Genomic DNA, 263,201 nt, shown 5'->3' with positions numbered 1-263,201 from the left:
GTTTGACGTCTGGTAATTTACTTACAGTAGCTACAAGAATAGTTAAAAAAAATTGAAGGGACCCACACACACGTGAATCATGCAAGAGGATGGCATAATCGGGAGAATAAAGATAATAAAGAATCGTTATACTTTAAGATTTAGAACTAGAAAAATATTAATTTGAGTCATCGATCAATAAAGAATTTCTTCTCATATCTTATTGGACATCATGCTTGATCCGTAAAATCTTTTAGACATTATTGTGTGTGTGTGTGTGTGCGCGCGCGCGGGGATGATATTTTCATCTCAGTCTCTCCGCATCTTTCGGTGCTCTATTTATGCGCATGTCGTGTATTTGTTTATGTACATACTTATTTAAAGAAGTAAAAATTATCAGAACACCAAAGACATTTTCATATTTGAAATATGTGATACAAAGGCGTGAATGAGCCAAACACGTATAATTTAAATTATAGTAAAATTATTTAATGCAAAGTCAGAAAAAACTACAATAAAATTAAAATGTCGAATCGCAATATAAACGTGAATATAATCGTAGCGGAAGTAACAAAGATGTATAAACAAATTGCGATTCGACATTTTAATTTTATTGTAGTTTTTTCTGACTTTGCATTAAATAATTTTATTATAATTTAAATTATACGTGTTTGGCTTATTCACGCCTTTGTACCACATTTTCCGATCTTTAATTTTTTACGAGCCTTTTTTATTAATTTATTTTCATATTTGTATTCATAATCTATATTCGGCGTTAAATGTGGCCATTCGATTTTTAGTCCAAGTAATATCATACGCGACCTTCACAAGATATAAAAAAATTTTGAATTAAAAGGTTCCTTTAACGATAAGTATAATAATATAAGGTTTTAAAAACACGGATTTTATCGTCTTAAACGCGTTATTGATCGGCATATTTCAGCGAAGAAATTCAGCATTAGTTTATCAATGAATTCGACAAAAACTTATATAATAAATATATAATTTTTTAGAACATAATAAATAGAATATTCTCGTGTTTAACAAAGAATAATTAATTCTTATGTTCGAGTAAAATTTGCTTAAGCAAAATAATTTGAATTAATTATATATATATATATTTTAAAAAATCATGCGATAAATTATACAACATACAAATTAATATAATTCGCGAAAGACGAGAAACTAAAATATAATTCGTTTATCTTAAATTGTTTATAAAGTGAAAAGGAAACTTTTTTTCACGTTCATCGTTGCAACAATTTTTTCTTTGAACTATTTCAGCTTTTGTACATTGCCATTATAACTGCAAATTACTTAGGGTCTTTACTAAATTAAACTGCTTTTCAACGAAATGTTGCATTGTTGTACATTTACGCTCGACATTTTTCCCATCCGGGATATAAAATGTAAATGCGTGGGAGTGAAGGCCGGCCGTTTCCGACGCGTCGCGGAGTGTTGCTCGGCACGATTAACGTATTAAATTATCGTAATATCTGTATAACGACACGACTTCATTAAGCATCACACTGTTTCATTTTTGCGCATACATACGCGAATGTATAATTTAAAAAATAATTACGAAATATTTTAAAATATATCTACCGGTAACTTTGATTGTAATTTCAAAATTGCACTTTTTCAAGAGATTTTGTTTGTACAAATATTTTTCATGTATATATATATATATATATATATATATATATGTATAACATTGCTTGTATAAGTTTCTCTATCCCAAAAGCTTTTTGCGTAAATTACAATAGAAATAATAGACTAAAATATTATAGACTTAGACATTGACTGATCGAGATTATAGAAAAAGAAAAAAGAATTCTTTTATTCGTTTTGTACTCTACATAAATGTTTCTGTAAACGTTTGTCTGTATAAATAAATAAATACATAAATATCTTCTTATTTTGATTAAAAAATTATTTCACGTATGCGAATGTTAATATCCTTTGGTATCGAGAGATCTTATTCAAGCGGCTGTTGTTTTAAATAAAAAGAAAAAAATACTAGATGCTCTCCATTTGCTCGGTAAGAAGGGAGAAAGGAGAAAGATGAAGAAAAAGAACGAAGGAGAAAGAAAGGCGGATCTTTGCGTATTGTGTCCTCTTTGACGAATGCACCCCGCGGTCGCCCCGTCGATCGACGATAAGACGAACGCGCGCGCCGAGGAACCGTTAATAATTTTTACGACACTCTTAACTCGCCACCCGGTATTAAGCGGTCCTCCGTAGGAGACAGGCTTTGATCTTCGCCGACGCCGGTGTATCGACTTAATGAGTGCGGGAGCGAGATAGCGGCTGAATCAGCGCGCGCGCGCGCGCGCACACACACGCACTTCGCCTGTGGAACCGCCTGTGGTTTCTCGTCGATTCACGAACGCATGTCGCGTCGCATAATTTCAGGCGCATCGTCGAAGAGGAACGACGCGCGAGAATAATCTCACGTAGCCGATAGTCGACGATTGTTCGGAGAGGATTCGAGGAAGAGTCGAAACCCCGCTGTTACGATTCCAATTTCCAGAAGAATGCTACGGACGATATACAGGGTTTTCGAAAAGTCCGCAAACGGTCGAATATCTCGAAAACAAAGCATTTTAGAGAAAAATGTTTCACGTAAAAGTTGATTGGTTCGAAAAGCGCCATAAAATGGTCCCATTGGTTTGACCTTGGATAGTCGTTTGAAGGTTACATGAAGGTCACCTGCAATTTCTTAAATGGGACACCCTATATATTTTTGCATATTCTTGTAGCTTACCTCGAGAGCTTTCCAAAACACTATGAATATAATGAAATATTTTTTCATTAAGTATTTTTCGAGTTATGAGGCTTGAAAGGACCAATATTTTGACATCAAATACGAACGTACAATATTAATTTTTTGATTTTTTTTAAAGAAACAACCATGTATTTTATGATTGTTATTTTGTGCTAAAAAGTATTAAAATAAGATAATCGAAAAATTAATATTTTACGAGATATTTCGTATTTGATGTCAAAATACTGCAACTTTGAAGCCGAAAAGTACTTAATCAAAAAATATTTTATTGTAGTGTTTTGAAAAGCTCTCTAGGTAAACTACAAGGAAAAACAATAAAAAATAGGGTGTCCCATTTAAGAAATTGCAGGTGACCTTCATGTAACCTTCAAATGACTATCCAAGGTCAAACTAATGGGACCATTTTATGGCGCTTTTCGGACCAATCAACTTTTACGTGAAACATTTTTCTCTAAAATGCTTTATTTTCAAGATATTTGACCGTTTCCGGACTTTTCGAAAACCCTATATATTTTAAATTTTGTATCGCACGAATAATCTGTACACATTGACGGCTTAACTTAACACTCTCACAATCTCTGTGCATTTCAAGAGTCAAAATGGAATATATATTTACGCGATCACACCAATGCAGTTAATATAAGATTAAACTATACTGTTTAATTTGACCGTATTTTAAATTTCTTATAAACAAAATTACTTTCAATAATTAAAATTACATCGATTACTTTATTTTAATATCAATTTGTATATAATAAACTTTTATTATTCAGAAAACCTCACGAATAATTCAAATGTATAATTTATTAACTGAAATTATTTAACATTAACATATTAACTATACTAACATTTTTAAAACCGTTATCACACACACACAGTAAGTTTTTTTTTTTATTTAGCTTAATATGTATTTTATTGATATTATTGAGATTTAATAAATTTGAAAAAATATTTATGCTTTTTTAGACGTCAATTAAAACTCTATCCAATTTAATCTTTAGAGACTTATTCACATATTATCTCTCTATTGGATAAAAATAAAGAAGCAAGAGGAAGAAAAGATAGAGCGAGAGAGAAAGAGGCATAGAACGAGGTAGAAAGAGAGGGAGAAGGAAAGAGTTGGAGAGGAAGATATCCGACTTACTAATTGCAGCGACGTCGGTGGTCCGAAGGCACACCGCGGGCCATAATGAAAAGCAATATGGTCAGGATACATGGTACGGATCCGCTTGGACTCATCTCGGTGACTATCCCGAATTAAAATCGTAAATTCAGCTCGAAGGATTTGTAGCGGCGCCGCGCTCGCCTTTAAACTGCGACGCGCGTCGTGTGGTCAAAATTCTGGAAAATAATTATAATTGTTTAGAGAGCAAGAAAAGGAAAACAAAACGTATATAAGAAAAATAGAGCAGCTCATTTCTCGATAAGATTGTGCGTATGTATATGTAAATCCAATTTTAAATATAATATAAACTTTAATTTCGATGTATGACAAAGTTAAAAGAGAGAGATACTTTTTGCTGTAGTAAATGCAATCTTTGAGAGATAAAACGCGATAAATATTGTGATAATCCACAAAACCCAATCAGGGTTTTCTACTCAAGTCTTGTAAACAAAATTCTCTACAAATTCCTGGATTCAGATATCTTTGTTCAAAATTCCCGGTAAAGCTAATATTTTACAAATTTTTCAAAATGAAACAAAGACGGATATATATTTATAATTTGCAGCATAAGAGCAAAATTATCAAAGAGAGAATTTAAAAAAAAAATTCTCCGCGTCTCAATTAAATTCCATGAGAATTTCTTGATTTCTCTAGGTACAAAAAATTTCTGAGAATTTCAGGTTTTTCATGTTTTTTTTCAGAGTATATATCTTAATAATAAGATAAATAATAAATAAGAACATTAAGATAACACTGTTATTAATCTTAGAAAAGCGAAGATAGAAGACAAATAAAATCCATAACCACGTTTCACGGATAAAGATGTTCTACGGAAAGATAGATTGAGACTTCAAGAAAGTTCTGCAGGCTACCTAGTTACAATTGGTTCGATTTCGGAGGGTAGTTAAACAGTCGTAAAGACCCATAAGCCACAAACTGGTAGGTTAAAATGGTGGAATTTAGTAAGACGAATTGCCACAGCGGTAGGACTTCGCTATTGTGTCGAGCACACTCCTGTGAGAAATCCAAAAAGTCAGTAAATTTCCCGGACGCGCTGCGAGAGCCCAGGGGGAAGAGAAGGGAATAATACCTGGTCGTCCGTAGGACGTACGACTCGGTCTCTACGTACGCTCTGTTTGCGTAGGACGGGGACCACCCAGGTCGGGCCGACGCCTCTGTCCGCCTGGTGGATCCGACTTGGCGGAATCCTTCGCTTCGCTGAGCGGAGCGGAGGCGACGTATACGTAAGGCAGGGGCGGATCGACCATGAAATTCGGACGGCTTTTGAGAATCATATCGGATTATGACGTCAGAAGCGAAAAATCCTGTCAATTCTTTTCCTGTCCTATGTGTAGAAATAATGTATGTGTGTGGGTGTGTGTTGTCGAGACAAATTAATTCTTACAGCATACCATTGATATACATATCTCGTATTAAATATTGTGGCAAAATATGCCAAGATATTTCTTACATATACTATATTTAATAAAAATGAGATTGCGCATTATTATTTGAGAATACAATCGCGAATTGTTTCCCATTCAAGATGAATTTGTTTCAAGTTAAATAATTTTTTTACGAAAGAAAATTTCAGAGTTTATACAATTAAGCAGAGATGTGCATTATTTGAAATAAATGCATTTAAAATGAAAATGTAAAATGTCTATTTTGTATTTTGCATTTAAAATACATCTTATCAAAAGGCATTTTACATTTTTTTATCTGTTTTCTATTTCAAGGAATTTTTTTTTGCAAATTCAAAAATTAATCGAGATATCGATAATATTAGTCGTAAATATCAATAAATGGATATTTATGTAACATTGCATTGCACTTGTTTATTGTAAAATAAATCCTAGATTAAATATTTAGTAATTTAGTCATTGTGTGTATATAATTCATGCAATCATATATCATGCAATGATACTAGAATACAGATCTAATTTCACGTAAAAAATAAGAACGGACAAAACAAGATCTAATCTAATCTAATAGATAGATAATAAGAATAAGAATTTAATTATAAATAAATATAAGAATATAAATATTTTTAAAAAGTCATTTTTATTTTAAAAAACCATTTTAAAAATGTCTATTTTTCATTTCCTACTTTAAATGGATGTTTAAAAATTATTTTGTATTTTGTATTTTTAAATAAAAATGTTGCAACTATTTTGCATCTTCTATTTCAAATAAAATTGGACACCCATTTTGCACATCTCTGGTATTAAGTACTGTAATATTAGTAGTAAAATATAATATAATGTACTAATTTAACAAAAAAAACTACCTAAAAATAAAATGGGAAATAGAAATAAAATATATTTAATTTTGACAAATATACAATTATTTTCCAAAGATTTTGAAATACATTGTATTACGTACATTTTATGATCTAAATATTTTTCAACTTTTGAGACCCTTGTATTATTGAACGTCCTTTTTTAAATTCACATTGAGTGGTTCCTAGTATTACGATCAGTTCATCCTTCATGGTAACAAAATTTTTACTATGCGTTATTTCAATGCGTTATTTTTCATCCCATTATATATCCTAGTGACAAGGTCGTGATTCCCTATGACGATTCTTAAACGATTCCTGTGATGGATATACGGATACATCTCCATTGTGCAACGAGAAAAGCTTTAGGGAATTAGCGTGTAAAACGTCTAGTCCAGTCGGACACTTATTGTCTATTCAGTTCGACCACCTATCGTGAATATGCGGTCTTCATGTCTCTATTCAGTTCCATATTATAAAGAGAAAATAGAGATTTGCGATCAGTTCATCAATTTTTTCTCTCTATTGCACCTGCATATTTAAATTTAAATATTGTTTCTGTTCTAATTTCATAACTTTTTTTTTATTTCTTGGAATATGAAAATTCCATGTGTCATAATATCATTATTAATATTTTTATATTATTAGGCGATATATTTCAATTGCTATTGTTTATTCAACTATGTTGACATAATTAAATTTAAATATTTTAACGCAATCATATAGACATATCTTTATCAACAAGTAGTAAAAATAATTTTTTACAAACAAAATTTTAATAAAATTTGAAACACGTGCAATATATGGTACTAATTAAAGTTAAGGCATCACTTTTCCCATCAAGAAGCGTATATATTACATCACGAACGAAAAGTATTCAACGAACAAGGGTCGGCATTCTCATGGGACATTTGAGATAATTCCAAGACTAGAAGCGCATTTCTTAAAATCTTTTTCATAATTGTAAATACCGATTTTGGGAGAATTAAAAAAAAAAAATATCTGTTTGATATAAGATATATTTAATAAATTACACACACTCTTGTTATTTCCAATGATATTTTAATCATTGTAACGTATACAATTTTTTAATGCAACCCTTTTTTAATTTTTAATTCACATGGGTACATATTTGGATATTCTCTAGATAAAGAACTTTCGACAATGCACCTAAACACCATAATCGCTAAATAACGCCATATATGGTGGTTAAGCGGGATTCTTGTGCGTGTGCGTGCGTGTATGACGGCGGCGCACGCGTAACTCACGTGGTCCTATGCTTAATATCAAAACAGTGTTAGTGACTGACCACCCACGGCGAAACCGAGGGACCACCTAATGAGACGCGCTATTATAAGGGGCCCGTCTCCACTTCGCACTTTGCTTCAACTGCCGTCCTCCTTTAACCTTTTAACACGGCAGACACCCCTGCCTGCTTCTAACGGAGCTCGTTCGAGGACACTAGAACGTGTCTTTTTTCTCTTTATTGCAAGGAATTCTAATATAGAGAGAAATCGTGGAATATATATCATATTTTGAAATATATTATCGAATTAATATCAAAAATAAATCCCGATCTATTCGTTTAACTAACAATAAGCCGCCTATATATAAAATTTATCAAATTATTTGGAAAATCCTTAAATTAAATGCAAAGAAAAATATGTTCAATTAATTAGAATCATTTTTGTCGAAAGTTGTATTTGTAAAATAGAATCAAAGAAGTTTTTATTAAATTTTTTAAAGATCAAAAAAATTTATAATGTTATGATATAAAATAGATGTCATTTTGTTGAAAACTATAATTGACTTTGAAATAACTTTGAATGAATAAATGACTTTATATCTGTGCAAAGTCAAATATAGGTCACTAAGTTTCTTTTAATTTAAAATAACTTTTGTCTGACAAAAATTTGCAATCCTTTATTATAATAAAAGAGATCATTAATGCTTGAATGCGAGACACTCTATATAATCATATATTCAATCAATTTTTTGAAATAATTAAAATATTGCCAAGTTCTGTTTGTAAAACTTCTTTCTGGCATCATTGTAGGAAAAGAAAGAACTCAACGCTTTGTATTCCCTCGCGAGAGGATGAGATCGAGATAAAGATTTGTAAAATTCTGTCTCTCTCTCTCGAGAGAGAGAGAGAGCGAGATGCTATCGCGAGCTCGCTCGACGGCCAACTCGCGCGCGCAAATCAACGTTTACACGTGCGTCATTAGAAATCAATAAGCACACTCACGACACGCAAGGTTACCGTATGTGTGCGTACAAGCGCACGCACATGCGTGCAAGCGCGTATACACGCGGGACGAGTCTCTCTCTATCTCTCCTCTAAGCCTCGTATTTCGTGATCGTGTGGACCACCCAGCTAGTCCATCGCGGAAGTACGCACGCACGATTTGCACGCGCACGTATATATACGCGTGCGGCACTAACAGGATATACAGGGTGTCTCACAAACGTTGACGTAAGCCTCATTCAATTTTCCACAAAATTCTTTTTTTTTTCTTATAAAAAATTTCTTTTATGAAATTCAATTATGCACTCTCTCACGCGTTTATGGAAATGTGTATGAAAATGTGAGTGCCCCACGAGAATTTTGTAGCATAAGGTAAACTAGGATATGATGGCCATAGGCTGTAATTTTTTCAATAATCGCTTTTTTAGTCATTATCAAAGATAATCGATATTTACGGTAGTTTATGTGCATACATTGTTTGAAATAACGATATTGTGAGTCTTATATCATTTTTTTACTATTGACTACCTGCAAAGTTTTTCATTTATCCACTAAAAACTGTTATAACGTCGAATAAATTACAGTTAAGCTATCGTAATTGACGTTAGACATATTATAAAGATATGTAAATTGTTATATGACCTATAATTTTTATTTTCATTTTCACTATTTTTTATAAACATTATGACCATCTTTCCGTCACTATGGTCATCTTTTCCTTAAAAGTTGGCTAAGGTGGCCAATGCTTATGTCGTACTATTTTGATAATATAAAATTTCTATGAAATATTTTCCTTTTAATTTCGATGATATTACGTAATTGAAGCTTCAGTGAAGATAATCTGCCAAACACTATTAAAAAAATAACAAAAATAAAAGTGTGTTTCTTGCACTTAAAAAAACTATGGCCATCTTATCCGAGTTTACCCTATAATGTGCTATTGTTTACACGCGTTTGTTTTATTGTCTCGAGTAGGATATAACGATGCTTTGTATGTCGTATTATCTTTTGAAATACGATCGTACGAGACTAAAGGCGGTAATTGTTTCTTTGTTGCCTACTTTCTCTCTTTTTTTTTCTCCGTTTTATTATTTTACAAAAAATTAACTTTACTATAATTTTCGACTTTAATAATATCCGCTAAATTTGAGACACCCTATACAAAGTTTAAATACGTCGTTTCCCGAGGAGATTATGACGATTGCGTCTTTCACCTCTTAATTCGCCGATTTTCGTCCTTTACGACCGTCATTAAAAATGTCGTTCTTTTAGCTTCAACTTTTCAGCCCCTGATTACAAGCCTCCCGTTCTCGACCCTTTGCTCTTGACTGTTCGGCGCCCATTATTACATACATTTATCGATAATACCGGATCCAATTACGACGACGATTTTCACATTTGGAGGGTCGCGTCAAGGAGGGACACTCGTTATTTTCCCAGAGATCGAGATGATCAATTCTATCACATGATAATCAAGATTGGTTTTTCCCACTGCTTTCTCGCGCAAGGGGGGCGGGGGGCGAAGTAGACGATCCATATTTTTTGTATTTCCTGCTTTTCTTTTTTTTGTTTCCTCAAGGGACGAAGAAGAGTCCTCTCGATACGGATATCGCCTCCGGTTGAAGGAAAGGGAGGGGGTTGATGGCGGGCCCCGCTTAATGTCGTCTCCGGGGTGGTTACGCGCGTTTGCGTGCACAGCAGCGTCATTATACGTGAAATAACATGTTGCACTCGTTCGTTGCATACACGCTTGTGAGCGAAGTAAATTAATAATTGGAACGTTTTGGATGGACTGTCGGCACGCTCGCGGATGATATTATACAATCTTCGCGTGGAAAACCAATTCGATTGCCGGTTCGTCCGACTTTTCGTACAAAGGGTGCAGCTGCGACGATAACAGGATAAATAAATTAGGCTAAAACTGATATAATTAATTTTGTAATACTTTAGGTCAACTTATTTCTTAAAGGAAAGACAAGAAATGAAAGTTATCTTTTTCCGTGACAACAGAGATGTGCAAAATGGGTATCCAAATTTATTTGAAATAGAAAATGCAACATAGTTGCAACATTTCCATTTAAAAATGCAAAATACAAAATAATTTTTAAACATCAACATTTTTAAAATAGGAAATGAAAAAGACATTTTTAAAATGGTTTTTTAAAATAAAAATGACTTTTTTAAAATATTTATATTCTTATATTTATTTATATTTAAATTTGTATTCTTATTATCTATCTATTAGATTAGATTAGACCTTGTACTATGCGTTCTTATTTTTTATGTAAAATTAGATCTGTATTCTAATATCATTGCATGATATACGATTGCATGAATTATACACATAAATATTGATTTATGTAACATTGCATTGCACTTGTTCTATTATAAAATAAATCCTAGATTAAATATTTAGTAATTTAGTCATTTACATTTGTTATGTCAAAATTATGTAAAATAAAATGTTATGTAAAATTTAATCATTTACATATTATTATATACATTTGTTGATATTTAGAACTAATATTATCGATATCTTGATTAATTTTTAAATTTACAAAAAAATTTATTTAAAATAGAAAATGAACAATGAAAACTATTGAAATGTAAAATGGCTTTTGAAAACATGTATTTTAAATGCAAGATACAAAATAGGCATTTTACATTTCCATTTTAAATGCATTTATTTCAAATAATGCACATCTCTGCGTGACAATTATTTCAATAATCAAGAGGGAATCGAAGTTTCACTGCTTTATCAGAGAGATTTTATTTTTTTTTCTAAATTTTATTATTCTTAGGGGAATAACAATGTCAATTTTAGCCTGTGTAAAAATTGTAAATTGTTCTATAAATAATATCGTTGACACGTGCGGAAAAAAATCTCGACCACGCTGTCGGGAGATGTCGATTTAGAAAAATAGTTCTCGATAAAAAATACCAATACAAAATATTTAAAAAGCAAATTTATCACTCGTGTTTATCGCGATCGTTGCGCGGGCGAAGTGTCAGGTAGAATTGGGCGACTTTGCAACTTTTTTTACGATTTTCGCCGATTATGTGGGCGCAAGGGAATCGCGTAGAAATGAGCGAATTAGGCAAATCTGCAAAAGTACAAGACAGCGGTTTCTTACGCGAGATAAAGACGAGACTTTTCGGCATTTTACCGTGTAATTATAACTTAGTTAATTATTTATCGATAATAAAACTCCCTAATATAAAGTCGTATACATTTTTTGATTAAAGATTAAGTTACAATAAACACGTATAAATTTCTGACATCTATTGGTATGAGATTTAGCAAGAAATAAAGATCTTAAAATTCTCTCGAAAAGTTACATAAAGTTATATTCGAACACTCGATACAATCGATTAAATCAATAGTATTTGCTACTATAAGACTAACCATACGCTATCTGCATCTACATTGGCTACCGGAACTCTTAGCCGATCATCTACGAACGTTTATCAGTCAGTCGAAAGATCGAGAGGTCGTGACTTCCGGTGCTGAACAGCATCGTACATTCCTTATCCCTTCGGGTAATCGCCATTATATTTGTTGACTCAGCGAGTTTCAGAGTATCTGGTGATCGATCTTGTCAGAATAGCTGATCCGACCGACTCATCGATCTATCCTTTTGGGCCCTGCGCGAATATTAATGGAAACAACGTTTGTCATCTTATGACAAATCAGAAATAGAAGATTAAAAAACGCAGATTGGCAAATACCGTCAATCATTCTACATTCGAATTATATCCCTTCCTAAATCTTCGTTAAAAAAAAAAAAAAAAAAAACAAGCAACCTATATTCTTTTAAAACATAAAATAGGTATACGTGTAATTGTCAAATTTATCACGTTGCAAATTTCTTTGCTACGTAAAAAGGGGATTAAAAATATATGTGTGTTAGACACGATGCGCTTAATACCGAAGATCTAAGAATCGCATAAGGAATTTTAAACTGGGTCGAAGTCAAACGAAATATACGAGCAAAATCACGACAAATATCAGTAAATATCAGTTAAAAATTATTATATTTGAGATTATAGTAGTTTTATAAGTTATTTTATAAAAATTTGTATATATGAAAAATTGTTTTATAAAAAAGAATTAATAATTACAACTTTATGCTTGTTTGCATATATTCGTTTGTGATTGTTTGTATTGTACAATATATTCGTTGGCTTTAGATCTCCAGACCTAAGCTTTACGCACTTATGTACGTCATAAACGAGCACGAACGAGCATTGCGCGTATTGTATCATCGACTTTATATCATCTTGTGTAAATTCTCCTCGCTTTCCGCACACGTTGCTGCCAACTCGTTTGCACACTGACTTACCGTGACAGTTTGAAGTCGCGTGTCTAAATGAGTATGATTTATCAGCGCGACACATGGTCGCCTAAGAGGGATTTTACGGATGAAAACTTTCCAGTTATTCGAGAAAATTGATCGAGCATCACCGCGTACATCCGTTGACGTTATACTCACTTTTCACTAATTCTCCGGTTTAAATGTATTCTGTCAATTATATTATATATTATATTACGCCGTTAAATATAAACAAATTAATATTAAAATTACAGTATTCTCTCAAGAATATTGTAATTTTAATATTAATTTGTTTATATTTAACGACGTAATATAATATATAATATACATACTACGAAAACTTCTTTTAACACATTGAATTATTGCTCACTTTTAAAGATTTCTAAAATCATATTTTATGTAATAGAATTACATCTGTTTAATTGATAATTACGAGAAGCAAATTTGTATCATCAAAATATTGTAAAAAATGAAAACTTTTATTGAATTTAATTCCAACGATATATATATGTTATGATATTATTTTAATTCGTTGATTAATATTAAGTTGATATAAAAGATTCATTATTTTTACTGTATGTGTGTATGTGTTACAAGCTTGAAATAAGAATGTATTTTTATATGATAAGATACCATGATATTTATACATCAGGTATAGTTTAACAAATATATAAAAATATTTTCAGATAGCATAAAATACTAAAAAAAAAAGATAAATTGATATTTTAATATTCATATCAAAAACTAATTTCTAATAACTTTGTATATAAATCCTTTTTTAATTCCATTTAACATACAACAAAGTTGGTACATTGATCTAATAAATAACTGTTTGATAAAAGTTTTCGTAAATAATAACCCCTTCTTACTCTTCCTCTTTAAATAAAATACCTCGTAATACTTTAACAGTTTCAAACGTTGCTTCGTCGTTTTATCAAATTAATCAATAAATAATGAATAATAACAGAAATCAATCTTCGTTGAGTTTTATCCGAAGAATCCTCTCTACTCTGATTGTAATAATTGAAAGGCATAAAGAGACTCGGGATTCTGTGCGAGAGAATCACTATAGTAGATTTCAATTCGGATGATATCTGCGAAATAGAAAGCAAGCGGACAAACCGGTGAACGAGCCAGGGCGATGGACGGACGGACAGACAAACAGACGGACGGACGGACGCGTATGTCGCATTCCGTGTTTATTATTTTGTCGGTGGGTGGTCCAGAGAAGTCCGGAGTGCCGTCTTGGTGGCCGATAGCATCTCTCGTGTGCACGCACTGTTGAACGCAGTCATCTTGCGTAAGGAAGTAGTCGACTTCTCTTTCCCTCTCGCCCTTCTATTCCCTCCTTTTCTTATGCTCTCTCTCTTTCTCTCTCTTTTTCTCTCTCCCCCCCTCTCTCTTTCTTTCTCTTTCTAGCAATATACGACTCTCGTCTCTCCTACCCTTCTCTGTTTTTCTCTTTCTTTTTCTCACGTCTGGACTACACAGTCCTCGCCTTTCTTTCTTTCTTTCTTTCGTGAAAAAAGCGAGAAAAAAAAGAAGAAAGAGAAGGAAAATCGAATATTGCTATGTACAGGACATGGGCAGGATATTCGAGTCTGTTGTATGTTGCTCTGTACTGATAGCTAAAAGAGATCTCTCTGTCTTCTTACAGTACCGGCCAAAAATATATCACCTTTAGGATTTTTGAGCATAAATTTAATTTAATCTACTTACTTATAAAATTAATTTTTTATATTATTTTATGAAAAATATTTTATTTGGTAAGTTGTATTTACTATCAAAACATATATTATGATATTATAAATATCCATGCACTTTGAATAAAATTATACTCAAAAATACTAAAAGTGATATATTTTTGGCCGGTATTGTATATAGAACAATCGATTTTGCGATAAAAATCTGCAATTAAAATTGATGACACAGATCAGATGATACAAAGAAACAATAATTTAAAAAAATAGAATAAATGTAATCTCTTTCGTTTTACAATTATTCCAAATTATTTTTAAAAAATGCTCTTTACAATGATGTTTTTATTAATAAACTTGATAAGAAATGGAATTCTAATAAATTTTGTTCATTTATTATAAAAATATCGAGTTATGTTAAGTATTATATATAGTAAATTATACGTATATGGAGCAATATAATTTTTTTAACAAAATATATAAAAAAACTTATAATCATTATTTTGTTTTAGTCACATATATTAACAATAAAATATCTAAAGATATATATATGACACACTCTCTCTCTCTCTCTTTACATATATGCCTAATTTAATCAATAAACTAGTTTACTAGTTTATTAATAAAAATTATTAGTTTATATAAATGTTAATATCAGTATCTATTACAAATTATAACTAGTAGTTTATTTAAAAAGATATTTTATATATTTTTGTATAAACTATATCTGATAGAAGGTAATACTATCGTGTCCCATTGTAGAAAAACATATTTTAAAAATTTACGTTAAAAAAGTTATTCTTTATCAAGATTAATTTGTGTAGATAGAGCAATACATGGATTTGGGAAATAAAAAAAGAAAAAAATATTTTTATCAAATATTACCCGAAAAATGTATCCCCCAAAAAACATGATATTTATAAACTAGAGAACGCAGTTATATCATTAATATTTTTTATCTAATTCTATCAGATATTTTAAACTTCTCGGACAAGTTTTATACTCGCACATCGAATGTTAGCTATCGAAATAAGACGTAGTAGTTTAAGCCAGAGTGGTTTTGTAAAATTCCTCATCTTTATGAGGCGTTTATACAGTCGTCTCTCCTTTTTTTTCTTTTTAGGATACGACGCTCGAGCCTACCAAATTCGCATCGCACAGAAATGTGTTACGTCATAAATCTATAATGCCGAAACCTTGCAAAACGTCACGGATGAATGTTTTCCTCGATATCATATGTATACGTATTCTTTCGTGTACGTGTATGACTTATTCTTTTTTTTTTTTTTAATTGTAGATATATTATTCATCATATATATTTCAAATATGAATCATTTTTTATCACGATAAATTATAACAAGCTCTGTCCTTATATTAAAATAGTTTAAAATTCAATAATAAAACATTTTTAATTATTATCAATAATTCTGTTAAAAACAAAAGCATAAATATTTTAACGTAAATAAATTAAATTGCTTAATAACAGCTAATTTCGAATTATAAATTATATAATTGGTAACTCGATTAGATTCGACAAAAAATAGCTGAAATTGAACAAGCGTTCTCGACTATTGCCAATTATTTCGTTAAACCTACTTTACTGTTTGACAGGGAAAGGAAGAGTACATAAGTGTCGAGAGTTTGCCGAGCGTGACGCGAGGAATTAACGTATCGTTAACTCTAAATGCCGGGATCCCGAGAACGTCGGGGTCCCGGCGGGCGGGAAACGAGAAAATCGTAGCGAGCTGATCGCGGAAATCTGTTCTGCGAACCGCGTGCTGATATTATATATATATATATATATATATAATACGAGAGAAAAGAGAGAATGGGAGAAAAGAGAGAAGATCGTTGTATTATATATTATATACAGAAAGAGAGAGGCCCACACGCGCGCGCGCGTTCTCGGTTTCGTGCTGCGGGACCCGCACACAACGACACCCGGCGCGCACCCTGAAATAAGGTAGCCCAGGCTCCGGCGACGAAGAGCCGACGTGGGTGGTCCAGGAGAGATTTGCCTTCCGCTAAATATCGCCTTTGCGCCCTCGACGTGGGTGGCCTTCTCGCTGCTGGCAGAGGGGTTATCCCCCCTCCTCCCCCGCCTGCGCTCCTCCCTTTCCTTCTCCCCCCCTCCTCCTCACCCCCTTTCCACTCCGCCGAGAGAAGTCACAAGTTGTCTCCTGTCCTCGTTCCTCGAAGGAGAGCGATGCTCGCTCTCGTGCGGTGGCGACCGAAATTTTCATCTTAACGCGACGCAAACGCGATCTTTTTATTCCGAGAATCGATTCTGTATAGAGGCGACACGACGAGAAACAAAGCGCACTTTGACGACTCACACACGACAAATCTATGCAAAGTATAATATAAAATTGAGAAGTATCACTGACACAGTTAGATCTGGATTGATAAATAAATAGATTTTATTGTTATTTATTTATTTATTTTTTGTTATATCTGTTGCTTGAATAGACGAGTGAGTGGATTAAATTGATCTTTATATACTTTTCGCAAAAGGAAAAAGAGAGCAGAGACACGACGACGTTACACTTATTTATTAATCACGTGGTAGGGAGTAAAGTAGTATATAGCAAGCAGAGAGATAGAATACACGGATCGAGGGAATCTATTGCGAAAGGAACGAGGGAAAGGCGACAAGACGGCGTGTGGTCCGCCGGACGTCGATGAGTAGGACAGGACCAGAACGACGACAGTATCTTATCCGAGAGGCCCCGGCCGACCGATCGATCAATGGCGAGATCGATGCCTTCTCCGACCGATCCGAGTATCGCGGCATGCTTGGCCGCGCAAATATTTTTCACCCCGCAGGCGGTGGCGGCAGCGGTGACGCCGGGTCCATGACGTCGTCCGGCCGGATGCAGCGATAGGCTTTTCAATTATCCACGGTTTAGCGAAAACTTGAGCTTCTCCGATAATTATTATTTCTATTGTCATATTACCTGTTATTACTATCATCATTGTTTCCTAATTTTTCATCGTCTGAAAGTCTAAATTATATCCGGTGAACAAAATTTCATTCAGTTTGAATAAAAGCTAACATTTTTCTAAATGTTTTATAAATATTTTAAATATTTTTATTTTTTTTTTTTTCTTTTTTTTTTTGAGAGATTGTCTCACATAGATATATATAAATAAATACAGGGAAAAATAAATGACTTTAAACCCTTTTTAGATTCTTTTTTTTCTTCGCGTATTTGTATTAATTATGTCTCTTGCGTGAAGTAGAATTTGTTTACTTGTACATACTCGTGTGTAGCTGAATAGAAGAATAAAGAAGATATAGTAAGAGATAAATTATAAAAAATATCTGATGATATGTAGATAAAAAATATCCATATATTAAGATAAAGTTATGCCAATGTTCTGTCCGTTTTAGACCGGCATTCTTTAGAGACTTTAGCAGAGCGTACATTATGAATCCCGATTCGTCCGACTGTTCATTTAACGAGGGTGCTCGATTCTCGAAATCATTATCGCTCGTCAAAACCCGATCTGGCGTTACGACCCTAAAGACAGGTAGCCTGCTTGTGAAACGGCGCATATGGCGCACCCACACCCGTAACCAATCGCTAACACGCTCATATCGGGGACCTCGTTCACCGCGCTCTGCACGCATCCACACAACACGGCTTTACACAAGCATACACACACACACACACACACACACATATGATGCGAAACCCAGCTTAAAACGCTCGTTTGCATTCTCCGAATGAATGAAGATATTGGGCCAGAGAGATTCTTGTCCATATGATTTTGTACTAAAGAGCTATATAATTACCATTAATTAAGGTGGTTTTTCAAATATTTGCACGATTCGGACCATGATTATCAACAATGTTGCTGTTTTCTGATGTTTTCTTTTTTATTAAAGAAAATTGAAAATCTTTTATCTCGCTAGAAGGAAAATATATATATCGAGAAACCAAGTTCCAATAATTATTTAAATAAAAAAAGAAGAAATTATTTTGAGATTGCATAATCTCGCTCTCGATCTTATTTGACAAACATTTCTCGCGCCCGCTCGCTCCTGCGAAATTCGCCGAATCCACGGCACGTGGTAAGCGCCAAAGCATCGCACGAGGACGCACGCTCGGCGGATATCCCAAAGACTACCGGCGCGGCGTGGCAATCCGACCTCGATCTCGATCTCGATCTCGATCTCGATCTCGATTTCGATCTCGATCGCGCAAGCGGAGCGGACGGACGACGGACGGCCTCGTCGTGCGTACTCGTCGCTGGCGACGAAAAATTGCACAACAGCAGGTTTCGTTTCGTCGCGGCATATCATGCGGAGAGAAAGAGAGAGAGACAGGCGGGCAACCTAATGCTAATGCAGCTACCATTAGCAAGTAGTGAATCGAATGTAAAGTCGGACGTAAGGTGGGACCACACAGGTCGTGCTCGCTCGCGGAGGGTTATACGGGGCCAGCAGATGCAGTGCCCCATAAACAGCGGGGCGAGACCACCCAACGCGCTTGTTCCTTCGTTTCGTTCCTTCGTCTGTTTCCTTAATAACCACGATAGCCTGCCTGTTACCGTGCGAGAAGGTGTGTAGGCTCTCTCTCTCTCTCTCTCTCTTTCTCGAGCACGCATATATATGTACAATATAGGTATATGTGTGCGTGAATGATAAATGTGTACGCGCGCGACACGTGTATAGTGGATCAAATCGCGAGAGCGGCTGCTTGCTCTCCTTCTCTCGATCCAGATCGTTTTCGAGCTTTCATAGGATGACGTCTTCTCCGGACGAGAGACTGTGAGAGAGAGAGAGAGAGAGAGAGAGAGAGAGAGAGAGAGATTGGTGTGTAATTTCCGAGTAATTGTCGAGTCGCGCGCTTGCTCCATTGATTCGATCTCCCTCGAACGACGTTTCGTTGGAACGTCATCGTTCGCAGGAAAGCTTGAAATAAATTGCGTGGCGATTGTACGTCTCGAAGATCTTTTATTATAATCACGCATCGCTCTTCGGCTGACAATCGGCTCTATCCTCGTTTTTCTTTGCTTCGCGCGATCGCTCGAAACTTCGATATATTTTTCTTCCCTTTCTCCTTCTCCTCTATACCCCATCCTCAGGGAACAATTTAAATCCTACACGTGTTCCTTTCGTAGTTTGATAGCCATGGGTTTATTACTACGCGACCCTTCTTTTTTTTTACCGAGGCCTCGAGCTTCTGAGAATCTCGCGAAGGGTTGTCCTAGTATGATGACCACCCGCGTTAAACGCCGAATATTTGAGCTATGAGATATTTTTGGTAATCCGAGACTATACAGAAAGGATCTCCCGAGAGATCTCGGTCGTCCTTCATGGCGTTTTTGTTGGTAGCACGAGGAAGTCTTTCCGAACGATTAAGCATAAACCCTACTTGCCGCGTCCGCGTCGTCATCCTACGAATGTACCTCGAACAGACGCGATTGGTTTGACCTAAATCTTTCTTAGATATATATATAATTACAATGATAGCTATAACAATCTATTGCGGAGAAAATTATTGCAATACTAATTCTCTCAAGTAGCATAAATAACGTGTACGATGTTATAATTATGACAAGATCTGAGAAATAAGAAAGAAGAGGAAATTACAGAGTGTCTACTCAAATCTTGTAAAAAAATTCCTTGAAAATTTCCTGATTTTCCAGGTATTTTTCCAGGTAAGTAAAGAGAATATTTTCAAGATTTTTTTTAATGCAACTTTCTCTAGAAAAAATTTTTTTATTGCGTTTTCTAATGTTTTTCATTCATACGAAAGAAAGGTTCTTAAATTTCAAATGCTAGATTTATAAATGTAATAAAAAACTGAATAATTTAAATGAGATAAGCAATTTTTACTTGCATAAAATTTTCATTTCTTTATCATTAAAAATTACAAAGAATATGTACTTCATATTCAATATTATGTTAAAACATTGAATATATAAACAAAACAAATACATATATTTATTTATTTATAATACATTTTAAACGCATAATCCCACAAATTAAACAAATAATTCTGATCATTAAATAAAAAAAATTGTTCCGGACAGACTGAGACGCCAAGTTCACGCTGCGTCTCACTTTGATTACATTAATACAAAAAATTCTATGAGTAAAAATTATTAGAATATTTATTAAATTAGATTCAGACGTCGGTAATACAAAATCTCATTTGCGTCCAGTGTTTCAGGCGATCTGATTTGTTTTAATAATTTATTCTAATAATTTTTAGAATATATTTTTTAGAACGATTGCAACACTCTGAAACACGTGATTATTTGATATCACAAAGTCCGATGCTATCTCAGGTCTGCTTATTTTTTCCTAATCCTTCGTTGATGCATCTTCAAAAGCACTCACAAAATACTCGCGTGACATTTTGCATATTACGTTTATTGATACACGAAATTTATGTCAGACCGCTCTTTCTGCTTTCTGCTTTCGTTGCACGAAATAACAAAATCACTGCGTATAGCGCGTTATACAGCCATTGACAAAATTATTAGGCACCCTTAAATTTTCCGTTTTTCTTATTTTATTAATAGTATATAAATACTAAAAGGATTAAAAAACTAAGTATCGATAGCACTTTAAAGTTGAAATTTCAAGCTTTAAAATGTTTTTTTTTTTAATTTTTTGCCCAATATCGACAACATGTCTGCAAAATACAGATTTAGCTTCAAAATTATGTATCTCGGCCAAAAAAAAATTGTAGGAAAGTTTAAAAAAAAGAATTTTGTAGGCAAAATGTTGTAGTTTATGAAACTTGACTTAAATTTTTTTACCAAGTTGCAGAGAACAAAACAATGTTCTGTTTTAAAGCATAGAACAAGGAAAATACAAAAATTTTTTAATGTACTGATAACGCATTAAAGTTGCTATCGATAATTTAAAAAATTTTTGTATTTTCCTTGCTCTGTGCTTCAAAAAAGAACATTATTTTGTTTCTTAAAATTTTATTGTATTTTTGACACTCTGCAACTCGGTAAAAAAATTTTCTCTCGATAAATTTAAGTCAAGTTTCATAAACTACAACATTGCCTACAAAATACTTTTTTTTAAACTTTCCTACAATTTTTGTTGGCCGAGATACATAATTTTGAAACTAAATCTGTATTTTTCGGACATATTGTTAATACTGGGCGAAAAATGATCGCAAACGAAAAATTAAAAAAACATTTTATAGCTTGAAATTTCAGCTTTAAAGTGCTATCGATAGTTTTAAAAAATTTTTTTAGTATTTACAAAATAAGAAATACGGAAAATTTGAGGCTGTCTAATAATTTTGTCAAAGGCTGTACATACAAAAAATTCAGAATGTTAATAAACTTTTTCGCAGATTAGTAGTTATGTATAATGAAACGAGTATCCATCGAGAAAAATAAATATTTATAAATTTTTTAAATTTTATTTCACGACTGTTACACGGGTTACAACCGTCGAATAAAACCAGAACTCTCAATAATTAATGAGTTTTCACAAAGTGAGATGTCAGTTTCACACACATCACTGATTATTTATTATAATAATATAAAATCAAAATTATCAAAGAGAATTTTCGAAAAAATTCCCCGAATCTCAATAAAATTTTATGACACTTCTCTGATTTTTCCAGATACAAAATAAATTTCGCAGAATTTCTCGGAGGTTTTTCATGATTTTCCAAGGAGTAGACATCCTGAATTCTAAGTAAGAGGCTCCAAATGTAAAAAAAAAAAAAAAAGATAAATACCTTTTACAGCTTCTCACAGTAAATAACAGTGAATGAGATGAGATGGATGGTTCCTATCAATCTGCATCTCAAGTGGAAAGTATCCGTTCGAGTGACAAGGACAGAAGTACTTGACGCAGCTCGCCATCCTTTCCAGAGGACGAACGTCGGACAGCGTTGGATTACATCGTCGTTGCTTCGAACGCTCACTTGCACACTCGTTCATTTTGACAAATCACTCATTGTCAGTCGCAGTAACACATCGGCTAATTACGATCGCGCGAAAAAAAAAAAAAAAACAGACAATCTGAATCGCCGCGGTCAATGCCGCATCTCCTTTCTTTCTTCACACTTATTGACTCGCGAATCGAATTAACGCGATACGATAATCGCCCGACATTTCACACGACATTTCTGACACTCGCGATGCAGAGTCGAGCGGGGATAAATCACGCGAAACACGTCCGATGTCCGTTATGCGATACTTGACATATCCTGTGAAAAATTTGAATCATGTGACAATTTCAAGCCGATGCCAAACCTAACCTGATACATGTGGATTGTAGCACTGCCTAATTTCGCTCGGTTCCTGACACAAGGGATGCCAAGTGCGAAGCAATCTTGCGTACCCCCATGAATTTTGTTGCCCCAAAGTACCGTCATATAATTGCAATTGTTCGTCAGGATTGTAAGTCACATTTATAAATATATAAAAAAGGTAAATTAAAACATCTTATGTTTTGTATCTTTAGCTTTAAAAGAGAACGGAATGCATAAAAAAGGATGGAAAGCTTATTCAAAAAGATTCAAGTATAATTTTTTTATCAACTAAAATGCAACTACGAAGCGTTATCTATTGGTGGATGTCGGTATTAATCGTACAACAGTCGATAAAGAAGGGTTATACATTACTTCGTCGGTAAGTGAGCTATTTTGTACATATTTTGTGTAAATATATATAGTCAATATATAAAAAAATGCTTTTAATCTAAAATATATAGGTAAATATATATATATATATATATATATATAATATGAAAATTTGTTCTTTAACAAAATAAAATTATTAGACTACATAAACGATGAGTAGATGGCAAAGAGAGGAATCGTGTATAAAATAACAAATATATTAATAATTTATATATATGTGTATTATATTTAATAAGCATTATTTTTTTCTTTCTTATTTTTTTATTTATCACTGTTTGTATGTATCCCAACATTGGAAGAATCTTTTGTCGTGATGCAAGAACAATTATGCCTAAATTGATGTTTATCTATCTTTATACATGCAGATAATTATAGCAAATCAATTATAACAAATTAAACAATTATTTAATATTGTGCGTCACTAATAAGCGTTACTTTTTCTATTGTGATATTCTAACAACTACGATACTTTTTTATAAATTAAATAATTTTTGCATGAAATATTGCCGAATCCTTGCCCATATATTGCCAATATTGAAATATGCATAATAATCCAGCCTAATAAATTATTTATGTACGCATTAATGATTTTAACGTAGATGATGTAGACAAAAAGAGACTTATAAAAAGACGGTATTGTTATATTTAATTAAAGTATATATCACGATTATAGAATATTACTTTGTTATTAAATTAAACATTTATAGCAGTGACGCACAGTAAAGTAAAAACATAATTTATCCGTGTGCAAACTTGTTTGCGTTTTAATTAGAAAATTAAAAAAAATATTAATGTAAAAATTGTTATCAATGTAAAAATCTTATCTTTGTAATTATTCTGTTTTGTTACATGGAAATTTCCGTGCTGAAGAATGATAGAACACGAAAGACTGGATCTTTTGCAATCATTATGTAAAAAAAAACCACAATGTGACAAGGATTACGACAAGCAATCAAGTTCAAAGGATAGCCGTGGTCGGCATTAAAGATCACGGTCCGACGCGAAGAAATGATTTCAATCCAATCGACTTCCTTGCGCTGAAGACTTATTCTCCAAGTAACGTCTTCGATATGCCCCGGTAGGGTCATACTTGTCTTCCAAAAGTTTCCAATCGTCCGGTTTGTTATCGATCAGATGATGAGAAATTTTGTCCGCCGCGTTCTTTTGCATCTCGCTGCATCCGGCGCAGTCGTGCTCTAATGCGTCCGGCAAATTTTCTTTAAGGAATTGAATATATTATATAAAATGCAATTTACATTTTATCATTTTATTTCTTTTTTTTTCTTTTAACATTTTCAATAAATGCTTTTTATTTTAATATAAAAAATATTTTTCTAAATGTAAGTACTGTAAGTCTCTATATTAAATAATATTAATATAAAAATTCGCAATGCAAAAAATAAAAAATAATTATATTCTCTTTCTAACACATACAAAGTGTCATATATATACGTTATACAAAAATTATCTACAATAATAAAATTTAGAATAATCTGATTAGAAATATTAAAATAATTTAATCTATATTTTTAATAATTTACAATAAAAAAATTAATATAAAAATATTGAAAACATCTCGGTTATATAACAATTATAGTGTCAAGTTTATAAAAGATTATAGGAAAATGCTCTTCGCGCAAAATACTTACTTTTGAGTTCCGCTGCATCTGGGGTGCAGGGAGTCCGATCGAGCAGACAACCCACGTATCCATTCAACAACCTCTCGCTGTTTATCACCGCGTCCACATCTACATTGTCGTATTTCGTAGTATACTGCGCTTCTTCTGCGAGAATGGTGGAGAACGAAAGGGCACATACGGTGATAAGAGCGACGACTAGATGACCCATCGTGACAAGATTGATGCGTTGCTCTCGATTCACTTCTCATGGAATCTCATTAGTTCCAATGTCTTATAAGGAAGGCTTGGACACGGTTCGTTAGTTGCACGAAATCATCCTTGCCTTAATTTATCGAGAAAAATACGCGCGACGTAGTTGTTTCCTGTGTCGAGTAGCAGACCTTCGTCTTCTCAACGAGAATTTCCACGCTAAATTTTTTTTTATTACCAATTATTAATATGACTAAAGTAGTTTTAATATTATTATAGATTATTGTATGTGGGTAGTAATAAAAAAATTTTATATATTATATATTACAGACTTTATATATGTTATCAAATTATCAATCAGAGAATTATTTTTCAGCTTTTGCATTGCGAATTTGTTATATTTGTTAATTATTATTAATTATCATTAAATTTAATGTAAAGAGACGTAACATATTTCGAGAAAAATATTTCTAATAGAATTAAAATAAATTATGGCAAATGTTAAGAGATGTGTAAACTGTAATAATTATATTAAATATTATTGTATGTATTGATAATATACATGATGCATGTGTGAAAGATTAAGTCGAATGATCGTTGCATTCGTGTCAAGTACAAAAACATACATATGTATAAGTTGAGAAGTCGCATAGCAAGCAAGGAATTGATGTGCCTTTATATACGTGAAAAGAATTCTCGTACTTCAACTCTTTTCAAGTATTCCATAGGCGATGTATTACGTGACCTTGATTTTTAGACAAGCAACTTGCGCAAAAGGATATGACTGTTTCAGTCTCTCGTTATCCATTTCCATCAAAAAGGAATCTCTTTAATTTGTAAATTGAAATTCTTCGCCGATACATTTTGTCCTTGCTATAAACTGCAGTAATCGTAATGCCGCATCGTGCTTCGTCATTATCTAAATGTCGATAGAAATCTTCTTATATAATCGCTATTATATGATCTCGACAATAATAATCATTACATATTTTTGAACTACGCAATCACGGTCTCGTGAACAAAATTTATTTTAATACTTTTTATTTAACTTGTAAAACATTTTAAACCTTTTCTTTTATCCATATTTTGATGAAAATTCTAAATTAACGAGCACGTAATTAATCGGAAATTAAAATTGATGATGAATATTCTCAATGCATGTTACCTATCTCACAATCAGTTAAATTAGTTTAGAAAATTCGCAACTAAAATCGACTTTATTCGATATTTATCTCATTTCAGAGACCAACTTGAAGGTTTTGCATTTCATAATCCGCTGGAAAGTAGTTTATCAGCGAGGATTTTCAATTTCGCAAAAAGAGAGGGAAATGCCCGGCTTGGAGCGGATTAATCGCTGCGGTCGTTTGATCGAGGGAGCACGGAAGAATTTCCTGAAATACTATCTGAAAAAATGCCCGACCCTGTTTCACATTTGCTACGATCCTATCGGCACTCATCGAAAAGCGAGGGTCTTTATCGGATTTCTCTTCGGATTTCTCGCAGCTGTCGTGCTATACGAGGGCATAATCGTCGATCTACAATTTGACGCGTATATCAGCATCTCTCTGGGAGCCATCCTCGTCCTGATATTATCGATAGGATGCGCATCATCGATACAGGTAATCTCTTCATCTTATTTCACCCGATTCTATATCCTTCGTTGGAGATATTTTCTCGTATCGTTTTACTTTGATTTTATCAAGATGCGCTACTCGATCAGGTAATAACAATGAGTCCTTTTTATCATGTGAGAGAGATTTTTCTTTCCAAAAATTTACCCTTACATTACTGTATCCATCATATTTTTATCATTTAGTAGCTTCAATAAAAAACCTATTTTATAAAATCTATTCACTTAATGTGCCTTTTTATTAATAATTATACGATATGATCAGAGATGTGTATTATTTGAAATAAATGCATTTAAAATGGAAATGTAAAATGTCTATTTTGTATTTTGCATTTAAAATACATGTTTTTAAAAGCCATTTTACATTTTTTTATCCATTTTCTATTTCAAAGAAATTTTTTTTGCAAATGCAAAAATTAATTGAGATATCGATATTATTAGTCGTAAATATCAATAAATGGATATTTATGTAACATTGCATTGCACTTATTTATTGTAAAATAAATTCTAGATTAAATATTTAGTAATTTAATCATCGTGTGTATAATTCATGCAATCGTATATCATGCTAGAATACAGATCTAATTTCATGTAAAAAATAAAAACGGATAGTATAAGATCTAATCTAATCTAGATAGATAAAAAGAATAAGAATTTAATTATAAATAAATATAAGAATATAAATATTTTTAAAAAATCATTTTTCTTTAAAAAACCATTTTAAAAATGTCTATTTTTCATTTTCTACTTTAAATGGATGTTTGAAAATTAAAAATAATTTTCAAAATACAAAAGTATTTTGCATTTTTAAATGGAAATGTTGAAACTATTTTGCATTTTCTAGTTCAAATAAATTTGAACACCCATTTTGCACATCTCTGGATATGATAAATAATAAGCAATTTATATATGATTTCCACAAAATGTCTTTCGATATTTCTGCCAAAGATAAATGATAACTTGATAAAAAAAATCTATCAATTGGATTCGCTACGTGAAAACGTTATATGACGTTAATATTTTCGATTAAGCATACGAGGACATACATAAAATGTTTAACAATATAAATTTTGTCGTCCATTATTTTGATGTAATTTGAATGATTTATATCAAAGTCGTTTCTTCAAATAGGTGAGATGTATTTGTCTTTTGACAATCCCGACCTTCCTCGGCCGATCTGGGCGTAATGTTTTGAGAGCGTTCGTCCTAGGATACATAATCGCAGGACCAATATTTAATTTAACGTACAATGCCAAAGAGGTGGTGAGAACTTTTGCTTGTACGACGCAATTGACGTACAATCTTACTCAAACGCGCTTTGATCTCATGTTTAAGCCTTTCCAGCAGGTAAATATATATACACATCCGCCTATTAAAATAGTATAATATAATATAAACGCAATTTAATAAAAAAAAAAAGCGATTGTTTATATGCAAATAATTTTGCGCGAGAAAAACATTACATCTAATGATACGTAGGCGGTGCTCGCCATGCAAGCGGATGCGAGCGAATTGAAAGATACTTTATCTTCGGTAAGAGATTTGATGAGTCCGATAGTCGAGGAAATCGAAGGCGAAGAGGAGATGAAGAGGTTGAAAGAGGAGAACGACTATCTGGATGAACTTCAGGATGATACGAAACGAAGTGACGAGATCGAGGAGAAACATGAGAAAGAGATCGCGAAGGCAAAGTCTGAGGCGGATGTTTACGAGGCGAATTACAAGAAGAAAATCGAAACGCGTTGCGAAGAGCAGCTTAGCCGCGGTGCCGAGCGATGCAGGCAAGGGATCCTTTCTCTTCTTTCATCCAGGATTAATCTAAATAATAATGAAATATTTTTCAATTAAAATATTCAAGAAACCTATGTTTCTTTTAAATGTTAAAGAATTGACAGTTCTACACAGATTCAATAAATGGTATTAATAATACCAATTATGGTACAATATCAATGACGTGTGATTCGTCAAAACCGATTAAAGAAAGAATACGTAGAATAATTTGTTTTATCTCTCGACTGCGTAATTTTTAGACAAATAATTTGAAATTACAAGGAAAGGGAGAGCGTGTATCTATTCGATTCTTCGTAATAATTGTTCGCAGCGAAAATATTATCGTTATTAAGTTCCTTAAATTATGAGCATATAAAATATTGTTTTATTGATTTGAATTAAATATTCTTTTTCAACTTTATATTTCTTTATATTTTTACTTTGTATTAATTTCAATTATGAAAGTTAACATGTAATAAAATTTTAGAGATATGTTCAGTGACGCTTACGACAAGTGTTATGACACGGTGACGGTCTTCGCGGCATGGCTGCTGTGTTGGCCGATGAAACTTACCTTCGTATGCAACCTGGTGCAGGCACTCGGTGGTTCCAACATCTGCGATCCCGAGGGAAAAGTGGACTCCGGCATTGGCGAGGGCTATGTTGCTTTAAAAAGTGAGTACGTGCATTCAGTTAATTTATGATATATTTATTCGCGTGTCGAGAAGAATTTAGCGTTATTAAATAACGCGTTGTAACATTTTTCCCTGTAATATTTTCGTCTTTTTGCGAAGGAGCCAGGGATACATTCAGCAAGAGCCTTAAGGAGGCAAAACTACAGTACAGAGTGAAGAAGATGCCGGTAATTCTTGATCTTCATGACGCCACGGATGCTGCCAAGGCTGTGATGCACGAATTCAATTCACGCCGAAAGGTTTTGGAATCGGTGATGATGATTATCAAGAGGTGAATACGACGAGATGAATCTTCGAGATAAACTTGAACTCTAATTATAATTCTTTTTTAATGTAAAAAGAAAAAAATAGGAAAAAAAAATTTTCCCTAGTTTAATAAAAAAAAAATCTTTTTCATAATTTTTTACAAAAACTTGTACAATACGGATCATCTTGACTTTGATATACTTTGTACATTATAGAGTTCATTCTTGAGTAACATTTAAAATTAACAGGCATTCTCTTATAGTTTTGGAGATAGATACGTTAAAGGTTGGTAATTTTTTAATTACAATAAGAGTATATAAAAATCTTTGAGTATATAAAATATCTTGAAAAAAGAACTATAAAAGAGAGAGAGAGAGAGAGAGAGAAAGCGCCGTTTAATTCCAAGCATATTACTTATGAATAGATTCTTTACAATATTATATCAAGAATAAGATGATTCATCTTGTGTAAAATTTTTTGTAAATATGTCAAGAACAAGGCGATTTATGTTGTGTAAAGTTTTTTGCAAACATTTCTCTCTTGTAAAGACCCTCTTTTTTAACGAAATCGTACAATTGTTTCTTTAGATACAAAATTGTTTCCGGCAATATTCGTTTAATGCAGGGACAAATATATTTCACGTAATCATCCAGATGCCTGTCCTTCATTTTCTTGAGAATCATTATGAACGCTCAAACGTACCACGATAAATATCTCAATGAGATCGAGCACGACAACATATACGTGACTTCGTACTTTCGGAAAATCGACGCGAGACGGAAGGCTCGCGGCAGCTTGACCCTATTACCTTTGAAGAAGATTGAGAGATCCAAATTCGTGGATCCGTACAGTTTGCGGCCGAGCAAGATTGAACGAGTACATCTGACTGGTCAAACGGTGAAGTTGATACTCGAGATGATTAGTGTGACAACGATTATACTGATTGACAGGCTATTCTTCGAAGTGCTCGATTTGGTCAGAAGACACGCTTTTATGGAATATACTCAGGTTCTTAGTTTACAATGTTTGATTTAACCATTCTCGTCGATAGATTTTTCAAATTCAATCTAGAGATTTTTTGAAGCGTATCTATTACAAATCCTATAAGTTTATCGTTTTTCATCAGCAGATTTTTTTGTGAAAAAATTTTAATTAATTTATTTCGATATGTAATATAAAAAAAATCGTATAATTTTTCTTTTTCGATATTATAAATTAATACCTCAACAGTGACAGAAACAGGGGTCTTTAAGCAATTGGATAGCATATGTAAAATGCAGAGATGTGCATTATTTGAAATATTTGAAATAAATGCATTTAAAATGGAAATGTAAAATGTCTATTTTGTATTTTGCATTTAAAATACATGTTTTCAAAAGCCATTTTACATTTTTTTATCCATTTTCTATTTCAAAGAAATTTTTTTTGCAAATTCAAAAATTAATCGAGATATCGATAATATTAGTCGTAAATATCAATAAATGGATATTAATATAACATTGCATTGCACTTGTTTATTGTAAAATAAATCCTAGATTAAATATTTAGTAATTTAGTCATTCTGTGTATATAATTCATGCAATCGTATATCATGTAATGATGCTAGAATACAGATCTATAATTTCACGTAAAAAATAAGAACGGATAGTATAAGATCTAATCTAATCTAATAGATAGATGATAAGAATACAAATTTAAATATAAATAAATATAAGAATTTAAATATTTTAAAAATGTCTATTTTTCATTTCCTATTTTAAATGGATGTTTAACAATTATTTTGTATTTTGCATTTTCTATTTCAAATAAATTTGGATATATCCATTTTGCACATCTCTGGTAAAATGAATAGAAATTAACACTAGGTTTTTCCTAATGCGTTATATAACGTAATTTATCCTTCTTGTTCCGATTGAAATTTCAATTTTAATTTCTTCTAGGCGGGTCATCATGACATGGTTTTGGAGGTCCGCGGAATTGGAGTGATAGCATCTCTGATACGCAGGCTCATTCGTGGATTCAACGTGAAGAGACGAGTGAAGACCGTGGTATCCAATAGCGCATGTTTACCGAGGCCCAACAAAGTACCGGATCGCATGATTCTCAAGATTTATTCGACTTATCTCGGTATTTGGCTGTTGTTATTTACCGCCGCTTACACTCAGCGACTGCGGCGCGTGATCTGCTCGTTCTTCTACAGGAAACGTGAGAAGAGGCGCGTGCTGTACCTCTATAACGAGAGTCTGAGACGCAGACTTGGACACGCTAGGTAAAAATACGGCATCAAGTGTCACGCGAGTTGAGATTCAAAGCAGACTCGACTAGGATAGTCACCGAATTCTCTTCGACTATTTCGAGCAACGAAAAATCGTGCTCCCGGAATAAAAATTCGATGCCGATCAAATAATCCAAAATCTTTTACAACAGACAAATAATTAAAAGTACATCTTTCAATATATATACATAATCAAATCTGTCTTTGATCCCAGGTTTATGCGAGCCAAAATCAGAGCTCTGGTGAGGACTCGTCGGTTGGAGTACGACATGGATCCATGGATCGCTCTGAGGCTGCGTTGGCCAAAGCTCTGCGGTTGGCTGGTGTTATTCGCCCGGGCGCGTCAGAAATGTCTCGTCTGCGGCGAAGCAGAACCGAGGAAAGGTCCGCAATTTCGCAGATGCACGACACCGGGATGTACCTTCGTCCATTGCTCCGAGTGCTGGAAAGATGTTGGCGAGTTGTGCTATGCCTGTGCCGACATTGGAGAAACGACAGACGACGATACGGACGTTCCGATAATGGAATATTAATATAGATAGAATATTAATATAGATAAATTAATATGATCTCACCTATCAAACGCGCTTGATACAGGTTCCAGTTTTTTTTTTTTTTTTATAAATAAACTGTGTGGTCTTGGATAAATATTTCTCTTATTATTAATAAATCTCGAGATATTAAATAGATATTACTTATTTATATACATGGAAGAGATTTCAATTCAAAAAACAAATAATTATCATACGGATAATTAGCTCACCTGAATAAAAAGCTTTTTCCAATAAACGTTCATTCCGTCATGCAGTTTTTTAACGTACTACTTAGAAGTCTAATCTGTTCAACAGTATATATCTAAAACAACCGTATAATGGTTCTTGCTCAAGAATGAAGAGATTTATCGATAATAATAAGTTGATTTATAATTGTTTTTCTCGTGATGAAATCAGCGTTTGTCGGAAAAAGTTTTTTGCTTCAAGCAGAAATCTTCCACTCGATGATAACTGCTTGTTTTTTTACATTAAAGTCTCTTCAAAGTATGTAAAGACACACGATTAAGATTCAAATGTAAAGAACGCGAAGAGGATTTTACGTACAATTGAGTGACATGCGGAATATATATTATGTATGACGCATATGTATTATAGTTGATAATTTATTTGCATGCAGCTAATACGCATGTTACATGCTAATTAGGTCAAGTTGTGGCTAGAAGGACGATCAAGCAATTAACAATAATTACATTGTATAGTAGTGTTGTAATAATTGCGCATATATTACATATATATATATATATATATATATATATATATATATATATATATATATATTTCTCTATTTCTTTCCTCGTTGATTTCGAATTAGAGATGGATTCCGTTTTTCAAGGCTTCCTCTTCATATTTCTTCGTATATTTACCCTCCGGATCGTACTTATTCTTCAGATCGTTCCACATATCTTTTCTATTTTTTACTAGAAAGTCTATCGCCTTTACTGCACGGTCCTTCTGTTGTTGCGAGCACTTGGCACATTCAGTTTCTAGTGCTTCAGTCATGATCTCTACAACGAGAATTAAATGATTCTTATTAATTTAACAATATAATTGATATTAATGTAGTTGATTTGAGCGTCAAAATTAATCTTCGTCGTATCGCATGTTTAAAGAAACAAGAAATAGCTAAAGATATATTAGTTTAAACTATTAAGATTATATTTTTTATTGAATTGAATCTCAATTAAGACTTACGTTATTTAGCAATCAATTAAATTCAATGTTGAGAAAACAGGTATTCCAGATCGATAGATAGATAGAATTTCAAATTTTGTGCAAATAGAATTTTATTGACATATCCCACATATTTTACGTTATTTTACAATGTGAGATGTGTGAGATATGTCAATAAAATGCTTCGTTTCTCTAAGAAATACAAGGCCTTTTATTGCAAAATAAATGGAGCAAAGTAAATGGATTATAACTTGTATTAACTTAATGTTATCAAATTTATTATTTCTATATTTTTCTAAATAAGATAAATTTATAAAGAGTTGTTATTACAATTTACAATGCAATTTAAAGGCATTCTTTTTATGTGTATTCTAATTTTCTCCATGTTATTTGATGAAAGGTATTATATATATATATATATATATATATATATATATATATATATATATATATATATATAATCGTTTACTTTTATAAGTATTTAATTTAAAAATTCAGACTATTTGACTAAATTAATATAATTTGACAGTTTAATTTAATGAAACGGATACTCTTATCTAGGCATGCTGCGTTAATTGCAATTCTTAATAAATCTAAATCTTCTGCGTTATAATTGCAATTATCTGTCACATATAATATTCACGATAATATATATGCATAATACTCACTCTTTAATTCAAGAGCTTCAGCAGGGCATCGGACATTCGGTTTTTCCATCAAGCAGTCTATGTATCGTTTCAATAATCGTTCATTGTGTAAAATCTCATCTACATCTAAATTGTCAAATTTGTTGGTATAACTATCTTCCGGTCGTCCGTAAACACATACGATAGCGCTAATAGCGAACAGATATACCAGTGTAAATTTCATGGCTGCAAAAAATTTAATTAAATGTGTAATAGGACGTTTATTCGACAGAAATTTGCATCGGAATATTTGAAAAAATGTACACATACGTACGCACATTTCAGAAGAAATATACAAAAAAATAATCTTATAAAATATTAATAACTATGGTTGATGTATAGAAAACAAACATGTATTATCAGCTACATATATTTTAGTTTATTACAATGTTTCTGAGCAAATTAAAAGTGAAAACAACTTTTAATTAAAATTAGAGAAAAATTAATTAGCACTTATTGCACATTCTTTAATGTCAAAATGAGATGTGTTCACTTTCCAATAAAAAAAATCGAATTTTATTTGACACGTCTTTAAAAATCAAACGTGACAATTTAATCATAAAACACATGATGCACAATAAATTGAAAGAAATTGCTTAAAAACATATTAAATAAAATTAGATAGATCGTGTAATACTTTTATCCGAATTGGACGTAATTATATAGTAAAAAATCAATTCCAAAATGTAATTCTTCAAATACGAGATCATTTTAGAAGTAGAAATTATAGAGATAAACTTTGCCACAGAATATCGTTGAACTAAAAGTAAAATAATTCTTTTTCTTTTGAGATGTGCATGTGACACTTCACTGTTTTTATAACAAAATTCTATTCTAATACATTTATTATACATATTCAACTATATTTTGCAATAAATGTTCGAAAGTTGAAAAATTAACAGTTGATCCGTTCGTGCACGACTACGTCCAATGTTTAAGATGTTAAGAGAACGCAAATTGTTGTATAATATGCTCACCTAAGACGTATTATTCGCAATCAGATGTAATTGTGTACGGATATATTCCCATCACTCGACTTTATATACGTTGCACAGAAACGAGTGGAAGGATAGAAACGGTACCGATTTATTCCACGAAATCCATCTCCTCATCGGCTCGCGCCTTCACCTTCGCACCTACTGTGGAAAACTATACGTCGTCGGCTTTAATGAGACACGTTGTGGTCTTCTGGTTTTGTTTTTTCTTTTCTCATGCTAAAGGTAGAGGGTTCAACGGCAAAGAATGATTCACTATAAATCCCATTGTGGTTGTTAAATGAAAAAAACGATCCAGTTGACATGTATCTTTCCGTTATTTCCAAAAAATATATTATGTAATTCAAAACTCGACTCAAATGTTAGAAAAGACGGCTTTTCTCGAAATTTATTGTGCGTGTAATCTCTAGTCGCATTCGTGTGAGTAGGAGAAAAGACGATTTTAAAAAGTTATTCTTTATTTTTTTAGTTTCTATACACTTTTCTTTACGGACAATTTTTATTAAAGAATTATATATAATTTATATTTGCATACTGAAACCAATTTTACACGAAGAGTGTAAGTGTATATACATATATCTAAAATAATTTTCTTCTTATTATAAAACTTGATATTATTTTAATAATTTTACGTATAAATTACTATTGCACGATATTATTATAAAGTGAATAGTTTTTTAGCTATATTAAATGAATGATATTCCGACCAGAATTTTATTAATTGCTTATGAAAATTCTCAAATATTTAAAAAATATATTAAAAAAAAATCGTGTCTCAAAATATTTCTTTATTGATTTTTTAGAATAACGACTTTTAAATAAATTTGATTTACTTTGTATATATGTGAACACTGTGATACGAGAAAATATTTGTTTTATTTTTTCTATACTTACAAATTATGATTCTTATCTATTTTTTTTTTCGAATTATTCGCAGACTGAAAAATTATTTATTTTAATTATATTTACACGTAGAAGCGTTAATTTAAAGAAACGTAGGAAAATATGGAAAAATATCAGACAATTTAAAAAAAAGTTGCAAAAAACGTTATACATCAATTTGCAATCTAATAACCATTGATTAATCATGACTCAATAAATTCCCACTATTTTAGAAGTAAACAAAATAATTGTCAAGTAATTATAGCATATAATTATCATTTCACATGAAACTTTGCTCATTCTTATCACGATCAATATTACATTTCTGTTTCTAAGAAATCAATGGAAAATATGAAGGTACAATATGTTATATACAAATTATGTTTTTTAAATGAAAATATCGCACAATTTATTTCGCACATTCGACGAATATCTGTGTTGAAGTACATTATAATCTGTAATGTTGTAGAATTGTTTTGTTGCTTTATATTGAGAAAATAATGCGTATAGTATATAACACGCGTGTTAAGTGTCATATAGGTAAATTATTGTGACTGGAGCTGTACTTTATATCCTTGTCATTCTTTATCCGACTACAATTATTTCTGTAAGAATTAGTTTGGAATTTCGATGTATTGACGCATGCTGTAGAGCTAAAATATATCGGATATTTTTATACACGTATCGCAAAGACAAGATTTTTAATCATTAATCTCAATTATATGAATGTTGTAAAAGGAAGTCATTAATATAATTAACTACACATCACGTACAAATATAATCGGATAAACGGAAGGAGGTATTTGTTTATTATCTATAGAAAATATGAACGTTGTTTGCATCGCCCTTATCATACGTGTGAATGCTTCTCTCGACAAAAGAACTGGATATAAACTTTGTCTATCTACTTAAACCTGAGTAGATCTCTTTACGCATATTATTATGTACAGATATATAGGCTCTTTTTTATATCTACAGTATTAGAACCTATACATTTTATCATGAATATTTAGACTTATATACATATTATAATATTCAATGAAACAAGAAAATACAAATATATATGTGTGTGCGTAGAAGTAGAGGGTAATTATTAATTAATAATTTAGGATAAAAAAGAAATAAAATGCAAATATGATGGGATGATACAGAATAATGGAAAATAGAATAAATATATCAAAGAGGAGTAATAAACTTATACGGAGGTTCCAAAAGTTTACAGTGTTGCATGGCTACCCAGGTAACAAGCACATGTCAATTTGACGTCGAAAACGACTGGTCATTTCTGGTTCAATGACGTCACGTGACCAAATAATGTCTAATTTAAAACGTCTTAATTCTTAAGTCATTATTATAAATCGCTCAAGTATTACTATCTTGTCTTTTCTACTATCTCTGTCTTTTTAACGTCTTGAAATGTCATCAGTCTGTGACATTAGTCCGTCATTTTTACGTCATTACATCACGTCATATTTGGTTCGAACTTGATCATATTTTCATGTCAAAATGTCGTGTGCTTGCTACCTAGGTAGCATCTGCTGCTAAAAAAAGATAGTATTCACCAATGACGCATTAATGCACATCAGTATGGTGACTGGCAAGATACGTATTTCTTTATTATATATATTTTTGTAAGTGCATCACACGTGTCGTCTGTGATTTTGAAATGGCAGGTTTTCATAAACAAAGAATCGAGTTTTACCCGTAAGCTTGTTTAAGCATTTTTATGGGTCTCTCATAAACCCATAGCTTTCTTATTGGTTTTGAAACAAAAGTTGATGCGCTCTTTCTTCGTGAAAACTTGCCATCTTAAAATTGCAGGTGACACATGTGAGATGCATTTACAAAAATGCATGCAAAAAAGAAATCTGTATTCACACCTTGTCATTCAATGTAATGATACATCATAGATATATACTATCTTTACATTAGCAGATTAATTATAAGTGATTTGAATAGTGTTATGCCAGAAACTTTTATGTACATACATATTCGACGAATTTCTCCAAGTATGCAAATTAGTATGTTTATTTGCTTCGTATGATAATATTGATCGATAAATTATTAAATAAATATGCATAAATTATATACATTTTATACTTAAATTATAATTATCGATAATTTACTACCTGCAATAAAATGTATATGCTGATGTTTAAATTTTATTAAGAAGACTACTATTAAATACCATTAATCCATATTATTATACGAAGCGGAAAAATATGACGGATATCTCATTGAATATTTATACAATTTCAATGTCATAAAAGAGTTTGTTTCATGGACGTTATTGACATATATATTTTGTTTGAGTATGCTAACTTTCTGATTCTTAAACTTTAATCATTTTCTATTCAAAATCTATCACTGTTTTGACGTATTAGGATTTTCAACACTTTAGAAATTTTTCAAATAATACTTTAAATTTATAAAAATAAAACTTAATGCGATTTATGTGTGAAGATATTTTCAACTATATATACCCATGGTATATATAGTTTAGAAGAAATGTTTGGATGAGTGACTTTTTATAGACATTTTTTGTGCATATTGTAAAATTTAACATACATCTACATATAATTAAGTAATAACCATTCTTGAAGGAATATTTTCGTACTTTAGTTTCTATACCAAAAGTAGTGGAAAATAATTATGCTTTGAAAGCTTTCTTTTAAATATACTTTTTTTCTTTGCTGTTACAAATTTAGATTTTAGAATTTTAATTTTATTGATAATGATAATGATGACATTTTATATAAATGAAATTGTATAATTCTTTGCTTTACAATATATTATCACTAAGTATCACTCTTTCATATGTACAAATGCCACACAAAGCGACAGATAAGTTATCTAATATCATGCATTCCATATTATCGATGTTGCATATGTTATAGTATTTGTACCACTTTCGTCAATAAGGAATTTTTTTTAGTACAAATAAAAGAATTTTTCTAATCGTCGAATAGATTATATAAAGTTGCAGGTAATTATACAACTAAGCCTTGCATGTAATTTACAAGATACGCATAAAATATGTAATATTTTAATTATATGAATGATGCAAATTAATGGATTATCACTTATGCTTTTTGTGAAATGAAAATGTTTTCTCTTTTTTTATATATCACATCATTAATCGTGATTAATCCAATGCGTATACCAATATTTTAAGTGTGATGTACACTATTTAAATAATAGTATAATAATAGTAATCAAATATGTGACAAATATAAACTATACTGGCTTAAAAAGTTTCGACACATTTTGGTATATTGCTTTATGTATGATTACTTTGTGATTCCAAAACATGGATGTTTCAGTAATCTCGATATTTTTTTTATTGTCAAATATAACAATTTCTTTTTAACATAAATAAAAGAATTTCTTAAATATTTCTGTATGTATTGGATTAGTGAACACAATGCAATTAGTAAGAATACTTTATTTTGCAAGAAATTTGTAAATCTATAAATTGATTAATTTGCATAAATAAAATATATAAATATATAAAATATATAAATATAGACATTATATATAGACATATTGTGTATATTTCTTGCAATACACGAAGTATTGTATATTTTGTATGTAATTATACATATAATATGCAAAGATTTAAAAATTATATAGATTAAAAATTCTTTTATTTGCAATTAAAAAATAATTGTTCATATTTGACATTTACAGCAAATAGAAGAGTGCTCACGAGCATTATCTGTATACGAAAATAATACAATGGAAGAATTAATTGAGCAACATGTTCAATGTATCTACATAGGCAGTGTTAAGAGATTCTCTCAAATAGAATTCATAAAACATTCTGAAAACGATAAGTAAAATATAATACCTTAGAGACCGATTCATTAAAACATTTACTAACGTTTATCGCAATTAACTAAATTGTCTATTAGTCTCTGTATTATAACCAATATTATACTGGTCTGAATAAAAAAGAATTAAAAAAATTAAACAAAGATAAGAATTTATCACCGTACAATCGGCTTTGAACGCATTTTCAAAATTAATCATAGATGCTAAATACATCATAGATTGCGCCTGATTATCTATCTATTCAATCCTATGTCATAAATCGCACATTGCATAGAAGTATCTAAATTGCTGTGTGAAACAAGTACCAACAGCATATATATATTTTCTTTTTCTCTTTGTCCATCTGTCCTACATATTAGTTATCAGACTCAAATACTAGTTATACCTAGGACTTAGCTTGCAAGATTAAAGATGACTTAGAATGATATAATGTCGCAAATTTTTATACGCGTTATCTTTATATTTTATTTAATCAATTAGCTGCAATCAAGCCGTTAGTTACCAAATAATGAAGAATTTTGCTCTGCCATTCTGATTGAGTTAGAACGTTTAATCTTCTATTCCCTTCCAAATATGCCTGCAATAATAGAGAAGTGATATTAGGAGATAACGAATTACGATTACAATATTAAGAAAGAGTATAAGCATTCATCACATACTTACATCTATTACCATTGTTTTTTGCGTCAAATATACAGTCGGCTCTAGGTCAAGTTGAATGCATAAGGATTTTTCTTGCTGTGTTAAAAGATGAGATGCAGCCTCCAATTCTATATTTCGTTCTGGAGTGCAAGCGGTATCGACGTTGTAATTTTTTCTTTCTTGCGTAGAACTGGGGCTGCAAGTCGACTGACTGGAAGTAGGATTGCTATCCGATTCCGCCCACTGACTGGCTGGAATCGTCGTCCGATTGTGACAGGTTTGATTGATTGTGGAATTGTTGGGCAAGTCTTGCTTTATAGTGTATTTTCGGTCGGTGAAAGAGTAACTTTTTTCTTCTTCTCTATAAAAGCACAAAGATATAAGCATAAATAAATAATTAATTCAATAATTTTAGTAATTTAATATAATCTCTAGCGAATTCAATACACATGCATTGATTATTCTGGTATTGTTCTAACATGATGCAGAATTGTTTCCACGTAGCATCAAACTGCACTGTTAGAAAAGTCAATGTAACATTTTTTGTTCTTGTTCAGTTGTTTTTTCGTTTGTACGAATATAAATTCATCACTAGGATAGTTTTCATTTGCTGAATGCAAAAATCTGTACACACTGGGATAATGAGCACAATCCGAATATATGGAATATATGAAAAAATTTGCACTTGGTAAATTCGAATTCGCTATAAGATATTGAGACAAAATATTATTGTTTTTAAGTATATAATTTGAACCAAAGAACAAACAATGAAATAAACAAAAATTTTCAATAAATGTAAGCACAAAATATGAAAATAGTGTATATGTGTAACATGATATAAAAATAATATTTCTAAATTCTACACAAAATGGAACATCTAATTCTATAAATATAAACTTACCTTCTTTTTGAGGTGCTGCGGTGTATTGGAGTGAACGGCCCACTGCTGCCCTAAGTGAAATGCAAACTGATACAATCTGTTCACAAATGCCTGGCAACACGCATCACAAACAATAGAATTAGTTAAAAAGAAGCAAAAGCTAGTATATACAATATATCAAGTTCTAAGCTTTTTTTTTCTTTTTCATTTGTACTGTACATATAAATGTACAAAGAGAACAAGGATAGAATAATTGCAATTATTTTAAATAATTTTCTTTGTAGAAAATTTTTTCATTATATCACAACTTAGAATGCAATAATTTATGTATATAATTGTATATATAATATAAATTTATTATAACATTATGCTTTGCATGCACCATTACACAAATTCTAACTTTAAATTATTCATTTTTAAACAAAAATATGATATTAAGTATTGATTCATATTATATGATAACATGACAAAATATTCATTTTGAAATATTCGTCTTTACATATCGTTGCAGATTTAATAAATACGTATATTTTACATATTATAGAAGAATATTTTGTCGTGTCACATATAATATCATATCAACCTTAGTGCAAAATGTATATAAAATATTTATTAATAACAGAAAAGATAATAAAAATATGATTATATAATTTGTTTTATACATAAATACACACAAATGTATTCAAATTCACATTTATATATAAGAAATGCATAAATAAAAGAGTTAAATATTTACATGTAAAAATTCACACAATACAATTATATTTTATACACAATAGCAAAAATCTATAAATGATATAATATTTAACAATAAGCACGAAAATATGATTGTTTTTCATCTTTTTTGTGAAAATTGTATTTCATAGTAACATATCATACATTAATATGTACTTAATTTTAGCATGCCTTTAGTAAAAAAAAAAATATAACAAGATATTACATAATATTACATAATATTTTTGTGATATTTTGGAGTTTTACTAGCTTTTACCAATATATATATATATATATATATTGCAAGATAAAATTATTCCATTCTGTGTATAAAACAAAAAGTTTGTATAAGTAAAAATTCATACTTACAGATTTCTTTTCTGTCCAATAATCCGTTGTATCATTTTGTCTCTGAGTTTGCGCAAGAACTTGTTCCAGATGAGCGCATTCCTCGTGCCTCGTAATACCGTTCTCACGATATCGATAAAGCTCCGAGAGCCGTAAGCGCAATTCTCTTTCCCTCTCGAGATTTGTTAGGAACTGTTCGTGCTCTTGTGCTGTGTAAAACTGTGCGAATACACGCATTCTGTCCCTAAATTCTCTGCATCGAATAAACGAATTACTTAATACGAATACTTAATATGTTTTGAGCGAGCAAAAAAGAGAGAGAGATTAAATATTTTTTTCAAAGTATTTCTCGAGAGAAATGTAATGGAAAAAGTACATTTATATAAACCGTACTTTTCTTCTTTCGTATGTTTCTTTTTTATTCCTTTGTCTTTTCTGGATGATGAAAAGAAAGCCGACACAAGTTGGTAATCTCTTACGACGCGTTTTCGCCTTGCTCGCTCTCTCAAATTATTGGTGTACATATCAACTTGCGCTAATTTAAGTGCGATGTCAAGATCATCGTCTTCGGCAGGATTCAGGAATAATGAAGAAACGAGAGATTCGGCTTCGTGGTTATAATCCTAGAAGAAGCATCATAATAACGATGATTATCAAATCATGTTTTCAAGCAAAAATTGATCAAATCCTAAGACTGATTATTACCCTCTCAAAATCATCTCGCTGGGGCATGTAACCCAATTGCGTGGCTTCTTCTGGAGTGATATCCAATGGTGGTAATTTGGATGTGAGATCGGGCGATAATGGACCATGATCGGACTTGGTTTGATCCGTAAGATTTGGTACATAGCTCTCTGTAGGTGGCCATGTATGCTTTCCAATATTACCATTGAGGTATCTAGCAATATATTCTTCCTTTGCCTCTGTAACAAAATGTCTATTTTAAAAAATGATTAATTAATGACATTTACAAAAATGTGTATCAAATTCTTCATGTAATATTCAGAAAACATGTCAATTAATTAACCTTCTGGTGTACGTGTTTCGATATGTTTACTAATATCTTCCCAATTTCCAAATCCAAATTGTTCAATAGCATCCAGAAGCCTAAGTTCTTCTCTAGCTGTCCAATTACCACGTCCATTAAATATACTTATAGTACCAGAGTCCTATATCAATACACAAGTAAATTAACGCTGATGTTCCTATAACGCGATGTATAGAAATAAATTTTTTTCATAACTTACCATAAACTGATAGGCATGATTGTTTTTGTGTTGACCAATTTCAGCACCAGCAGAAAAACACTATAAACAATTTATTAAACACAGCTAATATATTTTTTTTTTGTACTCATATATTTCTATTATTTATAAAAATAATTTTTAAATTTTAAAATAGCTTTAAACAAATGTAAAATACAAAATACAAGTAATTTACAGAATTGTAAGTAATTTTAATAAAAATAATTGCCAATTAAGATATCACAGTAAAAACATTCGCAAAATCTATTATTTCCTGCATATTATTAAAAAATTACAATAATCAAATTTCATTGGCGTCACAATTCAAAATATTCGCCAGCATGCGTCCACGTGTATCTCATCGATCAGCTTCATTCGCAGATTCGCGATAGAATAGACTGTATAGGAAACGTGATGACATACACACGTACAAAGATGTACAAAATATGATAAAATAAAAAGTATTATTCATAAAAAAAAAAAAAAAAAAATTCGAAAAGCTATAAATGTGGAAAAAAACCTCCAAAAAAAGAGAAAAAAATGAGAGGAGGCAACGAGCAACGATAATAATAACAGAGGGAGAAAGAGGATATCACGTGACTCAGAAATGAGGGTTCGAATATTCGACCCACCTGCAAGCAAAGGTCAAATTCAGGACATTCGATGCACTTGACACGTAGGCCCGCAATGTCTTCCTGACAGTAGGTGCAGTTGTACTTCGCGTACAAATCTGAAATATAAAGAGAACGAAATGTACGTGATGATAATCGAGAGGAGTGACGTGGCGGCATCGTGCTACGCTGACGTATAAATGGATTACGCACCCGCCATTTTTGTTTCGCGGAAAATTCTTCTAGAACGATCCGAATGACGTCACCGCATGCCAGCGCGTGTCCTGAATTTTACGTATCACGACGTGCCATGTCGCGGGATCAGGAACATCCCGCTCCGTGTGAACAAATACGCGGCGAAATCGCGGAATCGCGTCCCCCACCAGACACCCCCGTCAACCCTGTAGGCGTAATAATTAGACGCGAGAAACGTCAGCCAAACCAGTTGTCTTGTTTACGACTGTTGCGTCGCGCGTCGAGTACGCATGCGCATCGAGCGGCCATTCTTGAAACCTCCCTTCGCCCTTCGCCTTTCCATCCTGCCGTTGTCGAGTGGCGCATATCATACCACGTAGTCGGCGTGTAGTACATCAGTGTTAAGCCCGTATCAGACGCATTAAAAATTGACATTAAAGATTGAAGATTGAAATTTGACCAATCAAGGCAAAGCTATTTAGTTCCTTTTGTTTTGATTAGTTAAATTTTAATCTTCAATCTTTAATCTCAATTTTTAATGCGTAGTCTGATACGGGATTTAACCAACTACTCATTATTAAAAAGCGCTAGAATCACTTTTTAAAATATGTATTGCCTAATAAAACTGCAAAATTACCCAAAAAATATGGTCACTTAAATTGTGATTAATAGCCCAAGTTGGTAACACTAGTGTACATACATTTGTCATTCGATAAGTTCGTCGGACGTATTGATTGGCTGCCGTCGCAAGTAATTTTTAAAATCCTAGAAATTCTCTAGCCAATACCCAATCGATGTATTGGACAAAACTTTTTGTCGCGTCGTGTCGTGTTGGTCAGAAATTCGCGCTATATTCGCCACTTCGATTTGAATTTTTTCACGAAGAACGGTTGCACGATGCATCTTTTGGCAAAATCTTGGAAAGGTATATGGATAATAGATTAAAAAATATTGCAACTTCGATTTTTTTTTAAACATTTTCTATTATAATAATTAGTTTATAATACATGTGAATAATATATATGGTTTCTTAGCAACCGAAAACAATAAAATTGTTAATTTTATTTTCTAGCAACGAGATCGTGATGAACGGCGAACGGAGTCGATTATATCAAGAGTTTCAAAGATGTTGCACTTAAGAAATGTACAAAAGGTAAAAAATAAATTTAGAAATTAAATTATTTGATACGATATCGCATTGAATATTAATTGATTATCACTAAAAGTATGACTGCATCAAAAGTTATAAATGTTTTAAAGCATTTTTAACTATCGCATTGAAACAAATGTAAATCTTAAATTTCATGCGATTATATAAAATATTATACTTATATTTATATAAGTTAATGCAAAATATGTGGATTGCATGTTTATTAAATATATAAATTTCTTTATGTAGCTTTTTTTCAATAAAAGTAACTTTTCTTTAATCAAAATAGGAATAAATTTTTTTAATTATATTTAAAAACAGAAATTTCTTTTTTTTATAAATTTTTTTGTAAACTCACGTTTGAATAAAATATTACTTATAAAAAAAATTGAACAGAATAAAAAATATAACTCATCTTTTGCACCAACTTAGTTGTACAATACCAAAAATATTAAATTTTAAGAAATTGAGGGATTTATATTTAATTTAGATGCGTTTGTGCAAGACTCCATTATTACAAAGATTATTCAGCACAAGTCAACCATTCCTCTTTTACAAAGAAAGCAGCAAAGCATTTCAGAAATTTAAATTGAAGCAAGCAAAAATGCAGGTATATGTAATCTGAAGCACACATTTTAAAAACTTTATTTGTATAATAAAACTACGTCACAAGAAAAATTTTATATTAACACATATTATTTATTTTGACAGTGTGACGACGGCCTTCCTGTCTATTTAAAGTGCGGCATACGCGATAAAATATTGTTTAACATTACGTTAGCCATACTTTTATGTAACACGATCGGATCGATCTATTCAATCAGGGAGCTTTTTAGGAAATTTTAATCTTACATATATTGTAATAATATTTGTTCCCTTTTCTAATCGCATGTCGCGTGAAATAAATATCAAGATTTTAATAGAAGTGGTTTGGAGATTAACTTGTTAAATTATAATATTTCAACCATTTCAATTTATAAAATATTAATGCATAATATAATTATTGAGCATACATATAGTTCTTATATTCATGCATATATGTAAAATTGTTTTTAACGCTAACATTGGAAGAGATTTAATAAGGCACTTGATTGCTTTGTAGGTACCGATATAAAAATTAATTATTAATCTATAAATATTGCACAATAAATTATGTGGTAGATAAATTCTATAATGTTTTAATGTAAATTTATAATTTAACATCCAATGCATATATACATACACACATGCACACTCACACAAAAGCAAGGCATAATATCAAACAGAAAAATGTGACAAATTTTGTATAAGCAATATTCAAATGCAGAAATCAGATAATACAACTCACATACTAATTTGACACTTACAAATTACAAACATTAAATGTGTATAATTGCACTTCAAAATGTAATGAAAATATGTTAAAAGAAAAGAAAGTAATGAAGTTATAAAATAGTTATAAAATATATCTTGATTATTATATGTAGATACGTTTTTTTATAAATTTATATAGTTTTTATGCAAAGTAAAAATTATGCATCTATAATATGAATTTGTATTATGAAATATATAGTACTTTTCCACCAAACTATTTTCGCAATTAATTATATAAATATCTCACACAGGAAAGTAAATTTTATGCTTTCCATATTGGTAATACATACGCATACATTAAAAAATACAACATTTTTTTATATCACAGGGAAACATATTTACACAATATCATAATTGCACAATTTCATTCTACACTTGATGAAGCTACTTACAAAATAATATTTAATTGTTCTATTTAATTGCTTTTCAATATTTTTCTGCAAATTTTCTTTATCTTTCGTAGTATCAGTCTTATTTTTTATATTATTTGAAATTTACATATTTTAGATAATGTAAATAAGATTGATATTATAAGAGGCACAGAAAAACATTTTTAGTATGATTTTTAGTACTTTTAATATATTAAAGTAATTATTTTGTATTAGAAACCATAATATTTTATCTTTGGCCTATTTACAATTATCTGCCCTTCTATTTTATACAGCTCTTAGCTGATTTCTTAGCAGTCTTGTAATTTTTTGTCTCCTTTGTTGCTGTTTGTGTGGTTTTTTTTATCGTCAGTTTTCTTTGATGTTCTGACATATAATCATCTTCTGTTATAATCATCTTCTGGTAAGTCCATATCTTGATTATCATACAAGCCAGTTGCATGTTTATGCAAAGTCTTCTTTCTTTGCTGCATTAAAGCTTTTAGAGCCTCACTAAACTGTGATAACGTTTCTTCAATTGGTTGTTCCATATATTTTGCTGCGATTTCATCAAATTGATCATCCTCCTTTGAAGTTAATTCATTCTTGATATGCTTAAATTGATTTAATATTTCTTTGAAACTTTCTCTAACATCTTTTATCACAACTTGATTCTCATTATTTGTAGAATAATCTGTAATACTATTGTCCATTTTTGTTATGGGTAGATCACTCTCAATATAACTTGCATCAATATGGCTTACATCATTCATTGATGTTATCGAATCAATATTATCATACATAAAATTTTTTTCAAATTCTTTAAATTGATTTATTATATTTTTTATACTTTCTCTTACATTTATTGATTTTGATAGTTTAATATTTTCTTTGCCCTCTTTCTCAGTTTGTTTCACAGTTAGAGGAGGAGAGAGATTTAATTCTGTGTCAGAATCCTGTGTTTCTGTAATCTTCTTTATTGTTACATCTACAATTTTTTCTTTATTTAAATCTTCATTTTTTGCTTCATTTTGTTTCAGATTAACTGATTTTCTTATCTTGATTTTATCTGTCTTCTGTGAAGTGTTTTTTGATTTAATAAATCTCTGTTTATCATCATCTTTTGTATATTCTTTCACCTCAATTTGATCTTGAGCTGTTAATGTCGATTCATCATCTGTTACAATTGAGAAATCTTTTACTTCTTGTTTAAATATTTTCTTCCTTGGCCATTCTGGTACTATAGCTTCTTTTTTCACTAATTTTATTGGAATTGTATCTTTTTGTTCGTCATTAGTTTCTTTTTGTTGTTTGTCTTCTCTTATCTTTTTTTGAATAATTTGTCTAATCGTCTCTTTAGTACCTTGAGTTTCTTGACGCATATTTAAATTGTTTTTATGTTTTCCCTTAGTAATCTTTTCCTCTTCAACTTTCATTTTTATTTTTTCATCATGCGTATTGGGAACACTTTCGAAATCTTCCTCAGAATCCAAATTTTTTTCTTCTATATCTTTTGAATCTTGCGATAACTTATTTGTGTTTTCAATTTCCCACGTAGTAGTATTTTCCATAGATATTGCATTATCAGTTATTAAATTGTTTTTTACCTTTTCTTCAATATTATTAATCGTTTCTTTAATTTCTTTATTATTTGACAAATTTTGTTCACTAGTTTTATCTGGCCTTTTAAATTCTTCCGACTCCACATTATGATCTATTGGTTCCATTGTCTTTACTTGATGTGACATGTTAAATTCTATATTTTCTATATTATCCATTTGTTTTGGAGAATTATCTACAGAAAGCGAAGCTTTTGCTTTATAAGGCTCATATTTGATACTCGATTTTCTTTTCATAATAAATATGCTAGTTTTTGTTTTAATTTTAATAGGTGGTAATAAATCATAATTAAATGCTATATGCGAAAATGCATCGATAGAATCGATAATATTGTGAGTTTTGAGATAAGGACTTATTTTTGAGGAATATTTGCCTTTTCCTTCTATCAAAAGATGAGTATATTGTAGCATTTCAGGATCGTCGATAGTCAAGTTCTCTTGTTTCGAATATCTGTAAAATAGAGTTTTTTTTAATGAAAGATGTCGTAATGAAAATAGAATTAATGTACAAGATAACTTACATCCAAGAAGCATTGGTCTGTGTAAATCTTGATACTCCAGTTTGCGCAGTGTATACATCGATATGCACATGTACTGGCTCGATCGAGTTTCTCTCGAGTCTATGTAATCTAGCAATTGCCATACCTCCAGGATAATTAAAACTAGCTAGATATAGCATAAATGTGGTGAATACAAAATTTAATATAATATGACCCGGAATTGTCAGTGCTAAAAAGCCATTCCATTTTGTTTTTGCTCTGTTTTTCCATCTAATTATCAACAGAGAAACAGTTTTTATATTATATGCAGCTACAAGAATTTATAGTTTAAAGTTTAATCAACAACTATATAGAGTATTAGGATTTTATGAATAGTGATATTTTAGTTTTGATAAACCGAAAAATTAGAAAAAAATAGAAACACAACTAATAAAAATTAACTAAATATAATTAAAATAAAACGGAATATATACTTACATTCTATGACAAGCAACAGCTGCACTAACATTCAGTAGCGGAAATACATATATGATAAATCTCAGCTCCTTATGTGGTAGAAATGACATTAATATGACATATACAATAGCTGGGATGGCAAACGCACGAACTCTAATATCCAAAAATATCCCCATAGGAACAAAAATGAATGAAAGTGCCAGACCTCTTGGTATCGCTGAATAAAAATACCAGAAAAATGGTGATGTCTATTTATCATAAGTTAAGTTTATATACTGAAAATACCTGTTCAATAATTTCTAATACTTTAGCCAACTAAAAATATCTTTTTATGAAAATCTACCACATCTTGAATATTCTTATAATTCATGTTTTGATTTAATAGATTAAAAATAATATTTCTTCTAACATTCAATCATTCAAAATAAGCATTTAAGACACTAAAGATCTTTAAAAAAAAACTTATATCTGAAAAGGATACGCCCCACTCGCTGCTCTTATTAAGAATAGTGTTGAAATAAAATACTTCGGCTTCTGGCCATACTAAGCGTCTCCAGAATATTGAATCTATAGCAACAGTAAGTACGAAGAAAAATATACCAGCTGGAACCGCGATTTTAAACGATCTAAAAATGATTATAAAACATTGTGTAATAAACAAAATAATATTCGAAAGAGTATTATGCATTACATACAAATAAAATAACAAAATAATATTCGAAAGAGTATTATGCATTACATAAAAATAAAATATTTCTTTAATCATGTAAAGTCATAATCAATTATAATCAAAGCTGTAAAATTTAAACTTGTCTCAATAAAATTTAGGGTTGATTATTTTATATATATATATATATATATATATCAAAGTTTACATCAATACTGATTCACAGAAAGTGCTTGGCAATTCCAATTGCTATTGTTTGTAATTTTACAGCTATATTAAGCATCTGTGATATAATATGTAAATACCTTTGTACAGAAAGTTGCTTGCTAAATAAAGGAAATAACAGGAATATTCCCAAGAGTATGGCGAGTTCTGTTCTGAATATTATTATCACTGCAGCTGACGACCAAATAAATATCACATAATTTTGCTTTAGCCATCCAAACAAAGCTAGTAACACTATAATGTTAAATCGTTTACAATTAAAAAAAAAATATATATATATATGTGTATACATTTATATATATACACACACATGCACTCATGTTTGTGTGTGTGTGTATATATATATAATATATGCAACAGAATAAATTGTAGTTTAAAGTAATATATAAACTCTAGTTAACAAAGTTTTATTTCATTACCTAAAGGTAAAGCCATTATGTTAGGCAGTGGACGACTGAGATAGTACATAAAATGATACTGTGATACAGTTATGGCAACAAACCATTTTGTAAAGTCTGGCCCAAAGATTTTCTGTAGAGCATCCCTATATAACTTGAATGTAATTATCACCAACAATCCCAACGTTGCTCTTGCTGGAAGATAATCCCATCATTTTTAAATTATATACAAAAAGATGTAAAAAATTATTATACATTCTAAAATTACATACACATTACTTACCTATATACTGAGCAAAAACTTTATTGAGCTCTAGATAATTAAGACTAGCCACTAGCGGCGAGGCAATAGTAGATACTACAATAGGCCCCAGAAAAGAACGTGGTACCACTCCAGGAAATTCGTGATGATCATACTATCGGAGATAAAAACACAATGTAATAATTAATTTTTGAACACATTCCTGTGTTAAATAAGTAATTAAATAGGTAATTATATAGAACGGTCTGAAAATTATTTATACATTTGATTGTCATCAAGTATTAATAATAATAACATATAAAAAAAAAGTGACTGTTGGAAATAGCCAATTTACATTGTATCATCAAAAAGATTTGGAGCATTAGCTAATCGCGCGTTTAAAAATACACGTGTCCGGTGTCCGATGCTATAAATATAATGGCACGTTTTACGCTGTTCGCGATCAATCAAGCGAGACGGACATAACTCGAGGTCTCGATTTGATAAAGAGAACGTTGTTTAATATTTTATATATAATTACCTCTGACAAATTAAAGCCATGGTAGAGAATATCATGCACAGCCTGTAGGTTGAAACTTTCCTCAACTTTTGTAAATGGACAATATAACAGATGCACCGCTGATATTAGGATAACTAGCTGATCCATAATTGTAGAATTGCGCTTATACTAACTGTGTGTTCTTCTCAACGAATTCCTTGACCTTGTCATGATAATTTATAACGATCTTTCAGAGCCAAGGATCTTTTTTTCAACGTGTTGCTGTATGTACGATCGGGCACTGCGTATAAGCTGTAAGAAACACGCGCTATAGCATGCTCTGTCTTTGTTCAGCTTTCAGCAAGTAAGAAAGATAGAATGATGCTTTTACACGTAACCGTCAAGAACAAACTTAGCCGTATTGTTGCAAAACAGCGCATGTGTCTACAACACGAATCTCTTCTCATTTTCGATCCTTTTCAGGGTCAAAGTACACAAATCTTAATTTCGATATTCATATAATTATAATATATAATTAATATTATTGTTTAATTTTTAAATTAATTTTTTTCTTTACAAACTTTACCGAGATATTTATTTACATAAATACATATAAATAAAAAAAAAGAATAAAACACGTATTTTAATGTGAGACTTTTAAAGAATATTTTATATATAAATTCAATATTTTAAATATAAATTTTATATATTATTCTCAAACTTATTCAAATCCTAAAATAAACTTACAAAATTAGAGATGTCAATATATAAAACTTTAATATATATATATATATATAATCATATACATAACTTTTCAAAATTATATATTTACGTATATAAATTTTTTTATATTTTTTCTCACGCAATTTTATACTCGTATATTTCAAAAAAGCCGTTTTAAAAATAAATACACAATACATATCTGTTATTTTTTTTCTCTTTTTATTTAAACTTTGTAAATTATACTTTTATAGGAAATGATAAATATGAAATGTTGTATAATGATATTTTTTAATTAAATTATACACTTTTATAGGAAATGATAAATATAAAACATTATATATTTTTTAATTAAATGTAAGCAAACATATGCACACATATCCAGAGATAAAATCTAATATACGTCATACAGATATATACACTTATATATACACTTATATATATTAAAAGCTCAAGATTGAGATTCGGCCTGCATTTTCCAAGCCTTTGCGAAAGCTAAGAATTTTAGATTCGGTCTCTGCGATTCGTCTTCCGGGAATACAAAGTCAAAAACTTCCTCCCAGCCGTCATCGCTGCCATCTTCGCCGACGACGCGCCTCCTCTTCTTCACCCTTCGCGGCATCTTCTCCATAATTTTCACGAGACTTTCCGAGGTGCCTTTCTTACTCTCAAAGTCCTTCCATGCTTCCAGAAGTAATACTCGACTCTCAGTATCCGCGCTGGATCTCAGAGCGTCGTTTCCGCGCTCAAAGATACGTCTCGCCAGAACGATGTTGTCGGGATTATCTTCCAGCTGCGGATTCAATAGTTCAAACTTTGCGTACGCTATCCAGACCTTGACGTGCAACGTGCGTTCCAGCAGTCGCTCGAACAGCTGACGGGCGTTCTCCGTCTCGCCCTGGGCGATTTCGAAGTCGATGTACGATTTCCACAGCAACTCCGGCATGTCCAACCGTGGCCGTGCGACAGCGCACTCGTATATCGCTCGAGCTCGCTCGATCTCGCCCAATCGCGTCTCCAGCTCGGCAAATCGCATCCAGGTGGTAGTTTTCCGGGCCAAACTCGAGGAATTTCTCGTACAGCTTCCGACAGCGATCAAATTCCACCAGCTGTATCTCAAGATCGATGTAACTTCCGAAAAGCTTGTCCGACACGCATATTCCCAACGCTAATCCTAATGTTTTCCTCGTCTTAGTCAAATTCTTTTGTCGTATCTCAAAATACGCATAAAGCAGCCAGATGTTCGAAAAGGTAAACCGCTTGTGCGGTATAAGGTCTAGGCAGACTTTGTATACTTGACGGCATCGTTCGACATCCTTGGCTTCCAGTTCCTCGAAAAGAGCATACTTTATCCACAAGTAGATGTATCGTCGCCAAAATTGTTTTTCCTTTGTGGGTGGAACGTTAGCTATCGCTCGCTCGTACGTTTCTCGGATCACGTCAACATTACCTTCAGACTCCACCAATCTCAAGTAGTCGAACCACGCGTCGTAATTGGAGGGATTTTTGATGAATCCGTACGACTCTTCGAAGCGCGCGTACTTTATCCAATGCTTCACGTCAGGGTGAACCATCACGAAGCGCTCGTAGATCGTGTCCGATCAATCTCCTTGTAACGCAGCTCAAATTTGATATGTCTGCCAGGCTTGTTCATCAGATTCCCACTCCATCCATCGCTCAGACTTGGCGAGCACCAGCGATATTTTCCAAAGTCTCCTCCATGTAAGTGTACTTGTACCAGAATTGATTGGCCTGTGGCAGCAGGGTCACCGCTCTGTCCCATAAATTTCTAGCGTGATTGACTTGTCAATTACGCATTTCCATCTCCGTGTACTTGAGCCAGAGTGCAATATTGCGATGATCCACTTCCAGCGCTCACTCGTAGATCGATCTGGCTCGCTGTATCTGTTTTTGCGACTCCTCCCATTGAGCATACTTGATCCAATTGGTAATGATCATGCGATTCTTGCGAATAATATCCTCGAACGCCTTGCGCTTGCGATGCTGATAGTCCGCGAGCTCGTGTGGATCCGATATCTTTTGTTTCGGCGGTGGTGATAGAATCTCCAAGTCACGCTCCTTCGCTTCGCGCAACAACTGCTCCGCAGTGATTTGTATCTCCGCAAGCGCCTTGTTCTTCACCTTTGCTACTTTAGGCATTTTCTGTGATTTTTCCATCTTTTATAAATTAGACTACGTTAGAGTTAGAATCTATGCCAGATCGAATCCTTCAGTCACTCTTGTAACACACAGTGTATTACGCTATATTATTTTCTCTGTAACACAGAAATAAATGATTAGTAAATCTAACTTCATTAACAATTTGTAAATTATTTTTCAAAGGCCTTGTAAACAATAGATTAGCGGAGAGAGATTTCTCTCTTAGCTACATATATTTTATAAGGTTATGGTAGGTAGCTAGATTAAGATTTAGGATTTTGGTCGAGATTTTTTTTTATGAGATGCTAAGTCACGTTTTTATATTTCTACTCACTTTTTTATCTTCACTCTTGCAGATTTCCCTATCACACAAATATGAAAATATTTTATCTTCTTATTCAAATTAATTTGTTTACTTTTTCTGTTCTCAAGTTCAATGCATTACATAAATTACTTTCACTGTAACACAAAAATAATTGATAATTAGTAACTTCAATAATACATTATAGATTATTTGAAATTTTTCAAAGATCATTTAAACAATGGTTTAGCTATGAGTACTTTGTAATAGGTTACGACAGATAAATAAAGTTAGCATTTTTTATTGATATCATATTATATTTTCTTACATGTTAATTTATCCTTTTATAGATCTTGCTCTCTTATCACAATGTAAATATAATACTTTCTTTACTTAAACAAACTTCTCCAATGCTTCCAAGTATAAAATGGCAAAATGGTGTAAAACCACAGATGACCACAGGTTAGAGAATTTTCAGATGAGTTTATTGAGATACAATTGAGACGCGCGTTGCCATTGGCTGTCGCAGGCCTGTCTTCAGATTGGTTGTACAATGAGATTAGTTTATGAATTTTGTGTCCTTGTTTTTAAAAATTATTTAGGACAACAATTTTTGGAAAATTAATTGTAAACATGTAAAAAAATTAATATGTAAAATTACATTAATTAATTAGTTTATTTTTATCTACTTAATCTGTTCTCTGCAAAATCCCGCCAAATCATATAGCCGTAACCGTAAAGGCTATCGCACACAAAGTGCATAAGCTACATGTGCATAGCATAAGATTGTATGGCCCAATGAGCATCGAGTATTAAGTCGCCATATTGATTTACATAATATGTATTATTATTGGTCTGAATCCAATCTGAAGACAGGCCTGCGACAGCCAATGGCAACGCGCGTCTCATTTGTATCTCAATAAACTCATCTGAAAACTCTCTAACCTGTGGTCACTTATGGTTTTACACCATTTTGCTATTTTACACTTGCAAGCATTGGAGAAGTTTATTTAAGTAAAGAAAAAGTAATATATTTACATTGTGATAAGAGAGCAAGATCTATAAAAGGATGATAAAAAGATAAATTAACATGTAAGAAAATATAATATGATATCTCAATAAAAAATGCTAACTTTATTTATCTGTCGTAACCTATTACAAAGTACTCATAGCTAAACCATTGTTTAAATAACCTTTGAAAAATTTCAAATAATCTATAATGTATTATTGAAGTTACTAATTATCAATTATTTTTGTGTTACAGTGAAAGTAATTTATGTAATGCATTGAACTTGAGAACAAAAAAAGTACACAAATTAATTTGAATAAGAAGATAAAATATTTTCATATTTGTGTGATAAGGGAAATCTGCAAGAGTGAAGATAAAAAAGTGAGTAGGAATATAAAAACATGACTTAGCATCTCATAAAAAAAAATCTCGACCAAAATCCTAAACCTTAATCTACCTACCCACCATAACCTAATAAAATATGTGTAGCTAAGAGAGAAATCTCTCTCCGCTAATCTATTGTTTACAAGGGCTTGAAAAATAATTTACAAATTATTAATGAAGTTAGATTTACTAATCATTTATTTCTGTGTTACAGAGAAAATAATATAGCGTAATACACTGTGTGTTACAAGAGTGACTGAAGGATTCGATCTGGCATAGATTCTAACTCTAACGTAGTCTAATTTATAAAAGATGGAAAAATCACAGAAAATGCCTAAAGTAGCAAAGGTGAAGAACAAGGCGCCTGCGGAGATACAAATCACTGCGGAGCAGTTGTTGCGCGAAGCGAAGGAGCGTGACTTGGAGATCCTACCACCACCGCCGAAACAGAAGATATCGGATCCACACGAACTCGCGGATTATCAGCATCGCAAGCGCAAGGCGTTCGAGGATATTATTCGCAAGAATCGCATGATCATTACCAATTGGATCAAGTATGCTCAATGGGAGGAGTCGCAAAAACAGATACAGCGAGCCAGATCGATCTACGAGCGAGCGCTGGAAGTGGATCATCGCAATATTGCGCTCTGGCTCAAGTACACGGAGATGGAAATGCGCAATCGACAAGTCAATCACGCTAGAAATTTATGGGACAGAGCGGTGACCCTGCTGCCACGGGCCAATCAATTCTGGTACAAGTACACTTACATGGAGGAGACTTTGGAAAATATCGCTGGTGCTCGCCAAGTCTTTGAGCGATGGATGGAGTGGGAACCTGATGAACAGGCCTGGCAGACGTATATCAAATTTGAGCTGCGTTACAAAGAGATTGATCGAGCACGGCAGATCTACGAGCGCTTCGTGATGGTTCACCCTGACGTGAAGCATTGGATAAAGTACGCGCGCTTCGAAGAGTCATACGGATTTATCAAGGGTGCACGTGCGGTATATGAGCGAGCCGTAAGCTTTTACGGAGACGAAGGTCTCGACGAGAAGCTATTTCTGGCGTTCGCCAGATTCGAAGAGGGTCAACGAGAACACGATCGTGCCCGTGTAATTTACAAGTACGCGCTCGATCACATACCGAAGAGCAACACCCAGGAGATATACAAGGCCTATACGATCCACGAAAAGAAGTACGGCGATCGCTCAGGCATCGAAGACGTAATAGTCAGCAAGCGAAAATATCAGTATGAACAGGAAATCAAAGAAAATCCCTCCAATTACGACGCGTGGTTCGACTACTTGAGATTGGTGGAGTCTGAAGGTAATGTTGACGTGATTCGGGAAACGTACGAGCGAGCGATAGCTAACGTCCCACCCACAAAGGAAAAACAATTTTGGCGACGATACATCTATTTGTGGATCAAGTATGCTCTTTTCGAGGAACTGGAGGCCAAGGATGTCGAACGATGCCGTCAAGTATACAAAGTCTGCCTCGACCTTATACCGCACAAGCGGTTTACCTTTTCGAAAATTTGGCTGCTTTATGCGTATTTTGAGATACGACAAAAGAATTTGACTAAGGCGAGGAAAACATTAGGATTAGCGTTGGGAATATGCGCGTCGGACAAGCTTTTCCGAAGTTACATCGATCTCGAGATACAGCTGGTGGAATTTGAACGCTGTCGGAAGCTGTACGAGAAATTCCTCGAGTTCGGCCCGGAAAACTGTACCACCTGGATGCGATTTGCCGAGCTGGAGACGCGATTGGGCGAGATCGAGCGAGCTCGAGCGATATACGAGTGCGCTGTCGCACGGCCACGGTTGGACATGCCGGAGTTGCTGTGGAAATCGTACATCGACTTCGAGATCGCCCAGGGCGAGACGGAGAACGCCCGTCAGCTGTTCGAGCGACTACTGGAACGCACGTTGCACGTCAAGGTCTGGATAGCGTACGCAAAGTTTGAACTGTTAAATCCGCAGCTGGAAGATAATCCCGACAACATCGTTCTGGCGAGACGTATCTTTGAGCGCGGAAACGACGCCTTGAGATCCAGTGGGGATACTGAGAGTCGAGTATTACTTCTGGAAGCATGGAAGGACTTTGAGAGCGAGAAGGGCACCTCGGAAAGTCTCGTGAAAATTATGGAGAAGATGCCGCGAAGGGTGAAGAAGAGGAGGCGCGTCGTCGGCGAAGATGGCAGCGATGACGGCTGGGAGGAAGTTTTTGACTTTGTATTCCCGGAAGACGAATCGCAGAGACCGAATCTAAAATTCTTAGCTTCCGCAAAGGCTTGGAAAATGCAGGCCGAATCTCAATCTTGAGATTATAATATATATGTGTATATATAAGTGTATATATCTGTATGACGTATATTAGATTTTATCTCTGGACGTGTGCACGTATGTTTGCTTACATTTAATTAAAAAATATACAATGTTTCATATTTATTATTTCCTATAAAAGTATAATTTACAAAGTTTAAATAAAAAGAGAAAAAAATAACATAACTTGATTTCTCTCACTAACGGAGTAAAATGTGGAAGAAGGGGAAAATAACTAAACCATTGAGCCAATCACATGAACTGACTCGCGTTTCCTGTTAGATTTATGATATTTTTAAGTTGGTAGCAATGTTACTTGGGTTATAATTAATCTGACAAAATAATTCAGACTTTGGACTTTGAGCCACGTTTGAGGGTGTTACGAAGAAAATAAGCTTACCATTGACATTTTATTAAAAATAATTGAATAGTTGCGTATCTTTATTGAGCAAAAATGGCACGTGTACTTGTAGGAGTAAAAAGAGTAATAGACTATGCAGTGAAGGTAAATATATATAAATATGTATATGCTGTGTGTATATGTGTGTGTTTATTTAATTTTTATATATATATATATATTTAATATGTTGTATATTGTATTTAATATGTATATTTAATGTTATATATTTGTTAATTTTTATAATGTAAATTATATATTTAATATTATATATTTAAATATATATATATATATATATATAAATTAAATAATACACACATACATTATATATATATATATATATATATATATATATATATATATATATATATATATATAATGTATATATATATATATATATATATATATATTTTAAGTTCTTTAATAAAATATACACAAGAAAAAAATCTTAATCCTTAAAATTATAACACAATAGATATTTCTTTATGCTAAACTAAGATACGAATGCATCTATAAAATTTGAATAAAAAGATTCATTTTCTTACATTTCTTCAACTGACATTTTTAGATTCGTGTCAAACCAGATAAGTCTGGAGTGATTACGGATGGCGTTAAACACTCGATGAACCCTTTCGATGAGATAGCTATAGAAGAAGCAGTCAGAATGAAAGAAAAGAAAATTGCCCAAGAAGTGATAGCAGTCAGCTGTGGACCAACTCAGTCGCAGGATACAATTAGGACTGCGCTTGCCATGGGTGCAGATCGTGGAATTCATGTAGAAATATCTGGCCCTGAATATCAAACGTTGCAACCCATTCATGTCTCAAAGATATTGGCAAAATTGGCACAAGAAGAGAAAGTAGATTTGGTGATACTTGGTAAACAAGCCATAGATGATGATAACAATCAGACTGCACAAATGACTGCCGGTGTCTTAGATTGGCCAGCTGGAACATTTTGCAGTAAGGTAAAAAACAAGAAAATTTTACTTTATTATGTCAATGTCTTATTCTTTCTTTTTTTATTCAGGTTGAGAACAATAACGGTGAATTGACTATTACACGCGAAGTTGATGGTGGATTGGAGGTAATCAAGATGAAAACTCCTGCAGTCTTGAGCGCCGATCTTCGCTTGAACGAACCGCGTTACGCAACTTTGCCGAATATTATGAAGGCTAAAAAAAAAACCATTAAGAAGGTTACTCCAAAAGATCTTGGAGTAGATATAACGCCGAGAATCGAAATACTTTCGGTAGAAGACCCACCAGTTAGGCAAGCTGGTGCCATATTACCGGACGTCGACACCTTAATAGGCAAATTGAAAGAAAGCGGCCACATTTAACCAATTTTTATAGGGCAATTATAAAAAGTATGTTAAAAAGTTTTTAAACCTTGTTATATTTTAATAACTCCTTTTGTATATAGCATATTTTTGTACATTGTCAGAAATTGTATATTCATATTTCAATAAATTTATAACATGCAAATGTAGAGAAAAAATCAAGTATTTAATTATATAATATTTATATAATATATAATTTATACAATATATATATATATATATATATATATATATATATATATATATATATATATATATATCTAATATATATTACAGATTGTAACATATATTTAATAAAATATCTATATATATATATCCATATAACATGTAGATCTCTCTTTACATTTCTTTTCAATACTTGCCAAGTTATGGCTCTATTTAAACAAAAAGGTAACATCAATAACAATAACTATAACTATACTATTATTCTACGCATCAATTTTTTGCGATGCAATGCTGATATCTTTAAATTAGATTTAATGTCATATTTAATTGACATGTCGTAATTCTAAAATTTTCAAGAAATGTTGATAAAGCTCGCATGGAAATATTTCTCTATTGACAGAAAATCACGAATAATATGCACTACATCTTATCGCCTTCTCTGTACTTCTACTCTAATATGTTGGAGAGAAATATAAATAGTTATATGAATATTAAAATCGGAAAAAGTATGTTACTTTAAAATATTAAACTATTTTTTAATTTATTTAGTGCCTTATCCAAGATTTGGCAAGAAAATATGTCCAATCAAGACTAGTATGTCATACATGTATATATTAGATATTTTGCAGAAATTGGTATATATGATATATACCAATAATAACATTTTGGCTAGTATTTGTATTCTATATAATCATTAAGGGATAAAACTATACTTCAATACCCGTATATTATTCTCTAAGGAAATAAATATTTTTGTATATTTTTTTTAACTGTCGAAAACAATCGACTAGGTCATGCTTTTTGTTTTAATCATATCTTGTATATCATCAAATATATCCTTCCAGAACTTTTTTTTTGATTCGTTGAATACTGTTGTTTCAATGTCACTACCACTGGATACAGCCCTGCATAAAAATTCATTGCATTATATAACAGTCTTTTGCATATATATTATATATATATATGTTTTGTGTAAAACGTCTTCCTCAACAAAAGCTAAACATTAATTACATTAGAATCTCGCGCATAACATTATTACATTAGAACCTTCCAATCAAATCTGCTATTGCTGGTATGAGTGATCGGTGGAAAGGGAGGTGGATGGAGTTGCCAGCCGTCAATATCTTGACGCGCAGTCAAACACGCTAGATAAGGTACCCTTTGAACTAATCTAGTTACTTCAGCTGCCGGAGGTATCCTACCACCAGTCAATTGTCTAGTGCAAGCTGCCAGGGAAGCTGCATGCGCCACTATTAAAATATTACCGACCGTATTCTCTATGATCTTTTTGATTAGCTCATAACTGCGTTCATAATATTGCGCAGCGTTTTCTTTCGGAGGGAGCTCCTTAGCTTTCACGATCGGATCATAATCGAGATCCACATTGAAACCCGCCTTTACCAACTCCTCGGAAGTCATCCAGACAGGTATGCCGTTCGGATACCATGCCAACCACTCTATCAGACCTGGCTCTACTTTGACCGGGATGTCGGACTCGAGTCCCTTTAGAATATGAGCGAGCGTCTGGACGCAACGCAACGACGGCGACGTGAAGGCCACGTCAATCTTAATACTGGACGACTTCATGGCTTCGCCTACCAAACTCGCCTGCATCTCGCCTACGGTGGTCAATGGGCTGTCGTTTTGAAAGTCCTGGATATTCCTGGATGGTACTTCCTTGGGCATATTCAAGTCACGGCGCACATAGGAGCCGTTCGACTCGAAACAATACGGAATCCACGTGCCAAAAGTGAAGTCCACTCTTTCGCCATGTCGACATATAAAGATCTCTCTGGACGGTGTTTGAGGTGCTTCTGATGCTGCCATCTGAAAACATTTGGAAATTATATGTTATAAATTCATCAATGATTATATGACAAGAGGCAAGGTTCTTTTTTCAGAAATAATTACTGGCTCGTCGGCGATGGGAATTCCATCAGGTGTATCGATGGAATCGTTTGGAGACAGAACCGGCGGTGGTCTTCTGACTTTCGGGATCTCCTCCTCTTCCGCGCTCTCGCATTTATTGTCGGTGATCGGCACGGTAGTGTGCAATGTCCACGAATCCGATTCTGCAGTCCTTTTGGTATGATTCAAAGGGAGATGACCCGATATCCCCGTCAACCAAGAGATACCTTCTACCCAGCCGTCCGTGGATGTGCTACATGCTCCCTCTGGAACGTAAATGTAATCTCCTACTCTTAACTCTAATTCATCGTGTTCCCGGGGTACATGGGCGTGCGTAACTTTATGCACATGTAAATTCTGCAATCTCGAATCTCTCGAGTATAATCTAAGTTCCCAGTTGGCCGGCGTGTTAGGCCTTAGTTTCTCGACCATCGAACGAAGGGACTGAAATAAATTGCTGGGGAACTGGTAAGCCAGCGTAAGATGCAAAGACTTCGTTTGCGGTTCGGCAGTGATACCTAGTGCGGTGATTTTATTGACATAGCGAACAGCAATGTTTTTTAATCCTTCCGCATTTACATCCTTGACGAAAAGGCCCATAAAATTAGGCGACACATATGCTTCTAGCTCGATATGTTCATGTATTCCATCTTTATGAACCACATTCTCAAGAGCACTTACTAATTCCTCTGTAAGCTCATCAGGGGCCTGCAAAAATATGTGAAAATGATGAAATATATATTCAAATATATTCATGTAAATTTAAAAATATCAAGTACATAAAATATTTTGTATTTTTTTCAGATAAGTAAAATTAGATTTAAAAATATCAAGTATATAAAATATTTTGTATTTTGTTTTCAGATGAGTAAAATTAGATTTTACATTGAAGAAGGAGACGAGGGTAATATGTGGTATAAAGCTATGAGCACCGTTCCATCCTAGCTCTTTACTTTCTGACCAAAACAACTCGAGTTGTTCAGCTAATGATCCCGTTGGACAAGCATACAAAACATATTGCCGTTGTGTATCAGAATCTAAAGTTGGATCCCTCACATGTGCCAGCAGCCAATCTGACGCTAATTGTACACCACGATATCCAGTTGCAGCTAATGCCCTTTCACTAAAAATGTACAATACCAAGATCAATATTGAATATAATACTTTTAATATAAGTATCAAAATCAGCAATAAATCATTATAATATTTTTCTAAATATTCAGATATAAAAAATCTGTATATATATAGTATTGGAGGGAGGGATAGACAAATTTATTTATCCAAAGCAGAGATTATTTAGAGATAAAGAGATAGAAGTATTTTAAAGAGAAAGCAACTTAAATAAAATTGGAAGCAATACGACTCATTGAAGCATCAAGGACAGTTTGTTTCAGAATTTAAATATCAGAATTTAAGCATAAATTGTGCTCGATCGAGAGAGAATAATGCGAAATAGCGCTACTCAAGGCCCCGTTTGACAGCTGTTTGTTTACAACGAACAAGCCACACGCGTCGACAACACGCCATGTAACAGTCACTTAAACATGATTTTATGTCACACGGCCATACGTACGCCCGGTGTTTCGGGAAACCCAACTGCAGGAGCGTTTGCAACGGTGTCAAATGCTGTTTCGAAATTTTCGTTGGAGTCGGATTTTTCCGCGGCGGCAGCGTCGCCATGACGGTACATAACTGCGTTTACTGACGTTTATTCCCCAGGCTGGCCAATCGCCGCGCGAGCTATCGCAGGGTACAAATCAAAAATTGTAGAGAACCCAGGTAGCAAGCACATGTCATTTTGACGTCGAAAACTGGTCATTTTTGGTTCAGTGTAACGTCACGTGACCAAATTTAAAACGTCTTTTTTGTGACATCTTATGATGTTGCCAAAAAACGTCATAATATCGTGATTCTTAAGTTATTATTATAAATCGCCAAGTATTACTATTTTTTAACTAAAAGCTCATTTGATTTTTTGTAATATCTTAAATTATTAAAACAATTTTGATATTCATAATTCTCTATATCTCAGGGCCCTAACATGAATTTCCTCTATAATTTGATCATGAATCTTTTCCTCTGACGTGAAAAGTTTCATTAACAAATTCAATATTTGTGAATGAATTTTTCATTTTTTATGAATTCATAATCAAATATCATTAAAACGTCACTATCTAAAATGGTCATGAAGTCACGTCTTTTTTACGTCTTGAAATGTCGTCATCGGTCTGGAACATTAGTCCGTCACTTTTACGTCATTACATTACATCATATTTGGTTCAAACTGACCATATTTTGACGTCAAAACGTCGTGTGCTTGCTACCTGGGAACATATTGTAAACAAAATTAGCCGGTTATTATCGCGATCGGATCTCATTACGAAGAGCAAATCATCGAGAAATAAAATAGGTAAAAATAAAATGTATGAAATTGAAATTAATTATATTAATTTTAGTATTAATTTATCTTGAAAAATATATGTATAGAACGCTTGTTTCTACTCAACGTTATCATTGATATCAGAAAGATTAAATAATAGTAATCTATCGTGGAGTACGATATATATATCTTTCCTTTATCTCTCTTTCATTAATCTAAAAAATTTAAGAAATTTAATAACTTTGTTTACTCTTAATTTCGTAATCTAATTTTATATTATAAATAACTTTAAAAACTGAATTAATTAAATTGTTAAATAATTTTAAAATTATAAAAGTAATTAAATTAATTTTAATATCTTATAAAATATTCAACAATATAAATTTACATTTTTTCAGTTAAATATATCAAGTTGGACGCTGTAATTTTTTCAATATTTTATTAGGAAAGCTCATTTTTTTCTACATATAAAAAAAATATCAGGGGAAAGCGTAAAATATAATTCATCAGAAAAAATTTGAGATAAGTTACATTTCGTATATAATCTGTATTTCATTTTTTTCTTCGTTTCTTCTTTCTTCACCCATGTACTCCGCAACAATTTCAACAATAGCACACAATCAACGCGATTATTATTTATGAGTTAGTGTAAAAAAAAAGAGAAAACGCAATGACACGTGGATTTATATAGTTTTGTTTTTTTTTATTTGTTACAATCACAGATTTATATATATAATGTAAATACTAGACCGCTAACACATGTAAACCTCATACGATGAAATGCGATGCAAGGACAGTCATATTTAATTAAGCAGAATTTAGTATACTGTGTGTCTCTTAATAAAATTTCCGAGAGTGAACATTTTAAAATAAAATAAAAACAGTGAAAAAGTCAAGTGCACATATAAATAAGAAATATGCCAATTACTTGTAGCATATACTTGACTGCTCAACCTCTCTCTCTCTCTCTCTATATATATATATATATATTCTACCCCGTTAGATATGGCTGTCCTTATATCATTTTTAGTATCGCTGTTAGTGGTCTAATATATAATATATAGAAGTCTGTGGTTAAGTGTAAAAAAAAAACAAAAAAAAAGAAACGCAGTGACACGTGGATTCAGTGGCACGTGGATTTATATATTTTTGTTTTTCATTCGTTACGACATTCTGTTACAAACACTCTTCACGCTGCAATATTTCGGTACAGAAGTAATAAAAAAGTTATAATCTATATATGTATATATATATACATACATATACCTCTCTATGTATATATAATATTTATATATAAAATATAGGTAAAGTAACATAATATACACGTTATTGCTCGTCTCTCATGGGATTCTTCGCTCTCAATTCGTACATATTTTATACATTGTATCCTGAAAAAAATCGGTGTAATTAAGACACTCACGAGCTGTTCGACGAAATTTTAGACATCGTTGAATTGTGTAATAATTTCATCAATTCGCAAAGTATTCAATAACAAAATTTTTTAACTTATCGCATATTATTATTAAAGCAAAGTAGAGTCAAATACAAATCGAAAAGTATACACATAAAAACCGTGGATGCGAAGTTTCCATAAACAAGCGAGTAGTATGAATAAAACAAAAGGAAAATTTCTCATTATCTCTAATAGTTTCCGTACAGTTTTCATAGAATCCCATAAAGGATTGCTTAAGTACACATGCAAACGGATTCTTTTCAAGCCTATATAATTAATAATTTAATGAGAGAAATGATTTAAATAATAATAATTATTATTATTAATTCTAGATATCTAATAATATAATCTGTAATAATAATATAATTATTTAAATATTCTCCCAAGCTTTATTATTAAAAACTATTTGTATTTCGTTTATAAATAATATTTTACTTTATTTTATTCACACTACCATAGTATAACGCGAGCTAAAAAAATTACGCTGAATTCTACTAACAATAAATAATAATAATTGCTTTTTTTATATTTGACTTGAGTTCTTTCTAATATTGCACATTTTGGCATATATAATACATGTACTTGTTGTCATGACAGATTCTCTCTGTCTTGTAAATTTACAATTTCATCAAGATTGTACCGCAATTGTAATCGTTCATAACGATTGGTACAAAATGTGTACGTTTTGTACAAATGATCTATTACGAGATCATACATCGCAGAAATGCAATCTCAAGTCCTCTTTGCGGTATGTTTATATTCATCAAGTATACTTTTATCTCTCGAATTTGCATTGTGCTACATTTTATGCAGATTTATGAGAACTACAATATTTTATTTCTGCATAACAATTAAGATGTACATTGTTCTTTCGCAAATCAGATATCACTGTCGATTAATTTCGCTAATTTAACAATAACTGTGTATTTTCTTAAAGATCTGATTTCGATCCGAAGATAAATTGAAGTTGTATATCGCGTAAAGATTTTCTGACTATTCTTCGAGATAATAGTACATTTTTTAAATATTTTTAATACATATCGTGATAAAGGATTTATCTAAAATCTACTTACAAGTATTCAAATCATCAATTGTAAATAAAAATGATGATTAATAACAGTGATATGACGTTATATAAAATTCATTTATATTCTTGTAACGTATAGATATATTAAAGTTGAACAATTAAAGCTATGAGCGCAAGAATGAAATAGCCATTCATTTTGTGAAAATCATTAATTTTTATTTTGTGAAAATCATTAATTTTCCGATAAAGATTCAATAAGAAATGATTTTTATAAAAGTCAAATTTTAAATTTGAAAAATTAAAAACAAAAAACATCGCGGTTAAAGAAAAATCTATGAACATTTATTCTACATTACGTTAATATTTAATTGTATTATATAAAAATTTAATCAAAGCAAGGATTAACTTGATTTAGCGCACATAATTTTAATTTTGACAGATTCTCCTTTTCGTATTTATGAAAAAAACATGCAACCTAGTTTTAGGACGATAAAAAATATTGATGTAGTTAGCGCATATCGAATTTTTTGCAAAATCTACAGACAACAGAATTCACATATTGGCACTAATCGTTGGCAGAATATTCGTTGGAGAATTTACAATCCTCTTAACAATATTATTATACAACATTTGTCAAGAACACACATTTCGATGAAATAATCGTTATAATGCGCTATATTAAACGCATAATTTTTTTTTACCACAACTAGATTGCGTACTTATGGTACTTGTAACTCAACGCAAATATTACTATAAAGTGTACCATTTAAACATTGAAATTGCAATCTGTATGATATTTATGTGAAGCTTTGACGCAAATATAATATCAATAAAAAAAATTGATCATAACGTGAATATTTTCTTGAAAAAATATACATTTACATTGTAAGATCTTTTTATTTTTAATGCATTAAATTTTTCTTGCAGATTAATTAGAGTGCAAATTATACTCTAAAGACATTTCTACCAAAAAGTATGCAGAGTATACTCGGAATACTATTTTTTAAAATTTTTAATAGATATCGGCTTTTTTCTTTCAACAATTTCAATTGATGTTGGGAAATATTTATTTTGGATACACTAAATCGTAAAAAAAGAAATTATAACATTAATTTAACATTATATTTTGTTTAAGCATATATTTTGATTCATAATTCACTTGTAATTTTATTAAACGCGTCAAGTACAAACATATAAAATTAATACACACTATCTAGCGTTCACAATATATAAAGAAAATCAATAATTCAAGGATTAATTAAAGAACTACTGCCTTTTTCCTGAGTTGAATTTTTTTCTGATCATTACGAGATAATACAACATAAAAGTGCATAATAAATTTTTTCTATATTTACAATGATGAGTATTTAATATGAATGTGATATCTCAGAGAATATAGGAATAACGCTGATAAGTAACAATAATACAATTATGAAACCAATTTAATTAAAACTTTTTATAATTTTTGTAATAATTTTAATTGAAAAACTTTTAATCAAAAATGTTAAATCAGGGCATTACGCTAATTTTTATATATTGAAAACAAGTATTTTAAAATATAATAAATATTAAGATTTTGATAATATTCTATTATTATAGTACGATTTGCTGTAATAATTTATTTGAATTATATATTTTCGATATCTAAAGCAAACCAATTCTTATGGAATAATTCAAAAAATTCTGAATGGCAAATTAATTAATTATTATATATCGAAAAACAAAAGCGACTGTTTAAAAAGGGATGAGTATTGAATTCGTATGCGATGTCAGTCTCACATAATTGGCAGTGAGTATTCTCGGAATACTATAGCCCGTCTTGGAGCATGAAGAACGGCATTTTTTATTGCGATCATTTAGACATTTAGGAGTACAATTAGGAGTATTATATACGATAGCGATCGCACATAATCTCACAATCAAATATATATATATATATTTTTTTTTATTTCATAGGAAGTTCATTACTCGATCTTTCTATTCTCTTTAAGAACACTGTTTTTATTTAGTCATCAATTTATTTAATTTCGCATTTATTTTCATTTATTTATAATCTGTTACTAGTCGGCAAATGCGTGAATATCGATCTCGTCGATCCTATTCTTATCATTTGTAATTTTTTTCGAAACGAAAGAACGAAAGGGAGCGAAGAATCCCAGGTTGTGGTGAATCGTAGTCGCTCTGAACTCCGTTCGAAAATTCCGCGATTACTCGTCCCGATGTTATACCGGGCATGCAAATACATATCGCGCGAGTCCGGAGATATCTGCGAGTCGCTTACAAACGCGATTTTCGCCTCTAGCACAACGGGAGACTCAGCTACTACTACTTTCATCATCGTCGTCGGAAGTTCCGCTCATCAAAAGGCTCTCCCGTCCGTCATTCTCGATCCTTGCTCAGATCGGATGGCAAGTCGCCGCAGGTGGACAACGTCGTTGTCGTCGTCGTCGTGGGCGACCTGGAGGCCATCCTGGAGGTCACCGGTAAGGACAATCCCGCCGCGCTCATCGCCACGTTCAGCGGTATTGTGATAAACGGTTGGCTCGATTGTGACGAGTTTGCTACCGATGTCACTGTACCTATAAGGAAGTTACAAGGGAAAAGAGCGCGAATGAGATATTCCATCATCGCGGAATTTTGTTGGACGTTATCTTCTTTTTTTTTACGCCTCTTACGACTTTTTCTATACTTTCGACGTGCATTCGCGTGAAAAGAAAAACAGAAAAATTATAAACAAATCAGAGCAATTCGTGATTTAGACCCGTATTCATAGTCCTGCTTCCTTGAGGAATAAGGATTCCTTGTTCCTCAGTCCACGTTTCATAAACCCTCCTTCATCAAACAAGGAACCTTATTGGCTCTCTTATTTCAAGGAAGGTTACGAGCTTCCTTATTAATATTAAATTAAATTAATTATTTATTAATTAATATTTATAAATTATTATAAATTATTGTCATTAATAATAATATATTATTATTAATATTATTAATTATTATTTAATTAATCATTAAATTCAAGAAAGTTTGCATATTTGGAATTAGTAACGAATATCATAAAAGGGTGCTGCTAAAAATCACTAATAAAAATCCCTAAAATATTCCTTCCTTTTAGAAGGAAGACTCGAGGTCCAGCTGTGAAATAAAGAGACCTTTGGATATTCAAGGAATCTTTCATGAAGGTTTTCTCCGCCCTTAAGATAAGGAAAGATTATGAATACGGGTATTATTGTTTCCTATTTGATCTCATATAAATATTAACTCTTTGAGCACGATAAACTTAAATATACAAATATATAAGGTGTCCCGTAATTGGTGAAAAACCTGCTAATGGCAGATTCTTGAGATCATTTAGAGATGATTTTTCTTCAGAAAAAATGTCGAGGTATCAATAATTTGCAAAAAATGATGATGTCCCTCGATATTTTCGCTGAAAGAAAATCGTCTCCAAATGATCTCAAGAATCTACCATTAGCAGGTTTTTCACCAATTAGAGGACACCCTATATATAAATACGTATAAATTTTTAATTTTCATCAATAAATCGCATTTTTTCATATTTCTCATTAATTTCTGTTCTAAAATTTAAAGTTTTCTAAAATTGAAATCAATTTGATGATTTCAGAATTCAATTAATCAGAGAAATTATCATTCAACGTATCAATCGGAACCGGAAGAAAAATAAATATAGAAAAACATCTGAAAAGATTGATAGATATTTTCCTTCTCTTATTCAATTTGCCAGTAAAAAAAGAAAACAAATAAAGAAAATATGTTGCTTATAACCAGTCAGTCGAGAAAAAAAAAAAGAAAAAACTCAGAGTCAAGGTATGAATGTAACATGTCTCTTTGTAACTGATTGCTTCAAGGAATATCATACTTCAATTAATTTTTTATCAAAACCATATTTATTTTCATTAAATAAGTACTCTTTAGAAATTTTGTATGTTTTATTTAAAAAAAAAAAAGCCGTCCTCAAAGAAATAAAATATATAAAATGCAGAGTTATTTTAACGCTCCATCGCCTATAACGCGATCAATTATGCAAAATCATTAGTCATAATCTACGCAATTATTCCTCCGGATGTTACCGGTGAATCAGATGAGTTGGAGAAGCGCGCGAGCGATTTCCAAGCGAATCCGTCGAGCTTGTCGAGTTTGTAAAACCAACTTTTCAAATTGTGCTCGAAATTCTTCGCGTAATGACATTTCGAAATGAGTACGGCGCGATAAATTGCGTAAAAATCTCGTACGTTCTTCGCAGCGGCAAAAAGAGAGAAAAAGGAAGAGAAAGAGAGACAGACAGAGAGAGAGAGAGAGAGAGAGAGAGAGAGAGAGAGAGAGAGAGAGAGGAACCTACCTCCGTCTTGCGATATTTGCACTGGTTGCCCGTTTTGTCCTATGCCGAGCAAGACCCCTGGACTGGGCGAATAAATGACACTCTGAGGCATCTGGTACATAATCCCTGCAGAGAACGAAGGCACATTTCCTAGGAAATCAAAGAGGAATTGAGCGTGTGAGTGACGTCTGACGGCGGCGATCGATTGTGATCGAGGGTGAAATTTTTATCGCGAGGGAATATACAATATCTCGAAAATAAAGCATTTTAAAGAAAAATGTTTCAAATAAAGGTTGTTTGGTTCGAAAAGCGCCATAAAATGATGCCATTGGTTTGACCTTGGATAGTCGTTTGAAGGTTACATGAAGGTCACATTGAATTTCTTAAACGGGACACCCTATATATTTTTGCATATTCTTGTAGCTTACCTCGAGAGCTTTCCAGAACACTGTAGTTAAATATTTTTTCATTAAGTATTTTTCGAGTTATGAGGCTTCAAAGTTGCAGTATTTTGACATCGAGTACGAAATATCTCGTAAAATATTAATTTTTCGATTATCTTATTTTAATACTTTTTAGCACATAATAACAATCATAAAAAAATACATGGTTGTTTCTTAAAAAAAATCGAAAAATTAATATTTTACGAGATATTTCGTACTCGATGTCAAAATACTGCAACTTTGAAGCCTCATAACTCGAAAAATACTTAATGAAAAAATATTTTATTATAGTGTTTTGGAAAGTTCTCGAGATAAGCTACAAGAATATGTGAAAATATATAGGGTGTCCTATTTAAGAAATTCAAGGTGACCTCCATATAACCTTTAAACGACTATCCAAGGTCAAACCAATGACATCATTTTATGATGCTTTTCGAACCAAACAACTTTTATTTGAAACATTTTTCTTTAAAATGCTTTATTTCCGAGATATTCGACCGTTTCCGGACTTTTTGAAAACCCTGTATGTATAAAATTCGCGGTTCGAATACACAGAAAAAAAGTGTCAAATCAAAACTTATATATATTCATGTGAATGCGTTTATTGTTTCATATATACGCATCAATTTATAATCTTCTTGGAATAATTTAAAAATCTTAAATTTCAACAATATTATAATCTTATTTCAATATTACAGCTGTCATTTCAAGGATAAAATAATTATTTTAACTCTAAGAAAATTATAATCTTCGATTTGACCATGTGTTATTTTCTTTTCAACATTTTTTCCTCTCCATTCAAGAAAATTATTCTTAAATAACAAGAATATATTTTTCTTGGTTAAACTATATAAAATGTCTTGATCCAAGTAAATTTTCTTTGTTTAACGCACTATAATCTCATTTCAAGATTTACATTTTGAAACTAAAGATATTGTCAAAATAAGAATATTCTTTTTTTTCCGTGTAGATATATTTTTAATTCTAATACGAGAAAAATAAATCCTTCCCAATTGGTTATATGTATTGAATAGACTTTAATGGATGGGATATGGGAATGTAAGATGTAGGGAGAGAGATATTATGTATATCTCCCTTATTTGTATCGAAATTGCGAAATGCGTCATTCGACATAACGTTATACTCGTTTTTCTCTCCGTTGGTATAGATGTATACGCTATGAGAAAAACTTAGGAATGGCGGTCGAGCGGAGACTTCAATTCAGACCACCCAGGTGCGAATCTGCGCTCTGATTCACCGAATCTCCACGTTTAACATAAATTATAGATATGCATATTTCTCAGAAAAATATACGGTAAGTTTTCAAGGACCAAATTATTGGTACGAAATGTAATATAATTAAAAAATAAAAATGTAATCTCTCCTTCGAAGATCTTCACGCGAGATTATCTTGATACTTTTCAAACTGATCTGAATTGACTTGCGACATATATGATACCATTTTATATAAATATACATATTTTATATAAATTTTTATATAAATTTATTTTACATAAATATACATAATTAAAATTTACATTTAATTATTTTTATACAAATAATATATATTAAAGCCTTCCAAGAGATATTATATTCAATATATCGATACCGATAATAAATACTTGAATCCAAGGGAGAGATGTGCATATTTAAAGATTAACTAACAAACAATGTGTTAGTAGAGCAAACATTTCCTTCTACCTTACATATTCAACTACGGATCTATTAGTCTTCAGAAAGTCATTATAAAATACACATCTCTCTTTATAGTTAGTGCTCGTTAAGTCGGTGTGAAGTGCGTCTGTCAGAAGTGCATCCAAAAACTCTCTCGGAAACAACCGTAGGATGCATGTATGTACATACAACATATACATACACGCAGACCAACACACACACACATACGAAAAGAAAAAACAAATCGTAATGTCTCTCGCGTACGCTTTCTGCATTCGAACGAGCAAACGCTCCTAATTAAAAGTGACTCGCACGGCGAACGTCCATCCATTCGCTCATGATAATGGGACCTCGCGCGCTTTCGTTATATACCGTAGGGATGTATTATACATTTGTTCGCTCTCTCGCGAATATATATATATATATATATATATATATATATATATACATACGGAGGGGCGTAACAACCGGTGAGATTATTATCGAATTGGAGCGGTGATCGCGAGGGGGGAAAAAAAAAAAAGGCCGGCGCGATAGAATGGCATCCACGCGACACATTAGCATCGATATTTATGTGTACACCTGCACCGCCGTGCCGTTTCTCGGCGGCGGCTTTCGACCGGATCCTACTTCCCAGTTAGGCAGCACGGTTGTCGTCTAAGTTTGGTCATCGCCGGCCGTAAGCGACTCCTTACGGGCTCCCTACACGGATAACCCCGTCATCGCTCGCACGCCTTTCGCATTTTAAAATCGCGTCCTCTCCCCTTCCCTTCTCCCTTCCCCCCCTTCCTCCTCCTCCTCCTCTCCTTTATCTCTCTCCCACCTTTTTCTCACGCTTCGTTCCTTCGGTATCCTCTCCCTCGTCAAGTGTCGACCTCCTCGCGGCTCCACCGGCGTGGATGTGTTTACTTGTCTACTGACTTACCTGAACAGCTGTTCATTATCAGCCGCGCGATGAGGTCAAGCGCGACGCAAATGGTATCGGCGACAATTGAACGTGATTAGCATCGAATGTCGCGAGGGAGGACGACCTGTTAACGCGCTAAACTGTTCTTCCTTAAACCCTTAAAGGTCACATCATTTTGACCCGTCGATATTTTGACAATATCCCGTAGGCTTTGAGCGATAAAAAAAATGTTTAACGTTTATTTTTTTAAACAAGCAACTATCAACTTGGCGAAGTGAGAGCCGTACGCGGATGTTGATGCGTAAATTTATTAGAAATTATATTTTTCTCTGAAAATTGAAACGTTCACAGGGCACGTATTTTACTTGATGCATTTCACCAAGAAATAGATTCTCATTTTTGAGAATTCTATAACCCCTCTTTACCTCCCCTAAAGAGACGGGTGGGTGAGAAAAAAATGTCGGGGCTCTTATTCGGCAAGTTGATAGTTGCTTGTTTGTAAATATTAACTTATATTCAAAATATTATTTTTTTAACTTTTGTTGGGTACATGATCATTTTCTACAGCCGTCAAGAAAGATATATAAATTTTTTTTGTACATTTTGTCAAGCACTCTGAGACAGCTGTAAAGACTGTGATAAGACTCGTACATGACAGAACAAAGAAAAAAAAATATGTAACCTACAAGAGTTAATTTACCTCTATTACCTCGCGATATCGATATTGATAGAAGCCGTGGATAATTGTTATTTTTCAAGGACAGGAAAATGCATTGACATATAACATATGCGCGGGTTGAAAATGAGTTCTATGCTAAAATTCTAGTTTTGTCACGTGGAAGGTCTAGTTCTCCATTTGGAACAGCGAAAGGTATATCATGAATATAATCACGGCCATGTGAATAATAACAGAAAATCGACGTAACCGCAGAACTTAATCTAACTAGAACCTCGCAGAAACTCGGTCGGTTAATAATTATGACTGCATAGTGGTGAATAATACGTGTTTACTCCGCGATAATATGACCGATGTTCTTTCGTTTCCTCCTTGAGGAAACCATATATAAATCTCGTCGTTTAAAAAACTCATTAATCAACGCGATCGAATCTAATTTAAAATATGTCATTTTTATATCCAATATATATTTTCTGGTCGAATATTTAAGAGCGTAAATAATAAATTTTCTACCGTTTTAAACAATCGTATATAAAATATTAAAAATCGTATACTGGATATTTATATTGTTTAATCAATCGAATATAGAGCTATTTATTGTCATGAAAAAATTCGTATTTTTATCGAAACAAAAAAATATATTTTTATCCAAACATGCGGGGGATATATAATATTATTAAAAAATATATCAGTCTCAAAATGTGCATCAGAAATGATGGGTATATATTTATTTCGACAACTTTTACTTTTTTTTATCGAGTTTTTAATTTCCTGAATCTTGAATATTTTCTTATCGAAACTCTGGACATATTTGATATTTAGCTCTATTCACAAAATAATTTAGCATCAGAGCAAAGATAAAAAAAATTGTCGCTCCCCTCAATCCATCACAAGAGTATGTGTATCGTAATACTCTTAGCATACTCTAGCTATATACAACCCTTAGGTTTTTTTTTTAAATATATAGAGTATTTTCTATATAGTTTCTATTTATTTTTACGAGAGAGAGATTTAAAGGAAAGGATGAAGAGTAGGCTTTCTAATCCAAGCACGGAGCTTTCGGGCTTATCCTGCGCATTCCGCTACAGTGGCCGCGCATAATGAGACTCACCCGAATGGTTATTCTTGAGAGGATCCTTAGAGTCACCGTCGCTGGTGTCGCCGTCGCTCTCGTTGGCGCAAATGTCAGATCTGGGCGACCCGCCATCCTCCTGAAATCAAGAAGAGCGTCGTAAGTCTTGGGTTATATCGAAAATACCTGCGAATTTTCGGCGAGATAGAGGAGGGATGACGGGGGATGGGGCGGGGGGGGGCCGCGAGGGAGAGAGGAAGAGCAGGACGGATAACGGGTGGAGGGGGGGGGGGACGACAGCGACGTCACTTTTTTCTCGCGTTTTTTCGTGACGAATCAGTAACGGACAACGGTCGCAATGAACGAAGGAAAGAACGTATACCATGCAACAAGGAGGAGAGCGTACCTATCAAACGTACATACCTACCTACCTACCTACCAACCTACCTACCTACCTACCTACCTACCTAGCGGACAGAGAGAGATGCGCGAGAGCTCTTGTCCGCGCTCCTTATATGGCCACATCTCTCTCGCAGACTCCACTCGCGCGAGTGCGCGCGATGCACTCGCGGAGGAGAGGAGATTCTCTCGCGAATTCGACCCTCTCTCGGCGGAAACTTTCTTCCCTCGCTTTGAATTTTTCTTTTTTTTTTTTTTTTTTTTTTTTTACGATATATTTTCATCTACCTGTATTTCGTCTGCTTCAATAATCATGATGATCATGATTAATTTTAGAAATTAATTTTGCTACATGTGATGTAAATATGAGGGAACTCTCTAAAGAGTTCTAAACCTAACCTAAAGAGTTATATACAAGGCGTCCGGTAATAATCGCCCTACCTCTTTAGGACTGATGAAGCAAGTCAAACTGAACATTAAAGTCCTCTACCATTTTGCGATTTTCGCAATAATTATTAAAATATTAATTAAAAACGTTCAGCGTATACTGAGCTTGACTTGCTCCATCTGCCCATGAAAGGTCGGGCGATTATTATCGGACACCCTGTATACTGTTATATACCTGCATTTTGCAAATATTATATAATCAAACTTTAATTCCTTTTGTTAAAGAAGCTGAAAAAAGATAGCATTTTCTGACTCCTCTTTCTTGCAAAAAATTATATAAACATCTTTTTTTAATTAGTAACGTAAAGGCTCTATAATATTATAATAATAAGCATAAAATATTTAGCAATAACATGTGAATATACAGAGGTAACTTATTACAAGATTAAGTATTGTAGTAACATCGCATCTATTTATAAAATTAAAATTATTGAATTGAAAGTTATAATCTGGTGTCACAACAATTCTGGCGAACGTTTCGATCAGATTTTTCTGATCATCTTCAGCGCATAAATGAAATTAATAAATTGAATAAACTATGTTAAAATAATTTACAATATACATCTCATAGTGTCATGTTAGAAAAATGTACGCTAATGAATCCTTATGGTTTGTTGACAATCTTTTTTTTTTTAATTACTTTTATTTCTAACAAAATTTTCAGCGACGACACGTATAGATACTTATATCGAGGGAAAGATGGAGAAAAAAAAAAGAGAGAGAGAGAGAGTTTGGAGAGACTATAAAAGAGTTTCCTCAATGAAATTCTATTGTCGAGTGGTTTTTTAAACGGGGGCACACATTTCCCATCTCGCAATTGATGCTAATTACCGTTTGATTCGGCAAAACTGTCGACGATACAAATGCGTGCGAATCGCGCGCGGGACGTCGAATTATCTACAAGAGAGAGAGAGAGAGAGAGAGAGAGAGGGGTCTGGAGAACGCGAGCGCGTGGTACCAATTGGAAAGCTCGAAAAGCCGGCACACGTTCGCTTCCGACTGTCACTGGTTCACGTATATACCGACTTTCCTACCCCTCCGCTGTTTCACCGCGAGCCGGTGTGTGTATACAGGTATACGTGTATAGAGAAGGCGCGACAAAAAGCAACATTCCTGACTCTTAAGTCGGACTCTATATAAGTGTCTGCCATCGCGAACATTGCCTGTATATGGCGACAACCGGGCTTTGACAAAGGTGACCGTATATGGAACTCCGCTTCCATCTTCCGTGCGTGCGTGCGTGCGTGCGTGCGGTACGTCTCTCTCCATCTTTCTCGCACGTGAAGGTATCTCGAGAGGTTTCCCTCACTCTCTGTCTCTCTCATTTTTGCCCCTCTCTCGCGCGAGGAGCGATACACCTGGATGCGTGCCTTCTTCGTCTGCAACCCCGGCGCTCCACGGAGCGTTCTTATTCCGTTAAATCATAAATCGTGCCTCGACCCCGAGGTAGCGAAAGCTCCACGCGTGTTTCCGGCACTGGGGTCACGTGAGTGTTCGTTAAACTCACCGGTTCACGCATCTACTGATAAACGAACAGGGAAGACGTATCCCTCTCCCCCCCCCCCCTCCCCATTAAGGATGAATAAATTAACGCGATCGAAAATCCATATAAATTTTCACTCGGAAAATTATCGCAATAAACATTAATCGATCTCTAACGATTTGCGAATTGAGGTTTGTCATCGAAATATACCTCTTTTTTTTTTTTTTGTTTTTTTTTTTTAGAGAATAATTCAGACCGCATATAGGCGTTTGATGTATTTGGTGAAGGTTGAAAAAGAATAAAAGAAAAATTTCCTGTAAAGTGCGTGTCGTTTACATACGCTTGCGTTTCTTACCCTTCGATTTCTACTTCCGGTTTTTCCTGGTTCACGCTTTCTTTAACGAACGCGTCAGATGCTCGACCGCTTAACTTTATTCTTGAAAATCGTAGAAGCATATAAAGTGAGACATAGAGTTTGCTACGTAAATCTTTCCTTTATTTCTTTTCCAGAGTGTCTACTCTTGTAAATTTCCGCAGGCTTCTCTAATTTTTTTGTTAAAACATCAGTTCAAAAATTTAAGAATTTTTAGATGCCACTTTGAAATGAGAGTTTAATTATTGTGTTTTTTTATTACGTCTTTTATTGATATGATTACAGAAGAAAAAAGGAAAAGTAATTCAAGTTTTGAATATTAGAATTGAAAAAAATTAAATAGTTTTTATCAGCATTTTTCTTCGCTTGTATAATGCTTTCATTCTTTCATTAAGAAGAAGGACAATAAAAACGCAAGTCACATGCAGATGTTCTACCCTATGATTATTGACTTTGCTGATTAGCAAATTGTTTGCAATATAATGATAAAAATATTAAAGAAGCAATTTTTAAAAAAGTTTCAATAAAACTCTTTGAAAATTCCCTTTAATTTCTTAACATAACAGAACAAATTTCCTGAAAGAATATCATATTTCCCAGATTTTTTTTTAGGTAGTAGACACCCTGATGCTTTCACAAGTTTGACAAGACAGAAAAGTGATAAAAGATAACAGAAATAAAAGAAGTGCCATGTCGATTGACATAAAATGAGATCTTGAAGACATTCAACGCATCAACATTTTATATATTTTGAGATACATAATATTCGTAATCTGTATTATAATAATAATTATTATTAACGCTATGTGCTAGTAAAAAAAAAAGAATATAATAAGAGCTATTTGCGTGTTCACCGCGTATGTGTGTGTAACGAATTAAATAGTAACACATCTGGCACTTTATTTCGATCGATATTATCGAAGTTACGAAACCACGAAAATTAGGCGCCAAGATCGATGCTTAATCTCCATTCGCGCACATCGTATCGTTATTATTACTATTATTATTATTATTACAGCTAATCGGTAAAGAGTACATTAAGAGAATAGCCGCGAATACTTGTGTTGAAAGGCCATCGATTATATTCCCGCTCCTGATTGGAACGCAAAACCTACCTTGCGTTTCTTCCTCCCGTATCTGTTTCGTGTTCTTCAAACTTCGAACGACGTTGCAATTATTGCCGAGATTGTGTGCCACGTGATAATGATACTCGATATAACTTACACGCTGGCGCGTTCTAACGCGCCATTAGAAATAAAGGAATCCCTAACGCGCATCGCGGAATGTTTTTGGACCTCTAAATATATCCCCGAAACAGATTGTCAAAAATAGGCATATATATCCGTCCGTGCCTGAGAAACGCGAAATAAGACTCCGACATCTTCGTAGACCGAAATCCCTTATTGTAGAAGACACGACGAACTCGCGCGTCGAGAAAAAAATTCATTTAATGAAAAACAATACGAAATACTCGAAAATAAAAAATTCCTCGACCTGATTAAACGCACTTTTTTTTTTTCAAAAAATTATCAATAATTAATCAAAAACGATGTCTTGTATAAAAAAAAAATTTACGTGTCGCGTCAAACATTTGACAAATATTTTATCTCCCGTAAAAATTACTATTTATTTCAAGATCAAAGCGTATATTATAGTTCGAATCGATAAAGATTTTTTGTTCTTTCGAAAATTATATCTAAATTAGCACGATTTGTATAAAAACAAAAAAGTAAGATCTTTGTAAAATACCTACCTGGCTCGCGAGAATAAAATGTGACATTTGAGCACAATGACAGAGAATCAAGTGACAAGGTTCGAACGACTACAGGGACTATATTGTCGAAGACGAGAAAGTATGTATATATATATATATATATATAATATATATATATATGTGCGTGTCTCTCTCTCTCTCTCTGTGTATGTGAATCTGTTCGTGCTATGTATACAGACGTAAAAATATATATAAATATTATCACAGTATTTTACAGAGTCGTTATATGCTCTATATGTACACAAATACTATAACAATAAGATATAAGACTAATCATTGTAAAAGCCGCATTATTCGCAGATATCGTTAAAATTCATATAATTAATATTATTATTATTATTATTTGTACTCTCTGCATGTCGACGTGCGCGGGAATAGATTACATTACTCTTTCTCTTTTTTTTTTTTTTTTTTTTTTTCTATACATCTAGTTAATCATCTCGAGGCCTGAGAGGCCCCGCTCCCTCGGGACTCTCCATTCCCGCTTTTATTTTTCTCTTATCTCTTAAAAATCTTCTCTCTGATTCTTGTTCCACAAATACACAAAATAATATAGAAATCAACAAACAATACATACACACATACGCATGCACAATGCCGATGGTGTCGCTGCATGAAGGAAACGGAGCGGAAGGAGGGGGGGGGGAGGAAAGAGAGGTGCGGATTAAATAAAAAAGGTAGTCTAAATACTAACTACTTATTCTACGAGAGAAAACAATCTCCAAATAAAAACTACGCATGCCAGTAGTAGTACACAACACATTATACAGACAAAAAAAAGAAACAATGGACGAGACACAACGATATGCTAATTAAAAAAAAAGAAAATGCGCAACAATACTAATTAATACATACAATACTAAGCGTGCATCGCCGGATTCGCCCGGACTCTCGCCCACGCCACCGATCCGATAGATGGAACATGATCATCGCAGGACGATTTCTCGAAAGAAAGAAAGAGAGAGAGAGAGAGAGAGAGAGAAAGAGAGAGCAAAGATCTTTGCTTCTTCGTGAGATAGAGAACCTTCCAAGAGCCCGATCGATCTTCCCTCATCGAGACGCAAAATAAAGTACACGGAAAAGGATACCGACGCGTTACGACTTACAATAATAATGTGTGCGCAATACACGCTGCTTTTCCCTAATAAATAAGAAAATACTAATGTCAATAAATATAATTTAAATTAAATAGAAGAAAAAAAACGCGGAAAAAAAGAGCTGTTGGACGAATGATTGCTAACAGAGTGTATTCGGTACTCTGTTATTACTCATCGAGTATATAATTCATCACACACGATATATACATATATATTTATGCTAATCTACTAATAATTAATTAATTAATATTAATATCTTTCCTCGCAATCTCGAATATATTTCTATTTATATTCACGACGTAATTCCCGCTGATATATATATATATATATATATATATATATATATATATATATATATATCTTCTTTTTAGTTCTTTATCTAGTGTCGCCGAGCTTTGAAGAGAGCTTTGCCTACAGCACAATAAGAATTTAACCGAAATAAAATCGCGCCGGATCAACCGATGATTCGGCCACGATTGACTCTTGAAAGCGCTAATGATGAACTCACGTTCCTTCATTATGTCTAATCTCGAAGAAATCACTTGTCTTTTCACATCTCGACGCGCGTTTCCACCCTTCCGCGATTTGTCGCACGCAAAGTCGTTTGAGACGCGCGATACTTTATCGAGATTCACCAATATACACGGATATAAAAAATGAAAAATATATATACATATATGTATATATTTAAGTAAAAATGTCGAGAGATTGGACTAGATTTTTGCACGCGTGGAATCGGCCATTGATACATGTGCGACCGAAATTGAAAAATACTTGATTTGTAAAAGAAATGATTTTCCCTCTCTTTCGCGTATATAATTTGATAAATACCATGTAACTCTACCATCCCTAGTGATGGGCATTTTCAATTGTATTTCATGTAAATTTTCATTCAATCAATTATGCTCTGTTTCGAATCATTTCGTGAATATTATCCTAAGTTATATAATCTTGAAAGTCTTGAAAGTTTCGATCGATCTTGAAAATCTCAAGTGATTCACTATCTCAATCTCTTATGCATTGAAGATATAAAATAAAATTTAATGTCAATGTTATTTATTTATAATATTCCTATACTTTTTACTTTCTCTCTCTCTCTCTCTCTCTCTCTCTCTCTCTCTCTCTCTCTCTCTCTCTCTCTCTCTAAAGTTCATTAAAAAAACATTCAAGCCTACTCAAGATCTTCAAGACCAAAAATTTTCAAATGCAATCAAAATTGTCAAGATATTCAAATTAAATTCGAATTGTTCACGATATATAAATAATATTTGAATTAATTCGAAACGTCTTAATTTTAATTTCGGTAACCACTAGTATATTCGTTAATAATGTAGCGTCTAAAAAAAAATTGCGTCAATGATATACGGCGTCTGAAGAGAAATTATTTCAATATTTAAAGATCATACGTCTTGCGTTGGCACGTGCTAAAACAATTGTGCGCCATTTCTCGAAAGAGAGAAAAAAGAAAGAGGATAAATATTAAAAATGATTAAAAATTAACATCTAAATACGAAAAAAAAATTGCAATACTCAAACATATTATAATCTATAAAAATATCAAATATATTTAATATATAAATATAATTTAGACGATACTCAATCGAATTTACTTTAAGCTGCAGTCCTTTTCGTCACTAAAAGAAATTCGCGAATTAAATCGGACTTTAATTCGACTAATCAAGTACGCATCGTCGCGCGATATTTCACAGAATATTATTAATCGTTGTTTTTTTTGTACACAACATAAATTGCACAAATTTTCTTACGCCGCTGGCTCGTGAATAACGGTCATCATTCTCGTCTAAGCGAATTCGATTGGATTGCATTAATACACACAAAAGTTAGCGTACGAAAATTTACACTGGTCTAAGTAATTAAAAAAGTAAATTAATTACTACTAAAAACTTTACTATTATTATTATTGTTAAATAATAATAATAATTTATACTATTATAATTATTTTAATGTTTTAATTACTTATATTTACATTGTAAATATGTACGATAACTTTTAATTGCGCACCAGTACGTAGTAGTGCATCCAACCGAGCGTTGTGATAAACTTGATCCGATCTGTCAAACTTATTAGACCTGTCAAACCTACCAGAGTATCGGCGCGAGATAAGCGTCTCTCCCCAATGTACTCGGATTCGCGGCGAATCGACGAACGAATAAATCGAGTCTCGAGACACTCGTCGAGAAGGCCGTCTAATACGAGGCGAAATGCGGCGACAACAACGGGGGACGGGGTGCGTAAGGTCGACGAGGACGAGACGCGAGCGCGTACTACCGTTGGGGGTGCGAGTGCGACATGTGGGGATGATAGGCGGCGTGATGGGGCGGCAGGGGCGAGGGGCAGGACTGCTGGTAGGGTCCTCCGGCGAGCATCGGGCCCGGGCTCGAGCACGGCACTAGGTGCGAGCTCGGCGAGCCGGCCGCCGCCGCGGCGGCCGCTGCGTGTGCGTGCGCAATGAGGTGCGCGTGCTGCGCGTGCGAGGGTGGCGCGTGCTGCGAGCCCGGTGGTGGCGGCGGCGGCGGGGGCGGCGGATGGGGCCCCGTATTCGGGCCGCCCGCTGGCCCGCCACCAGGATAGCCGGCGTGCAGCGAGCCACCGTGCGGCGAGCCGTACACCAATTGCCTTACTTTCTGCTCGTCGTCGGCAATGTTGTACGTCAGCTCGGTCTCCTCGAAGCCGGTGGCCGACATCCTCTGGTCGCCCGACGAGCCGGACGGCGGCGGGTCCGGGCTGTTGAGGCACGTCTGGATCAGCGCCTTGCCGGCCTCGCTCGTGATCATCGGCTGCAGCTTGCGCGTCGCGAATGTGTACACGTGACCGGTCTCGCTCGCCACCAGCAGCATCACCTGCGTGCCGGTCAGCGTCGACAGCTCGTATGCCTGCAAGTTAAGATATCACAGATCGATTTATCACCACAAGCAAACTAAAACAGTCAATTTTTATTAGCATCGCAAATGTCTTAACATATATATTTGCATTCCAAGAATAAAAATACACACACTACAACATCAAATACCTATTATATAATAGTATATATAAGTGAATAACGTGACTAATTATTTGCAGTATATTAATATTTTAGAATTTTAATATAAAGTAATTTATATTTTTTTTAAATTAAGTGTATCATAATTGAATATATTATTTTTGGTTAATTCCATGGAAAACAGATTTATTTACATTATATCGTCGAGATTGATATTTTATGGCTGATAACAACGACCCTTGGAATTTATAAAATTTTATTAATAATTATTTCGTATAATATATTTTTTTTCTTCGCGATAAAATAATATGGGGGGACTTGTTTAAATAAAATCTCAATGTCTCTATTTTATTTTTTTTTTTCGCATGATATTAATTGCAAAAGAAACATCAGTATATGAAAAACTATTGGATAAAAATTTTTCTGTTTGTATTTTACAAAGACAAATTAAAGCGCTTTATGTTGATGTTCAAAATGCTAATTAATATCAGAGTAAAAATGGCTTTCAATTTAAACAAAACGATATACGTACAACGGAAACTTGACCAATAAGATAATATCGCACGATCAGATAAACCTTTCAGTATAATCGTCATGTAATATATGTATACCTCTCATAAAACATATACATATACATGCAATATAATTTGTAATTCAGCATTCGTAAATGTTCAGAAGAATAAAATCGACCGGTTTTTTAATTATATAAATGTATATTATATAATTATATTATATATTATATAAATATATGTATCTAGGAGAACAAGAAAATTATATTATCGATATCTAATAAACTTTATCTCATCTTGTTATATAAATATTTTTTTTAAATAGTTATTTATCAAAATATTAAGTAAATATATGTGGAAAATATTTAGTAGTCAATATATATATTCATTATCTACATTCTACTTCAACATTGTACTTGTTGCAAAGTGAAAAGAAAAGGAAAAAATCCTGTTGTCATATCAAGGACACATATAATTTGTTCAGCGTTATGTTTTTTAAATAATGTATTAAATTATGATACACTTAATTAAAAAAAATATATAAATTACTTTATATTAAAATTCTAAAATATTAATATACTGCAAATTAGTCACGTTATTCACTTACATAATATTGTATATATAGGTATATGATGTAGTGTGCGTATTTTTATTCTTTGGAATGAAAATAAATATGTTAAGACGTTTGTAATGCTAATAAAAATTTACTGTTTTAGTTTGCTTGTGATAAATCAATTAATTACCTTCGAGTTGAATATATAATTGAACAACGGAACATCGTCTTATATAACATATATATAACTCCATATATAATCCATATGTACATAATGGTTCTTTATGATTTAATTATAAATCGATGTTATAAAGATATACGCAAAGATCTTGCACTGATCAAGCTATCACGCATACTATCTTTTATTGAGAATTAAAATTAGAAAATACATTTGTAACATGTACGATAATAATCGCTCGCATAATTAAAGTAAAAAATTTGCGAAACAATTGTTTATATTTTTTATTATAAAGCCTAAAGTCCGCCTATAAAATAATATAAAGTTAATTGGAAAATATATAAAGCGATACAAATCGGCATTGACGATATTAAATTACAATCAATCTTTTTGAAACTGTAATCAATTTCACGAACGACTTTAATAATTCGAAGAATATGCATCATCGCAATGTAATGCCTTATCTCAAAAACACATGTAGCCTATCTGTATTTATGCTAATATACTTTTCAAATGTTATATTCTTTTTAAATCTTACGCAAAATATGTAAAATTCATCGATATCTGTCCATCAAGGAGATGAGTCATTTGGTGAATTTTATTAAAGTAATTTGGATTGTGCCTCGCGAGAACGGTTAAAAACATAAAAAAATATAAATTCGACATGGATTCGTAATTAAAGTCTAAAAATTAAAGATTAAATAATACATAGCCAGATAATGTTTCGTATTTCGTAGAAATATATATACTTTGTTATTTATGTTCTTTGTGGACACAGTCTCAATGTCTTTAATCAAACATGAGATCATGAAGAGTGAATTTAATCGCTTCCGGAGCAACGCGAATCGCTTTAATTCAAAATCTTTCTCTCTCCTTTTTGCCCTCAAGCGATATAACTTTCATTCTGTTATTCCGAGTTTTATATTTTGCCGTTTTCTAAATTATAAACGCGTTATGTAAGAAAATTATATTTTTTATGTAATCTTGATTGATAAATTTTATATTTTACAAAAAGTAATTGAAAAAAAATCAAAAACTACAATTTTTCAAGTGATTATTAATACAATTTACGACCGCATTGTTACATATTTCATTTAAATACATCATGACTATTTACAAATAATAACGTTAAAATATACTGTACAAATTATGAACATAAAAAATAATGTAAAATTATTCAATTACTAGGTGCCTTTATTACATAATATTAAGTTGTTATTTTATTCTTCACGGACGAAAGAAAAAGATATTTGTTTAGTAAAAAAGAAATATAAACCCAAAAGCATATAGAGTAATAGACTGCAGACACATGAGAAAGAGAACGTATGTTTGGAACAGTCACTTTTTTTGTAAATAGTCAATTTTATTCAAAATTGATCTAATTGATTTGAAAAAATACATGTGACAGAAATATATATTAATATAAATTTTTTTAAATGATACATTTTTATCTGGTTTTCTTTTAAAATATTTTAAGATATATTTTAAAAGAATTAGATAAAAATATATATGGTAATCTTTGTGTAATAGTATGTAATAAAAGAAAAAAAGAGAGAGGGAAAAAGAAAGAGTTATTGTAAAAAAATTAATAAGAAAAGTGTACGATAAAAATAACTAAAAAAGTAAAATAGGATAAAAAAAATTTGAAGAAAATCTTTTCAAGCGTAAATCAGCAAAATAATATGGCAGAGTACAGAGAATGAGAGATCGATATCTTATCAGATCGCAATAAGAAATATATGAGAAGGAGAGAAAAAGAGAGAGCTCTAATAATTAATGAAAAATGAACACGATTGTTAGACATCAAATAATTTCTAAACCATCATAAATCTCCTAAATTTTTGTTCGTGAAATTTTCTAAAAAATATGTCGACACAAAAATTATTCTTTTAAAATATAATCTCATAATTTTTCATTATATTTTACAACCAGTCGACCTATAATTTCGTTTAGATTTCAATACTACCTAGATAGCGTGAAAATTATTTCTGTATTTATTTTTGGTTGTGGAAAAATATATGATGGGTGACTTAACGTTTACATTTATCTTTATTATCATTTATCTTACGGATCCGTAAATTAAATCCGCGTCACATAATTATTCGGCTTTTATCACACCGACGGAATTCGCGCGCGTACTCTGATTTTAATCCATTTCACGCGCGTCGGATTCAAAGGAGTTATACAATAACATTGCGCCGACTGAAATCTCCGGATTAGGAAACTGAGAAACTCTCGTCTCTTTTAAATTGCAGTCCAATCTTCGTGTCCCCGATAGAAAAACACAAAGCTAATCAGAGTGAACGCCAACTGCTACCTCGACGAGCGAACAAGCGACCCTAGTTCGCGCGAGGCGAACAGACGCGCTGTCACTGATGACGTGCGCGCCGAAGGTCGCGGTGTACCATAAATCGGAGAACCATGTGAGAAACGTTGATATACTCTCTTGTTGTCAATTTTTATATTATTTTCATGGAGCTTCAAACATACGCTTTCTCTCTTTCTCTCTCTTTCATTCTCGTAACCAAGTTACGCGACGCGACGCGACAATTTCAGTGACATCGTCGTCGTCGGCGAGTGATTTTTTTTTGTATACGCATTGTTAAGTCGAATAATAAAATTTATTTTGTATTGCGTAAAAAATAAGGGCAAATATATAACAATAGGCGAGCAAAGATTTTTTGTTTTAGTTTTAGAGAAGAAAAAATGTGTAGATATAATTATTCAAAATATAAATTTTAATATAAATAAATGGAAGTTTTCAATACTAACTAAAATAACATTCGTGATAAATAATATCCGTAAAAAATACAGTTGAAAAAATGACAATTGTTCTTACGAGTTGTCAAGATTTAAATAATCGAGAAAATTAACGTTAAGTCTCGTTATTACGTTAAATACAATTTGAAAGAAGAGCGGGAAGAGAAAGAGAGAAAGAGCAGCTTTTATATATATATATATATATATATATAGACACATACAGAGCGGTGTGTAAAATTTGTCATACAAAGTACGTACCTTCTTCATGATGCCGGTCTTCCTCTTGGAGAACGTGGTGTACCGCCTGAGCTTATTGTCGATGTACTCCATTTTAATTTTAACCCGACCCTTGGTCTTCTTGCCGTTCGAGGGGGGTGACTTCTTGGGCTGACCGAGGCTCGTGAAGGATTCGTCGAGATTGTCGGGTACGCAGTCAGCGGGCATGCCGGGCATGCTCTGGGAGAGCGCCTGCTGCCTCGCCGCGGCGTTATTACCGTCGTCGCCGTAGCAGACGTCGGACGTGGTGCGCTTGATACCCCGCTGGACGGGGCCACCGGGGACGCCGGGCGTCGCGGCGCCCGCGGTACCCATCATGGTGGCGCCACCGCGGCCCATCTGAGAGGCCGCCGCGGCGAGCTGGGAGGTGGACGGCCGGCCGTAAATCTCCGCACCAGTATCGCTGCCGATCATCCCCATGTAGCCGAGGCTCGTGTACCGACCGTCTCTTCCGCCGCTAGGGTTGTCCATCGCAGGGTCGGCGCGCACATTTAATCCCTTCCCCACGACGGGATGGACGGCGGCGCGTCCTCGGCTGCACGGAATCGCGTGCGGAACTCGGCGCAGTGTCTCCCACGTGATCGTTCATCTAGAGGAACACGGGACAACAACGCGCACCGCACGAGCGCTCCCCGCGAACTGAATGCGCGCGCGGAGCGCGGAGCCGGAGTATCGTAACTTGACCTACGTGCCTACGGCGGAGATGCCTCCGCGTGCCGCGTGTCGCCGCGAGACTCCCCACCATCGCGCTTACAACGCCGCGAGAAACTAGTCCGCGGTAACGCCACGGCCGTTCCTGGACGGGGATCCGCGCCGAAATCCACGTCGAAAAATCCGGCGTACCTCCGATCGTCCGAATCGCCCGTCAAATTCACCGCACGTGCGTCCTGTAATCGCGATATTCGCTCGCCAACACGAGCGCGGAGTGTTACACCGCGCGACGAGAGGGCGTCCCCGGCTGCCATATTTAGAAGTAGACGTTACCATATTAGGGAAACTTTGCCAAATATGGTGAACAGAGGTGGTCCTTCCTTTTCGAATAATCGCACGGCGCGCCGCATCGAAACACCAATCCAACTGACAGTAGCGCTTCCTGCACGCCTTTCCAACCCCCTCTGACCGAATCCCCCTGTTCCCTGTTCCCTGTTCTCTGCTGTATTCTTCTTCGTGTACGCTTACCACTTGCCTACGATATATTCGCGCGTACGTGACCGCGCAAATCGCGGCGCGACGACGCCGACCGGATAGCCGGATAGCCATGTTACGGATATGTAAACTCCGGCTCCCCATCTTTTTTTCCCGTCGCCGTTATACGTGCGAACCGCCGAGGAGAGACTCGTGGCCACCCTCCGGCAGGCGACGTCATTCACGGAACTCTAATGAGACGTTAACGGCGTTAGACGTTACCTCGTTGTCGTACGAAACGTTCCATGCATTCCATACTCTCGGTAATTTACTGCCTCGAGAATGTCTTATAATCTTTTCTGTACAACTTTTTTATCGCGTTCAATTATCCGGTACATTGAAATTTTCAAGTCACAAGATGTGTAAGTACAGTTGTCGAGAAATGATTGATATGCTTTATGTGTAAAAATATATATACATATATATATATATACTTTCTGTTTGGTAGAACTTGTTTCAGAAAATGAGTAAATGACTCTCTCTCTTGGAAAACTATAAATTTAATCCACATTATATTCATTAGATATATATTTCTCATACCTGTATCAGTTCAAAATGATATATATTAATACATGCAATATTTTCTTAAATTATCTAATTATATACATCTTATACATGTATTAATTACATAATAAAAATATGTACATATTTTACGATATAAATATTTGATACAGCTATGCTTTTTTTACGAACGTTTCGACCAATTTTTTGCCCTCTTCCGTGCAAATAATTTAAAATAATAATTTAAAAACGCTACTAATAATCAAGAAATCGAAATAAATACGTTCTCTCCTTTATTAATACATTTATAAACTTTATTAATATATTTATATTGTACCATACGTTACATTTTTCCTATCTTATATTTTACTAGACGTTAAATTAAATTTAATTTAAATCACTTTTCTCTAAACAAACTTATGGAACTAAGGTTGGTCTCCGGACGATATTGCACGAGCATGAGACATAAAAGCGTCGTGAACGTCACGAGCAAACGCTATTTGTGCGCGTACAGTCATCAAGAATTGCGGATAAGACAGTGCTGGTCCCTCCTGCGTATTCACTGTGTCGGTACGATTTGTTATAACAGACATTGGTAGATATCGAAGTGAGCTATTATTCTGGGACAAACATTCCACGGAGGTTTTCAGATGCAGTTCTATTTGATCGCAGATGGAGTAAAACTCTTCCATATGCTTGTTGAATCGATGATCAGGCTGATCTATACCTTTCATAGATCCTACATCGACCAAACTATTTTGATGCAACGTATGTGCTGCAGTTTTCAGAGCTATAGCTAGAGATTCTCTCAAAGGTCCAACCAGAGATTTCACTTTAGATATGTTATCCAGCTTATCTTGGGCTTGCTGTTGCTGCTGCTGCGCCTGCTGTTGCTGCTGCTGTTGGACTTGTTGTTGCTGAGTTTGTTGGGCCTGCTGTTGATTCTGAGACATTTGAGGATTCACCGGTTGTCCCATTTGTCCTACTCCCATTGCCCCTGGTTGTTGGATCGGTGGGATATTCATCTTCCTCCTATTAGAATATAATCATATAATCTCTTTCTTAAGAAAAAATCCTAAAGAGATTATTAAAAGAATTTTAGAAAATTCAACTTTTAATATATAATAATCTACTGTAGTTTCATATCAGACATATATACAGTCCACTTCTTTTAGTACTCAGATTATTTCTCTTAATACAATTTATAGAATTATAATAATAGAATTTATAGAAACATAATTTATTTATTAATTTGACAAAACATTATTTTTTCTCTGTCTTACCGATTTTTGTAAACTGTGTTTATTAAAAAACTAGGTAAAAATGTCAATGTCTGTTTATATAAGAATGTTGTTATAGGTTAGGAGAGCTTTCGAAATTACAGAATTTGCGCATGGGCGGAAATGACAGATTAGCGCATGCGCGTGACATAACCGTTTCGAAAGCAACGCCAATAAAAATACTTGCCAAAGCAAACTTCCTCAAAAGTCGGTGTAATTTCCGTTCCCAAGGAAAGAGAGAGAGAGAGAGAGAGAGAGAGAGAGAGAGAGAGAGAAAAAATTATCGTAAACATATAATTTACGGAAAATGCAATTTATTCAATTAAATTAATTGATCATTTCAGCCAAATAATACATATATACAATTATCGTTATAATGGCCGCTCGCGTTTATTGAATTCATCTACAGTGGATGCGCTTTCCATTTAGCGATACAAACGTCATTTTATCTTTTTTCAATATCCAATGATAACAAAAATTGTGTCGCTAAATGGAAAACATCCTGGAGCAAACCTTCCCTATATACTACCCTATAGAAAATCGGGCCCGAAATTGTATATGTATACATGTAATTATATGTAAACACGTATATCTCCATGGATTTGCGTGTGTGTGTATTGCGTGTCTTTTTGTATTATATCATCTAAACTAAAAACATTTTCCGTCAGATATCTAGCAATAAAAGCGATATGCAAATTCCAGGAATTGTCGCAGTTTTATTTATAAATTTGAACAGTGAAATTGTGAAAATGGACGTGGATTAGTTATTTTTCGTTAAATTGGTAAAATAATAAATATAAAGTCGATATTTTCGACCAGGATATAACAGCGCGAACCAATGAACGAATACCTGACAAGGATAGCGATCCAGCCGGCGGTGCGCGCATCCTTCTCTACGTGCCGAGCGATTGCCCCACTCTCGCTCGAATAAATGGCGCGTCCAGTGCGAATGGTCCTTTACCTTGGGCGTCAGCCAATCGGGACGCTCGGAGCGCTCGGCCGAGTGGCTGGCGAGTCGCGAGTCGAATTACGCATGGCGTCCGACGCCATCTAACGACTGGCATTCCTGCTCGCTCCCGCTGGCGCTGGTAAAACCAGGGGCCATCGTGTCGAAGAAAGCGCGGAACTCTCCCTCGTCTCTCGCTCCCGCTCTTTCGTTGGTTTGTTGGGTTCTCGCGGAGTTTGCGTGTCGCGGGTGCACCTCGTACCGAAGGATCTCCTGCCGCGGGTAGCGATCGAGACATGGCGCGAGAGCGCCGCGCGAAATGATAGACGCGCCACGACCGGGCTAAACTGCGCGTTCAAGTGTGCCGGCCAAGCGTAATAGTCGTGCGTGGTACAGTCGTGCGTACGGGCCATCTAACCCGTGTGTGCGTTGCGTTGGCACACGCGAGAGAGAGGAGAGAGAGCGAGCGGCTGTGGCGGCGGCGGCGGCAGCGGCGGCGGTGGCGGCGGCGGCGGCGGTGGTCAACCTCCCGGACAGGACCCCACTGACGGACTCCTACGCGAACAGCTGCCACCCTCTCGCACCTCGCGCTGCGGATACCCAGGTACGTGATCGCCCGACGTGTTCCGCACACCGCCAGCCGCGCTTCCCCGTCCAAGCGAAAATTCTCTCGCCCGTGTTTATGTTTACTACTTTAATTACCCCCCTCCCCTCCCCTCGCCTACCCCCTCGCCTCTTTCCTCCTACCCCTAACTCTTTCTCCTTCCCCTCCCCTTCCCGCCTCTCTCCTCTCCTCTCGTGTCCACTTGTGTCCCGTATATCCCGCCTTTCTCGCGCATTTCTTCGCCGCTTTTTTTTTTTTTCCTTCGTCACGCACTCGATTTCTCGCGCGTTTCGTCTTTCACCCCCCGCGTTCGCGTTCCCTGCCCTCCCCCCCTCCCCGCTCGCGATTATTAGCGGTAATGAACGTGTCGCTCTTCTTTATCGCGGGATCACGTCTATAATAATTGTTGGACGCTTTAGTCCACTATGTAGGAATATACGGGGAGAGTATAATGTATGTCCCCACGATGATAATTGTGTTATATAAACTTTGTATTATCATACGATTTTTTTTTCCTTTTATTTTTCCATTTGCTTCGATATATTCATAAATAGATACAACATTCTTTCAATATATTCAGCTTAATAAGCGTTATAAACCTGCCAAGCTGTAATTGTATGGATAATGTTGCGTTATGCACAATTTGAAAAAATTTGGTCTGTTTATATGTCAATTATAATAAAAATTATATTGTGTTGTTTAAAATTATATCTTTGTAATTGATGGTACGTTACTGAGATACAATTTGACATATATAAGATAAATTAATTATAAAATGATTAGTTTATTTACTGTTTACATCTATGCGTTATCAAGTGTATAATGATAAAGTGGCCGTTGTTTCATTTCATGTAAATAAATAAAAATAATTTGTCTTTGATTGTTGAAAGGATTTAAAATTTACAATGCTTTTAATAGGTACATTGCCAGCTTTTATCAGCCACTCCATGCTTCCCATGAATGCCATGGCACAGAAAGTGGTACCAGGATCAGAGTCCGGATCGATGAAACCCTTGACGGGAACCGGACTGAGCTATGTCACCCTACAACCACCCAGTCAACCGCTTAGTCTGGTGCAGGATCATAGACCATCGGTGTATCAGACACCACCTTACATCGGTAGCAATGTGGAGGAACCAGAGACTGAAAAATTGATCCCAAACGGCGTGGAGATTACAAAGACGGAAACTGAGCAAGATGTGCCTCCTGTTGCAAAACAAAATGAATCTAATAGAAACAACAATTTAAGTCCTGAAAATCCTGCTCAAGAACAACCATGCGAAATACAACCGGAACAAGTTCTGACAACCTTAATGGATTTTCCATTGAATACTCGTAAGTAATATATTATACTTGCAGATGCGAGTAAATAAAATTTATTTCATTTGAAATATAGAAAGATATTATTTATAACTACATTTTACAACTAAGTCATGTTATTTATTTTATAACTATACATGTTGATATATTTGTGTACTTGCTTTGCAATATTACAAGATAAAATTTGATATAATAAATTATATGAGACAGCATAACATAAATAATAAGTAAATTTAAAGCGTAAAGGCAAAATGTAAATGTAAACTTATATAGTGCATGAAAAACGACAAAGTATAAAACTCATATTTACGCGCAACATTATTTTTACAGCGCTAAGCACGACAGCACAAAATAAAGTTGAAGAAAAGAAGGCTCCTGTAAATAATGGATCAAAAGAATCAGATGGCAAAGCCGTTAATACACCTGTACATATAAAACAATCTCCGCACAAACCAGAAGATGTACAAGTAACAAAGATTGAAGTTCCAAAGGCCAAACCTACAAATCAGAGTTCGAAAGTACCAAACGATAATGCTGCTACAGCATTAACTAGTACATATAAACCTGACGCAAAAGTCACTACCTCTCCAAAGACGACTAAACGAAAATCTAGAGAATTGAAAGATTTGAAAGTAGCGCCTGCTGCACTCGCTGATGGAGCCAGTAAACCCAAAAGGAACAGGATTCAAACGCAACCCTATCAAAGCCCACTACCAGAGATTGCTTTATTGGTCAAAAGCCTCAACAAGACCCCAAGTTCTAAAGCTGCTGATGATAAACTTATTGTATTTTATAAGTAAGCATTCTCCTGTGAAAATCTTCCATTTAATGTCTTTGTATTTGTTTTTTTTTTTTTTTTTTTTTTTTTTTTTTTAAGCATAAATTGAGTGATTAAATATTTATTGTTAGGAACGAATTTTTGGCTGTGAGGAATGCCGAAGGAAGCTTTTATGTCTGTCAAGCGATGCAAAATATCTATAAATCAAGCAGACGTATTCGCATACGTTGGCTGTCTCAAGATAAAACCAACGGTGAATTTTATTCACCAGATTTCTACGATACTATAGGTATGTCAAATATTATTTAAATCTCTGTAGTATATTATCATCTGTTTACAAAATATAATGTATTTTTCTGTGTATATTTATCTATTTTAATTTTATCATTTAATTTTCAGACTTTGATTGCATATTGACAAATCTAAATCTAAACAAGGTCGACAAACATAAATTCTGGTTAACACGAATAGAGCTGCTACGTACGGAGAATATCTTGAAACGAGCTATCGATGTTGAGGCTGGAGTGTCTGAGAAACCTCGAGTTACAGAAGAACATCCCGATGGATGTAAGTAGTCTTGACATTTGAAAATAATAATTAAATACTTTTAATAATTTTATTATTTTGTCTACGTACATAATTTGTGACACTCTGCCTTAAACGGATAATATATAAATCACATTTTTCTTACTTTTTCTAGTGGATTTGTCCCTCTATAAAGATGAGTCGCAGTTGAAGAGAAGAAAAGGCTTGCATAACGAAAAGCCGAATCGTAAAAAATCTAAACGAGCCGCAAGTTCCACGGACGATGACGCCGACGAGGAAGAATCGGATCGGAATCGGAAAACATCCAAGGCAAGCCGCGCAAAGAAACGATCGGTCAATAAGGCATTGGCGATTGCCAAATCCGTCGCGAAAGGCACTAGCAGAGCGGAGAGAGCGCTCAACAGAAGCACAAAATCTGGCAATAGTTTAGGCAACGACGTTGTTACTACCGCTGCTGTTACAATTACCGCTACCATCACCACAACTGTTACTGCTGCTCCAGCGGTTGCTACTACTACTACAACTACCGCTGCTAATGTTACTACTACTCCTAGTACAACCACTGTCAGTCCCGCTGTCAACGTTTCCGCCGTGGCAGATGCCAAAAATAATGCAGATTCGAAGAAACTGGACCTGAAGAAAAACGGCAAACAAAGTAACAATAGCATCAAGGGAGTTCCAAGAACAAAACTCGGAGGTAAATAATTTTATATATGTACATATTCAAATGTATTATCTGTCTGCGTTACTTCTCTAAGTATAGTTTATTGCGGAAACGAAATTTTACCGAAATTCTAGCTGTTTATAACATTATAAAACATTGTAAGACACTTTTTAAAATAATCTAGACTCTTGACGCGATAATATACATCACGTATGGTTATTAAACTGACTGAATAGAAACATCTCACTTATGTACAATCAATTTAAAGGTTCTGCTCAAGCTATACAACAAGCCAATAAAATGGCAGGGCGTCCGAAGCGCGTGGCCGCTACCACCGGCGTTCTCTCGAGCGAGGAGGCGCCTTCTCCAAGAAAGAAACCGCGCGGTCGAGCATAAAATTAACTTAACGTTGCTTTTTTATGCTATACTTACAGCCGAGTCTGTATCGTAGGCAATATGTACGTGTGGTACACCTCTTGAAATTGCAATCAATTTGTTATGTAATATATACATGTATATGGATTTCAAGATTCTTAAATGTATCATGTGTTGCGATAATATTATAGTTCAATGATACGGGATCAACGACTTGTATCTCTGATTCGTCAAGTCGCATTTGAAAAAAAAAAAAAAAAAAGAAACAAAGTTAAAAGTTAAAGATAAGGAAAAAAAAAGACTCGGAGATTTATGCGAGTGATATTGTGATATCATACAAAATTTGTACATATCGTCTACGTCTCAGACTCCTTCAGGAGAAGAAAGTTACGGAATGTGTGGGAACGGTACCTTGAGTTGAGTAATAACTAATCTACAGGGTGTCACATACTAATGCACTCTTGCAATAGTCTATTTTTGATGTTGTGAGTGAACCGTACGTGATTCAGTTAATTTTAATGTACACTTTCCATTGGATATGATATATACATTATGTACAAATATACATGTGTGGGAGGGATGGGAATTATATGTATTCTGTAAAACAGATAAAAGAGAGAGAAAATAAGATACAGAGAAATGAAAAATAGTATCGACAAAGAAAACGAGAACAATCCCGAGTGTTACCGATCTTCCGAGCTAATCTTCGACCGATCGGTAAAGGATCTCGAAGTACAATATATTAATGTACATTATGCTGAATCCCTGCTGTTGAAAAAAAAATAGCACGTAACAATGGTCCAGCGCCTATATAAAGACAGGCAGAGTAAAGTGCCCTGAATTGTCTCCTTGTCGAGTCAAGGATTTGCGAAAAAGATTCGCGAGCGGAAAGTAGCACGTTGCTTATAGTTTCTTGAATTTGCACTTGCGGCCCATTATTGTAAAATCGCAGGGTTCATATTAAACAAAGAGAGAGAGAGAGAGAGAGAAAGAACGAGCGAGAGAGTGGTGCCACATTATTACGATTTAGCCACATAGATGTAATTCTAGAAGAAGTGAATGAAACAGAGCACTTATTTAGAAACACTAAGTCTTAAATCCAATTGTATAAACTTCAATTTATTTTAATGTATGTGTTAATTTGAATTTTTTTTTCTTTATCGTCATTTTATATAAAATGACAAAGTGTATATTTAATATGCATTAAGTGATTATGATTTATATATTACGTGCAAAATTTATTAATATTTTACATATATATATACATATTTTAATTGTGTAATACATTTTATCGCGTCGACGTACATTTGTTGCGAAGAGCGCAAATATATGTCAGTTACTTTAGTCGTTTCTTTACGAAGAGGAGCCACATTTAGAATGTGCAGCGTTTGTTTGTGTAATGTGTAACGTGACATATATATATATATATATATATATATATATATATATATATATATATATATATATAAATATATATATTTAAATATATATATATAAATATATATATATAAATATATATATAAATATATATATATATATATATATATATATATATAAATATATATATTTAAATATATATATATAAATATATATATATAAATATATATATAAATATATATATATAAATATATATATAAATATATATAAATATATATATTTAAATATATATATTTAAATATATATATTTAAATATATATAAATATAAATATATATATATATAAATATATATATATATATATATATATATATATTTAATTATTTATATATATATTTAAATATATATTTATATATATATATATTTATATATATATATATTTATATATATATATATTTATATATATATATATTTATATATATATATATTTATATATATATATTTATATATATATATTTGTTTCCCCCTCTTTTTTACGCTATGACAGTATACAGTAGTATATGAGAATCTTATAAAACAGATAGATTATTTATAACGTTATAGGGGGTATCGATAAGTTCGAGTGCGAGCGAATGGGTACTCGTACGTTGTCGATTACATTAACAGATTTTTTTTTTTTTTTTCTTTTTTTTTTTTTTTTTTTTTTTTTTCTTTTTTTCTTTCTTTCCTTTTTGTCTAAGATTTCGATATCAGGATATGTGTAAACGTATTTTATACATCGGCCATTAAGAATATTAACGTTCCCATGCTTGATTTCGCCCAGACACGTGTACATAAAGCGATTAGATAATCAAAATTGTGCATACAAATGTGGCCAGGAAAAGAGGGAATCTCTTCTCTTGCGGCATTTTGAGAGTAAAATTACACGGGCGATCACGTTGCAATTTGCTTTAGCACGTAATTTACACCCGCTTTCCGTTCATCGAGTAATAATGCCATCCTCGATATATTCGCTTCTTATTTTTCGACGGTCAAGGGCGCTGTACATTTGATGAATGGTCAAGTACAAATACTCGACTTCAAATGTACCGTTTAAAAAAAAAAAAAAAAAAAAAACGAGCCAAAAAAACCAGGCATATCGACTTCCGTTCGAAAAAAAAAAAAAAAAAAAAAAAATAGGGTACGATATGATTATCATAATTAAACGATTAAGGTGGATTTAATTCTCGAGATGGGAAACACACGCGAGTAAGATATCAACCCTGTCATATTGGTCCATTGCACATTGTATTTGAAAAATATACGCATACTGTATAAATTTAGTGGAGGATTTCAATATAACAATATGCAGAGAACTGTTTGCTAATTATTATTATTATTACTCGATTACGCTTTAAGGAAGTGCTTGTGCGTTTTTGTTGTCCTTTTTTCTTCTTTTTTTTTTTTTTTTTTTTCCCTGAAACGAACGCGATCGTCAACAACAACGTGCAATCGGTAAACGCAATTACGTGTAATTGTCAGCGTATAAAGCATGTACGATAAACTCGTCTCATTAATTTACGCAGCTTCTCTGTCGAGGAAAAAAAATCACATGTTTATATATATAAAATATACCCCCGACTTTATTAGAATATAATACGATTAAGATATGTTAATGAAATATAATTCAAGTACGAAACGTTGCGCGAGAAATGATTTTTCCCAATTACAGAAAATTCATTTGCCGGATTCCTCCTCGTTCCTACGTGGATTCCACGAGGAATAATAACTCTTAACACACAGATATAAGACTCTATCTTATCGATCGGATCGGATAATGTTTGTTGTTGCATCAGAAATTGAGAAAAGTAAAGTAAAGTAAATTCTGTAAATCGATTAGAAGAGCAGTTTTGACTCGCGTAACGATTAAGTGTCTTAACATTAGCTCTTATTAGATATTACATATTACATATAAGCGCTTCGGATGCTGATTTGCTAAAGTAATCAAATAAACTAACTGTACGATGTATATATATCCGTTGACATATATCGATTATGGTATATGTATTATAATGTAGGACTAAGTGATCATTTTTCTCTCTCGCACCGCCTTTATTATTATTATTATTTGTTTTTTTTTTCTGCCGATTCTCTATCTGTAGCGGCAATTTTCGAGTACAACGTGTACATATACATACCTTGTTCGGACTTATGAGAGTGGATCGGCGATAGCTTGCACGTTTCTTCGTAAGTGGACGATTCTTTTTCTTTCGCTCTCGATCGCGCTAATAAAATTATATTATATAAAATTCTTATAGATAAGTAAGCACGCGCGCGTAATTCTCATCCTCGTTTCTTTCTCTAGCTTTAGCTTGTATCGCGCGATTGTCTTGCGACTTATCCGCGATAAAAATGCGGAATCGTTGTATTATGAGCTCTATCATGCGCGGGAACAATCTCCGATTATTCTGATCCTTTAAATCATCCGTTGATTTCGAGACAATCAGAATCTTGGGGTGTTTTTTCAAATTTATTTGATAAATTTTTTACAAAATTGTGCAATTAAAAAAAAAATAAATAAATATGCGAGCGATAAGGCATGCATGATAGAGTTAATAATAACTTTCGAGACGTTGAAGAAAGAAAGAGGTAAAAATGTGAAAAAAACGATATAATTAATTATATGATCAATCGATTAATTCATCATAGTTTTGCGCTTGCATATCCAGTTTTGTCAAATTGGTGCAATTTTTGCGCGTCTTGTGCTATTATTTAAGCGGTAAGAATTTTCAAGTATGTTTGTAAAGAAAGAAACGTCCTCTCCCTTTCCCACCCCCCTCCCCGGAGAGGAGTTTCTTCGTCTCTGATTTCGACGAAAGTTGATTTATCTCTTCGTAGGATAACCGTAAGAATAAGAGATAAACATTTTACGACCGATCCGATTTCTCGGACATTCTAGAGGGTGAGATATGTATTACTCTTCACGCAGTTCACGCTCTCTCGATGGTAAGTCGAAAACTTAAGATACACAAAAGTGGTTTTTTGTACAAAGGTCATTTGGTTATATATGTATAATAAAGTGACGTCCAGAAATATTACGAGCAACAATTCTTTCCAAGCTAGAATTCTCGACGACTCGTCCCTCGTTTCTATTTCTTTTCTCCATTTCAATCGTTCAATGATAATATATTCGAAAAAAATCAAATTTAATACTCATTTTTCTCATATGAGTATCAGGGGGTCTACTCCTTGAAAAAACCTGGGAAAAAGCCGGGAATATTTCGGGATTTTTTTATCTGCAAAAATCAGGGAATTCTCGTAGAGTTTTATTGGGAAGAATTTTTTCTTTAAAATTAAAATTCTGTTCTTAATCATTTTGTTTTTCATCTTGTACATAGTCAGTCGTATGTATGTGTGTGTGTGTGTGTGAAACTGGCATCTCACTTCGTGGAAACTCATTAATTGAGAGTTTTAGTTTTATTTTTAGTAATTCTAGAATTCTTGATACATAGATTAAACAAATATTGCTGGTCATTAAAAGAATAGGCCAAGAAAAAATTGGAACCCACAGCACAGAAAGATTGCATACACATTGCAACAATCTTTCACCGCAATATTGCAAATTCACTGTGAAATGTTGCTGCACCGTTGCTGTGGAATTGCAACAATTAAAATGTCCGCCTTTAGGAAGATTGCAACAAAATATAGCAATATTGCAATGTTATGAATTTTCAATAATGCATTGTTACTGCAATCGTCGACTAATGTTAGGTATAAGAATTTCTGTTTCTAATAGATAAATATCAGAAGCATAAAAAAGTTGAACTTAAATGTTTATAATAATTTTTTTATCTAAGAAATATAAATTTACATAAAATTATATATATTTGTAATTTATTATATGTAAATTTATAATATAATATTTCTTAAATAAATATTATTACAAACATTTATTTTAAGTTCAACTTTTTCATATTTTGCATGTTATACGTTTTACCTCAAAAAAATATAATTAGAAAATTTTGATTTTTCCGAAATATTTATGTTATGTTGCGACAACTGTGCTGATATTTTGTGGATTTATATCTCTGCAATTTGTTTGTAATGTTTTATTGCAATTTGCAATATTGCAACATTGCTGCGATGTAATTGCAATGATCTGTGCTGCATGGGAACAAACTGAAATGCCAGGTTCACGCTGCATCTCACTTTGTCCTTTGACAATTTTTTGAGCATCCTTGCCAAATTTTAAGCACTTGAGAATGCTGCAATAGTTCTACAAAAAGTTTTATATATGCGTAAAAATTATTAGAATATTATATTAGATAATTATATAATTAAGATCACCCGAGACACTGAATGTAAATGAGATTCATGTTATACTGGCGTTTCGATATCTAATTTGTTTAATAAATATTCTATAAATTTTTACACATCTAGAACTTAGTTCATTAAACAATTAGATTATTAGGAGACACCAAACATACAAATACTGATTGTGAGATGAGACGCTGGTTATATTTCAAATGGTCTATCGGCCTTAAATGAGATTTTGTGTTATCTTTTTTTTTGTATCGTTCCAAAAAAAAAGATAACACAAAATTAGAACCAGCGTCTCATCTCACAATCAGTATGTACTTATATGTTTGATGTCTCCTAATTTAATTTGTTTAATGAATATATTGTAATAATTTTTACGCATAGAACCTTCTCTCTGGAAATTAAAAATGATTATAGATTGACATGAAATATTAAAATCGATAGAATTATTGAAATAAGATCAATTTCTCATCTCGATATTTATACGTTTGGCATTTCGATCTCTCCCTCTCTCTCTCTCTCTCTCTCTCTCTCTCTCTCTCTCTCTCTCTCTCTCTCTCTCTCTCTCTCTCTCTCTCTCTCTTTCTTTATTTTATAATTTGTTTAATAAATATTCTAATAATTTTGATGTATAGAATTCTCTCTCTCTCTCTCGAGAAATTAAAAGTAATTGTAGAATAACGAAGAATAACACATCAATCGATAGAATTATCGAAATATGATCAGCGTTTAATTTGATAATTTAATTTGTTTAATTAATATTTTAATAATTTTTACGCATATATATATATATATATATATAGAATGTTTTATAACTAATATGAAACCTTTTAAGTGCTTAAAGTCTGGCAAGCAATGCTTAAAAATCGTCGGCAGATAAAGTGAGACAACGTGAACTTGCCATCTCAGTTTGTTCCGTATAAATAAGTAAATATATATATATATAATATATATATATAATTTTTTTTTTTTGTTTATATACCTACTTAATGTCTTAATATAATATTAAATATAAAGTACATATTCTTTGTAATTTTAAAGATAAAGAAATGAAAATTTTATATAAATGAAAAATTATTTTATGAAACCCAAGTAGAACAGAAAATCACGATAGTGTCAAAGTAATGTCAAATGACGTCAAAATGATGTCAAAATGACGAGAATATGACTACAAAAACTCACTTTTCGATCATTTTTTAAAATAATTTTAATGGATTTTGACATTATTGTGACTTTCCTTTCTACCTGAGAACTTAGTCAGTTTTTGTAGTACATTTATAAATCTAACATTGAAACTTAAGAGGCTCCGTGTTTTTCCTTTGTATGAATGAAAAACATTAGAAAATGCATGCAATAAAAAAATTAATTTTAGAGAAAATTGTATTAAAAAAATTTTGAAAATATTCTTTTTACTTGAAATTTTGAACAAAAATATTTGAAAAATCGGAATTTTTTCACAAGATTTGAGTAGACATACCCTGATTTTGTCGCATCAATTTGTAATCGAAAAATGAATAAATTTAAAAAATGTTAATGATTTCTAGGATATTATTACGCAAACACTATGTATTCGATAGATAAATACGAGTGATATAATGTATAAAAACATGTTTTAATAAATATCAATAGAAAAAAAGTTACAGAAAATATCTACACAAATTACAAATATATATATCAATATATAAAATTACATGATTCGCAACATAATAATATTATCGAGGACGCTTACACGTTTGTCTCTCTCTTTCTCTCTCAATGTATCTAATCTTAAAATTAGTTGCATTTAATATTAATTACGCTAGTACGCGTGCTAAAGGTAATCGTAATACTTCTCTCATTGTTGATTGAGAGATATTGTCGACGTTCATAATTTGCGTTACACAATGGTGAGTAATCGCCGTTTCAACAACTCTAACAACGATCCAAGTTCTCGCAACGAGATTTACAATAGCAAAACGAATCTTACTAATACAGTCCAATACGGGACGAACATGATGACTCACATGTGTGATGAATTAAAAGAGGTTTGTAAACAGAAGACCAAAGTTATAGATTACAAGGCACTAGAGTAAGAATTTCATGGTCGCACTCTCTTTCTAGATATCCATTATACTATGCAGATAACAAAAGAGCTTTTTGTCATAATTTGGGACTAGCGAGATATACATAGGGCGTGCTCCGAGACATTCTTAAGTGTCAAATTTTTCTAAGAGTTCAAATAAATATTCTTGATCGCAATTTTTTTCAATTTTTAACGCTCTATCGTTTAACACTTTTAACAAGCCTTGAATTGAAATCCTATTAAGGTTTAATCGCACGCAAAATTAATCGTAGAGTATTATCTTTTCTTCTTCTAAAACTTAATTTACTAAAAAATTTTCCTTTATTTCCTAAAAATGTATTTCTATTAAAAAAAAAGAGTATCTTAAAAATGGCCGAACAATCTGTCTGCGCGAAAGTATGAGGACGCTCTGTATGTACGAGAATGACATTTCTTTACCGAAAAAATTCCGTTCGTTCACTCGAGAATCTACATGTATTATACAAGCACCATTAAACTTGCGTTCGAAACTATGTTCGGCAAAGAGAATATCAATCTCTGATTACAGGAACATTCGTACGAGACCATTTTTCGAATTGCTTTGCTTTTTTTTTTTTTATATAATCGTTACGACTCTAGGCTGTTTGTCATAACGTCTTGTATACTGAAGGAAGAATTCTCTTTGGGATATTTTTTATGTACAACGATGGGTAGCAGCCGTAGTTTACCATAAATTCGAGTGAAAGGAACGCCTGCATTTTTTCGAGCAAAAATATAATTTTCACTCTTACAACACATGCGCAATAATCCACGTGTTTCTAAATCTTGAAATGCATTCGTTTCGTAGTGCGATAAATTGTAAGCCTGAGATTTTTATAGTAACTATATCTTTGCTCAAGGAAAAAACTCGCGCAAGTAGTTCGTGTAGTTTACACGTGTCTTCCGTAATAATTTAAAACAAACTGCAATATCATTTGATATTTACTCAACATGGAAAAGTATAAAAATCTCATCTCTCATCTATACGATGCTTATAAATTTACGTAACAAAGGCAACATCGAAAAGCATCGCAAATACGCCAGATTTTTCGATACCCGGGGGAGAAAACTCAGTCGTTTATATTAGAATAAAAATCTGATGACGCATCATCATTATCCGCATATTAACACTAGAGATACATAATTGAACGACGCGATATATATACAAATTACACAGTTCGCCTTATAGAAGAATACAAATTGGAGTCAATGAATAATTTATATACCAAGGTCGCATACGATTTCTTAAGATAATCCGTAATATAAGAGCTCCAAGATAAAATGTCTCACAATGCTGTTTGAAAAGTATTTCCTCAATATCGAAAATAAATGCAAATAAAAAATCTTCTAAAATATACGCGAGCATATTGTAACCCACAACAGTAGCAAGCACACGATATTTTGACGTCAAAATATGGTCAATTCGAATCAAATATGACGTGATGTAATGACGAAAAAATGACCGACTAATGTCACAGACCGATGACGACATTACAAGACGTTAAAAAGACGTGACTTCATGACCATTTTAAACCTATTAGTGATGTTTTAATGACATTTCAATTCACGCTAGAGGAAAAGATTCATGATCAAATGTCATGATAAAGTCCCAGGTTATAGATGAAATTCATGTTAGGGCCCTGAGATATAGAGAATTGTGAATATCAAAATTATACACAAAATTGTTTTAATAATTTAAGATATTACAAAAAATTAAATGAGCTTTTAGTTAAAAAATGTCACAAAAAAGATGGTTTAAAATAGACATTATTTGGTCACGTGGCGTCACTGAACCAGAAATGACCAGTTTTCGACGTCAAAATAACATGCTTGCTACCTGGTAAGCTTTTTCCAAAAATTTAACATATAAAAAAAGACTTTCCGTGACCGTCAATTAAACCAGAGCCTCGGCGTGATAGTGATGATAGTGGTGATGTATGTGTTCGTGAACGTGCCTACGGCTGGACGTGGCCGCCACCGCACTCTGCGAGAATTCGCGCTCTAGCCAACGCACAACCTGTGCCATCGCTCGGGCCTGGTCCTGTTCTCGCGTTGCGTGCTTCAGCTGATGCTTCTTGGACCTACCGCACTGTTGCGAAGGAGCAAACTGCGCGTCGTTGCGCTGCAAATTGTTGTGATTATTGGTAATTGTCTGATGATTGGCAGTTTGGTTGTTGTTGGGCACGAGGTTAACGATGTTGCGGTGGGTCGTGTGTTGCGGGGAATCGTTGTAGACCGCTGTCGTCGGCACGATGACGTTACGATTCAGCATCTGCGAGTACGTCGTCTGCGGGGAGGAATGTACCGTGTTGTTCCTCGGTGTCGTGTGCCGTGCTTTCCTCATCAGATTTGCCGTCCGCGATTTCGCCGGGGTTTTGGGAAACGACACGGAATTATGAGTTGTTGTGTTTTCCCGAATCGGTTTGTGATAGTTGACAGCAGCTTGACGAGGCTCCACAGATGCTTGATAGTCTTGGTTATTGTGATTCGAGGTTCCTAGATGAGGACTATGAGATGGAATGCGCGGTTGCTCGTTTTGATGTCGCTTCCTGCAGAAAAAAAAATAAATTCTATTTATAATCATCAGTTCTAAACACATTCTATGTCCTAATAATATAAATTTATATAAATGAAAATATTCTTGTAAATAATATGTTCAAAACTATTAAGACTGTCAAAGTTAATTTTTAATAATTTAATAATGAGCTACAACTTGACGAAACTGATGAAGCAATTAACTCACCTTGATGTGTGAAAACTGAGATTATTTTTTTCCATATTAGCCTGAATAATCTCCAACAATTGTTGCCTTTGCAGAGCTCCACTCCGTTTCCTCTGATTCGTCGTAAGAAGAGGCGTTAATGGCGAGAACGCGGGGGAAGTGTCACTATCGTCGCTCACATCACCCTCTGAGCTGTTTGAATAGGGGGATGGTAAATGGGGCACCGGACCGACTCTTCTGCGCAGCTCTTCCTGCTGTACTCGATTCGCACGGGTGTTTTCGTCGTCATCCTCGCTGTGAGTCTCCACTTCCTTTCGTTCAGTCTACAACGAAAACGATAATAAATAAAACAGACATAAACTTGAAACGACATTTCTCGGATCATATATGATATAATAATGCATTTTTATTTTATTTAGAAATACATAGGAAAAGATATCAATTATTGAATATAAATATTTAGATAAATAATTATGCGAAATGTCTCTTATTATATATATACATATACATATAATTTGTTAAGCGTTTGTAATAAAATATTAATTAAATTATGATATAGTTAATTAAAAAAATATAAATTACTTAATATTAAAAATTCTGAAATATAAATATACTGCATATATTATATGTGCAGTATATTAATATTTCAGAATTTTTAATATTAAGTAATTTATATTTTTTTTAATTTACTATAATGCTTTATTTTCGAGATTATCGAACGTTTCCAGACTTTTCGAAAACCCTGTATATAAATAATATATAGCCTGTGAATTTGAGATACAACATTCCTGTCAAACGTTTTTCAACAGATCTCATCTTTTAACCATTCTTTAAGATATCTAATATATAATTTGTTGTTTATATATTATTATAATATTGTATATACATATAATATTGTATATACAAAATTGTAGAGATTTAAACCTCGAAAGGATCGAAAACAAAATTTCTTTGTGCCCGAAGGAAACGTCCATTTATTTCTCTCTTCCTTCTTGTATACGCCGACGACGAGATCGGCATCCCGAGACAGTCGGCGTAATCGATGTATTATACATATGTATCCATGTACGTGGGCATACGAGGAATGTAGGTCTCTCACCTGACAGCGATACCGCGTTGCTCTCCTCCTTCTAGGAACTCTGCTCGCGCAATGTCGGGCGGTGGCACGCGTTGTTGCGGCAGCGGTGACAGTTGCATGGCTGCACGGGACGGCGTGCTTTAAATGGCAACAGGACGACGAGCCGTGCTGGTGACCACCATCGGGTAACGTGGTCGTCGTCGTCGTCGTCGTCTGCGATGTTTGCGTGGCATTCGCAAGACCGGCGCCGGTAGCTGGGTTGCGAGGTGTCTGGCTGCTGCTGCTGCTGGTCCGCTGATCCGGCGACACCGTCAGCTTCACCTTGATCGTCTTGCTACCGCACGGTGGTACTTGTATCGAGGCGCCCAGCGTGTCGTAGATGGTAGTCACCAGGCCGGCTATATCGTCCTTCGTGATCTTCCCGTGGCCGTCGAAGTCATACAGGGTAAAGGAGAACTCCTGCCGCCTCCTGTCACCTTCCGCGACCGACACGTCGCATTCGAATTCCTGCAACGGGAACGGAATCGCGTTCAGATTAAGCTTAAATTAAGCTGGTGTAAAAGAACAAATTACAACAAATTAAATAGAATTTGTAGTTGGTAATATAATTTTGCGGATAATAAAAAGGACAAAAAAATCTTGATAAAAAGGGTGTAGATTTGTTCTTCAAAAAATATCATGTAATAAATATTATCATGCGTTTCGTTGGAATACTTGTATAACAATAATGAATTTTTTTAGTTCCATTGATTATAATTGATAATAACTGTTGGTTTTCATTAATTATCTTAAAAGCACTGATTTTGATATAAAAAATTGTATTAAAATCAACAATTGAATTTATGAGATTTTAAAGTTGAATTTACGTGGCTTGAAATATAAGACAATTATATAGATAAATTAAAGAATATAAAATTAAAAAAATTGCACAAATAATATTGACAATCATACAAAAATGAAGAAGAAACGAATAAAAAATATTCAGATATAAAATACTTATTAAACAAAAATTGTGACCACTTAATATGATAAATTTTTCCAAGAAACGCTTTTATAACGAGATCTTTAAGTAATTACGCGACGTTTCGTTTACTAGAAATTTCCTCCATCTCTCTTTATTCCCTACCGCGATATATAAATTCGCGTTCAGATTAAGCTTAAATTAAGCTGTTGTAGAAAAACAAATTAAATAGAATTTGTAGTTGATAATACAATTTTACGGATCATAAAAAGGACAAAAAAATCTTGATAAAAAGGGTGTAGGTTTATTCTTCAAAAAATATCATGAAATAAATATTAGCAGGTTTTTCGTTTGAATACTTGTATAACAATAATGAAATTTTTTAGTTCCATTGATTATAATTGACAATAACTGTTGGTTTTTATTAATTATCTTAAAAGCACTGATTTTGATGTAAAAAATTGTATTAAAATCAACAATTGAATTTATCACATTTTAAAGTTGAATTTACGTGGCTTGAAATATAAGACAATTATATAGATAAATAAAAGAATATAAAATTAAAAAAATTGCACAAATAATATTGACAATCATATAAAAATGAAAAAGAAACGAATAAAAAATATTCAAATATAAAATACTTATTAAACAAAAATTGTGACAACTTAATATGATAAATTTTTCCAAGAAACGCTTTTATAACGAGATCTTTAAGTAATTACGCGACGTCTCGTTTACTAGAAATTTCCTCCATCTCTCCTTCTTCCCTACCGAGATATATAAATTAAAGTATTTCACCTCGAAACTAAGCTGTTTCGTTGTACCGCAAGTAGGCTGTTCGTCATTACCGGTAGGTCCTGCTGCAGGTACGCTGGAGCCATCAACCGCTACCTGCGGTGGCTCCGCAGGGGAAATTAAAGTCGGCTGCGACTCCGTCGTCGGCGGTGACGAGACGTTGCAGGTCGTCGGGACCCCCGTCAGCAACTCCTCGGAATCGCTACCTTCCGTGTTAGTCCCCACAACTGCGAGTAGACAACAGAAAGGACTCATTATGCAAGGGCACTGTTCCCAGAACTTTATTCAATCTACATAGTCGTATTTTTTTCTTCTTTGTGCAACTAGAATAGAGATTGCGGACTTTTTTTATGTAAATCTTAAGAAAAAGTTTGTACAGCTCTTCGCTTTAATTTCCACATATATTATAGTTCTGAATTATGTGTATACTTTGCTATCAATTAGTCTGACTTTCTTTTTTGATTTCTGAGATCATTACGAAATTTTTTCTACCTTTTAAACTTGAAAAAATATATCTTGAGTGTAATATATGTAAATAGTTCTCAATTACTAGCTTTAGTAACTTTGACGTTGGCATATCGTGTTTAAAAATGTTAATACATTCGATGTTACAGTTGTGTAATTTTACATGACATTTGCAACGCTTTTGCTGAAACGAAAATTACGCACAGAGGAAAATAAACTTTTAACTTATGCCGGAAAACAATGTATTTTATTATTTTACTTTACTGCAAAGTACATGCGTGAGGAGAAGGAATTCCATCCTTCCCTCCGCATTCCTACTTTGAAAAAAAATTCTAATTTAACTCAAACCTACTTTTTAAAGAGTGGAGCCCCTTTCCTGCTCAAGCATATATTTTGTAGTAAAATACAAGTTTGTTTTTCTCCTTTGCACTCAAAAAACTTATGTAATCACATATCGAAAACTGTTTACGAAGTGGCAGAAATAACTGATTGTGAAATCTGTTACGATAATGTAACAGACATTCCGGAGATAAACGATGTACCCAAACAAAAAAAATGTCAACAAGGAGGCACGAATGACGCACGAAAGTACGAAAAACTAAATCGGAAAACGTAATATGTATTTTAAAATATCTCAAAAAAGCCCGCAACACGTGATTCAGGATTTTATTTCCATAATAATAATAAATGTAAAAATCAAAGCAAGGGACGTTATTATTTCGCAAGATTAATTTTTTTTTTTTTAATTAGATGTTCTACAAGACGATGCAACGTGCCAGGAATGCGATCGGGAAGCCGCATTCGTTCGCGCTCTCTCTCTCTCTCGTCGCGCGATTTCTGTTTCGTGCAAACAGAAAGAGAGAGAGAGAGGGGGGCGAATAAAAGGCGGCATTTAACACGAGCTGTGCCGACACATCCGCACCCGTGGCGTGTTTGGTGCAGGGGCGGTATTTTTACCGCTTCTCTGCGCACCGGTCGCACGGTGTTCCGTCGGGGAGGAAACCTTTCGTACAAGCTAGCTAACCGGAAAAGCAGCTGGAACTCTAAATCAATCGAACTTTGATGTTGGGGGCCGCCGACTTTGTTGTTTTGCAAATCTCAAAATTGAAAGTTTGAAATAATATAATTTCTATAACTTTCATTCACAATTTTATCAAGTTTCTACAATTTCTTATTTATTTTTATTCATTTTGTTGAACAGTTTAAATTTTTATTTTCAAATGATAAATATTTAAATTGTTCAACAAAATAAATGAAAATAAATTTAAATAAGAAATTGAAAATTGATAAAATTTTGAATGAAGCAAGTTTCTATAATTTCTTATTTAAATTTAATTTCATTTATTTTATTGAACAATTTAAATATTTATCATTTGAAAATAAAAATTTAAATTGTTGCACAAAATGAATGAAAATAAATTTAAATAAGAAGAAATTATAGAAATTTGATTCATTCACAATTTTATCAAATTTCTATAATTTCTTATTTAAACTTATTTTTATTTATTTTGTTGAACAATTTAAATATTCATCATTTGAAAATAAAAATTTAAATTGTTCAACAAAATAAATGGAAATAAATTGAAATCGAAATTACAGAAACTTGACAAAATTATGAACGAATCAAGTTTCTACAATTTCTTATTTAAATGAATTTTCAGTTATTTTGTTGAACAATTTAAATTTTTATTTTCAAACGATAAATATTTATACGTACGTGCAAGGAAATTGCATAATGCAACGTAAAAAGAATCGTCGGGAAGAGTTTCACGTCAAGTCGCGTTTGAAATTCGCATGTCGGCATGTTACCTTGAACAGCTTTTTTTATATTCCGTATTGTAAGCTTTGGTTTTATCGCCAACCATTGTGTAATGGATCATAAATTCGTCCCACCTAACGGGTACAGAGCACGGATGTACGTACATACGACAGACGTATGTACCTAGTTGTTAAACCCGAACGACAGACGAGCATACGCGCGCGCGTTGAGTACACATGTGTGTGTTAAGTGCAACACAAACTTGCCCTCGAAATTTGATACTTGTACGTTATATAAATTACCAAAGTAGAAAACTAACGAATATCTGCGATGTATCATTTTCGGAAGTTGTAACTCGATGACCTCAAGGCACTGTACGTATTACAAAATACTTGAACATATGTGCGTAATCTTCATCTTTTTTTTAATATTTTATTTTATGACATTTTATATTAAGATTTTTTATCACTTATTAATTTTGTTAGAAGAACATATCACATATATCTTTTATTTACTGTTCAATTCTAAATTTCGTATTCTCTTAATTAGGACAAAACAATCTCCCTATTCTCAACACTTTCCTTTTTATTTCAATACACATGTGTGTAGAATGAAGATGTTGGATTATATAATATTTTTATTGTCTGCACGTTGACCAAGCAGTAAGTGTAAAATAGTGAATGAATAAAATACACAAAAGAAAGTCCTAAAGATACACATGAGAGAAATATGTTAAAAATATATATTATATTATTATATATAAAATAATATATATGGAAAAATATATGCATATCAATGATGTGAAAAAAAGAACCGATTGTAATAATTAATTATTCTAAAAACTTTACATTAAATTATTTTAATAACTATTAATATCATGCAATTGTTACTACAGAATGAGCGATATCGAGATTCGTATACGCCGTTTTGCACAATTCGATTTTCGTAATCCTTCAAAAATCCTCGTATACAGATTTATTGTTATTACTCGGTATAAATAAGCCCTTTGACAATTAAACAAATAGATATTGCTTAAAAGTTTATAAAATATTTAATTTCGCTATATTAAATCTACAACTCACAACTTCATTCAATCGATAATATTTCTAAGATTTGTAAAAGGAAACTATATATGTATATAAAAATTTTTTAAAAATGTAGAAATTAACTTTCGCGTTATTTTCAACATTACGTTGTGCGTGATAAACGTGGAGGCTTGTGGATAGTTAGATATCCCTCGAAAGCCAAAAAATCTAATTATGACCATGACCCTTTGTATAGCATTTTAACATTATCCTGATGACGGTCATTTTTTCACGACAGGATACGATTGATCGTATTAGGTACCACAAACTGAGTGACTGTATTCTTTTTTCGAGACCTATTTTTCTTTTACCTTTCGTTGCCCATCATTTTTTAAGCAATTCACTGATTTATTCAAAGATATCTTCAAATTCTTATTCCTGTTCTAATAATTTTAAGAGAAAGATTCCAAATTTTTATTCGCATAAATCTATAGCGTTTTTCTTTCTAACAAGATGATTTTATCAAATCGATGAGCTATATGTAATAATTATTCTCGCAATTAAATTGCGTCTTGTGATCGTCGCCAACATTGTCTAATCGTTAAAGCATCGTGTTGGAGAAACATTGTACATAAACACGATGCATGTGTTATAACAACAGCTATACGGTTGCACATTTAATTTTTATTTTTAGAAAAATATACCGCGTGTGATTCACAAGTTGATTTTACCGAACGTCGCTTAACTGTGAGCGGGAAAGACATGAAAACTGTAATTTACTGATATTACCTCGTTTCATCTTGTTTCGGATCTGCCGCTGATATTTAAGCGAAACGGTAATCTCTTTCTCTTCCGAGAACTGTCTCGTAAATTTTCCCGTCGACTCGTCAAGGTCGAAAGCTAGACGACAATAAGAGCGAATGATTTTCGAGATCAAAGCTCGAGGCACTACCAGATGTCGGTCAGATGTAAAGCTTTCTAACGTTCAGGTAAAAAGATTTGCATACAAGAAATAGTGAGGATGACTCACAAAGCGAACCGAAGTAATATAATAGAAGCTATATAATTCGAGATTATTTCCTTTCGATAAGACAGAAAACATGTGTACGAGTTTATTCATATATAAAAAATATGCGCATTTTTCATGCACAAAGAATTTTCCAATAAATAAACTGTTGTAATTTAGCTGAAAACTTTTATTTATAAGATGTCTATTTAAATCTCATAGAAAAAAAATTGTTTGAAAATTTCCTGAATAAAAATATCTTTGCTTACAAGTTTATAAAATATTTAATGTACAATTCACAATTTTATTCAATCGATAATATTTGTAAGATTTGTAAAAGGAAACCATATATGTATATAAAAATTTGTTAAAAATGTAGAAATTAACTTTCGCGGTATTTTCAACATTACGTTGTACGGGTATTTTTATTCAAAAGTTTAAATAACGGAATATTGTAAAGATTTTTCATGCAACTTTCTAAATAAAATAAGGTTTTTTATTATGTTTTCTAAAATGTCTTTCACTTATTCGAAAGAAAAACGCAAAGTTAATAAACTTAAATTTCAAACAAAACTGAATAGCTTTTTGTAAAACCGACATTTTTCACTCTCTAATATTTTCATTTTTTTATCGCTAAATATTATAATAGAAAATATTTATATTCAATATTTTATTAAGAGATTGAATATATAAACAGAGACAGGTATACACTTATTTATAACATATTTAAAATATACAATTCAATATTCAAGAGTAAAAAATTTATTTGAGAGAATATAAAAAAAATTCCCTGAATTATAATAAAATTTTTCAATAAAATTTCCGCGAGAATTTTTTGATTTTTTCAGGTACAAAAGAATTTTAGGTTTCCCATGTTTTTCCAAAGAGTAGACATCCTACATTAAAATTAAACATTCTATATCGTAGCATGGGAATTTAAGAAACGAAATAAACATTCCGCGCGTTTCGTCTTCGCGACTCTGATTTGAATAACATCCGGCGTGCATTCTTTTTCTTCGGCGAATCTCGATATCGCGCAATCATATCGCGGCGGAAGAGGCATGCGTTCTCCAAGAGGAAGAAGGAATTATTACCAGAAAAGGGTCTGTAGCCGGCGAGGAATCTTGCTCGCCACCACTTTACCAATCCGGTAGCCATGGGACCTTCATGCGTGCGTGCGTACGTGCGTGCGTCGTGCGTGCGTGCGTGCGTGCGTACGATCGGCGTGTGCGATCCCTCTGTGCTTCTATCACTCGTTCTCTCTCTCTCTCTCTCTCTCTCTCTCTCTCTCTCTTTCTCTCTCTCTCTCTCTCTCCCTCTCTCGTAAATCTGACCCGGTACCGAACGACACTTTGTTTCTCCGTTCAGTTACTAACACGCCATGAATCTGGAAGCACGCGAGATATCCGGTGTGTTCTCTCTCCCCAGGTACCTCCGCTTACGCATCAGCGATGGGTTTCCCGTAAATAAACGACTCCTCCCCGCACCCCCGGTCGATCTGTCACTCCCGGTACAACGATGTAATACACGTATACGTATACGCACAAACATCCGGGGTCGTCCCTTTACGTACGCACCATTGACATTCCGAGCGAGCGCACAGCCAGACGACCGTCGCCGCCGCCGCTATCGTCGTCGTCGTCGTCGTCGTCGTCGATGCACTCGCGCACCGCACACGTGCTCGTAGCGGCGGAGCTCGCTCCGCTTCCGTCGAATTCGAAGGAACGAGCGGATATTTTACGCGATTTCTACGTCACTACACTCGCTCTCGAGGCCGTGTGCTCGCTTTTCGCAAGCGAAACGAAAATCTTGCTCTCGCAGAGACAGAGACAGGGGCAGAGGCGGACGCAGAGGTCCCGCTCCTCTCGCGGCTCGGACACGACTACGGACGCTCGTCCTTGCCTAAAAGCGCGTTCCCCGTAATTCCCTACCCGTCGCACACCACCACCACCACTGCCATCGCCATCGCCACCACCACCATCATTACGTATATACAGTGGTGGCACCACTATCATTGTCGGCGTCGGCACCATCGTTGCAGCAGCCCACCACCATACCATGACGCGGGGCCAGGCCAGGCCAGGCCAGGCAGAGCCCGCGTTCATGTCAGTGCCGAGCCGAGGATACGCGTACCCCGAAGGTAGGGAGGCGCGGCGACTCTTCTCTTCTCTCGCAGCATCCTCCGTCTTCCAGCCGTTCTCTTATTTTCTCCTTCTCCTTTGCATACCCGTTCGCCGACCGAGTGCGCGAGCGCGAGAGCTGTCTTCCTCTCCGAAAAGCGCACCAAGCCCGATTTACACGACCTAGAATTGTAACGGTTTGGTGCTCTTTCGTGTCCGTGTGTAATCCTAGATACATTCTTTTTTTTTAATTTATCTCATATTTTATTTGATTAGGGAAAACTTGCCTGCGATTAAAACTCTCTCCGAGTCACGAGTCGATTATTAATAATCTTTAATAAAATTCAATAATATTTATAATATTGTTATTTATAATCAGAGATGTGATATTATTTGAAATAAATGCATTTAAAATGGAAATGTAAAATGTAAAACGTCTATTTTGTATTTTGCATTTAAAATACATGTTCTTTCACAAGCCATTTTACATTTCCATTTCAATAGTTTTCATTATCCATTTTCTATTTCAAATAAATTTTTTTTGCAAATTCAAAAATTAATCGAGATATCGATAATATTAGTTGTAAATATCAATAAATGGATATTTATATGTAACATTGCCTTGCACTTGTTTATTGTAAAATAAATCCTAGATTAAATATTTAGTAATTTAGTCATTGTATGTATAATTCATGTAATCGTATATCATGCAATAATGCTAGAATACAGATATTTCACGTAAAAAATAAGAACGTATAAGATCTAATCTAATCTAATAGATAGATAATAAGAATAAGAATTTAAATATAAATAAATATAAGAATATAAATATTTTTAAAAAATTATTTTTATTTTAAAAAATCATTTCAAAAATGTCTATTTTCCATTTCCTACTTTAAATGGATGTTTAAAAATTATTTTGTATTTTGCATGTTTAAATGGAAATGTTGCAACTATTTTGCATTTTCTATTTCAAATAAATTTGGACCCTCATTTTGCACGTCTCTGTTTATAATAAAATTTCAATTTGTTGATTAATATTTATTACCCATAATTCGTAGTTCCTTGCAATGTGTATAAAGGAATTTTATTGACTGTCGAGCCGTAATAATTATTATAGGAACAGGAAAATAATTCGATTTCTGAGTATTTTCGAGATGTAAAACGAGCCTAAAATGCCGAGGATTATTTTCGACGCGAGAAGAGACGATGCCTGACACCAGGCAAAATCTCAGAGTGACACATTAACATAAATTTCGCTTCGCTGAGACAAGAATCGCACGTGATTCGGATATTTCTCGCGATATACATATATATGTGTATATAGATACATCGTAAAGATTGATCTTTCCAAAAACAATTGTTCCGCTCGTCGTGATTTATATCGCGAGATACGTCGCTTTTTTTTTTTTTTTTTTTTGCCCGACGTATCGTCAAAATATCGCCGCGGCGGCGATCTTTGACTCGGTCGTTTCCGGAGTAAGTATGCAAAACGACGTCGCGCCGAGCATCAGAAATTACGAACCGCGCGTGTGTTTGGGTTCTGACGCGGTTCCGACGTACCTTTTATGAATGTCTGTGCGAGGGGCTATATCATTTTCGCGGCGATTTTCAAAAGCTATCTCTCGCCTCCGTAAATCAGGAAATTTGAAAGTCTTCTGGTCCGTCTTCTTAACTAAACCAAATAATAGAGAGACGGATCGAAAAACTGTCCGACAGATCATGCTCATAGATATAGATAAAGTCTGATAAAAGAGAAAGAGACATTCTTATTTATCATCGTATTTTTATCATCTCTTTAGATTAATAGAAGGAGAAAGAAAGCGCTATTTCAAAACTTTTCCTCCAATTAACTTAATTATTATTTTATATAGGAATCTGTTATACTGAATGTATATTTTTCAAAATGAAAATTGTATCACAAACATACTTAATATTGTCCACAACTGGATAATAATGACAGATAAAAAAAAATTCATCAGCATCAAAGTTCAGCTGTTCATTATAAATAAACACGCGTTACAATTAATTACCTAAATTTTTCACCACAACACTCGAAGATCCATAAATAAAATCAAGAATTATTTTGTCTTCATCTCGCACGTGTGTAGAATTACGATAGAAACATGAATGGGCGCGAACGTGATCGTTATTACAAAAAAAAAAAAAAAAAAAAAAATCCTAAACTTTCGGCCTACTTTTGTCGCGGAATCGATATCCTTGCCATTGAATGATTTTGATCCGTTTGCACGGATGTTGTTTACACGCACGTCATCGTCTGTGCTTCAATGAAGCACGAGAGCCGGAGAAACGAGAGGGAGGCAAACAAATTGGGATAAAGCGCTCCGATTTCGCATTCCTCTGTCTCTCTCTCTCTCTCTCTCTCTCTCTCTCTTTCTCTTCGTTGAGATATATATTCTTTATTTACGTTGCTTCACCGAGAGGTACTGCTGCGCAGTACTATACTCGGAAAGGCCGTATATCGAATCGGAAATATACTCTTTTTGGAGACTGTACCCGCACGCTATTATCTCCTAGCGGTGTTTCAGAAGAAACATAGGCGTCGCCATCGAAGAAGGGTTCGCCGCTTCGGGATATATACCAGCTTCCCCTCCCCCCACCCACCCCTAAACATCCTACTGCCATGCCGTCCGCTACTGTTGGCATCACACGCTTCAGCGAAATAAAAACAAAAAAAAAAAAAAAAAAAAAGAAAAAAGAGAAACAATTAACTCGGACAAAAACGACCCCGAGGTTCTTTGTGTACAAAAGTTTTGCCCTGACCGCTTGTGCAGAGCGAAATTAAATATCACACATCGCGATGTATTTGCTAACTTGAATATAGTTTCGCGTCAATTTTTTCATATTTAAATATACATACGTGCTATAATATAAATGTCAAAATTACACATGAAACTTTAAATTAAAAATTTTTTCTCTCTGTCAAATATTTGAGCCGCGACGCAGTAATGAAGATTGAAAAAGAAAAGTAACATCGCAAGCGTCTTTTCAACAATCGCTATCGAACAATAAAAACGTATCATTTCGCGAAGGAAAATTAATTCCATCGGGTTGGTTTTTTTTTTTTTAAACACATATACAGGGTGTTCTGTAATTGGTAAAAAACCTGTTAATGGCAGATTCTTCACATCATTTGAAGTCGACTTTTTCTCAGCGAAAATATCGAGGGCGTCATCATTTTTTGCGGGTTTCCAATTTTTATCATTATATCTTTGTAATCAAGCCTTAAATTAAAATTCCATTAGAGTAAACTCTATTTATTAATCGAAGAATGTATAGGTAATTTTTTAACTCCCCAAAGTTTAGTTTGTGAAAGCGCTTCTTTTTCAATCGCTTATAACTCCGAAATGATTGATGCCTCGACATTTTCGCTGAGAAAAAATCGTCGCCAAATGATCTCAAGAATCTACCATTAGCAGGTTTTTCACCAATTACAGGACACCCTGCATATAAAAATAAACAAATGTACAGAATGTATAAACAATGTTACTTTTCCTTTTCAATCTTTATTACGTGGCGGCTCAAATATTTTTGGGAAAAAGAAAAAAAAATTTTTAATTTAAAGTTTCACGTGTAATTTTTTGACATTTATATTAAGGCACGCATGCGTGTATATTTAAATATAGAGAAAATCGGCAGTAAAGGGGCCAGTAATGCATGCGTTACGTCGGTAAATATCGGGGTTAAAATGACAACGGACTAGAAGATTAGGGCGAATATTTCGGCATTTTCCATCTCGAGAGTCCCCGCGCGACCGACGCCACTGTCGGTGCCGAAGCATCCCCCTCGCACTCCCTATACAGAAAGGCCTCTCTCTACCCGCCATGCCAAGCTGTGGCGTGCTGTGCCATGCCGTGCCGTGCCGTGCCGTGCCGGCGTTGCGGTACGGTTTGCCGTGCCATCTTCAGCCGCGTAGCGTGGCTAGTTGTTTCTTTTCTTTATTCCTTTGTCGGAAAGTCGGCGGCAAGTCTCGTTTTTAAGAGGCGGCAGAGAGAAGGTCGGGTTCGAGGGAGAAAGAGAGAGAGAGAGGCGGGGCAGTGGAGAAAGGGAGGCGCGGCGACCTGGACGAGGGGAAGACAGAGGCAAAAGGGAAACGGCGGCCGGCTTAGCGGGGGGTTGCGGGGAGCGGGATCGGAGGGAGCGAGATGACGGTTCCGCGGTGAGAGGCACGGGGGCTTAGGGGAACGGCGCAGGCGGCGGCGGGGGGGGGGGGAGAGCTCTCGCTCTCTGTTCGGCAAGGGGAATAAAACGCGCGGCTCAAAAACGCGAGTACAGACTAGCCTCGAAATAACGCCGACAGCGAGCACTCGCATACACGCTCTTTTTCTTTCTCTTTCTCTCCCTCTCTCTCTCTCTCTCTCTCTCTCTCTCTTTCTCTACCTGCGTTTCCGTGTGTGCGTGAATTCACGCGCGAGAGTCATCTATAAATAATAAACTATTTCCAGATGCGTTTCTTGTGCCCACCGGTAAGAGTTCAATCGTTCCCTTCTCTCTCTCTCTCCCTCTTGTTGAGAGTTTAAGTAATTTTATTAGCGATCGACTGTCACAAACAAGGAATGGAGATCGACCGTAATTCGAATTGTGTCATCCAACTCGGCCATGAATAAATATTATTTTTGCTTATCTACGGATCGGAGACACCGAACTCGACAACATTATGCCATAATTTCATTCGCCTAGTCGTAAATTGAGAAGATAGCAGCTGGACATGAAAGCATCACGTCCGCGACATCGGAGCCGCTAATTAAACGCTCGAGAGAAATAAAGCGTGTCACGCGCACCGAGACGTTGTCATCGTCGTCGGCTAACTGTCAAGCGTCGCGCGCAATTGCGTCGATTAGACGGTAACAACGTCAAAAGGGCGAGGTAAATATTTATCGCGAGGGGAACTATGGGGGTCTCTCTCTCTCTCTCTTTCTCTCTCTCGCGCGCGCGCGCGCGAAGGGGACAGGGCCCACGAGGTACACGGGGGCCCCCGACGCAGGACAGGATACAGAGAAGGCTATAATACGGTTTTGCCGCTAGCGAGCTCGGCGAGAGCGAACGACTCGTCGGTCCAGCGACCAGCGACCGGCCGACCAGCATGCTGTGGATTCTCCGACGTAGTTTGCCGGACGATACTGGCGGGAAAGAGCGAGAGAAAGAAAGAGAGAGAAAGAAAGACCAGTCCAGAGCGGAGGAACGAACGTACGGAGGAGCCTTGGTCGTGTTACGGCGCGGTGGGAAGGGGCAGGGGCGAGCGGTCGGCGCGTTTGATCTCAGCCGCGGGCGCCGACAAAGCGCTCGTCTACTCTCCTACAACGGCGAGCTGTCCCGTGGGTGCGCGAGCGAGAGGCGGCCAACCGTGTGTTGACCGGTATAAGGAAAGAGAGAAAGGCCGAACGAGCGAGAGCAAACACTCCGTGTGGGAGCGAGAGGGATGCAGAGCGGAAAGAAGAAAGAGAGAGAGAGAGAGAGAGAGAGAGTGCGAACGGTGCGACAGAAGAACCATTCGCGGGGGTATAAGAAAGGTGAAGAGATCGGGAAACCTAAAGCGCGGGAGAGAGAAAGAGAGAGTGATCGCCGAGCTGTTATACCCCGACGAAGGGAGAGGATGGGAGAGAGACACCAAGAGATCCGTTCCACGATTCATCGTTGCTGTTGCGTTCGCTCTAGCATGGCGTTCGCGCCACTCCCTCGTAGCGCATATACATCTATACGTATACACATACACACACAGATACGTATATGCCATCGCGGGTTTGCTATTAATAAATAATACTCTGTAGTCCGCATTACAACTAAAATTCCTTCCACCTCGTCGTCTCTCGCGGAGAAGGACGTATTCTCGATTTCGAGCACGACCGCTCGTTGAACTCCGCCTCTCCTTCTGTTCCCGTCCGACACTACGGACACGCGGTCTGTCTGTCACATCGGGGAGACGCATTAATGTTCACGGCCTTCTCTGGCCGCGTGTGTGTATGTGTGCATGCACACGTTTCGTGGGATCGCCGCGGAGGAGAAACGCGTCAATTATTTCACATCGAGAAAAAGTTGCACCGCGGAGAAAAAGAAAGAAAGAAGAGAGAGAGAGAGAGAGAGAGAGGGAGAGAAAGAGAGAGAGAGAAAGATATATGAACTCTCGGCTCTCGGGACCAGATGATTGTCCGTGGCTTGAAACGAGAACTTTCTTCTCTTAATACGAGTGCATTTATAATTAAATATTAATTTACTTTTAATTATATGAACAATAACTGAATATAGTAAATGCAAGTGTTTCATCATCAATTTTTTTTCTCATCTCTAATTATTTAAAGTTTAAAGTAATATAAAGACAGAAAAATTAGCGTGATTCTCAGGAAGAATGCAAATATAATATACCCCAGAGATGTGTATTATTTGAAATAAATGCATTTAAAATGAAAAATGTCTATTTTGTATTTTGCATTTAAAATACATGTTTTTTCAAAAGCCATTTTACATTTCCATTTCAATAGTTTTCGTTATCCATTTTCTATTTCAAATAAATTTTTTTTGCAAATTCAAAAATTAATCGAGATATCGATAATATTATTTGTAAATATCAAAAATCAAATGGATATTTATATAACATTGCACTTGTTCATTGTGAAATAAATCCTAGATTAAATATTTAGTAATTTAGTCATTGTGTGTATAATTCATGCAATCGTATATCATGCAATGATGCTAGAATACAGATCTAATTTCACGTAAAAAATAAAAACAGATAGTATAAGATCTAATCTAATCTAATAGATAGATAATAAACATAAGAATTTAAATATAAATAAATATAAGAATAGAAATATTTTAAAAAAAGTGATTTTTATTTTAAAACACTATTTTAAAAATGTCTATTTTTCATTATATACACATAATTGTGGCATTATAAAATGTTTAATAGTAATTACAAGTACCTAAAGCATCATCGATGTTAGCACGTAAGATCGATCGTTTGCTTCGTTAATTATCCTTCAAGAGTGATGTCGTAACTTTACGCATTTAATTTGCGTATACACGAATACATAATCGAATTACGCAAAATCCCCACCGCGATCGATGAGTCGATGATAGCCACTCGAATAACATGTGACACATAAATGATAAGGGGGCCTTTGAAGTGTCCCCGGTTTCTGCGCCCAATAAACCCGACAGAGGCAACCGCCACGCATTATAAATTACGACGTTCATTAGGAAGGCAATAGTTGTGCACGGTAATAAGAGGCATTTAAGCCTGAGAGAGTCCGTATCAAAGCAGAGAGAGAGAGAGAGAGAGGGAAACATTGAATTAACGAGCGAGTTTCAAAGTCGGCTTCTTCAAACTCGAAAGTAATCGGAATCGGTGATTGAGTGTGCGATAGCGATGGCGAAAAATTTCACAAGAGACATAGTTTCTTTCCGACCGATATCGAGACACATAGTACTTGATGGGCAACCACACTCCTCGCGAGGGAAGTGTTTTCGTTCATTGAAGACCTTGTGTTCGTTTTGCTCTGAACGTGGTACATGGTACCATGGTCGATTGGACGGCTGCCCAGTCGAAGAAGAAAAATAGAATGCGAGACGAAAAATATAGAGAATGGTGAGACGAAAAAGAGGAAGGAAAAGAACATTTTCACATTTGAAAATTATTTCAAGTGGTTATAACAGCAATGTAATATATTAAATAATCATATTTCGATATAAATGTAGAAAATGCCAGGCTGAAGCTCGATTCTAACATTATTTTAGATTCCTTGATACGCTCAAAGAGGTAAATATAGATTTAAATGAAGAAATAAATATATTTTAGAAGAAGTTGATATATTTTTCGAAAAATAATGTGCAATTTATTTTTATAAAAGTTTATAATTTATGTAGTTAAAATTTTTAGTAATCAATTTTAGGAGATTAAATATTTGATCTTTGCATTCGTAAAATCTTTGCCACGTAAAAACTTTTTGTGAATACGGCAGAAATGATACACATATCTAAAAAAAAAAAAAATATCTCTTGCAAAGTCGAATACGAGCACAACTATAGAGGTTTTTTCTCAAAGAGTGCCGTTCATGACCGGTTCTGAAGTTACGATTCGTTCCGATGGTTCCATCTAGCTGTTGAAATTGTTACTTGGCCTTTATCCGATTCTTCAAGTATGCCGACAAACATGCCGACATTAGCCCGGTCAGACTTTTGTGAATCAAGTGTGACATTTGTACCACAAAATTAAAAAAAAAAAAAAAAAAAAAAATTCTGTTATAAAAGATTATAAAACTGCGAAGAAAATCGCGTGATGCTTTGCAAAGATTTATATACTTTACACTTTAACGACAATACATTCTTTCTGAATATCATTTTATACCTTGTTCAAAAAACTAAATAAATTGAAAAATAAACCGTAAGAGAGAAAGAAATTTTTTTTAATTTAATTGAAATAAATATTTTTCCTTTATCAATTGTTTTCATATTCAGAAAGGTAATTTTAAGATTGTATTTTATTCAGTTTTTATTTCAAATTCGTAAACTTTCCCGAGAAAAAAATTCATAATTAAATATAAATATATGTAATTATATGTATAAAATATATCCATATGGTTTTCTTTCTCTCTTGTATAATTTTTGTCCGTATACAAGAAAAAGAATAATTAAAAAATAATTAGAAGACTAATTTTTGCAATTTTTAAAAAAATAAAATTTAGAGAAATGAGAAAAAATACCTATATAATTATACATATATTTTATATACCATATGTGTATCTATCCCTCAGGTAGGCGCATTGGGTCTTTGAAGTTAACCCCAGATTTTTTTACTGTTCTAGGATTTCAAAAAATCAGGTAAAAGTCTGAGTTACTTTTCAAAGCGTCTAGTACATTATCTAAGGGTTTTAAGTCAAATGTTAAAAGGATGAATCAGACTCCGCCCTCCTTTCACGTCGAAGAAATTTCAGGTTAAAATTTCAACTATATGCTTTTAAATCCCCAGTAACTACGAAGGGTTAAATATGAGTATTTTTTTTCACTCTTCTTTAAATTTCACATTCTCTAAAAAAACAATATAAAAATAATTCTTCTAATTATTTTCCAACTATTTTTTATTATTTTTTCTGTGTAAAGAATAAAGAGAGATTAGACAAAAAAAGAAAACATATAGATATTTTATATATAATTATATATATTTATATTTGATTATATATGAACTTTTTTCTGATTAATTTATGATATAGACTTTTTTCGGAGCGTTAATTTCTGATTATTCTTTACAAATTGTGAAGACTGTCTAATTATTATAAAATAATGTTGAAACAAGTATTAAATATGTATTATATCGCTCTTATTAAAATTATCTACAGTACAAAAATATTTATAACTTTGAGTAGCGAAAGTATTTTGTTTAATTTTCATCACGCGTTATGTGTGTAATTAATTTATAATTGAAATAATATTTTACATATATTATATATCGATTCTTCTCTAAATTAATTGATTTAGCGATGTCAAACGGACTTTGCGATTGAAATAAAAATGTATTTATCTACATTTTTGCACAGATTATATATACCGTAGGTTATCGAAAGCTAACTGTAAAATATGTTCTGGAAGAAAAAAAGTGCGACGTAGATTCAGAGTATACGCGACATTCATTGACCTTTCATACGCTAAACACGCGGCGTACACGGCAATATGATAAAGAGTGACGTAAATTACAATAATTCCGCGACGGCCGCCGGTTCGCGCATCCTGTAATAATAATTCGATGCTTAATGATAGTGGCAGCCGAGGTGATTCCCGTAACTTTGATACCTGTTTGGTCAAAATTCCAAACCGGTATCACGATGACGAATCTCAAGAAAATTCTAATCGCGGTTGACGAAGATGCGAAGTCTTTTTTTCCTTTATTAAATCTCGAATGTCTCGTCATATTTGCCGATATATCATTGATTGATCGATCTAAATTATTAGTCAGTTCGTAGTCGATTGTGGTCAATTGGATTCAATTCGATGCCGGATACACGGAACTTTTATATGTGCATGTCAATTTTGCTATATAAGGAAGTGACATTGAGGTGTCTTATCATTCGTAAAGTGCGGTTTTCTTCGTCAATCGCGTTTTTCTATTACTCTTCATTTCCTTCAATATTGCCGTAAGTAATGGCATGATTTGCCATGGGGTTGCGTAATCACTATATGCGAATTTTAAAAAATTGTGAATGAGCTGTATTATGATTAAAAATTTTATCAAACGAGCCGTTTGTCGAAATATAAAATTTATAAAGTCGCTCCACATAATCTTGTAATTGTTCATTTTTGTAAATTTTATTTAATAAATTTATTTAATAAAACTTCATATTTACGATATTCTGAAAGTAAACGCTAGCTCACGTTAGTCCAGCTATACTAAATAATTTTACTTTGCGTCAATTGTATACTGCAACTTTTTATTTCACGTAATTAATTTAATATTGTCAAGTTGTATAATTCATTTCTGAAAATCATCAAAGTTTGCATTATTTTAAGAAATATATAAATTAGAATAATAGACGAAAAAAATATAAATTTCAACCCTTAACAAAAAAACAATTAGAAATGCATATCATGTAAAATTTCATTAATCGTAATTTCTATTACATCGATTTTTTTTCTTAACAATAGAGGATGAAGGTACTATTGATTGCGGTCGTATTACTCGTAGCCGTCGAAGCTCATCAGGGATGGCCATTTTATAATTTTGGTGGACCCGGACAAGGACATAATCCTGGCCGAGGTCCTTGGGCATATCCGCAGCAACAGAGCCAAAACACTATATTTGGTTCTGACGTCGAATGGGTGTGCCAAAATCCAAAAACAAAAGATATGGTAATGTCGCATATATAAACACAAATTTCGTATCTTTCAATTAAATTATAAATCTTTCTTTAAGTACATATACTTTGTATTTTCTTAACGAGATATTTATTTTATACACAATAAATAATTAAAATAAAATTTTAAAATCTTCAAATGTGTTTTAAAAAATTGATTTTTTTATATGTACCTACTAAAAAATTTTCCAAAAAAATGATTATTTATTATATACAAAATTTATTTAATATTTATAACAGATATACAATTATTTATATTATATAAACATAATATATTATAAACATTTTTATTTATATATATTATATACACATTTTTTATTATTTATATTTTTTTGATATTTTAAAAAAAGATTCTTTATTTCAAATTTCAAATGAAAAAATAATTTGAAAAGCAAGATGATATCTATCGAGGCTGTACATACATACACATATTTGCTGGTTCCTAAAACAATATTTAAAATTCACTTTCGAAATAAGTGTTTTAGAAAAGTTTAAAGCTTACTGTGTAAAAGTTAGTTTAAAAAGGGTATTTTTGTAGATGATTATTGCCACCGACAATACACGACAACAGTATCCTAACGGAGGATCACAGCAATGGCAAAATGTTCCATCAGGACATCAAGCGGATCATTACCAGCGAGGAAATCGTTGGACACAACCGATTATTGTCGTTCAAGAACCTACAAATACTAATGATCATCGATTACCACCGTTATTCCCGCAAACATCAGAAACTCCTAATAATAACAATAACAATTACAATGATAATCAACCACAATCAACCACGCCGAGTTATCATGGTGGAGAGGGATTAATAGATATTAGAGTCGCACAATAGAAATATAGAACGATAAATATATAAAGTTTAAGGTTTTCACACGAGATTTAAATTTCTTGAGAGAAAACCGCTTATATATATATATAATTTAGTGTAACAAATACAAATAAAAATGTGCACAAATTTATATATATTGAATCATCTATATTTGGACCCATAATTATTATCACAATTAACATCAATTAAACAAATAATAATAATAATCCATTCGTCCAATCAATAATTATTATTAGTTTATTACCGGACACTGTCATCTGTATTATAAATATCTTATACAATTGAATCAGAGTATATATATATATATATATATATATATATATAATATCACAAAATAATCACTAAAGACAGTTAATAAAAACACATCATCTAATCCTTTTACATAAAATTTATATGGAATGAAATACAATTTACTTATACATATAACCAAATATAAATTATATTATGTAACTATGGAGAAAATAATATCTTTAGAATGCAATATCAGATGTTATCGTGATACATCTTCATCACAGTATGTTTTTTTTCCTTTCAATTTTAATTAGATGATTTACATAAAATGCACTTGAAACTTTCCAAGATTTGAGGATCTCTGTACGCTATCAAGCCTGCACGATTGGAAAAATTCGTCCCGATAGGTAAATAATTAACACTCAGATTGTCTGAATTTGGATTTATGATAAACTCTTTAAATTCGATGATGCCTCCGCCTACGGACAATAGGAGTGCTTGCGGTCCACACGTGTCCCACTTGTAAGTGGAACACTTTGACAAAATATAAGCGGCCGCTTGTCCAAGAGCCACGCTCAGTATCTTGTATCCCGCTCCAGTCGCTTCCATTAATTTGAACCCGTTGTTTGACAGCTTTAATTTCACGTCAGCGTCTTCAAAACGACTGAGTAAAATGATTTTGTCGGCATTGCACGTGTTACTTATGGAAGATTTGCTAATGCCACCTCCCAGAAAGCCCCAGTAACACTTTCCCGTCCATCTGTTCAATTAATACAGTATAATAAACTGGAGAATACATTTATTATTCATAAATAAATACATTAATATATTTGTTGTAATATTAAGACTAAACAGAGAGACTCTGAGAGTAAATATAAAGAGAAAACTTTATATTTTGAATTTATTAAAGTTTATCGTTTCATTCTACTTACTGCGAATCAATATTGGTGTAAAAAGGTTGATTAACTACACCCAAAACTGGTACTCCCGTACTTTTCTTATATGCCCCGATTAATACAGTGACACAACGTAAACCACTTAAATGTAAACCAGTCTGCTCGTCCAGGACCTCCGTTGCACTTATGTAATCTGCTGTTGAATCTACAAAAGTTCCACGAATTGCTCCACAGGCATGTATTATCAAACTATAAAACAAACAGAAATTCTTACAAGCGTTGCGTCTCAGTTTACAGGCCAATTATGATTCTTAGTAACAAGAGAGAGAGAGAGAGAGAGAGAGAGAGAGAGAGAGAGAGAGAGAGAGAGAGAGAGAGAGAGAGAGAGAGAGAGAGAGAGAGAGAGAGAGAGAGAGAGAGAGAGAGAGAGAGAGAGAGAGAGAGAGAGAGAGAGAGAGAGAGAGAGAGAGAGAGAGAGAGAGAGAGAGAGAGAGAGAGAGAGAGAGAGAGAGAGAGAGAGAGAGAGAGAGAGAGAGAGAGAGAGAGAGAGAGAGAGAGAGAGAGAGAGAGAGAGAGAGAGAGAGAGAGAGAGAGAGAGAGAGAGAGAGAGAGAGAGAGAGAGAGAGAGAGAGAGAGAGAGAGAGAGAGAGAGAGAGAGAGAGAGAGAGAGAGAGAGAGAGAGAGAGAGAGAGAGAGAGAGAGAGAGAGAGAGAGAGAGAGAGAGAGAGAGAGAGAGAGAGAGAGAGAGAGAGAGAGAGAGAGAGAGAGAGAGAGAGAGAGAGAGAGAGAGAGAGAGAGAGAGAGAGAGAGAGAGAGAGAGAGAGAGAGAGAGAGAGAGAGAGAGAGAGAGAGAGAGAGAGAGAGAGAGAGAGAGAGAGAGAGAGAGAGAGAGAGAGAGAGAGAGAGAGAGAGAGAGAGAGAGAGAGAGAGAGAGAGAGAGAGAGAGAGAGAGAGAGAGAGAGAGAGAGAGAGAGAGAGAGAGAGAGAGAGAGAGAGAGAGAGAGAGAGAGAGAGAGAGAGAGAGAGAGAGAGAGAGAGAGAGAGAGAGAGAGAGAGAGAGAGAGAGAGAGAGAGAGAGAGAGAGAGAGAGAGAGAGAGAGAGAGAGAGAGAGACTTAGTTTTACCATAATACTGTCCAACTTTTATATATTTTTTTTCAGTCTTGCCCTGAATTAATTTAAATTTACTAAACATCAATTGAATATGTCGTAATCTGAGATAATTATTTCTGTTGTAGCCTATAATACTTACCGATTGGATCTATCCAAATACCAAGATCATCGACATTGATGTCAAAATCAGTGGGGATCTCTAACATGTTTGGCACATCAGAAAGTTGAATGTCTTTATGGACTTCGGTAGCAAGCAGTTCTGCTGCCACAGCGTCGTTGCCCATAACTTTAGTCAGCATTTGTGTTGTGTCTTCGCTGCACGAACAAACTTCAACAATAATAGATTCTCCTAAGGTATTACTGAATACATTAGTTTCTTCGCCTTGTACCAGTTTAGCCAGCTCTGGAAACTATTCACAGTGCAATGAGAGAGTTTGAAGTACAATAAAAGTAAATCGACAACATTCTTTTCATTCAATATTATAAACAGTTCATATTCGCTCTCTCTTTCTCTCTATCTCTCTCTTTCTCTTTTACCTCAATTTCTATGTCGTGTCTAATAGTTTCTTGAATGAGGACATCAGCTAATGTTTTGAAATCCTGAAAGAAACGAGGATTCTTTTCTTCCAAGGATTTTTCTTGTACCAACAACTGAAATAGGGCTTCCTTCTGTCGACAAGTCCTGGCAATGTTTGCTGCCTTCTCCGAAGCTTGCAGGAGAACCTTTAGTAATCTGCTGCCACTCCTCATTTTTCTAACAATAAGATATAGGAAAGATTTAATTAATAAAAATTGATGTGCAAAAAGGAGAAAACTAAGATTAAGTTTACAAATTATTATAATTATTAAAAATACATGTATTGGAAGAAAGAAAGATTAAAAAGATACATTACACTGTGGATGCAAGAATCCTTACAAGCTCTATTGGATGAAAAATTAAAAGTATTGATTTTCTATAAATATACTGTATATAAAACATCTTTGTGTATTAAACAATATCGATAATCACTTCAAAATAGCACTCTTGTATCTCGAAATATTAATAATTTCATTTATAAAGAAACGATCCCGACAACAGGAAAAATATCACGACCGAATATGTATTCAAGTGTTGAATTACACAAACAGAATCGCTGTTTTGTAAATATATTTGGAAATTAAAAAAATTGCAAATGTAAAATCATAAATACTCTTCACATCCAGTCGGGATTAAGCGTTAATAAAAGAAGACGAAAAGAAGATATCTCGAATATTTATGTGACTTACCTAGTGTAATGTATGTAAGCAAACGACGTGTGGACGAAACAGAGAAAGAAAGAAAGAGAGAGAGGGAGATAGAAAAGCAATTTGTACGGCGTATACAATACACACCACACCGCGATTACTTCCTCTCTGACGTATGTCGGGAGATGCACGTACGTATACGTCAATCGAAATGTCACGCACCATGCGCAGTGATACACCGTGATACGATGCGCGCCGCTATTTATTAAAACTCGCGGCTCATTTGAATACTAAATACCAATTTATAATGCAAATTAGCGCTGGCATAAATGTAAATAGCTTTTCATCTTACGTGTACATTCCATTTGAATAAAACACGAAGGACATCGCGAGAATAGCTGATAAAATATTATTTCTCTCTATATTAATGTTGTTTAAAAAATTTTAAATATACAGGGTGTCCGGTAAACCTGGTGAAAAACCTGCTAACGATAGAACCGAACACTCTGTATAATTAAGTCTCTGATTCCCGAATCAAAATTTTGCTTCAAAGTTTTGGATAATAAGATTTCTAAAATGTCGAAGATTGAAAAATCACGAAATAAATAAATACTCAACCTTAGTTTTATCGGAAAATGATCGATTCGGAGAAAAAAAGAGAAAAAGGTTTAGCCTCTTCGCTAAAAATTTTAAAAATGTATAAAATCTTTTCTCTCAAAATTGATAAAAATACTGAAGTTTCCAGCAGAGAGAAGCTTGACGTTTTTCTAGATATGGCCAGAGAAATGTCAAAAGCGATCAGTTTGTTTAGTACGAAAATTTCCCCATGAGTCGCACTTTATTTCCAGTAACCTAGATCTAGTGGTACATATTCGTAATTTATTAATTTCATCTCGGAAAAGTAATATTCTCTTACGAAACTTTTTTTTTTTACATATTCTTTAGAAAGATAAGAGAGGAACTAAAAAGCCAGTTTTGCAAAATGTGGCTCTTAAAAATTTATAATAAATAAAAAATATAAGCTCGTAGCTAACTACACCTGACCTGACCCATGCCTGGTGGTGGCTACAGCTGTTTTCGACCGCGTTCATTAGAACACCTGCTGACTTGTCAAATCAACGCTCGACGTTGATTCGTCGGTTCTAAAAGTAAGAGCCAATCACATTTAATTGCGATACCAAGTGGTTTTTTCTGCTAAACGCGCCCATTTTGATCTGTTCTCCTAAAAACCGCTCTTTTATTTATCCTATTACAAATGAGGAATATCATAACTTTACTGAAATGTTGTTCTATATTTTAACTGTAAATTAAGGTAAATGACGAATCCGTAGTTTCGACGACCGCCCGACAGAGGTCTTTATAGCCTCTCCTGCCGACCCTTGAATATAACACTGATACGTATATAGTACACCTTGCGGGAATGCGCGGTAAGAAATCCGCAATACGCATCCACCGTCCAGCACACGCGCGTGTACGCGCAGCGTGAAGCGCGCGTCGACGCCGAACGCCGAGAGGGGCGCCGCGATAAACGTGGAACGAGGACGGCCATGTGACCGGTGGCCGGCCAATCAGCTGTTTAGCTTTGTCGTGCCGCCAAGCTCATTTCCAGTCCGTGTGCACGCGGAAGCTGCGGGTACCGACTGGCCGCGGGATAGAGCGCGATTATTTCGGGCCGGTTGCGAATTATGGTCGGCCGTTGGTGTTGAAGTAAAACGTCGAGTTGCCATCGTTGACGGCTGGTATCGGTCGCGGGACGCCACGCGAATTGCAAACCGTCGCAAATGCTTTTATATGCGGGGTCGCCATTTTGGTGATACGGCGAGCCGACGTGCCGAGCAAAGTGTAGGCCCTATGATCTTTTTATTTCCCTTTTCTGCACGGCCCATCCGCGGAATCGTCCTCAGCCGATCGACGGCCGAATAACGCCGGACATGACACAGCAAAATAAAACAATGAACTTCTTAATACACGACGCTAACGGTAAGTGGAACCGCGATGCGCGCCAACAACGCACGGTCGACGATATACCGCGCGTTTATCCCCTGTTCGTCTTCGTCTTCCTCTTGGTCTTCGTCGTCCCTCTCGTCGTTCCTTCCACGAAATCGAACGAAATTTGCCCCCCTCGTCGAGACGCCGTCTTGTTCGCTTACTCGCCTACGCCCGCCTGTCTCTCTCTCTTTCTCTCTCTCTCTCTCTCTCTCTCTCTTTCTCTCTGTCTTTTCTCCTCGCATTCCGCGATGCTTCGCAAACGCTACGGCGACCGGCTGCCAATTTTCTACGCATATTTTTCCTCCCTTCGATCGAGCCGATTTTCCCCCTCGTTCCACCTACATTTCTCGACTGTTAACTTCAAGTTCTCTCCTCTACCTTTGACATTACGACTACGCTACAGTGCCGATTGTCTCTCGTCGCCTCGCGTGCAACACGCGCATTCGATAGGAGTAGATTTTATCGTGCCGAGAGATGGGCGATTTTTTACGTTTCGTCGCAATTATCTTTCTCACTCGCCTTTCGCGTGCGTGTTTTCTGATTATCGTAGGCCGTTTGACAAAATAATGACACGCTAATGAGATAGCGCGAGAACCCCTTTTTTTGCTCTATTAAAACTCATGACTCCAAGAATACTGACACAAGTTACATTGTGTTCACTGTGTAATATTACAAAGCTTATCCTCCCTTGTTTTTCTTTCATATTTAAAATAGAAATCTATATTTTGTACAATGTATCATTTACTTGATATACTTTTAAAAGGATATTTTTAATACTAAATAAGGACTGAACACTTTGTATTTAAATGAGCATGTTTCCATCTGCTTGTTTTCCAGGTATAATACTCGCACAATGTTCATTGACAATTTCTAAACTCGTTTACTGACAACTAAATAACATTAAGATTTTTGCATATATGACAAATTTTGTAATTTTATATAAACTTTACAACGGTACATATATGTGTTTTATGAGAAATATTGAAAGAAAGAACCTATAAAACAAATGTATCAGAAACTATAGATTGAAATTGGTTTTTATTTTTGCTATAAAAATGTCTGTTTATATAAATATGCATATTTTGATTTATCAACTGTATAATTAAATGGTTTCATTTATAATTAAAATAGCATACAATTTCTATAAATTAGAGCATACAATATTAAGTTATTACTTATTTTTAATATTTTCTTAATGTATTCTTTATTGCAATATGTTTATTTGTAATACATGATACGTACAACTTCATATCTTATTATGGGCTAAAGATAATTTAAAAAGATTAAGTTTTAATGTTATCAGATTTATTTTGCTTAGGAGAGAGGTTTTTAAATTATTCTGCCTACAGAAAAAAATTCCTGAACAATTATAGATGAGTCAAATTTGTTACAGGACACCCACAAGTGATAAAAGTAGTGCAAAGTACACCTAATAAAACACTAGGTAGTATTGTTAGCACAACAAATGCAGGTGGCCTTAAAGTGTTTAAAACTCCTAATCAAGAAACACAGGTATTTGCCTCAATTTTACAACTCACTTATAATAACTATATTGATTTAATGTACAGAGGTTATACATTGTAATATATTCAAAAGAGAGTGCTCCATTAAGTAATACATAGTGTAAATTTAACAGCATATTTTTTTTTCATTTCTGATAACTCTTAGTGCAGTAAATTATTTGCAATTAGACTTTTACAGCTATTATATGTGTATATGTTGTAATTAGGTTTTGACATCAAATGCACAAGTTCTTAGGACTATCAGTTTGCAGAGTCCGTCTACACCAGGTCAGAGTAAGTACATTTTGCTCAAAAAAAGGTTTTTTTTTTTATTTGATTACATGCAACAAGATTGTACAGAGATTTTCTTACAGGATTAGTAACAATACCTTTGCAAAATACTAAAGTGGCAACATCAAAAGCAGGGGAATCTGTAAAGACTATACAGTTGACCTCTGCACAAATGGTAGAAACAATCTTATATTTCAACAACAAAAAATTGAATTTTACATTAAACAATTTAAATATATAAATGATTTTTCTTTTTTTTAGAGTGACATAAAACAGGCTATTGTAACTCAACAACAACAACAACAACCGCAGCCTCATATTTCACAACAACTTGTTAAAGATGCTACTGGAAAAACTTTTATCAGCCCAATACTGGATCACAGCGGATCTAGGAAGAGGCAGGATGTTGAAAGTGGCGACTTTGTGCCTGAGTAATATAATAATTTTTATTGCGGATACTTTAATTGTATAGAGAACAAGTATAAGTATTGTTTTTCCCCTCCTTTCAATTTCGAGATGTACTCTATCCAATTGCACAGAGTTATGTAATTTATACTGTTTTTATGTATTATAGTAAACGGAGAAAAACGGAAAAAGTTGGTAAAGGATTAAGACATTTTTCGATGAAAGTATGTGAAAAGGTGAAAAAGAAAGGTACTACTTCTTACAATGAAGTTGCGGATGAACTGGTCGGTGAATTCACTAATCCTGCTCATATAAATTCTCTGACAGATCAGGTATTTATCTTGTACAATATTCACATATTGTATAGAAAAATAAAATTGTTTATCAAATATTTGTACATATACATACATTTATTAGATTGTCAATTGAATTTATATTCGACATGTACTTTTTTTCAGCAATATGATCAGAAAAATATCAGAAGACGCGTATACGACGCTTTGAATGTATTAATGGCAATGAATATCATTTCCAAAGAGAAAAAAGAGATTAGGTGGCTTGGCCTGCCAACTAATTCATTGCAAGAATGTGTAGCTTTAGAAAAGGATAAGAAGAAAAAGATTGAGAGAATTAAGGCTAAGACGCAGCAGTTACATCAGCTTATTCTTTCTCACATTTCTTTCAAGAATTTAGTTGAACGCAATCGTTTGCATGAAAATCTTCGCGGACCGCCGAAACCTAATTCTGCCATACAGCTGCCATTCCTCATTGTGAATACCAGTAAAAAGACTGTCATAGACTGCAGCATTTCAAATGACAAGTATGTCACAATATAATCGTGAAACATAGTTATCGATAAATATAGATAAAGTAAAGAGGGGAGAGTTATTAATCTCACTTAATTCTTTTTATAGAACTGAGTACCTGTTTAATTTTAATGATAAGTTTGAAATTCATGACGATATTGAAGTTCTAAAGCAAATGGGTCTAGCTTTTGGTAAAATATATTATTGATTCTAATTTTTATACTATAAGTATTTTTGTCAACACATAATGCATAATTTTATCTTTTGCAAAGTATATTACATAATGCAAAATGTCGTTTTAGGATTAGAAAAAGGGGAATGCACTGAGGAAAATTTACAAAAGGCAAAATTAATGGTTCCGAAATCACTCGAGAAATACGTAGAACGTACGTTGTTTGTCATACATTTTGTATACATATTTAATTCAATTTGTATTTTCGTTCTAAAATTAACGATTACATTGTAGAGTTGGCATCAGGGGATCTAGAAAAGTTTATTCCAGTAAGTATTCCTGGTCCAAGTACGTCGATGGAAGATTTAGACATCAAATTGGAAGGTTCTCGACCACCGTCGTCCTCGCATACTTCATTGTCAGAAGATCCTTTATCACCACCCTCTCAATATTATTCGGAAGAGGAAGATGATGACGAAGAAAGTGACCAGGACGATCAGGCTGATAGTGATATGGAAGTTAACTAGCACCCCGAATAACTCTTCAATGGCTAGACTCAGGGTTTGTACTTATTATATTCATATAAACTTGTATCACGTATGCTATATTTAATTCTAACAATTAAATTTCTTTTAGCAATCATTGTTTCAATACATAATAATAACAAACATGCTCGAAAACATAAATAAGAGATATAATATCAAGATGAAATTGAAAAAATTTTACTTTCAAATCCTAGGATATTCACCACTATCATCAGCAATGTCAACGTTAATATCGCCGCTGTTGCCAACATCGATCGTCTTCACCCCGGTCACCAATTTTTAACACACATCGAACAAGAGGAATTAATTGGTTGCGAGTGGAAAGCAAATCAGTTGAAGTAAATGAGAATGATCAAAGGAAATATATGTTGATTGGGGCCAAGGAGAGAACATAGCAATTAATTGGGCTGAGTAAATTGGCAAATCTATAAGTGGCTCTTTTTTCGTATCAAATAATAAAATAATTCGATGCACGCGCATGGAGTGATCGGGACAGATGCAGAATGACTGAAATAATGGGGTGCTATATTTTAACTGTGCATCATCATGCAAGTTTATATGACTCTAGCGTCTATGTATTATAAAATATAATCTTACAGTATCAATATTATTATGTGTACAAGACATATTGACCAGTACTCATTTTCTTATGGCACGTTTATAATAACATTTGTCTGTGGTACGCAGTAAAATGACGTATAATAGATGCAGGCACACATCTGACTCGAATTAAAAATACAAATAAATTGTAATAATGTTATAATATGAAGTTTGTAGTTTGTGGTTAGTCTTTCGAGAAGAAAGGATATGTATTAACACGCTATGTAAGAGAGTTTGCAGTAGTTTTATACAGCAAACTTAAAAATGAAACATTTTTCATATCTCTATTATACATATATATATAAATATATATATAAAAATATAAATTTGATGGATGCATTCAGCAGAGAAAAATAACTTTACAATTGTATGTTTTTCTACCTTAAATGTTTTTGCTTTTCTTAATATATTAAATAGAATTATATGAGTCTTGTTATAATTATATCAATCTTGTACATATTTCACAATGTATTGATGCCATTTGTAACGGTATGTAAAGTTAATACTATTGACTTTATTAAACATACTGCACTGAATAAAAAAAAATTACCAAATTGTAAATGAGCAGGTATAAATTGATAAAAAGGATATTTTTTAGGGAAAACTTTTTATTTATTGTAGTACATTATAGTAAGTGTATTCTATTACAATGCTATTTAACCTAATACTATGGGTCTGCTGAATGCAACTGATAAAATGAATGATTATAATATTTCACATGGATTTATGAAAAATCAGAAATTTTCTGCTTTAATGATAAGTTAATCCCAATTTTACAAAAGCAATGCATAGGTTATTTCTATAGGAACGCTTCACTCCAAATCATCATCATCGAACAAATCGCCAAAATCTGAAATTAAACAATTATTTCAATAAACTAACCGTATATTCTGTTAACTTGAATTATTATTTATAAAACTAAAATGTTCTCCTTGATCCAATGAATTATATAAAAATTATTATATACTATATATATTCATACATATATATTAAATTAAAATATTTAATGTACCATTAAAATAATTTGCATGGACTAGATTCCTCATAACTGACAATTCAAACAAAACTTGATTGTTTTCAGACTTATGTAACAATACATCTACTTTATTATTTGATAAAGATTTTAAATAGGTGTTCTTGAGATTTTTATTGTCCATCAGGATATTATTATTACAGTCTAAAAAAAAAAAAAAAAAAAATATGTTTAGAAATTATGTAGAATTAATTGGAAATTTATTATGTTAAAGTTGAAAGAAATATGTATGTATGATATATATATATATATTTTATATACCATTGAAAAAATCTGCATGAACAGCTTTCTCACTCGCTGTAAGGTCCACTAATAACCTACTACCACCAACCTGAAATCAAAATCGTATACTTTATATTGCGAGAAATTATTATATATAAAAAAATTGTTTATTATGAGTTTGTAGAGTGTAGTTAAGACTTTTGCTGTGTCATTGTTATTAACCTATTGTTAACATTTTGCCTCTGATCTATTGTTAAAGCAATATGTGCAAATAATTCATATTACCTCGTCCAATTCAACGTAAGGTCCAGCTCCTTCGGGGAACATTTCATCAGCTACGAGCGTCGGCTTCATATTGAAATGTATCAATTTACCTGATGTATACTTAACCTGATATAGGATAACTATCTGCCAGGATGAGAGAACGCCAACTGAAACTTTAGCCAACGTATATATTCGCGCATTTGACATTGACATATAGGCTGCGGTCGAGATGACTCTCTGAATACTTTAAACATCATTCTATCTTTGTTTCCTATATTCGATAATAATAAAGGATAAAATAATGTTCAAAACATTCAGAGCGTCATCTCGACCGCAGCCATAAAGCCCGTATCAGACTTCAGACTACCCATTAAAAATTGAGATTAAAGATTGAAGATTGAAATTTGACCAATCAAGACAAAGCAATGAAGATTGAAGATTAAAAATTAGAATTTGACTAATCAGAATAAAAGGAACTAAAATTGTTTTGTTTTGATTGGTCAAACTTCAATCTTTAATCTGTAATCTCAATTTTTAATCTGTAGTCTGATCTACGGGCTCTAGGATAAATTATGAATACCAGCCCTAAAGTATGGAATGTGCAATGAAATTCAAAGTCGGTATTTATAGTCCGATCTTATATTTAAGATCGTCTTAAGATCCCGTTCAACCAATGAAGTAGCCACATAGCATTATTTTATTGGTTGAATGAGATCTTAAGACAACCTTAAATATGAGATCAGACTATGAATGAACCGGCCCAAAAGTGAGTCCCAGTATGGAAAAAAAGACAGCACGAATTTGCGGCCAATATCTGTCTTTTTCTAGTCAACATCAAAACATATGATAGATAGAAACAGAGGTAATTCGCGGCGGGAGGGTCCCGTTAGCTCACATCCCGATAGCACACAACCATACATATTGGCTGCGTTCAGCAGAAAAGCAAATCAGTGAGCGCTTAATGATTCTTTACCGTGATTGGTTTCTGCACTTGGATCCAACAAAGATCTAAATGCAAGAACCAATCACAATAAAGAATCACTAAGCGCTCACTGATTTGCTTTCTCTGCTGAACGCAGCCATTGACCGATGCCTAGGGTAACCAGCACGGTTAGCCAATCAGAAGGTTCTAATGTTCATTGGCCAATTAGCATTGTGCGCTATCGGATCCCGTCCATTCGCCGCCACTTGCTATCTCGCTTTTTTTTAAGTCAGTTTCACTTGGTTAAAATAGGGATAGCGCAGTCCATACTTTAAGGTGCCTTTTCATGCTGACGCTCAACACCCATTTTTGGCGTCAAAACAGATCACGTGATCAAAATTGACGAATTGGTATTTTTATTTTTGGTCACGTGATGTCTTTTGATGCTGAAAATGAGCGTCGAGCGTCACCATGAAAAGGCACCTTTAGGTCTATGCACACAATCATACATATTACCGATGCTTAGGGTAACCAGCACGGTTAGCCAATCAAAAAGTCCTAATGTTTACTGGCCAATTAGCATTGTGCGCTATCGGATCTTGTTCTCTTTGAATGGCTATCTGTCTCTCTTTACATTTATATCATCTGAATAATCTCGTAACAAAAGAGAATTTATTGAAATGTAGTTTTTAAATTAAAAGTTAATAATAACGATATGTATTCGAAAAAAGCTCTCTAGTATGTATTTGACCAGAAATGTATTGACCATAAAATTTTGTAATTATGGATTATATATGAAATATGAATATCAAAGTGGCTCTCAGTGAAACTTTAGCAGCGTTAAACGGAATACATCCAATTGTACAGAACCACACGAAAGGATGAGAGGAGTAATGTGACCTTTATTTCACATTATTTTAAGTTCAGAAATTTAAGATAATTATGCAAAGATCGGAAAAATTTAATTGATATTTCGCGTACTGTCAAAAATTGAAACTGATAAAATGGACAAAATATCAGGAAAATATTGTCACAGGTAAGAGCATTTATTGATATATGCTAATCGAAAAATGCCAAAAGTTAAAAACTGAACATTTGTGTACATAATTCCAAAAGTTTTATTCATTTTATTGACACACTGTATGTGCACTGTTTTCGCTCTATATCTCTTCGCAAAAACAAGACTGCCAGATCTACGAGACCGGTAGTCACATACGCAAATGTTTAGATATAACTATGTAAATATGTTAAAAATAGCTTTATCGTAAGTATTTTGGCGCCTATGTTTTTGTACAGATCTCGATTTCGAGCAGAATTTCAAGGCCAATTCACTTAGCAAATATCGATGCTGCGAGGTGGCGCTATTTTCGTAATTCCGTATCAGCTGATAACGCATGACACGACGATTGGCCTGGACTGGCTGCTGGCTGTGCGGTTGTTACAGACTTTACTCCGTGTTCACGACCTAGTGTACCCGGGAAGGTTCTTCGAGGGAGAGATTTTTTTAAAAAAAAATTTTTTTTTTGCTCGCACATCTGTCTCCGCGATTATTGTTAAATTATTGTTTAACAAAGAACGAGCAACAAGTACGATTTTAATACAAGTTATCGCGACATTCAACGAATCGGCTTAATCGGAATCACATCAAAATGACTAGCCAGAAGACGGTGCCAAACAGTGTCAAGTTCCTCATTGGTGGCACTTCTGGGTTTGTGTCTTTTCTTATTTTTCTCTTTGTTTATTTTGGACACATCTATCATATTTGCGAACAAAATGGAATTGTATCATTGGCAGTATGTCTTTACAAAATGTTTATTATTCTTTGATAATTATCAGGGTTCAACAATCATTGAGTTTTAAAGGTCATCAAACGATCATAAATCTTTAGATATTGCGAAAATTATTTCTCATTGATTATTTTGACTAATATTATTTTTAATAATTTAAAAAATAAAAGAAACGGAAGTTATGATGATGCAATATGTATATATATCATAATAGCAAACTATAAATAGCTACAACCCTGGATAACTGATGCAGCTTCTCTAGTATATATTTTATGTGAAAAAAGATATTTTATGTAATAACATAATATATATAATTATATAACTTTTAAATATGTATATAAAATACTTCTGGATTAATTTTGATATATCATTCTTATATTATTTTAATAATTTTATTAATAAATTTACTTTGTATATTGTCTAAAACGATACAAAATAGGTTTAATATTATTTCCTAATTGATAAATCATTAAATATGCTTATATATATATATATATATATATATATATATATATATATAGATATATATATATATATATATATAGATAAAATTTATTTACATAATTTTCCATAAAATATGATTTGATCTAAAATATAAAATTTAATTATACATATATATCAGAAATTATTTAAAATTTTCTTTATTTAAAAATTGATAAATTTAAAATTCATGTTATACATTATATATATTTTTCTCACAATAAATGGTTGTTAAAAGTGATAATATATTTAATTTCAGCATGGCAGCAACATGCTTTGTGCAGCCATTGGATTTAATAAAAAATCGCATGCAATTAAGTGGTACAAAAACTTCAACAATAAGTGTTACATCAGCAATCTTACGAAATGAAGGTATTTTGGCATTATATTCGGGTTTATCTGCTGGTTTAATGCGGCAGGCTACATATACTACCACTAGACTTGGTATATATACTTGGCTTATGGAAGTTTCTTCGTAAGTTAACTTTGTATAAATTAGAAATTTTTTTTATAATAATTATAAGTATATAAGAGAATCGCATTGAGAGGTAAATACATTACGAAGATAAATTTGATTTATTTAGGAAAGAAACTCAGCCAAGTTTTATTGTAAAAGCAATACTTGGTATGGTAGCTGGTTGTGTCGGAGCATTTGTAGGTACACCTGCTGAAGTAGCTTTAATTAGAATGACTGCGGATGGAAGACTGCCTATTGGTAAAATTTTCAAACATGATGCAATTATTTAATATTACACATACTGTATATATACACATATAGACACATTGTTATAGAATTGAAATATTTTCAATATTTTTAATGCAGCTGAAAGACGCAATTACAAAAATGTGTTCAATGCATTATTCCGTATAATTAGAGAAGAGGGTCTTTTTACGTTATGGCGTGGTGCCATTCCTACTATGGGTCGTGCCATGGTTGTAAATGCAGCCCAATTGGCCTCATACTCCCAGGCAAAACAAGCATTATTAGATACAGGTATGCATTGGACAATTATTAAATAGATATTATGTACATATGTGTAAAATTTAATGAAAGTTATCATTTACGGTTGTTATAATCTTTCCTTTCTTTTTAAATAGGATATTTTGAGGAAAATATTGTCCTGCATTTTGCAAGCTCAATGATTTCTGGTTTAGTCACCACTGCTGCTTCCATGCCTGTGGATATAGCCAAAACAAGGTAAATTATTGATAATAAATTTAGGATTATATTTTAAATTCAATTGACATTTTTTTTTTATTCAAACTCGCATTTTTTTTTTAGAATTCAAAACATGAAAACAATAAATGGCAAGCCAGAGTTTACAGGAGCGATCGATGTTCTAACCAAAGTTGTAAGAAATGAAGGATTGTTTGCATTATGGAAAGGATTCTTCCCATATTACGCACGTTTGGGACCTCACACAGTCTTGACATTCATTTTCCTGGAACAAATGACTGCTTCTTATAAACAATATCTAACATAGTTGCAATTGTGTGCTTGCAAAAAGTTTTTATTAATGAGTCGTAAAAATGGTGGCATAATTTTTTTTGCATATATTGTGTATATTTTAGAAAAACACTTTTTTTTAATAAATCTATTTTTGTAGTATATCTTTATTATGGGAGATTGCGCACATAATTGTAATATTGTTTGTATTTGTGTATATATACAATAACTCATTTTAATTAAAGAATAGAGAAATAGATTTTCTATAGAATTCAATATAAGCAGCTTGCATCAAATATAGCAGTTTTTTTAAATCTTCCATATAATTTAATATATAAAATAATAAAATATAATAAAATATTTTACGACTATTTTACAGAAATACACACATTCTAAATATGTATGAATGCAGAGCACTTGTCTGTAGTCTTGCATACATATATTTATATTTTAGCAATTTCTCTCTTCATTGTTATTCCCAATGTTATTATTTTATATAAAAAGTCTGTTGTATAGAGATACTTTTTAGGGATTACGTGTAATGAGATGTACATCATGTTATTGTTAATAAGTGTAAAAATTAAAAAATGTGTTAATGTAATATTAATACTTTGAAAGAGGTGTTAAAAATATATTGTATATTACAAAAATAGCAAAAATTTAGTAATAAAGAAAATGGTATTTTTAAATGTAAATTATTTGTTATATCTTAATCTTACGTCAAGCAAGATATAGTAAATTGAAAGTATTTTTATTCATAAATTTTTCAAAAAATATAAATATTTAAAAATAAAATTATTTCCTTTTTCTAATGATATGATTAATATCAATAATAATGATATATGTTATAAGAAGATAAATAATACGTAGGTATAGTTGCATAAATTAAAAAAAAAATTACATATATATATGTGTGTTTTAACAATAAACAGTTGTATTTTCGTTGGTCGAGCAACAGGTGTTTGAAATTGATAGCTGATAATTCAGAGTGTCTCTCGAGTCGCATAAAATGGCGCGAAATCGACAGGTGCTAAATATTGAGTGTTTATATTGACGCATGTACTGACGTGTGCGTGACTTTTTATTAATTTCTCGTCACATTATCGGTGCGAGACAGAAGATGGAAATTGGAAATGATTTTGGAATTAAAAAACATTTTTAACGGTAAACGTAGACACACATATATTTATTATGCCACAACAATTGTACATATATAAATATACAGAGTTATATATGAATCATCGATTGTCATTACGTAAGTTATGAATTGATAGTCAACAGAATAATTGAAATGAATTGTCAATTTCAATCATTGTCATGCAATCGTTTTTTACATTTGAGGTTATACAAACAACACTGTAATTAATCTTACATAAGAGATTATTAACTGACAATGAGAGAAATTTTAAGATCCCTGAGGAAGCTGTAATTAATATTAATTCTTTTTTCATTTTTTAGTGCATGTATGACATAACAATCATATGATCAAATTAGTGTAATTATGTCAAGAAAGAAAAGGGATCATGCTTGGAGTGAAAATGGTTTTGAAGAGTGGGTAAGTATATAAGAGAAGGAATATCAACATTTAATATTATATTTATCCACTTATATAAATTGAATTTTACCAGATTATTTACAAATAAAAATTATCCTTGTTATTTAATTCATATATTTTAACAATAAATACATTTCAGGGTGGTTATATGGCTGCAAAGAAAGCCAAACTTGAAGAGCAGTTTCGTGAGACAGCCAATAAAGAATTTAAAGAGACTTCGAAACTATTTGAAGGAATTGCAATATTTGTAAATGGTTATACAGATCCATCATCTGATGAGCTGAGACGTCTAATGATGATACATGGAGGCCTGTATCATCATTATATGCATCCTAAAATCACGACTCATATTATAGCATCCAATTTACCATATTCTAAGATAGTAATGTACAGAAAGAGTCAAAATCCAATTCCTATATGCAAACCACAGTGGATCATCGACAGCATTGCAGCTGGGAAAGTCTTGAATTTTCAAAATTACTTGCTTTACTCCAATGACACTAATGTACAGTCTCTGTTGGCGTATACATTAAACAGTAAGAAGATTAAAGCGAATACTAGCTCAGCTATGCATGATGAACAAGATATTGAACAGTTTAAAGTTTCAGCAATCGTGGTTGACAATGAAACTGATATAAATAACAAAAATGTATCCAAACACAATACAATTAATGATACATCGAAATGTGATACAATCAGCACTCATCAGCCTTCGAATACAAGAACAAATGCACAAAGCACAAGAGATGCTGAATTTCTGTCAGCATTTTATAGTAACTCGAGATTACATTACATCGCTACCATGGGAACGACTTTTAAAGATTATGTCAACGAGCTGAGGGATAAAAGCGACGGAGTATTTCCCGGACTTGAGCGTTTAATAAAATCAAAAAGAGCAAGAGGCGCTTCAACGTCAGCCGATTGTGACTCAGATCCTGAAGATGAAACAATATGTTTTATAGATAAAGTAGAACGCAAGCGAGAACCTGTTATAATGCACATCGATATGGATTGCTTCTTCGTGTCTGTTGGAATTAGGAATAGACCGGAATTGCGAGATCAACCGGTGGCGGTAACACACGCAAAAGGCAACACATTTTCGACGAATTACGACGGCAAGGAAGAATTTGGATCATTATCGGAAGTTGCTTCCTGTTCCTACGCGGCAAGGAAGACTGGTGTAAAAAACGGCATGTTTCTGGGAGAAGCGCTGAAACTGTGTCCAAATCTGAAAACGATTCAATACGATTTCGAGGATTACAAAAAAGTTTCTTACATACTATATGATACAGTAGCATCTTATACATTAGATATCGAGGCAGTAAGTTGCGACGAAATGTACGCGGATTGCACAAGAATTCTTGAAGCGTCCGGACTGTTACCATTGGAATTTGCCACTATAATCAGGAAAGAGATAAAGCAAAAAACAGATTGTCCAGTGTCTACAGGATTTGGTAATAACAAGCTGCAGGCGAGATTGGCAACGCGAAAAGCTAAACCTGATAATCAATTCTATTTGAATAATGAGAACGCGAAGACATATATACAGACTTTAGATACAAGAGATTTACCAGGTATATTTGCATGATCAATGTTTAATATTAAAAGATGTATCTGTGAAAAAATGCACACTTTCGTATTAACAAAAAATATTTTACATTTTTGTTTGATAAATATTTTGGAGTTTATAGAAATATCTATATTTTTTAACGAGCATAAATTTTGTAATCTATGTGCCTTTTTTTCACTTGATTATATTTTATTTTACAATTAGTAGAATTAATATTAAAAGATATATCTGTAAAAAATGCACTTTCGTATTAAAAAAAATATTTTACATTTTTGTTTGACAAATATTTTGGAGTTTATAGAAATATCTATATTTTTTAACGAGCATAAAAAAGGCACACAGACTACAAAATTTTTTGTAGTCTGTGTGCCTCTTTTTCACTTGATTATATTTTATCTTATAATTACTAGAATTAATTCATCTCGATATTTTAGGAGTTGGCAGAACAACAACACATAAGCTACATAAAATGAATGTGCGTACATGCGAGGATTTGCAGAAGATTTCATTGAGTGTTTTACAGAAAGAATTCGGTAAAAAGATGGGAGAACAGTTGAATAAAATGTGTCGTGGACTGGACGACACAAGACTGAATCTGGAACATGTGAGGAAATCGGTATCAGCTGAGGTGAATTACGGTATAAGATTCCGGAACAACAACGATGCCGTCGATTTTTTAAGCAAATTATCCACAGAGGTGTGTGGTCGATTAACAGCAGTTCATGCAAAGGGCAGATGCATCACGCTAAAACTCATGATTAGAGCCGAGGAAGCACCGATAGAAACCGCGAAATTCATGGGCCACGGTCTCTGCAATTATATAACAAAATCGAAAAATCTTATAGCGGCTGTCGATGATGTCAATATTATCAGAAAGTAAATTTTTAATGTATTATGTTTATGTGTTGTTCTTACATAATTATATTTTATTAAAAATAAGAAAATTAATGTATATTTTGCTATGCAGGGAAGTTATAAGCCTTTGGAATCAGTTGCATTTAACTCCCGAAGATATGAGAGGAATTGGAATACAAATATCCAGATTAGAAATATGCAAACTTAAGCAGAATAAAGGAAAATTGTTTAATTTTTTTAATAAACCTGCAAAATTGCAAACATGTGATCAAATGTTGACTAATGACGATAAGAATCAATGCAACTCGAATTTCAACGAGAGTTCTAAATTGGACAGCGTCTCTAAAGCGTCTTTAACTGCAGAATCATTACTAGGAACAAAAAATACCCTTGCTACAAAAATTAATAATTTGCCACTGACAGAATCTTCTCATGAACGTAAGGCTGAATGTTTAACAATTCCATCTAACGTTGAAATCGCATCTGTGACAATTGAAACAAAAGATAAAAAATTACCTAATTGTAAAGCGCATGAAAATATTACTAAAGCGAAAGATTTATCTGGGAAATCAAGTAAGAAAATGGTACAAAGACAGACATCTCAAGAGAATTTCTTCAGACATACAAAACCGAGTAGCGGGAAATCGTCGAAATACGAGATACCGCGAATACAAGACATTGATATGTCCGTGTTAGTTGAATTACCGGAAGATATAAGAAACGAGATATTTGATGAATACAAAAAAAATAAGAAACAACAGTCTCAGATCACCGCTGATCCGATAAGTAAAGTTTCGGATGACGAAAAAAGTCCAAATATACAGGATTGTTCGCAAGTTGATCCGGACGTTTTATCGGCTTTAATGGAAAACGACTTGCACCCCGATGTGCAAAGCGATGTACAGATCTATTGTAATATGAAGAGAGAAGCGAATAGAGTAAATTTAGAAGTAAATGAAAACAGAAGTAACGAACAATTGCAAGGAGCAAGTTCATCCTCGAAGATCAATGGTAGCGACGAGAATGCGAAACCTATTGTAAATAATACTCGTATAAACGAAGCTGCATGCGTATCGCAAGAAGATAAAATATTACATGCGAGGGGCCAATTATGCGAAAAGGACAATATCAATAAAGCAGACACATCGTGTCGCGGTAATTGTATTGAGATTTCACACAATGATGCTACGATGGATAAAGCCGATACCTTTATTTTACAGAATTTAAGTATTTTACATAACAATGAGAACATAGATAAACATCAGGAAATGTTGATTAATCTCGTAAATCATCTCTTCGCTCTTCCATTACAACAGGTACCATATAATTATTCGTTAAAACAAATTATTAAGTAGGAACTGAGTGTTCGCGTATTCTATCCCTTTTTTTTTTTTTTTTTTTTTTTTTTGAGATCTGACGTACATAATAGTTACAATTCCAATCGATATTAAATGGTAATGTTGTACAAAATGATTAGCAAGTAATATTTTAAATTATTGCCATAATGACATGTATCAGAATCCTGTCTCTCTCTCTTTCCTATATTTACCAGGGTTTATATCTTACAAAAAATTTCTCGGCGAATTTCTCTTTTCGAAATATGACGTTTTCTTCATCTGTGAATATTTGGCTTATGTATACATTAAATATTTAAATCCCTCAATCTGTATGTAAAATCAGTAGATGTGTGCAATATATTTAATATGTAAATATTTTGTGAATTATGACCATCATGCCGAACATTAAATGGTAATTATGACATTGTCACATTAACAAATAAAACCATGGAAAATCCATGTTTAGACATGATAAACAAATGTCAATGTTGGTAATATTTCATGAGAATTATTAGCTTATCACAGTACATTGCGCAGTGCCATTTTATTTCGAGATATATAATTCCAGTTTTAGATTCTCTTATCATACAAGTAGAAATAACCACACTTTGAAAACTTAGACCTAGTTTATAAACAAACGTGTGGTATAAATCGTTAACGCACTTGTTTTCATATATGTATTATCATTGAAATAAATAGCTAAGAAGTGTTCGATTTTTCTTACACTATATTAAATAGTTAAATAAAGAAGGAAAAAAAAGATTTTTTAATGGATGTCTATATAGCAGAAGTTGAAAATTTTCTATTAAACTACCAGTAATGTTTATGTACTCGAGATTCTGTCCGTCTTTACTATAACGAACTCTCTTTTTCGGTAAATATTATTTAGAATTTTCAATGAAGAATGCGTTTGCTTCTAATGCCTTGTAATAATTTCATTAATTAATATGTACATATGAATTATTTTTAAGAAAAAACTGTATAGAAATATAAAATGATACTTTTTTTTGGCCTTACAACATTGAACGAAATACTTTCATAGGTAAAAATGCAGATACAAACGTGGGTCACTAAGTCTAAAGTCGTGAATGAGGTGGACTTTCTGTCACTTGCGACGTTCCTCAGCATGCTTCCACAGAAGAAACGTATCGAGGATTTACATATCTTGTTGAAAACTATGCACAGGTAATTATTCTTTTTTTTATCTATGAAATGATCGTATTATTAGTAGACGTTTTGTATAACGTAAATGGATAATAAATAATAATAATAAAATAAATTTTAAGATTAATAGACATCGCTTAATGATCGATAAATAAAAATATTCGGCATATGATACATTAAATATTATTATGTCTTCTTATGTCCATATTGCAGATGTATAACAAAAATTGAGAACTGCACTTGGCATAAGACATACAGGAGAACCGTGAAACATGTTCAACGTTATATGCAGATAGAATACAACAACAATCTAATGGTACCGTCGATCAGATGCAATGATTCGAGATGTAATAACGATGATTGTGAATATGAAATCTTGGAAATTTAATAAATTAAGATTTCTATAATCAAAGTGTAGTAAATATAAGAAACCTATTTACAAGCAAACGTATATAATATACTTACCTTTAAGTTTTTTTTTTTTTTTAATTGAACGCAAATGCCATTCTTTGTCTAGAGAAGCCAGTAATACACGACTCGTTTAATGCATACCTTTGAAAAAGTTTGCTCTGAGGTCTTGTATAAATTAGTAAGAAGTCATTAACCTCGAATTCGTGTATCTTTTTTTTGTAATATTATATATCTATATATATATATATATATATATTTTTTTTTTAAATATACTTTTTTCACTTTGTCGCGCGCAGGGATGGTGAAAAAATAGAAAGGGGCCAGATGAGCGTTCACTACTCCCATTCAGTTGTTCCCGGTGGTTTAGACGTTAGGTCATATAAAACGCGTGAGATACCGGGCACCGTGGATATTTCAGTCACCATCTTTTTCACAACCTGTAAAAATATGATTAAAGTCAATTACAGATGTGTACGTATGTGTGGTTACTTTTGTAAGGTTTAAACAATTTAATTACGTAAAATTCGATACTATTATTTAACATTTTTTCTCTATATAAATTTCATATAAATTTTTTTCACAATCTTCCTATAAAAATTCATCATCTTTACTTTCTCACGAATATATGAATGCAAATATAACATTAAATAATTGGATATTGATGCATAAATTACAGACACAAATATACGAATCATATGAGATGTGCATTATTAGAAATAAATGCATTTAAAATGAAAATGTAACATGTAAAATCTCTATTTTGTATTTTGCATTTAAAATACATGTTTTCAAAAGTCATTTTACATTTCCATTTCAATAGTTTTCATTATCCATTTTCTATTTCAAATAAATTTTTTTGCAAATTCAAAAATTAATCGAGATATCGATAATATTAGTTGTAAATATCAATAAATGGATATTTATATAACATTGCATTGCACTTGTTCATTGTAAAATAAATCCTAGATTAAATATTTAGTAATTTAGTCATTGTGTGTATAATTCATGCAATCGTATATCATGCAATGATGCTAGAATACAGATCTAATTTCACGTAAAAAATAAGAACAGATAGTATAAGATCTAATCTAATCTAATAGATAGATAATAAGAATAAGAATTTAAATATAAATAAATATAAGAATATAAATATTTAAAAAAATTCATTTTTATTTAAAAAAAACCATTTTTAAAATGTCTATTTTTCATTTCCTATTTTAAATGTTCAAAAATTATTTTGTATTTTGCATTTTTTAAATGGAAATGTTGCAACTATTTTGCATTTTCTATTTCAAATAAATTTGAATACCCATTTTGCACATCTCTGTATATATGATGAATAATAAAATCTATTGTAGCACATATTACAGAATGGATATGGAAAGATTGCATATAAAACTTACGTGTATTGGCAAATCTTTGCCAGGAATGGCGGGCGTGCCAGTCATAAAGTCATTAGTACAGAACGGCCTGAGCACAACAGAACGTTGACAAGACAGCGTCCGGCATGCGGCGTCGCGATCGAAGTGTATCGGGATCAGAACAACGGGCATCTGACTGACGGCTCCCATACAGCCGTTCGAGGTCAACACTTGATTAGCCAAGTGGTCCGCCTGCCGTAGAGTCGCTATCACATTGGAGGTGAGATACGTGGGCGTGATGTCTTGGATCGGATGATGGAGCTGAGGTCCGAAGATATAGCACACACGATTCACGTTGTGACACACGCGCGGGATTAGCTTCGCGAGGAACAACATATCTTCCCACTCCACTCCTTCGGATACAGTCTCTTCGCACGACAAACCTACCACGTAGCTGTAACTTCTCTGATCGCCCTGTAAAAGTTCAAGATGTTTAGTATCCAGATAAAACGAAAGATAAAATGTTTTTTATTGACGATTCTATCTCTTTTTTCTTTTGCAATAACTTTTTTCTTTGCTTTAAAGTACCTGAACTCCTACGCTACGAATGGGCAGAAGAGTTGCTGCGATATGACGATGACTCGAGACCCTGCGAAGTTGTTGACGTTCGGCTTCGGACGTCGTACCTTCTACCCGATTTAGCAACGCGTGTTTCTTCTGAAGCATCTGCTCGTATTCTGCCATTATTTTGACTATGACCTACAAACAAATATCAATGTCAATTAAAGTAAAAAAAAATTTAACTTAAGGCTTAATGTATTTGCTTCGCGTCTTTGTAATACCTGCGTTTCGGAGAAATCCTTCTCTATATAAGGTTCATCCGCGCACAAGATTCGTACTGCGAGTCCAGGACCAGGAAACGGGTGACGCGCGACGAGCGCTGCTGGCAATCCCAGATCACATCCCAATTGTCTCACCTCGTCCTTGTGAAAATCTTTCAACGGTTCGACTACATGTCCCTCCGCTCTTAGTACTCGCACAAGCTCGGTGTCATTATGGTGTGTTTTTATGGCATCCGCTTTAGCTAAATGGATCAAAATTCGCATTATTGTTCCACAAAAGGAATCGATTAAAAAATTGTAAGAAGAAAAACGATACTTACCACTGACTAAGCTACTTGCACTTTCTATAAGATCGGGCCTGAGAGTGCCTTGCCCGAGGAAAACATCCTCCGACTTCAATCCCATCTCCGCCATTGCCTCGTTTGCTACTCTTACAAAAACGTCCCCTATGATCTTTCGTTTTTCTTCTGGATTGGTAGTTTCGCACAACATCTTGGTTAACCTGGTTCGCGGGCTACTCGTCGCGCCGCACACTCCTTTATTATTCGTAACATTAGTGTTCATCATAGGCGCGATGTTGTCCAATGGAACAGTCGTCGTGCCTTGCATGAAGTAGCGAGCAGCGTTTACCACTCTTAACGTTACGCATAATTGGGCTAGACTCTGTTCAACGAATTGCGTTTCTCCCTTACGCATAAAGCCGTTATTAATATGTAGTGCTATAACTTGCTCCTTATTTAAAGCTTTTTGTAATAGAGCCGCGCACACCGTCGAGTCCACGCCACCGCTCACCAATAACTGTTTTTAAATAAATATTTTAATGAAATATCTTTCATATTACATACTTGAGTGTTAATACTTTTGTAACGTTATTTTAAGATCTTGACGATTTATGTTAGGGTTCAGTGCTTACCAAAACCTTTTTATCACCTACAGTATTTCTGATATATTGTATACATTGAGCTTCCCGATCGCGGAGCGTATAATTGCCCGTAAGGCCAGCGATACCGAATAAAAAGTTGTGTAACATTGATTTTCCGTTAGGCGTTAGATCCACTTCTGGATGAAATTGCACACCATACAAATTCATCTTATCACTCGCTATACCCGCTATAAAGCTTGACGATCTGGCAGTAGTACGAAAACAGTCGGCTACCCTGTCTATGCTATCTCCATGCGTTAATAGTACCATCTGTTCCTTGTCCAAGCCCCTAATAAATAATACATTTATCGTACAAGTTTTTTTTGAGATATCATTAAAAATGTACTTTTGTAAAATTAGATATGTAAAAATATTATGTCTAATTAATAAATATCTTTCACAAGTACATTCAAAAAAATATTTTGCTAATGTAGATAGATTTCTAAATGTCTCAATTAAAATTTATCGCTACTTTTTGTATCTGTTAGAATATTGTTTGTCACATATAGAATTTACAGTACCAATATTCTAGCAATACTAGAAAATTTAGATCCTATTGCCAAATATTAATCACAAATATAATTGTTCTTGACAATAGGGCTTAAAGATAGGCATCGCAGAAAATTTTTTTGTCTAAATTACACTAATAGTACAGATATAAATTCTGTCTCCATCATTTAAATTGATTAAGTGCAAAATGTATGCAGTATCACAGTATTTGTTAAAAATTTATCTGTTTCAGTTAATTTTTTACACCTAGAAAATTTTTCTTGAAGTTGCAAAATTATTTTTTTGAGTTTAGAATTGCAATTTACATACTTAAATAATAGGCACTTGGTATCAACTTCAATGGGAAATTGACCATCTTCTCGACTTTCTCTTCTGGTTACAGTACCACCAAATTCTTTATTCATCATTTGCATTCCATAACAAATACCTAATACAGGAATTCCTATTCTGAAGATATCGGCGTCATATCTAGGTGCATCTTCCGCATATACTGAACTAGGACCCCCAGAAATTATAATAGCTCTAAAAAGAAAGATGCACATAATCTCAATAAATATATAAATTCATCCTCTAATTTGCAGTAATAATAACAAGTAAATCAATTGTAATAACAGAATTTATATTATTACATATGCATATCTTACTTGTAGCCTGTTTCCTGAAGAGTAAATGCTGGCGTTTCAAGTGGCAGAATTTCACTATGGACATTCAATTCACGAATCTTTCGGTCTATCACTTTTCCATATTGTGCACCTGCATCTAAGATAGCCACTCTTTCGTCAACAATGTCCATGGCTGTTTCATCAGCACCATTATTTCTCTCAGCACGAAACAGCAATCCATCGCCACTTTTTTCCATTTCAATGTTACGTTTATCAATATTATTATCGCTGCTATATTACTAAATCTATAACAATTTGATAAGAAAAAAATACATGTAAAAGCAATATTAAGTATTTCAAAATATCAAAAATATAATATAAATTATAATACATTATTTAATATTTATTTATACTCTGAAGATATATATATAAAAACTAAAAAAAAAAAAAAAAAAAAAAAAAAATTAATATACCCTTCTTTCTCATTTGCAAACATAATACTATTTTATCTCGTTCATAATTTCTACACATATTATGATGTAATAATTTTATATATATATATATATATATATATATATATATATATATATATATATATATATATGTATTATATCAATTTTACTTTAAATTTTATCAGTATAGTATGAAGTCTTTACTGGTTACATAATTAAACTTGCTCAACGCTCTTTTTATTTAATATATTTATCAGTGACATCAATGTCAAAGTCCAAGTATAATTTAATGCTGAAAGCTTGAGCAAACGAGATTAAATTTGATAATTAACTTGGTATTTCTTAAAAGTGTGCGAAAGAATTATGAAGGAGCGAAGGTAGTATAATTGTTTGCAATTTAATGTTGATGTATATAACAATTCCTTAATAATACAAGGTAGCAGCAATAAATACTTTTTAAACCACTTGATAAAAATTAAGCCTTTAGTTTCTCGATTCTCTGAAGTTTAATTCTAGCATTTGTAAAAATATTTTTTATTATATATAGTAAATCATATATATTGATTGCAGAGTAGATTAAAATTGTATATATATATATATATATGTATATATATATATGTACATATATATGTATATATATATATATATATATATATATATATATATATATATATATATATAGGCATAGTACAGTGATAATTTTCATGAATATATTAACATGCATAAAGAATTTTTTAATATCGGAATTTAACATTTTTTTTTTTTTTCGAATACCAGCCTCGAAAGGTATTTATTGCAACTTTATCCTCCCGTTAATCGTGCAATAACCTAGTGACAATCGGAGGAGACGGGAGGCGGGGCGGGGGGAGGAAAGGGGGGCGAGAGGGAGGGAGGGGAGGAAGAATGTTTCCGACTTCACGCATGTAGCCCGGTGGACACATCTCTCTGGAGAGAACTACTGTACGTTACGATTGTCGTTGGGTAGCACGATCCGTTCGATACACCCTGTATACAGACCCGATGACGAACGGGGGGGGGGGGAATCGCGATTTACGACGGCGTTTCGCGCGAACCACCAGTTATAGTTATTTAATGAAAAAAACAAATCTCTCGCACACACACCGGCCGATGATGAGCGCACGCACCTCGAGTTTCCTTCGCGTATAAAAGGCTGCGTATCTATTATTATACCCGGCGTTATCTCGTGCGTCACGTCCGATCGAAAGGACCGTGACGACGTTGCCTTACCGGATCGTTCGTCGTGAGACACCGCACGCGTGGATCACCGAATAAAGTAAAACTAATTACAGAAGAACAGAATGGACAGACATCAGACGAGGCGGCCATTCGATCGCCACAATGCAGCGCGATCGTTGACTGCTTTCAAGTAGCGGTCGCGAAGGCGCGCCAATCTCGCGAAATTAAAATTACTAGGGTCCGCGAACGCGCGCGCGAAGATAAGCGGTACCTAGGGTTAAATGCGTGCGGGATTGCGTGCGCTAAATTAGCAGAGTGCGTTATGTGCCGTACATTTTATTTCGAAGATTACGTCCACATGAATTATTTACGTATTGCATCTACCATCATGTTTACAGGAATTTTTTTTATACACACTGTATATAACAAGCTGTTAGAAATTATATGTCATCTGAATACAAGGAAAAACCAACAGTAAATAATTATTGTAAAATGGAGAGAAAATGTTAATATATATTATTAATAATTATTTATATATTATTATAATAAGGTGTACTAATATTTTTTTTTTTTTTAACAGTATGAAATCCACTTGTTGAATTCTTTGTTGATTTTTTGTAACACTATAAAATATTAAAATTGTATCGTTATATTTTTTACAACATAAACGCGAACCATCTTTTTGATATGTCATATTTTATAAATTATTTTTTGTTGTCATAAATGACACATGTTAAATATAATTTTACATTTATACGTAAACATAGACTATTTAAACAAATGTTCAACTCTGGAAATTAGATTTTCAAATTACGAAAAACTTAAAGGCCAATTAAAGAGCTATCACGATTGACATAGTGCGTGGTTTTTTTTTTTTAAATTAAATTATGATGCCATACTAATTCCATACGTTTCGATTTTGTAATCTTTTGCAATGGAGGAAAAACGCACAATATAAATTAAACAAATTATTTTATCGTAAATTAAAATTAAAAATATAAAATTATTTTATGAGAGTCATCAATTGCAATTCCAAAGACATGTTGATACAATTTATATTATTTGCACGTGACTATTATATTTTACGCGTAAATGCCCAACCTTGAATATAAGAATCGATGCGCGATACGTATGATCTTTTATGTAAAGTAAAATATTACGTTATACAAAAGCCATTTATTTTCTTATCCTGTATTACATTAGGCAATACACTTCTTAAAACGATTAAAGGATATGTACATGTATACGATAATCATATACGAAAATAGCCCCTTTTGAAAGATAACCGGTTATACTAATGATCTTGTATGTCACTCATGTTATAGCAGTAATTAGTTTCATAATAATACACATGCATATAATTATATATTATGATCTAATCTATGCAATATTGATATTATTAAAACTAATTTATAACAAAATTATGTGAAAATATATTTTATTTGAAATATATTATAATTATATAAATTGAATTAAATATTTGAAAAATATATTAAAATCTTTAATAAAACGTGTAATAATGTATCTGTAATAAATACCTGAATTAAAATATGTGTGTACCTTTGTTTCAAAAGCAAAATTTTAAAAATAAATTTCTGTCGAAAATATCACAAAATAGATAACTCGTATTTTCTAAAATTCGCTTTACAGTTTTGAAATTAAAAAAAATTTTTAATTAGAATTTATAAATAAATTTGTAAGATAAATATGCAAAAATTACACAATATAACAAGATTAAGATCTTAACAAGATTGTTTTCGATAATTAAAGTTATATAATTTTTCGAAATAATCTCACACTTCACATTATCTATTCCAAACTGCATTCTCGTAGATCATAATTTTTAAAATGACCCACAGGGTAATCAATAAATTTTACGGTCAGATATTATATCATTTATTAAAGAAAATTGCCTATGAGCTGAACTACTATTTTTAGGTATAAAATATACACTTGGCGTTAATTCCTAATCCAAAGTACCGATTTCATAAGGAACGTAAGAGCAAAAGGTATAATTATGAGTGTGACATTACATGTTAACTAATAATAGCAAAATGTATTATAGCAGTCGCATAGCTTAAGAACAACAGTTCTCAGTAATCCCAACAACAGTGATCCCAGCTCGTTGATGATCCACGAGAATGAAGACGCTATGCAAAACCAACATCAAGTTCGCAAGCCACCTTAATGACTACCTTTCATGAGCGAAACAACCGAGCGTCCTTGTCTTGAATCATCAATTAATCCTTCCAGGATTGTGAGTCTTCCTTCCGTTTACCTGAAATGTATACAATTTCAATTAGTACGACACATGTAATGACTATTTACATTATATTTACGTAAGGAGCAATTTTCCCAATGTGAGTGCAAACTATAAAAGAGACTCCGGACCTAATCGATATTCAGTTTCGCGCGGTACGAATTCCTAAGAAAAAAATATGGGTAAATCAAGTTTTCTTTTGCTGACCCTCTTGGCCGGCCTGTTGGTGGTTGCCATCGCCGAAGAACTTTACTCGGACATGTTCGATCATATCAATCCCGACGATATTTTACCCAACGATGAGCTACGAAATCAATATTACAACTGTTTCATGGATCGCGGTCCATGCGTGACAGACGACCAGATATATTTCAAACGTATGTGACATCTTATTACTTTATATAAATTTAAGAGAACCAAAGTGTTGTAAGAGTCTTTTTCTTTAAATACCCCAGGTAGCAAGCACATGTCATTTTGACGTAAACTGGTCATTTCTGGTTCAATGACGTCACGTGACCAAATAATGTTTAATTTAAAACGTCTTTTTTGTGACGTCTTAATGATGCTGTAAAAAAAAACGTCATAATATCGTGCCTCTTAAGTCATTATTATAAATCGCCTAAGTATTACTATTTTTTTTAACTAAAAACACATTTAATTTTTTATAATATCTTAAATTATTAAAACAATTTTGTGTATAATTTTGATATTCACAATTCTCTATATCTCAGGGTCCTAACATGAATTATAACCCTCTTCTCTATAACCTGGGATTTGATCATGACATTTGATCATCAATCTTTTCCTCTAGCGTGAACTCGTGAAAAGTGAGAAGTTTCATCAATGAATTCAATATTTGTGAATAAATTTTTCATTTTTTACGAATTCACACTAGAGGAAAAGATTCAAGATCAAATGTCATTAAAACGTCATTAATAGGTCTAAAATGATCATGAAGTCATGTCTTTTTATCGTCTTGAAATGTCATCAGTCTGTGACATTAGTCCGTCATTTTTCTGTCATTTTTACGTCATATTTGGTTCGAACTGACCATATTTTGACGTCAAAATGTCATGTGCTTGCTACCTGGGATATTGAAAGTAACAGAGAGGTATTATTAATTAATTACAAGTAATGCTATTAATAAAGTATAACGCAATAACAATATTATTCTTTCTCATCTAATCTGTGGAAAATATGAAAAGAGATAACATTTTATAAGATAAAAATATTAAAAACATTAATTTATTGTTGTGTGATAAATGTGTGTTTCGACTTGTTTGATTTGTGCACATTTTTAAGTTATATTCTTCGTACTTTTTAAACTCATTAATTGTCGATATTTTTGTTACATTCCTGGTATCAGTATAAATCAATAAATATCAACATAACAATTTTTATATTTCTGGTATCAGTATAAATCAATAAATATCAATATAACAATTTTTATATTTCTGGTATCAGTATAAATCAATAAATATTAATATAACAATTTTTATATTTCTGGTATCAGTATAAATCAGTAAATATAACAATGTAAAAGTCTAAGGAGTTATTTTTCGGAGTTAATTTCGTTATTAAAGAGATTTAATTACATTTTCACTCGTGTGTAGGAAATTTTTTTTAATCCGTGCAAAATTTGCATTATTAAAAAAAAAATTTTACTCTTAATTCAAATCGGTTCGCGTTTAGAAAATTTATAACAAATATAATTAATGATACTGCATGGAAATATATAATCGAAACGTCACGACCTCGAGATAAATCTGTCGTAATATTCGAGCTGTCACGTTTTTCAGAGCACGCCGCCGAGGCGTTCGCGACGAAATGTCGAAGGTGCACAGAAACGCAGAAGAAGAACGTGGAGAAGATAGTCGTGTGGTACACCGAAAATCGTCCCGAGGAATGGCAGGCGATGGTGCTAAAGCTCATGGAGGACGCGAAGAAGCAGAATATCCCCATCGCCTGATGTTTATCACGATCGAAAACGAATCTCGACATATTAGCGTATTTCGAGCTCTTTCTTGTATGTACATCATCTAAGTGTTTAAATAACAAATAATAAAAAAAGGAAACAAAAAACAAAAACAAAAAAAAAAAAAAGAAAGAAAAGAGCATAATATCTCGTGCATCAGGTGTAGTTTTCGAGGACATGCATATAGCTGTAATATATGATACGAGCACACGTAGACGAAAGCAAAAAAATACAGTGTACACGTACAATTTTAACTGACAATAAAAGTCTTGGTTGAAAATTGGGCCGAACGTCATCTGTACATTATCATCGGGTATACATTTATGTCATGTTGTAAATCACACACGACGACGCGTATATTTACACCTGTCGTCGTCAAACACCCGCGAACATCTCTCGCGAGAGCCCCGGACTCTCCCGAGGAGAAGAGAGCAGCAGCAGCAGAATAAAAGCGTCGTGTCATGCGTTGTCACGCGTTCCCGTCGCCGTTGCGTCGCGTCGTCTCCGTCGGTCGCCGTCCTTACGCATGCGTCGGAAATATATTTTATTATAGAGCGCACTATCAGCAGCAGAGGGGTGACACTCGACCTCTGTCCATCAGCAAAGCCGTTTCGAGTAGTCGTGAGATGTAATCACGTCGGGGAGGAAGTCTGTCTCTCTCACTTTCTGTGCTCAATTGCAAACAGTATTATTATTATTATTATTATCATCACTTATATCGCGGCCGAATCGTTTCATTCTGGAACGTCAGTCATGAACCACGTCGATTGTCGGCGAGACGATCGATACGGGTGGAGGAACGGAGTATACGGCGATGAAAGTATCTTGACGTGTACGTCATGCGATCAAGTTCTGCAATAATGCTCCGGGATTTTCCGGGGGAAGAGACAACATCACGAAGTTGTTGATCATAATAATTAGCATAACCAGTAATGATCAATTGAATTGATATATCGTTGGCAATATTCCGCATATCGAGTCGATGGCAAATCTGACAGCCGGTGACAGTTCACGGCTGCCACGCGAGAGTACTGCCGGATAGTATCCGAGTACTATTCCGCGCGTGAGCGAGTACTCTCGCTCTTCCTCTCTCTTTCTCTCGAGCTCTTATCTCGGGAAGGAGTGACACCTTTTTTTTTTTTTTTTTTTTTCATCTTCACGCGTTCTATCCCAGCGCGAAATCCGGCCTCGTCTTCACACGCAAGACGACGCGTTCTGAATGGAAAAGAGAAAGAAAGACCGGGAAATCGATATCATATATTATTAACGGATTTAATTTTTTTCTCATCGCGGGATCGTGTAATGTTACAGTGGCCGATTGTGATGTGACGGGAAACGCGGACGCGCGACAATTTTATTATACGCGGATACAAACATGTATCGCGGGTCATAAATATTAATATTGTACGGTAAAAAAAGAGAGAAAAAAAATAATAGCGCATCGTATATCACATTTGTATTGGAACGTGATGATTGGAGGCCGACACCTACTACGAGAGGGCATAGGAGAGATTTTTGCGAAGATAGAGACGAGGGGACGAGCTTATAAACGAGCGCTGTAAACCAGGTATTTGTGCTACAATCAATTTAATATTAATTGTATAAAAGAATCCTGCGATATTTTTTTAAATATTTTTAAACGAGAGGCTTTTAACTCGCTGTGTAAAAAAATGGTTTTATTTAAATATTTTATTGACTTGAGTCTTTGCGCTTTCCACGTGCGTTCCTTCTCGCGTAAATATCTTGTTACAAAAGAATATTTTGTTACCAAGTCATGTGACTGTCGTGCGTTACATGATATCATGTGTATATGATGGTTATTATAATCATTTATCATTATCATATATGTTATTCCAATATCACGCGATAATCTAATCTTCAATCATTGTCCTCTTTGCGTCTATTTGATGAGATGGTTTAAATATTTCCGACAATTTTATTTGACATGCGTGACGTGCGCGACGCGTGCTCGAGTCATAATTTGACACTGCTCGAATTAACGTATCAGAAGGAAAACTGCTGATTAAATTGTTTCCGAAGTGATAGACTATATATTTTTGCAATCTCTTGCGGTTTCTTGCGATATAATAGTCAAAAAGATAAAACTTACATGTGAATATTAAACTTGCATGACTTACTGCGATATATTTATCATGAATAAACCAAAATATCAAAATAACCATCTTTTTAATGATCCTTTCCTGCATGTAATATTAGAAATAAATAATCTGCACTCTCTCCGATAGTGTGTTATCTTCTATCAAAAAAGTTCATTCCTATATTATTTTATTTTATTTAAAATAATTAATTACATATTTAGACAGATTTGAATGGATTTTATCGTTTCGTATCACGGATTTTTGTTTACAATTATTTTTTTATATTAGAAACATTGTACACTCAAAAAAATGATCTTGCAACTTCAAAAAAAATTTTCTAGGTGTAAAAAAATTAACTGAAACAGATAAATTATTAGCAAATACCGTGATACTGCATATATTTTGCATTTAATCAATTTAAATGACAGAGACAGAATTTATATCTGTGCTATTAATGTAATTTAGACAGAAAATTTGTCTGTGATGCCTATCTTTAAGGCCTATCGTTAAGAATAATTATATTTGTGATTAATATTTGGCAATGGAATCTAAATTTTCTAGAGGTATTGCTAGAATATTGCTGTTGTAAATTCTATACGTGACAAACAATATTCTAACAGATACAAAAAGTAGCGATAAATTTTAATTGAGACATCTAGAAATCTATCTACATTAGCAAAATATTATTTTGAATGATAATTTATTTATTTCAAGATCCTCATGATTTTTAGTAAAATTGATTTAAAACGAATCATTCACTCAAACAAATGATCTTGCAACAAAAATTTTCTAGGTGTAAAAAATTAATTGAAACAGATAAATTATTAGCAAATACTGTGATACCGCATATATTTTGCACTTAATCAATTTAAATGACAGAGACAGAATTTATATCTGTACTATTAATGTAATTTAGACAGAAAATTTGTCTGTGATGCCTATCTTTAAGACCTATCGTTAAGAATAATTATATTTGTGATTAATATTTGGCAATGGAATCTAAATTTTCTAGAATATTGCTGCTATAAATTCTATACGTGACAAACAATATTCTAACAGATACAAAATATGTTTTTGAGTGTAGATTAAATTTAATATGAGTAAAAAATGCATGCGTCTCTTGAAGAATAAATAATAAAGCTGATATATAAATAAAAGATTGTATTCAAAACATCTCACGACACACAAATCGGTAATTTTTATTTCGGTAGCGCGTTCCGATGAAAAGAGTCATCGCAAAAATGAAAAAGAGATTATTGTGGTGCGGCTTCGCCTTCGCCGTCGTGCTCCTCATCCTCATGATCTCGACTGAGAACAACATCATCCAAAGGATACCGTTTCTCGATGTGTCGACGATCAACGACATTAGATGTTACGATGAAACTTCATCTGCAGAAGGCATTCGTGATTTCGACTCAGAAACAAGTAATACTGTTATTGTTGTTTGCTCTCTAGTGTCTAATAATTCGAGAAAGTCCATAATTCACGAGCTTTACACTTGACATACGCGATTTCAGATATTAGACGCTATAATATAATTACAAATATACATATATAGGGTGAATAAAATATACCGAGACTCTAAAAAATCTCGAAAAATATAAGTTTTATAGAAAAGTGTTCAGACAAGAGTTGTATGGTTTCAAGGGGAACATAAAATGATACCATTGGTTCGATCCCTCGAAACCATACAACTTTTATCTGAAACATTTTTTCTGTAAAACTTTTAATTTTCGAGATTTTTCAAGATTCCGGTATTTTTTCCTCATCCTGTATAATATGTTTACATTTGATAAATTTTTAGAACACAAAATTGCATTAATTCTGTCTTTGCTTATAAAGATTTACTTTAGATATGATCTCTAAAATTATACATAACGAGAAATACAATATATAACTATTCATTATTTTATGATTTTATAATTCTGAATAATTCTTATCAATTAAAAATATAAAAATATAAAAGTATAAAATTAAAATTTATTACTGTTTAACGTTTATTATTTTACTTTATAATATAAAAAAGTACTCTAATTTATATTTTGAAATTAAGAACGATTCAATTGTGATTAGAATTGTTTGAGCTTGATAAACGTTGTGCTAGAAAAAAATCCAAGTATCTTTTAATTACTGATAAAACAGGAAATTGTTCAAGTTAATCATCGACGTTTTATATCTGTTATTTTTATACGCTAATGCCAACGCAACATTTTCATCATAACGTATAAAATTGCACAAAGTGTGTAATATAATATGCACATAGAATGTCGCATTGTAATGTGTCTCTTTGAAGGTAGAAATGCAATACGTGGGAGCGTGATAAAATATATTACACAACGAAATCTATTATAGTTGATTTTTTGTGCACACTTGTAATTGAAAATATAATACCACAATACTACCTACAATATTTTCTCGCGCGAATCTTTAATTATTGCATTCAAAATGTTTACGATTGTGCGCGCATAAAAATCCACCGATGTATTTTAATCAAATTCAGATCTTATCATCCAGTTATCAGCACATGTCATATTTTTCGTTTGATTTTGTACAAAAGATAAGGCTAATGAAAATGTTTAATACAACATAATTGACTCACCTTCGCGTAAATTTCCTCACAAGTAAATTTTCTCACATTTAATATGCTTCAGGATGCTTTCAAATGATTCAATTGCCTGGCGCTTTTGAAGAATCTGAAAATATTAATATGCATATGCTGAAAAAAATGTTGGGGAAAACTTCAATTTTTTATTTTTAATAGTTTTAGTTACATCAATTTATTAATTTTATTAATTTCAATTATATCAAACAAAATGAAAAAAAAATGGAATGCAATGTAGATATCTTTAAAATAATTTTTCTAAAACGTGAGATATTTTGATAATATTTTTTTAACGACATCTTTTTAGTTCTTTTCGAGATATGTAAAATTTTTATTTTTATCACACACATGTAATATAAAAAAAAATTGACTCTTACAGAATTAATCTCGTCTTCTGATCTGACGCTTAATTTATAGATATTTAGAATTAGAATCTTTAATATGCATATATTAACCCTCAAACTGAACACGTGGGTATTTCGTGTCCGTGTCATTTCTAATCCATTGTTTAAAAAAAAATCTTACTAAAATCTCGAGGTTGGAAACTTATCCAAAAAAAAGTTTGTGTCAAAAGAGACTTATAAGGACTGAAAGGACAATTTAAACAGTTTATTCAGTGCAAAGTGCTGGCGAATCTATAATAAATCTGACAAATGATCCGTGTTCAGTTTGAGGGTTAATATAGGTAATTGTGGAAAGAAGATCATTCATGTCTTACACATTATGCTATAGACGTCGTGAAACCAGGAAAGAACATCTTCTTCCACGAGACTTCCTGCTTCGGCGAAGAAGGTCTCATGCTAAACGCCCGGCAAGCTTGTGCCGTGGAATCGGCGGCGCGGATGAACCCGACGATGACCGTGTATTTACTGTTTGTCAGCAAATCCGAGTTTTCCAACAGCACGCGCGAAATCACCAGACACCTGCTCAACTATCGTAACATCAAGATCCGGCATATATATCCGGATAGATACGTAAAGGGCACGCCGTTGGAGGCATGGTACGCCAGCGGCGTCCTCAAGAAGAGCCACTGGCCCGTCAGCCACATGTCCGACATGCTGCGCTACTTGACCCTGTGGAAGTACGGCGGTATCTACCTCGACCTGGACGTGGTGGTCACCAGCTCGCTGGAGAATCTGACCAACTTTGCCGGTGCCGAGGACTGGGACGATGTCGCCGCCGGTGTCATGGGCTTTGACATGTCGGAACTTGGTCGACGCATGGCCGATGCCTGCGTACGCGATCTCAAGAAGAATTTCCGCGGCGATGTCTGGGGCAACAACGGACCTGGGGTTATCACGAGAACGTTGCAGAAGCTTTGCGGGACGATTAATGTGAGTATTGAAAGGAATAGAGGTTGTAGTATAAGCACAAGTGGATATTTGAAAAAGATATATACTTTTAGAAATACATTTACTTCCCATACAGCACGAATCTTTCAGTTATATTGCAGCAATGTTGCAAAAATATTGTAGCAACATACAATATTTTTGCAACATTGCTACAATATAACTGAAAGATTCATGCTGTATGGGTTCTCATATACAGCGCAGATCATTCCAATTACATTGAAGTAACGTTGCAATATTGAAAATTGCAATGAAACATTATTAAAACATTGCAGTGATATAAAGCCACAAAATATCAGCACAGTTGTTGCAATATAACATAAATATTTCGAAAATTTCAAAATCAAAATTCTATAATTATATTTGTTTAGAGTAAAAGGTATAGGAAAGATATAAAATATGAAAAAGTTAAACTTCAAATAAATGTTTGCAATAATATATTTATAATATATTTATCTAAGAAATATTATATTATAAATTTACATATAATAAATTATATATATAATTTTATGTAAATTTATAATATAATATTTTTTAGATAAATTATTACAAACATTTAAGTTCAACTTTTTTGGCCATATGCTTCTGATATTTATCTATCAGAAAAATATTATTTTTATATGCGACATTAGTTGATGATTGCAGTAACAATACATTATTGAAAATTCATAACATTTCAATATTGTTATAATATTTTATCGCAATCTTTCTAAAGGCGGACATTTTAACGTTGCTGCAATCCCACAGCAATGATGCAGCAACATTTCGCAGTGAATTTGCAATATTGCAATATTGCGGTGAAAGATTGTTGCAATGTGTATACAATCTTTCTGTGCTGTACAGGTTCATTTGTAAGAACTACCACTATTTTATAATTTGGAAATATAAACCTATCATCGATGATATTTTACAAAATTGCGTATCTTTCAACGACGCTCGAGAGAAAACTAATTAAATTTACATTTAAGATTTTAATTGCCAATTTTTTTAATCTCTTGAAAAAAAATTTCTACTTTTTAAGAAATTAAATAAATATAAATAATTTTGACACATGTATTTTTAACACAAAAGAATTAAGATTTTAATTGCTAATTTTTTAATTTCTTAAAAAAAGTTTCTACTTTTAAAGAAATTAAATAAATATAAATAATTTCGACACGTGTTTTTAACACGAAAAAAATTGAAGAAGCAAAACAGGTGGTTTTAGGAATTACGTGTGGATGAATAAATAAATTATTTAAGAACAACTGTGTATGAGATATATATGTTCGACAAGTGTAATACGATGTTTATATAACAATGATAAACTGGTAGGATAAATTTAAGTTGAATTTTATGTCATTTCGTGACGTTGGCAACTGCACGTTTACTTAGTCTTTGTTTAAACAGACGAGACACGCCAATATGCATAAAGTAAACAACAGTAAAGTGCATTCTTTCAGTTAGAAGAATAAAAGAGACGCGCTCGATCGAATTGATTCGTCCGGCGGATATAATCCATTATGCTCTTAAAGAAAGATTAAAGGCGCCGATTTAATTCACAGCGGATCAAATCTATCAAAAAAAAAAGACCTCGTGCTTGACAATCTTTGTCAACTGATTTAACAGTGCAATTAAATGATGATTGATAAAAGCGTCATTAACGAACCGCGTAATTGGCTTCTACATAATATTTTACGTTTTATACGGGAATAAAAAATTCTAAATATCAGCGAGTTTCGAAGAAGATACTGTATCTAACGCAAATAGCAAATTACAAACACAGACACTTTTGAGATAACGCCATAATAATTTATAGTGTGTGTCTCGTGTTTAATATTGCAATTTTTTTGCACGATCTAATCTGGCGAAATCTCGTGCATATTCTCGTATCTTAATAGTTGTTAATAATTTATGTTTCATTTCCATCCTATCTCTGTTGTACTTTATCAGCTGTCTGATTTTTATTATTTAACAACTCTATCCTATAATAGATACCCAGGTAGCAAGCACACGACATTTTGACGTGAAAATATGGTCAGTTCGAATCAAATATGACGTGATGTAATGACGTAAAAATGACGGACTAATGTCACAGACCAATGACGACATTTCAAGACGTTAAAAAGACGTTAAAAAGACGTGACTTTATGACCATTTTAGATCTATATTAGTGACGTTTTAATGATATTTGATTATGAATCTTTTCCTTTAGCGTGAACTTGTAAAAAATGAAAAATTCATTCACAAATATTGAATTCGTTAATGAAACTTTTCACTTTTCACGAGTTCACGCTAGAGGAAAAGATTGATGATCCAGTCCCAGGTTATAGAGGAAATTCATGTTAGGGCCTTGAGGTATAGAGAATTGTGAATATCAAAATTATACATAAAATTGTTTTAATAATTTAAGATATTATGAAAAATTAAATGTGTTTTTAGTTAAAAAATAGTAATACTTAGGCGATTTATAATAATGACTTAAGAATCACGATATTATGACGTTTTTTTACAACATTATTAAGACGTCACAAAAAAGACGTTTTAAATTAGTCATTATTTGGTCACGTGACGTCATTGAACCAGAAATGACTAGTTTTCGACGTCAAAATGGCATGTGCTTGCTACCTGGGTACTTTTTTAATTAGAGTCAAATTTTTTAGAAAAATTGAGTGATTTTTCTTTAATAGCATTCTAAGTCTCTTTTTATAATCGATATATGCATACAAAACACATAATCAAAAATCAAAGTCAAAATAAAAAGCCAAACAGATATAAGGGCGAGCGAGTATATTTAAAAAAAAAACTGCGGTGGCTATTATTCGCCAATTTCCTATTAATTGATTGTTTGTAAATATTAACCCTCAAACTAAACACGTTTTTTTTTTTTTTTTTTGTCCGCTTTAGATTTAGATTCGTTAGCACTTTGCACTGAATGAACTGTTTAAATTGTCTTTTCAGTCTCTTTTGACACAAACTTTTTTTTGGATAAGTTTCCAACCTCGAGATTTTATTAATAATTTTTTAAAACAATGGATTAAAAATGACACGGACACGAAAACCCACGTGTTCAGTTTGAGGGTTAAGAGCCTTATATTCAAATTAAAAAAAAAAAGTAAATATAATTACAGTACCAGACGTTTTGAGCTTTCATGTTAGGCTCATCCTCAATAATAGGCAAACATAATAATTAAAACATAAATGTAACAATTAAAATGTTACAAACAATATCAATATCATCAGTAGCATGTTGGTTGCGAGTCAACAAAATTAAAGAGAACTAAATATGTAGACACGGCAAACAGCTATCTTAAAGTAATGTAAAAAGAAAAACCGCGTGTCTTTTGATAAATAATAACGCATAAAAGAAATTAAAATTAATCTCCAAGAATAAAAAAATTATAGATAAATACTTGAGGTCGCAAGTTGTAAACGCATTCTTGCAATAAAAATGGTAATAGCAATGATGTGGTGATTCAAAGCAATAAATGAATTTGTGCATCACTCTAATTAAATTATAAATTGGAATATACAGGGTGTTTCAGACCTCCTGTTTATCCTTTTTATTTTGAAAAGGGATGATGTTAAGAAGAAAAAATATATTTATCATGAAAGCTTATCTGAAATTTCTGATGGTGATACTTTTAGTTTTGGGAATCTCCCGGAATATCGGAGACGGGGCAACTAAAAAATTTTAAATTGCAAGATGGGACAACTTGAATGAATATCGTTGGATAGAGCTTTTAAAAAGAAACAACTTTTGTTTGAAAAGAAATTTGATATCACTTAACATTAGAGAGAAATGATTAAAAAACGCTTGCAATGATTGTGACGCTCGAATAAATTATCTTAAAATATCGATATTTTGATATGGATTACGAGCCATAAACATGAGTCAAACTCGTGATACGGATCACGAACAAAATATAAACACAGATGATTTTTGTCACGTGGTTTCAACAAGACAGTTGTTTGGCGCATTTCTCATTAATTGCAGGGCGCACAATTAACCAACTTTTACTTCTGCAGAAGTCTTGAGGCCGATTAACAGTATGAGACAAAAGATGGACAGGTGTCTCCATCAAGGTGACAGGCATTTTGAACATTTGTAATTAATTTTTAAACATTTTCAAATGTCACAATAATTGCAAATGTTTTTTGTTCATTTCTTGGTAACAATGAAAGATATCAAATTTGTTTTCAAGCAAAAGTTGTTTCTTTTTAAAAGTTCTATCCAACGATACCCATGTTGCCCCATGTTGCAATTTAAAATTTTTTAGTTGCCCCTCGTTTCCGGTATTTCCGAGCAATTCCCAAAACTGGAAGTATCATTATCAGAACCTCAGATAGGCTTTCATGATAAATATGTCCTCCCAACTTCTCAGCATCACCCCTTTTCAAAATAAAAGGGATGGGCGAATGGTCTGAAACATCCTGTATATCCTCGCTCGCTCTTACAGCTGTTGTTTGGCTTTGATTTTAGATTAATATCGTGTGAATTTATGCAAATTTTATGTACAATTGCTATTTATATAAAAAATAAAAATTTAATATATATATACGTATATGCAAGATGTTTTAAAGTGACAAGATCAAATTTCGCTAGTAAGTTCTATGAGTAGAAATATAAGAAAAAATGTTACATAAACATAGATCCGGAAACGATAATGTTATAACGAAGATATCAAATGTGAATAGCGGATTCGTTATTAGACATGGTATCAAAAAGAGAAGATAAGCAGAGAGCCGATTATTTAATCTCAGATCTTACATCACAGACTTTTATCTGTGAGGAAATGTGCAAACAATAATGCACTGTACAAGAGTCAATTAATAGGAACTGCTGGACAGAATTAATGATGCATTCATTGAGCTAAAGTAAGATAGATATGAAATGCATAGAGTGATAAATTTAATCTTTCAATCATTTTGAAATGGAAAATTAAACACATTTTTTTTTCAATTTAACGTGATATAATAAAACGTTTCTAAATCTATGTTTATATACATTTTTTCTACTTATAGAACATTCTGGCGAAAATCGTTTGACTTTGACATACTCTGTATACACAGCCATGATCAAAAGTATTAGGCACCCTTAAGAGGATCCAAAATTACTGACAAAACATGAATTACAGATTTTGAAAATGTCTTTTTTGGCTACAAGAATAGATGAATTGTTTCTCCACAATTAAAGTACTTATAAAAACAACACGCCAGGTCTAATAATTTCATATAAAAATGATAAAAAATTAAAAATTGACAATTACGTCGTAACAATATTTATTTATTTAATATAAAAAGTTCTATGATATGTTCGTGCAAGAAATATAGCGTCCGCGTTTGGAATAACATAACAGAATATTAGTAAATTTTTGGAAATGACTAGAAGTCTAGTAAAAAAGTCTGTAAAAAATTACTCTCGTGCATCTGTGAGGGTGCGAGATTAAAACACAAACTCACGTCAGACGACATTTCTAAAAGTTTACAAATATTCCTTCATGCAATTCCTAGCAGAAACCTATCTTATTTTGTGTGTATAAATTGCAAAACTTTTATATTAAGCAAATATATTGTCATGTTAGGTTAAATTTTGGTCGATAATATACAACAGCTTTTGGATTCCCTTAAATTTTCCATATTTCTTATTTTGTTAATAGTATATAAATACTAAAAAGACGAAAAAAATTTTTTAAATTATCGATAGCACTTTAAAGCTGAAATTTCAAGCTATAAAATGTTTTGTTTTTTTTTTTTTTTATTTTTTATCTGCGATAATTTTTCGCCATTTAACAAAATGTTATTTTTTAAAATACAGAACAAGGAAGGTACAACAAGTTTTTAAATTACCGATAGCAACTTTAATCCGTTATCAGTACATTAAAAAATTTTTGTATCTTCCTTATTTCGTGCTTTGAAAAAACATTGTTTTGTTTCTTAAAATTTTATTATATTTTTGACTGCTCTGTAGCTCGATAAAAAAAATTTCTTTTGAAAAACTTAAGTCAAGTTCCATAAACTACAACATTTTGTCTACAAAATGCTTTTTTTTAAACTCTCCTACAATTTTTTTCTGGCCGAGATACATAATTTTGAATTTAAATCTGTATTTTTCAAATATGTTGTCGATACTCGGCAGAAAATTATGACAGACGAAAAATGAAAAAAACATTTTTTAATCTTTTTAATACTTTTTATATACTATTAACAAAATAAGAAATACGAAAAACTTAAGGGTGCCCAATACTTTTGACCACGGCTGTATATGTAAATTCTCTTTAATATGTAATCTAAAAAAGGAAAATATTTTTATACTTTTTTTATAGGCGCGCGATATGACGACCAAGCGTTGTCGCGGCTTCACGGTATATCCGCCATCAGTCTTTTATCCGATTCACTACAAGAAATGGAGGAAATATTTCGACGCAAAAGACAGTAATGCGACGTTGAAGATATTGAGCAAAGCGAAGGCGATTCACGTGTGGAACAAGTTGAGCAAAGCCGAACAGGTGCGAGTGAACAGTCACGTGCCATACGCCGTTGTCGCGCGGAATTATTGTCCCTACGTTTTCAACAACTGTGGTAAAATATTTTGAATCCAAACATAGTTATAGGATATAAAATAGCGGAAGTTGACTGATAGAACAAATATAGGAAAAATCCACACGACCCACGCGATCTCTTGTAAAAAAAAAAAAAAAAAACCCCGCATTTATCTGGTACTAACAATAAAAAAAAGGACGCGATGAGTCAGGGGTTCGCCGAATCAAATGTGTTTTAACGAGACAAAGGCTGATTTAGAAAAGTGTTCTAATGATCCCGCGATACTTGTACATAAGGTTAAAGCATATATTTACAATGTCCGGCGGAGAGACTATAGTGTCGTTCTAACAATAAGTATTACCACAAATTCCCGCGGCTATTAAATAATAAATCGCGCTGCGACATAACTCGTGTACGTATTTCGTATTGACGTGATGACCTCGATAGTGTTACATGTTGATAGCATATATTGATCGCTCATACAAGCCAACAAATCATTTCTCTCCCGTCAAGGCGGAAAAGTCTATTTTTACATTTGAAAAGACTCGTCAATTGTATTTTTCGCATTTAGATTCTATCGTAAGCGGAAAGCAATTTTGCTCATACGAAATTATTCAAATAAAACTCTAATAAAGTTACACTCTATACTCAATAATAAAATCATCTCAGCGAAGAAAAATCTCTGCAAAATCATCACCAAAGATTAGCGCTTCGCTGAATACATATCCAATAAATGTCTCAAGTGTGTATCGTTTGCGTGTGCAACTCTCGGAGATTGATATCTATTTTATATCAAGACACATTATATCGATTGCTTTAGTCTCGAATTAATTGGCGAATATTAGAGTTCTTAAAGCGAAATAGACAATTGCTCAGTATAGAAAAAAAACAATAGTTATTTAGCAATATGTAACGTTTTCGTCTGAATAAGTAAAAAATAACGAATCGTCTATTATGATAACAAATTCGACGTGACATCGGACGAATGCAGTTATAAAAACTATGATCCACTAGTACAAACTATCAAAAAAAAAAAAAAAAAAAGAAAACAACTATTTATTAATAATATCAATATTATTATAATCAAAGATTTCGGCGAACAGCTATGTAATTTATCTCATTTTCTAAGAATTTGAGAGAATTAATCAAGCAATAATAATATACATTGATTTTATTCTTTAGAGAAATCTTAGATTAATTCTCTCGAGTTCCTAACAAAACGAGTTAGATCATTTGTGAACTGAATTCTTCGATTTTATTGTGCTGTGAATATTATTAATATTAATGTTGTTGTTTCGAATATATAATAATTCGCTGCGTACGGATGCATAGTTTAAATACCAAACTATCGTAACTTTACTGACCTTCTTGCAAATAGTTACAAAAAAAAAAACAAAAAAAAAAACAACGTGGCTGATAGCTATATCTCATTGTAGCTCTTCATATAAAAGCTCAATATAATATAAAAATGCTACGATAGTATTGATATTATGGCTGTGCGATATTTGGTTTTATAGCCGAGATTCTCACGACGAATATGTTTTGCATATATTTATCGAGTAATCTATAGACCTTTTGTAAAATCAATCTTTTTTGTAAAAGGACTGATTTTACAAAACACATGCAACATACATATCTATAATAAACATATCCATTTTTTACGAATTTTTCTTTGCGTTTATCTGTGTTGCGTACAGTTGATCTTACATACAATTAGAAGTAATAAATATTTTCTTTGCTCTTATTATTAATAGTTGAGTAGAGGAAAATTGTAAATCATATTCTCAAAGAAAAGATATATATAAATCGAGTATTATGAATAGCAAGCTTGGCTTGATGTGCCAACAGTTAATGTTTCAAATCATTAGAGTGTAAATTCGTTGAGAACCTTGTTAAATTATGGCCATACATAAAAATTATGTGTTCCTATTTTACATAAAGTAGAATAAATTCGAATAAAATTCAGTACTTATAAGGTCAAGAGAAGTTAAAAAAAGAGTCGAAGAGTGGAAAAATATAATTTAATCCTTTGTACTATTTCACATACATGTTATGAAATTATAAAATTTCATAAAATAATAAATTGTAATAAATATCGGAAACAAATGACAAATATATCAACACTTCTATCCCAAGCGCATTATTTAAAAAAAAATCTATCTTAAAGTGTATGTTGATAGTACAATTGGATAAAGGCTATAAATTTTATACTTGCAAAGAAATCTTTGCAAAAATAAATGAACAGAATTTGAGTTGAACAAGAATTTTATAAATTTTGTATCTCAAATATATGATAAGAAAGTGTTCTTTAATGTTCGAAATTTGATATTTAACTCTATTTCTACATTGTGTACAGACATGGAGCATAAGTCTTCGAAAAAATTGTAGATTTATTTTATCAGTGAATGTACACACATTCTTTTATATATATATATGTAAAAGAATATATATAAAAATATATTTACATATATGTTGTATTATATATATATGTTATATATATGTTGTATATATACATATATTTGCATAGAATATACTTATATATAAATATATTTACAAAGTTTCAAACATTTTGCAAGTATCTTGAAAACAATATATTTTTTTTAATGTTTCAAACAAAAATCATGCTTGATTTCAAGGAGAGAGGAACAAAACTTTTAATTTTTAATACATAATTTTGCTTTCAGTATTTCATCTTTGATTCTTTAACCATGAACAAAACCGCATTTCTTTGAAATCAAGCTCTTTATTTTTGAAACATTTTTTAAAATGAAAATATATTGTTTTTATAAAATATTCGGAATACGTAATTGAAATGGAATGTAACTTGTATGTGTGAATGGCAAAATGTTTTATGTGACGAAGTGATAAGAGTTTTTTCAACTAAAGCTACTTGTTTATTTAAAATAGCCAACATTGTAACTAACATTTATTTTCAAAGATGATAGTTGGATTTTCTTTCAAAGATATTAAATATGATCAAGAATTATAAAATTGTCAAAATAGATGAGGATATAAAAATGATATATTGTACGATTATTAATAAAATACGTGTAGATATTTTTCACGTTTTTATTTATTTTATTTTATACCAATTTTCTTTTGCCTTTTTTTACTGTTTTTTTTATAAATAGTAAATCAATAATAATTAATACTTTGATTATTTCTATATATATATATATATTTAGAAATAATCAAAGTATTAATTATTATTGATTATTATGTATATATATATATATATAATAATCAATCATAAATTAATAATAATTAATACTTTGATTTATATATATATATATATATATATATATATATATATATATATATATATAGATGTGCAAAATAAGTGTTCAAATTTATTTGAAATAAAAAATGCAACATTTTCATTTAAAAATGCAAAATACAAAATAATTTTTAAACATCCATTTAAAATAGGAAATGAAAAACAGATATTTTTAAAATGGTTTTTTTTAAATAAAAATGACTTTCTTTAAATATTTATATTCTTATATTTATTTATATTTAAATTCTTATTCTTATTATCTATCTATTAGATTAGATTAGATCTTATACTATCTGTTCTTATTTTTTACGTGAAATTAGATCTGTATTCTAGCATCATTGCATGATATACGATTGCATGAATTATACACACAATAATGACTAAATTACTAAATATTTAATCTAGGATTTATTTTACAATAAACAAGTATAATGCAATGTTACATAAATATCCATTTATTGATATTTAGGACTAATGTTATCGATATCTCGATTAATTTTTGAATTTGCAAAAAAATTTATTTGAAATAGAAAATGGATAATGAAAACTATTGAAATGGAAATGTAAAATGGCTTTTGAAAACATGTATTTTAAATGCGAAATACAAAATAGACATTTTACATTTTCATTTTAAATCCATTTATTTCAAATAATGCACATCTCTGTAATATATATATATATATATATATTGTATATATATATATACATAATTAAAGAAAGAATTTTAAATAAATAAAGTTTTAATTAAAATTTTTAATTTTGATTGAAAATATGCAGATTTTATATTTTAAATAAAGAAGAATATATAATAATAATTATTTATATCGTTTCTTTAGCTAGTCTGTATAAAAATATTAAATAAAATCACTTAAATAATTAAAATATTAAGTGTTATTGTTTCACTATGTATATATGTATATATAAGTTTTATTTAATTATTATATATTGAGTTGTTCAATAATTACATACGAAAAGTCAATTTTGCATTTGACATTGTTCTAGGTGTTTGTATAATTTTTAACAAAATAATTCAATAATGACTAGTTTGTTTTTGAAATTCTTTGAAGGAAAAAGTATGCGGAATGCGATTAGAAATGATTTGATTGTGTCCCAGCAGCAAATCTCATTCGGTTTATTTTTTGCGTATGACGTGCTTTCGAAGACATTAATAATGCCAATGAAATGCTTCAAGATTAATCAGGCACGCGCAATTGTATTTCAAGTTCTATATATACATAATGGGAAAGTCTAAAGTTCAAACAGAGGATTTATTTATTTACATCAATTTCTCTAGCTTTCAAAGTTTTACAGTTTTGGCAAATATTGTATATCTTCTTCGAACTGTACACATATGTACACGTACACTTTTTTTCGTCTGTAAATTTATTACGATATTTCCTCTAAGTTTTATGGATCATAATTATATTAATTGTGAAATAAAAAGTTATGTTGCACGCATCATATATATATATATATATATATATATATATATATATATATATACACACACACACACGTTGCTTTCGCTCTTGAAAATTAATTGCGGTTTGATGTGACTCATCACCACAACATGACTCGAATAATCGATTCTTTATAACAGAAATATGATTAAATGATTTCGCAATTCTTTCTGTTATATAGAGCACTAATTATCATAGTATTTAAAATCATAATATATATTTTTAATATTAACAGAAATTATATGCAATAATATATTATATTAATATTAAGATTGCTTTGTATCGTTTGTAAGAACTGCTGAGTATTTACTATTGATATTTTCCTAAACAAAATATAAGAAATCATGGAAATAAAACTGGTTTTATTTTCCCATATCGCACGAAGGGTATTTAATATAGATATCTGCCAAAAATTATGAAGCAATCAGTGATAATCGAATGGCCAAACTGTTGTTTGCTGCGCACTTATCGTGAAAGATTCTTCTTTATTGGATTCTCGTCCACTTATAAAGACGCAGTATCACGTTGACTTTGACGGAAGATTGTACGATTGTATACCGGTTGCGTTATACATAACAGTTATTAGTTGCCGTGTAAAAAAAAAGAAAAACTTTTCTAATGAAAAATCAATGTGCCGGAAACGGAGGGATATTGATGATAAATCATAAACTGAACGAATTTACATTGTAATCAGGAAGACCGCGAAACAAAGCTATCTGTAAAGTATGAAGAAACGCCGCGTGTTTTTTATATTGTGTTTCCTGCTCGGATTAACGACCATCGTCTGGGTATTTTGGAAGGAACTGTCAATGGAACTAACAGCCGTCGTGTCATCTAACCAGCTTTACTGCTACTGGAGCAGATCCAATGGGATCGTGGAACTCGAGCAAGGGAAATGGGGTTAGTAAGAAGAAAATGAAGATAGAAAATATGTCTCTCCTCTTCCAAGTTAAAATAACGATCCCAAGTGGATGCCAAAAAAGATTTGCCATTTTCTAATGGAAGATGAATATCAAACGTACTGTGGTTTTTGAGATGTTTAAAACCTGTGTTTATTATTGACAACTTCTAATGTATATTTTTGTATATTTTTCAAATGTCATTAATGTCCTTCATTAAAGAATATATCCGGATCTTTGATTTTTCTCGAGAAATACATTTACATCCTTTTAGGATATATTTGTTTATATAATTGCAAATTATAGAAATGTTCGATAATTACACATTAGCTTAGATAATTATTCGAAAAATTATCGTAGAAGCCTTGGAAAACAAAACGATGATCGAGTGTAAAGAAAATAAGAACCAAGAGAGAACAATTTTCCTTAATAGAAATATTCTCTCAAAGTCCTTGATCTATATGTCACTGGAGAATTTATATGCAATCATCCACTTACGCTAATGGCAAGATTCACGGGAACAGAAATACGCGATCGCAAATCGCACTAGGCGCATTATATAATTGTATTTGCGTAACATATTTTTGCGTAGAATTATAAAAGAGCGCTTCACACGATAATTATATTGACAAAAGATTTTGCCTTTTATATAACATTGAGTCTGTAGTATTTGTAGCAGCTATGTTTTACGCTGCTTGCAATTCTAATAACGCGGCCTGTATAACATATCAGATATGATTCTATCATGAAAATTTCAGACATTGTGCCCGTGCCATGTAATATTATATTCATAGTTATAAAGAATGCGGTGTTATGTTTTGCAGTGTAATGTTATATTTCTGATACAGCAATACACATTATTGTGAATATTTCCGCGAGGTGATCAAGATTTTCACGGAAGAATGCTTTTTATGACGTGAGAGATAATTATTATTTTTGCATTTTTTCTTGAAGAGAGAAGAAACACGGAGAAAAATTATACACGATATTTAACTCTTAAATCGAAATGTCAGTCTCTGATTCAATTATATAACTTAAAAATCTTTTAATTGTATATAGTAAATATGTACGTTTTTTATTCTTATAGAATAGAATATAAAATAACATGTAAAATTATTTTTACACTATTACTTTGAAGAACAATGGCGAATGTATGAAGGAATCTCAAAAGTCACACATTGTCTCTGATTAAATACTTTTTTCGTGTAAATATTCCGATTTAAAAGATAAAGTCATCGTCCGGAAGTTATATACTCAAATATATGTCGTAGGCAAATGGTTATTTTAGGAAAATAGCTTTTGTCTAGGCGAATGCTATTTGGCTGTTCAAGTGGCCTTCATTCGTTTATTTGTGTTCAAATAATTTTGCAAGGTAAACAGCATTTGTCTAAACATTATTTAGGAAAATAGAAATAAAGATTATTTTGTAAAGCAAAAATAGTAAATATTTATTAAAAATAAAAATTTAGTATGTTTAAAATTATATTTTGATATTTTTTACTCCTATGTAAACAATACACTAATACATAGTCTTGTTTTAAAATACATATAATATATGTTGTATAAAAAATAAAAACTTTACAATATAAATTAATGACAAATTTAAAAAGCGAGTGACAGTTTATGATAAATATATATGTTTTATTACAAAAATTTTCTCCTTATGCTTTTTTAAATTAAGATTTTTTGTTTCATCAATTAACTGATTAGAAAGAATAATGCCCTTAAAAAATAGAATTTTGACACTTCTTGAAATATCTATGTTTAAGAACATTACACAACAATAAATACTTTACTAGCGACTAGATTGATTAAGCTCATATATATCATTTTTCCCCCGTAAGTTCATATTGATAATAATATCTGTAACATGTTTCTATAAACTTGCAAATTCTGGATTAGTTTTCAGTATATTTCAGTTAATTATCTTATTAATCTTATTAAATCGAAATACTCGAATCTTTCCACTATTTTTGCTTTACTATGCTATAAATAATCTTTATTTCTGTTTTCCTAAATAGTGTTCAAACAAATGCTGTTTGCCTAGGAAAATAGCATTTAAACCCAAATAAACGAATAAAATTGACTAGCTAGATAGCATTCGCCTAGTCAAAAGCTATTTTCCTAAAATAAGCATTTGCCTACGACATACACAGAAAAAAAGTAAGTGTCAAATTAAAACTTATACATATACATACTCATATGAACACGTTCATTGTTTCATATAGACGCAACAATTTATAATCTTCTTGGAAGAATTTAAAAATCTTAAATTTCAACAATATTATAATCTTATTTCAATACTACGATTGTCATTTCAAGAATAAAATAATTATTTTAACTCTAAGAAAATTATAATCTTCGATTTGAGCATGTGTTATTTTCTATCCAACATTTTTTCCTCTCCAATCAAGAAAATTATTCTTAAATAACAAGAATATATTTTTCTCGGTTGAACTATATAAAATGTCTTCATCCAAGCAATTATTCTTTGTTTAACGCAATATAATCTCATTTCAAGATTTACATTTTGAAACTAAAGATATTGTCAAAGTATAAGAATATTCCTTTTTTCTGTGTACACTCGAAAATAACACATCTCGCTTGACGGAGGCATAAGTGAAGTCATTAACAAAATGTTAATGACTTCACTTGACACCTAATAATATTGTCAAACTAATGATATTGTCAAATTAAGAATATTCTTTCTTTCTGTGTAAGAACTTTGTACATCGTAAGATATTTCAAGGTGAATGATGCTATATCTTCAAAATAATTAAGAACCAAGCAAAATAAATAGCGTGAAAATAGAATAAAACTAATGATTATTCTAATGATTATTAGGCAAATTTATTAAGATATTTCTCTCAGTCCCTCTTCGAGTCATCTTAGTTATTACAATGAATTAACAAGAAAATATTCCATTATTCCTACATTACATTCCTATATATTAGCGACAGTACTTGCGTGTTTGCATTATTTTTTTCCAACAATTGTAACCAATAGAAGACTTTTCATACGAGAGGTTCGCTATGGTTTTTAGAATGCCATGTTGTTTTGATGGCATAAATTACGATTTTCTTATTAATTATTTTATTTTATTAACTTATTAATTATTATACTAATTATTATATTAATAATAACTAAAAGTGCGAAACCAAAGTAAAACCGAAATGTCTTAATAAATTAGCCTAATAAAAATCAAAAGTTTTGTTCCATTCATCTCGTGCTCTTATTATAGTCCAATTTTAATTTCTTCTTATTTATAACATTCAATCACGGTTTGAATACACAGAAAAAAGTAAGTGTCAAATCAAAACTTATATACTCATATGAACGCGTTCATTGTTTCATATATACGCAACAATTTATAATCTTCTTGGAAGAATTTAAAAATCTTAAATTTCAACAATATTATAATCTTATTTTAATACTACGATTGTCATTTCAAGAATAAAATAATTATTTTAACTCTAAGAAAATTATAATCTTCGATTTGAACATGTGTTATTTTCTATCCAACATTATTTTTCTCTCCATTCAAGATAATTATTCTTAAATAACAAGAATATATTTTTCTTCGTTGAACTATATAAAATGTCTTCATCCAAGTAATTATTCTTTGTTTAACGCAATATAATCTTATTTCAAGATTTACATTTTGAAACTAAAGATATTGTCAAAATAAGAATATATTCTTTTTTTTTTTTTTGTGTATACATACTTACTTTTCTGTAATTCCCAGATAAAGCAATGCTGATACCAAGCAGATGCATATTCTTTCACAAGACCAGTTGTTCACCGCCGCATCTCAATCTTCGACAAGCGTGCGCCATAGAATCGGCAGCCAGGAACAACCGCAATTTGAATGTCTTCGTGCTTTTCTTCGCGACCGGCCAATTTTCCAAAAAGTCTCAAACGTTCGTCGATATCTTGCAAACATACGACAATGTGTACATAAGGAGAGTACGTTTGTCGAAATATGTTATCGATACACCATTAGAAAGTTGGTTCTCTATAAACGTCCGAGAATTTTCAGAGAATCGCGACTGGCTGTATAAAGACTTTCACGATTACATCCGGATGTTGACATTGTGGAAGTTCGGCGGCGTGGTATTGAATCTGAACAGCATAGTGCTGACGTGAGTTACGCAATCGTTTCTATAATCGCGATGGCCTCAAAGTAAAATTGATAATAGATAGCAGATGATAAGACAATTCTTTTTAAAGTTTTATCAGATTAATAAATAAAAAACGTATCTTAAAAATGTGTTAGATACTCTACGAAAACTTTTACATTTGACTAAATAAATATTGGGAAGACATTTGTAAAACTTGTCACAAGAAGTAATAATTGACAAATAAAATGTAAAAATTTATATTTATTAGATCTTTGGATGAGTTGACCACTTTCGCGGGTGTGCAAGATAATCGGGATACGGATGTCGGTGTGTTCGGCGTCGACACGAGTACGAATTTTGGCGAAAAATTTGTCAACGCCTGTGTAGAAGTTATTAAAAGTATCAATGCGGACAACTACACGCGATATAATATCACAAGAGTTATATCTGAAGTCCTGCAAAAACTCTGTTATCAGCAACATGTGAGTATAAAAAAAAACTTATTAAAATTAAAATTAAATGTTACAGATGAAAAGAGGATAAAATTGTTCTCCATAAATTAAAATTAATTTTTCATAGATTAGAAAATTTTTTTTACAAATTTAAACATTTTTTTGTTTTTGATCTTTCATGAATAATATTATCTATAATTATATATTATATTTATTATTACCTGTTAAATGTGCTAAATACAAATTTTTTAAATATAAATATGTATTTTAGAACAAAAAATAAACATTTTTTTATTAATTTGATTTGATCAAATTTTAATAAATAAAAAATTAAAAAATTCCATTATTTTATGATCTAAATATATAATTAAAAATATTATTATTTATTTTTTGTGCAGAACAGAATATTTTTAAATTTATAATAAAAATCAAAAACAATTATTTTATTGCGTGATCACGCAATGTCATTGCTTGTGCGTGATCGCTTGACGATTAATGAAAATTTCGTTACATTAGAATGCATCGAATAATTAACATGAATGCGATTAATGCAAAGGTAATATTTAAATATGGCATGAATAATTGATGTGAAAAGAACCGCAACGGACTTTTGGCCTTAGGTGTGTAATTGTATATTTATTTGAATAATAACCTTGTTTTATTGCAGGACAGAGAATGTCAGCAGTTCACGATTTATCCACCGGAGAAATTCTATCCTCCTTATCCACAAAACGTAGACGAAATAACGAAGTTGATAAAAAATACAACGATTATCCATTTCGGGACAACTTATAGCCAAAACACCAAAACGGACGCTGCGGCGATTTACAGAATGATTGCTAAACAGCATTGCCCGAAGATATACGAGTATGCTGGAAAACAATTTTAAAATTGTAATATTAATAACACTGATTAATGTATATAATACAAAATATATGTGTATGAACATATGTATATAGTAAATTAAATGTATATATAAAGGTGCTCTCTATTATAACGCTCGTAAGCGGGTAGAGCGCGGTAAACTGAATATAAAAGTCCTTTGTCATTTTGCGATTTTTGCAATAATTATTAAAATATTAATTAAAAACGAATCAGCGAATAAGCACGCGCTTTGCGCGGCTAGATCTGTGCTGGCACCGATGAGATATTATTAAACACCAGTGATTTTACGGGGTTTAGTGTGACGGAAAAAAATTATCGACAATGCAAAGATTTTCTTGCTGTAGGTAAAAAAATCTTTGTATTGTTGATAATAAAACAATGATTAAATGCAATAAAACGCTTATTTTGATATTTTGAGGACATTTACACAGAAGATCTACATATTTTTTATAATAAAACAACAATTAGATGAGTTAAACGGTCGATAATGTCATTATTCTTCAATTACCTCCCCGCCCATCGTGTCCACTTAAGAGAATACCGAAGTACCGACCGAGTTCTAACCTAACAAAACAATATATTTACTTAATATAAAAGTTGCAATTTATATACATAAAATAAAATAGGTTTTCCCCTCTCCGAATTGCATAAAAGAATATTTGTGAACTTTTAGAAATGAGCTTAGAAGTCTAGAAAAAAATATTCCTTTAAAAACAAATGTTGTATTTGTTTTCAAAGAAATATTTTTTTCTAGGCTTCTAAGCTCATTTCTAAAAGTTCACAAATATTCTTTTATGCAATTCGGAGAGGGGAAAACCTATTTTATTTTATGTATATAAATTGCAACTTTTATATTAAGTAAATATATTGTTTTGTTAGGTTAGAACTCGGTCGGTACTTCGGTATCCCCTTAACCGTCACGAAAATTTGCCCATGGCTGACAGTCTTTAAAAATATCTCGTCGGTGATAGGGACTTCTGCCCACAAAACGCGGAAACGCTTGCCGCGTGGTAAAAGGCGACGCGATATCAATCATTTTATATCTTTTCCATAAGAGCAAAAGATTGATTGGCTACCGAATCGCTTTTTACAAAACATTTTTTTCAGGCGAATACTTTTTTTCTAGGCTTCTAAGCTTATTTCTAAAAGTTCACAAATATTCTTTCATGCAATTCTGAGAGGAAAAAACCTATTCTAGTTTATGTATAAAAAATTGCAATTTTTATATTAAGTAAATATATTGTTTTGTTAGGTTAGAACTTGGTTGGTAGTTCGGTATGGGAGCGGTTCACTTGGACACCGTTCAATTGGACACAACCACTCATATTGACCGATGCCTAGAGTAATCTGCACGATTAACCAATCAAAGAGCCTTATTTTAAATTGGCCAATAAGCAATGGTGTCCAATTGATATACACTCGTTCGGTATCCCCTTAGGCCCGTATCAGACTACACATTAGGCCGGATCTACAATGGCTGTAGTAAGCCTTAAGTCGTAAGAAATGAACCAATCATATTCATTATTCTTCTCTAAAGACAATTGTAATTGGTTAATTTCTTACGGCTTAAGTCTTACTACATCTATTGTAGACCCGGCCTTAAAGATTAAGATTGGCTGCGTTCAGCAGAGAAGCAAATCAGTGAGCGCTTAGTGATTCTTTACCGTGATTGGTTTCTGCACTTGGATCCAACAAAGATCTAAATGCAAGAACCAATCACAATAAAGAATCACTAAGCGCTCACTGATTTGCTTTCTCTGCTGAACGCAGCCATTGAAGATTAAAGATTGAAATTTGACCAATCAAGACAAAGAAATTTTAGTTCCTTTTGTTTTGATTCAAACAACTCTAATTTTTAATCTTCAATCTTTAATTTACGATGCATGTGTTCAATAGCTAGTCGCTAGTGACAATTCAGTCACGTGACTTTATTGTCGCTCAAAACGAGCGACAAGCGACGTATGAAAAGGTGCCTTAAGTGACGTGCCCATGACGTCAAGTTTACTTTTCCTTCTCGCATGTCAAGTTTCTTGACACATTTTAACCTCGCGGTCTTATGTATGACATAATTTCATAATATATGCACACGCGAGTAATGTCATTCGTCATAATCTTCACTGCCGAATCAATAAAGCTACTAAAATTTCATCTCGCAATTTTTGACGACAAAAAAAAGAAATAAATTTAAGCATAAATCTTTGAACAAAATTTGACACATTGAGGTTAAGGTTAGGTTAAGGTTCCATTATCAGTGAAGGACAACGTAAATAGAACGATGAAGAAAAATGAAAAAACTCATTTACGTGCGCCACTTACGCAAGATTGTTATTACAATCCTACTGTTATCAGTCCTCGTGCGTGAGATTGCTTTGTGGCCTTGATAATTATTGATAAATATCTTCGCGTTGAAACTCGATTCTGATATCCGATGAAAAGAGCGTCAACCGCGATATTGTTTCGCGTTACGAAAACATTCGAAAGAAGATCGTCATTAAAGAACACGGCCGTTTTTTCCTCTTTTCTGTCAAGGTGCAGCACGAATCCTGGACAATTGGACGTGTCCAAAACCGCGATGGCCAAGCAAATCTTCAAGGGTTGTAACGATCAGTACAATGGTATCACGATCGACTCGCTCGAGGAAACCTGCGACAGTAAAATATTCGCGCAGCGCCTCATAGGTAGATGCATTTTATTTCTTTATAAATGAAGATATAAATAATTGTGTGGAGAAACTTCTCTTAATTTAAATCTCTTTAAAAAAAAATCATTACTTTGCAAAACTAATTTTACGATGAAACATTGACAGTTCCATTTTTTTCTGGCAAATGGAAGTAAATTTTTAAATAAATTTAATATTAGTATTTTTTACTATTAATATCTAGTAATAAATTTAAATCTTTTAGTGCAGAGGAACAAAAAAAATAGATCCATATAATTTATAAATGTTCTTGTATGTAGATTCTTTAGAGCAATGGGCTAAGGATAAGAAACGCACTGTATGGTTTCGCGTGCATATACCAAACACGGAATGGGTTCCGATATTAACAGGACAGGGATTTATCTTTCACCATGCAAAGGGGGAATATGTCATGCTGTATCGTTGGTTGCCCAATGATGAAGAGTGCAACATTCCAAAATACGCACATACATTTTTAGGTGTCGGTGCGTTTGTGTTCAATAAGAATACTAATGAAATTCTTGTCATTAAAGAGAAGTATGGTCTCAATATAGCTTGGAAGCTTCCAGGTGGCTACGTAGAGCCAGGTATTTTAATAGAAGAGATTGCGTTTTTTTTAGTTTTATCATTATATATATATATATATATATAGAGACATATGTATCTGTAATTGTTAGGAGAAAATATTGAAGTAGCAGCTAAAAGAGAAGTTTTAGAGGAAACAGGAATTCAGGCAGACTTCAAGTGTCTAATATCTTTTAGACATGGACACGATTACTTATTTGGATGCTCGGATATATACATGATTGCATATTTAACACCTCAGAGTTTTGAAATTCAAGAATGTAAGAAGGAGATTTCAGACTGCAGATGGATGAAGGTACTATAAGGATCAAGATTATTTTTTTGTACATTAAATTGAAACCAAGATATAATTATATTGAGTTTATATATAATTTTAACAAATATATCACAATTGTTCGATACGTTAAATTATATTACAATATATTAACATGGATCGCATATCTGTATTGTAGATTGTTATATAACAATATCATATATCAAGTTTATTGTTTTTTTTTAGCTGACTGAGTTTATGCAACATCCAGAGGTACATGCGAATAATAAAACTTTAGCAAAGAAGACAATAAATTTTTTGCGACATGAAATGGGTATGGTTGCAAATTATGAGATACACCCTATCACCAAAAAGCAGATATGTGTATACAGTGTAGAAAACGCAGATGTTGGAACTACATTTGTAGAATAATGATATTTTTTGTGTGAAAAGAGATATACTGTGTATATATATATATATATAAAATGTAGAAATTTTAATAATACATATAACGCGCATAAAAAAAGCATTGTTACTGCCATACGAGCAAACGTACAAAATAATAATTTAGATAACAGTAAATACTGTATATATAACATTGTTATTAAATATTGATGATAAATTTGTTATAAATTAATAATAAGACTTTAATAAATTATATTAATATCAACAATATAAATTTACGCATATACTTATATCTACACATATATCACAACAAGAACCAAACCCTGCATTATAAAACATCCTCTGATTAATACTTGATTATTCTTAAAGTTTTAAATTAGTTGCCTTAGTCTTATTACACGTATTACACATATTTGGACTACTTTTATACAAAATAATACTCGTATGCCATAGCATATCACTTGTTATATCACTTTTTACATTGCTCAAACTAATATTCGAAACATAACAAATTTTAAATAACATATATAGTCATGGCTATAAATTCAGATCTTTTTATACAAAATTATTGATGGATGGTGAGAATGATAGAAACGTAATATTTCTGCAAGTTATTACCTCTTAAAAAGCTAAATTGTTTGTAGGAACTGCGTTATTTAATGCAATGAGCATTACTAACGCGGCTGCGATAGGTGGCATATACCAGTGGTAAAAGAATGGACGCGAAGCTGCCGTCATCGAAAGAATGATCCAACTCACAAAACGTAATACGCTGCTTAATATAAGCGAGCGAATTCCCTGATCCTCAGGATAGATATGCATAACGTTCGTTGTACCACACGCAGCTAGTATTATCCAGCTTATTAGAAATACAGGGTCTTCCGACGTGAGTCTTATGTTGTAGCTGTATGTCAATTCATTCTCGTTAATACATATGACGGATTTATATAATATATACTGAAAATCGCTATAGTCGAATAAGCATACAAAAAGTGCCCCCGACGAGTTTTCAAATAATATTTGGCCTGTCATTTCCTCATTGTAAACAAAATTTTCTTCAAAATTTCAGCTCCTTAACTTTATTATTTCCTGAGTTATCGAGAAAAAATGTCATTTTCAGTTTTTATTTTTCTTTTCTGTAAATATTTGAAATGATCCCATATCGATTTTTTTCTAAATACTTATCAACGAAAGACACAAAACAAAATATTTTTTTATTAATCTTGAATAAAAATTCGATTGTTAAAAAAAGACTAAAATTAAGAAATGGCCATTTTAACATGTTCCTTTCGAGGTTCAAACTTTTAGAGAATATTCTTTTTATATGTCTTAATACTCTTAAATTTTTTCAATTTTTTCGACTTGATGCAACATAGTAACAAAAAAAAAAAAAATAAAAATATTTTTTTTATTATTTCTTGATAATAGAATGGAAAATTATTTATTTTTCTTGTAATAATTGTAATAGTAATGATAATAGTAATAATAATAATTGTAATACTTATAATTACACTGCAAAATAGAAATATTTTTTATGTAAAAACAATTTACATAAATACAACTTTCAAATTGTTTTTACATAAAAAATATTTCTATCTTACAGTATAACTATTACAATTATTATAATTACTATTATAATTATTACAAGAAAATAAATAATTTTCCGTTCTATTATTAAAAAATAATAAAAAAAAGTTTTCCATTTTTTTTTTCATTACCAATGAAAAAATTAAAAAAATTTGAGAGTATTGAGGCATATAAAAAGAGTATTCTATAAAAGTTTGGTGATTGAACGTCGAAAGGGACATGTTAAAAAAGCCATTTCTTAATTTCAATCTTTTTTTAAAAATGGAGCTTTTATTCGAGATTAATGAAAAAATATTTTTTTTATGTCTTTTGTTGATAAATGATCATCTCAAATATTTACAGAAAAGAAAAATAAAAACTGAAAATGACATTTTTCTCAATAACTCAAAAAATAATAAAGTTAGGGAGCTGAAATTTTGAGGAAAATTTTTTTTACAGTGAGGAAATGACAAGCCAAATATTATTTGAAAACTCCCCCGTGGCACTTTTAGTATGCTTATCCGACTATAGCCTTTATAATAAATACATACCTGAAATTTTTTGCCCAAACTAAGACAGATGGAATTGCTGGGATTGCAGCAAAAATCCACAATAGGAACAAGATGAGATGATTATATATTTCTTGACTGGTGCTTCTATTGTTTTCTTTTGTTATACTCTTGAAACGTTTGAACCAATTGAAATGTTGCAGCCAGGCAATTAATATCTCCTCTAAATAATCTTCATACATCCTTGTTAGTTTCAAGAAATACAGAAATACCGAAACGACCATAGCTAGAGCTCCACATGTTGTTGGAACTAGGGATAATACGAAAATAGTTGTAATAACTGGTAGCTCGTACAGTTCCCAATCTGACCACGTTCTTGAGATAGTTATCGCACGTGCGAAAAATCTGCGAAAAATTAAATATAAAAAATATATATAAAACTTTTAACCGTATATTATTAACTAATTTTCTGATTACATAATTTTGTGGGAAATTATTTTTATTTTAATATGAATAAAAAATTTCTTACCTGGCAGCTATTCCATGTGCAACAGAACCAAAAAATATGACACAGCAGCATACAGCAATGGCAGATATGCTGATGATGCATAAAGCAATGCAAGTTTCATAAGTAACGTTGAAAATAAAAGACAATATTATAGTAACAACTACAGTTTGTCGCATGTCTGAGCTATAGATCCTTATAGAAAGGAACAGTAAAAGTAAGCTGATAATCGTTATGTAAAGCAATGGCCAACGATCTCGTATTCTGCAAGAGATCTTATCAATAATTCCTCCGGGTTGAATATTAATCGTGTAACTGCACTCTGGATCTAATGTTAATCTTAAACTTGCTGTTTCGTTGCGACGCCCGTAAAGAGTTTGCATTTTTATCGTTTTTGGACCGTCGTCCCTACGTCATAACATTGAATATAGAGTGAGCCTATAATAAAGGTAAACTCACTACAACAAATATATATAACTTACTTATTCATGAAAAATCTCGATTGGGTCGATCCTACATTCCATGGTTCCAGCAATTCGACAACAGCATAATGGTTGGTACAATCTGTCGATTTCATTTCAATTGTAACTACATCTATAATGTTAGAAAGTGTCACGTAATATCTTATATTTCCCTTGACGGTTTCGATTGGGCTGGATCCGTAGAAGCCGAAAAGATATTTAGGATGAAAGAATTTAGTTTTCGTAGATTCAACTCGACTGTCGTGAAAGTAGGAATCGAAGCTGACTGTAACAAATTTGTCCAAATCTTCTGGAGTTATTCTTACAACAACATGCGTAATACCCAGATGATTCATTTCTTTCAGATCTAAATCAACGGTTTTTCTTGGCCGATATAAAGGATCGATTAAAATTCTCGTATTATTCGTCAAATTCCAGCCCCATTCACTAAAAAATATATATTAAGTTAAAATTAGTAATAAGTTTTATAAATAAATAATAATTTTTTTAGCAATAATGTATTATTCATGTGTTACCAAATTCCTTTTTTATCTTGCTTTTTAGATTCTATACACATGAACAGCCAATCCTTGTTTTCCAAGTTTACCGCATCAATGGTTAGAAAATCGGATTTTTGAGATAGTTTTACCACCAGATATATTGTAGACCATTTTTTAGATTCACTCTTATTGCTCCATACATACTGCCGAGATGGAATGTTTATCCATTTGCTATCGTCTTTAAACAGTACTTTTTCCTTATAATGATACAGCTTCTTGCCCGAACTATGCTAAAATTGCAATTAAAGAAATCGTTATTTTACGTATTGATGGAATAGTGTTATTGCAAAGATTGTAAACGATCATTACTTACTTGTAAGAAATGATAAGACAGGGCCTGCATCTTCAAATCAGGACTCGACGCAATTTTAAACGGCTTTTTCAAATGATCTACAGCATCAAATAGTGCACGCACGATCACGAACACCAGTTGTTTACACCATAAAATACTCAAATGATCTGTAGATTTCCAAACAGCCGGTACACTCGTGGAAAGGACATTTATATCTGCCGTAGGATCGTAAGTTTGCGCGGCAGTTACGAGTATGTCGCGTGGTCCACCTCCGATAGATATTACCTTCACTCCTGCATCCTTAAGTTTGTACAAATGTTTTTCCAATTCCTCATAATAATTGGCGAAGACATTATCAAGAACCAAGGCTGGAGTGTGCGGTGTGGCCAAGTTTATTATTATACTTGCAAATGAAGCGTTCATATTTGGTGCTAGTAAAAGAGCTCCTTTTGCTATAACGCCACCCTACGAAAGAAATACCGATTAATTTGTCAACTCTATTGTAGGATGATATACAGAATGTTTCAGAAATAAGTGGCCAAATTTTAAAAGCATATTCTATTGTAAGAATGAAAAAAGTCATAAACATGAGTCTGGAAACTTCTTTTCCAAGTTATAAATTTTTTATTTACAACTTTGATAAAAACACTTCATTAAAGAAATTGCTGTGTATAATTTTCTTCTGTATCATCAATCTTTTCTTTTTCTATCTCTATCTCTAATTTTTCTTATTTTTAATAAAGACTCCTATTTCTAATTGAAGATAAATAGAAGTACAATCCATGAGATGACAATGTGAAGTATGTTGTCTATGATAAATAAAAAGTGTTTACAACTTGGAAAGGAAACAGTTTCCGACCTACATATGACTTTTTTCATCTTTCATCTTTACAAGAGTAGAATATGTTCTTAAAGTTTAGCTACCTTTCTGAAACACCTTGTATATATTTGTATTTCTTACCATAGAATGACCGATCAGCACAACATTATCCATCTTATTTTTGTACAAAGCTAATATTGTCTTTATACAATGCGAGACATATACAGTCTGTTCCATAAGCACACCTAACATTAATAAATTTAAAAAATTGACAGTTAATATTATATAAAAAATATCAATACAGATGCACATCAATATTACTTGTATTATTTTTACCTCCATACAATGCAGAATAATCCTTGTTGAATGAAACAGTAAAGAAGTCAAAATGGAAGGGAGTTTTTCTGCTTTTCCTTAAACTTACCGAGGCAATGGAGCGTACTAAAAAAAAGAAAAAAAATGCAAATAATACATTAAAGTGTTTGCTATGTACCTATACAGATTTGTTAGAATTAATTTTCTGGAATGTAAATATAACAGAAACTAATGCAAACCTTGCTCATGAGATCCAGCATTGCCTGGTATAAAAAGAACTGGTATTCCAGAAAAATGCATCCTTCTCAATTTTTCTGTTACAAAACCTTCTCCATAGGCATATAACCCAAATCGTGGATATTTCTCTTCTATATTGTTGTTCAAAGATATTCTCTGAAATAAAAGAAATTGCTTAAGAATCCACATAAGAAACTGTACACTATTTCCATGCAAAATCTTTTTTTTTTTTTTGCTTTTAACAAATAAAATAAGTGCATGTTTATATTTTGACGATGAAACAAAGAGTGAAGTAAATTTAATTTTAAAAAATCAGACCTATAGTATAATAGATATGGAACAATTAGATAAGGATTAGGAAGATAAGCGTCTGTCGTGTAATCCCCACTTCTGTAGCAGACCATTTGGTAAAACGTCTTGTACGATACGTACCACATACTGCGGGTACTCGAACATGTATGTCATCTCGCATGTATTCTCTTCAAAATCGGTGACGTATCTCGCGACTCCAAGAATGTAGAGTAAAATGATCAGTGAAAAGCACGGCACCAGCGAACCGTATATCATTATCGATTTCATTGAAATCATCTCGATTATGTTTCCGAGCCTTCTGAACCTAATAATAACTGACAGTTATTATTTGTTATTCAAGTGACTCGAGATATTTTGATAAATTTAAATTATTCGGCACACACTTTTTTCTCGTCGATCATAATTCAAGTTATATAGGAACTTAATTGAAAATATATAAATTATATTATTCGATAATATATATTAAGATATTTAATAGTGATAATTGTGTATTAAGGTGTAAAAGAATAATAATTATACATACCAGAAAGACAGAGATTTCTATTGATTTAACGTTAAAGTTGAGCTCTCCCAAGGTTATGATCCGGTCAAATATTGAAAAAAACACAAGTTCGAATAGAAATTCTTGTCATGCGCAGTAATAATATATATATATATATATTACACAGCAATATTTCATGGGTCTGTTCTTTCATCGTTCCTTTCTCGTGTACGTACATAATTTACAGAGTTTTTCATTGAGAATGAGGCATGAGATTTGTTCTTTCTTGGGTATCAGAAAATTACGCGTTGAAAATTGACAATATTAAAATTTAAAACAAATCAAAACAAAAGGAACTATAAATTCTTCTTCCTGATTGGTCAATCGTCAAAAACGTTTCTCTACTCCAAAGTAAAGTCACTATATTTATAATATAGTGACTTTATTCCAAGGGAAAATTTTATTGGCGCCACTGAGTAATGTTCATCTCATCCGTTATCCGTCTATTTCCCATTTCCGTTTTGCATGCCTTGAAGGAAAGATGGCGAAGATACATTCACCACGTGGAGAGTTGCGTGATGAAGGGAAGAGAAAAAGGGATATTAGTAAAAGTAAAGAACAGAGTGCCTGCCCTAGAACAGATAACAAAATAAAGAAGATAATAAAGCAAAAAAATGCAGATTCACAAATTACGCGAAAGCGAAAACGAGCGAATTCGGAGGTGGAGGAGACACCACCTAAGGATTTCGATCTGAAGGATTTATCGAAAGAACATATTTTACAGTGCATTTCTGCGATTTTTCATTTAACTCAGGAACAGTTGAAAGAGAAGAACGACCTCCTAGCCACGGAGGTACAGCCGATATTTGTGCAAGTGACTAGCGTCAAAGTCCCAAAAGTGCCTCGCAGACAAATGAGAATGTAAATAAGTTTATGAAATTATTATGTGTACTTTTTACATAATATTCGATTTTTTCTATACTCTTAGAAGTCTATACTTACATGAAGAATCTGTAATTAATTCAAACTCTTGATAAAAGTTATTTTTTATATATTGGAATTAAAATTTTAATATAAATATTTTTTTTTCTCTATTATAGTTTACATGATTACATTTTATAAGTACCAATGGATCCTTATGAGATTTATAATCTGATTATAAATTCTACAATGATACATTGTACTCTAGTAACATATTGTACAGTATCTTTGATAAAATTCTAATATACCTGTTTTTTTTTTCTTTTGTTTATAGCTTATTACCATATTCAATAGTAGCGCCAAGCGATGAAGTTGCTCTGTTTGTTTGTGATTTACAAAGAGGAAGAAGAAAAGATTATGAACCAACAGTGGAGCATTACAAAAACCTATTAGACGAACATGGATGTACTCGTGTGAACGACATAATACCTATAAATCGAGTGAAAACTGAATTTGATCAATTTGAATTGAAGAAGAAGCTCATAGGCAGTTATGATCATTTTCTTGTCGATGGTCGGATCGCCGGTCATATGTCACACCTGTTGGGAAAGCATTTTGTGAAAAGACGGAAGTTGCCGACATCTATCAGAATGGAAAGCAAAGATTTGAAGCACGAAATCGATTATGCATTGAGGAAAACTACTATGCATCTTCACTCCAATGGCGATACTCATTTAGTTCAGATAGGGAATACATCTATGAGTAAACAGGAAATCTTGGAAAATATACTTGTCACTTGCGAAGATTTGAAAAAAAATTATCCTGGCGGTTGGGCGAACGTACGAGCTCTTAGGCTGAAAAGCACGACCACTTTAGCATTGCCCTTTTTTATAACATTAAGTATGTGTTAATTAAAACAGATTATTTAATTTATTAGCGATACACATTAGAGTTCCTAAATAAATTTATATATTTCAGAGAATAAAAATACAATTGATCCACTTGCGATTGTGGTACCGCCGAAGAGACCAAAAGCTTATCAGGATGTAGAAGGAGAATTATCGACGTTTTTGGGCAATACCACAGTTACTGTTAAGCCCGATGGTGAAGTTATTCTCAACAAAGAGAAAAAATTACAAAACAGGAAGATTAAGCCTAATAGCAAGGTTATCCTCAACAAAAAGAAAAAATTACGAAACAGGAAGATTAAGCCTAATGGCAAGATTATTCTCAGTAAACAGAAAAAATTGCAAAACAGGAAGAGCGCAAAGAAAAATAAATAAAGAATTGAGACAAAATAGAAATTATTGTTATATTTTATATAGTTTGAAATCTAGTAAAAAACAATTACAAAAATTCACTATTTCTAAATTTCTTATATATATATATATATATATAAATTTGGAATGTACTTGTATCTAAATTTTTAATTATTAATTTAATGTACTAATATTAATTTAATTAACATTAAATATATCACGCCTTATGTATATCCATTCGATTATTGCACTTAATATCAGATAAACATATATTATTGTTTAACAAATATTTTTCTTTTATTAATATGTTAGAGTTTGGAAATATTTGAAAGGAAGGATCTTTTTCCAACGTGAGCGATCAGTATAAAATAGTTTGATCCTTCTTGGATATACTTTGGTATCCGTTAGTCGGCAACGTCGGCAGACTGTTGGCGACACCGTTCGCATTTTGCATACTCTTGTACACATTTGTAGTATCCGTGACTACCTCAATCTCTTGAAAGTTTTCAAGTCTTTGAATATCTTCGTCCTTTCTTAATCTGGTGTTGGGCAATTTTCGTAATTTCTGGACCTGATGTGGATTGAGATCTAGCTCTTTGCAACACAGATACAATAGAGCTTGATATGTTAAATCACTCCGCGGTAATTCAACCTCGATGAAATCCGGATCTGCTGTATTGGCCACTCGGATTTTCAATACCAATTCTAAAACCGTATCAGTGCACATATCATTATGCATAATACATTGCATGTTAATGATTATTTGACAGTTTTGTAATTTTTTTGCAATTATACTATTTCAGATTTTGAATTAACTATATAAATACATAATTATACATGAAATAAATTACATTATATTAATTTTTTATAATTATATTTGCCGACTGTCAATATTATTAAAGGGGTATCAATTTATATCAAACCTTCTTGAGACGTCACGATAAATTTGCTTTCGTTGTATGTACTATTTCTGGTTTTCGAGAGATTTGCAGAATGCAGGAAATCTGGTTGGTTGTACGTGGATGTAACAGTATGTAATGATGATTCATTCATGATTCGTTGATTATCACCACTTATACCAAGAAGATACAAAATTTGTTGATTGCTGCACACCGATGCCGGAGTTTCACCTATATCGGATTGCACATTCTTATTAGCACCATTTTTTAGGAGTAAGGCAGCGACATCCAAGTATCCCTGTTTGCATGCCCAATGTAGAGCAGTCCTTGAGAAATACCAAAGAAATTAATACAATTATAAAAATATTTTGACAAATTTATCTTACACATTTGCATTATATCAGAGTGTGATTTTTCAAAGTAACGTACAAGATCCCTCTCAGCATACATGTTCAAAAGATGTTTATAAGAGATCCACAGGATATTAAAATATGTTTTAACATTCTATGGATTTCTTAAAAACATCTTTTGAACATATGTGGATTGTTAGGGATTACACATTCTGATAAATATTTTCTCATCTTTGTGCAAAGATGTCAAAGTGACAAGTGTCATTCAGTGACAGAATAGTATTATCAAAGTATTTTGATAAATTTATTCTATACATATTTGCATTTTATACATAGAGTTTTGGTTTGCCAAAATAAAATCTGAGATTATTTTTATTTTGACAAATATTTTCTGATCTTTGCGCGAAGATATCGAAGTGAAGCTGAAGTGACAGAAGTATGTACCATCCAGTGAGAGATTGTCGTGCGTTAACGTCGACACCTAAATTCACGAGTTCTTGCACGGCATCGGTGTCACCGACGCAGACCGCTTCCCTCAGACGCTCTTCGAGAATTCTTTCCATCTTGCGATAATCTACAATATGTCACATCTTTTTATAATATCAAATTCGAAGCGAAATCACACTTATATCATCTGTGACATCCAGACTGACGTTTAACAGAGAGGTAAAATCAAGCCTGTTCGTTCTACACTCGGCACTCGGCTTCTCCTCTTTCCTTCTCTCTCTCTCTCTCTCTCTTTCTTTCTTTCCGATACTGAAATGTCTGTCTCATCTCCAATGCAAAGAGTTTTAAAGAGTGTAAGTAAAACAAACATTGGAATTTTTCCAACAAAAAAAATAGAAAGATAATAAAAATAATATATGTAATAGAAATGTTATCAATTATTTAATTTAAATAGTAGAAACATTTTCGGGACTTAAAAATTTTTTATTTGATAGCGCGCGAGGATTCACTATCTGACAACCAATTAGAGTCTGTAAAACGTCCACCATGATGCGATAACTAGTAATTTTATCAAATGTGTTAAATACATTGAACTATATCCTAACTGAAATGAGCGCAGCTATTGTTCTTGGGTCACGTGACCCGTCTAGAAAGAAAAAGCAACATCGGGGTATAGTTCTCTTTTTCCAATACATATATACAATTTATGTAAAGTTAGGTTATATGTTATGTGCGAACGCGAATATAATCTCAATATAATATATAATAAATAATTATAGTGAAAAATCTAAATATCTAAATATATAATTGTAAATATGGTTATATTTTGAATAAAATATGTTTTTATAGTTATGAAGTATTTTCTTTCTTGATATTCTATCATATAAATATGATATGAATTATTTATATTATACACTATTTGTTAGTTTAATTGTTATTTTAATTTATTAAAAGCGTACTCAATGAGCGTATTTTATTTCTACCATGTATAAGATGAGAAAAAAGGACAGAAAGCCCCGACTCATGTTATCTTTGTCTAGACGGCAATGGTTCATAGAATATAGTTCAATAAAAATATAATAAAATTCATATATATATTTAATAAACAAATTAATAATAATTTAAATAATTTTATGAATAAATATATATAATAAATATAATAAGTACATAAATAATAAATAAAATATAATAAATATAAATAAATAAATAAATAAAGGTAATAAATAAAATAAGAGTCTCCACTCATTTGACAGATTCGCACGTTACGCAATACGCACGGACGTCGACCTAATATCGTTCCAAATGGAACAGCGGTTGGCAGCCATGGCTCGATACTCTTTGGCCCCTTCATCATCATATGTTTTTCCGCACACTGTCGCAAGTGTAACGTATATACACTTGCGAGAGCTGTTTAAGGCAGTGCCGACTCATCGCCGAAAAAAATCTCTACCAAAACACCGTTTTATTCTTATCGGCGGAAAAGGGGGTTAATTTTGCAATTGGGAATTGACGTAGACGCACCGAGGACCCGTCACAGCTCGGCAATATGATTATAACGTTGAAAAACTTACAGCAACAAACGTTCACGATAGAGATCGACTCGTCGCAAACCGTAAGTAAAAATCAGACGAGCGAGGGAGAGAGATTGACCTTTTTTTTTTTTTTTAAACGATTGACGGTACAGAAGATATGTGCTTATTATCGTTGCTAGGTCAAAGATCTGAAGGAGAAGATCGAAACGCAAAAAGGCTTCCCCGCCGAGCATCAAAAGTTGATATATGCTGGTAAGCAATGTAACCTTCATTCATCGGGAGCGATGTCGGAATGAAAGCGCCCGGCGCCTTCTTCGCGTAACCCAACGCGGCCTCTCCACCCTTTTATCACAGTGTATTAAGTGTTACGTAGCTCCCGCGCGTACGTTAAATATATATGTATATATATATATATATATATATATATGTATGCATGTTTCCTGGAGGGATAGGAATGATGTTGCAAAAACGCTCATAGGTTATGTTATTCTGGTATACGAATGTGTTAGGAGATACGCCAATTTTTGCTCCTGAGATTGATATATGATATATGCAAATGCTTACAGGAAAGATATTGGCAGATGAGCAACCGTTAACAGAATATAATATCGATGAGAAGAAATTTATAGTTGTTATGGTAACAAAGCCTAAAGCTGGTGCTACGCCCAAAACAAGTGAAGAGCAGCGTGCGGAGAGTGCGGATAATAAGGAAGAATCCACTAGGTAATTTCAATATTTTCCCACATCTATTGGAAAATGTTTATGTTATTTATTATTAATTATTATGCATATCAAGAGTTTGATAGATAGGTGTAAGTCCTGAATTATAAGTTTATAGGAATAAAATGTATTAAGATTAAGAAGAAATGTATCAAAGTTAGACTTTTATAGAGGAATACAATTTTCATTTGGCTAAGAAGATATTGGAAACACTAATATTTCATTTTTTAAAATATATACATTTTAATATTAATTAATATCATAATTAATATTTTTTAAATATAATCTTCATCTAAAGTGATCAGATGTTTTTTTGCCTCGATGCAGGATGTGTCCAAGAAAGCAAAAAAAAAAAAAAAACCTTAATAAAACATGTGTTTATATTTTTATACATTTATTAACATATATAACTTCAGAAGAGAGAGAGAGAGAGAGAGAGAGAGAGAGAGAGAGAGAGAGACAACAATAATAAAAATATGTTAAAAAGTTGGAAAGGATCAATCTTTCTCCCTCTCTTAACACTCTGGGACATTTTCCGGAACAATTTTAATACGGGATAAAGAGCTCAAATCTGGGACTGCCCCGCACAATTCGGGACGTCTGGTCACTATCTGAATCTCATTTTTCAAAAAATTAGAAATATACCTCTCTGTTATGAAATCTTTGATAATGATATAATATGACACATCTTATATTCTTCTTTTAATTACAATTATAGCTCAGCAACTACGCAACCTAGTTCGAATCCTGTTCAAGAAACACTGCGAGCAGCTAGTAATGTGCAAGAGCAACCCGCAGTACCTACACCGGCGGCTGGTCAAGCAGAAAGTGCCTTGCTAATGGGGGAGGATTATAATACTATGGTAAACAACATTATGGATATGGGGTATGTATAATGAAGAAGGAACAAATTGAATGATAATCAGTAATATTTATATGATATTTTTATTTTTCTTTTTTCCTTTTTTTGTATTAGGTATGAACGTGAACAGGTCGTACAAGCATTACGTGCGAGTTTTAACAATCCTGACAGAGCTGTCGAGTATCTTCTAACAGGTATACCGGCGCAACTCTTTGAAGATCCACCTGAAGATCCACCAGAAGCTCAGGATCAGCTAGAGAGTCAGAGTCAAGATCCATTGGCCTTCTTGCGTATGCAACCACAATTTCAACAAATGCGTCAAGTTATTCAACAGAATCCACAGCTGCTGAATAATCTTCTTCAGCAAATTGGTTCCACTAATCCCGCCTTGTTGCAGCTTATTTCTCAAAATCAGGAAGCGTTTGTACGCATGCTCAATGAACCTGGTTAGTCTTGATGTATATTACAACTGAAAAGAGAATAATTATTTAATAATATTAATAACATAACAATTGACATATTATAATTTGACCTATTTTTTTCATGTAGTGGAACCTACTACAGGAGCGGGGGCGCGAGTTTTGCCAACATCTGGAGGAGGCGTAGCGTCCGCAGCTGCAGCTGCAGCTGCAGCTGCAGCGGCTGCGGCGGGAGGCGCTGTAAACGGCGGAGCTGGCACGGGTGCAGCTGCGGGCGTCGTAGGATCCGGTACAATCCAGATAACACCACAGGACAGAGATGCTATCGAAAGGTTGAAGGCGTTAGGTTTTCCAGAACACTTAGTTGTACAAGCATATTTCGCCTGTGAAAAGAATGAAAATCTTGCTGCTAATTTCCTACTCTCGCAAAATCTCGATGACTGAATCAATCATTTAATTTCGTGTGACATTCGATTAAAAAGAAAAAATAAAATAAAAAGGACTGAAAGAGGATGAATGATAACATCATTATCTCATTTTGGTCTTACAATAATCATCTTTACTTTGTATATAGATATACACGCAAATATCTATACTATTTTATTCATTGTGTAGATAAAAAAACCCTTGGTGTGTTTGGTAAGCGACTGAATTTAAGATAAGCGCGTATATCGTAACATTACGTATACCAACTCTCTTCTTTCATACTTTTAAAAACATTTTCATTTAACATATAATACATTTAACACATTTTTATGAAAGAAAGAATTGTTGCTTACAGCAAACGGTGTTATACAATCCATCCTTATACAGCCTATGAAATGCTCTATCATAAGAATCTTATGTTTCTTAAAATATATATGGAGCAATATATAATTTTGTTTTTATATTAGAAAGCCTACTGTTGTATGGAATACTCTGCGGACAAATACCTTGCAGTAGTTATATGTATACACACAAACATATATATATATATATGTACATGTATATTTCAATATATTATATATATTGTATATATACTATATATATATATGTGTGTGTGTGTGTGTATTATATATATATATATATATATATATTGAGAGTTGCGAATATATTATAAATTGGAGATATGTTCACTCTCATGTTACAGATATGTTTTACATATCTAGACACATTTACAAATAGGTAAATTACACTTTGTACATTTATTCGGCTTTCTGATATAAAAATTATAGAGTGCATCCGTTTATGTATGTGTACTTGCGTATATCCGTATTTATGTATGTATGTACAAAGAGACCTACTTTTAAATGCTAATATTGAAAAATTGATTTAACAGCTCTCTCGCATGTGTCACAATCTGATAAACTAAGAGCCTATTATAAAAAAAATAGCCTGCCATATATATAATTTTATTTTTATTCAATTTTTAGATCTCAAAAATTACGATATTTGATATGTAAATATCACATTATTAAGTTCTTGCTATTAGTAAGAAGTTTGTTTGCTTACCACAATACATAAATTGATTGGAATTAATAAATTAAATTGAAATTAATATATAAAACAGCTATATGGAACACTATCTATTAATACGCTCCAAATTATTAACACTTGAACATTAATTGTTATGTGTATATTATGTTGGAAATCTATTAAAACGCGCCCTAAAATGTGGTATAATATTATAGATTGTATTCTAAATTTGTGACGTGTAATTTTACTTTTTTTTATATCATAAAATAGCAAGTGATATTTAACAGTTTTCTTTGCATAATAAAAGATTAATTATTAGATTTATGCACATTGCATAATAACATTACATACATACGTATGTACGTACTTATGCATGTTACAGGAAATTCTGAATTTGTATCATACAGTTACTTATTAATATCATTAAAACAATAATAAATATTAAAAAAAAATTTCCATTGCTCGTATATTTAGTAAAAATATAATAGAGTAAAGCAAAGGACTATTTGTTGAAGAGTTTTAATGCATTTTCACAATTTATTATGCTAAATCAAATTTTATTCATTTTTTTTTTTTTTATAAAAATGAAGTTATCAATAGAAAACAATGCTGTTAAAACAAGAATGCACTCTGTTGTGTGCTCAATATACTTGTAATACATAGTATAAAATAAATTACAATTTTATTTAATATAATCAAGTACATTGTATTACTGCCTAAAAAATAGTTTTTAAGGAAGACTTAAAATCTCTTTTTTTTTCTCGGTTTTATATATGTATGTATACATAAAAGATAAATATCATAATTTTTCTTCTATTACACTGATCATTTTACAAATAAAAATAAAGAATAGTAATTTAAAGAAGAATGTTATATCGCTGTAGTCTATAGTATTATGAAAGAATATATATATATATATTTGTATAAAATGGCCAAAAAGTATGATACGTACAGATATAAATTAGAAAATCTATATTTTATATTTTAATTTACATAAGTTTTAAGTTGAAGCTTTTCTTGAAAATATCACACCTTTGCTCTCAAGATCCTTTGTAGCTTCCTCTATTTGCTGAAAAAGAAAGTGATAACAAAGAGATATTGACACATTACTAAAGTACAAATATATTTTCTTATAGATATAAGACAAACTAACTTGTTGAAGCTCAATGGCTGCGCTATTGCAATTGTTAAAAGTGAATACTCTGTACAAAACGACAGTAGCCGCATACAATCCGAAGAGGAACAAACAAATAATCGGAAGAAAAAGTATAATTTCATGCCATTCTTTAACAAATGTAGAGTTGCTTGTAATCGTAGCAAGCCAGATGCCAAAAATCACAGTTGCACCCGATAACCACTCCAGCAATTTTGTCATCTGCAATATATATATATATAATTTTTTTTTTTAATATTATATTATCATTAAAATGAGATAAAATATTTGTTAAAAAAATATTATATACGAAATTTAAAATTAGAAATATAAATACAGGTTATAGGTAAATGACAAATGCTAGATTATAGAACACGTATATAGTATACGTATGTAAAATGTAAAGCTTGTCATATCAATTTTATCGAGCTTTAAATACGTTGCATAATCAATTAATTTAATGTTAATATGTTCCACATACGTTTTCGAAATCTTAACCTTAAAAAGCTAGGACTCGTGGACACACCATAGAGATAAGAACTAACTCAAGAGAGTGAACTCGTGCGAGAAACGTACAAACTGTGCTATACATCTATAAGATTGCACTTCACCAATCAAATCTCTGCCCTTTTATTCTGCTCGGTCACAATTGTAATTTTATATATGTATCGAATAAATAATTGATGAATAAATAAAATTATTAATTATAATGTCCCATTACTCATTTATTATCTAGTTTTATTGGGATATTTATTGGGAAATTATAAGACATTCTATAAGGAGGACGTGTAAGGATGCAAATTTCTTACAATTTTTTCTAGTTATTTACACATATTTGTTAAACCAAAATTTATCAACTGGTGATATCCATTTGTGGCAACCGAGCATGTTATTTTGAACCATATATTTCCAGGTCCAAAGATGCTGATTATTATTTTCCTCCCACTTCTCTTTAGCTGCCTTTTTATCCAAAATTTCTTGACTGACAACTTCGGCTTTGAATGGCAATATACATGCTATTTGGGTCAATACTTTTTTTACCTAAAACAAAGAATTATATGTATTATGTTCTTGTTTATTCATATTGTGTTAGCTGCTGTCAGAATAGATTCCATAATATATAATACAAGAATCTTCAAAATTATATATATTATTATAAAATATAAATTATTTTGAAAAATGTTAAAAGAGATAGTATATTATCAAGATACCTCAAAAAATTCACAATGACCGCCAACTTCTACGATGACATGTCCAGCTTTAATTGGAGTAACATAGTGGTCAATGGAACCTTTACCACCGCCCATACGGTGTCCTAGCCCCTAAATTATAAAAATCATAACTGTTAGCTCAGAAAAGTACTTGACATTTATTTATTTATTTAATTGTTCAACCTTTTTTGTAACTGGTTGCCACGGTGGATTTACACGCCAAATTGCAAACATTGTGTTGGGATTGAGTGTTCTGACAAGTTTTAAACGAATCATCTCTAAATGACTATATTTTAATCTGCCACCCCCTGTTGCCTGTATAGTTTAAGAGCGTAAATTAAATATCTCTATAACAATAGAAAATAATTAAATATCTCTTCTTGACATTACATATGTAGACTTACAATAATACCATATTGCTTGTATAAAAGGAAATTGTGCACCTCCTCTGGACCACGCATGTACCTCAATCGCTTTTGCATTTTAAATATACGTATTCCTGGTGGATATTGTGGAACTTTCTCCATTATTTTAAGTTTTCGTCGTTCAGGATATTCAATGTCTAGTAATTATAATTTTGAATTACAAAATATCTCATATATAAATATATAACAAGTAAATTATGTATATATATTTACCGCCATATTTTACAGGCAGAGGGAAGATTTTTAAACCAGCTGCCGGTGTTATTGATATAGGTTGCCAGCCTGTAAAAAATAGCATACCGTTAGAAATAACGAAACTCAAATTTAGATAAGATTTTATTAAATGTAATGTCTTATTTTAAAAATATATATTATATTGAAAACTTACTAGAAAGTAAACTTCGCACTATATTTCTGGATGCTTGCATCATTTTTAAGAAGAGATATGTATAATTTTTGTTTATAATTACACAATATAAGTGATTCAATTATTTTAATTAATCAATGAGATACATATGACAAAATTCGTAAATATATTTCAATATTTTTTCATTTTGTCAAATTTTTTACATAGGTTAGAATTTAATGTTCTACCAGAGAAAAACATAAGAGACGCCATCGTTTTTCTTCAGACGCTTTTTCCCCCGGGACAGTGGCGCTAACTGGATCCATTTTATAGCCGGCGGAACTACATGGCTGGTTCCACTTTTCGATGCCACGGTAACGACCGATTGGTTCGTGTCTAGATTTATAATTGTACATTGGAAAAGTACACGGAAATATTATAGGTTTATTAATATATATTTCATTGTATACTATTTATTATCTCACATCTTTTTTCATTTTAATACATATCATAGATAACAATATAGCTATATGTACTGGTAAAGCACAGCGAAAAGAGATAGCCCGCTGTTTCGCGGTCGCTAGGAGCATAGCGAGAAGAAACAGCCCATTGTTACACGGTTACTAGCGTAACAGTGGCTTTTCTCGTCTCACATGCTAATACTTACACAAATTTGTCAATATTTTAAAATTAATTTCTCAATAATTATTTCGAAAATCGCAAAACGATACGGAATTTTTTTGCTCAGTTTGATTTGTTCTATGTCTAAAAGAAAGATTTTTCACAAATTACAGGACACCCTGTATACATATATAATACATATGTATATATAATGTCAAATAATAATATATAATATCAAATAAAATATTGTTAATGTGACTGCCATGGAAATAATTTATTTTAGGTAATTTATCACGTAGAACACGGAGCAATACGGACGAATCCAGAAATTTTTATTGCTGACAAATATTATAAGGTAAAATTTTGTACAAGATATTTCAATTATTAACATTATAATCGTAACTCTATATAAGTGATTCAGATGCTAAGTAAGTTTTGATTTTTTTTTCAAGAGCGACTGCAAAACTTTATTTCTCAAATTTTAATTTTTCGAACTAATACTTCACATCTAAGTCAAGAGTTTCATATATAAATTTATAATTACTATTTATATATATATATATTTATTATTAATAAACGAGTTATTTATTTTTACATTTTAAAAATTTGTCAAAATTTTTGGTTTTTAACATATTATAAATATGCTAACGTACTTTATATATTACATATTATATGTATATGTATTAATAATAAATACTACAATAATCTGTTTTAGGTATTCAAATTTTTAATTAATTTTAACTTTGAAGAAGTAAAATAGAAGAAGTTGATTTTGACATACTCACATTATCTATCGAATGTAAGATAGAAAAACGAAGACGCCAAATACAAAATTTTCAAGTTATTTCAAAATTCAAGAGTGAATATCAGTGATTATGAGAATCACAATATGTAATGGCATGCACGTTACATATTTACTATCTTCACTATCCGAAAGATGGCGATCAAATTAAATCGAATAAAAATTCGAAATTTCTGGTCGGATTTGAACCCGAGATCTTGGGCAAGTGAGCAGACGCTCAACTCACTACGCCAGAATCGCACTGCATGTACATTACATATTTATTATCTTTATTATAAGTAGTTTCTCGAAATAAACTTATGTTCTGTCAAATATAAGGGAAGAGGATGGGTAAAATAGAGAATATACATATAATATCCTCTATTTTCTTTATCCTTATTATATGTAATCTTTCTTGTAGAATATAAAATATTAATAGTTAACATCTTTACTTGAAGAAATTGTCACTCTATTATTTAAGACATCATGTATTGTAAGTAAAATAAATAAAAAGAATATTTATATTTAGATATTTAGTAAAAAAAATGATACATAATTATACTTGATGTACACATAATAAGCAAATTTATGTTATTACAATAAATTATAATAAATACGAATTTTTGTATTATTTTATTGACACAATATATATATATATAATTATAGAATCTTTTGTTTGGGAAATTTTCAAATCTTTTTACTTTTTTTTAAAAAAAGAAAATTCATACAGTTTTATTTTACAATAAAAATTTGTTATCAATAAATAAATAAATAAATTCGGTAAATATTATAACGTCAATTATTATTATATAGTATATATACATTATACATATATATGATCGCCATATACATTATTGTACCTGTACATTAGATAAAAAAACAATATAAAATATAAAATAAAACAAGCAATAGAAATTAATGAAAAACTAAATGTTAAAAGTAAAAAATAATTATAAATAAGTACGGATATGAACAAAAATATCGACTCTAATGCGCAAACTCTACACACAAATATTTGCCGAATTTGATCACTTACAATTCTATAAGTATTGAAATTTTGACTTTTTTGTAAACATATTTAAATCCAGATAATTTTCGAAATATATCATTAAAAAATTGTTTAGTAATTATGCGACACTCAGCACGCCTACCTGCATACCTGTTACACTTACAATTAGTATTTCAAAACCAGGATGATCTAAAATCACACTATCAGCATTTAATTTGGTTTATTATTAAAGTAGAGGATATTTTCATTAAATATTATAACAGTTTTATTAAGTAAAATATTAACTGTTTTTTAGTCTTATATTAAAAATTATTCGTTTCAATAATTGTATTGCTATTTTATTAAAAAAAATAAACAAATATACATCATAAATTTTGATGCATAAGTTTTACATTAGATTCAAAATTAAACAAACAATTTTTTTATCAAAGTAAAGATTCAGATTGAGATCAAGTGTATGTACATCTCTATCACTACGGAAATGGCTTCTTTATTTATAGTTATTTAAAAGCAATTAAGTACATATTACGACTCGTGATTATTAACAAGTATATTTTATTGAAAAAAACAACATATATATATGCTTTGAACGTTTATCCATTTAAAATTTTTATCTTAATATCGAAACTGAATGATGTTCACGACAAGATTAATAAATACAATGTGTATGACAATAAAAATAAAAATAATTAAATAAAATAATTAAAAATATATACAAAAAATATATAAATGTTGACAAATTATTCGCTCATAATAAAAAGGAATAAAAGTATAGAATAATTTTTAATTCCTCATAAATTCTTTCCAGAAATTATTACTTTAAAATTAAATGTATAGTGAAAGAGTTAATTAAACCATATATTGATTTATTATTATATGCTATTGCGTTTATTGACCTGGCCTCTTTATCATTTTGACTTTAAAAATTGTTTACATATCATATTTATTATGATGTCAAGTGTTGTTAAATCTCCTTTGAAGAACAGTAAAATCGAACAGATACAGGTATATTCTCGACATTAACATAAATAAAGACTTAGTAATTAAACAGTTAAATTGTTATTTAAAAACTGAATTCTCATCAGCAGACAATTTTAATATACAAGGTGAGTTATTACAAAGAAAGAATACTTATATACGTTTTTTTGTCAATAAATAAAATATTTACAATTTATACGTTGAGGACAATTTGAAAAATTTCAAAACGAACTGGAAAATAGAAATAATGTAATGTTTTTATCCCTAATCGATTTTTTTTTAATATTAAGATTATTAATTTGTGGTATAGAGTATTTTAATATAGAAAATTACAACTGTGTATTATGTTATCTTTGAAATATAAACTCAATTCAAAATCAATAAACTAATAATTTAGAAAATTTAAAATTGTTATACAATATTTAATTGTTACAATAAATGCATAAAAATATTTTTTGGCATATATATTTTATTTTAAGCATTTGATAATATATATTTATATACACAACAAGTATTTAAATTAATTTTATAATAAAATACACATGAAATTTCACACAAATTTCTGAAAACTGTGATGAAGCAATTTAAAAGCCAAAATCGTATTAGATGTATTTAATATAAAAAAACTACAAAATAATTATGTTCTTTTATATTTAATATTTTCAATATAAGGCTCTTAATATTTACAAACAAACAACTATCAACTTAGGGGTGTAGAATTTTCAAAAATGAGAATCTATTTCTTGATAAATACACCAAGTAAAATATGTGCATTGTGCACGTTTCTATTTTCGCGGAAAAAATTAATTTCTAAAAACGCATTAACATCTGCGTGGTGTTTTTATTTGCTAGGTTGATAGTTGTTTATCTTTTATATTTGTCTTTTTGGTTAAAATATTTAATTAATCAACAATGAAAAAGATTTTCTGTTTCTTTTTTTTTCTATTTCTAACTATTTCTGCTTGTTTTACATATTTTATTCATTTTTAAGTTAGACGATGCTTAATGTTATAGGTATTATTTTTTTATTTGTTTTGCCTAACGATATGAAATCTTCATGCAGATATTAAAAGAAAAAATTGAAATGGCGTTCCTCAAGCTGTTGTTAAGTTGCAGTCTATTATTTATCATCGCGATGGCTTATGATACGGATCCTTTATCCGCTGTTCCGGACAATATAATTAAGTCAAGCCATTATAATATTAAATTTATATTATTTATTAAACAAAGCTTCTTTTATGGTGAATGCAAAATTTCCATAAATATTTTAAATGCAACGAGAAACATAAGCTTCTTTGCGGAAAACCTGGGTATAATTGACATGATGTTAATTAAGGATATATATAATTTTAAGGAAAATAAAAAAGAAATTATTGTGACTGAACCCACAACAAATTGATATAACAATGAAACGCACATAACAGATGCTCATTTCTTATATGAACTATCATCCGATAATTTTGTCTTGTATATAATTTTTGCCGGCACTATAGCTGGTAACGTAGGAGGGTTTAGATATAAGTGAAACGGATTATTTACCGTAAGTAATTGTTAAGTTGTTATGAATTACTATACAAGAATCACCATATTCATATTACTATTCCATACAAACTATTACAAATAATTAATAATTGATAATTAATAAAATTTTATTATTTAAACATAAATTTTACTTATTTATGCTAGAGATGGTCCGAATTGAAACCGTAATGTTTGTTTGACTTTGTGTGACTTTATCGTCTTTGAAATACACATACATATTATATATATATATATATATATATATATATATATATATATTGTGTATATTTGCATTTTGAAGTACTACGTGTTAATTCTTATTAGTCTTGAATGTTATTTAATTAGTAAAATATTGCTTTTACACATATCATAATATTTTTTAAAAATAATTATGCACATATAAGTACTTACATGTAATAGTCAAATTCTTTATCTTAATCAAGAGAACTATTTCTTTATCGTATTTACTATTATAATAATAAAATTATAAAATTAAAAGGACGTTTGTGTATTAAAAGGTACTGCTTTGTATTGTTTATCTACTTTAATTAAAATTTACGTTAATATTTTGAACATTAATATTATCTATATTATTTACATATGAATTAATACAAAATTCATCAAACATTTTTTTGATCATAATTATTTGATGAATTTAAAGTAAATTTTTTAGCGAAATTATCGAGACATTTAATATAATTTTCGAATCAAAAGCAATAAAAGAATGAGTTTCTTCAATTAAACATTGGAGATTTTAAATAACCAAAATAGAGCTCTTTTGTCAATTTTAAATAAAGTTTAATTTGCAGATTAGCTATAGAAATAAAAAAAAACTTACATAATACAATTGAATAGAAACCGTAACGTTTACGATTTTTGATTTTATGTAACTTTATCGTTATTGAAAAACACTTACACAACGCACACGCAATATTTTAGTTTTTTAAATATTTTTATATCAGCAATAGTAAAATATTTTTCGTTATTTAATTCTTGTTGTTAAAATGTGATATAGGTCTATAATATGCTTGTCCGCAACGAATTTTCAGTCATATTCAGTCCGACAAATATTTCCATGTTTGATGTGTTTACATTGGTCACCTTTACCATTTCTATAAAACATAATGGAAATTATCGAGCTTTATCAAATATGCCGATAGGGGATGAGATACTTGAAAGAAATAATATGTGTGTAATAGACATATTTCGAAACCACACAATAATATCCACTTACCTTGACTTGTTGTTGTGATTAAATTCGTTGTTACTCGTGGTGAAAAGACAACTGCCCAAATGTAGTATCGAAAGCCTTTAAAAGCACACGCAAAATTTGCGTACGATATTATTATATTATATAATATTATTACATCTTGTTTCTTTGGATTATAATTATATAATTATATACTTTACATACTATACATAATTATAATTTACTAACACGAATTAATGTAATCTTTGTTGTATTAAGTTACATTTCTGAATACTTTACCACATACAAGTACAGAAACAATTGCGAAGAAAGAATTAAAAGCTATAGATAAGAAACTAGTTGTATAATAAAAACCCTATGTACATATCTCTTGTGTAAATTATTATTCTTCCTACCGTCTTATAATTTTCGTCATATTATAGTTTTACGCGCATTCCTCTTACTAGAGAAAATATTTTGTTTCACGTCTATAAAATGAATGAGTGTAACATAGGTGCAACTTAGACGTTCATTATGCGTTTTCTCAGCTTCTCGCGCGATTTTTCTTTCTATAATTTCTCGGAAAAATATTGTAAAGACAGTTGAGTTCAAATCGTAATAAGATACATTATTTTCTGTTTATAACAGTCTGCAAGATTTTATTTTTTATTATGACAGAGATCTTAACGTTAGAAAAAGTTCTTGCTTTTCTAAAAGTAGATCTAACGTTTGCTTCTTGCTGGCCACTTTCAGTGGAAGCCACAAAGTCTCAAAAAATTCGTAAAAAGATATTTCGATGGTGTTGTTGCTTGAATGGTATGATAATGTCAATATCGTTATTTTATACATCAGCTCTCGAACATGACAATATGTTTCTTCTTATGAAAGTGGGTTGCGAGCTAAGTGTTTTTCTACAAGTTCCGATACAGATTACTTTTTTTACGCTTCAGAGTGATCGTTTGCAAGTAAAAATAAAAAAGTTACATCTTTATTAGATTAATCGTAAATTTAATTTATATTTGCATGTTTGTATCAACAGAATAAATATTAATTACAAATAAGTTTTTTAAATAAAATAAAATTAAAATAAATCTTAACCCTTATTCCGTATTGGTGGGTCATTTTTGTCCGTGATTTTTCTAACAACACGTCAATTTCTCGAAAACAAATAATCATAAAATAATATATTTAAGTAAATTATTTTTCAAATTTATTACTTTAGTCTTTATTTAGAATGTTTAAAGAAGGTATATACATTTTTTTCAGATTTTTTAAAACACTTTTACATATTAATAAACTTATCGAAAATACGCTGATCCACCTGTACAGTTAGAAGATGCCAAAAATCATCAAATGTTGGAACAATATGTACTCGTAAATATTGTTTTGATAAACCATAGAGATATTCGATTATAGAGCACGCGAATACGTTAGCCCGTAAGTGAATGTGATGAAGGAATAGAAAGGAAACGCTGCATAAGACCCCTCGTGTCCTTGTCTACGTTTCTTTTTTTATTTTGGCATCATGTTTTCGGCTCCCTTGCGTGCTCTATATCTAATATGGGATAAATACGTTTATTTGTTTATTTTATACTGTAGGATTTTAAACTGACCAGCAATATTTATTTCCTTTTTTTTATTGTTTTACTTTTAAATTGTGTTGTGTAGAGAAGAATATATAAAATACATTTATAAAAATATACAATAGAAACAATTTAAAAATAATTAAAAATAATTACAACTAATTCAAAATTATTCATAAAATATATTTCACATATATCATCATATTATTATTATTTCAAATATATGTATTTTTGTTTTAAAAATTTTATCTCTTATGCAAATGCAAGAGGAAATGACTTTTTGCTACTAGATTATGTCAGAGTATAATAGTTGTATCGCGTGATGTCATAAAATAATGACACTTTAGCGATGTACAATCGCGGATAATAGGACATTACAACTATTTGCACAAGTTACAATATATAAGTGCACTACTTAAAGCGAGCTCACATCATGGCTTACTAATAACGGGAAAGCATTCTTCGCGAGCAGTACGACTAATTAAAGAGACAAATTGTCGATATATCAGACTGTGCAGATACTCATAGTGTTCTATTATTTGCGACGAAGTGTTATTATCTCATGACGTGCAATACAACTATTACATCCTCAAATAATCCGGTAGTGTAAAACGCCGTTTCCTACTTGTATAATGTTAATAAAAATCAGTAAAGCTTAGTCCTTTTGAGAAGAATCATCATTAAAAATCTGTGCACAACTCCGTTTCGTTTACGGAAGATTGTTTCAACATTTATTAATATATATTGTATTATTATGTGTAAAAATCCAATTTATTGTCAATACATACTTTATTCCAATTTAGCATTTTTTACATTTTAATTTTTATGATATAAAACGTATTTATATTCTCTCTCTTATCATTGTAGAAATACTTTGATTTTTAAACAGACGCTTACATGATGATATCCGTGGATGCCACATGTCATCTTAATCATTTTATTTATGCCGCTTTGTCGATAAAATTTGTAATTTAAACAATTTTCTATTTCTAACTAATATTTAATTTTATTTTTAACAAACAAATGCAAAAATAGAAATACAGAAAAATAAATTTTCTATTGTACGTAAATATAAACATTTCCTTTAAGAATGAAAGAAAGTTAAAATTTAAACATTCTATAAACTTCCAAACATTTTTCATAGATATCTGTGTATTTTTTTTATATTATAATAAGTGAGAGGAATAACTACTACGTCGCTGTTTAATTGTGTTCAACATTTTCAACTAGGATCTAAAAACTATATCTCCGGTAATATGGCTGTAAATGAGTCAAGGGTAAGTACAAAAACACCCATAATTGCGCATATTATAGTTAATATATTTATATAATTAACAATTAACTTACACAAATAATCATTGTCAATATGATATAAAATTATAGATTAAAAACACAAAACGTAAATTTGTTTCAAATATATGCAAAAATTTGTACTGTGTTTCATTTAAATAAAGATTTATCTATTATTTTTAGACTTTTACTGTGGAAAATAACGTTTACAAAGGAGAAATAACATGTACGCCTAAAAGTATTGGAGAAATATTGTGGAATAACATTAAAAGTCATGGAAATAAAATTGCACAGGTAAGGTAATACTTAGACGTAATGTCAATATTAAATGTAAGAGAAGAAAACTTTCAGAGTTAACAATGCTTATATAATATAAATTTGCATACTAATTTCATAACGAGTAAACATTTTCAAGAAATGACATGAGATATTATATTTTAATACCATTCAATGGTAATTTAATAATAATTAAGTAATTTTGTAATAAAATGCACGTTCTATGATTTTAAGACACTCTGTACAATATCAATAATGTCACAAATTGATGCATGCACTGAACAAGTAGTTACGTATGCAGAGTTACAAAATAAAGTTGTAAAATGCGCATTGTGGTTACAAAAACAAGGAATCAAACTTTGCGATATTGTCAGTCTATGCACAAGTAATCATTTCAATTCCTTCGTGCCCTGCTTGGCGACAATTTATGTCAACGCGATCTTTAATCCGTGGGAAGAAAACATGAATTTGCAAGAGTTATCCTGCGATGACCATTCAAAAGCATTGTTACGTTTTATTCGATTAATAATTACAAATAATATAATTCCAACAACAGCAAATGTAATTTGATTTATCTCGAATTCATTAGAATTTATTTTATTTATTATTTAATTGTGTATTAACATTTATATGTATCATTTATTTTATCTAGTGTTTTTTTATTTCATGAAATTTTATTAATTATGCGCCATTTGTCATTAGAAAGCGTGTTTATGTTATGCGGCTGACTACTCCGAAAATGATATTCTGCACTGAGAAATCCGTGAACGTTATTTTGAGCGCGATAAAAAAGAGCAACAGCAATCCCATTGTTGTGATTTTCGGCAATCACCTCAACGTGATCTCATTTTTCGATATTTTGACCATGTGCAGCGATGCGGAAGTGACGACATTCCATTATGTCGAGTGCAATGTTATGTCGACAGGAAAAAGACCATGTGCATAATGCATTCGTCAGGCAGCACGGGACTGTTGAAAGGAGTTGAATTATCCAATTACTGTCTGTCGTATGTCAGCAAAGATAAAAACATAGATTTTACCGATACGCCGATTTGGTTCTCAACACTTTATTGGGTTTTGGGAGTAATGATGAATTTGTTTTCGATCGTGCAGAGTGCCAAAGTAATTCTTTATCCAGAATTCGATGAAGAGATGATATGCTTATTAATTGAAAAATACAAGGTAACAGTTGTAAAGAAAATATATAGGAACACTTTTCTCGATTTTATTATTATGATTTATTATATATAAAAGATAAAACAGGCAAAAACTCTTTATGTAAAAAATTAAAGATTTTTTTATTCATTATTATAAATGAGCAAATAATTTTAAATTTATCTTCTTCTCTAACTTCAGAAAAATAATAACTGACAATGAGACATATTAATTTAATTGTTTTTGCTAAAGACCATTTTATTCTCAAGAATTTCTTGAGGCTCCCGAGGCTCACCGCGGCTATATTGGAATAGTGACGTCATAAGCGAGAAATAATACTCTGAGAATTCTTGCGTGCAAGTTTTCAATAAATAGATATTTCGATGAAATAAGACTACAGATCGGTTTAGCACATTTGTAAAATTGTTTGAACACTAAGCTATTCCCTTGACAGTTAATAAATAGCCGTAAAATGAGTGTCAAAATAATCCCTATTTACACAAGAAAATACGCGGTTTGACAGCTGTCTAAAGAAGTGGAAAATGTTCCCTTTACATAGTATATTCCTTGTTAAGCTTAGTTTGCGGACAATTTTACAAGTGTACTAAAACGATCTATAGTTTATTTAAAGAGGGCACGCAAGAATAATTTGGCTGTCTAAACGTCACTTTCACGCCTAATAGAAAAAAAAGAAACAAACAATGCGAGATAAAAAGAGAGAACACTAATGACTTGATTCTTATTTCTATTGTAGTTATATTTGTTATCACCGTCAAACTTAGAGTTTCTCGGCGACTACTCGGGAACCTTAATAATTCAATATTGTGTAAATTTATCTCTGTCAAGGAAATAATTATATATTAAGTATATATATTATCATACTTCTCTTGTTAATATTTAAATGTCTGAAAAACTTGCATTTCTCAATAAGAAAAAAATTTATTTTAACGATTCAAGTATTAAAATATTACTATATAATAATTTAAATAAATTCAAGATATAATACTAAAAAATATTATTTTTACATGATATTATTATATTATTTATTAAGAAAATTAATTATTATGCATTTTATATTTTTGCATGCATGATAATAATATGTAATATAATGTAAAAGGCTAAATCGTTTTGATCTTGCTATTTAGATAACTACGGTTTTTCTGACCTCGAGTATGATCCACCGATTTCTCAAAGCGGGTTACATAAAGAAATTTCCATTACTATCTTTAAAAGTCATATTCTTCGGTGGTGGACCAATTAAACCAAAAACACACGAAGAAATAAGACGCATTTTATCACATGTTCAAATATTACAATGTTATGGTAGATTATTATTCTAATATAATACAACATATTATAAATATAAATTATATATATGTATATATATATTGTTGCGTCCGTGATGTCTGTGTCGTCCGTTTTCAAAAAAATATTGATTGACTTTCTCAGTTGAGCCGGAAAATTAATATATCGATCGGTCCGAAGTCGTCGAAGACAATCGAAGAAGCGTCGCGCGGAGACAAATATTTAGAAAAGAGAGTTCTCGTTCTGGATTTCGATCAAGAGAGATTACTAATGAGCATTATAATGATATTTTGTATAATTACTATTCTTATAAAGTTTATTGTGAATTTAAAGAAGTCTTTATTGCATGTACGCGAGTATGACTACGTTTACACGTCACCCTTAATCGAGTTTAACAAGATCCGTAGTTCTAAGACTAACCAATCACAATCACTCCATTTTTTAGAGGAATAATTGTGATTAAACAGTTTTAGTTTAGAACTATGCATGTTATTAAACCTGATTAAGAGGATCCAAAAACTGTTCTATATTATGAATCAAAATTTAACTTAACATGAGAATATATTTGCTTAATATAAAAGTTTTGCAGTTTATACACACAAAATAAGGTAGGTTTCTGGTAGCAATTGCATGAAGGAATATATGTGAACTTTTAGAAATGACATTTGACGTGAGTTTATGTTTCAATCTCGCACCCTCACAGATGCACAAGAGTAATTTTTAAAAGATTTTGAAAATCTTTTTTACTAGCCTTCTAAAGTTTTCTAAAATTTCATTTCCAAAAGTTTATTAATATTTTGTTATGTTATTCCAAACGCAAATGCTATATCTTTTGCACGAACATACCTTAAAACTTTTTATATTAAATAATTACCTATTGTTACGGCGTAATACTCATCTTTTAATTTTTTATCATTTTTATATGAAATTATTAGACCTCGAGTGTTGTTTTTATAAGTACTTTAATTGTGGAGAAAAATTCATCTATTCTTGTAGCTAAAAAAAAAAAGTCGAATAGTTGCGTCGCTCGCGCTCGAAAATAATATCGATATCGTTTCGCAGACGTAACAATATGTAAGAAAAATGAGACAAAACATCTACCAACAGAACATGTAGTAAAAACCAAACTATTTATCCCTCTCATTTTAGGAATGACAGAAGTAGCTGGATACAGGACACTTCAGTGCTTGAATCATAAGAATGGATCTTGCGGAACAGTAATCCAAAATACAGAAATAAAAATCGTGGACTTAGAAAGCGGAAAGGCTCTTGGTTCAAATCAATTAGGAGAACTGTGGATAAAATCAGTGACTCAGATAAATGGCTATTACAGAAATCTTGAAGTGACAAAAAAGACTGTTGATGAACAAGGTAAAAAAACTATGTAAATTCTCATTAGTGTATTCTCCCTTTCCCTTAAATCATATTAGCATATATTATCATTAATCAAACAATTCTAACAAAGAAAGTCATCTAACAAAACGTCTAACAATAATATAATAATAGTAGTAATAATAATATCACATGTAATACCATGAAAATAAGTTCAAATTTCCTATAGGATGGTTGCATTCAGGTGACATTGGTTATTTTGATGAAGATGGGGAACTCTTTATTGTAGATAGAATAAAAGATCTTATAAAATACAGAGGATATCACATCTCATCTGGAGAAATCGAGGGTGTTTTATTGTCGCATCCAGGAGTGTCAGAAGTTGCAGTAACAGGAATTCCTCATCCAACAGATGACGAATATCCCATTGCTTATGTCACCAAGATGCCGGGTATCGAGGTACAATCTTATTGCAAATATGATGAGGTTACAAAGCAATGTTAACAAAATAGAAAATTTTAAATTATGATTTATCAAGTGCATCAAAATTTTAAGAGAGAGACACTTCCAAGTAACTATAAAAATTTTTATAATAAAATTTTTTTAATCTGTTGTCAAGATTATGTGATACTTTAAACATACTGAACTATACATATATTATTTTCTAACATGGAATGTATAAAATGTTTTATTAAATCAAATATGCTATAATCAAATTATTGCAATGCTCAAATTGTGTATGTGTAGGTGACGGAACAAGAATTAATAGACTTGGTGGCAAATAATATGACGGATCAATACAAACTTCGTGGTGGAGTAATATTTCTGAATGAATTACCTCATACAAGTACAGGAAAAATTGCGAAAAATATACTAAAAGCTATGGCTAAGAAACTAGTTGTAGAATAAACAAATACAAGAAACCAATTTATAATTATATTTTTTATAATTATTATTATTATTATAATATTGTATATAATTAAGATATTTCAATTATTAATAATATATTAAGATATATCAATTTTTAACACAAGCGTAACTCTATATAAGTAATTCAGATCCTAAGTAAGTTGTGATTTTTTTTTTGAAAAGCTACTGCAAAACTCTTTATTTCTCAAATTTTAATTTTTCGAACTAATACTTCACATTTAAGCCAAGTTGCATATATATATTTATATTTACTATTCATATTTATTGTTAATAAACGGGTAATTTATTTTTACATTATAAAATCTGTCATAATTTTGGCTTTTAACTTTATAAATATGCTAATCTACTTAAATATTATATATTATACATGTATAGATAGTAATTATAAATGTTACAATAATCTGTTTTAGACATACAATTTTTCAAGAAATTTTAACTTTAGTACAGAAACGGAAACGATTGATTTAACTATATTTATATGGTGTATCAAACATAAGACAGATACACGAAAACGGTAAATAAAATTTTAAAAGACCGTTTTCAAGTTATTTCTAATTTAAGATTGGATATCCGTGATTATGAAAGAATCTTAAATGATTAATCAATCAAACTAATAAAAGATTAATATATAATGCATTTACGTCTCACATATTTACTATCTTTACTTTAAGTAGTTTTTCGAAATAAACTTATGTTCTGCCAAATATGGGAGAAGATTGGTAAAATAGGCGATATACATATAATATCCTCTATTTTCTTTATCCTTATTAAATGTAATCTTTCTTATAGAATACAAAATATTAAGAATTAAATACTTTACTCGAAGAAATTATCTTTCTATTATTTAAGACATCATGTATTCTAAGTAAAATAAATAAGAAGAATTTTTATATTTGGATATTTAGTAAAAAACTGATACATAATTATACTTCAGGTACACATAATAAGCAAATTAATGTTATTACAATAAATTATAATAAATACGAATCTTTGTATTATTTTATTGACTGAATACAATTCTAAAATCAATTTTCAAAATAAAAAATTAGGAAGGAAATAAAAATAAAATACTTTCCAAACAATATTCTACAGTAATGTAGTATATTCCTCATATAAAGATTAAACTTAATAATTTTTTTCTAAACAACTACTCAAATATTGAAATCTTTTTACTTTCCTTTAAAAAAGAAAAATTTTATAGTTTTTATTTTACAGTAAAAATTTATTATCAATAATCATTCTGTCAATAATGAAACGTTAATTAATTATTATATTGTACATATACATTATACATATACATTATTGTACTTACAGATTAGATAAAATATAATCAGATACATTATAAAATAAAATAAACAATTAATGAAAACTAAATGATAAAAGTAAAAAATAATTTGATATGTGTACGGATGTAAACAAAATACTGACTAAAATGAAAATTCTATGCAATAAAATATTTGCCGAATTATCACTTATAATTCTAAAAATATTGAAATTTTCACATTTTTTAAACATATGCAAATAATCTAGATAATTTTCGAAATATATTATAAAATATTGTTCAGTAATTTTGCGACACTCAGCACGCACATCTGATACATATATTATTTCAAAATCAGAATAACCTAATATCACACAATCAGCATTTAATTCGATTTATTATTAAAGTAGAAGATATTTCCATTAAATATTATAATATTTTTATTAAGTAACATATTAACTGACTTTTAGTTTTATATTAAAATTATTTGTTTCGATAATTGTAAGAGCTTTTTTATGTAAAAAAGATAAACATATATATATCATAAATTTGGATGCAGAAGTTTAATATTAGATTCAAGAAGCTAGACGTACATTTTTTTATCGAAATAAAGATTCAGATTGATATCAAGTGTACTTCTCTATCACATATAGAAGTCGCTTTTTTATTTATAGTTATTTAAAAGCAATTAAGTACAGATTATGATTCATGATTATTAACAAGTATATTTTATTGTAAAAAAACAATATATATGCTTTTATACGTTCATCTATTTAAAGTTTCTATCTAGATATCGAAATTGAATGACGTTCACGACAAGATTAATAAATACAATGTGCATGACAATAAAAATAAAAATTTTAATTTTAAATCTTTAAAAAATTAACAATTAAGATTATATCAGTTATTTGTAAGTTAGAGAAACAAACGTTTTTGGAATTTATAATAATGAATAAATTAACAATGTATGTAAAAAACTTGATAAAATTGAAAATTGATCATTTAAAAACGTTTTTATTTTCTTTATTATCTTTTAAAGGTATAATATTGTAACATTTATGTAACACGAAAATATAGGATTATATAATACATCTTACTTATACGACATACACATAAAATACGGCCAACAACAATTTTCTGTGGAGCTTTTTATCGAAACCAATTTTTTACATGAAAAAAAAAATTCATTATACACATTTTATAATAAAAGTATACAATCAAATTAGTAAAGTATACAAATGTTGACAAATTATTTGCTCATAATAAAAGAAGATAAAAGTATAGAATAATTTTTAATTTCTCTTAAATTCTTTCCAGAAGTTATTTTTTTTAAATTAAATGTATAGTTCAAAAGTTAATTAAACCATATATTGATTTATTACTATACACTATTACGTTTATTGACTTGACTTTTTTATCATTTCGATTTTAAAAATTGTTTACATATCATATTTATCATGATGTCAAGTGCTGTTAATTCTCCGCAGTTTTGAAGAATAGCAAAATCGAATAATTAAAATACAGGTATATTTTCAACATTAATAGTTCACAGAAATAAGAACTTAATAATTGAACAATTAAATTGTTATTTAAAAACTGAATTCTCATCAGCAAACAATTTTAATATACAAGGTGAGTTATCACAAAGAAAGAATACTAATACCTTTTTTGTTAATAAATAAAATATCTACAATATATACGTTGAGGACAATTTGAATAATTTTAAAACAAACTAAAAAGTAGAAATAATGTAATATTTTTTTCTCAATAAAATTAAACTAAATCTTAATTAGAAAAAACTTTTTTTTTTTAAATTAAATAAAAAAATATAAAAATTTTGTTAAAAAAAATTAAAAATGAAAATAAAATAAATAATAACTAAAATAAGCTTTTAAAAGATTAAAATAATACTTATGTGTAAGTATTGACATATGCAATAAATTTTTTTTCTTTCTATAAATTATTAAATATTAAATTAAAGAAGTTATACATGTATGTGGTAATTATAATTATTAATTGTATATCTTACAAGAGCAGTCAGGAGATACCAAGCTGTATTTTTCACGCATACGTGCCCGTACACGCACACGCACGCGCGCGCATAACACACTCATGCACACACACACATATCATGTATGCAAACACGTGCATACCTAGCGTGGCGAATATGTATATTTTGTACAACATCATTAAAACGTCACAAAAAAGACGTTTTAAATTAGACATTATTTGTTCACGTGACGTCTTTGAAACAGAAATGACCAGTTGCCGACGTCAAAGTGACATGTGCTTGTTACCTGGTACTTATGTGTAAGTATTGACATATGCAATTAATCTCTTTCTATCCCATTTCGATTATCCTATAATCTCGAAAAGAATCGCGACCGGAATCACGCGGTTTCGATAAACGCAGACATTTAAATTCCCGACGCACGTTTCTAAACACGGGAAAGTTCAAATCCCGGCAACGACCGAGCGTCACAACATCATAAAAACGAGACATGCGCGCGACCGAAATAATAACGTTGCATTCCTTCTTACGAAGGTTTCTCAACCCGCACCATTTCGCTCCGGAAATCGATAATTGCGAAACCGGATTAACATTGGCTTACGCGCCCGGTAATTAATATATCTAAGAGTCCTGAATCGTTTACGAATCGCGATTCTCGAATCATCGTAGGCGCACCGCCCCGAAGTCCACCTGGCGCCTTGCGCGCTGAGAATCCATTTATTGTAAAGCGTAACGAACCGCTATCAATATCCGGACCGTAAATACAACTCTGTACATATGTACAACCCTACATACACTCACACACATTGACACTACCCTGTTGTATGCAACACGACATAGTGTATACACAACGCACATTCATACACGATCATCTTGTACATACGATAAATAAACATCCAGATAAACTCTTCAGATGCAAGTCATGATGTTTGTTTGGACGGCGATAAAAAACAATGACGAAAAAATTAATTATTCGATAAACATTGTTAGATAAACATTATTCTCAAACTTGCACGTATTTTGCGAGAGAATGAGTTGCTCGATTTCAGCTTTATTTTTACAATTAGTGAAAATTGTCAAATATTTTAAAAATAATTTTGCTGATAAAAATAAAGATTTCTTTTATAATAATACTTTAAATTAGAAAACAACCGATAAGAAAGTATCAAAATAATCTGAGAAATATCAAATGAAAGCTATTCGATAGTATCTTTCGTAATGAAGCTTTAATTTATTTTTTATCTTTACGAAAAAGGAAATAACAATTTAATATAATTAAAAAATGTATTTATTTACAATAGAACTATTACTTTACAATTCGTAACTGTGATCGTTATAGAAGTGAGGATTTATCTCTCTAAACCAATTTTATAATAATCCAATCTAAACTAAATTTAATTTTTATTTTTATTTTAATAAATATTCAAAATTATAATTTTCAGAGAAAAGAGATCATAAAACTTTACTAAAATAAATTAAGTTATTGTACATTATGTACAAGTGAGGATTAAAATGTAACGAATCAATATTTTCATCTTAATACTCTGGGCAACAAAATTATCGCAACAAAAATTTATACCAAAATTTCACATAATTTCAGATAATCACAACTCCACGAAAAATTGTCATATTAAAATTTTTTTTTTATTTTGTAGGTTAAAGTCTCTACTTTAAGAAGCATTTGTCAGATTTTAAATTTATCTTTCTCCCCTCCCGCCTTCCTCTCAAAAGTAAGAACGTGTTTTGTCTCGGAAAATTTACACAGTTTGACGCACTCCGCGGAGTGGAATGAATTTTTTTCACAAGTGTCATAATAATCATTGTAAAATTTGAACTTTTCTTTGCAAATTAAAAAAAATTGAGATTGATATGATTTTTTTTCGAGGACTTATGACATATATCAAAGTGACCTATACATTTTTGTGCCTGTTACCGCCAACATTAGCATTATCCGTTGCGCACTACGAGGAGATTGTTGGATGGATTTTGCCCATCATGTGTATGCTGTGCGTGTGTGTATGCTGTGCGTGTGTGTGTGCGTGTGCGTGTGCGTATATGCATGTGCCGAATATGAGACGGATATATACACTTTTAAAATTAAGTGCAAATATTCCTTTCTGACACACGCACGCACGCACGAACACGCATGCATTGTGATATTTGACATTACTTTGACACTATCGTGACTTTTTGTTCTACTTGGATAAGAACATGAATATAAAACAACAATGTTCAATAAATGTTTTATAAAGAGAATGTGAAATCAATATTCTTTTTCTATGTTTAAAATATTGCTTAACAATAAAATGAGAAAGTATATTTACAGCAGATATGTAATTGGATAATAATCATATAAAGAAAGTGATCAGACGTCCCGGATTGCGGGACAATCCTGGATTTGAGCTTTTTGTTCCGGATAATGTCCCGGATTGGACCGAATTGTCCTGGGAGGGGGGTGGGGGAAGAAAGAGAGAGAGAGATTTAACCTTTTCAACTTTTTAACATATTTTACTATTGTTGTTTCTCTCTCTCTGGCTCTCTCTCTTTTCTGCAGTTTAAATATATTAATAAATGTATAAAAATATAAACACGTGTTTTATTAAGGTTTTTTTCTTTTTTTTTTGGTTTCTTGGACACGTCTCGTATCGAGACACTAAACATTTGGTCACTTTTTATGTAGAAGATAGATATGAAAAGAGAATTCCCCCCTTAAGAAACTTGCGTAACTACCTACAAAAAAGTGATAATATGCAAGACTGAACAATTATCGAATATATCGTAGTTAAATGTATGTTAATATATTCGAATGATAATGAACAATTCAAAAGTAATTGCAACTAACTAAAAATCATTTAAAAATATATTTCACATATATCATTATATTATTATTATTTCTAATACATGTATTTGTTTTGTTTTAAACATCTTATTTCTAAAGCCTAATCTACAATGTGCGCTTTGCTTTTTCTTTCTTTAGAAATTAATTGCAGTTGATTTTAAGAAGAATAATCGAACAGGATTGGATTAATTTCTAAGAAACAGGAAACAAAGCTCACATTGTAGATTAGGCCTAATGCAAGTAGAGGAAACGACTTTTTGCTTCTAGATTATGTCAGAATATAATAGTTGTATCGCGTGATATCATGAGATAATGACAATTCAACGATGTACAATCGCGGATGATAAAACATTACAACTATTTGCACAAGTCACAATATATAAGTGCATTACTTACAGCGAGCTCACATCATGGCTTATTAATAACGGAAAAACATTCTTCGCGAGTATTACGACTAATTAAAGAAACAAATTGTCGATATATTAGACTGTGCAGATACTCATAGTGTTTTATTATTTGCGACAAAGTGTTATTATCTCATGACGTGCAATACAACTATTATATCCTTAAGTAATCCGGTAGTATAAAACACCGTTTCCTACTTGTATCGTGTAAAGCTTAGTCCATTCGAGAAGAATCATCATTAAAAATCTCTGCACAATGTTTTGTTTATGGAAGATTGTTATAACACTTATTAATATATATTGTATTATTGTGTGTAAATCCAATTTATTGTCAATATATAATTTATTTCAATTTAGCATTTTTTACATTTTAATTTTTATAATATAAAACGTATTTATAGTCTCTCTCTTATCATTATAAAAATACTTTGATTTTTAAACAGACGGTTAGATAATGATATCTGTGGATGACACATGTCATTTTATTCATTTTATTTAATGCCACTTTGTCGATAAAATTTGTAATTTAAACAATTTTCTATTTCTAAAGAATATTTTATTTTTAAAAAACAAATGCTAAAATAGAAATACAGGAAAATAAATTTTCTATTGCACATAAATATAAACATTTTCTTTAAAGATGAAAAAAAAATTAAAATTTAAAGTTAATAGTAAACTAATACAATAGTATAAGAAAAAATTCGAGAGTGAAACTCGCACAGTATAGTCTTAACAAAATGAACAAATTAATTAAAGCTCACAAAGACATCATGCCAACAGAATTAAAAACTAACGTCATATATAAAATTAACTGTAGCCATTGTGATGCCTCATATGTTGGCCAAACATCCCGGAAGCTAAAAACCAGAATTACAGAAAAGACATATACATCATAATACAAACACAAACTTGGTAATCACTAATCATAGACGGGATTTTAACCATGATTTTGACTGGAATAATGTTAGAATACTTGATAAGGCTTCATTTTATATCAAGAGGCTTATCTCTGAAATGCTATTTATCAAAAGACAAAGGAATGGTCTGAATCTACAAACATGGAAGATACGGAAAATCTACCGAGTGTCTATCATGATATTGTTAATACTCTTCCTCAAAAATATAGTGGTGGGGACAACATTATATAAACACGCAACTTGTATTGTTTTTTGACATTATCCGAGCGACCTCTACAGTACACGTAGTGGAGTCAACAAATTATTATCAACCGTCACAAAATATTGTTAAAGAGTGAGTGACCGCCCAACAGTTATTGAATAGTGATTATTAAGTCAGATTTTACTTTCTTTTAAACATCACCAATTTTACATATTTCAACGATCATTGTTTATTCACATACAATATTACCAGGTCAGTGACTACTTTGTAATGTTGACTCTGTCGTCTGTAAAATCATAATTAAACACCCATCGGAGACGGTCCATAATAGTTAAGTCGATAGCTTAATTACACTTTTATGTATAATTTATTTTATGTATTATTTATATTTCTTGGTTCACTTAATTTTTGTAATTATAGTTTAATTATTGCGCTGAAGAAGACTCAAATTTAGAGCTTGATACGTCCGCATTCAATGTAGTTAATTGTATTTTTAATTTTTTTAACATTTATAGTTTTTTAATATCATCGATTATGTAACTTTGCGTTATTGCGATATATAATTTGGTTATTAGTAATTTATTACTTGAGCGTATTGCGACATATGTATGATAAATTCCTAAATTTTCTAATATCATTTATAATATACCTTACTTTGTTATTTATTATATCATTCGTTAATTATTACCTATTCCGGTTGTCATGATACATTTTTGCTCTCTATTGCTGATTATAATTTATTGTTCTTAGTTTAAAATTTAAACTTCCAAACATTTTTCATATATATTTGTTTATTTTTTTTATATTATAGTAAGTGAGAGGAATAACTACTACGTCGCTGTTTAATTGTGTTCAACATTTTCTAACTAAGATCTAAAAATTATATCTCCGGTAATATGGCTGTAAATGACTCAAGGGTAAGTACAAAAACACTCATAATTGCGCACATATTATAGTTAATATATTTATATAATTAACAATTAACTTACACAAATAATCATTGTCAATATGATATAAAATTATAGATTAAAAACGCAAAACGTAAATTTGTTTTAAAAGTATGCAAAAATTTGTACTGTGTTGTATTTAAGTAAAGATTTATTTATTATTTTTAGACATTTACTGTGGAAAATAACGTTTACAAAGGAGAAATAACCTCTACGCCTAAAAGTATTGGAGAAATATTGTGGAATAACATTAAAAGTCATGGAAATAAAATTGCACAGGTAAGGTAATACTTAGACGTAATGTCAATATTGAATGTAGGAAAAGAAAACTTTTAGAGTTAACTATGCTTATATAATACAGATTTGCATATTAATTTCATAACGAATAAACATTTTCAAGAAATGACATAAGATATTATATTTAAATACCATTCAATGGTATTTTAATTATAATTGTTAATTACATAAATATGTTAACTATAATATGTGCGCAATTATGTGTGTTTTTGTATTTACCCTTGAGTCATTTACAGCCATATTACCGGAGATATAGTTTTTAGATCTTAGTTAGAAAATGTTGAACACAATTAAAACGTTTTATGATTTTATAACACTCTGTACAATATCAATAATGTGATAGGTGGATGCATGCACTGAACAAGTAGTTACGTATGCGGAGTTACAAGATAAAGTTGTAAGGTGCGCATTGTGGTTACAAAAACAAGGAATCAAACCTTGCGATGTTGTCAGTCTATGCACAAGTAATTATCTCAATTCCTTCGTGCCCTGCATCGCGACAATTTATGTCAACGCGATCTTTAATCCGTGGCACGAAAATATGGATTTACGTGAGTTATCCTGCGATGACAATTCAAAAGCATTGTTACGTTTTATTCGATTAATAATTAGAGATAATATAAATCCAACAACAGCAAATATAATTTAATTTGTCTCTAATTAATTACATTTTATCTTATTTATTATTTAGTTGTGCAATAACATTTATATGTATTATTTATTTTATTTAGTGTTTTTTTATTTCATGAAATTTTATTAATTATGCGCTATTTATCATTAGAAAGCGTGCTTTACTTCATGCGGCTGACTACTCCGAAAGTGATATTCTGCACTGAGAAATCCGTGAACGTTATTTTGAGCGCGATAAAAGAGAGCAATAGCAATCCCATTGTTGTGATTTTCGGTAAACACCCTAACGTGATCTCATTTTCCGATATTTTGAGCATATGCAGCGATGCGGAAGTGACGACTTTCCATTATGTCGAGTGCAATGACAGGAAAAAGACCATGTGCATAATGCATTCGTCAGGCACTACGGGGCTGCCGAAAGGAGTTGAATTATCCAATTACTGTCTGTCGTATGTCAGCGAAGATAGAAACATAGATTTCACCGGTACAGTGATTTGGTTCTCAAAATTTTATTGGATTTTGGGAGTAGTGATGAATTTGTTTTCGATCGTGCAGGGTGCCAAAGTAATTCTTTATCCAGAATTCGATGAAGAGATGATATGCTTATTAATTGAAAAATACAAGGTAACAGTTGTAAAGAAAACATCTAGTAACACTGTTTTCGATTTTATTATTAAGATTTATTATATATAAAAGATAAAAGAGGCAAAAACTATTTATGTAAAAAATTAAAAATTTTTTTTATCCATTATCATAAATGAGCAAATAATTTTATATTCAGGAAAATAATAACTGACAGTGAGACATATTAATTTAATTGTTTTTGCTAAAGACCATTTTATTCTCAAGAATTTCTTGAGGCTCCCGAGTCTCACCGCGGCTATATTGGAATAGTGACGTCATAAGCGAGAAATAATACTCTGAGAATTCTTGCGTGCAAGTTTTCAATAAATAGATATTTCGATGAAATAAGACTACAGATCGGTTTAGCACATTTGTAAAATTGTTTGAACACTAAGCTATTCCCTTGACAGTTAATAAATAGCCGTAAAATAAGTGTCAAAATAATCCCTATTTACACGAGAAAATACGCGGTTTGACAGCTGTCTAAAGAAGTGGAAAATTCTCTTTACATAGTATATTCCTTGCTAAGCTTAGTTTGCGGACAATTTTACAAGTGTACTAAAACGATCTATAGTTTATTTAAAGAGGGCACGCAAGAATAATTTGGCTGTCTAAACGTCACTTTCGCGCCTAATAGAAAAAAAAGAAACAAACGATGCGAAATAAAAAGAGAGAACACTAATGAATTGATTCTTATTTCTACTGTAATTATATTTGTTATCACCGTCAACTTACAGTTTCTCGGCGACTACTCGAGAACCTTAATAATTCAATATTGTGTAAATTTTTCTCTGTCAAGAAAATAATTATATATTAAGTATATATATTATCATACTTTTCTTGTTAATATTTAAATGTCTGAAAAACTTGCATTTCTCAATAAGAAAAAAATTTATTTTAACGATTCAAGTATTAAAATATTACTATATAATAATTTAAATAAATTCAAAATATAATACTAAAAAATATTATTTTTAAATGACATTATAATATTATTTATTAAGAAATTTAATTAATATATGCATTTTATATTTTTGCATACATGATAATAATATAATGCAAAAGCCTAAATTTTCTTGATCTTGCTATTTAGATAACTACTGTTCTTCTAAACGCGAGTATGGTCAACCGATCTGTCAAAGTGGGTTACATAAAGAAATTTCCATTATCATCTTTAAAAGTCATACTCTTCACTGGTGGAGTGATGAAACCAGAAGTACACAAAGAAATAAGACGCGTTTTATCACATGTTCAAATATTACAATGTTATGGTAAATTATTATTCTAATATAATACAAAATATTGTAAATATAAATTATATATATATATATATATATATATATATATATATATATATGTGTGTATATATATATATATATAAATATATATTGACTTATATATATTTTGCGTTCGTGATGTCTGTGTCGTCCGTTTTCAAAGAAATATTGATTGACTTTCTCAGTTGAGCTGGAAAATCAATATATCGATCGGTCTAAAGTCGAAGACAGTCAAAAAAGCGTCGCGCGGAGACGGTTATTTAGAAAAGAGAGTCTTGTTCTGGATTTCGAGCAAGAGAGATTACTAATGAGCATTATAATAATATTTTGTATAATTATTATTCTTATAAAGATCATTGTGTAAAAAGTTTTTATTGCATGTGCGCGAGTATGACTACGTTTACACGTCATCCTTAATCGAGTTTAATAACATCCATACTTTTAGAACTACGGATGTTATTAAACCCGATTAAGGGGATTCAAAAGCTGTTGTATATTATCGATCAAAATTTAACCTAACATGACAATAATATATTTGCTTAATATAAAAGTTTTGCAATTTATACACAAAAAATAAGATAGGTTTCTGCTAGGAATTGCATAAAGGAATATTTGTGAACTTTTAGAAATGACGTCTGACGTGAGTTCGTGTTTCAATCTCGCACCCTCACAGATGCACGAGAGTAATTTTTTAAAGATATTGAAAATCTTTTTACTAGGCTTCTAAATTTTTCTAAAGTTTCATTTCCAAAAGTTTACTAACATTATGTTATGTTATTCCAAACGCGGACGCTATATCTTTTGCACGAACATACCGTAAAACTTTTTATATTAAATAAATACCTATTGTTACGACGTAATTGTCATCTTTTAATTTTTTATCATTTTTATATGAAATTATTAGACCTTGCGTGTTGTTTTTATAAGTACTTTAATTGTGGAGAAAAATTCATCTATTCTTGTAGCCAAAAAAGAGAAGTCGAATAGTTGCGCTCGCGCTCGGAAATAATATCGATATTGTTTCGCGGATGTAACAATATGTAACAAAAATGAGACAAAGCATCTAACAACAGAACATGTAGTGAAAACCAAACTATTTATCCCTCTCATTTTAGGAATGACAGAAGTATCTGGATACAGGACACTTCAGTGCTTGAATCATAAGAATGGATCTTGCGGAACAGTAATCCAAAATACAGAAATAAAAATCGTGGACTTAGAAAGCGGAAAGGCTCTTGGTTCAAATCAATTAGGAGAACTGTGGATAAAATCAGTGACTCAGATGAATGGCTATTACAGAAATCTTGAAGTGACAAAAAAGACTGTTGATGAACAAGGTAAAAAAACTATGTAAATTCTCATTAGTGTATTCTCCCTTCCCCCCCCCCCCATAAATGATCTTGGGATATATTATCAAAAGTAAACAATTCTAACAAAGAAAGTCATCTAACAAAACGTCCAACAATAATATAATAATAGTAGTAAAAATAATATCACATGTAATACCATGAAAATAAGTTCAAATTTCCTATAGGATGGCTGCATTCAGGTGACATTGGTTATTTTGATGAAGATGGAGAACTCTTTATTGTAGATAGAATAAAAGATCTTATAAAATACAGAGGATATCACATCTCACCTGGAGAAATCGAGGGTGTCTTATTGTCGCATCCAGGAGTGTTAGAAGTTGCAGTAACAGGAATTCCCCATCCAACAGATGACGAATATCCCATTGCTTATGTCACCAAGATGCCGGGTATCGAGGTACAATCTTATTGCAAATATGATGAGGTTGCAAAGCAATGTTAACAAAATAGAAAATTTTAAATTATGATTTATCAAGTGCATCAAAATTTTAAGAGAGAGACACTTCCAAGTAACTATAAAAAATTTTATAATAAAATTTTTTTAATCTGTTGTCAAGATTGTGTGATACTTTAAACATACTGAACTATACATATATTATTTTCTAACATGGAATGTATAAAATGTTTTATAAAATCAAATATGCTATAATCAAATTATTGCAATGCTCAAATTGTGTATGTGTAGGTGACGGAACAAGAATTAATAGACTTGGTGGCAAATAATATGACGGATCAATACAAACTTCGTGGTGGAGTAATATTTCTGAATGAATTACCTCATACAAGTACAGGAAAAATTGCGAAAAATATACTAAAAGCTATGGCTAAGAAACTAGTTGTAGAATAAACAAATACAAGAAACCAATTTATAATTATATTTTTTATAATTATTATTATTATTATAATATTGTATATAATTAAGATATTTCAATTATTAATAATATATTAAGATATATCAATTTTTAACACAAGCGTAACTCTATATAAGTAATTCAGATCCTAAGTAAGTTGTGATTTTTTTTTTGAAAAGCTACTGCAAAACTCTTTATTTCTCAAATTTTAATTTTTCGAACTAATACTTCACATTTAAGCCAAGTTGCATATATATATTTATATTTACTATTCATATTTATTGTTAATAAACGGGTAATTTATTTTTACATTATAAAATCTGTCATAATTTTGGCTTTTAACTTTATAAATATGCTAATCTACTTAAATATTATATATTATACATGTATAGATAGTAATTATAAATGTTACAATAATCTGTTTTAGACATACAATTTTTCAAGAAATTTTAACTTTAGTACAGAAACGGAAACGATTGATTTAACTATATTTATATGGTGTATCAAACATAAGACAGATACACGAAAACGGTAAATAAAATTTTAAAAGACCGTTTTCAAGTTATTTCTAATTTAAGATTGGATATCCGTGATTATGAAAGAATCTTAAATGATTAATCAATCAAACTAATAAAAGATTAATATATAATGCATTTACGTCTCACATATTTACTATCTTTACTTTAAGTAGTTTTTCGAAATAAACTTATGTTCTGCCAAATATGGGAGAAGATTGGTAAAATAGGCGATATACATATAATATCCTCTATTTTCTTTATCCTTATTAAATGTAATCTTTCTTATAGAATACAAAATATTAAGAATTAAATACTTTACTCGAAGAAATTATCTTTCTATTATTTAAGACATCATGTATTCTAAGTAAAATAAATAAGAAGAATTTTTATATTTGGATATTTAGTAAAAAACTGATACATAATTATACTTCAGGTACACATAATAAGCAAATTAATGTTATTACAATAAATTATAATAAATACGAATCTTTGTATTATTTTATTGACTGAATACAATTCTAAAATCAATTTTCAAAATAAAAAATTAGGAAGGAAATAAAAATAAAATACTTTCCAAACAATATTCTACAGTAATGTAGTATATTCCTCATATAAAGATTAAACTTAATAATTTTTTTCTAAACAACTACTCAAATATTGAAATCTTTTTACTTTCCTTTAAAAAAGAAAAATTTTATAGTTTTTATTTTACAGTAAAAATGTATTATCAATAATCATTCTGTCAATAATGAAACGTTAATTAATTATTATATTGTACATATACATTATACATATACATTATTGTACTTACAGATTAGATAAAATATAATCAGATACAATATAAAATAAAATAAGCAATTAATGAAAACTAAATGATAAAAGTAAAAAATAATTTGATATGTGTACGGATGTAAACAAAATACTGACTAAAATGAAAATTCTATGCAATAAAATATTTGCCGAATTATCACTTATAATTCTAAAAATATTGAAATTTTCACATTTTTTAAACATATGCAAATAATCTAGATAATTTTCGAAATATATTATAAAATATTGTTCAGTAATTTTGCGACACTCAGCACGCACATCTGATACATATATTATTTCAAAATCAGAATAACCTAATATCACACAATCAGCATTTAATTCGATTTATTATTAAAGTAGAAGATATTTCCATTAAATATTATAATATTTTTATTAAGTAACATATTAACTGACTTTTAGTTTTATATTAAAATTATTTGTTTCAATAATTGTAAGAGCTTTTTTATGTAAAAAAGATAAACATATATATATCATAAATTTGGATGCAGAAGTTTAATATTAGATTCAAGAAGCTAGACGTACATTTTTTTATCGAAATAAAGATTCAGATTGATATCAAGTGTACTTCTCTATCACATATAGAAGTCGCTTTTTTATTTATAGTTATTTAAAAGCAATTAAGTACAGATTATGATTCATGATTATTAACAAGTATATTTTATTGTAAAAAAACAATATATATGCTTTTGAACGTTCATTTATTTAAAGTTTCTAGATATCGAAATTGAATGACGTTCACGACAAGATTAATAAATACAATGTGCATGACAATAAAAATAAAAATTTTAATTTTAAATCTTTAAAAAATTAACAATTAAGATTATATCATAGATTATTTGTAAGTTAGAGAAACAAACGTTTTTGGAATTTATAATAATGAATAAATTAACAATGTATGTAAAAAACTTGATAAACTTGAAAATTGATCATTTAAAAACGTTTTTATTTTCTTTATTATCTTTTAAAGGTATAATATTGTAACATTTATGTAACACGAAAATATAAGATTATATAATACATCTTACTTATACGACATACACATAAAATACGGCCAACAACAATTTTCTGTGGAGCTTTTTATCGAAACCAATTTTTTACATGAAAAAAAAAATTCATTATACACATTTTATAATAAAAGTATACAATCAAATTAGTAAAGTATACAAATGTTGACAAATTATTTGCTCATAATAAAAGAAGATAAAAGTATAGAATAATTTTTAATTTCTCTTAAATTCTTTCCAGAAGTTATTTTTTTTAAATTAAATGTATAGTTCAAAAGTTAATTAAACCATATATTGATTTATTACTATACACTATTACGTTTATTGACTTGACTTTTTTATCATTTCGATTTTAAAAATTGTTTACATATCATATTTATCATGATGTCAAGTGCTGTTAATTCTCCGCAGTTTTGAAGAATAGCAAAATCGAATAATTAAAATACAGGTATATTTTCAACATTAATAGTTCACAGAAATAAGAACTTATAAATTGAACAATTAAATTGTTATTTAAAAACTGAATTCTCATCAGCAAACAATTTTAATATACAAGGTGAGTTATCACAAAGAAAGAATACTAATACCTTTTTTGTTAATAAATAAAATATCTACAATATATACGTTGAGGACAATTTGAATAATTTTAAAACAAACTAAAAAGTAGAAATAATGTAATGTTTTTTTCTCAATAAAATTAAACTAAATCTTAATTAGAAAAAACTTTTTTTTTTAAATTAAATAAAAAAATATAAAAATTTTGTTAAAAACAATTAAAAAATGAAAATAAAATAAATAATAACTAAAATAAGTTTTTAAAAGATTAAAATAATACTTATGTGTAAGTATTGACATATGCAATAAATTTTTTTTCTTTCTATAAATTATTAAATATTAAATTAAAGAAGTTATACATGTATGTGGTAATTATAATTATTAATTGTATATCTTACAAGAGCAGTCAGGAGATACCAAGCTGTATTTTTCACGCATACGTGCCCGTACACACACACGCACGCGCGTGCATAACACACTCATGCACACACACACATATCATGTATGCAAACACGTGCATACCTAGCGTGGCGAATATGTATATTTTGTACAACATCATTAAAAAGACGTCACAAAAAAGACGTTTTAAATTAGACATTATTTGTTCACGTGACGTCTTTGAAACAGAAATGACCAGTTGTCGACGTCAAAGTGACATGTGCTTGCTACCTGGGTACTTATGTGTAAGTATTGACATATGCAATTAATCTCTTTCTATCCCATTTCGATTATCCTATAATCTCGAAAAGAATCGCGACCGGAATCACGCGGTTTCGATAAACGCAGACATTTAAATTCCCGACGCACGTTTGTAAACACGGGAAAGTTCAAATCCCGGCAACGACCGAGCGTCACAACATCATAAAAACGAGACACGCGCGCGACCGAAATAATAACGTTGTATTCCTTCTTACGAAGGTTTCTCAACCCGCACCATTTCGCTTCGGAAATCGATAATTGCGAAACCAAATTAACATCGGCTTACGCGCCCGGTAATTAATATATCTGAGAATCCTGAATCGTTTACGAATCGCGATTCTCGAATCATCGTAGGCGCACCGCCCCGAAGTCCACCTGGCGCCTTGCGCGCTGAGAATTGATTTATTGTAAAGCGTAACGAACCGCTATCAATATCCGGACCGTAAATACAACTCTGTACATATGTACAACCCTACATACACTCACACACATTGACACTACCCTGCTGTATGCAACACGACATAATGTATACACAACGCACATTCATACACGATCATCTTGTACATACGATAAATAAACATCCAGATAAACTCTTCAGATGCAAGTCATGATGTTTGTTTGGACGGCGATAAAAAACAATGACGAAAAATCTAATATATTCGATAAACATTGTTAGATAAACATTATTCTCAAACTTGCACGTATTTTGCGAGAGAATGAGTTGCTCGATTTCAGCTTTATTTTTACAATTAGTGAAAATTGTCAAATATTTTAAAAATAATTTTGCTGATAAAAATAAAGATTTCTTTTATAATAATACTTTAAATTAGAAAACAAACCGATAAGAAAGTATCAAAATAATCTGAGAAATATCAAATGAAAGCTATTCGATAGTATCTTTCGTAATGAAGCTTTAATTTATTTTTTATCTTTACGAAAGAGGAAATAACAATTTAATATAATTAAAAAATGTATTTATTTACAATAGAACTATTACTTTACAATTCGTAACTGTGATCGTTATAGAAGTGAGGATTTATCTCTCTAAACCAATTTTATAATAATCCAATCTAAACTAAATTTAATTTTTATTTTTATTTTAATAAATATTCAAAATTATAATTTTCAGAGAAAAGAGATCATAAAACTTTACTAAAATAAATTAAGTTATTGTACATTATGTACAAGTGAAGATTAAAATGTAACGAATTAATATTTTCATCTTAATACTCTGGGCAACAAAATTATCGCAACAAAAATTTATACCAAAATTTCACATAATTTCAGATAATCACAACTCCACGAAAAATTGTCGTATTAAAATTTTTTTTTTTATTTTGTAGGTTAAAGTCTCTATTTTAAGAAGCATTTGTCAGATTTTAAATTTATCTTTCTCCCCTCCCGCCTTCCTCTCAAAAGTAAGAACGTGTTTTGTCTCGGAAAATTTACACAGTTTGACGCACTCCGCGGAGTGGAATGAATTTTTTTCACAAGTGTCATAATAATCATTGTAAAATTTGAACTTTTCTTTGCAAATTAAAAAAAATTGAGATTGATATGATTTTTTTTCGAGGACTTATGACGTATATCAAAGTGACCTATACATTTTTGTGCCTGTTACCGCCAACATTAGCATTTTCCGTTGCGCACTACGAGGAGATTGTTGGATGGATTTTGCCCATCATGTGTATGCTGTGCGTGTGTGTATGCTGTGCGTGTGTGTGTGCGTGTGCGTGTGCGTATATGCATGTGCCGAATATGAGACGGATATATACACTTTTAAAATTAAGTGCAAATATTCCTTTCTGACACACGCACGCACGCACGAACACGCATGCATTGTGATATTTGACATTACTTTGACACTATCGTGACTTTTTGTTCTACTTGGATAAGAACATGAATATAAAACAACAATGTTTAATAAATGTTTTATAAAGAGAATGTGAAATCAATATTCTTTTTCTATGTTTAAAATATTGCTTAACAATAAAATGAGAAAGTATATTTACAGCAGATATGTAATTGGATAATAATCATATAAATAAAGTTATCAGACGTCCCGGATTGCGGGACAATCCTGGATTTGAGCTCTTTGTCCCGGATAATGTCCCGGATTGGACCGAATTGTCCTGGGAGGGGGGGGGGAAGAGAGAGAGAGAGAGAGAGAAATTTAACCTTTTCAACTTTTTAACATATTTTACTATTGTTGTTTCTCTCTTTCTCCCTCTCTCTCTCTCTCTCTTCTGCAGTTTAAATATATTAATAAATGTATAAAAATATAAACATGTGTTTTATTAAGGTTTTTTTCTTTTTTTTTGGTTTCTTGGACACGTCTCGTATCGAGACACTAAACATTTGGTCACTTTATATGTAGAAGATAGATATGAAAAGAGAATTCCCCCCTTAAGAAACTTGCGTAACTACCTACAAAAAAGTGATAATATGCAAGACTGAACAATTATCGAATACATCGTAGTTAAATGTATGTTAATATTCGAATGATAATGAACAATTCAAAAGTAATTACAACTAATTAAAAATCATTTAAAAATATATTTCACATATATCATTATATTATTATTATTTCTAATACATGTATTTGTTTTGTTTTAAACATCTTAGTTCTAAAGCCTAATCTACAATGTGCGTTTTGCTTTTTCTTTCTTTAGAAATTAACTAATTGCAGTTGATTTTAAGAAGAATAATCGAACAGGATTGGATTAATTTCTAAGAAACAGAAAACAAAGAGCACATTGTAGATTAGGCCTAATGCAAGTAGAGGAAACAACTTTTTGCTTCTAGATTATGTCACAGTATAATAGTTGTATCGCGTGATATCATGAGATAATGACAATTCAACGATGTACAATCGCGGATGATAAAATATTACAACTATTTGCACAAGTCACAATATATAAGTGCATTACTTACAGCGAGCTCACATCATGGCTTATTAATAACGGAGAAACTTTCTTCGCGAGTATTACGACTAATTAAAGAAACAAATTGTCGATATATCAGACTGTGCAGATACTCATAGTGTTCTATTATTTGTGACTGCACTTAAAGTGTTATTATCTCATGACGTGCAATGCAGCTATTATATCCTCAAGTAATTCGGTAATGTAAAACGTCGTTTCCTACTTGTAACGTGTTAATAAAAACCAGTAAAGCTTAGTCCTTTCGAGAAGAATCATCATTAAAAAACTGTGCATAACTTCGTCTTGTTTTCGGAATATTGTATCAACATTTATAATTATATATTGTATTATTGTGTGTGCAAATCCAATTTACTGTCAATACATACTTTATTCCAATTTAGCATTTTTTACATTTTAATTTTTATGATATAAAACGTATTTATATTCTCTCTCTTATCATTGTAGAAATACTTTGATTTTTAAACAGACGCTTAGATGATGATATCCGTGGATGCCACATGTCATCTTAATCATTTTATTTAATGCCACTTTGTCGATAAAATTTGTAATTTAAACAATTTTCTATTTCTAACTAATATTTAATTTTAGTTTTAACGAACAAATGCAAAAATAGAAATACAGAAAAATAAATTTTATATTGTACGTAAATATAAACATTTCTTTTAAGAATGAAAGAAAGTTAAAATTTAAACATTATATAAACTTCCAAACATTTTTCATAGATATATGTGTATTTTTTTATGTTGTAGTAAGTGAGAGGAATAATTACTACGTCGCTGTTTAATTGTGTTCAACATTTTCTAACTAAGATCTAAAAACTATATCTCCGGTAATATGGCTGTAAATGACTCAAGGGTAAGTACAAAAAACCCATAATTGCGCACATATTATAGTTAATATATTTATATAATTAACAATTAACTTACACAAATAATCATTGTCAATATGATATAAAATTATAGATTAAAAACGCAAAACGTAAATTTGTTTTAAAAATATGCAAAAATTTGTACTGTGTTGTATTTAAGTAAAGATTTATTTATTATTTTTAGACATTTACTGTGGAAAATAACGTTTACAAAGGAGAAATAACGTCTACGCCTAAAAGTATTGGAGAAATATTGTGGAATAACATTAAAAGTCATGGAAATAAAATTGCACAGGTAAGATAATACTTAGACGTAATGTCAATATTGAATGTAAGAGAAGAAAACTTTCAGAGTTAACAATGCTTATATAATATAAATTTGCATACTAATTTCATAACGAGTAAACATTTTCAAGAAATGACATGAGATATTATATTTTAATACCATTTAATAGTAATTTAATTATAATTAAATAATTTTGTAATAAAATGCACGTTCTATGATTTTAAGACACTCTGTACAATATCAATAATGTCATAGGTGAATGCATGCACTGAACAAGTAGTTACGTATGCGGAGTTACAAGATAAAGTTGTAAGATGCGCATTGTGGTTACAAAAACAAGGAATCAAACCTTGCGATGTTGTCAATCTATGCACAAGTAATCATTTCAATTCCTTTGTGCCCTGTTTGGCGACAATTTATGTCAACGCGATCTTTAATCCGTGGCACGAAAATATGGATTTACGTGAGTTATCCTGCGATGACCATTCAAAAGCATTGTTACGTTTTATTCGATTAATAATTAGAGATAATATAAATCCAACAACAGCAAATATAATTTAATTTGTCTCTAATTAATTAGATTTTATCTTATTTATTATTTAGTTGTGCAATAACATTTATATGTATTATTTATTTTATTTAGTGTTTTTTTATTTCATGTAATTTTATTAATTATGCGCTATTTATCATTAGAAAGCGTGCTTTACTTCATGCGGCTGACTACTCCGAAAGTGATATTCTGCACTGAGAAATCCGTGAACGTTATTTTGAGCGCGATAAAAGAGAGCAACAGCAATCCCATTGTTGTGATTTTCGGTAAACATCCCAACGTGATCTCATTTTCCGATATTTTGAGCATGTGCAGCGATGCGGATGTGACGACTTTCCATTATGTCGAGTGCAATGACAGAAAAAAGACCATGTGCATAATGCATTCGTCAGGCACCACGGGACTGTCGAAAGCAGTTGAATTATCTAATTACTGTCTGTCGTATGTCAGCGAAGACAGAAACATAGATTTTACCGATACGGCGATTTGGTTCTCAGCACTTTATTGGGTTGGGGGAGTACTGATGAATTTGTTTTCGATCGCGCAGGGTGCCAAAGTAATTCTTTACCCAGAATTTTCTGAAGAGATGCTATGCTTATTAATTGAAAAATACAAGGTAACAGTTGTAAAGAAAACAGATGGCAACACTGTTTTCGATTTTATTATCAAGTTTTATTATATATAAAAGATAAAAGAGGCAAAAACTCTTTATGTAAAAAATAAAAGATTTTTTTTATCCATTATTGCAAATGAGCAAATAATTTAAAATTTATCTTCTTCTCTAACTTCAGGAAAATAATAACTGACAATCGGACATACTAGTTTAATTGTTTTTGCTAAAAACCATTTTATTTTTTCGGGCATTTTATATTCGGGCTCCCGAATAGTCACCGCGGCCAAAAGAAACAGACAATGCGAGATAAAAAGAAAGAACAATAATGACTTGGTTTTTATTTCTATTATAGTTATGGTTGTCGTCACCGTCAACTCAGAGTTTCTCGGCGACTACTCGGGAACCTTAATAATTCAATATTGTGTAAATTTATCTTTGTCAAGAAAATAATTATATAAAATATATATATTATCACATTTCTCTTGTTAATATCTAAATGTCTGAAAAACTTGCATTTCTCAATAAGAAAAAAATTTAATTTAAAGATTTTAGTGTTAAAATATTACTATAATAATTTAAATAAATTCAAGATATAATACTAAAAAATATTATTTTTACATGATATTATTATATTATTTATTAAGAAAATTAATTATTATGCATTTTATATTTTTGCATGCATGATAATAATATGTAATATAATGTAAAAGGCTAAATCGTTTTGATCTTGCTATTTAGATAACTACGGTTTTTCTGACCTCGAGTATGATCCACCGATTTCTCAAAGCGGGTTACATAAAGAAATTTCCATTATCATCTTTAAAAGTCATATTTTTCGGTGGTGGACCAATCAAACCAAAAGCACACGAAGAAATAAGACGCATTTTATCACATGTTCAAATATTACAATCTTATGGTAGATTATTATTCTAATATAATACAAAATATTATAAACATAAATTATATATATATATATATTTATTTATATAAGGTAAACTCGGGTAAGATAGACATAGTTTTTTAAAATGCAAAAAATATACTTTTATTCTTGTTATTTTTTAATAATATTCGACATGTTATCTTCACTGAAACTTAAATTATGTAATATTATCGAAATTAAAAGGAAAATATTTAATAGAAATTTTATATTATCAAAATAGTACAACATAAGCATTGGCCATCTTACCCAACTTTTAAGAAAAAGATGACCATAATATTTATAAAAAAATAGTGAAAACGAAAATAAAAATTATAAGTCGTATAACAATTTACATATCTTTATATTATGTCTAACGTCGATTACGATAGCTTAACTTTAATTTATTCGACGTTATAACAGTTTTTAGTGGACAAATGAAAAACTTTGCAGGTAGTCAAAAATAAAAATATGATAAAAGATTCACAATATCGTTATTTCAAACAATATATGCGCATAAACTAATGTAAATATCGATTATCTTTGATAATTACTAAAAAAGGTGCACTATGTAGCGATTATTAAAAAAATTACAGCCTATGGGCATCATACCCTATTTCACTTTATATATATATTGTTGCGTCCGTGATGTCTGTGTCGTCCGTTTTCGAAGAAATATTGATTGATTTTCTCAGTTGAGCCGGAAAATCAATATATCGATCGGTCCGAAGTCGTCAAAGACTATCGAAGGAGCGTCGCGCAGAGACGGTTATTTATAATAGAAAAGAGAATCTCGTTCTGGATTTCGATCAAGAGAGATTACTATTGGGCATTATAATTATATTTTGTATAATTACTATTCCTATAAAGATGTGTAAAGAAATCTCCTTTTATTGCATGTGCGCGAGTGTGAGAAGAAAAGTTGAATAATTCCGTCGCTCGCGTTTGGAAATAATATCGATGTTGTTCCGCGGACGTAACAATATGTAACAAAAATAATATATGTCTGTAATAATATATGTAAGTAATATATAAGCCAAAACATCTAACAGAACATGTAACGGAAACCAAACTATCTCTCTATTTTAGGAATGACAGAAGTAGCTGGATACAGGACACTTCAGTGTTCGAATCATAAGAATGGATCTTGCGGAACAGTAATCCAAAATACAGAAATAAAAATCGTGGACTTAGAAAGCGGAAAGGCTCTTGGTTCAAATCAATTAGGAGAACTGTGGATAAAATCGGCGACTCAGATGAATGGCTATTACAGAAATCTTGAAGTGACAAAAAAGACTGTTGATGAACAAGGTAAAAAAACTATGTAAATTTTCATTAGTGTATTCTCCCTTTTCCATAAATGATCTTGGCATATATTATCAAAAGTAAACAATTCTAACAAAGAAAGTCATCTAACAAAACGTCTAACAATAATATAATAATAGTAGTAAAAATAATATTACATGTAATACCATGAAAATAAGTTCAAATTTCCTATAGGATGGCTGCATTCAGGTGACATTGGTTATTTTGATGAAGATGGGGAACTCTTTATTGTAGATAGAATAAAAGATCTTATAAAATACAGAGGATATCACATCTCACCTGGAGAAATCGAGGGTGTCTTATTGTCGCATCCAGGAGTGTCAGAAGTTGCAGTAACAGGAATTCCCCATCCAACAGATGACGAATATCCCATTGCTTACATCACCAAGATGCCGGGTATCGAGGTACAATCTTATTGCAAATATGATGAGGTTACAAAGCAATGTTAACAAAATAGAAAATTTTAAATTATGATTTATCAAGTGCATCAAAATTTTAAGAGAGAGACACTTCCAAGTAACTATAAAAATTTTTATAATAAAATTTTTTTAATCTGTTGTCAAGATTGTGTGATACTTTAAACATACTGAACTATACATATATTATTTTCTAACATAGAATATATAAAATATTTTATAAAATCAAATATGCTATAATCAAATTGTTGCAATGCTCAAATTGTGTATGTGTAGGTGACGGAGCAAGAATTAATAGACTTGGTGGCAAATAATATGATGGATCAATACAAACTTCGTGGTGGAGTAGTATTTCTGAATGAATTACCTCATACAAGTACAGGAAAAATTGCGAAGAATGAACTAAAAGCTATGTCTAAGAAACTAGTTGTAGAACAAATACAAGAAACCAATTTATAATTGTATCTTTTTATAATTATTATTATAATTATATAATTATACTTTACATACTATACATAATTATAATTTACTAACATGAATTAATGTAATCTTCGTTGCATTGAGTTACATTTCTGAATACTTTACCACAAACAAGTTCAGGAAAAATTGCGAAGATAGAATTAAAAGCTATAGATAAGAAAAAGTAGTTGTATAATAAAAACTCTATGTACATATCTCTTATTTAACTTATATTCTTATATATTTTTATTTAAATTGATGAACCTTTGCGAATTTTGAAATGTTTTTAGAAATATATTTTGACAATATTGCAGAATAATACTGTATAATAAAAGATAAACTACATACATATACATAAATATATGTATATATATTTTTTTTAGTTTCATAATATACAATTTTTAAAATATTTAAAAGAAATTGTTTTATAATTTATTTTATTACTTTTGTATTATAATTTGTTACAATTGTTTTAAATATTACAAGCTGAATATTATTTGTCAACGCTCCTTCAAGTTACTTGTACAACATCATACTGTTACAATGTATTAATCATCATTTATATAAAATGTTTGCTTATTTATGTATACCTGTATTAATAAAACTACAACGGCCGTAATCGCTGAGCTGAACTGAAAGATTAATTTCTTGTTTTAAATAATTATTGTATATTTAGTTGTTTGTAGTAAATAATAAAGTTTATGGACATTTTACAGCATACCCTATAAAGAAATTTATACCTAGTCATATTGAAAAAGTCCAATTCCATAAAATCTCACTAGGGCTTGAGTTATTTGCAATAGAAGTTGTGATATCTATATTAATACAATAAACAATTTTTTAAGTGTGCATATTTGCAATTTTTTTATTTTTGTTTAAACTTAAATCATGGTTTGTTTTATTATTAAGAGACTTACATTTTCACGAACATCAGACGTAGAGTACGGTATTTTATTTATTAAATTTCCTATTGCATTTGCCTGAAATCAGAATATGTAAAATATAATTTGTATGCTTGTTTTAATTCAAAAAGATATGTAAAATTTGATATTCTCTTATAGTTAAATAGTTATTAAAAGAAAATTCAGATAAATAAATTCTCAATACAGAATTAATACCTTGCTGCTGACGGCTTCACGTACATAATTAATGAAGAAAAGTTTCAAAACATGGAAAAGCCAGATTAGCATTACAATAGTGAATAATATTTTATTAGATTTGATGTGATTGTTAACGAGTTTCACCCTGAAAAGTTCATGCAAATCGTGCGCTAACCAATAGAAATTATATCCCATTTTCAAAGTCATCTGTGGCCCAAATATCGAATCTACATCACAAGATATTTTACGCATGAAGATGTCTGTATAAACACAATATTAAATTTTACTTTAAAATAACTACGATTAATAGAATTTACGTTTATAATTGATAATTAGTAGGGGAACGTGGGGTAGAACGGTACCGCGAGGTACAATGGTGCAGAGTCGATATTTTTTTACAGAGATGTTACCATGTCATAAAATATGTTGCAATTATTGCTATTAAGTGTCTCTTTCTGCGTGCTGTTATCAGTGGTCGTAATATTTTTAGTTGAAAGTTGTTATAAATTATTTAATGCACTTTGCTGTGCTCTCCGCGACTGAGTTGTAATTCTTCGATATATTTACATAAGGTAAACAATGATAAAATTCTATTTTTTATTACCGTAAATACATTTATGTTTTAAAATAATCTTTTCTTATTAATTTCATACTGTGTTTATGTAAATATTAATTAATTATAATTTTTTATATGATCAAAAGTAAATAAATACATTTTAAGGCTTAATGAAATATTAGCCCACGAAATGTTGTACTTTTTATTTTTATACTAGAGAAAGAAAGAAAGTATACATAGATACTGTCTTTCAAAATTAATACCAAAAATTATTACATTAAAGGATATTTTTCCATGTTTTAAAGAGAAAAATATTTATTATAATAAGAGAATTGTTTTTATTTATTAATTTATAGTTATCATTTAAAAATACAAATCTATATTCTTATGTTCTATATATCATATTATAATATACAACTTTTAAGAAGTTTTAAACATCAATGTTAATGAAACAAACAAGTTTTGGAGGTAGTCCATTATACCCCGCATGAAAAGTATCTCACGAAAATCTAGACTTTTACTAAATCAATAATCTCGTCTATTTAAACTATTATTTTATCTTACATGTTTTTTTTGACAATTTGTTTTGCTAAACAAAAAAATATTACTTATTAAAATTTGTTTAGTTACTTTAATTAATCAAAACTACTTATTAATAGTGCAAATAATTAACAATTTTTTATCATACATACCTTATCATGGTACACTTGGAACACAATTGACAATAATGTTACCGAAATATCTAGTCCAAGGCATATAAAATATTTGGTAGTATAATATTTAGTAGTTAAATAATGGGATATTATTGTCAACTTAATAAGAAAAAATAAATTGAGCCAAAATATCAGCATATACAACAGATTAAATCATATTCTTGAGTGTTTTACACGAAATTCGATAATTCTTAAACCAGTCACATAATTTATCAAGAACGGTGTTAAAACTATTCGAATACTTTTAATCATTACATATACTGTTTCAATTCCGAACTACATTGCATTTGTCGACAAGCGCTAGCTTTAACAAATGATAGCGTATTTTCATAATTTCAATTAGAGTACTTACAATTATTGAAATAATCGATCTGTTGAAATTTTCATATCTCAATATTTTTAAACAGTTAATGATAACGACGTTTTCTTTTTATATATGACATGTGAAAATATAATTATATAACAATTGTTACATATTTATAATGAAAATTAAACATTGTTCTTAATACATTCTTTTCTTTATTGTTTGTCTCAATAGTTTAAGTGTATATATATATTTAAAAAATGTAACTAAACAATAAAAGTATTTATTTTAATAAATATCTATTTTTAATGCACAATAATGTTTTAAAAACAATATGTATACACGTATATGTATAAGAAATAACTCGTTGCTTTTTATTGGTACCAATTCTTAATCCGTTAAATATTGACGTAATATATAAAATTGATTTTATGCAAGAAAAGATTATTCTTAGGACAATAATCAAGATAAAAAGATGTTGTATTCGACAATGAAGTAGAAAGTTTTGAGTTATTATCTGCCAATGCTTCCTACAAAAAATGGCAATATTTTATAGTACAATATACATACATATATAGTAGTTGTATAATTATTTAGAAGATTTTGTATTAAATATCGATTATTATAAGTTAATGTTTATTTAAAATTTTTTATATATTATATTTATTTACAAATCTTTTAACATTTTTATACATCTACAACTGTATTAATATAATTACAATTGTCACAGCAAAGATGATAAACTGTAAAGGTAGAAAACATTTCCTAACTGCATATTTCTAAACTTAACTATTTATAATGCATAATAATATAACAATTCGTATTCTCTAAAGGAATTTGAAACCAAACTGTAAAAGTACAACGCCATAAAACAGTCTTAACGACTGAGTACATTGTAACAATCATTTAATAATAAAATTTCAAAATATTATAGAAAAGAGAGATATATATATATATATACTTATAAATAATAGATTGTTAAAAATTGTGATATATTATTTTTTAGTTTATAATCTTAAAGAAGACAAATCAGTATTAAAACAATCCAAATGATGTTAGCTATTCAACTCTACGTTTTTTCGTTAATTAAATGTGTGTTTGTGCTAGTTTCATCGCACAGTAATGATAGTAGATCTTTTTGTAATTTTAGTTTTTGAGATACTCAGAGGTATAAAAGTAATTAATCTATTGCTACTATTAGTTTCTATTGCTAAGTACACAAATAGAAATAGATGATAGATATAACGCCTTCTTTTACTACATTTATGTTACAAATATTAATGTTATGTTACTTACTGACATTTCTGTTTTTATTTTCTAATTCGAGAATTTGTATATAGTATCAATACATATAAAAAATTTATTAAATAACATTGACTTTAAACAATATTAATTAAAACACGTTAACAATATTAATATTATTGAACAATAGTAATTAAAAAAACCTAATAATAGAATAATATAAATACAAAAAATATTAATAAGAGACTTTTTTAATTGCAATGTGAAAAAGTTGTATCTTTTGATAAAATATATAGAATTTTACAACTTTATATATAAAAATAATTTTGTTTAAAAATTTTATTTAAGGATATGCATACATGTATATATATGTATATATAATTTATATTTTACCATATAATAGCATTTTTTTGCAATGTTATTAAAATGCTTTTCAAGCTTCGGAATATATAGTATTTTTATTAAAAATATTTACAAGAAATTGCTCTATATACAATTGTTTTATTAAAATTTGAATATTATTTGTTAACGCTCCTTCAAAATATTTATACATTGTATTAATCGTCATTTCTTTAAAATGCTTGCTTATTTATGTACAATTGTATTAATAAAACTACAACGGTCGTAATCGATGAACTGAACTGTAAAAGATATTAAATTAAATTAAAGGCTTCAGTGTGTACCATCCCTAGTAGGGAATTGGTTAGTTAAGAGCCAGACATGGTAAATATACGAATGCTAAATTTTTTTGTCTTGTTTCTCTTTAGTTTAGTTTTTGATTTCTCGTTTGAATCATCAGTGAGTGATACTGATAATAATCTAAACAAGAGATCAAGACATATATCAATAAAAAATTTGATGTTCTTATTTATTAAGCTTAACCAACAATATTTCCTATTAGTGATGACAAGATATTAATTCTTGTTTTTAAATAATTCTTGTATATTTAATAATTCGTATGGTAGATAATTACGTTTACACTAGACATTTTGCAACGTACCCCATAAAAAAATTTATAGCCATATTGAAAAAGTCCAATTCCGTAGAATCTGACTGGTGCATAAGTTATTCGCAATAAAAGCTGTGATATCTATATTAACATAATAAACACCTTTTTTAATGTACAATTTTTTAATTTTGTTCAAATCTTCAATCTTAGTTTATTTTAATAATCTGAAGTAAAAAAAAACTAATATTAAGACTTACATTTTCACGAAGTTCAACATCACAGGTAGAATATGGCACTTTATTTATTAAATTTCCTATTGCATTTGCCTGAAGTCGGAATATAAAACAATAACATTTGAATAATTCTTTTAATTTAGAATAAATCATGTAAAATTTGATATTGTTTAATAGTCAGATTATTGTTAAAAGAAAATTCCAGATAAACATTTTAAACTTGAATGCAAAATTAATACCTTGGTGCTGACTGTTTCGCATACATAATTAATGAAGAAAAGTTTCAAGACATTATGAAAAAGCCAGATTACTTCCACAATAAGGAATAGGGTTTTATTAGTTTTGATATGATTGTTGAGGAGTATCACGCCGAAAAGTTCACGCAAATTGAGCGCTAACCAGCAAAAATTACATGCCATTTTCAAAGCCATTTGTGGCCCAAATAGCGAATCTACATCACAAGATATTTTACGCAATTCCGCATGAAGATGTCTGAATAAACACAATATGAAATTTTACTGCTTAAAATAATTACAGCTGATAAAAATTTACATTTTTGATTGGATATAATTAATTCTCTTACATTACGATCCATATTATCCATTTGCTTGAAACTTGTGGAGACCTATGTTGATGAGTAGAATTTTCCCAAACTCGCTTTCTTCCACGTTTATCTGTTGTTAAGTCAAAAACATGTTGATTAACTTGATCAAACTTTAATCCGATGTATCTATAAATATAAAAGAAAATTAATAGATGAATGTGACAAGTATACATATAAATTTATTATTACATTTTGTGTATTAATATATTGAGATCTTAACAAATATCTTAAAAAAAAAGTGTTTTCATACATTCTATGTACAATATATAATATAATATAGGGTAAACCAGGGTATGATAGCCATACGAAAAAATGGCTATAGGCTGCAATTTTTCTAATAATCGCTACATAATGCGCTTTTTTAGTCATTAATCATTATTTACAACATCGATTGTCTTTGATAAGAATAGGGTATGATGGCCATACGGAAAAGATGGCCATTATACCCTAGTTTACCCTAGTTTCATAAATTTATACATATAATTATATTAAAATATAATTTTATAATAAATTTTTGTATACGTAAAAATGTACCAACCCAAAAATAGTTATAACAATTAAATCGTTGATCATGTTACAATAAGAACAATAATTTCGCACAAAGAGGGCATAGATATACATAGCTATTGAAATATTATACCCATATTCATTTCTCATCCAATATCCGACTGCATAGGTCATTATTATAATCAATAAGGACCATCCTAAGATGAGATATATCGTTTTTTTGTGTAGTTTGTGATAATCTGTCGTTGTTCCAATATTTAGCAATGTATTATCGACAATGTCAAGTTTCCTCAAATAATTTCTAAATTTCTGTCAAAAAGGCAGTGCGTTGGACAAATTAATGCTTGCAATCATAATTTGACAATTTTATAAGTGGATCTATAATTAATGTAGCTTACATAATGTAGCTTTAATAGTTGTATCTTCTTGAAAGAAAAATTAAAGAATATATATAAATGTTAATTTTATATATTTTCTTACTCTACATAAAGTAAATTAATATTATTAAATTATTAACTATATATTGAGAAAGGAAATTGTTATCAATAATTTATATCGCATTAGTATACATAATATGTGAAATATTGTATGTCTTTATGTGACAATTTGTTTTGCTAAACGGGAAAATAATAACTTAAAACTTTTGTAGCTATTTCAAATATCAAAAATGTTTAAATATGCAATCAAAATTGCTTATTATTCGTATGCAAATAATTAACAATTCTTTATTATACATACCTTATCATGATACACTCCGAACACGATTGACACTAATGTTACCAAAATGTCTAGCCCAACGCATATATAATATCCGATAGAATAATTAATAAAGTAAGATATTACTGTAAACTTTAGTAAAAGCAAATAAATTGGCCAAAATAGCAGTATATACAAGAGACCAAACCATTCTCTTGGGTGACCTACAGGGAATTCTATTATTCTTAAACCAGAAATATAACTGATTACGAAGAGCGGTGTTAAAAGTGCTCGAATGCTTTTAGTCATTACGTACAGCGTTTTGACTTCGAACTACATTTCATTTGTCAACTAGTTGTGCTATGCTTCACCAAATGATTACGATCATATATTTTCTTAATTTTTACTAGAGCACTTACAGTTATTGAAATAATCGATCTGTTGATAAGTTTGTACATCTACCGCAATATTTTTAAACATTTCGGATAATGAATAAGGTTTTTTTATCATAGAACATGCAAAGACATAATTAGAAACATAATTATGATATATTCATAACAAAAATATAAACATTGTTGTAATATATTTTTTTAATTTTTTTATTACAAGAATATGTATTCAATATACATGCATAATAATAACTATGTAACTGTATATTATACAGTTACATAGTTATTATTATGCATGTATATTGAAAAATGTAATTAAATAATAAAAGATAGTGTCCCATTTTATTAAATATCTAATTTTCAATAAATTTCTATTTTTTTTTAATGCTGAATAATGTTTTAAAAACAATGTATATATATATATATATATATATATATGTGTGTATAAGAAATATTCGTAAATCATTACTTTTCGTTACGTTAATAGTGATAATTTATTCGTGAAATATTGATTTTACATATATAAAATTGATTTTATGTAAAAAAAAGATTCTTATGATTAAGATAAAAAGAAAAGATATACTTGACATAAACATGAAATAAAAAATTTTGGGTTTTTTCTTACAATATTCCATACACAGAAATGACAAATATTTTTTTCTGTATATACACTATTACAATATATGAAGAATTTGTTTTGCATATCAATCATTAGATCATGTTTAATTTCATTTTAAGGTTTTAAGATTTATTATGCATTTAAGATTGTTTATGTGTTATAATATTTATACAATTCTTTTAACATATGTTTTTCATTTACCTGTATCTGTAACTATATTAATGTAATACAGCAGTCACAACACAGTACATAGACGTAATAAGTTGTAAAGATATAGACACTAAAATTTTCTTTTTTAAATACTTATGGATTTAATATATAATAATCCATAATATTTATAATGCATAATAATATAACAATTCGTATTCTTTAAAGGAATTTGAAACCAAACTGTAAAAGTACAACGGCATAAAACCGTCTCAATGACTGAGCAAATTGTAACAATAATTTAATAATAAAGAGTTTCAAAATATTATAGAAAAGAGAGATTATATATATATACTTATATATATAAACAATAGATTGTTAAAAATTGTGACATATTATTTTTTAGTCTATAATCTTAAACAATCCAAATGATGTTGGTCATTAAACTCTACGTTTTTTTCGTCAATTAGATGTGTGTTTGTGCTAGTTTCATCGCGCAGTAATGATAGTAGATCTTTTTGTAATTTTAGTTTTTGAGATACTCAGGGGTATTAAAATAATTAATCTATTGCTACTATTAGTTTCTATTGCAAAGTACCCAAATAGGAATAGATAATAGATATAACGCCTTTTTTTACTACGTTTATAATACAAATATTAATGTTATGTTACTTACTAACATTTCTGTTTTTATTTTCTAATTCAAGAGTTTGTATATAGAATCAATACGTAAAAAATTTATTAAATAACATTGATTTTAAAAAATATTAATTAAAAAATGTCAAAATACAATAGAATAATATAAATACAAGAAATATTAATAAGAGACTTTTTTAATTGCAATATGAAAAAGTTGTATCTTTTGATAAAATATATAGAATTTTACAACTTTATATAAAAATAATTTTGTTTAAAAATTTTGTTTAAGGATGCATACATGTATATATATAATTTATATTTTAACATATAATAGTACTTTTTTGCAATGTTATTAAAATGCTTTTCAAGCTTCGAAATATATAATATTTTTATTAAAAATATTTACAAGAAATTGCTCTATATACAATTGTTTTTATTAAAATTTGAATAATATTTGTTAACGCTCCTTCAAAATATTTATACATTGTATTAATCGTCATTTCTTTAAAATGCTTGCTTATTTATGTATGACTGTATTAATAAAACTACAACGGTCGTAATCGATGAGCTGAACTGTGAAAGATATTAAATTAAATTAAAGGCTTCAGCGTGTACCATCCCTAGTAGGGAATTGGTTAGTTAAGAGCCAGACATGGTAAATATACAAATGCCAAATTTTTTTGTCCTATTTCTCTTTATTTTACTTTTTGATTTCTCGCTTGGATCATCAGTGAGTGATACTGATAATAATCCAACAAGAGACCGAGACATATATTAATAAAGAATTTGATGTTCTTATTTATTAAGCCTAAACAACCATATTCCCTATTAGTGATGAAAGATATTAATTCTTGTTTTTAAATAATTCTTGTACATTTAATAATTCGTATGGTAGATAATTACGTTCACACTATAGACATTTTGCAACGTACCCCATAAAAAAATTTGTAGCCAAATTGAAAAAATCCAATTCCGTAGAATCTGACTGGTGCATAAGTTATTCGCAATAAAAGCTGTGATATCTATATTAATATAATAAACAACTTTTTTAATGTACAATTTTTTAATTTTGTTCAAACTTCAATTTTGATTTATTTTAATAATCTAAAGTAAAAAAAAGCCAATATTAATACTTACATTTTCACGAAGTTCAACATCATAGGTAGAATATGGAATTTTATTTATTAAATTTCCTGTTGCATTCGCCTGAGGTTGGAATATAAAACAATAACATTTGAATAATTCTTTTAATTTAGAAAAAACATGTAAAATTTGATATTGTTTAATAGTCAGATTATTGTTAAAAGAAAATTCCAGATACATTTTAAACTTGAATGCAGAATTAATACCTTGGTGCTGACTGTTTCGCATACATAATTAATGAAGAAAAGTGTCAAGACATTATGAAAAAGCCAGATTACTTCCACAATAAGGAATAGGGTTTTATTAGTTTTGATATGATTATTGAGGAGTATCACGCCGAAAAGTTCACGCAAATTGAGCGCTAACCAGCAAAAATTACATGCCATTTTCAAAGCCATTTGTGGCCCAAATAGCGAATCTACATCGCAAGATATTTTACGCAATTCCGCATGAAGATGTCTGAATAAACACAATGTAAAATTTTACTGCTTAAAATAATTACAGCTGATAAAAATTTACATTTTTGATTGGATATAATTAATTCTCTTACATTACGATCCATATTATCCATTTGCTTGAAACTTGTGGAGACCTATGTTGATGAGTAGAATTTTCCCAAACTCGCTTTCTTCCACGTTTATCTATTGTTAAGTCAAAAACATGTTGATTAACTTGATCAAACTTTAATCCGATGTATCTATAAAAATAAAAGAAAATTAATAGATGAATGTAACAAGTATACATATAAATTTATTATTACATTTTGTGTATTAATATATTGAGATCTTAACAAATATCTTAAAAAAAAAGTGTTTTCATACATTCTATGTACAATATATAATATAATATAGGGTAAACCAGGGTATGATAGCCATACGAAAAAATGGCTATAGGCTGCAATTTTTCTAATAATCGCTACATAATGCGCTTTTTTAGTCATTAATCATTATTTACAACATCGATTATCTTTGATAAGAATAGGGTATGATGGCCATACGGAAAAGATGGCCATTATACCCTAGTTTACTTTAGTTTCATAAATTTATACATATAATTATATTAAAACATAATTTTATAATAAATTTTTGTATACGTAAAAATGTACCAACCCAAAAATAGTTATAACAATTAAATCGTTGATCATGTTACAATAAGAGCAATAATTTCGCACAAAGAGGGCATACATATATGTAGCTATTGAAATATTATATTTATATTCGTTTTTCATCCAATATCCCATTGCGTAGGTCATTATTATAATCAATAAGAACCATTCTAGGATGAGATATATTGTTTTTTTGTGTAACTTATGATAATCTGTCGTTGTTCCAATTTTTAGCAATGTATTATCGACAATGTCGAGTTTCTCCAAACATTTTTTAAATTTCTGACACAAAAAAGCAGTGCGTTGAATAAATAATTAATGCTTACAATCATAGTTTGACAATTCTATAAGTGGATCTATAATTAATGTAGCTTACATAATGTAGCTTTAATAGTTGTATCTTCTTGAAAGAAAAATTAAAGAATATATATAAATGTTAATTTTATATATTTTCTTACTCTACATAAAGTAAATTAATATTATTAAATTATTAACTATATATTGAGAAAGGAAATTGTTATCAATAATTTATATCGCATTAGTATACATAATATGTGAAATATTGTATGTCTTTATGTGACAATTTGTTTTGCTAAATGGGAAAATAATACTTAAAACTTTTGTAGCTATTTCAGATATCAAAAATGTTTAAATATACAATTAAACATGCTTATTATTCATGTGTAAATAATTAACAATTCTTTATTATACGTACCTTATTATAATACACTCCGGACATAATTGATACTAATGTTACCAAAATGTCTAGCCCAACGCATATATAATACCCGATAGAATAATTAATAAAGTAAGATATTACTGTAAACTTTAGTAAAAGCAAATAAATTGACCAAAATAGCAGTATATACAAGAGACCAAACCATTTTCTTGGGTGACCTACAGGAAATTCTATTATTCTTAAACCAGAAATATAACTGATTATGGAGAGCGGTGTTAAAAGTGCTCGAATGCTTTTAGTCATTACGTACAGCGTTTCGACTTTGAACTATATTTCATTTGTCAACTAGTTGTGCTATGCTTCACCAAATGATTACGATCATATATTTTCTTAATTTTTACTAGAGCACTTACAGTTATTGAAATAATCGATCTGTTGATAAGTTTGTACATCTACCGCAATATTTTTAAACATTTCGGATAATGAATAAGGTTTTTTTATCATAGAACATGCAAAGATATAATTAGAAACATAATTATGATATATTCATAACAAAAATATAAACATTGTTGTAATATATTTAAAAAATTTTTTTATTATTAGAGTTTGCACAGTTATATATTTAAAAATGTAACTAAATAATAAAAGATAGTGTTTTATTTTACTAAATATCTATTTTTTTAACGGTGAATGATGTTTTAAAAACAATGTATGTATAGAAGTAATCGTAAATCGCTACTTTTTGTTACGTTAATAGTAATAATTAATCCGTTAAATATTGATTTTATATAAAGGAAAAGATTCTTATGACAACAATTAAGATAAAAAGATATATTTGACATAAACATGAAGTAAAAAATTTTAAGTTTTTTCTTACAATATTTCATACAAAGAACTGGCAAATATTTTACTGTATATATAGTACATTATTACAATATATAAAAAATTTGTTTTGCATATCAATTATTAGATCATGTTTAATTTTATTTTTTATTTTTTTAAATTTATTATGCATTTAAAATTGTTTAAGTGTTATATTATTCATACAATTCTTTTAACATATGTTTTTCATTTACCTGTATCTGTAACTATATTAATGTAATACAGCAGTCATAACACAGTACATAGACTGTGTAATAAGTTGTAAAGGTATAGACACTAGTACTTTTTTTTAAATACTTATGGATTTAATATATAATAATATTTATAATGCATAATAATATGATAAGTGAAGAAATAATATGACAATTGCCCTATTTGTAGTCAAACTGGAAAAGTTTAAGGTCATAAAAACCGGCAATTGAGCAAATTGTAACAATAATTTAATAATAAAGAGTTTCAAAATGTTATGGAAAAGACAGATTAAACGTATGCTTGTAAGCAATATATTATTAAAACTTGTGATATATTTTTTAAAAGTATCAGGTCGAAAAAATTACTAAGATTTACAGATGTGAAACCAAAGTAACATGCCATTCTGATAATCATTTGTTCTTGAAATATCTATTGTAATTTATCTCTGAAGATATTTTACATAATTCTAAATAGAAATGTTTGTAATGCAATATTAAGTCTTGCTATGACAATATATTATGATTGACTGAAAATTATATATATATATATATTTTTGTAATTCATTTACTGCTCGAAATTTTCAGAAATCTGCTGAAACGGATGCAACGTAAGATTTTGTCAAGCTTACATTATTTTATGATTATTATTATAATACTTGCGATCATGAAAACGTTGAATTTTTATTAATAATGACAATACATTTGATATTCTTTCAAGAAATAATTTTATTAAATATATTGTTTAAAGAAGTTTGTATAATAATTTATGTAGCCTATGCAGTGTGCAGTGTATTTTATGTTTTGATGGTAGTTTCTTTTCTAAATATAAATGCAAGAAATTTGCAATTTATTTCTCAATTATTTACTTCAGATATTTACAATAAATAAATAATCAAGACTATTTATTGATAAAGTGCATATATTGCATTAATATTCTCTTAGCTTATTATATTATAATATATTCCAAACACAATTGATAATAACACTGTGGAATAATTCAAACCTTGTATGTTGAAAAAACGGTTCACAAAAGACATAGAAAAACGACCTCGAAAATAATATGTATAAGAGATTAAACTATCTTTGTGAGATAATCTGTCGAAAACTCGATAATTAAACCAAATACATAATTGATTATCGGAAGCGACGAGAAAACTAAAACTTTCTTAATATAGTAGATATTGTTACGATTGCAAGCTATGTCATTATTATCGATCTGATACGGAATACGACAGTGTCTTATTCTAATTACTGATAATTGCTGCACTTACGCAATTACAATTATCGATCTGTTAAATTTCATTATGCTATTTTACATTGTTGACTATTAAAAAGTGTCTCGTGATAAATATGTTGTTTGTTTTTTTAACTAAGCAAACACATTTCCAACAATTATTGTTTTTGAAATACTTATTACTTTATTCTAATATTTGTACGATCATTGCACAATTATTATTAAAAAAATAAAATTTCAAATAATAATAGAATCAATTTTAACTAACATTAATTAAAAAATAAAATATATCAATATACAATTTCTAGTAAAATGATAGAAGGTAAAATTAAAAATAATTATAATTGTTTAAAAATAATTGAGAGAAAAGACAAGAAATAGATATTAAATTATTATCCATAAAAAAATAGAATAGAAAGTTTTAACGTTATTTTGCAATATTTTGTATAAAAAAATGTGATGAATGTTGTATAATTCTTAGCTGAAATGATAAATATAATTTTGAAAAAAATATATTTATAAGAAAAAGTTACGCACTTAATATTATATAAGTTGACATTTATTTATATATATGTGTAGTATGCTGATTAGCTGTACGTCCATTAAGGCGGCTATTTATTTACGTGTGCTTGTATGATTATAGTTAAAACAGTGGCAACAGATCTGATAAACTAAAAAAAAGATAACAGTATTTTATAGATATTTATAATGAGTTCCATTATTCGTAATAAGTAGTCATATCACTATTACAACGTACCCCTTGAAAGAATTTGAAACCAAACTGAAACAGTCCAAGTCCATAGAATTTTAGCGGCGCTTGAGTCAATTGTAATAGAAATTGTAAGATCTATAATTAAGAGAACAGACAATCTAGTGTACACAATTTATTTATGTCACATATTTTTCTTTAAATTTAAGTATATTTTCAATTAAAAAAATTCTAAGCAAATTTTTACTAAAACTTACATTTTCACGAATTTCAGTATCACAAATAGAATATGGTGCGTTATTTATAATATCTCCTGCTGCATTTGCCTGATATTAAAATGTATAAAATACTGTTTAATCTGACAATTTAATTTTAACATTGCTTAATAATCAAACAATCTCTAAAGGTAAATTTTATGGGTGTGTAAAAGAAAAAATACATATTTCAAATTTAATTGCAATATACAAATAAAACCGATACCTTCGCACTGACTCTTTCACATGTATAATTAATGAAAAAGAGTTTTATCATGTGCACAATAATCCATAAGAAGATTACAAAGAAAAGTTTCCCTGTTTCATTGGCGTAGCCCTTAATAAATATCGCTTCAAATATTTCCTGAATAGCTACTGATATGAAACCAAAATACAATCCCATTTTTAAAGTCAACTGTAGCCCAAATATTGAGTTTACCTCGCGAGATATATTACATAACTCCAAATGAAGATGCCTGCGTAAACGTGATATTAAGAATTATTGCATAAAAAGGATTTGAATTCATATTTAATTCGAGTCTTACATCACAATCCATATCATGTGTTCGCTGCTTAAAGTTTCCAAAACTTTTCGTTGACGTGATTGTAACACGTGATTATCCGTAACTTGTGTTATTCCGTTATTATTTCTTATTATCTTTTGAAGATTTTCATTGATTTGATCAAACTTTAATTCAAGGTAACTAAACATAAATAAAGCTAATAAAATATAATTATATTATTATTAATTAGATAACATATAAATTTATTTATATCGATGACTTTAAAATTTCAAAGAAGCTTAAATTTTTATATAACAATATAATTTTATTTTAGGCTAAAATAATTATAATACATATAAAACAGTATAATATACGAACCCAAGAATAGTAATGAAAATCATATCGTCAACAAAATTAGTATGCGCGCAATAATTGAGTATGCAAGGAACATAGATAATTATTATAGCACTAAGATTATTATATTGATCTTTCAACCATAGAGTCTCTATAATGTTCATTATTATCGATATCATCAACCATCCTAAAATGAGCCATACAGTTCTCTTGCGTAGCTTTTGGTAATTTGTCGTTGTTCCGAGTTGTTCTAAAGTATCGTCGACAATAGCGATTCTCTTTAGACATTTTTTAAGTTTCTATTGTAAAGAAATAATACAAACCGACAAATAGAAATTATTTTAATAATGTAATTATTGTATTTTTTCA

General features: G+C 31.3%; 34 protein-coding genes, 1 long non-coding RNA gene and 1 pseudogene across 56 annotated transcripts in view; 18 read left to right on the top strand and 18 right to left on the bottom strand.

The window, feature by feature from the left end:
• Positions 1 to 23,968: 23,968 nt before the first annotated feature.
• Positions 23,969 to 25,022, bottom strand: LOC140676104 (chemosensory protein 4). The gene is made up of 2 exons (XM_072910790.1): positions 24,778 to 25,022; positions 23,969 to 24,345 (listed from the first exon to the last, which is right to left on the bottom strand). Exons 1-2 carry the CDS (start codon positions 24,974 to 24,976, stop codon positions 24,143 to 24,145), a joined length of 402 nt encoding a protein of 133 aa, XP_072766891.1. The 5' UTR covers positions 24,977 to 25,022; the 3' UTR covers positions 23,969 to 24,142.
• Positions 25,023 to 25,465: 443 nt separating this feature from the next.
• On the top strand, positions 25,466 to 32,106 carry LOC140676262 (protein sneaky). Its single transcript, XM_072911157.1, is given in 10 exon segments — positions 25,466 to 25,476; positions 26,200 to 26,281; positions 26,283 to 26,576; positions 27,719 to 27,934; positions 28,067 to 28,368; positions 28,845 to 29,032; positions 29,152 to 29,323; positions 29,952 to 30,306; positions 31,239 to 31,567; positions 31,788 to 32,106. Coding segments are annotated over 10 exon segments (2,268 nt in total).
• Positions 32,107 to 32,711: 605 nt separating this feature from the next.
• Positions 32,712 to 35,112, bottom strand: LOC140676105 (chemosensory protein 3). The gene is made up of 3 exons (XM_072910791.1): positions 34,961 to 35,112; positions 33,966 to 34,169; positions 32,712 to 33,131 (listed from the first exon to the last, which is right to left on the bottom strand). The coding sequence occupies exons 2-3, from the start codon at positions 34,165 to 34,167 to the stop codon at positions 32,935 to 32,937; spliced, it is 399 nt and encodes a 132-aa protein (XP_072766892.1). The 5' UTR covers positions 34,168 to 34,169; positions 34,961 to 35,112; the 3' UTR covers positions 32,712 to 32,934.
• Positions 35,113 to 36,108: 996 nt separating this feature from the next.
• On the bottom strand, positions 36,109 to 44,615 carry Ada2b (Transcriptional adapter 2B). 2 transcript variants are annotated; one of them, XM_072909825.1, is made up of 10 exons: positions 44,347 to 44,615; positions 44,155 to 44,252; positions 43,526 to 43,585; positions 43,306 to 43,447; positions 42,984 to 43,201; positions 42,672 to 42,901; positions 42,300 to 42,531; positions 41,238 to 41,287; positions 40,358 to 40,697; positions 36,109 to 40,271 (listed from the first exon to the last, which is right to left on the bottom strand). In XM_072909825.1, exons 1-10 carry the CDS (start codon positions 44,351 to 44,353, stop codon positions 40,167 to 40,169), a joined length of 1,482 nt encoding a protein of 493 aa, XP_072765926.1. In that variant the 5' UTR covers positions 44,354 to 44,615; the 3' UTR covers positions 36,109 to 40,166. The 2 variants fall into 2 exon arrangements, with proteins under 2 accessions (XP_072765926.1, XP_072765935.1); XM_072909834.1 differs by lacking the exon at positions 36,109 to 40,271 and having other exon boundaries at positions 40,423 to 40,697; positions 41,238 to 41,327; positions 44,347 to 44,614.
• A 109-nt stretch (positions 44,616 to 44,724) lies between these two features.
• LOC140675397 (uncharacterized) lies at positions 44,725 to 46,052 on the top strand. Its single transcript, XR_012048390.1, has 3 exons — positions 44,725 to 45,253; positions 45,401 to 45,481; positions 45,969 to 46,052. It is a non-coding gene; the product is annotated as an uncharacterized lncRNA (long non-coding RNA).
• Positions 46,053 to 46,091: 39 nt separating this feature from the next.
• Positions 46,092 to 52,165, bottom strand: Alg12 (Alg12 alpha-1,6-mannosyltransferase). Its single transcript, XM_072909802.1, has 8 exons — positions 51,847 to 52,165; positions 51,348 to 51,480; positions 51,086 to 51,259; positions 50,747 to 50,900; positions 50,256 to 50,400; positions 49,796 to 50,022; positions 49,340 to 49,588; positions 46,092 to 49,269 (listed from the first exon to the last, which is right to left on the bottom strand). Exons 1-8 carry the CDS (start codon positions 51,970 to 51,972, stop codon positions 47,598 to 47,600), a joined length of 2,880 nt encoding a protein of 959 aa, XP_072765903.1. The 5' UTR covers positions 51,973 to 52,165; the 3' UTR covers positions 46,092 to 47,597.
• A 605-nt stretch (positions 52,166 to 52,770) lies between these two features.
• On the bottom strand, positions 52,771 to 55,434 carry LOC140675378 (protein crooked neck-like; annotated as a pseudogene).
• Positions 55,435 to 55,925: 491 nt separating this feature from the next.
• Positions 55,926 to 58,880, top strand: Crn (pre-mRNA splicing factor crn). The gene is made up of 3 exons (XM_072911470.1): positions 55,926 to 56,077; positions 56,250 to 56,375; positions 56,593 to 58,880. Exon 3 carries the CDS (start codon positions 56,691 to 56,693, stop codon positions 58,704 to 58,706), a length of 2,016 nt encoding a protein of 671 aa, XP_072767571.1. The 5' UTR covers positions 55,926 to 56,077; positions 56,250 to 56,375; positions 56,593 to 56,690; the 3' UTR covers positions 58,707 to 58,880.
• A 154-nt stretch (positions 58,881 to 59,034) lies between these two features.
• On the top strand, positions 59,035 to 60,583 carry Etfb (Electron transfer flavoprotein beta subunit). Its single transcript, XM_072911471.1, has 3 exons — positions 59,035 to 59,211; positions 59,672 to 60,070; positions 60,133 to 60,583. The coding sequence occupies exons 1-3, from the start codon at positions 59,161 to 59,163 to the stop codon at positions 60,442 to 60,444; spliced, it is 762 nt and encodes a 253-aa protein (XP_072767572.1). The 5' UTR covers positions 59,035 to 59,160; the 3' UTR covers positions 60,445 to 60,583.
• A 179-nt stretch (positions 60,584 to 60,762) lies between these two features.
• Epp (Ecdysteroid phosphate phosphatase) lies at positions 60,763 to 64,247 on the bottom strand. Of its 2 annotated transcripts, none has more exons than XM_072911732.1 (5): positions 64,091 to 64,247; positions 63,403 to 63,640; positions 62,521 to 63,225; positions 61,657 to 62,436; positions 60,763 to 61,514 (listed from the first exon to the last, which is right to left on the bottom strand). In XM_072911732.1, the coding sequence occupies exons 1-5, from the start codon at positions 64,195 to 64,197 to the stop codon at positions 61,497 to 61,499; spliced, it is 1,848 nt and encodes a 615-aa protein (XP_072767833.1). In that variant the 5' UTR covers positions 64,198 to 64,247; the 3' UTR covers positions 60,763 to 61,496. The 2 variants fall into 2 exon arrangements, with proteins under 2 accessions (XP_072767833.1, XP_072767832.1); XM_072911731.1 differs by having other exon boundaries at positions 63,980 to 64,233.
• A 4,642-nt stretch (positions 64,248 to 68,889) lies between these two features.
• LOC140676572 (uncharacterized) lies at positions 68,890 to 81,309 on the bottom strand. The gene is made up of 4 exons (XM_072911751.1): positions 80,941 to 81,309; positions 76,525 to 76,624; positions 71,735 to 71,863; positions 68,890 to 69,956 (listed from the first exon to the last, which is right to left on the bottom strand). The coding sequence occupies exons 1-4, from the start codon at positions 80,965 to 80,967 to the stop codon at positions 69,757 to 69,759; spliced, it is 456 nt and encodes a 151-aa protein (XP_072767852.1). The 5' UTR covers positions 80,968 to 81,309; the 3' UTR covers positions 68,890 to 69,756.
• A 2,804-nt stretch (positions 81,310 to 84,113) lies between these two features.
• On the bottom strand, positions 84,114 to 89,975 carry LOC140676566 (uncharacterized). The gene is made up of 2 exons (XM_072911741.1): positions 89,318 to 89,975; positions 84,114 to 84,952 (listed from the first exon to the last, which is right to left on the bottom strand). Exons 1-2 carry the CDS (start codon positions 89,804 to 89,806, stop codon positions 84,344 to 84,346), a joined length of 1,098 nt encoding a protein of 365 aa, XP_072767842.1. The 5' UTR covers positions 89,807 to 89,975; the 3' UTR covers positions 84,114 to 84,343.
• Positions 89,976 to 91,112: 1,137 nt separating this feature from the next.
• Positions 91,113 to 93,684, bottom strand: LOC140676569 (mediator of RNA polymerase II transcription subunit 29-like). Of its 2 annotated transcripts, none has more exons than XM_072911744.1 (2): positions 93,152 to 93,684; positions 91,113 to 92,053 (listed from the first exon to the last, which is right to left on the bottom strand). In XM_072911744.1, the coding sequence occupies exon 2, from the start codon at positions 92,044 to 92,046 to the stop codon at positions 91,447 to 91,449; it is 600 nt and encodes a 199-aa protein (XP_072767845.1). In that variant the 5' UTR covers positions 92,047 to 92,053; positions 93,152 to 93,684; the 3' UTR covers positions 91,113 to 91,446. The 2 variants fall into 2 exon arrangements, with proteins under 2 accessions (XP_072767845.1, XP_072767844.1); XM_072911743.1 differs by lacking the exon at positions 93,152 to 93,684 and adding an exon at positions 92,305 to 92,449 and having other exon boundaries at positions 91,146 to 92,053.
• Positions 93,685 to 93,742: 58 nt separating this feature from the next.
• LOC140676563 (uncharacterized) lies at positions 93,743 to 98,960 on the top strand. Its single transcript, XM_072911735.1, has 7 exons — positions 93,743 to 93,851; positions 94,770 to 95,186; positions 95,502 to 95,967; positions 96,081 to 96,238; positions 96,349 to 96,516; positions 96,650 to 97,192; positions 97,428 to 98,960. Exons 2-7 carry the CDS (start codon positions 94,799 to 94,801, stop codon positions 97,553 to 97,555), a joined length of 1,851 nt encoding a protein of 616 aa, XP_072767836.1. The 5' UTR covers positions 93,743 to 93,851; positions 94,770 to 94,798; the 3' UTR covers positions 97,556 to 98,960.
• A 5,956-nt stretch (positions 98,961 to 104,916) lies between these two features.
• On the bottom strand, positions 104,917 to 116,345 carry Nkd (NKD inhibitor of WNT signaling pathway naked cuticle). The gene is made up of 5 exons (XM_072911733.1): positions 116,194 to 116,345; positions 110,848 to 111,071; positions 109,110 to 109,595; positions 108,032 to 108,333; positions 104,917 to 107,837 (listed from the first exon to the last, which is right to left on the bottom strand). Exons 1-5 carry the CDS (start codon positions 116,255 to 116,257, stop codon positions 107,183 to 107,185), a joined length of 1,731 nt encoding a protein of 576 aa, XP_072767834.1. The 5' UTR covers positions 116,258 to 116,345; the 3' UTR covers positions 104,917 to 107,182.
• Positions 113,305 to 129,043, top strand: LOC140676570 (uncharacterized). Of its 3 annotated transcripts, none has more exons than XM_072911748.1 (3): positions 113,305 to 113,442; positions 127,870 to 128,073; positions 128,617 to 129,043. In XM_072911748.1, the coding sequence occupies exons 2-3, from the start codon at positions 127,873 to 127,875 to the stop codon at positions 128,914 to 128,916; spliced, it is 501 nt and encodes a 166-aa protein (XP_072767849.1). In that variant the 5' UTR covers positions 113,305 to 113,442; positions 127,870 to 127,872; the 3' UTR covers positions 128,917 to 129,043. The 3 variants fall into 3 exon arrangements, with proteins under 3 accessions (XP_072767849.1, XP_072767846.1, XP_072767847.1); XM_072911745.1 differs by lacking the exon at positions 113,305 to 113,442 and adding an exon at positions 126,966 to 126,998; XM_072911746.1 differs by lacking the exon at positions 113,305 to 113,442 and adding an exon at positions 127,201 to 127,361.
• Ipp (inositol polyphosphate 1-phosphatase) lies at positions 129,040 to 132,685 on the bottom strand. Of its 3 annotated transcripts, none has more exons than XM_072911740.1 (5): positions 132,524 to 132,685; positions 131,690 to 131,906; positions 131,292 to 131,562; positions 130,077 to 130,245; positions 129,040 to 129,904 (listed from the first exon to the last, which is right to left on the bottom strand). In XM_072911740.1, exons 2-5 carry the CDS (start codon positions 131,900 to 131,902, stop codon positions 129,451 to 129,453), a joined length of 1,107 nt encoding a protein of 368 aa, XP_072767841.1. In that variant the 5' UTR covers positions 131,903 to 131,906; positions 132,524 to 132,685; the 3' UTR covers positions 129,040 to 129,450. The 3 variants fall into 3 exon arrangements, with proteins under 3 accessions (XP_072767841.1, XP_072767840.1, XP_072767839.1); XM_072911739.1 differs by having other exon boundaries at positions 132,419 to 132,683; XM_072911738.1 differs by lacking the exon at positions 132,524 to 132,685 and adding an exon at positions 132,046 to 132,068.
• Positions 132,686 to 133,925: 1,240 nt separating this feature from the next.
• Dp (transcription factor Dp) lies at positions 133,926 to 139,583 on the top strand. 2 transcript variants are annotated; one of them, XM_072911736.1, is made up of 11 exons: positions 133,926 to 134,356; positions 135,759 to 135,877; positions 136,095 to 136,161; positions 136,242 to 136,333; positions 136,420 to 136,589; positions 136,733 to 136,895; positions 137,022 to 137,383; positions 137,478 to 137,560; positions 137,672 to 137,755; positions 137,836 to 138,102; positions 138,281 to 139,583. In XM_072911736.1, exons 1-10 carry the CDS (start codon positions 134,308 to 134,310, stop codon positions 138,066 to 138,068), a joined length of 1,422 nt encoding a protein of 473 aa, XP_072767837.1. In that variant the 5' UTR covers positions 133,926 to 134,307; the 3' UTR covers positions 138,069 to 138,102; positions 138,281 to 139,583. The 2 variants fall into 2 exon arrangements, with proteins under 2 accessions (XP_072767837.1, XP_072767838.1); XM_072911737.1 differs by lacking the exon at positions 133,926 to 134,356 and adding an exon at positions 135,163 to 135,202.
• LOC140676571 (COP9 signalosome complex subunit 9) lies at positions 139,277 to 140,428 on the bottom strand. Of its 2 annotated transcripts, XM_072911749.1 has the most exons (4): positions 140,227 to 140,428; positions 139,981 to 140,050; positions 139,699 to 139,863; positions 139,277 to 139,536 (listed from the first exon to the last, which is right to left on the bottom strand). In XM_072911749.1, exons 1-4 carry the CDS (start codon positions 140,416 to 140,418, stop codon positions 139,499 to 139,501), a joined length of 465 nt encoding a protein of 154 aa, XP_072767850.1. In that variant the 5' UTR covers positions 140,419 to 140,428; the 3' UTR covers positions 139,277 to 139,498. The 2 variants fall into 2 exon arrangements, with proteins under 2 accessions (XP_072767850.1, XP_072767851.1); XM_072911750.1 differs by lacking the exon at positions 139,699 to 139,863 and having other exon boundaries at positions 140,227 to 140,426.
• Positions 140,429 to 142,016: 1,588 nt separating this feature from the next.
• On the top strand, positions 142,017 to 145,536 carry LOC140676567 (mitochondrial 2-oxoglutarate/malate carrier protein). Its single transcript, XM_072911742.1, has 7 exons — positions 142,017 to 142,163; positions 142,424 to 142,835; positions 143,654 to 143,869; positions 143,979 to 144,109; positions 144,218 to 144,388; positions 144,493 to 144,592; positions 144,677 to 145,536. The coding sequence occupies exons 2-7, from the start codon at positions 142,777 to 142,779 to the stop codon at positions 144,876 to 144,878; spliced, it is 879 nt and encodes a 292-aa protein (XP_072767843.1). The 5' UTR covers positions 142,017 to 142,163; positions 142,424 to 142,776; the 3' UTR covers positions 144,879 to 145,536.
• Positions 145,537 to 145,819: 283 nt separating this feature from the next.
• Positions 145,820 to 151,991, top strand: Rev1 (Rev1 DNA directed polymerase). Of its 3 annotated transcripts, XM_072887143.1 has the most exons (8): positions 145,820 to 146,096; positions 146,300 to 146,396; positions 146,536 to 146,932; positions 147,005 to 147,970; positions 148,401 to 148,842; positions 148,934 to 150,137; positions 151,201 to 151,343; positions 151,536 to 151,991. In XM_072887143.1, the coding sequence occupies exons 2-8, from the start codon at positions 146,343 to 146,345 to the stop codon at positions 151,708 to 151,710; spliced, it is 3,381 nt and encodes a 1,126-aa protein (XP_072743244.1). In that variant the 5' UTR covers positions 145,820 to 146,096; positions 146,300 to 146,342; the 3' UTR covers positions 151,711 to 151,991. The 3 variants fall into 3 exon arrangements, with proteins under 3 accessions (XP_072743244.1, XP_072743243.1, XP_072743242.1); XM_072887142.1 differs by having other exon boundaries at positions 145,820 to 146,005; positions 146,536 to 147,970; XM_072887141.1 differs by having other exon boundaries at positions 146,536 to 147,970.
• Bur (GMP synthase burgundy) lies at positions 150,684 to 162,234 on the bottom strand. Of its 4 annotated transcripts, XM_072887147.1 has the most exons (10): positions 162,101 to 162,234; positions 159,815 to 159,897; positions 156,013 to 156,275; positions 155,678 to 155,890; positions 154,850 to 155,147; positions 154,257 to 154,734; positions 153,937 to 154,178; positions 153,683 to 153,853; positions 153,137 to 153,568; positions 150,684 to 152,170 (listed from the first exon to the last, which is right to left on the bottom strand). In XM_072887147.1, the coding sequence occupies exons 3-10, from the start codon at positions 156,225 to 156,227 to the stop codon at positions 152,069 to 152,071; spliced, it is 2,151 nt and encodes a 716-aa protein (XP_072743248.1). In that variant the 5' UTR covers positions 156,228 to 156,275; positions 159,815 to 159,897; positions 162,101 to 162,234; the 3' UTR covers positions 150,684 to 152,068. The 4 variants fall into 4 exon arrangements, with proteins under 4 accessions (XP_072743248.1, XP_072743245.1, XP_072743247.1 ...); XM_072887144.1 differs by lacking the exons at positions 159,815 to 159,897; positions 162,101 to 162,234 and adding an exon at positions 157,671 to 157,829; XM_072887146.1 differs by lacking the exons at positions 159,815 to 159,897; positions 162,101 to 162,234 and adding an exon at positions 157,568 to 157,807.
• Positions 160,013 to 162,134, top strand: LOC140663169 (ejaculatory bulb-specific protein 3-like). The gene is made up of 2 exons (XM_072887150.1): positions 160,013 to 160,256; positions 161,679 to 162,134. The coding sequence occupies exons 1-2, from the start codon at positions 160,058 to 160,060 to the stop codon at positions 161,846 to 161,848; spliced, it is 369 nt and encodes a 122-aa protein (XP_072743251.1). The 5' UTR covers positions 160,013 to 160,057; the 3' UTR covers positions 161,849 to 162,134.
• A 1,054-nt stretch (positions 162,235 to 163,288) lies between the features above and the next one.
• LOC140663168 (lactosylceramide 4-alpha-galactosyltransferase-like) lies at positions 163,289 to 177,486 on the top strand. The gene is made up of 4 exons (XM_072887149.1): positions 163,289 to 163,421; positions 165,165 to 165,378; positions 167,288 to 167,889; positions 174,210 to 177,486. The coding sequence occupies exons 2-4, from the start codon at positions 165,174 to 165,176 to the stop codon at positions 174,477 to 174,479; spliced, it is 1,077 nt and encodes a 358-aa protein (XP_072743250.1). The 5' UTR covers positions 163,289 to 163,421; positions 165,165 to 165,173; the 3' UTR covers positions 174,480 to 177,486.
• Positions 177,487 to 178,558: 1,072 nt separating this feature from the next.
• Positions 178,559 to 185,978, top strand: LOC140676595 (lactosylceramide 4-alpha-galactosyltransferase-like). 4 transcript variants are annotated; one of them, XM_072911792.1, is made up of 4 exons: positions 178,559 to 180,063; positions 183,808 to 184,204; positions 184,452 to 184,665; positions 185,303 to 185,976. In XM_072911792.1, exons 1-4 carry the CDS (start codon positions 179,889 to 179,891, stop codon positions 185,522 to 185,524), a joined length of 1,008 nt encoding a protein of 335 aa, XP_072767893.1. In that variant the 5' UTR covers positions 178,559 to 179,888; the 3' UTR covers positions 185,525 to 185,976. The 4 variants fall into 4 exon arrangements, with proteins under 4 accessions (XP_072767893.1, XP_072767895.1, XP_072767896.1 ...); XM_072911794.1 differs by lacking the exon at positions 178,559 to 180,063 and adding an exon at positions 180,086 to 180,978 and having other exon boundaries at positions 185,303 to 185,978; XM_072911795.1 differs by lacking the exon at positions 178,559 to 180,063 and adding an exon at positions 181,936 to 182,225 and having other exon boundaries at positions 185,303 to 185,978.
• A 1,548-nt stretch (positions 185,979 to 187,526) lies between these two features.
• Positions 187,527 to 190,843, top strand: LOC140674986 (uncharacterized). Of its 3 annotated transcripts, none has more exons than XM_072908972.1 (5): positions 187,528 to 187,874; positions 188,050 to 188,198; positions 188,479 to 188,784; positions 188,875 to 189,077; positions 189,282 to 190,843. In XM_072908972.1, exons 2-5 carry the CDS (start codon positions 188,093 to 188,095, stop codon positions 189,465 to 189,467), a joined length of 801 nt encoding a protein of 266 aa, XP_072765073.1. In that variant the 5' UTR covers positions 187,528 to 187,874; positions 188,050 to 188,092; the 3' UTR covers positions 189,468 to 190,843. The 3 variants fall into 3 exon arrangements, with proteins under 3 accessions (XP_072765054.1, XP_072765073.1, XP_072765064.1); XM_072908963.1 differs by having other exon boundaries at positions 187,540 to 187,578; XM_072908953.1 differs by having other exon boundaries at positions 187,527 to 188,198.
• Positions 189,130 to 195,669, bottom strand: Pgap1 (GPI inositol-deacylase). Of its 2 annotated transcripts, none has more exons than XM_072908908.1 (11): positions 195,541 to 195,669; positions 195,138 to 195,321; positions 194,708 to 194,861; positions 194,490 to 194,594; positions 194,295 to 194,398; positions 193,355 to 193,798; positions 193,018 to 193,271; positions 192,503 to 192,928; positions 192,045 to 192,428; positions 191,558 to 191,920; positions 189,130 to 190,344 (listed from the first exon to the last, which is right to left on the bottom strand). In XM_072908908.1, exons 2-11 carry the CDS (start codon positions 195,291 to 195,293, stop codon positions 190,062 to 190,064), a joined length of 2,673 nt encoding a protein of 890 aa, XP_072765009.1. In that variant the 5' UTR covers positions 195,294 to 195,321; positions 195,541 to 195,669; the 3' UTR covers positions 189,130 to 190,061. The 2 variants fall into 2 exon arrangements, with proteins under 2 accessions (XP_072765009.1, XP_072765017.1); XM_072908916.1 differs by having other exon boundaries at positions 195,138 to 195,331; positions 195,541 to 195,652.
• Positions 195,670 to 196,010: 341 nt separating this feature from the next.
• LOC140674968 (ribosomal L1 domain-containing protein CG13096) lies at positions 196,011 to 197,725 on the top strand. Its single transcript, XM_072908928.1, has 3 exons — positions 196,011 to 196,419; positions 196,754 to 197,319; positions 197,398 to 197,725. The coding sequence occupies exons 1-3, from the start codon at positions 196,040 to 196,042 to the stop codon at positions 197,700 to 197,702; spliced, it is 1,251 nt and encodes a 416-aa protein (XP_072765029.1). The 5' UTR covers positions 196,011 to 196,039; the 3' UTR covers positions 197,703 to 197,725.
• Positions 197,726 to 197,806: 81 nt separating this feature from the next.
• LOC140675008 (ankyrin repeat domain-containing protein 40) lies at positions 197,807 to 199,505 on the bottom strand. The gene is made up of 3 exons (XM_072908998.1): positions 199,372 to 199,505; positions 198,602 to 198,903; positions 197,807 to 198,383 (listed from the first exon to the last, which is right to left on the bottom strand). Exons 1-3 carry the CDS (start codon positions 199,488 to 199,490, stop codon positions 198,037 to 198,039), a joined length of 768 nt encoding a protein of 255 aa, XP_072765099.1. The 5' UTR covers positions 199,491 to 199,505; the 3' UTR covers positions 197,807 to 198,036.
• A 1,215-nt stretch (positions 199,506 to 200,720) lies between these two features.
• On the top strand, positions 200,721 to 204,590 carry Rad23 (UV excision repair protein Rad23). Its single transcript, XM_072908940.1, has 6 exons — positions 200,721 to 200,986; positions 201,086 to 201,158; positions 201,473 to 201,629; positions 202,345 to 202,512; positions 202,603 to 202,934; positions 203,038 to 204,590. Exons 1-6 carry the CDS (start codon positions 200,921 to 200,923, stop codon positions 203,349 to 203,351), a joined length of 1,110 nt encoding a protein of 369 aa, XP_072765041.1. The 5' UTR covers positions 200,721 to 200,920; the 3' UTR covers positions 203,352 to 204,590.
• Positions 204,591 to 206,220: 1,630 nt separating this feature from the next.
• LOC140675000 (large ribosomal subunit protein uL16m-like) lies at positions 206,221 to 207,763 on the bottom strand. The gene is made up of 6 exons (XM_072908986.1): positions 207,540 to 207,763; positions 207,365 to 207,433; positions 207,131 to 207,288; positions 206,910 to 207,041; positions 206,727 to 206,837; positions 206,221 to 206,556 (listed from the first exon to the last, which is right to left on the bottom strand). Exons 1-6 carry the CDS (start codon positions 207,580 to 207,582, stop codon positions 206,341 to 206,343), a joined length of 729 nt encoding a protein of 242 aa, XP_072765087.1. The 5' UTR covers positions 207,583 to 207,763; the 3' UTR covers positions 206,221 to 206,340.
• An 8,646-nt stretch (positions 207,764 to 216,409) lies between these two features.
• LOC140676406 (uncharacterized) lies at positions 216,410 to 222,454 on the top strand. The gene is given in 9 exon segments (XM_072911423.1): positions 216,410 to 216,456; positions 216,653 to 216,758; positions 217,005 to 217,221; positions 217,448 to 217,664; positions 217,667 to 217,927; positions 219,046 to 219,223; positions 220,355 to 220,576; positions 220,767 to 220,996; positions 221,285 to 222,454. Coding segments are annotated over 9 exon segments (1,614 nt in total). The 5' UTR covers positions 216,410 to 216,435; the 3' UTR covers positions 221,447 to 222,454.
• A 6,184-nt stretch (positions 222,455 to 228,638) lies between these two features.
• LOC140676333 (luciferin 4-monooxygenase-like) lies at positions 228,639 to 236,098 on the top strand. The gene is made up of 9 exons (XM_072911275.1): positions 228,639 to 229,353; positions 229,913 to 230,018; positions 230,217 to 230,327; positions 230,689 to 230,896; positions 231,127 to 231,599; positions 232,693 to 232,870; positions 233,992 to 234,213; positions 234,411 to 234,640; positions 234,929 to 236,098. The coding sequence occupies exons 2-9, from the start codon at positions 229,998 to 230,000 to the stop codon at positions 235,088 to 235,090; spliced, it is 1,605 nt and encodes a 534-aa protein (XP_072767376.1). The 5' UTR covers positions 228,639 to 229,353; positions 229,913 to 229,997; the 3' UTR covers positions 235,091 to 236,098.
• A 5,444-nt stretch (positions 236,099 to 241,542) lies between these two features.
• LOC140676332 (uncharacterized) lies at positions 241,543 to 247,318 on the top strand. 2 transcript variants are annotated; one of them, XM_072911273.1, is made up of 9 exons: positions 241,543 to 241,824; positions 242,396 to 242,501; positions 242,699 to 242,809; positions 243,056 to 243,263; positions 243,494 to 243,966; positions 244,702 to 244,879; positions 245,969 to 246,190; positions 246,380 to 246,609; positions 246,898 to 247,318. In XM_072911273.1, exons 2-9 carry the CDS (start codon positions 242,481 to 242,483, stop codon positions 247,078 to 247,080), a joined length of 1,626 nt encoding a protein of 541 aa, XP_072767374.1. In that variant the 5' UTR covers positions 241,543 to 241,824; positions 242,396 to 242,480; the 3' UTR covers positions 247,081 to 247,318. The 2 variants fall into 2 exon arrangements, with proteins under 2 accessions (XP_072767374.1, XP_072767375.1); XM_072911274.1 differs by lacking the exon at positions 241,543 to 241,824 and adding an exon at positions 241,882 to 241,977.
• A 4,249-nt stretch (positions 247,319 to 251,567) lies between these two features.
• LOC140676261 (uncharacterized) lies at positions 251,568 to 253,462 on the bottom strand. The gene is made up of 6 exons (XM_072911156.1): positions 253,422 to 253,462; positions 252,761 to 252,907; positions 252,417 to 252,669; positions 252,202 to 252,270; positions 251,996 to 252,085; positions 251,568 to 251,636 (listed from the first exon to the last, which is right to left on the bottom strand). The coding sequence occupies exons 1-6, from the start codon at positions 253,460 to 253,462 to the stop codon at positions 251,568 to 251,570; spliced, it is 669 nt and encodes a 222-aa protein (XP_072767257.1).
• An 8,151-nt stretch (positions 253,463 to 261,613) lies between these two features.
• Positions 261,614 to 263,201, bottom strand: part of LOC140676260 (uncharacterized) — a 2,054-nt gene continuing 466 nt past the window's right edge. Inside the window, exons 2-7 of the mRNA XM_072911155.1 lie at positions 262,857 to 263,131; positions 262,521 to 262,679; positions 262,202 to 262,451; positions 261,979 to 262,047; positions 261,770 to 261,859; positions 261,614 to 261,683 (exon numbers count right to left, since the gene is read on the bottom strand). Of these exons, the coding sequence (XP_072767256.1) occupies positions 261,624 to 261,683; positions 261,770 to 261,859; positions 261,979 to 262,047; positions 262,202 to 262,451; positions 262,521 to 262,679; positions 262,857 to 263,131 (903 nt within the window). The 3' untranslated portion in view covers positions 261,614 to 261,623. The remainder of the gene's footprint in view (positions 261,684 to 261,769; positions 261,860 to 261,978; positions 262,048 to 262,201; positions 262,452 to 262,520; positions 262,680 to 262,856; positions 263,132 to 263,201) is intronic.

The sequence above is a fragment of the Anoplolepis gracilipes genome, chromosome 2 (assembly GCF_047496725.1).
Source record: "Anoplolepis gracilipes chromosome 2, ASM4749672v1, whole genome shotgun sequence".
NCBI lineage: Eukaryota > Metazoa > Arthropoda > Insecta > Hymenoptera > Formicidae > Anoplolepis > Anoplolepis gracilipes.
This window is presented reverse-complemented; position numbering and strand designations above follow the sequence as displayed.

Coding starts and splice junctions, on each gene's coding strand:
- LOC140676570 (XM_072911745.1), top strand. Junction 128,074..128,616: donor ATCCAAAAACAAAAGATATG/GTAATGTCGCAT, acceptor GTATTTTTGTAG/ATGATTATTGCCACCGACAA.
- LOC140674986 (XM_072908953.1), top strand. CDS start 187,949: ATGAAAAGAGCGTCAACCGCGATATTGTTTCGCGTTACGAAAACATTC. Junction 188,199..188,478: donor ATTCGCGCAGCGCCTCATAG/GTAGATGCATTT, acceptor TCTTGTATGTAG/ATTCTTTAGAGCAATGGGCT. Junction 189,078..189,281: donor CAGACTGCAGATGGATGAAG/GTACTATAAGGA, acceptor GTTTTTTTTTAG/CTGACTGAGTTTATGCAACA.
- LOC140676572 (XM_072911751.1), bottom strand. CDS start 80,967: ATGTCACATTTTATTCTCGCGAGCCAG. Junction 76,625..80,940: donor ATTTTATTCTCGCGAGCCAG/GTAGGTATTTTA, acceptor TCTTGATTTCAG/GAGGATGGCGGGTCGCCCAG. Junction 71,864..76,524: donor TCTCAAGAATAACCATTCGG/GTGAGTCTCATT, acceptor TTGATTTCCTAG/GAAATGTGCCTTCGTTCTCT.
- LOC140676104 (XM_072910790.1), bottom strand. CDS start 24,976: ATGGGTCATCTAGTCGTCGCTCTTATCACCGTATGTGCCCTTTCGTTC. Junction 24,346..24,777: donor AGATGCAGCGGAACTCAAAA/GTAAGTATTTTG, acceptor AATTCCTTAAAG/AAAATTTGCCGGACGCATTA.
- Pgap1 (XM_072908908.1), bottom strand. CDS start 195,293: ATGATTTCAATGAAATCGATAATGATATACGGTTCGCTGGTGCCGTGC. Junction 194,862..195,137: donor TCGAGTACCCGCAGTATGTG/GTACGTATCGTA, acceptor CTTTTATTTCAG/AGAATATCTTTGAACAACAA. Junction 192,429..192,502: donor TCGAGATTTTTCATGAATAA/GTAAGTTATATA, acceptor GTTATGACGTAG/GGACGACGGTCCAAAAACGA.
- LOC140676571 (XM_072911749.1), bottom strand. CDS start 140,418: ATGTCAATGTCAAATGCGCGAATATATACGTTGGCTAAAGTTTCAGTT. Junction 139,864..139,980: donor TCATGCAGATTTTTTCAATG/GTATATAAAATA, acceptor TTTTTTTTTTAG/ACTGTAATAATAATATCCTG. Junction 139,537..139,698: donor CCATGCAAATTATTTTAATG/GTACATTAAATA, acceptor GTTTAATTTCAG/ATTTTGGCGATTTGTTCGAT.
- Dp (XM_072911736.1), top strand. CDS start 134,308: ATGACACAGCAAAATAAAACAATGAACTTCTTAATACACGACGCTAAC. Junction 135,878..136,094: donor CTCCTAATCAAGAAACACAG/GTATTTGCCTCA, acceptor TGTTGTAATTAG/GTTTTGACATCAAATGCACA. Junction 136,896..137,021: donor TAAATTCTCTGACAGATCAG/GTATTTATCTTG, acceptor ACTTTTTTTCAG/CAATATGATCAGAAAAATAT.
- Ipp (XM_072911740.1), bottom strand. CDS start 131,902: ATGAGGAGTGGCAGCAGATTACTAAAGGTTCTCCTGCAAGCTTCGGAG. Junction 130,246..131,291: donor TATTTGGATAGATCCAATCG/GTAAGTATTATA, acceptor GAACTTTTGTAG/ATTCAACAGCAGATTACATA. Junction 129,905..130,076: donor TACACCAATATTGATTCGCA/GTAAGTAGAATG, acceptor TTAATTGAACAG/ATGGACGGGAAAGTGTTACT.
- LOC140676332 (XM_072911273.1), top strand. CDS start 242,481: ATGGCTGTAAATGACTCAAGG. Junction 243,264..243,493: donor GCACGAAAATATGGATTTAC/GTGAGTTATCCT, acceptor ATTTATCATTAG/AAAGCGTGCTTTACTTCATG. Junction 244,880..245,968: donor TCAAATATTACAATCTTATG/GTAGATTATTAT, acceptor TCTCTATTTTAG/GAATGACAGAAGTAGCTGGA.
- LOC140676563 (XM_072911735.1), top strand. CDS start 94,799: ATGCTTCCCATGAATGCCATGGCACAGAAAGTGGTACCAGGATCAGAG. Junction 96,517..96,649: donor AGAAGAACATCCCGATGGAT/GTAAGTAGTCTT, acceptor TACTTTTTCTAG/TGGATTTGTCCCTCTATAAA. Junction 97,193..97,427: donor TCCAAGAACAAAACTCGGAG/GTAAATAATTTT, acceptor ATCAATTTAAAG/GTTCTGCTCAAGCTATACAA.
- Alg12 (XM_072909802.1), bottom strand. CDS start 51,972: ATGGATCAGCTAGTTATCCTAATATCAGCGGTGCATCTGTTATATTGT. Junction 50,901..51,085: donor CATAATGGCTTTACCTTTAG/GTAATGAAATAA, acceptor TTAACATTATAG/TGTTACTAGCTTTGTTTGGA. Junction 49,270..49,339: donor CAGACCAATGCTTCTTGGAT/GTAAGTTATCTT, acceptor TCTATTTTACAG/ATATTCGAAACAAGAGAACT.
- LOC140663169 (XM_072887150.1), top strand. CDS start 160,058: ATGGGTAAATCAAGTTTTCTTTTGCTGACCCTCTTGGCCGGCCTGTTG. Junction 160,257..161,678: donor CGACCAGATATATTTCAAAC/GTATGTGACATC, acceptor CACGTTTTTCAG/AGCACGCCGCCGAGGCGTTC.
- LOC140675008 (XM_072908998.1), bottom strand. CDS start 199,490: ATGGAAAGAATTCTCGAAGAGCGTCTGAGGGAAGCGGTCTGCGTCGGT. Junction 198,904..199,371: donor CGACAATCTCTCACTGGATG/GTACATACTTCT, acceptor GTATTTCTCAAG/GACTGCTCTACATTGGGCAT. Junction 198,384..198,601: donor TATCGTGACGTCTCAAGAAG/GTTTGATATAAA, acceptor ATACGGTTTTAG/AATTGGTATTGAAAATCCGA.
- LOC140675000 (XM_072908986.1), bottom strand. CDS start 207,582: ATGATGCAAGCATCCAGAAATATAGTGCGAAGTTTACTTTCTA. Junction 207,289..207,364: donor TCTGCCTGTAAAATATGGCG/GTAAATATATAT, acceptor TATAATTACTAG/ACATTGAATATCCTGAACGA. Junction 206,557..206,726: donor GTCATTGTGAATTTTTTGAG/GTATCTTGATAA, acceptor TCTTTGTTTTAG/GTAAAAAAAGTATTGACCCA.
- LOC140674968 (XM_072908928.1), top strand. CDS start 196,040: ATGGCGAAGATACATTCACCACGTGGAGAGTTGCGTGATGAAGGGAAG. Junction 196,420..196,753: donor CCTCGCAGACAAATGAGAAT/GTAAATAAGTTT, acceptor TTTTGTTTATAG/CTTATTACCATATTCAATAG. Junction 197,320..197,397: donor GCCCTTTTTTATAACATTAA/GTATGTGTTAAT, acceptor TATATATTTCAG/AGAATAAAAATACAATTGAT.
- Rev1 (XM_072887142.1), top strand. CDS start 146,343: ATGTCAAGAAAGAAAAGGGATCATGCTTGGAGTGAAAATGGTTTTGAA. Junction 147,971..148,400: donor AGATACAAGAGATTTACCAG/GTATATTTGCAT, acceptor TCGATATTTTAG/GAGTTGGCAGAACAACAACA. Junction 148,843..148,933: donor GATGTCAATATTATCAGAAA/GTAAATTTTTAA, acceptor TTTGCTATGCAG/GGAAGTTATAAGCCTTTGGA.
- Rad23 (XM_072908940.1), top strand. CDS start 200,921: ATGATTATAACGTTGAAAAACTTACAGCAACAAACGTTCACGATAGAG. Junction 201,159..201,472: donor TCAAAAGTTGATATATGCTG/GTAAGCAATGTA, acceptor AAATGCTTACAG/GAAAGATATTGGCAGATGAG. Junction 202,513..202,602: donor AACAACATTATGGATATGGG/GTATGTATAATG, acceptor TTTTTGTATTAG/GTATGAACGTGAACAGGTCG.
- LOC140676567 (XM_072911742.1), top strand. CDS start 142,777: ATGACTAGCCAGAAGACGGTGCCAAACAGTGTCAAGTTCCTCATTGGT. Junction 142,836..143,653: donor CTCATTGGTGGCACTTCTGG/GTTTGTGTCTTT, acceptor ATTTAATTTCAG/CATGGCAGCAACATGCTTTG. Junction 143,870..143,978: donor TGGCTTATGGAAGTTTCTTC/GTAAGTTAACTT, acceptor TGATTTATTTAG/GAAAGAAACTCAGCCAAGTT.
- LOC140676595 (XM_072911792.1), top strand. CDS start 179,889: ATGAAGAAACGCCGCGTGTTTTTTATATTGTGTTTCCTGCTCGGATTA. Junction 180,064..183,807: donor ACTCGAGCAAGGGAAATGGG/GTTAGTAAGAAG, acceptor TGTAATTCCCAG/ATAAAGCAATGCTGATACCA. Junction 184,666..185,302: donor AACTCTGTTATCAGCAACAT/GTGAGTATAAAA, acceptor GTTTTATTGCAG/GACAGAGAATGTCAGCAGTT.
- LOC140676105 (XM_072910791.1), bottom strand. CDS start 34,167: ATGAAATTTACACTGGTATATCTGTTCGCTATTAGCGCTATCGTATGT. Junction 33,132..33,965: donor TGAAGCTCTTGAATTAAAGA/GTGAGTATTATG, acceptor TTCTCGTTGTAG/AGATCATGACTGAAGCACTA.
- Etfb (XM_072911471.1), top strand. CDS start 59,161: ATGGCACGTGTACTTGTAGGAGTAAAAAGAGTAATAGACTATGCAGTG. Junction 59,212..59,671: donor TAATAGACTATGCAGTGAAG/GTAAATATATAT, acceptor TGACATTTTTAG/ATTCGTGTCAAACCAGATAA. Junction 60,071..60,132: donor CTGGAACATTTTGCAGTAAG/GTAAAAAACAAG, acceptor TTTTTTATTCAG/GTTGAGAACAATAACGGTGA.
- Crn (XM_072911470.1), top strand. CDS start 56,691: ATGGAAAAATCACAGAAAATGCCTAAAGTAGCAAAGGTGAAGAACAAG.
- LOC140676333 (XM_072911275.1), top strand. CDS start 229,998: ATGGCTGTAAATGACTCAAGG. Junction 230,019..230,216: donor TGGCTGTAAATGACTCAAGG/GTAAGTACAAAA, acceptor TATTATTTTTAG/ACATTTACTGTGGAAAATAA. Junction 230,897..231,126: donor GCACGAAAATATGGATTTAC/GTGAGTTATCCT, acceptor ATTTATCATTAG/AAAGCGTGCTTTACTTCATG.
- Epp (XM_072911731.1), bottom strand. CDS start 64,197: ATGGCGACGCTGCCGCCGCGGAAAAATCCGACTCCAACGAAAATTTCG. Junction 63,641..63,979: donor GCTGTCAAACGGGGCCTTGA/GTAGCGCTATTT, acceptor GTACATTTTTAG/TGAAAGGGCATTAGCTGCAA. Junction 63,226..63,402: donor CCCTCGTCTCCTTCTTCAAT/GTAAAATCTAAT, acceptor ATATTTTTGCAG/GCCCCTGATGAGCTTACAGA.
- Bur (XM_072887147.1), bottom strand. CDS start 156,227: ATGGAAAAAAGTGGCGATGGATTGCTGTTTCGTGCTGAGAGAAATAAT. Junction 155,148..155,677: donor ACCAAGTGCCTATTATTTAA/GTATGTAAATTG, acceptor ATTATTTATTAG/GGGCTTGGACAAGGAACAGA. Junction 152,171..153,136: donor GCAAAGATTTGCCAATACAC/GTAAGTTTTATA, acceptor ATATTTTTACAG/GTTGTGAAAAAGATGGTGAC.
- LOC140676261 (XM_072911156.1), bottom strand. CDS start 253,462: ATGACCTATGCAGTCGGATATTGGATGAGAAATGAATATGG. Junction 252,908..253,421: donor TGGATGAGAAATGAATATGG/GTATAATATTTC, acceptor TTATATTTATAG/ATACATCGGATTAAAGTTTG. Junction 252,271..252,416: donor GCGAAACAGTCAGCACCAAG/GTATTAATTTTG, acceptor TTCCGACTTCAG/GCAAATGCAATAGGAAATTT.
- LOC140676566 (XM_072911741.1), bottom strand. CDS start 89,806: ATGGACAACCCTAGCGGCGGAAGAGACGGTCGGTACACGAGCCTCGGC. Junction 84,953..89,317: donor AGACCGGCATCATGAAGAAG/GTACGTACTTTG, acceptor CTTAACTTGCAG/GCATACGAGCTGTCGACGCT.
- LOC140676569 (XM_072911744.1), bottom strand. CDS start 92,046: ATGAATATCCCACCGATCCAACAACCAGGGGCAATGGGAGTAGGACAA.
- LOC140663168 (XM_072887149.1), top strand. CDS start 165,174: ATGAAAAGAGTCATCGCAAAAATGAAAAAGAGATTATTGTGGTGCGGC. Junction 165,379..167,287: donor TGATTTCGACTCAGAAACAA/GTAATACTGTTA, acceptor ATTATGCTATAG/ACGTCGTGAAACCAGGAAAG. Junction 167,890..174,209: donor AGCTTTGCGGGACGATTAAT/GTGAGTATTGAA, acceptor CTTTTTTTATAG/GCGCGCGATATGACGACCAA.
- Ada2b (XM_072909825.1), bottom strand. Junction 42,902..42,983: donor AGCGAGATGATTTTGAGAGG/GTAATAATCAGT, acceptor TGCTTCTTCTAG/GATTATAACCACGAAGCCGA. Junction 41,288..42,299: donor ATTGGACAGAAAAGAAATCT/GTAAGTATGAAT, acceptor CATTTCACTTAG/GGCAGCAGTGGGCCGTTCAC.
- Nkd (XM_072911733.1), bottom strand. CDS start 116,257: ATGGCTACCGGATTGGTAAAGTGGTGGCGAGCAAGATTCCTCGCCGGC. Junction 111,072..116,193: donor CGGCTACAGACCCTTTTCTG/GTAATAATTCCT, acceptor GTCTACTCGCAG/TTGTGGGGACTAACACGGAA. Junction 108,334..109,109: donor CAACGCGGTATCGCTGTCAG/GTGAGAGACCTA, acceptor TTTTCGTTGTAG/ACTGAACGAAAGGAAGTGGA.